Genomic DNA, 216,644 nt, shown 5'->3' with positions numbered 1-216,644 from the left:
GAGACGTGGAGGAGGCCGTAGGAGGGCAACAACCCAGCAACAGGACCGCTACCTCCGCCTTTGTGCAAGGAGGAGCAGGAGGAGCACTGCCAGAGCCCTGCAAAATGACCTCCAGCAGGCCACAAATGTGCATGTGTCTGCTCAAACGGTCAGAAACAGACTCCATGAGGGTGGTATGAGGGCCCGACGTCCACAGGTGGAGGTTGTGCTTACAGCCCAACACCGTGCAGGACGTTTGGCATTTGCCAGAGAACACCAAGATTGGCAAATTTGCCACTGGCGCCCTGTGCTCTTCACAGATGAAAGCAGGTTCACACTGAGCACGTGACAGACGTGACAGAGTCTGGAGACGCCGTGGAGAACGTTCTGCTGCCTGCAACATCCTCCAGCATGACCGGTTTGGCGGTGGGTCAGTCATGGTGTGGGGTGGCATTTCTTTGGGGGGCCGCACAGCCCTCCATGTGCTCGCCAGAGGTAGCCTGACTGCCATTAGGTACCGAGATGAGATCCTCAGACCCCTTGTGAGACCATATGCTGGTGCGGTTGGCCCTGGGTTCCTCCTAATGCAAGACAATGCTAGACCTCATGTGGCTGGAGTGTGTCAGCAGTTCCTGCAAGAGGAAGGCATTGATGCTATGGACTGGCCCGCCCGTTCCCCAGACCTGAATCCAATTGAGCACATCTGGGACATCATGTCTCGCTCCATCCACCAACGCCACGTTGCACCACAGACTGTCCAGGAGTTGGCGGATGCTTTAGTCCAGGTCTGGGAGGAGATCCCTCAGGAGACCATCCGCCACCTCATCAGGAGCATGCCCAGGCGTTGTAGGGAGGTCATACAGGCACGTGGAGGCCACAGACACTACTGAGCCTCATTTTGACTTGTTTTAAGGACATTACATCAAAGTTGGATCAGCCTGTAGTGTGGTTTTCCACTTTAATTTTGAGTGTGACTCCAAATCCAGACCTCCATGGGTTGATAAATTTGATTTCCATTGATAATTTTTGTGTGATTTTGTTGTCAGCACATTCAACTATGTAAAGAAAAAAGTATTTAATAAGAATATTTCATTCATTCAGATCTAGGATGTGTTATTTTAGTGTTCCCTTTATTTTTTTGAGCAGTGTATATGGATGAACAGTGACAGAGCGGCTAAAATGCAATAGATAGTATAGAATAGGATACAGTATATACATATGAGATAAGTAATGTGAGATATGAAAACATTCTTAAAGTGGCATTATTAAAGTGACTAGTGTTCCATTTATTAAAGTGGTCAATGATATCAAGGTAGGCAGCCGCCTCTCTGTGCTAGTGATGGCTGTTTAACAATCTGATGGCCTTGAGATAGCTGTTTTTCAATCTCGCTGTCCAAGCTTTGATGCACCTGTGCTGACCTTACCTTCTGGATGGAAGCGGGGTGAACAGGCAGTGGCTTGGGTGGTTATTGTCCTTGATCTTTTTTGCCTTCCTGTGACATCAGGTGTTTTAGGTGTCCTGGAGCGCAGGTAGTTTGCCCCCAGTGATGCGTTGTGCAGACCGCACCACCCTCTGGAGAGCCCTTGCGGTTGTGGGCGGTGCAGTTACCGTACCAGGCGGTGATACAGCTCGACAGGATGCTCTTGATTGTGTACCTGTAAAAGTTAATGAGTGTTTTCGGTGACAAGCCACATTTTTTCAGCCTCCTGAGGTTGAAGAGGCGCTGTTGTGCCTTCTTCACCACACTGTCTGTGTGCGTGGACCTTTTCAGTTTGTCTGTGATATGTACACCGAGGAACTTAAAACTTTCCACCTTCTCCGCTGCTGTCCCGTCGATGTGGATAGGGGGTGCTCCCTTTGCTGTTTCCTGTAGTCCACAATCATCTCTTTTGTTTTGCTGACATTGAGTGAGAGGTTATTTTCCTGACACCACACTCCAAGGGCTCTCACCACCTCCCTGTAGGCTGTCTCATCGTTGTTGGCAATCAAGCCTACCACTCTGGTGTCATCTGCAAACTTGATGATTGAGTTGGAGTTGTGCATGGCATCACAGTCGTGGGTGAACAGGGAGCACAGGAGGGGGCCCAGTGTTGAGGATCCGGGGAGTGGAGATGTTGTTTGCTACCTTCACCACCTGGGGGCGGCCCGTCAGGAAGTCCAGGACCCAGTTGCACAGGACGGGATCAAGACCCAGGGACTCAAGCTTAATGATGAGTTTGGATGGTACTATGGTGTTGAATGCTGAGCTGTAGTCAATGAACAGCATTCTTACATAGGTATTCCTCTTGTCCAGATGGGATAGGGCAGTGTGCAGTGTGATGGCGATTGCATCGTCTGTGGACCTATTGGGGCGGTATGCAAATTGAAGTAGGTGACAGGTAGGGTGGAGGTGGAGGTGATATGATCCTTGACTAGTCTCTCAAAGCACTTCATGATGACAGAAGTGAGTGCTATAGTCATTTAGTTCAGCTACCTTGGCATTCTTGGAAACGGGAACAATGGTGGCCATCTTGAAGCATTTGGGGACAGCAGACTGGGATAGGGAGAGTTTGAATATGTCTGTAAACACACCAGCCAGCTGGTCTGCACGTGCTCTGAGGACGTGGCTAGGGATGCCTTCTGGGCCGGCAGCCTTGCGAGAGGATTGTCGGGGTAGGTTCCGTGTTCCTTGTCAATCATTGGCTTATTGGTAAAATCAGCAGTCAGACAATATCTTCTTTAAGTAAATCAATCAAACCTTTATAAATGCAATTGCAAACAGAAGTTGACAATGGAAACACAGCACGTATGTTACAGAGTAAGTTCTGCAAAATTAAACAGGTCAAAGTTGCTTTAATATACTTGCAATCAACCCCTAGTGATGTAACTGCCTACGTCAACACCTTCTACTCATGAGACCAAGCCCACGCATATACAGTTATACAAACTTGCAGGAGAAAACAATAGTCCAGTGTTTTCTAAGGGCTCAGCAGTAATGTTCCATTCCCGTGTGGCTTACAGTGGTGTGTCTGACTTCTCTCTTATCTATTTGCTCCCCTGCAAGTGTCTGTGTCTATGTATATCTTTTAGCCTTGAGGCGCTTTCTCACAGACATCCTGTTTAGACAGCAATGGCTCACACATCTGCTCAGACCATTTCTATAAGAGGCAGAGACTAGAAAAGTACTGTGGAACAGTATTAAACCTTATAATGCATATATATATTGCTAATCTGTGGTCCAGGACCCTATAAATGTAGTGGGGGAGGGTCTTATAGCCCTTATCCTTCTATTAATACAACATAAGCATAATCAATTATTATAATACATCAATCATTTGGTGCCGCACCTATCATGACCCCAAGGTGACCCCCATCAGGGTTAACACGTTTAAATGTTTTACTCACTGATAAATTAATAGAAATGTTATAAATATTCTGGAATTCTAAATATAATACTAAATTATGAAATACAAATGTACTAGTAGTAGTATGTTAACTATTTATGAATTGATTCTTATCCATAAAAGTTTTTATAAAGTGTTTAAGATTAATTTCCATGAGCCTTCTGCAGCTTATCAATAAAATACACTTTGGTCAGCAATCAATTCTTGTGAGAATAATTTTTCCAACTCAACACTCATAAAGATGTAATAACACTGATGAAAACTAACCAAGTGCTCCAGGACAAGTTGTCTACAGAAATAAAGGAGCTTAAAATCAAGAAAATCAACCAAGACAAAAAAGACAAGGCGAGGACAAAGTCTACTTCTGGAGAAACCCTGACAAAAGAGGTCCTGATCCTCCTCTCCATGACAGATGCATGAGGGAAGCCGCTTCCTTCTATCCACTCCCGTCTGACCAACGCTCTACAACCAGCGCCTCATCCGCTTCCAGTGCCAGTTTTTTATCCAACGAGAGACTGGGCCGACGGAAGGGCGGAGGTGGTCGCGGGCACGCGCACCGACGAGATGCCGCACCCGACGGGGTAAGAAGAAACGACCACCAGAGGCAGAACCCACGGGACTGAGTGTCTTTAATTTATCAAGCAAGATATTGAGCCCTGCCCATGTCTCCTTGCAAAGGACACGCTCTATTATTGAATCTCTTGATCCTCTCCCTGATAATACTTTGTTAGATATTGAGCCCTGCCCATGTCTCCTTGCAAAGGACACGCTCTATTATTGAATCTCTTGATCCTCTCCCTGATAATACTTTGTTAGTTACTTTTGATGTTGAGTCGTAATACACAAATATTCCACATGAGGGCGGTATTGAAGCTATGGAACATTTTCTTCTGCAACGTGACCCTAATGAACTACCTTCCAGTGCATGCATTATAACATTGGCTGAAATAGTACTCAGACACAACTACTTCATGTTTCTAAGTGATTTCTTTATTCAGACGAAGGGTACTGCTATGGGATCCCCAATGGCTCCTAACTAAGCTAATTTGTATGTGGGTTACATGGAGAAACAGTCCATTTTCAATCCTCTCAAAAATATTTACTTGCCTAACATTATTATGTGGAAACGGTATATTGATGATATTCTTGTTCTATGGAGGGGTGATGCAAAACAGCTCCAGGCGTTCCATGCTTTTCTTAACTCCTGTTCTGAGCATCTGATATTTACTATGCAATCTGACACACGTCAAATCAGTTTCCTTGATCTTCTGATCTTGTGTGAGGATAATGTTGATCTTTACAGGAAACCTTCTGATTGTAACAGTTTGTTGAGGGCTGATAGTTGTCACCCACTTCCTTTGAAAAACAGTTTGCCCTACAGCCAATTCTGTCGAATCAAAATAATTCAGATTTCGACAGAAATATGGCTGAGACGCAAAGAAAATTCAAGGATAGGGGGTACAAAATTGGTCAGATTAATACTGCCATTGAGAAAATTAAAAACAAAACAAGACATGGCCTTTTCAAGGTCAGTCTCGCAAAAAGAAGCATTCTTGCGTTCTAACTACCCGCTATTCAAAGTGCTCTGAACAAATTAAGGGAATCGTTCACAAACATTGGCACATTCTAAAATCCGATGACAGTATCGGTCATGTGTTTTCGGACCCTCCCTTGGTCGTATTCTCGCGGAGCAGAAATCTCAGAGATCATTTGGTAAACTCTGGTTTACCACCCCAAGATATCCCTGCACAACGTCTATTTGCACCCTTACTGGATGGCAACTACAAGTGTAATGGCTGTGCTCAATGTAATGGCAGTTATAAATGTAGATCCTTCAAACACCCCCAAACAGGGAAACAGATCCCAATCAACGGTGTTATCACGTGCTCCACTAAGGCAGTTATTTGTCTTATAACGTGTCCCTGTGGTAAAAAATGATGTGGGTAAAACAAGGCGTCGTAGCATCATTAAGTGCAAAAAAATCGATTTACCCAGTTGCGGTCCACTTTTTGGAAGCAAACCTCTCCATTTCGTCCCTACGTTATATTGGTATCGAACATGTGACCCTCCCTAGGAGAGGGATTTATTTCTCAAACGAGAGGCTACCTGTATCTTTAATTGAAAGACCCTTGCTACCTTCGGTCTCAACGTAGCCTTTGATCTGAAGCCATTCTTGTGATTATTGGGATTTTGCTATTGTAAATGTTTGTAGGCTTACAATTGTATCTATGATCGTATGCTATCCATTTATGTTTTTTGTATGCTATTTTAATATATGATAATTAACCAATGATATCAGGCCACACCCGGGCATGATTACAGACACCTGTGTGTGTCCTTTGACACTATATAAACGAGTCACCCCGCAGTGTTTGTCATTATACCCTGATGAAGACAGCTTATCTGTCGAAACGTTGGATATTAGGTTATTAAATTATTGCATCTGAGCTCCTAGTGTGCGGCTCTCCTTTAATTTTTCAAGTGTTCTATTCTGCTAGTCAGCACCTCGCCTAAATGGGTGTGTTTCTTTCGCCTCTAGTAATAACACATGATAACACACAATAAATATTGACAAAAAATTATTTATTTTTCAAAAAATAATCTCAAGAATCCAGGCCATGAACAAAGCATAGTGTATAGTTTTCAAATTGCTGCAAACAACATTCATGCCCCGATTGTTATTTTAATTCTTAGGAAGTGTGTGTGAGTGTGTGTTTCCATGGAAGACGAGCTTTACTGTTAGTCCAGTATTGGGGATTCGCATTGCTCAGGAAAGGAACAGGGCTTCAGTGGATTGTGTCATTATAGACATTGTCGTTGTCATTAATATCTGTAAGGCGGTCAGGAAAGGGGTTAAAACGTCTTGCGCTTTTCCTACTAAGCATATACACTGAGTATACAAAACATGTCTAGGAATTCGGGCCGACCAGGACAATGACGTTGTAGTCTCTCCACTAGCTTGACTTACAGTAATACTTCCTGCGTAGCACCCTTTCAAGAAACCAGAGTAAAATGTTAAAACATAACATACCGTTGGATATGATCGACATCGTCATAAACATCATCCCCTTCTCTGAAAATGAATATTGAAAACCGTATTTACCAGAATATTATGACACAGTTGTCAACAGCAAAATATAATACCAGTGACTGAATACCAGGGATTCTGGATTCATAATCTACCGATAATTGTGTTGAATAAATATATAAGAAACCTACGCCTGAAGAAGAACCCTGGGCACATATCCATCTGTGAGAGAAAGAAAATGAGGCAACAATTAGAATAATGACACATGCTAGAAAAATGTATCAAAACAGATAATTTTCTAGAATCTCTTATTGATTATTAGACTATACTACAGACAAAAGGGGAAACCTTTTAGTTAGTTACCAGTATCTTTGGCTGTACTACGAACATACATAGCCCAATAGCCTAATCAGATATAAAACTGACTTTTACAGACTTGTCACTAGAAGGTGATGTATTCACATACATTTCCCCTGCTTGTTGCGACACAGGACTTTTTTGTCACTGGTGACTTGAATGACCTCCAGGATCTCTCCTTGAACCACAGCTAGATCCGTCCCTCCTGTCTTCTTGATGCTTGCGTTCGGGTCAACCATCATGCTGTGTAACACCAAAATCGGTCCCTCAAACTGACAGAACAAGATAAAAGTTCTGTTGACTTCTTTTTTTTTATATGACTTGGTAATGTCATATGACATGACATCGTTGAGTAGGCTAATAGTGAGTATTCAAGCTTTTCAGGGCGTGCACATGAATTGCGTCAAAAAGCAATTTTCAACAGTTTCTTGAAGAAGAGCAAGAAGAGCAAAATATGTACCTTAAACTTTTTTCTAAATTCCTTTTCGTCTTTCTCCAGCATCTTTCTCATTATTGGATCTAGACTGGAACATAAAGACACACATCCTTTTGTGTGATCACAAAAAGTTGTTTTTGTCCTATTTCAGTAGCCAACTTTATTTCTTATTTCTTATTTGTAGCCATTAGCAACTACTTTATTTATATTCAGTGCAATGCATGCTCTATGCAACAGACATGCAAGCTAAACTGTATACAAACTTTCATTTTCATGTTTTAAGTAAACATACAGGCCAAATGTGGCAAGCTATCAAAGCAACACCAGACTCAGAAAAACCACAGACTGAGAAAGTAGTCATCTCTGTGTGTGTGTGTGTGTGTGTGTGTGTGTGTGTGTGTGTGTGTGTGTGTGTGTGTGTGTGTGTGTGTGAGTGTGAGTGTGAGTGTGAGTGTGAGTGTGAGTGTGAGAGAGAGAGAGAGAGAGAGAGAGAGAGAGAGAGAGTTTGCATATTTGTGTGTGGGAGAGCTACCTGTTCATGTTTTCTGAGGAGTCAACATCATAATAGATGTCATTGTCTTCAAAAGGGACGGGAGGTAGTGGTGGTGGCAGTGAGGGGTCAGGCGCTTTGGACAGTTTGAGTTTACATTTCACTTCCTCATTATCCACATCCACACATGTGCTAATGATGTAACCATCTGCAAAGCAACACTTCATTAATGTCTTTTGGTAGCTTTAGGTACACAAAATGGGTGGTTTTCAGAATTGTCACAGCACATATCGAACTAGTATAAAATATGGAACAAATATGGGCTGTTTAGTTCTATGGAATTAAATAGTGTTTTACTCACAGGTGCCAGTCAGTGTGCGGGCCAGCCACCTGCCCTCGGGGTTGTTCTTAACCCGTATGATCTCCACTCTGTTTCCCTGCCGAACACTTAGATCGTGCTTTCCCCCCTGCCAGTCGTGTCGAACCCTGCCCATGTGAAGGACCTCTATGTCCCCAGTCCCCAGCTGTGGAAGGGTAAAAGTAAATACATACAGAGGGTTGTAAAGTGCTGTTTCTAGCCTACAGTGATGAATGAGATCTCTGTTCTGCATGTGTGATTACACTACTGTATTTCCATATTAAGCAAAAATACTCATAATAACAGGTGTTTTCCTTAAGAGATTATCCAAAACTCTGAAACATGTTTCGATATTCATATGTAGCAAGTGAGTTATGACAGAGAGGTTACTGTTTTGGGGGATTTCCCAAAGTGGGTGGTTAGCGCATGGAAATGTAGTGTATCACCTTAAATTTCTTTCTGTATTTGTTGTCCCTTTCCAGTGTTTTCTTTTGATTTCTCTTCTCCTGCTCTTGCTGCCACCTCAACTCTTTCTGTTTCTTCTTATCAGAACTTGTGTTTTTCACCTCCTGTTCATTGCCTCTGAGATTTCAAAAGACAAGAGACATGAGTGGTCAGTAATACTATTTGCAGTGGACAGCTCTTTCGCCCATATAAACATATTATAACAGATATGGGACTATTCAAATGTTTTCCATTAGCCTTGTGATATGGGTTGTTACAAGTGTGCTATGACAGGCATTGCAATGTCTACTTGTAAGACAAGCATAAACCCAATATATTTTAACTCAACATACAATATGTAGTTGTATTGCTAAACTATACTTACTTAGAAACGTCACTTCCATCGCTCCTCTGCAGCCAGGAATAAAAAGATAGATTCGAGGTAAATGTCATGAAAAGCATGTTTTTCAAGAACAGTATTTCAGAAGTAATTCAGAAGCAGTGTTCTGCATTAATGCTCACTGATGGTAAACATAGAAGGTTCCCACAGAATGTTCTTACCTCATCTACTTGTGAAGAACTATTGTCATTCCAGGAGTCTGTGGGTGAAATAGCAGAAAAGACCATTGATGACATGCATGAACAAGTGATAAACATGTCAAATACATGCATTATGGAATGATGGATTGAGATACAGTATGTGTATATAACACAAGCGTTGACGTAAATCATACATTCATGTCAACTCAAGTCATCATGATTCAGCACTAAATTCACAATAGCTAGTGAATCTCTTGCATGTGTTCATGGTTAAATAGCAGGTATTTTCAGTCATACCACTCATGTCCCAGCTCCCTGGGTGATTTAGGGGTGGGGGAGGCGGTTTCACATCAAGGCCTACATCATCATATTCCCTCTGGTCGTCCTCGAAATTTCTAACGAGAACAGAGGGAATAATACATCAAGTGGAAAATGTACCCTTTTCAGTGTTCCTGTACAGTAACCATTTGCCTACATAGTAATGAAAAAAAAACGCCAAAATATAAGAACGACTTCCCAATCTTGGTTCATACTATCACTTTAACACTCGACACTTGACATTTCAAGTGAGCACACTCACACCGGGGTACACTGCCGTGGAAGGCTGCTGGGCTTGGTTGGAAGTCTTGGGGCGCCAGAGGGACTGGCTAGCCCTGGGAGAGACTGACTACTGCCACCTGAGGAGAACAGAAACAACCTGCACTGTAGGTTTACAGTAGGTCTGAAATTAATTCAATATTAACCGATTTATTACAGGGCAGTGTTCTGCAGCGGCAGTCTGAGCACTTCTTTTCATCATTCATTTCTTACAGAATATAAGACAATAAAAACTTTTTAGAGCGAGACATGTAGAGGCTTTAACTGGTAACCAGATAAGGCACACAGCATACTTGACCTTGATAGGTTGTAAATGAACAGATGACTTGCCTGTGCTACTATGCTGCTTACAGTAAGTGCATACATGTGTTCAGTCAGTTTTCCCCTTTTACACTTGTAATGGAGGGGGTGCTTTTTCATTGGAAATCAAGCTGCTTACCGTCAGTCTTCCTTAACCCTGGTCGCCCTGCGAGGTGTGGTGCCCTGGTGTCTCTCTGATGGGCCTGCAGGTTGATGTGAGGGGGCCGTCTGGGTTTTATGGGGCTGGGAGCCTCAGGGGGCAGGGCCCTTCTCAAGGGGGTCACCCCTGTCAGATTTCTCTGGCTGGGCAGGGAGGGGGTCGTCGGCTTGGTAGGGCCGGGGTGTACTCCCTTATGCTTCAGCATCATGTTCTGCAGGAGCTCCCCAGTGACTCTCACCCTGCCTTGTTGGTCTATGTTTGTCGGTGAGGGTGCTGGTCGGGGCAGCTCCTTGGCGGCTCTGTGGGGGCGGTGTGATGGTGGAAGGTGGGGGGCGGACATGCCCTCCAGTTCAGCCCTTACATGTCGTGGTGGTAGCCTCTGAAGGTCCGGGGAGTAGCTTGATCCAGGAAGTGGTGGTGTGGGAACCATAAGCATGAGTTTATTTCGGACCCCTCCGTTTGCTGTAACACTGACGTCTGCCAACCACGGGCCTCCTCTCCCAAATCCTCGCAGTGGAGGTTTTGGAGAAGTGCTGTCTCGACTACCTGCCATGTCAGCCTTGGCATGGAACCTGGCCCTCAATGCACGAACATCCACACTCTCCCCCTGACAGAGATGTAGCAAAGTGAGAATGGAGCTGCTTAGTTTGTAAGCAGGAAGTTTGCATAATAACAATACCAGAGCAACAACCCCCACACACCTCTCTTTCTTCACACACCCATTCCATAGAATCATTCAAATCATCTAAACACTACAGGTCTACTGACATTTAACATGTTATGTTTTAAGTTCCTCGACGTACACATCACGGACAAACTGAATTGGTCCACCCACACAGACAGCGTTGTGAAGAAGGCGCAGCAGCCTCAGGAGGCTGAAGAAATTCGGCTTGTCACCAAAAGCACTCACAAACTTCTACAGATGCACAATTGAGAGCATCCTGTCGGGCTGTATCACCGCCTGGTACGGCAACTGCTCCGCCCACAACCGTAAGGCTCTCCAGAGGGTAGTGAGGTCTGCACAACGCATCACCGGGGGCAAACTACCTGCCCTCCAGGACACCTACACCACCCGATGTCACAGGAAGGCCATAAAGATCATCAAGGACAACAACCACCCGAGCCACTGCCTGTTCACCCCGCTATCATCCAGAAGGCGAGGTCAGTACAGGTGCATCAAAGCAGGGACCGAGAGACTGAAAAACAGCTTCTATCTCAAGGCCATCAGACTGTTAAACAGCCACCACTAACATTTAGTGGCTGCTGCCAACATACTGACTCAACTCCAGCCACTTTAATAATGGGAATTGATGGAAATTTATGTAAAAATATATCACTAGCCACTTTAAACAATGCCACTTAATATAATGTTTACATACCCTACATTAGTCATCTCATATGTATATACTGTACTCTATATCATCTACTGCATCTTGCCATCTTTATGTAATACATGCATCACTAGCCACTTTAAACTATGCCACTTTATGTTTATATACCCTACATTACTCATTTCATATGTATATACTGTACTCTATACCATCTACTGCATCTTGCCTATGCCGTTCTGTACCATCACTCATTCATATATCTTTATGTACATATTCTTTATCCCTTTACACTTGTGTGTATAAGGTAGTAGTTGTGGAATTGTTAGGTTAGATTACTCGTTGGTTATTACTGCATTGTCGGAACTAGAAGCACAAGCATTTCGCTACGCTCACATTAACATCTGCTAACCATGTGTATGTGACAAATAACATTTGATTTGATTTGATTATGTGCACCCAAACCACATGTCACATGCAAGCCAGACTACCATATAACCAGTAAGGGCAGATGTTCTGAGATGGAGGTCATGGCACAGCTATCAAGTGTAGGTCAGATTGTCACGGACAATGCACTTGTATGATCAATGTTACCTCTGAAAAAATTGGGAGGTCTTTGCTGATATAAGGGTTAAAAGAATGAAACAATGAAGAGATGCAGGAAGTAACTACAACCACACACCTATGAACCTCATGTATCCCTCTGCAGTGGTTGCCATAGAAATGGCAGTCGCAGTCATAAGTGGGCCAATGAGGTGCATGTGCATTTGCTATTGATATTTTTATTGGGACACGCAGAGGAAATAAGAAAGACCTGTCTCTGTACCACAACAGACGGAGCCTATCTGGCATTGTTCTCGAGCTCTTGCTTACTCAAAACAGAACCGCATGCCCTTTGACATTTGCATTGCCTCTAGATAGAACATTCCAAAATTGTCTGAAAGAGTTCACGAGTTATATTATTAACATATAGGCGTAGTTTGTGTATGGCATAGGTGTATAAAGGCTAAAGCAAAATTGGTTACCAAATAATAAAAACCTGATTAAACAAATATCTAATTAAATAGGAGATCTAATTAAATTGTGCACACCTGGCAAACATCTGGCAACCACCTAGACTTCATCACTGCTCTGATTACTCTCCCTTCAAATAGCCCTCAGTAGCCTCTGTCGTCAGGCAGTATTGGTCTTGGTTACGTTCAGTACGCTGCTCCTGTTTTATATGATCTTCATGTTTATTATTATTAAACTCACCTTCTGCACCTGCTTCCTGACTCCCTGTGTATACATTACAGAATACTGCCTCACGAAAATATGGAAGCAGCAGAAGTTAAGGATATCTCTCAGATGGTCGACGTATAGGAACACCTACTCCGGCAACACCATGACCAGCTAGCTCAACTGGGTACGGTAATAGATGAGGTCCTCCATGTTCTCCACCACCTTTGACAACACCCGAGAGGATTCAGCTCCAACTAGCAGAGGACCCTCTACACCGATTCGTCCCAGCAAGCCAGTCCCCCAGCTCATCCAGCAGTCCGCCCAGGTCAGCGATGCCCTATTGTTTCTCCAGGACAAATATGACGGGACTTCCTACTCCAGTGTTATCTTTATTTCGCCCATCAGACAGGAGCCCCCACCACCGAGAGGTCCAAGGTTGCCACAGTATGCCCTCACCTTCCGCACCTGCATCCTGACTCCCTGCGTATACGTTACAAGAACACTGAGTGTAAATAATTAACTGGTGATATCAATGATTCCTCTCATCACTGACTGAACCACTATTTTTTACACAGATAAATAACAACCAATCAAATGGCTTGAGTACAAATTGAAATGTTCCACTTAATTGAGTCATTTACAAACTGTAAAGCAGATTATTTCCACACTACATCCTGATGATCAATTTATAGTGGACATTATTTTGTTCTTTAGCTACCTAAATCTAGATTAATTATATTCTAACCTGCCACATTGTTTGTAAGTTGGATTTGTTAACTGAATCAGAGAACAGTGAAATGAATCATGGCCCATCTAAACAAGTGATGATTGTATCGCAGAGTAGGCAGCATGTGAAAGTCACTCTTTGTCTTTACCGTACAGCAGTGGTCACCAACCTTTTCTGAGTCAAGATCCTAAGTCAAAATGCAAGCAGAGATCTACCACTCAGATTTCTTTCAAACATGAAACTAAGCCTATGCAACATTAACCAATTAAAAACAATTCTGTAGCAATGAGGTTTATGCCCAATACACAGTGGCGACCCATCATTCAGGGCAATGCCCCACCTGTTTTGAGCCCCACCTGTTTAGCTCCAAAAATAAAACAATAACAGTGAAAAAACATTTTCTTTTGCAGTTTTAGCATGTTATTTTTGGCATTAATACGTGCCACATATCAGTTTGCAAACAATGTAAAAAATAATAATTGAGTTAATAAAGCTGCATTGCTTTCTTGAGTAAGTCAGCTCCAAAATGCAGGTGTTTCAGCCTAGCTCAGTGCTTTCTGTGGTGGTGGGGCAGCCAGCGGAAAATACAGCGCGTAGGGGTTGGTAATGTTCTCTAGTTGCGCCGTGATTGGCTCAGTGTTCTGTCACTCATTGGGACTCTACGTCACCGCAGAATCTACGGGGAGAGCTCGAAAATTCAAGCACCTTGGGTCCTACCATAGAGTTACATTAGAAATGCCCATCCAAGAAGGCTCAAAGTCATTGGCCACAGATAAAATGACGTCAAATCACGTTATAGCTACCATAGCTTTGATTGGCCCGATCATGTCAACATCATACTTTCAAAATCTTAGCTAACAAGTTAGACAAGCAGTCATCAGGTGGACCCTCTACACCGAATCACGTCGACAAATCCTTTTCAATCCTTGTCATATGAAGAGAAATTATAGAGAAAACGTAGTGGTGCTCATCGGCCATTGGACATAAAATCACACAACAAGTTGGAAATCGCAAATTTAACAATGAGTGCTTTGGAAGGATTCAGTGGCTAACTCCAAGCGTTACAAAGCAATCACTAGACTGCTATTCAGTGGAGTGGGTGTGTGGTCCATTCTCACCTGTCTTGAAAGCACCATAAATCTCGAGAATGTCAGACTTTGATGAGAAAGTTTGATGACAAAATTTGCCCACAAGGACCGCCGCGCCACCTTCCTGTTCAAGTGGGCACAAGGTGAGTCCAAAATTTTCTTCTATGCTGCTGCATAAATTATGTAATATGCCAGGGAGATACAGTTGAAGTCGGAAGTTTACATACACGTTAGCCAAATACATTTAAACTCAGTTTTTCACACTTCCTGACATTTAATCCTAGAAAAAATTCCCTGTTTTAGGTCAGTTAGGATCACCACTTTATTTTAAGAATGTGAAAGGTCAGAATTATAGAAGAGAGAATGATTTATTTCAGCTTTTATTTCTTTCATTACATTCCCAGGAGGTCAGAAGTTTACATACACTCAATTAGTATTTGGTAGCATTGCCTTTAAATTGTTTAACTTGGGTCAAACGTTTTGGTTAGTCTTCCACAACTGTCCCACAATAAGTTCGATGAATTTTGGCCCATTCCTCCTAACAGAGCTGGTGTAACTGAGTCAGGTTTGTAGGCCTCCTTGCTCGCACACACTTTTTCAGTTCTGCCCACAAATTGTCTATAGGATTGAGGTCAGGTCTTTGTGATGGCCACTCCAATACTTTGACTTTGTTGTCCTTAACCCATTTTGCCACAACTTTGGAAGTATGCATGGAGTCATTGTTCATTTGGAAGACCCATTTGCGACCAAGCTTTATCTTCCTGACTGATGTCATGAGATGTTGCGTCAATATATCCACATAATTTCTCTTCCTCATGATGCCATTTATTTTGTGAAGTGCACCAGTCCCTCCTGCAGCAAAGCACCCCCACAACATGATGCTGCCACCCCCATGCTTCACGGTTGGGATGGTGTTCTTCGGCTTGCAAGCCTCCCCTTTTATCCTCCAAACATAACGATGGTCATTATGTCCAAACAGTTCTATTTTTCTTTCATCAGACCAGAGGACATTTCCCTAAAAAGTACGATCTTTGTCCCCATGTGCAGTTGCAAACCGTAGTCTGACTTTTTATGGCAGTTTTGGAGCAGTGGCTTCTTCCTTGCTGAGCGGCCGTTCAGGTTATGTCGATATAGGACTCGTTTTACTGTGGATATAGATACTTTTGTACCTGTTTCCTCCAGCATCTTCACAAGGTCCTTTGCTGTTGTTCTGGGATTGATTTGCACTTTTCGCACCAAAGTACGTTCATCTCTCTGAGACAGAACACGTCTCCTTCCTGAGCGGTATGACGGCTGCATGGTCCCATGGTGTTTATACTTGCGTACTATTGTTTGTACAGATGAGTTTGAAGGTAGGCCTTGAAATACATCCACAGGTACACCTCCAATTGACTCAAATTATGTGTTAGCCTATCAGAAGCCTCTAAAGCCATGACATAATTTTCTGGAATTTTCCAAGCTGTTTAAAGGCACAGTCAACTTAGTGTATGTAAACTTCTGACCAATTGGAATTGTGATACAGTGAGTTATAAGTGAAATAATCTGTCTGTAAACAATTGTTGGAAAAATGACTTGTCATGCACAAAGTAGATGTCCTAACCGACTTGCCAAAACTATAGTTTGTTAACAAGAAATTTGTGGAGTGGTTGAAAAACGAGTATTAATGACTCCAACCTAAGTGTATGTAAACTTCCGACTTCAACTGTATGTATACTGTAGCTAAGAAATTCATACTAAGTGTATGTTGTGTAGTAAACTGTTAGTAGCCCATGTGCCTCACCCTAATAATTTAGTCACTTTCCCCCTACTGTTCTGACTTGGTGGTGCACATGTAGCCTATAGCCTCTTTTAGAGAAATGTCATCATCGAATATTGTAAGATCTTTCATTGTCTGCTTATATGCCCACATTATTTATCCTACGGTTCTGACTTGGTGTACAGGGAGAATATGTAAGAACGGCCCAAGTTCTGAATTCAAATTTCAAAAGTGCTGAATAAATAGTTAATATTGACTACGTCCGTCTTAGCTCGCTCATTAATGTCTTAATCGAAATTACGGATTGCCTCTTATCCTCTCGTAGTCCCCTTATACCATAGTTTGTACATCTCAATTGTCAGTATTTTTTTATTGTTGTGTTGTGGCTTTGCTGGCATGCAGCCCCCCCCCCCCCCTTTAAAGAATTGATTTTGCCCCACCAAGACATACAAGTTAAAATTGCCAATGCCAATACATTATCACTTGAATGTCCTGCCAATGTTGTTCTTCTCAGACCATTTTGAATTATATTTAATAATTTGTAGGTCTATGATCACATCGGTAAAATATATTTTGTTGTATTACTTGTGAGGCACATCCAAGTGAGCATAATAATAGTTTTTTTATGGACTGATGGCCTGCATCTGATGGTCATTCTGAAGGGAGGGCGCAGCGGTGAGGCTCACTCACTTTGCTATAGTCATTCATTGTAGCTGCAGTACATTTTATGACTTATACAAGTGTTGAACAAAGTTGACAGTGCTGAATAACAACTTAAACATGAACTTACTCATAAAAACAGCAGCTCCTTGTTGTATTCGTTGAGTCTCTCTCTTGTCATGGTTTTACACGTTTTGAAATCTCACAGTATCAGCTTTGCTGTGCGTTCGAGGCTTATATTTACAGTCTATGACTCGAGGAAATTGTGCAGACGGTGATCTGAGCTATCTGATTTGCCAGCGGTAGGTCTATAGTTGCACTTGATTTGCTCTCTGGGCTCTGCCGGGTAGGCGGAATTCTATCTTCAGACACATGAAATGGATCAAAATGGGAACACCTTGTCTTCCCGGAGCTAGGGCCGATGCTGAACCAAGTACACGTAACTCTAACAGCGCGAAACCAATAAAAAAAGTCTTTATCGTTGTTTTTTACAGAAATGTTCGGTGATTTACTAAGAATGCTTTGGAGATCAACCAGTCGATCGTGACCTAACAGTTGGCGACCCCTGGCATACAGAGATATATGTTATGTAAATATTTAAAGTTTAACGTGGTTTATGGATGCCATGACATCGAAAACCCATCTCAAGAAGGTATTATTAGAAGCGCGATAATAGGAATAAACATGAAACCGTAACGGGTTACAGAGAAAGTGCGAATATGCGCTACAAAGGCTGCTTTTAAACAGGCAGCCAAATTGTTATATTTTTCTACTAATTGGTATTTTGACCAATGGCCTATAATTGGGCTAAGATCAGAATTGGGTCTGCCTGTGTAAACGTAGCTTTAATGCGCTACAGCAAATGTATATCCCCATTTTATTATAGCCTATGCATAGGCTGTCCAATAGTATTAATCTAGTATTGTTCAATAGTATTCATATTTTGCATGTTTTTCTATATATTTTCATCAATGTTTAAGTGATATCTTACCGTCTTTGTCCGTGTGAAGTTTAACTCCAATTTAGATTAAAATTAGGTGGTCCATGTTGAACTCGTATTTTGGGTGCCATTCAAACATGCTGCGCTATATTGTTCCATTGGTTACTCAATGGATATCCCCAATGCTAAATCAGGAAATAGATGGGGTTGACAAAAAGGCTACTGGAAGAGTTCATTTAGATCATAAAATGATGAATCTGTAGGCTAAATTACCGTAAGATATTCATTTTTATTATGAAATCCATGACACAATTTATTTCCATGACCGTCTTTTGATATGATTACCATTACAAAGTGTATGTTCCTCTTGAAAAACGAGTACTTTTTTCAACATTATCAGTAGGCCTAATACCATTTAATGCAAAATGGAGCTGAGAAAATCATAAATCTATTCGACCCTCATTACTTGATTTAAATATCTACGAAACATGATTTATGAACACTCATCCCATCATGAGATCCACAGCATGCATGGAATTCACTTTCCAGAACATAAACATAACCACGTTATCTTGTTTACCTAGACGGAGAAAATACATTTAAAAAGAATGTCAAATTTGTCTTTCATGTGAATTCTCAGAATTGTAAACAAGTTCAGCTCTGTGAGATCCCTCCAAAACTACAGCATTTGAATGTCATTTGTCTTACTTCTTCATCTAAATGATTCTGTCAAAAAAAGTAAAGTCTACTGAACAATCTACAGATATAATTGCTGTTGAGCTCAAATTCACAAATGTACATTATCAAAAGCAATGTAGAACTGCACCCTAGTAAACAGATTCATACATACGGAATGGAATACGGAATACATACATATGGAAAAGGCACTACTAAGTACTAGAAAGACAATGCACAGGGCCGGACTACTGCATTTGGGGCATCCAGATTTTTTTTCATAGGAAAACTGCTAACTTCCTTAAAAAATGTGTAGTTTTATAATGCTATTTTATACCTTGTGTTATGAGGCTATGAGAAAATCTTGCAGTTGTAAAGTTAATTTCCTGCAATTCTACACTTTTTGCCATAGGTCAGAGAGAAGAATGTTCTGTTTTATAGCTCATCTCATGCTATTATTCACATTTTGCCATGAGGCTGAGAGAAAAGATTGCAGTTTTGAAGCACATTTTCTGTAATTCTACACATTTTGCTATAATATGCTATCTGGGGAACCCCGAACTTCAGGGGGCATAGAAGGTCGTGCCCTGCGTGCCCGTTCTGTAATCCGACCCTGACAATGCCAATGAAGACAACAGGGACATTTCATTGGCTCTCTAAGCCAGTTCATCCTTGGGCTGGTTTGTTGTTGGTGGTAGGAGAGCCGGGCTGCTGCTGGAGTCCCTCTGCCCTGTAGGGCGTGTAGTTTGGGGCAGAGGTGGGAAAGCTCATTGTGTTCTGACCCCACATAACCCCTGGCTGTGGGTTCACTCCGTACCCCTGCAGCTGGGGGCCTCCATAGGGCATCATGCCACCCGGCCCTGGGATCCATCCAGTCATGTTGGGCTGGGAAGGCCAGGGGGCCGGAGCCCCCCAGGATCCATTTAAACTGGGTGAGAGAGTTGGGAGGGGCCCTTGCTGACACCAAGGTATTGAAACAGGAGGTGAGATGAATGATGCAACAGCGATCGGCTGACCAGGGAAGGTGGGAAATATCTGAGGAACTGACAGAGACTGTGGAGATCCTTGAAGAAATCAGAAGGTATATTAAAAGTGGCAAAGCCTCCTTGTGATGCTAGCTATGTCCACGCTACACTTTCCGGTTCAAAAAATAGGATTGGAGTCTATTATTGCGCTGGGCATATGAACTAGAATGTAATTATTGCCCGCTTACAATGTGGACATAGCTTAAAACATGTACAGTGGGGCAAAAAAGTATTTAGTCAGCCACCAATTGTGCAAGTTCTCCCACTTAAAAAGATGAGAGAGGCCTGTCATTTTCATCATAGGTACACTTCAACTATGACAGACAAAATGAGAAAAAGAAATCCAGAAAATCACATTGTAGGATTTTTTATGAATTTATTTGCAAATTATGGTGGAAAATAAGTATTTGGTCACCTACAAACAAGCAAGATTTCTGGCTCTCACAGACCTGTAACTTCTTCTTTAAGAGGCTCCTCTGTCCTCCACTCGTTACCTGTATTAATGGCACCTGTTTGAACTTGTTATCAGTATAAAAGACACCTGTCCACAACCTCAAACAGTCACACTCCAAACTCCACTATGGCCAAGACCAAAGAGCTGTCAAAGGACACCAGAAACAAAATTGTAGACCTGCACCAGGCTGGGAAGACTGAATCTGCAATAGGTAAGCAGCTTGGTTTGAAGAAATCAACTGTGGGAGCAATTATTAGGAAATGGAAGACATACAAGACCACTGATAATCTCTCTCGATCTGGGGCTCCACGCAAGATCTCACCCCGTGGGGTCAAAATGATCACAAGAACGGTGAGCAAAAATCCCAGAACCACACGGGGGGACCTAGTGAATGACCTGCAGAGAGCTGGGACCAAAGTAACAAAGCCTACCATCAGTAACACACTACGCCGCCAGGGACTCAAATCCTGCAGTGCCAGACGTGTCCCCCTGCTTAAGCCAGTACATGTCCAGGCCCGTCTGAAGTTTGCTAGAGAGCATTTGGATGATCCAGAAGAAGATTGGGAGAATGTCATATGGTCAGATGAAACCAAAATAGAACTTTTGGTAAGAACTCAACTCGTCGTGTTTGGAGGACAAAGAATGCAGAGTTGCATCCAAAGAACACCATACCTACTGTGAAGCATGGGGGTGGAAACATCATGCTTTTGGGCTGTTTTTCTGCAAAGGGACCAGGACGACTGATCCGTGTAAAGGACAGAATGAATGGGGCCATGTATCGTGAGATTTTGAGTGAAAACCTCCTTCCATCAGCAAGGGCATTGAAGATGAAACGTGGCTGGGTCTTTCAGCATGACAATGATCCCAAACACACCGCCCGGGCAACGAAGGAGTGACTTCGTCAGAAGCATTTCAAGGTCCTGGAGTGGCCTAGCCAGTCTCCAGATCTCAACCCCATAGAAAATCTTTGGAGGGAGTTGAAAGTCCGTGTTGCCCAGCAACAGCCCCAAAACATCACTGCTCTAGAGGAGATCTGCATGGAGGAATGGGCCAAAATACCAGCAACAGTGTGTGAAAACCTTGTGAAGACTTATAGAAAACGTTTGACCTCTGTCATTGCCAACAAAGGGTATATAACAAAGTATTGAGATAAACTTTTGTTATTGACCAAATACTTATTTTCCACCATAATTTGCAAATAAATTCATAAAAAATCCTACAATGTGATTTTCTGGAATTTTTTTTCTCATTTTGTCTGTCATAGTTGAAGTGTACCTATGATGGAAATTACAGGCCTCTCTCATCTTTTTAAGTGGGAGAACTTGCACAATTGGTGGCTGACTAAATACTTTTTTGCCCCACTGTATGTCAGAGAAGCAGGTTGTTTAGTGGCGGTGGTCTGTATGGATATTTACATCTCAAATTCTGCCTAAATTCTTAATGAGTCAAGGGTTGAAATGAAGCCATGTTACAATGCCAATGATGTGACTTTTATTATTCCAATGTTACTACCCAGCAAACAGTCAACATTCCTTGAATTTAGGTAATGTTGCAGTGTAGTCCCACAGCCTGGTCTCATAGACAAGACATAACATAGTAGATGTAAATCCGGGATAATAAAGTTTGTATGATATGTTACGTTTGGTATAGTTACATAAGACAGATGGTTACTTAAGACAAAAGCGAAAGTAGGGTATTTGGCTGGGGTGGATGGGTGGGCGAACATCTAGTAACTCAAAGGTTGGGAGTTCGAATCTCATCACAGACAATGTTTGATAATTAGAAACTTTTCAAACACTTACTACTTTTTAGCTACTTTGCAATTGCTTAGCATCAGTGGTGTAAAGTACTTCAGTAAAAATACTTTAAAGTACTACTTAAGTAGTTTTTTTTGGTATCTGTACTTTACTTTACTATTTATATTTTTGACAACTTTTACTTTACTACATTCCTAAAGAAAATAATGTATTTTTTACTCCATATATTTTCCCTGACACCCAAAAGTATTCGTTACATTTTGAATGCTTAGCAGGACAGGAAAATGGTCAAATTCACCCGCTTATCAAGAGAACATCCCTGGTCATCCATACAGCCTCTGATCTGGTGGACTCACTAAACACACATGCTTAATTTGTAAATTATGTCTGAGTGTTGGAGTGTGCCACTGGCTTTCTGTTAATTTAAAAAACAAGAAAATAGTGCTGTCTGGTTTTCTTAATATAAGGAATTTGAAATATTTATACTTTTACTTTTGATACTTAACTATATGTAGAACCAAAATAGTACTCAAGTACTATTTTACTGGGTGACTTTCACTTTTACTTGAGTCATTTTCTATTAAGGTGTCTTTACTTTTACTCAAGTATGACAATTGGGTACTTTTTCCACCACTGCTTAGCATGTTAGCTAATCCTAATCCTTTTAGCTAACCCTTCCCCTAACCTTAACCCTTTAACTAAACTCCTAAACTTAACCTTAACCCTAACCCCCAGCCTAGCTAACGTTAGCCAGCTAGCTAACGTTGGCCACCTAGCACCTAGCTAGAATTCGTAACATATCATACGTTTTGCAAATGAGTAACATATAGTATGCTTTGCTAATTTGTAACATATTGTACATTTTTCTAAATATTAACATATAATGCGAATTGTAATTCCTAACATATCATATGAAATGGTTGATGGACATAAACAAATGAATACATACCATACGAAACATAACATATCATATTAAATGTATATCTCGGATTTATGTACAGAATAATATGAAATGTTCTGAGACCAGTTTGAGTCCCAACATGGCCCTCAGGCAGCAAATGTTATCATTAGAATATCCCATGAAAGTTCTTTGAAAACTAGAATACTTGTCAGATTTGCCCCTTCATTGCATTTTCTGTATATCAAAGGTGACATATTAGTGATGTAATGGAAACATATTTGGAAACCTCTATCATCTGGGAAGTTTTTTTTAGCTTACCACTTGTATCATTTTGAAGCGTTAACATTCTGAGAAAGTATAGGGAACCATGATATGTTTGCTGGGTAATAACTCACCTGGTTGATTCATGTCAGAGTTTTGACTGGGGAAAGAGAAGATGTCCATCAGCTCGTCCCTGGATGAGATCTGTGGGAACAAACCACAACAAGTAGACAGGATTCTCAGTCATCGCTGCTCAATGTAACATTCACAAAGAACAAGTCTGCAACCTGCTGAAAGTTAATGACGGCTGGGTTTGCCTAGGCCTACCATATAAAACCATATCAATTGTTAAAGTTGATAAAAGACCATCAAATGTGTCCATTACCTGCTTTGGTTGCCCTGACGGAGAGTTAGGCATGGAATTGAACATTTCCAAGTCATCCAGGCCCTTCAAATGAGAAGTTAACATTATGTCCAAAGATGATCTCATTTTATATCTCATGTTGGCAATTGAGATGATGTACAGTAGCTAGAATATTTGAGTATGCAATAATATTATTTCTCAATCTATCTAACTTGGTTTTACCATACAAAAACTACAACATTGGTTTGATCCATATTAGGAAGAGGCCTTCTGCAGTTACTCGCTCTCCTTACCTTTGGAGAAGCTATATTCTCATCAAGAAGCAGCAAGGCGACAGCATTCTAGAGACACATAATAATTGAGAAGCAAGGGATTGTTATCAAAAGGCACCCTGGTCATTATAGAGACTACATATGTATATATACCAGGACATCCCTAAAATGGTTAGCAGAAAAATTGCCGATACAAACCTTTGGACAACAGTAAGTGTAGTTTATCCTCACCTCTACTGGTTTATTGACCTTTATGACTTGGTCCTCTTGTGTTACTGGGCTTTGGCAGACTTCTTTGATATCATCAAGGACAGGGTCAGCCTGTTCCACAAGAAACCAAAAGTCAATTACACTTCTGATTTGATATAGGATTTTAGCCAAGAATTCAGTCATTGCACTGCTGTACAAATTAAACACATCTGAAAGTGCAGAGTTGAAATCTTCTATAAATCCTGCAAATGATTGAATTCCAGACAGAATTATGGTGCATGTCCAAAAGACATACTCATAATTAATATACTGTACTAACAAGATATGTATTTACTGCGGTTATGGATCATCTCTGGATCTTTGGATCAGATCAAAACCCCTTACCAAATTGGCCATCTTGATGTAGAACAGAGTGTAGGTGCCTTCATGATCGTAGATGTAGGAGAGGGCTCTAGGGTCTGACTCATCCTTTGTCAGGGAGTTTATTTTCCCCCTCTCGTGGTCATACTCCACAACCTATATTGTGAACACAATGGGATGACAGTGGAATGGATATAACAGCCAGACAGTCAGCGATGTAAACATCATGTCTTCTGCAACTAGAGAGCACCTCTTGGTGAAAGTGGTTATATCTGTGTAAAGAAGGCGAAGGTTAGTGTTCGAATATGGCCCTCTGTCATCCTAAGAATGTACTAGTTCATTCAAGAGAAAAGGACAAGGTAGCCATTTGAAGGTCAGGATTTTGGGATATCTGTCATTTTCAAACATTATTATTGATATGCTGTACCTCAAAATTGAAGAAGACTGGTTTCTCTCATGGTCATTTTTCATGATATATAATAAATAATACAATTGAAAAATAAGCAATTTCTCTGAAATGGTTCTTAATATTATCTATAATATCAATGTGCCCACAGCATTACCTACAGCATTACATACCCCAACAAATCTGGATTAGGTCCATAATTTTACATAAAAAAAATATATATATCTTCCCAGAACTCAATCCCATTCCTCATAATTAAATCTGATAGGATATGATTATGTCCTGCTTCATGTTATTGTGCCTAAGAGAGACATTAAAGTCCTTAGTTTAGTGCCCCTACTCTCAGTTTACCTGGATAGTGTTCCCATCCTATCTTCTGTGGGCCTCCCACTTATTTTTCATAAATATACATTTGCGTGCTGGAAAAAAGGGCAGTTATTTCTAAATATATATCCATTATAATTTCGACATACATCAGGATTTAGACGTTCGAGCGAGGTCTTGGGTCATTTTATTATTATTTATTTTTTTAATCATAATGTTTTACTAAATCCAACACAGACCACATTTAAATCAGAAAGCAGGCTGCAATCAATGCCTCGTTTGGTCCAACCTAAATCTCAGGTGCTGATGCCAGATTTACAAATATATGCATTATAGACACGTCTGGCTGCAAGATTAGGTCTGATCTGATGAAGACCTAAGGGTTGAACCATTGAAGCATTAAACTACACATGGGAGCCGAGATCACAGTTTCTGGAGTCTTGCAGTATCAGCACTGACTTACCCCAGTCCTCTCATCTAAGATTTTCACACCAGTAATGGACACCTTCAGCCACACCCTCTGCTTGTGTCGTCCCTGGTTCCTGCCTGCCACCTCCTGGCCCTGTGTTCACACCCACATGCAAACACAAACACGCACGCACACACAATTGAGAAAAATGTGACTGTAAATTGGTATGCCTTTAGTTGTGTATATACAGTTGAAGTCGGAAGTTTACATACACTTAGGTTGGAGTCATTAAAACTCGTTTTTCAACCACTCCACAAATGTCTTGTTAACAAACTATAGTTTTGGCAAGTCAGTTAGGACATCTACTTTGTGCATGACACAAGTAATTTTTAAGTACATTTAGAAAATGTGTGGGCAGAACTGAAAAAGCGTGTGCGAGCAAGGAGGCCTACAAATCTGACTTAGGTACTAGCTCTATATACACTGCTCAAAAAAATAAAGGGAACACTTAAACAACACAATGTAACTCCAAGTCAATCACACTTCTGTGAAATCAAACTGTCCACTTAGGAAGCAACACTGATTGACAATAAATTTCACATGCTGTTGTGCAAATGGAATAGACAAAAGGTGGAAATTATAGGCAATTAGCAAGACACCCCCAAAAAAGGAGTGGCCTGCTGGAGGTCATTTTGCAGGGCGCTGGCAGTGCACCTCCTTGCACAAAGACGGAGGTAGCGGTCCTGCTGCTGGGTTGTTGCCCTCCTACGGCCTCCTCCACGTCTCCTGATGTACTGGCCTGTCTCCTGGTAGCGCCTCCATGCTCTGGACACTACGCTGACAGACACAGCAAACCTTTTTGCCACAGCTCGCATTGATGTGCCATCCTGGATGAACTGCACTACCTGAGCCACTTGTGTGGGTTGTAGACTCCGTCTCATGCTACCACTAGAGTGAGAGCACCGCCAGCATTCAAAAGTGACCAAAACATCAGCCAGGAAGCATAGGAACTGAGAAGTGGTCTGTGGTCACCACCTGCAGAATCACTCCTTTTTGGGGGTGTCTTGCTAATTGCCTATAATTTCCACCTTTTGTCTATTCCATTTGCACAACAGCATGTGAAATTTATTGTCAATCAGTGTTGCTTCCTAAGTGGACAGTTTGATTTCACAGAAGTGTGATTGACTTGGAGTTACATTGTGTTGTTTAAGTGTTCCCTTTATTTTTTTGAGCAGTGTATATACAGTTTAAGTCAGAAGTTTACATACACCTTAGCCAAATACATTTAAACTCAGTTTTTCACAATTCCTGACATTTAATCCTTGTAAAAAATGCTTTGTCTTAGGTCTGTTAGGATCACCACTTTATTTTAAGAATGTGAAAAGAGAATGAGAGAATGATTTATTTCAGCTTTTATTTCTTTCATCACATTCCCAGTGAGTCAGAAGTTTACATACACTCAATTAGTATTTGGTAGCATTGCCTTTAAATTGTTTAACTTGGGTCAAACGTTTTGGGTATTCTTCCACAACCTTCCCAAAATAAGTTGGAGGAATTTTGGCCCATTCCTCCTGACAGAGCTGGTGTAACTGAGTCAGGTTTGTAGGCCTCCTTGCTCGCACACACTTTTTCAGTTCTGCCCACACATTTTCTATAGGATGAGGTCACTCCAATACCTTGACTTTTTTGTTCTTAACCCATTTTGACACAACTTTGGAAGTGTGCTTGGGGTCATTGTCCATTTGGAAGACCCATTTGCGACCAAGCTTTAACTTCCTGACTGATGTCTTGAGATGTTGCTTCAATATATCCACATAATTGTCCTTCCTCATGAAGCCATCTATTTTGTGAAGTGCGCTAGTCCCTCTTGCAGCAAAGCACCCCCACACCATGATGCTGCCATCCCTGTGCTTCTCGGTTGCGATGGTGTTCTTCGGCTTGCAATCCTCCCCCTTTATCCTCCAAACATAACGATCGTCATTATGGCCAAACAGTTCCATTTTTCTTTCATCAGACCAGAGGACATTTCTCCAAGAAGTACGATCTTTGTCCCCATGTGCAGTTGCAAACCGTAGGCTGGCTTTTTTATGGCAGTTTTTGAGCAGTGGCTTCAGACAGTACCGTGCAGTATCAAAGAGCCCTCACTGCTGCTCGATCATCCTATTTTTCCAACTTAATCGAGGAAAATAAGAACAATTAAACATTTGTTTTTGATACTGTCGCAAGGCTAACTAAAAAGCAGCATTCCCCAAGTGAGGATGGCTTTCACTTCAGCAGTAATAAATTCATGAACTTCTTTGAGGAAAAGATCATGATCATTAGAAAGCAAATTACAGACTCCTCTTTAAATCTGCGTATTCCTCCAGGGCTTAGCTGTCCTGGATCTGCACAGCTCTGCCAGGGCCTGGGATCGGGAGAGACACTTAAGTGTTTTAGTACTATATCTCTTGACACAATGATGAAAATAATCATGGCCTCTAAACCTTCAAGCTGCATACTGGATCCTATTCCAACTAAACTACTGAAAGAGCTGCTTCATGTGCTTAGCCCTCCTATGTTGAACATAATAAACGGCTCTCTATCCACCGTATGTGTACCAAACTCACTAAAAGTGGCAGTAATAAAGCCTCTCTTGAAAAAGCCAAACCTTGACCCGGAAAATATAAAAAACTATCGGCCTATATCGAATCTTCCATTCCTTTCAAAAATTTTAGAAAAAGCTGTTGCGCAGCAACTCACTGCCTTCCTGAAGACAAACAATGTATACGAAATGCTTCAGTCTGGTTTAGAGACCCCAATCGTAGCACTGAAACTGCACTTGTGAAGGTGGTAAATGACCTTTTAATGGCGTCAGACTGAGGCTCTGCATCTGTCCTCGTGCTACTAGACCTTAGTGCTGCCTTTGACACCATCGATCACCACATTCTTTTGGAGAGACTGGAAACCCAAATTGGTCTACACGGACAAGTTCTGGCCTGGTTTAGATCTTATCTGTCGGAAAGATATCAGTTTGTCTCTGTGAATGGTTTGTCCTCTGACAAATCACCTGTACATTTCGGTGTTCCTCAAGGTTCCGTTTTAGGACCACTATTGTTTTCACTATATATTTTACCTCTTGGGGATGTTATTCAAAAACATAATGTTAACTTTCACTGCTATGCGGATGACACACAGCTGTACATTTCAATGAAACATGGTGAAGCCCCAAAATTGCCCTCGCTAGAAGCCTGTGTTTCAGACATAAGGAAGTGGATGGCTGAAAACTTTCTACATTTAAACTCGGTCCGAAGAAACAAAGAGATCTTCTGTTGAATCTGACAATTAATCTTGATGGTTGTAAAGTCGTCTCAAATAAAACTGTGAAGGACCTCGGCGTTACTCTGGACCCTGATCTCTCTTTTGACGAACATATCAAGACTGTTTCAAGGACAGCTTTTTTCCATCTACGTAACATTGCAAAAGTCAGAAACTTTCTGTCCAAAAATGATGCAGAAAAATTAATCCATGCTTTTGTTACTTCTAGGTTAGACTACTGCAATGCTCTACTTTTCGGCTACACGGATAAAGCACTAAATAAACTTCAGTTAGTGCTAAATACGGCTTCTAGAATCCTGACTAGAACCAACATTTTGTATCATATTACTCCAGTGCTAGCCTCCCTACATTGGCTTCCTGTTAAGGCAAGGGCTGATTTCAAGGTTTTACTGCTAACCTACAAAGCATTACATGGACTTGCTCCTACCTATCTTTACGATTTGGTCCTGCCGTACATACCTACACGTACGCTACGGTCACAAGACGCAAGCCTCCTAATTGTCCCTAGAATTTCTAAGCAAACAGCTGGAGGCAGGGCTTTCTCCTATAGATCTCAATTTTTATGGAATGGTCTGCCTACCCATGTGAGAGACGCAGACTCGGTCTCAACTTTTAATTCTTTACTGAAGACTCATCTCTTTAGTGGGTCATATGATTGAGTGTAGTCTGGCCCAGGAGTGTGAAGGTGAACGGAAAGGCTCTGGAGCAAGAACCGCCCTTGCTGTCTCTGCCTGGCCGGGTCCCCTCTCTCCACTGGGATTCTCTGCCTCTAACCCTATTACAGGGGCTGAGTCACTGGCTTACTGGTGCTCTTTCATGCCGTCCCTAGGAGGGGTGCGTCACTTGAGTGGGTTGAGTCACTGACGTGATCTTCCTGTCTGGGTTGGCGCCCCCCCTTGGGTTGTGCCGTGGCGGAGATCTTTGTGGGCTATACTCGGCCTTGTCTCAGGATGGTAAGTTGGTGGTTGAAGATATCCCTCTAGTGGTGTGGGGGCTGTGCTTTGGCAAAGTGGGTGCGGTTATATCCTTCCTGTTTGGCCCTGTCCGGGGGTATCATCGGATGGGGCCACAGTGTCTCCTGACCCCTCCTGTCTCAGCCTCCAGTATTTATGCTGCATTAGTTTATGTGTCGGGGGGCTAGGGTCAGTTTGTTATATCTGGAGTATTTCTCCTGTCTTATCCGGTGTCCTGTGTGAATTTAAGTATGCCCTCTCTAATTCTCTCTCTCTTTCTTTCTTTCTTTCTTTCTTTCTCTCTCTCGGAGGACCTAAGCCCTAGGATCATGCCTCAGGACTACCTGGCATGATGACTCCTTGCTGTCCCCAGTCCACCTGGCCGTGCTGCTGCTCCAGTTTCAACTGTTCTGCCTGCGGCTATGGAACCCTGACCTGTTCACCGGACGTGCTACCTGTCCCAGACCTGCTGTTTTCAACTCTCTAGAGACCGCAGGAGCGGTAGAGATACTCTTAATGATCGGCTATGAAAAGCCAACTGACATTTACTCCTGAGGTGCTGACTTGCTGCACCCTCGACAACTACTGTGATTATTATTATTTGACCATGCTGGTCATTTATGAACATTTGAACATCTTGGCCATGTTCTGTTATAATCTCCACCCGGCACAGCCAGAAGAGGACTGGCCACCCCTCATAGCCTGGTTCCTCTCTAGGTTTCTTCCTAGGTTTTGGCCTTTCTAGGGAGTTTTTCCTAGCCACCGTGCTTCTACACCTGCATTGCTTGCTGTTTGGGGTTTTAGGCTGGGTTTCTGTACAGCACTTTGAGATATCAGCTGATGTAAGAAGGGCTATATAAATAAATTTGATTTTGATTTGATTCCTTGCTGAGCAGCCTTTCAGGTTATGTCGATATAGGACTCGTTTTACTGTGGATAGAGATAGTTTTGTACCTGTTTCCTCCAGTATCTTCACAAGGTCCTTTGCTTTTTTTCTGGGACTGATGTGCACTTTTCCCACCAAAGTACGTTCATCTCTAGGAGACAGAATGCGTCTCCTTCCTGAGCGGTAAGAGGGCTGCGTGGTCCCATGGTGTTTATACTTGCATACTATTGTTTGTACAGACGAACGGGGTACCTTCAGGTGTTTGGAAATTGCTCCCAAGGATGAACCAGACTTGTGGAGGTCTACATTGTCTTTTCTGAGGTCTTGGCTGATTTATTTTGATTTTCCCATGATGTCAAGCAAAGAGGCACTGAGTTTGAAGGTAGGCCTTGAAATATATCCACAGGTACACCTACAATTGACTCAAATTATGTCAATTAGCCTATCAGAAGCTTCTAAAGCCATGACATAATTTTCTGGAATTTTCCAAGCTGTTTAAAGGCACAGTCAACTTAGTTTATGTAAACTTCTGACGCGCTAGAATTGTGATACAGTGAATTATCAGTGAAATAATCTGTCTGTAAACAATTGTTGGAAGAATTACTTGTGTCATGCACAAAGTAGATGTCGTAACCGACTTTCCAAAACTATAGTTTGTTAACAAGAAATTTGTGGAGTGGTTGAAAAACAAGTTTTAATGACTCCAACATAAGTGCATGTAAACTTCCGACAACACAATGTAACTCCAAGTCAATCACACTTCTGTGAAATCAAACTGTCCACTTAGGAAGCAACACTGATTGACAATAGATTTCACATGCTGTTGTGCAAATGGAATAGACAAAAGGTGGAAATTATAGGCAATTAGCAAGACACCCCCAATAAAGGAGTGGTTCTGCAGGTGGTGACCACAGACAACTTCTCAGTTCCTATGCTTCCTGGCTGATGTTTTGGTCACTTTTGAATGCTGGCGGTGCTTTCACTCTAGTGGTAGCATGAGATGGAGTCTACAATCCACACAAGTGGCTCAGGTAGTGCAGCTCATCCAGGATGGCACATCAATGCGAGCTGTGGCAAGAAGGTTTGCTGTGTCTGTCAGCGTAGTGTCCAGAGCATGGAAGCGCTACCAGGAGACAGGCCAGTACATCAGGAGACGTGGAGGAGGCCGTAGGAGGGCAACAACCCAGCAGCAGGACCACTACCTCCGCCTTTGTGCAAGGAGGAGCAGGAGGAGCACTGCCAGAGCCCTGCAAAATGACCTCCAGCAGGCCACAAATGTGCATGTGTCTGCTCAAACGGTCAGAAACAGACTCCATGAGGGTGGTATGAGGGCCCGACGTCCACAGGTGGGGGTTGTGCTTACAGCCCAACACCGTGCAGGACGTTTGGCATTTGCCAGAGAACACCAAGATTGGCAAATTCGCCACTGGTGCCCTGTGCTCTTCACAGATGAAAGCAGGTTCACACTGAGCACATGTGACAGACGTGACAGTCTGGAGACGCCGTGGAGAACGTTCTGCTGCCTGCAACATCCTCCAGCATGACCGGTTTGGCAGTGGGTCAGTCATTGTGTGGGGTGGCATTTCTTTGGGGGGCCGCACAGCCCTCCATGTGCTCGCCAGAGGTAACCTGACTGCCATTAGGTACCGGGATGAGATCCTCAGACCCCTTGTGAGACCATATGCTGGTGCGGTTGGCCCTGGGTTCCTCCTAATGCAAGACAATGCTAGACCTCATGTGGCTGGAGTGTGTCAGCAGTTCCTGCAAGAGGAAGGCATTGATGCTATGGACTGGCCCGCCCGTTCCCCAGACCTGATTCCAATTGAGCACATCTGGGACATCATGTCTCGCTCCATCCACCAACGCCACGTTGCACCACAGACTGTCCAGGAGTTGGCGGATGCTTTAGTCCAGGTCTGGGAGGAGATCCCTCAGGAGACCATCCGCCACCTCATCAGGAGCATGCCCAGGCGTTGTAGGGAGGTCATACAGGCACGTGGAGGCCACACACACTACTGAGCCTCATTTTGACTTGTTTTAAGGACATTACATCAAAGTTGGATCAGCCTGTAGTGTGGTTTTCCACTTTAATTTTGAGTGTGACTCCAAATACAGACCTCCATGGGTTGATAAATTTGATTTCCATTGATAATTTTTGTGTGATTTTGTTCTCAGCACATTCAACTATGTAAAGAAAAAAGTATTTAATAAGAATAGTTCATTCATTCAGATCTAGGATGTGTTATTTTAGTGTTCCCTTTATTTTTTTGAGCAGTGTATATATATATATATATATATATATATATATATATATGTGTGTGTGTGTGTGTGTGTGTGTGTATTTCATGTCTATGTGAATGTTTTAAAATGTATGTAAATTGTAAAATGTTTTTGTCTGTGATGTCTTTTTCATTATGTGTCGGACCCCAGGAAGACTAGCTGTCGAGAAGATATTTTTGGAAACGAACAGGACATAATTTCCTCATATGATACCTGCCGCTAACTGACCACACAACTTCCTCATTCTAGTGATTGATGATATATCTAACATCGCTACTTTCAAGAAATGGCTATGTACAGCAAGAAATAGAGTGCACTCTTTCCCACAGTCTGCTCTACCTTGAGTTTCATCATGGAGTCCAAACACATCTTATCTCCCTGGGCCGCTGGGACGTAGTCCACGCCAATCAGCTTGGCCTTATAGCGAACCCCGTCTCCTTGGAAACGAGAGGTCCCATCAGATGGTGGCTTGGTTACTGGGGGGCCTGAGAACATGAGGGAGTAAATGAGGCATAACGGGGAAGACAGTGGAACTAACCACAGGGCCATTGGACTTAACCCACCACAACATGAGTCAGTCAGGGAGTTAGAGGTTGCTCCCACAGACAGTGAGTACTATAGTGGTCTATGCTGATGCAGCATTTGGCTCATCCAAGAGAGAGCTCCTGACTATCCTTGTAGCCTAGTAGTCAATGTTTTATTTTCATGCTTCCTGGAATAGCAATTACCTGTTTATGGGTGTGAGAGAGAGTGTATTTGTGACAAAGGTTGGATTTTTAACCAGCCTGGTCTCATAGACTATATGTAACATAGTAAACGACAATCCGGGACAATCAAATTAGTTTGATAAGTTACGTTTGGTATGGTTGCATAAGACAGAAGGATACTTAAGGCAAAAATGAAATTAGGGTGGTTAGTCAGGGTGGACAGGTAGACAAATAACGCGAAAGTCTGGCAACTGGGTTGCTGCAACCCAAAGGTTGCGTGTTCAAATCTCATTAACTCCCGGGTGGCGCAGTGGTCTAGAGCACTGCATCGCAGTGCTAGCTGCGCCACCAGAGTCTCTGGGTTCGCGCCCAGGCTCTGTCGCAGCCGGCCGCAACCGGGAGGTTCGTGGGGCGACGCACAATTGGCATAGCGTCGTCCGGGTTAGGGAGGGTTTGGCCGGTAGGGATATCCTTGTCTCAGTATGTAAAATGTATGTAATAAAATGTATGCACTCTACTGTAAGTCGCTCTGGATAAGAGCGTCTGCTAAATGACTAAAATGTAAAAAATGTAAAAAAAAAATGTAAATTACAGACAACTTTAGCAATATAGCCAATTAGCAACGTTGTACCATATTCTACTAAGACTTGAGGATTCTATAAAACATTGGTTGCATAGAACTGGCAAGTACACATTTTTTGAGCATTTATTTGTGAGAATGATAAAATTGGCATTTTATGGCAGCACAAAATTCTAACTCATCAAAAGTTATACAATTCCATAAAAATTAACTTTGCTCGTATTGGTTAATTTTTAACATATTTTTGAGGTTTATGAATAACAAACAATGTAGTAAATACAACATTTATGTTTACATTTTGGCTAAGATTCTCCTAGTCATGTGTGTTTGCCTAAACAAATATTTTTGTATTCAGAAACACCCAATGAGATCAGCTACAGCACTCGATGTCACAGGAAATCCAAAAAGATCATCAAGGACATCAACCACCCAAGCCACTGACTGTTCACCCCGCTACCATTCAGAAAGCAAGGTTAGTACAGGTGCATCAAAGCTGGGACCGAGAGACTGAAAAACAGCTTCTATCTCAAGGCCATCAGACTGTTAAACAGCCATCACTAGCACATTAGAGGCTGCTGCCTATAGGCATAGACTAGAAATCACTGGCCACTTTAAGGAATGGAACACTAGTCACTTTAATTATGTTTACATATCTGGCATTACTCATCTCATATGTATATACTGTATTCTATCTATACTATTCTACGGTATCTTAGTCACTTAATAATGTTTACATATCTTGCATTACTCATCTCAAATGTATATACTGTATTCTATACTATTCTACGGTATCTTAGTTACTTAATGTTACATATCTGGCATTACTCATCTCATGTGTATATACTGTATTCTATACTATTTTACTGTATCTTAGTCCGTTCCGCTCTGACATCGCTCGTCCATATGTATATAGTCTTAATTCATTGCTACTTAGATTTGTGGGTATTGGGTATATGTTGTGTAATTTGTTAGATATTACTTGTTAGATATTACTGCACTGTCGGAGCTAGAAGCACAAGCATTTCGCTACACCCGCAATAACATCTGCTAATCACGTGTATGTGACCAATAAAATTTGATTTGATGTTGATTTTAAGACATTCAGGGACAGTTTGTGGGACACAGGTTAGAATCTCCACGGATAGTTTTTTAGTTCAGGACTAATTTTAACTCTGTGTCCCGGAAAGGAAAGGAACCCTCAAAGACCAGTAATTTATCAGTTTGTTAATCTAAAGAGCCATCTATCAGCCTCTTATAAATACCCTACTAGTTTGTAAAGCATTCAAGTAGTATTACGTAATATTCAGTAATAATATGCATGCTAACTGCCAAAAGTAATGGAAAAATACATTTCAGGAAAAAAACGTAACATCTATTTACTCTGGTAAATTACTTTCCAGAAGAAACTAGATTAATTTCAGCAGTGGTAGATGGGACCCATGATACTTAGAATGGACACAGTCTCTTACCCCTCTTGTTGGAGGACAGCCAGCCAGTCTTGACGGGTCCTTGGCTTGGAGCTGGACAGCTTGCAGCTGCCTTGCAAGCCTCTTGGTCTGTCTCCATAATGATGTGCTGCTTGCAACTGTTTAGAAATGTAATGGGGGATAGAGATATTACGAGAAAAGCTCAATCTGCTTCAAAAACACATCATATGTAATTCAGTGGAAGGCTACACGTTATGCTAGGTGTACTGGGGTATTCACATTTTTAGAACAAAACCTGGACATTGCCAAAAAAGTAGAGATTGGGCAAATTAATTCAGTCTAGGTAAATGCTGAAAGTAGATAGCTGTACTTATAAGTAATTAGAACATTATAAATATAAGCAATATAAACATACATGAAGGATCGTTTCAACAAACCTCATTAAAGGAAAAACCTTTCATTAGTCATTTAACAATGTAAATCTCTTTCTCCCTGTCCAAGCCTTGAGAAAGACATACATCTCACCTGCTAAGGATGTTGTTCCTTTCTCGACTCGAGCCTCAAAGCCGTGTGAAATGTCTTGGAGCCAAAGGTCAGAAAGATGCCTCGCTGGTGATGTATTAACATCCGCTGGCGTTGCAATAAAATACTTTGGAACGCTTCAACTGAGTTGCTGTAATTCCCACCAACAGCATAATCTCTCAGGTGATATTGACATCAGTAATGAAAGAAGTAACAATCGAAAAGTCATAAGGGCTAAATTGGTGTAGCAATGCTATGCCAGTCTTACCACATATTAAATAGAATGAAAATGTCAGGTGGTCAGCTCAGAAACACACTGGAATATTGAAGCCCATCTCCCATACTACTCATACACAGAGTATACAGCATTTACAGTGCCTTCAGAAAGTATTCAGACCCCTTGACTTTTTCCACATTTTGTTACATAACAGCCTCATTCTTAAATTTCTTCCTCAGCGATCTACAAAAAATATCCCATAATGACAAGGTTTTTAGAAATGTATAATATATTAATATATATATCTTGTGGCGTACAGCAGGTCAGCCACCAGGGGGAGACTCATCGAGGCCTGGTGAAGATGGAGTATACATCACGAGGCGATGGCTCCCTCTGCTGGACGTGCCAGGTCTCGACGGGCTCTCCGGCCAGGACTAATTGGGGCTGATTGTGGTTTGTGAGTAATCAAGGGTTGTTTGCTCACCAGCTGGACAGGTCCCATAAAGCTGCCAGAAGGACAGCACACGGGAGAAGGACTGGGGGAAGAAAGGTTACTCCCGTATAGTTGGGGACAGTTCCAGAGGTAAAAGAAGGGAGTTCAGTTTTTGTTCCCCACAGGATACAGCAAGACCTGGAGCCCAGAAGACGGCATCCCGGAGAGGGTCTCATGGGGGAGACCTATTCTTTTATTTTGGTTTGTTATTCAAATAAACACCCTTGAAACCGAGCTAATCCTACTCTGTCCGTGTCTGATCTGTGTAAACGGTTTGACCAAACCCCCTGGTCTGCCACAAGTGGTGGAGAATGCGGGCAATCTGATAACATGGTCAGATCAGGGTTGACGTTTACGCAGCATCAGCATGGACGAGTTGATAGCTCAGTTTGTCCGGGCCCAACAAGCCCAACAGGCCGTTCAGGAACGAACCCTGGGGGAACAGCGGCTACAAAACGTCCGCCTCGTTGAGGAAATCAGGAAGCTACAAGGAGGAGCATCTACTGAATCACATCCAAACCAGTTGTTAATCAAGCTAACGGAAGACGACGACATCGAAACATACCTCTGTACGTTTGAACGGACAGCACTACGGGGGGGATGGCCAAGGCTGAGGTGGGCAAGTCTGCTGGCCCCGTTCCTCTCTGGGAATGCCCAAAAGGCGTATTGGGACCTGAACAACAAACAGGCGGCTAACTACGATGGACTCAAACGGGAGATACTCAGCCGCTATGGGTACAGCCTGGCCCATCGGGCTCAACTGTTCCACAACTGGAGGCGACGCATCCCCCCGAGCCCAGATGAGCGACCTACTGCGCGTCACCAGGGCATGGCTCCTAACCGACGTATCCACCCTCTCCATCGTAGACAAAGTGGTCCTGGATCGCTTCTTCGGGGCACTACCCCAGGACATGAAGAGGGCAGCGAGTCTATTCGCACCCCAGACCTTGGAGGGCCTCCTGGAAGCAGTGGAGACGCATCAGAACACTCAGGCCCTGCTGAGTGGGAGCCGGGCCGAGTCGGCGACCCGTTTGAGGGGATGGAAGGACAGCCCCACTGCTGTGTACCCCGAACCGACAGTCGGCAGGGCCAAAGGACCGCAAACCCGTGGAGAGATGTCTGGGGTAGGGCCGACCCGCCACCGATGACCCCAGGTAGATGGAGACCAAAGGAGGTGTTTTGAGTATGGCGCCCGGGGGCACATTGTCTGGAATTGCCCGGCTCGAGAGGAGTCGATGCCATCAGCAAGCCCCAGAGGCTAGGTGGGTCACGCAGTGAACTACGTCACCTCCTGTTGGGCGCACCACAAATCAACTGCACCCATGGTCCCGGTGAAGGTTGACGGACACGACACGGAAGCTCTAATAGACTCCGGAAGTATTGTTACGCTTGTAACCACGAGCCTGCTGAACCAGGGGACCGAACGTGGTAGGGAGATGTCCATTTCCTGTGTTTACGGTGACACAAAGCGGTATCCAACCATATGGGCCAACATCGTGACGCCACAAGGGAGCTGCCAGATGATGGTGGGTGCCGTACCAGAGTTGCTGGTACCTCTCCTAGTGGGACGAGATTGTCCGCTGTTCGTGGCCCTGTGGGGGCACGAGCTGAGGAAAAAGGTATGAGCTGGCTGAAAACGAGAGCGAGGACGACCCATCACCTGTGCGGCCCGGAAGCAAACGGTTGACCAACCTGTATCTATGGGTTCGGAGTCGGAGGGGTGCCGGAACCCGACTCCCCTGGGCAAACACTGGAGGAGGAGCCCCCCTCCTCAATTTCGAAGGGCCAGTCGAGACACATGCTGGGGGCCAACTGAGGGGACAATTCGGGACTGCCCAGTGGGAGGATCCAATCTTTTTTTTTTTTTTTTTTTTTTTTAGGGGTGGGAGGGTGGGAGGATCCGATCTTGAAAGCGGCCGCAGCCCAAGTGATAGCGGTGGATGGACAGCTACTTCCGGGGGTGAGTGACTGGCGATACCCCCATTTCCAAATCAAGAATAACCTTTTGTATCAGGTGTCGCGCCAACAGGGGGAGCTTCGAGAGGTATTGTTGCTGCCCCAACGGTACGTGGGAACCGTTCTTCAGCTGGCCCACACCCACCTGTTGGGGGCGCACCTGGGAATGGAGAAGACCCGGGAACGGATCGCCGCCCGGTTCCACTGGCCCGGGATGAGGAGAGCCGTGGAAGACTATTGTCGCAGCTGCCCGGAGTGTCAAATCACTGCCCCAAAAGCACACTTCCAAAACCCACTGCTCCCCCTACCGATCATCGGGGTGCTCTTTGAACACGTCGCCATGGACATAGTGGAACCCCTGGTAAAAACAGCACGGGGATACCGGTACATCTTGGTAAAGGTAGATTATGCCACCCGGTATCCCGAGGCCATTCCCCTACGGGCGGCGGTATCCAAGGGAATCGCCTGAGAGCTGTTCCACCTCTTTAGCCGGGTGGGCATCCCAAACGAGTTCCTGACAGACCAAGGTACTGAGTTTATGTCCCGCCTAATGAAAGATTTGTGTGCTGTCCTGCAGATCAAGCAGATCCGGACCTCTGTCTTTCACCCGCAGACGGATGGGCTCGTCGAGTGGTTCAATAAAACGCTCAAACAAATGTTGCGGAAGGTCATCGAGCAGGACGGGAAGAACTGGGACCAGCTACTACCCCACCTAATGTTCTCAATTCGAGAAGTACCCTAGTCCTCCACTGGTTTTTCCCCTTTCGAACTCCTCTACGGGAGGAGGCCACGCAGCCTACTGGACCTCGCCAAGGAGGTCTGGGAAGCCCAACCGAACCCCTTTACGCAGCGTGGTAGAGCACATGGAGACAATGAGGGAGCGGATGACAGCCATATGGCCAGTGGTAAGGGAACATATGGAGAAGGCCCAACGCGCCCAAGCCCAGGTCTACAATCGGGGAACCCAGCCCCGAGAATTCCAGGTGGGAGACAGGTGTTGGTCTTAATCCCCACAGCCAAAAGTAAGTTCCTGGCAACGTGGCACAGGCAATACGAGGTGATAGAGAAGCTGGGACCTGTCAATTACCACGTACGGCAGCCGAGGAGATGGAAACCCCAACAGATTTACCACGTGAACCTGTTGAAGAAGTGGCACGAGAGGACAGCCTTGGCCGTGTTATGGTCGGGACCCAGGACGCCAACGGTACCAGTGGTGGTCCTGAGCAATGAGGACCTCGACCCGGCCCAGAAGCAAGAGGAAGGAAGCTCGTCGATCGGAACACGGCGGTGTTCTCCGAGAAGCCGGGCCGCACGACCCTCATTGAACACCACATCCGTACCCGGCCTGGGAAAACGGTACGAAAGAATCCATATCGGATTCCTGAGGCCCGAAGTAAGGGGGTCGTTGAAGAGTTCCACAGTGTATGGTGCAGCCCCAACGTGTTGGTTCCCAAACCGGACGGTAGCCTGCGCTTCTGTAATGATTTCCAGGGTGTGAACGACATCAGCTTGTTCGACGCTTACCCCATGCCGAGGGTGGACGAGCTCATTGACCGATTGGGAAAGGCCTGGTACATCAGCACCCTTGACCTGATTAAAGGATATTGGCAGGTACCGTTGGCAGCCTCCTCCAGGGGGAAGAATTAATTTTCGACACCAGACGGACTATATCAGTACCAGGTGCTCCCGTTCAGTCTCCACAGAGCCCCGCCCACATTCCAGCGCCTGATGGACAAAGTACTTCGACCCCACCAACAGTACGCAGCGGCTTATTTGGATGATATCATCATCCACAGCCAATGTTGAGAAGAGCACCTGACGCGCCTCCAGGCAGTGCTGGACGCGCTCAGACAAGCCGGGTTGACAGCGAACCCCAAGAAATGCAAACTAGAGTTCGAGGAGGTGGAGTACCTGGGGTATTTGATCGGACAGGGGAACGTCAAGCCCCAGGAGAGGAAGGTTCACGCGGTACGTGACTGGCCCGTTGCACGTACCAAGACACAGGTCAAGTCCTTCCTGGGACTGGCAGCATACTATAGCCGGTTTATCCACTACTTTGCAGCTATAGCTTCCCCCCTCACTGATCTAACCAGGGCCCGCCTCCCGAAAACAGTGAAATGGACAGACGAGACAGAAGCGGCGTTCAGGCACCTGAAGGAAACGCTGTGCTCCCATCCGATTCTCGTAACGCCCGATTTCCAGCTGCCGATGTTGGTCCAGACGGATGCATGTGACACGGGACTAGGGGACGTTCTGTCCCAGATACACGATGGGGAGGAGCACCCAATCATGTACATAAGCTGAAAGCTGATACCCAGAGAGAAAAAGTACTCTATTGTTGAGAAAGAGTGTCTAGCGGTGAAGTGGGCGCTAGACACTCAAGTATTACCTGTTAGGTACCAAGTTCACCCTGGTCACTGACCATGCTCCCCTGGTCTGGATGGCCAGGGGAAGGGACACAAACAATCGGGGCACCAGGTGGTTCTTGTCCCTTCAACGCTTCTCTTTTTCTGTTGTGCACAGGTCAGAGGCGAAGCATGGAAACGCGGATGCCCTATCGAGAAGGGAGACATACGTCGGACTGATGACAATCCCCTCCCCTCCCCGACAGAGCTAGGGGGGGGGGGGGGGGGTGGCATACAGCAGGTCAGCCGCCAGGGGGAGACTCGTCGAGGCCTCATCATGAGGCGATGGCTCCCTCTGCTGGACGTGCCAGGTCTCGACGGGCTCTCCGGCCAGGACTAATTAGAGCTGATTGTGGTTGGTGAGTAATCAAGGGCTGATTGCTCACCAGCTGGACGGGTCCCATAAAGCTGCCAGAAGGGCAGCACACAGGAGAAGGGACTGGAGGTAAAAAGGTTACTCCCTTATAGTTGGGGACGGTACCAGAGGTAAAAGGAGAGAGTTACATTTTTGTTCACCACAGGATACAGCAGGACACAGAGCCCAGAAGACGACATCCCGGAGAGGGTCTCATGGGGGAGACCTATTCTTTTCTTTTGGTTTGTTATTCAAATAAACACCCTTGAAACCGAGCTAATCCTACTCTGTCCGTGTCTCATCTGTGTAAACGTTTTGACCAAACCCCCTGGTCTGCCACAAGATATATACAGTATATATATATACCTTATTTACATCAGTATTCAGACCCTTTGCTATGAGACTCGAAATTGAGCTCTGATGGATCCTGTTTCCATTAAACATCCTTGAGATGTTCCTACAATTTGATTGGAGTCCACCTGTGGTAAATGCAATTGATTGGACATGATTTGGAAAGGCACACACCTGTCTATATAAGGTCCCACAGTTGACAATGCATGTCAGAGCAAAAACCAAGCCATGAGGTCGAAGGAATTGTCCGTAGAGATCAGAGACAGGATTGTGTCAAGGCACAGATCTGGGGAAGGGTACCAAAAAATGTCTGCAGCATTAAAAGTCCCCAAGAACACAGTGGCCTCCATCATTCTTAAATGGGAGAAGTTTCGAACCACCAAGACTTTTCATAGAGCTGGTCACCCGGGCCAACCTGAGCAATCGGGTGAGAAGGGCCTTGGTCAGGGAGGTGACCAAGAACCAGATGGTCACTCTGACAGAGCTCTAGAGTTATTCTGTGGAGATGGGAGAACCTTCCAGACAGACAACCATCTCTGCGGCACTCCACCAATCAGGCCTTTATGGTAGAGTGGCCAGACGGAAGCCACTCCTCAGTAAAAGGCACATGACAGCCTGCTTGGAGTTTGCCAAAAGGCACCTGAAGGACTCTCAGACTATGAGAAACAAGATTCTCTGGTCTGATGAAACCAAGATTGAACTCTTTGGCCTGAATGGGGTATTGTGTGTAGATTGATGAGGGGAAAAAACAATTGAATACATTTTTGAATAAGGCTGTAACGTAACAAAATGTGAAAAAAGTCAAGGGGTCTGAACACTTTCTGAATGCACTGTATCTGTAAGGACCGACACCAGGGATGAGAAGCAGGTACGGGGAGTCAAACATTTAATAGGAACAGACAGGTAACAGGACAGAAACAGTCAGCACACGGGTATACAAGGACATATGAACATTAATGCAGAAGCAGGGAACAGAGCGGGGAACCAGACAGATATAGGGAAGGTAACGACAGAGGTGATTGAGTCCAGGTGAGTCCAATAATCACTGATGCGCGTGACAGGGGGAAGACAGGTGTGCGTAATGATGATGGCAGGAGTGCGTAATGCTGGGGAGCCTGGCGCCCTCGAGCGCCTGGAAGGAAGAGCGGGAGCAGCCGTGACGGTATCAATTTCAAGTGGTGGTGACATCTTAAAAATGGCTTTATCATGCAAATGTATGAACATGAAAATCTACTGTCCAGTCTTAACTCATGTTTAGGTTCGACATCAGGTTAGGGGTGTGGTTACAGTTAGGAAGGTTATGAGCCCACACAGCACAATGGTCAGTATCAGCGCATGCAAATTCTTCTAGGGAGATCTATAAGGCAGGTAGGCTGTAGGCAGGTAGCCTAGTGGTTAGAGCGTTGGGCCAGTAACTGAAAGGTTGCTGGATCAAATCCCCGAGCTGACAAGGTAAAAATCTTTCATTCTGCCCCTGAGCAAGGGAGTGGACATGAATGTCGATTATGGCAACCCCTCGCACCTCTCTGATTCAGAGGGGTTGGGTTAAATGCAGAAGTCACATTTCAGTTGAATGCATTCAGGTGTACAACTGACTAGGTATCCCCCTTTCCCTATACAGAATACAATATTATCCATCTGACTGTACATGAAATGGCATGCAAATGGTTAATTTTGAATACTAAACTGAACACCATACCTTACTGGTATACATACAGTAAATACCACTCAGATGAAACAATCTGATCTGTAGAGCAACCGTAAAGAAAAGACACGTAGGCCTACATGTAGTATGACTATACAATGGGTGTACAAAACATTAATAACAGCATCCCTGAACATTAAGAACAGCCCCCCCTTTTTGCCCTCAAAATAGCCTCAGTTCAGTGGGGCATGGACTCTACAAGGTGTTGAAAGTGTTCCACAGGGATGCTGGCCCTTGTTTACTCCAATGCTTCCCACAGTTGTGTCAAGTTGACTGGATGACCTTTGGGTGGTGGACCATTCTTGATACACACGGAAAACTGTTGAGCGTGGAAAACCCAGCAGCATTGCAGTTCTTGACACAAACCTGTGTGCCTGGCTCCTACTACCATACCACTTTCAAAGGCACTTAAATCTTCTGTCTTGCCCATTCACGCTCTGAATGGCACACACACACAATCCATGTCTCAATTGTCTCAAGGCTTAAAAATCCTTCTTTAACCTGCCTCCTCCCCTTCATCTACACTGATTGAAGTAGATTTAACAAGTGACATCAATAAGCGACCATAGCTTTCACTTGGATTCACCTGGTCAGTCAATATGATGAAAATGTAACAAGTCTTCAAAAAACCTTCAAACACATGGCCCATAATATGTCATTATAAGTTATAACAAACCCAAGAGTTTACAGCGCTCCTAGGAAATTTACATGACACATTACAGTATATAAAAAAAGACTAGCAAGTTATCAGTAGCCCAGCTTATGTCTATATAATACAAACTTTGAAAATATATTTACATTTACGATAATCTTTTTAAAATAACAGTAGAGGCTTGCTTTACAACAATAACGTCAATGAATGACATTAGGATACTTATTTTAACCATTTGAACACGCATAACCTCCTTCATAGCGTTATACCAAGTAGGAGATGGAGAGCATGTCTGAGGCGAGCGCTTTGCAGGAAGTATTACTGTAAATCAAGCTAGTGGAGAGACTACAATGTCATTTTCCTGGCTGGCCGACTTCCTAGAAATCCTTCTGGAAGTCTTCTTTTCTCATTATTTCATACATAATTATAATGTATAGCAGTTGAGTAAACATAATATGGGTTAAGTAAACAGAGCAAAGTGGATTGAGCTCTTGAACTACATGCTTGTGATGTGGGAAATGTCAAAAACCAATGACAAGACATGCTGTGGGTTGCACATTTGGTTCCTTGCAAGTTGTGGGAATGAAGCCATACGTTTCCTGACCAGTAAAACTGAAAGTATTTTTTTTTGCCTGTTCGGGAACGTTTATTTTTAGGTTGCAGGGAGGTTCTGAGAACATTTTACTCTGGTTCTTTGAAAGTTTTCCTGGGAGGTTTTATTTATCCTCTCAGAACAGAAATGAAAGGTTATTGGTTTTTTAATAACTTCCTTTAAAACTTCACTGAATTTTTCAATAAGACTTTTAATTAAACTGCTATCTTATTTTGGGTTAACTTTTTTGAACTCCAAGCATATACATTTTTTGTGTGTGACACAGCGTCAATGAGAATCGAACCAATAATGTTCTGTTCTCTCGGCATGGAATTAGTCCACGGCACCACCAGCATGGAGCTAGCTAGCTAGTTCTTTTACAAAAACAAAACTGTTCATTTTAGTCTATTCAAACAAACCCCATTTCAAAGGAAACAAGCACTCATTAAGATCGGGTGTGGCCAATTAGTCGGTGCAGCCAACACCTGTACACACTTAACATGATACAGGATAAAGAGAGTTTTGTTGATGATGAGAACAGAATGTACAATGTCTTCAGAAAGTATTCATACCCCTTGACTTATTTCACATTTTTTTGTGTTACAGCCTGAATTCAAAATTGATTAAATTGATTTTTTCTCACCCATCTACGCACACTACCCCATAAACACAAAGTGAAAACATGTTTTTAGAAAATGTTGCATATTTATTGAAATGAAATACAGAAATATTTTGTACAATTTTTGCATATTATTCTTTAAACAATTCTTCAAGCTCTGTCAAGTTGGTTGTTGATCATTGCGAGACAGCCATTTTCAAGTCTTGCCATAGATTTTTAAGCCGATTTAAGGGCGTGTTCGTAAATTCAATCTGGAGTGCTAGAGAGTGCTCAGAGTGCGTTCTGGTCGTTCGTAAATTCAGAGTGTTGTCAGATTGTACATTAGTATATTCAGAGCGTTTCGCTCTTGGAGCGTTCAGAGCATACCCTGGACGCTCTGGCCGAGGACTAGGGTTGATCTGAGCGTTCTGACCTCACAACGTCAGTCAAGCACCCAAGCTAATTGGCTAATGTTGGCTAGCTACTTCCAGTAACAAATGAGAGAACACCTCACTCTGACCATTTTACTCACCATAGCGGAGCTGGCTAGGCTGTTTTCATGTTATCCAGAGTGTTGGTGACTGTAACTGTGCTGCTGGCAACAATTTAATTACGCTTATTTTGCAGACGTTTACTGACACCGGCCATATTCAACGGGTGTTGAGCATTTGTAAATTCAGCAGTTATTCTGCGCTCTGGCACACTCAGACAAGGGTACTCTGAAATCGGAGTAGATAGCCAGTGATTTTTCCGAAGCACCCTAAGTCAAAAATGTAACTAGGCCACTCAAGAAGATTCAATGTTGTCTTCGTAAGCTACTCCAGTGTATATTTGGCCTTGTGTTTTAGGTTATTGAATTTGTCTCCTATTGTTTGTTGGGAAGCAGACTGAACCAGATTTTTCTCTTGGATTCTGCCTGTGCTTAGCTCTATTCCATTTCTTTTTATAAAACAAACTTGCAAGTCTTGCATTTGATAAGCATACAGTATACATAACATGATGCAGCCACCACTATTCTCAAAAATATGAAGAGTGGTACTCAGTGATGTGTTGGATTTGTCCCAAACATAACGCTTTGAAAACTGTCTTCTGCCCCTCCCAAAAGACAGAATTTGTAGATAATTGGCCCTCTTTCTGGGACTCACCCACAAACAGGACCAAGCCTGGCCTGCTGAGGAGTGATGGACTCCATCCTCGCTGCAGGTGGGGTCTCATCTTATCTATGAACATAGACAGAGCTCTAACTCCTCTAGCTCCACAACGAGACAGAGTGCAGGCCAGGCAGCAGGCTGTTAGCCAGCCTCCCAGCTTAGTGGAGTCTGCCACTAGCACAGTCAGCTCAGGTATCCCCATTGAGACCTTGTCTGTGCCTCAATCTAGGTTGAGCAAAACAAAACATGGAGGTGTTCGCCTTAGCAATCTCACTGGAATAAAGACCTCCTCCATTCCTGTCATTATTGAAAGAGATTGTGATGTCTCACATCTCAAAATAGGGTTACTTAATGTTAGATCTCTCACTTCTAAGGCAGTCATAGTCAATTAACTAATCACTGATCATAATCTTGATGTGATTGGCCTGACTGAAAAATGGCTCATGCCTGATATATTTAGTGTGTTAAATGAGTCCTCTCCTCCTGGATAAACTAGTGACCATATCCCCCGCGCATCCTGCAAAGGCAGAGGTGTTGCGAACATTTATGATAGCAAATTTCAATTTACCAACAACAAAAAAAGACAGCGTTTTCGTCTTTTGAGCTTCTAGTCATGAAATCTATGCAGCCTACTCAATCACTTTTTTTTGTTCCTCACAGAGTTCCCTGAATTCCTATCGGACCTTGTAGTCATGGCAGATAATATACACATTTTTGGTGACTCACATGGAAAAGTCTACAAACCCACTCCAAAAGGCTTTCGGAGCCATCATCGACTCAGTGGGTTTAGTCCAACATGTCTCCGGACCTACTCATTGCCACACTCATACCTTGGATCTAGTTTTGTCCCGTGGAATAAATATTGTGGATCTAAATGTTTTTCCTCATAATCCTGGACTATCGGACCACCATGTTATTACATTTGCAATCACAACAAATAATCTGCTCAGACCCCAACCCAGGATCATCAAAAGCCATGCTATAAATTCTCGGACAACCCAAAGATTCCTAGATGCCCTTCCAGACTTCCTCCATCTACTCAAGGATGTTGGAGTACAAAAATCTGTTAATCACCTAACTGAGGATCTTAATTTAACCTTGTGTAATACCCTAGATGCAGTCACACCCCTAAAAACCAAAAACATTTGTCACAAGAAATTTGCTCCCTGGTATACAGAAAATACCCGAGCCCTGAAGCAAGCTTCCAGAAAATTGGACCAGAAATGGTGCTCCACCAAACTGGAAGTCTTCCGACTAGCTTGGAAAGACAGCAACGTGCAATATCGAAGAGCCCTCACTGCTGCTCAATCATCTTATTTTTCCAACCTAATTGAGGTGAATAAGAACACTTCAGCAGTGGTAAATTCATTAACTTCTTTAATGAAAAGATCATGAACATTAGAATGCAAATTACACACTCCACTTTGAATCTGCGTATTTCTCCAAAGCTCAGTTATCCTGAGTCTGCACAGAACTGCCTGGACCTAGGATCAATGGAGACGCTCAAGTTTTTTAAATCCTGTATCTCTTGACACATTCATGAAAATAGTCATGGCCTCTAAACCGTCAAGCTGCATACTGGACCATATTCCAACTATATTACTGAAAGAGCTACTTCCTGTGGTTGGTCCTCCTATGTTGAACATAATAAATGGCTCCCTATCCACCGGATGTGTACCAAATAAAGCCTCTCTTGAAAAAGCCAAATATCGACCGGGATTCTTTTTTAAACTATCGGCCTATATCGAATCTCCCATTCCTCTCTCTGCCTTCCTGAAGACAAATAATGTATATGAAATGCTTCAGTCTGGTTTTAGACCCCATCATAGCGCTGAGATTGCATTTGTGAAGGTGGTAAATTACCTTTTAATGGCGTCAGACCAAGGTTCTGCATGTGTCATTGTGCTCCTAGACCTTTGTGCTGATTTGACACCATTGATCACCACATTCTTTTGGAGAGATTAGAAACCCTAATTGGTCTACACGGACAAGTTCTTGCCTGGTTTCGAACTTATCTGTCGGAAAGATATCAGTTTGTTTCTGTGGATGGTTTGTCCTCTGACAAATCAATTGTACATTTCAGCGTTCCTCAAGGTTCCATTTTAGGACCACTATTGTTTTCACTATATATTCTACCTCTTGGTGATGTCATTCGGAAATACAATGTACACTTTCACTGCTATCCGGACGACACACAGCTGTACATTTCGATGAAACATGGTGAAGCCCCAAAATTGCCTACCCTGGAAGCCTGTGTTTCAGACATAAGGAAGTGGATGGCAGCAAATGTTTCACTTTTAAACTCGGACAAAACAGAGATGCTTGTTCTAGGTCCCAAGAAACAAAGAGATCTTCTGTTGAATCTGACAATTAATCTTGATGGTTGTACAGTCGTCTCAAATAAAACTGTGAAGGACCTCAGCGTTATTCTGGACCCTGATCTCTCTTTTGACGAACATATCAAGAATATTTAAAGGACAGCTTTATTCCATCTTCGTAACATTGCAAAAATCTAAAACTTTTTGTCCAAAAATTATGCAGAAAGGCTAATCCATGCTTTTATCACTTCTAGATTAAACTACTGCAATGCTCTACTTTCCGGCTACCCAGATAAAGCACTAAATAAACTTCAGTTAGTGCTAAATACGGCTGCTAGAATCCTGACTAGAACCAAAAAATTTTATCATATTACTCCAGTGCTAGCCTCCCTACATTGGCTTCCTGTTAAGGTTAGGGCTGATTTCAAAGTTTTACTGCTAACCTACAAAGCATTGCATGGGCTTGCTCCTACCTGTCTCTCCGATTTGGTCTTGCCGTACATACCTACACGTACGCTATGGTCACAAGACGCAGGCCTCCTTACTATTCTTTAGAATTTCTATAGCAAACAGCTGGAGGCAGGGCTTTCTCCTATAGAGCTCCATTTTTATGGAATGGTCTGCCTATCCATGTGAGAAATGCAGACTCGGTCTCAACCTTTAAGTCTTTACTGAAGACTCATCTCTTCAGTAGGTCCTATGATCGAGTGTAGTCCTGCCCAGGGGTGCAAAGGTGAACGGCAAGGCACTGGAACAACAAACTGCCGTTGCTGTCTGCCTGGCCGGCTCCCCTCTCTCCACTGGGATTCTCTGCCTCTGACCCTATTATGCGGGCTGAGTCACTGGCTTACTAGTCCTCTTCCATGCCGTCCCTAGGAGGGGTGCATCACTTGAGTGGGCTGAGTCACAGATTTTCCTGTCCAGTTTTGTGCCCCCTCGGGCTTGTGCGGTGGAGGAGATCTATATTCAGCCTTGTCTCAGGGTAGTAAGTTGGTGGTCTGTTGATATCCCTCTAGTGGTGTGGGGGCTGTGCTTTGGTAAAATGGGTGGGGTTATATCCTGCCTGGTTGGCCCTGTCCGGGGGTATCGTTGGATGGGGTCACAGTGTCCCGCGACCCACCCCTGCCTCAGTCTCCAATATCTATGCTGCAACAGTCTATCTGCCAGGGGGCTAGGGTCAGTCTGTTATATCTGGTGTAATTCTCCTGTCTTATCTGGTGTCCTGTGTGAATTTAAGTTTGGCCCCTCTAATTCTGTCTTTCTCCCTCGCTCCCTCACCTCCCTGAAGATCTAAGGACCTGGCCTGATGACTCCTGGCTGTCCCTAGACCACACGGTCATGCTGCTGCTCCAGTTTCAACTGTTCTGCCTGCGGCTAGAGAACACTGACCTGTTTACCAGACGTGCTACCTTGTCCCGGACCTGCTGTTTTCGACTCTCTCTTTCTACCGCACCTGCTGTCTCAACCTCTGAGTGTTCGGCTATGAAAAGCCAACTGACATTTACTCCTGAGGTACTGACCTGTTGCACCCTCTACAACCACTGTGATTATTATTTGACCCTGCTGGTTATCTCTGAACATTTGAACATCTTGATGAACAATCTGGCCTTAAATGGCCATGTACTCTTATAATCTCCACCTGGCACAGCCAGAAGAGGACTGGCCACCCCTCAGAGCCTGGTTCCTCTCTAGGTTTTAGACTGGGTTTCTGTATAGCACTTTGTGACATCTGCTGATGTAAAAAGGGCTTTATAAATACATTTGATTGATTGATTGTATTCAGGACGTAAAGTTAATTTCTTTGCCACATTTTAGCAGTTTTACTTTAGTGCCTTATTGCAAACAGGATGCATGTTATGGAATATTGTCATTCTGTACAGGCTTTCTTCATTTCACTCTGTCATTTAGGTTAGTATTGCAGAGTAACTGCAATGTTGTTGGTCACAGCCATTAAACTGTGCAACTGTTTAAAGCCACCATTGGCCTCAGTGAAATACCTGAGTGGTTTTCTTCCTCTCCAGCAACTGAGTTAGGAATGACGCCTGTATCTTTGTAGTGACTGGGTGTATTTTTACACCATCCAAAGTGTAATTAATAACTTCACCATGCTCTAAGGGATACTCAGTGTCTGCTTTTTATATTTTTACCCATCTACCAATAGGTGCCCTTCTTTGCGAAGCATTGGAAAATCTCCCTGGTCTTTGTGGTTGAATCTGTGTTTGAAATTCACTGCTCGACTGAGGGATCTTACAGATACAGTCATTGTATGTGTGGCGTACAGAGATGAGGTAGTCATTCAAAAATCATGTTAAACACTATTATTGCACACAGAGTGAGTCCATGCAACTTATTATGTGACTTTTTAAGCACATTTTTACTGCTGATGTCACGCCCTGATCTTAGTTATCTTTGTTTTCTTTATTTTTTGGTTAGGTCAGGGTGTGACAAGGGTGGTTTGTTTAGTTTTTATATTGTCTAGGGGGTTTTGTATGTCTAGGGGTTTATCTAGTCTAGGTGTTTATATGTCTATGGTTGCCTAGATTGGTTCTCAATCAGAGGCAGCTGTTTATCGTTGTCTCTGATTGGGGACCATATTTAGGTAGCCATATTCCTTGGGTATTTTGTGGGTTGTTATTCTATGTTTAGTTGCCTGTTTTTCACTAGCCATATTGCTTCACGGTTCGTTTTGTTGTTTTGTTTAGTTCTGTTCAGTGTTCTCTCTTTTATTAAAGAGTTATGTTCGCTTACCACGCTGCGCCTTGGTCTCCTCATTATGACGACCGTGATAGCTGAACTTATTTAGGCTTGCCATAACAAAGGGGTTGAATACTTATTGAGTCTGGACATGACACACAATCTCAATTTTATCTATTTTAAATATAGGCTGTAACACAACATTAAATCGAAAAAGTCAAGGGGTGTGAATACTTTCTGAAGGCACTGTATATGTTTTAAATAACTTTCTTAAAATGGTCTCTGAACGTTACTAAAGTTTTGTGTTTTTTTATGTACACTTTTCTTAAAGGTTCAATGCAGCCTTTTCTGGGAAACAATTAAGGATCTTACTGTAATTGCTTTCAATTAAAATGTTCAAAAATAGCTTCTTGGCAGAGAGCAATTTCTCAAGCAATAATTTAGCTAAGACTGTTGTTTGAGTGGGGACGGAAAACTGAAAATTAGCTGTTATTGGCAGAGAGGTTAGGAACTCTTTCTTATTGGTCTATTAACTCATTTACTACATTGAGATGTCACCATGGAAGGCCAAACTCCATCCCATCAAAACAGGCTGAAATTTCAGGCGGTCTTTTCAAACAGCTCTCACACTAAAAGGGCATTATCATAATTTTCACAATGTCACAGTATTATTCCAACATCATAGTGTGGCAATATATATAAAATACAGGGAAATCATGTTTTTGACTGCACTGGGATTTTAACGTCCTGAGGACAGAATGTATGTTTTTTAATAACATTCTTAGAAAGTTCTCTGAACGTTACTAAAGTTTTCTTGTGGTTTTCCCAAAGAAGAACATTGTTTGTTAACTCTACCACTTCTCTCTCCCGGATCCGGGATCCTCCTCATCAAAAAAGCTGACTAGCATAGCCTAGCCTAACGGGACAGGGATATCATATAATATAATTTTCATGAAATCACAAGTCCAATACAGCAAATGAAAGATAAACATCTTGTGAATCCAGCCATCATTTCCGATTTTTAAAATGTTTTACAGCGAAAACACAATATGTATTTCTATTAGCTAACCACTCAGCCAAAGACTCACCGCATATTTTCACCATGTTTCTACCGCATAGGTAGCTATCACAAAACCGACCAAATAGAGATATAATTAGTCACTAACCAAGAAACAACTTCATCAGATGACAGTCTTATAACATGTTATACAATAAATTTATGTTTTGTTCGAAAATGTGCATATTTGAGGTATAAATCATAGTTTTACATTGCAGCTACCATCAAAAATATCACCAAAGCAGCCAGAATAATTACAGAGAGCAACGTGAAATACCTAAATACTCATCATAAAACATTTATGAAAAATACATGGTGTACAGCAAATGAAAGATAAACATCTTGTGAATCCAGCCAATATTTCCGATTTTTTAAGTGTTTTACAGCGAAAACACAATATAGCATTATATTAGCTTACCACAATAGCCAAACACACAAACGCATTTATTCACCGCAAAGATAGCATTCGCAAAAACCAGCAAAAGATATAAAATGAATCACTAACCTTGACCAACTTCATCAGATGACAGTCTTATAACATCAGGTTATACAATACACTTATGTTTTGTTCGAAAATGTGCATATTTAGAGCTGCAAACCGTGGTTATACATTGTGAATATGTAGCATCGATTCACCAGAATGTCCGGAGCTATTTTGGACACTCACCTAATCTGACCAAAGAACTCATCATAAACTTTACATAAAAATACTTGTTGTATGGCAAATGAAAGATACACTGGTTCTTAATGCAACCGCCGTGTTAGATTTTTAAAAATAACTTTACCATAACAAACAGCTTGCGTTATTGCGAGACAGCGCTCGCCAAAACGGCAGAGAATAGGAATCAACATTTTCCACAGAAATACGAAATAATATCATAAATTGTTCTCACTTTTGCTGAGCTTCCATCAGAATCTTGTACAAGGAGTCCTTCGTCCAGAATAAATCGTTGTTTGGTTTTAGAATGTCTTTTTCTCCTGTCGAATTCGCGCCACAATGCTAGCCAATGTTGATGACGTTCCCATTTTCTCTCGACGCAAAGAACGGAAAACTCCAAAAGTCCCAATAAACGTTGAATAATCTGATAAAACTCGGTTGAAAAAACATACTTTACGATGTTATTATCACATGTATCAAATAAAATCAGAGCCGGAGATATACGCCATGTAAACCGAACGCTTATCAGAAGACAATATCGAGGTGCTTCGCGCGCCTTGGTAGAGAAAGGAAATTCCTGACCTGCCACTCCAAAAGCTCTTGTTCGACCTCAGATCAAGCTAGACACCCCATTCCACCTTCCACCAACTGCCTGTTGACATCTAGTGGAAGGCGTATGAAGTGTATGTATATCGATAAATATAAGCCAGTTGAATAGGCAGGCCCTGAAACAGAGCCCCATTTTCAGAATGTTCACTTCCTGTCTGGAAGTTTGCTGCCAAATGAGTTCTGTTTTACTCACAGATATAATTCAAACAGTTTTAGAAACTTGAGAGTATTTTCTATCCAATAGTAATAATAATATGCATATTGTATGATCTAGAATAGAGTACGAGGCCGTTTAAATTGGGCACGATTTTTTCCAAAGTGAAAATAGCGCCCCCCTATTGACAAGAAGTTTTAACTAACGTTCTCTGAACTATTTGAGAACATTCCCAATGTCAAACCAGTTGGAGAATGTTCATAGAACATTACCAAAATGTAAATTAATTGTTTGAACCTTTAGGAAACACTCTGTTAAAGTAATGAAATACCAAGTCTAGGTACAAAAGGCACAGAAGAAAATTCTCAGAATTTTCAGAAGAAAATTATTTGTTTCTGGCCATTTTGAGCCTGTAATCGATCCCACAAATACTGATGCTCCAGATACTCAATTAGTCTAAAGAAGGCCAGTTTTATTGCTTCTTTAATTAGCACAACAGTTTTCAGCTGTGCTAACATAATTTCAAAAGGGTTTTCTAATGATTGATTAGCCTTTTAAAATGATAAACTTGGATTAGCTAATACAACGTGCCATTGGAACACAGGAGTGATGGTTGCTGATAATGGGCCTCTGTACACCTATGTAGATATTCCATAAAAAATCTGTCGTTTCCAGCTACAATAGTAATTTACAACATTAACAATGTCTACACTGTATTTCTGATCGATTTGATGTTATTTTAATGGATAAAAAATGTGCTTTTCTTTCAAAAACAAGTAAATTTCTAAGTGACACCAAACTTTTGAACGGAAGTGTACATATTACCTCAATTACCGGTATAGCCTCGATATTGTTATTTTATTGTGTTACTTTAAAAAAATATATAATTTTGTATTTTTGTGCAAATATTTTCTTACTTAAAAAAACAACTCTGCATTGTTGCTTATAGGCTAGTAAGTAAGCATTTCACGGTAGGTCTACCTACACCTGTTGTATCCGGCACATGTGACAAATAAAATTGGATTTGATGCCAAGAAAATAAGAATGTTTGTTCTAAAGCCAAGAAACTAACCTGCACAATTCCTAGAAAGTTGTGAGAAGGTTGTATGCAAAATAACTATAGAACAACCACACTTTCACCAAGCTCTAAGAAACTGATGGTTCTCAGAACGTTATGTGTTAGCTGGGTATTTTAGGAGAAAATCATATTTTAATGAGAGTCACAGCTTAAGCATTCATCACATTATGTTTCTGTCATACAAGTCTTTTTTTCCAGTTAAAGGAGAAAGTGTTCTGAGGTGAATTTGAAAATGTTTGGGCTGTTTATGAATTCCACTGGGTGCATAGATCAGGTGTGTAGGAGCAACACGATTTGACCCACAGTGTGGTACCCAGCTTTTTAATACTTGAGTGAGCAGTATACAAAAGGCCAACTTGAGTGCTATGGCTAGGCCTGCCACTTTCGTGTATTGCTGATATAAACTGTATATAAGAGGAGGCCAGTTATGTGCCAGTGAAGTCATCCCTCTCAGAGGTGTTGTATTCTGTCTTTTAACAAGTGTTTAAGACATTCACCCTTGGTCATGGGGTCCCATCTAAACACATAATTAGTCATCCAATAATGGAGAAGTGGCATGGGAGAGAGACAGCACTAAGTGCACTGGCATCGTTCACGTTGTCTCCTTCCATCATAGATGTCACTTCACTACCATTTACAGTCATCTTTGGTTGAGGTGCACAGCTGAGACTCAGGCTTTGTATAAACTGTGTTCATGTTACTGGGTAGCTACCATGACAAAGCTAAGTGACGAGTCTTACCACGGACTTTGTGAGTTTTTAGTTTTTTGGGATAGTTAGTTATTCATTTAACTTCAAGGTATTTACACAATTTGGAAGTTGCGACATTTGAATGGATAAAACCAAGAGAACAACTCCTTTCAATAAATTATTTATGAGATAAATTAAATCACGAATAAATCAGATAATTTGTGAGAAAAAAAATCAACAAGCTCATGATGGCTGGTTGAGGGGAAGCCTAAATGTTTTTCTCGAGAACTTAGTTAATACTGACCCAGAGTGGCACCGGAGATTACGCAGGGTTTTTGGCGAGTCAAGTGACAACTGTTAGTTATGATGGGACATTAAAAGGATACAGTGTTCTTTCTTACCATCCATCTACAGTCTGGGTTTTGCTGATGAGACGTTGACATCAACACAGACGCCCCGCTGGGTATATGAGTCAAGAGAGCATTTTCATGTTTTTCCATCCACTGGACATTTGGCGAGGTTGAGGACAATTTAGGCTATTGAACAACAGCAAACATGAAACGTGGAATTTACAAGACAAACATCTGTCGCAGTATCTGCTTGGATTTGAATGGACTTATGAAGTAGCCTAAAGAACGGCTATCTAAAAAAGAACAAATAGCGTGCATTTGATAGCCTACTTCTGGATTGGAAACATGAACGATACACGTAATTCCTCTACACATACGTTGCCTGACAAGACAGCAGAAGCGATGGCTGTACCCGTATTAATGTTTGCAGTTGGTGTCATTGGAAATATAATAGCAATAGCCGCTCTTTCTGGATCTAAGCAGGAGCGCAAATCCTCCGCGTTCTTCGCCCTAGTTTGTGGTTTGGCTGTTACGGATCTGCTTGGGACTTGTTTGGCCAGCCCAATCACTATAGCAACTTACCTCAATGAAAATGTGTTATATGATAATACTGACCTTTGTGAATTCCATTCCTTTTTGTTGCTGTTCTTCGGAGTGGCTGGGCTAAGTATTATATGCGCAATGTCTGCTGAGCGCTACCTCGCGATATGCTGCCCTTACACTTACCAAAGATGGGGAATTGACCAACATTTTGCACGCAAGTGCTTGTTTTGCATTTATCTCAGCAACATTGCATTTTGTTGTCTCCCAGTGATGGGCATGGCTGGAAGCATTTGTCAGCCCTCCAAAACGTGGTGCTTCATCAACTGGAGGGCTGATAAGACACTGCCTGCAACATATTCGTTTTTATATGCCAGTGTGAGTTTTTTACTGATATTGATGACGATAGTACTCAACTTTGCCGTTTGTGGCACTCTGTTGATAATGCGTCGCAGGAAAATCCAAAGTCCAGTTACAAGAGGGAGCACACGCGCGCGCTGGAAAGCGCTTTCCTCCGGTGTGGAAGCGCAAATGATGACGGTGTTCATGGTGACCTCCGTGGTTGTTTTAGGTTGCTCAGCGCCGCTGGTGGTAAGAAACGTTTTGTCTTAATATTATGCTTTCATGTAGGTTACCTAAGAGGGAAGCAGTACACCTAACATCTCGTTTTATTCTGCTGTAGGTACGCGTATTTTCTAACCAGATAACATGGGCAGAGAATTCACATGCAGATTTGATGGCTATTCGGATCGCCTCGGTCAACGCCATCCTTGACCCTTGGATCTACATCCTCCTGAGAAGGACTTTGTTCCGTAAGATTCAGAGATTCTCTAAAGTGTTTTACAGTAGTCGCAAAGGCAAAGCACCCATGTTGCCAGTAAAATCATCACAAAGGACATTCCACTACCAAGGAGACATTACAAACACCCATGTATTCACACCTCTGTGAAGCGCCTTGCATAAAAAACATAATTCACCTGCCCGCCACAGTCGCCCAGTGCGCCCACGTCACCCAGGGGGGACAAAGCTTGCCAATACTCCCCACAAGTTGTCCGATATCCAGTTTCACAATGTGTTCTGTCGATATAATTGATGATGGGTGGCAATTCGTCTGTTTTAAATATATAACTTTAAAAAACAGTAGATTAATTAAACAAATGAACCATGTAACAGTTCAATTATAGATAGTACTATGGGCTCAAGCATTTGGCTCAATCACAGCAATGTATAAGTATTACACAAACAATAAATATGACATTGTGAAGTTAAAGAGATCAGTTGTATAAACACCAGGTGTGTTTAGTGCTGCTAACCAATTCAGACTTTTTAAGTTCATTGGTAATATCAATGAGCAAAGAGTGGGTCTACAGAATGATCAGGTTTTGAGCCTGTTTAGTGTTGGCCTGAGATGACCCCTTGTTTTTCTCCATTGTGGCCACAGAGAGGTTGTTCATTACTTGGTTAAAGGTCCAATGCAGCCGTTTTTATCACAATATCAAATAATTTCCGGATAACAATTAAGTACCTTACTGTGATTGTTTTTAATTAAAATGGTCAAAAATTAACAAAAATAACTTCTTAGCAAAGAGCAGTTCTTCAAGCAAGAATTTTGCTAGGACTCTCTGGGATTGGTCTGAGCGGGGAGGCTCAAACGGAAAACTAGCTATTGGCAGAAAGGTTTCCAACTCTCTTTCTTATTGGTCTATTTGGTGATGTCACCAGGCAGACCAAAATTGCATCCCACCCAAACAGGCAGAAATTTCAGGCAGCCTTTTCAAACAGCTCTTACACTAAAAGGACATTAACATAATTTTCACAATTTTACAGTATTATTCCAACCTTATAGTGTGGAAATATGTATAAAACACAAAAAAACAAGTTTTTGTTTGCACTGAGCCTCTAACCAAGACCCTTGTTGATAGAGTCACTGTGTCATCACCCTTAGCGGTGTTGGCAGAAAGCGGATGTTGCCAGTTCAGGGATACTTCTGTTTCCACTGAAAAACGGAAGTGGGGACTTCACTTAAATAGGGTTTTGACCAGAGGTGGCGCCTCCCCTTCACAACGAATCACACCAATACTTTTATTTTCTTGAAACTTGCATAAAGTAGAGCAGAGCTCAACCTTTTCTACCGCTCTGCTAGCAGGGTTCTCGCCACTCACCTTCCCACAATCTCCCACACATTTCTCTGTGTTCCCTCATTGAAAATGAAAAGGGGGAAGAACTTCTCCTGCCGAATTCGTTGTTGGTGAAAACCCACTGTCAGGCGTCATTCTGTCCCTGTTACGTTAGGTTACTGTGCCATAGACACTTGAGGGGCTAATGGATCAAGCTCAAAGGCAGTTAATGCACAAGATGTAGTTTAATCTCCCGGATCTACTCTATACCCTGAAGGGGCAACAAACGCAAAGTAACAGACATTTCACATCAGACACTTTGATGTCTCTTCTGCAGAGTTGTAAACAACCTCAGAGGAGCAGGATGTGTCCAAGTGTTTCTCTCAAAACTTTGGACTGAATTCTAAACACTGTCCAGCAACTATACTTGCGACTGCAGTTACTCTCAAAAACAGGCGTTGAACTTTGTCATGGAGGTCATGGGAGAGAGAGGGACTCATCCCCAGGGAGATGATTAGTTCCCCTAGGTTGTGTTTCTATTTTCTACCCTTCACCCAGAAGTGTGCACTTGTTCACTTCCACTCATGCATTTAAAAGTATTGGATTGGTGAAAGCGGCTGGAGGGACTTTCCACCCGTTCCTTTTAAAGGAATGTACCGGTACAAATCAAATCAAAGTTTATTGGTCACGTACATACACAGTTTAGCAGATGTTATAGCAGTTGCAGCGAAATGCTTGTGTTACTAGCTCCTAACAATGCAGTAAAATGTCAAACAAGTATCAAATAATTAAAATATTCGTAAAAAAGTACAGCAAAAAAAAAAAACGTAGGTAAGAATCAAATTAATAACCCAAACAGCACTGTAACAGTAATCAAAATGCAATCTATACATATGTACCATAGACATTAAAATCAGATTTGTACACCAGAAGAATTTACACAATATATACTAAGAATGATATGTACAGCAGTATATATATATATTAGAGTGAGCTATGTCAAGAATCCAGTATATAAATAAATATGCAGTATGTATAAACAGTGTAACCAAATACAAAGTACAGTAGTAGAAGTATTAGAATGAGCTATGCCGGGGATATACATGATGATAGCGGTTCAACAATCCGATGGCCTGGTAATAGAAGCAGTTTTTTTTGTCTCTGGGTCTTGGCACTGATGCACCTGTACTGATTCCGTCTGCTAGACGGTTGCCGAGTAAACAGTCCATGGCTCAGGTGACTAAGGTCCTTAATGATCTTCTTGGCCTTCCTTTGACTCCGAGCGCTGTAAATGTCCTGGAGTGCAGGCCACCGGTGATGCGTTGGGCTGACTGCAACACCCTCTGAAGAGCTATGTGGTTGAGGGCGGTGCAGTTGCCAGACCAGGAAGTGATGTGGCCCAACAGAATGTTCTCAGTGGTGCATCTGTAGAAGTTCCTTCCATAATCTCATCAGCCGCCTGAGGTTGTAGAGGCACTGTTGCGCCTTCTTCACCCCGGTGTTGATGTGGTGAGACCATTTCAGGTCGGCTACCCTCACCACCAGTGGTCGGCCAGTCAGTCACACAGGGAGGAGATTAGACCTAAGGCCCTGAGCTTAGTGACGAGCTTGGTGTTAAAAGCTGAGTTATAGTTGATGAACAGCATTCTCACATAGGTATTCCTCTTGTCCAGGCGGGACAGCGGGATGTGCAGTGCAACAGCGACTGCGTCGTTTGTGGATCTATTGGGGCGGTATGCATATTGTAATGGGTCAAGGGTGTCGGGTATGGTGAAGGGGATATGGTCCTTGACTAGCCTCTCAAAGCACTTCATGATGACAGATAGTAATTTAGTTCAGTTTGCTTGGGTACAGGAACAATGGTGGGCATCTAGAAGCAAGTTGGATGACAGATTGGGATATTGAGAGGTTGAAAATGTTCGTAAACACTCCAGCCAGCTGGTCTGCGCATGCTCAGAGAACGCGGCTTGGGATGACATCTGGGCTGGTAGCCTTGCGAGGGTTAACATGTTTGAAGGTCCTACTCACGTTGACTACAGAGATCGGGAGCCCAGTCTTCGTGAGCAGCGGGGGCCCATGTCATTGACTCTGTGTTGTTTTCCTCAAAGCAGCCGAAAAATGTGTATACTTTGTGAGAAGGTTAAAGAGTGGAACAGCCCATACGAAAAAGTAATATATGGCAATACTTATCTAATTAAGATATTTGTTTATTTTTCACGTTTTTTTTACAAATGTTGTAGATCGTTGACAAAAAAATGACAATTAAATCCATTTTAATCCCACTTTGTAACACAATAAAATGTGGAAAAAGTCAAGGGGTATGAATACTTTCTGAAGACACTGTATATGTCCCTTATGTCACAATACCTGCAATATTTCAGTGATACTTGTAGTCATGGTACTTGTAGCCATGGTAATAAAACATTCGAACAAACAAGACAAAACAATAAAAACTTAATTTCATCCTATTCATTAAATGTTTTTCTCTCATTACCTCTTAAATCAGCCATTTTACTGTTGTAAGCCGTTCCCACACCCGGGAAGCACTCTTGCCAGCATCTGTGGGTGGAAGCAACAAATAGAAGATAAAGAGCACATAGAACAGTTAGGGGTTGGGTTTGGGCTCATAAATTAAGAGATACTGTACATATATTTTTTTAAATTGAAAAACCATTATGTGAAAAGCTTATCAGATTCAGTTTAATAAGAAATCCTTGACCATTAATGCCCTATTTGCAATGACCGATTTATACATTCAATTAAGGGATTAACTTTTTTACACCTTAGTCAGTCATATGGTTCCTTACCCTGAAAGTAGAAACTGTAATCCATGGTTAGAGTTGTTAACTTGAGAGGATTTGGCCACAAACATTGAATTTTGTCTAATTGCCCCCATAACCCATATGATTTTTTTGTTAGCCATCTGACTATAAGGGGTTAAAAAGTTAAATTGACCCCAACCCTGTTATGGGGTATACATTTTTAGAGGGATACTGTGAGATTTCAATGAACTCATCAATACCATTTTTATGTCTCTGCGTGCAGTTTGGAGATTATTGAAGTTAGCATATCATTAGCTTAGCACAATTGCTGGAAGTCTGCCGGTACAGTAACCAGCAGATTGCAACGTTGCATCTGTCTCAATGGCGCTGTCCCTGTGCTTACAGACGCCATAATGAGACAGATACAATGTTGCGATCTCTGTACATCTCTATGTGCCAACGGGACAGAGAATGAGGAAGTTGATAGAATGTTTCAAATGATTATTAGTAAAATTAATGAATGTATAAAATATTTATTACTATGTATAGCTTTGTAAGACTATAAATGACCAACCACACAGCTTTGGAGAAGTTAGGTCTATTTCCCTGTTTGAGAGGAGCTGGCTACTGTGGGAGACTTCCAGTAATTGCGCTAAGCTAACAGAATGCTAACTTCAATAATCTAGCAAATAAAACCCTGGAATGGTAGATTTGCAGTGGAAGAATGTGCAAAGTAGAAATAGAAACAATGGGGTGCAAAGGAGCAAAATAATTAAACATTAAACAAGTACAGTACAATGAAATGCAGTTAGTTAACCAGAAGTGCAAAAAAAATGTACAAGTGAAACAATTAAATAGATTGTATATTATAAAGTGGGATGTATAAATGTGCAATGAAGGCAAATGGCAAGTACAAATGGCAAGTCTAAATGTGCAATGAAGGCAAATTGAAAGTGCAAGGAGGCATGCAACTGAAATACAGGGATAGCAGCAATGAGGTTATCAAGGTAGACATGTACATGTACAACTGAAAAATGTCCTTAATCAGACTTTGCAAAGCAATATCAGAGTCCAGTAGTACAGTGAAGAGTGCAAAGAGAGTAATGCAACAAGGTCCCTGAGAGGCAGTACTAAGCGATGGGTGGGTGGATATGGCTAGTGCTGTGTCACAGAGTTCAGCAGGGTTACAGTGGCTGGAAAGAAACTGTTCTTGAGCCTGCTAGTGCGGGAACGTAGAGACCTGTACCGTCTGCCTGATGGTAGGAGGGCGAACAGTTTGTAGCATGGATGTGAAGGGTCCCTGATGATGCCTCGCGCCCTACGCAGACACCGCTTGCGCTGGAGGTTTACGATGGCAGGGAGCTGGGCACCAGTGATGTGCTGGGCGGTTTTCACCACCCATTGCAGGGCCTTCCGGTCGGCCACGGAGCATCCGCGTAACCACACTGTGGCGCAGTTAGTCAGAATGCTCTCGACCGTGCAGCGGTAAAAGTTCACCAGGATCTTGAGAGACCGGCAGGCCTTCTTCAGCCTCCTCAAAAAGTACAGGTGCTGCTGTGGCTTTTTGACCAGGGTTGAGGTGTTGAGGGTCCAGGAGAGGTCCCCGGAGATGTAGACACCCAGGAATTTGAAGCTGGGCACACGCTCCACCTCAATGCCATCAATGAGAACTGGGGCGTGGTTGCAGCTTTGACAACTTTTATTTTACTACATTCCTAAAGAAAATAATGTATTTTTTACTCCATACATTTTCCCTGACTCCCAAAAGTACTCGTTACATTTTGAATGCTTAGCAGAACTGGAAAATGGTCCATTCACACACTTATCAAGAGAATATCCCTGGTCATCCCTACTGCCTCTGATCTGGTGGACTCACTAAACACACATGCTTCACTTGTAAATTATGTTTGAGTGTTGGAGTGTGCCCCTGGCTATCCGTCAATAAAAATAAAAAAAGGAAATTGTGCTGTCTGGTTTGCTTATATAAGGAATTTGAAATTATTTATACTTTTACTTTTGATACTTAAGTATATTTTAGCAGTTACATTTACTTTTGATACTTAAGTATATTTAAAAACAAAAACTTTTAGACTTTTACTCAAGTAGTATTTTGCCAGGTGACTTTCACTTAAGTCATTTTCTATTAAGGTATCTTTACTTTTACTAAAGTATGACAATTAGGTACTTTTTTCACCACAGAATTTTGTAAGGGGGGTGCGAAATGTACGTTATTTAAATACATATTTTCAAATATGTCACGTTCTTTGATATATAAGGCCATATATTACTTTTCCAAATGGGAGCAGCCCAAGTCTTTGTGTAATAGTTTGTTAGAGAAATGTGACGGAAAGTCCATAGCTCTAGCCAAGGAGTGTCAAACTCCTTCCTTTGAGGGCCTAGTGTCTGCAGGTTTTTGTTTTTTCCTTTAAATTAAAACCTAGACAACCAGATGAGGGGAGTTCTTTACTAATTAGTGACCTTATATCATCAATCAAGTACAAAGGAGGAGCAAAAACCTGCAGACACTTGGCCCTCTGTGGAATGAGTTTGACTTGTGCCCTAGCCCCTATGGCACAGTTAACATTGGACATCAGAAGGCAAGGTGGAGCTATTTCTACCAATACAAAGCCCTATAGAGCCCCACAGGGGAGGTGTCATAATACCCACAAAACCTAGCAGTCAAACAGGGAAATGGTTCCAATTGTTTTTTCAACAGGTAATTTTAGAAACACTTAAAAAAATAAAGGGCTGTTTCATGTAGACTTACCCTAGCGTGATAACCATGTAAATCTCTCTCGGACCAGATTACTTTTATCAATAGATCTTGGCTTTATTTACTCTCAAATTCGACAAATGCTAATTAGCATCAAAGTGGACATCATGCGAGAGACTACAAATCTCTGCAATCTCTTGCACGTCATCTCTAGCTGACACCTTTGCTAACAAGCAATATGTCAATTTAAAACTTGCACAAGACAGAATGGTCAATTTAAAGACATTTAGACAATTTATTCATTACCAAATTTAGCTAACAGATAGTTAATCCAGAGATTCTTACCTTTGCCTTGATTCGGCAATCTTGTCCAGATCAACATGGCATTTGTAATTCTTTATGATAACCACATTAGCATTTGGGGGGGGGGGGGGGGGGGGGTAAATACAGGTGAATATGTTGATAAAAATCACGTTGTCCTAGAGAGATTTACACGGTTATCAAAACGTCACACCAGGGTAAGCCTATAAGAAACACAGCTTCTAAAATCCCCTATGGGAAAATAAATGGTGGAAAAACAACTGGAACCATTTCCTTATTTGACTGCTATGATTTATGGGTAGTATGACTCATATGGTGATACTCCATTGTCCTCATCCAAGCAATATTCAAATACCCATGACGTGCCTGAAAGTAAGAAATGGAGGGGGAATATTGAGATCTCGTAAAAAGAAGTCTGTTCTTGATCCGAGGTAGCACTAGCTTTACATTGGATAGGCTGTAGAGTTGAGTTAAAGTTCATACTAGTCCTGATTATTATAAACAATTGAAAACAATTTATTGAACATAAAATATATCATTAGAATTAATGTCAACTATAACAATAGTACTTAAGTTATAGTAATATATTTGGGATTTTGGACTTGCCAATGTAAGCACCCACCTGTCCAAAGTCAGTGAAAGTCATATTCATTTCACAATGCATTTATTTCTTTTTACATTTACATCTAAAAACATAAGCAGACAAGACTGTGCATGGTTGCACTTATGTACACTTTTCTGTACCTAGACACCATAAATAAAAATCTATAAACATTGTTTCAGTAAAAAAAAATCTGTTTTTCAAGATCCTTTAAAAACAGGAAAAATGTAATTTATACAACTTTTACAAAGCAAACCCCCACACAGCTAAATGTACATTCCAGTAAATAACGTCATAACCTCAAATGCCATCCCAGATTTAACGAAAATAGTTTCTCTAAATCACATGTTCAAAATGTTATTTAGCTTACTGTACAGTCAAATATTAGGCTTTACATTAAACATATACATCAGATTCCATCATTCCGTGCTACTGCGTCACACAAGCCTTTTAAGATGAGTCAAAATCCTTCGGGGGGGGGGGGATGTGTGTATTGTTATTGTATTGCTAGATATTGCTGCATTGTTGGAGCCAGAAACATAAGCATTTCACTGCACCTGCGATAAGTGTGTAAGCGACCAATAAATATTGACTTGAGCCACGTAGCTTCTTTCATTTGGCATCTCGCATCAGGACGTGACAAACTCAACCATAGATTTAAGAGGAAAGCTTGAGACAGTTTAACAGAATGTCAGCACAGTAATAAAAAAAAATAGGTCGCAAAATAATACAATGGGCTCAAATTTTACTACATGTTAAAGGTGACAAATGGGATTTAGAAGTATCCAATCATGGCTCCAACATTTGATCTTCCATACTTTATAAGCCAAGGTGAAATCAAACCCTAATATTGAAGTTATCCACTGTCATTGGATTTCTACAAATTATTGTTTACTTTAACACTATCCAATAGATGACAGGTAAATTCAAAACTCTAAATTCATGAGGACATGCAGATAACAGGCATAAGTTAGTCACATGTACTAAAATCTCTATAGCCTAATCACCACGCCAGTATGAATTTCATTACGTAACCAGACCAAACCTACTGAACCAAATGATACGGGAGCTTCATTAAATGGAATATGAAATACGCTTGGAACTACCTGAGAATTCCACACAAGCTCATACATACACAGTTCTACAAATGTGTAAATACACCTGGATCATCTCTGTGCAGCCAACCAGAACTATGTGCTATTCAGTACATACCGTAGAAGACATCCAAATAAATGCTATTATTTGTATTGATGGTAAACAGCAAACATTTGTTGCTGCCCAAAATAGTAGTTTGTTGCTGCCCAATATACATTAGTCGCTAGACATGCAATAAATACAGTCAGAGCGAACATCCCTGCAGTTAGGAAACAGCAAAGAAATTGTCCACTTACAATGCTGGAATGTTCTGCAACAAATTGAAACAAGCAAACTCAAATGAAAAATGTAGACTAGAAGAATATGAATTTTATATTCAACAAGTATAACGTTTAAGTTAATGGGGTTAATAACATTATTACCATCCGTTCTCCAGCTGTACACTATAATAGAGCTTCCACACAAGAGTTAGTCACAGTCTCTCTGTCACATCTTTCATTTATTTACCATGTGCAAACCTTAACCAGTTAACTAGTTCAGGTGCTCCACATTAGCTTTGAAAAACAGCTCTTCCCTGTAGGCTAAATTACTATTCCTCAATCTGACGATTTTAAGTGTGAATATTGGGAAGAAAAATGACAAACCGGCAAAAGCATGTGGAGTCTACTGACTTTTATACCTGATCCAAGTTGGTCTGCCACAAAACTAGGTGCATCTCAGTTACTTGACCCATGTAACCCCATATTACAAAGCTTTTACCAGATCAGATATGAATTGATTAAATAACTAAAATGTAAATATGGAATCACAGAATGAAAGATTCTCAATTTATCTGTAACTACGATCGTTTACATACATTTTCATGCCATGCCTCCATCACTAGTTAAAGACCAACAAGAAAATGTTTTCTGGGCAAACGTTTTTACATGTATAGGACGAAAATGTTGCCAATCTCTGCAAAAACACAAAAGTGTAAAATGATCAGGTCTTCTCTGATAAAATTGGGGTCAATATAACTGAGTGCAAGCCTGATTCAAAGCATTACAGTCATGGTAATTAATTCAAAACATTTCATGGTCTTTGATATACAGTAAAAGTTCTGTTCAATTTATTTGGACCTATGCCATTGTGGCTACAGTAACAATTATTACCACATTAGCAAGCTTCCACAGTAAAAAGAATACAGCAACATCCCTTCCCTCAGCAAGCAAATTTCAGCCAGTAGTTTTGAAAGTAGTGATCACGAGCCAAAATGCGTCCTCGTAAATTGTGGACTACGTCAACTATTTCGTATGATATGTTACGTCCTGCAAAAAAACGTTTTCAATTCGTATAATATGTGCTTCAGATCCTGTACTGCATCTTTAACTTCACTCCAAAATCAACATGTCAGATGAGTCCATGTTCCAAGTAGATCCAATGGTATCCCTCAATCCCAAATTAACTGGAAATATTGACACCATAAAAAAATGATGAAATTAGATGGTGCCAATCTTTCTCATTCATTTATGATTGAGACATACAGCTTGATCTACAAGAGTTGACGTGGGCTTATCTCAATGTCAGATTACTTTTAAAGGTTTGAAAACATCTGACAAACTTTGATTTGGACTGAACTATCTTTAAGTGTTCATATCAAAATAAATAAAACACGCAGAGGTGAAGAAAATATGTTAGGAGAACATTTTTGGGACAAAACGCTGGCCAACTCGCGATTGATACTTTCCTCTCCCGCCAATACGACAGTACTTGCCTTCCTTTCTTTTTACAATATGTCCATGTAGGCATCCACCAGCCTAAACCACATACTGGTGGTTGGAGGCGCCGTAGTTCATTGTGTAGGCCTGCCGGCTGTACTGGAAGTGGTCGGTCAGCACGTTGCTTCGACCATACTGAATGTCTGAGCCTTGGGAGAAAGGCACTGAACCATTGGGCTGCGTCTTGTCCAGTCCCAAATTGTCGAAGGACATTGTGTCCTGCTTGGAGGAGGGCAGCAGCTTCTTCTTAGCTTCCTTATTGGCGTCATATTTCGCCTGTTGGCAGTGAAGAAGTGAATAGCTTAGCATAGCATATAACAAAGAATCACAAAAATACACATTGATGTAAATTACTATTGTGTGATTTAACAAAGTTCTATGTAGTTATAAAGTTGCATGTAAACTTTCCTCAGCGGGGGAGGAATTCAGAGGATCTTACAGATCCACTGAAACTCCCCTCCCCGCATGCAGCGCAGAGCAAGCACCATGGCGGCAACAAGCACAATTGGTTGTCTTTTAATACAATGTAAGACTGTCGTGTGAGTTTAAATATCAAAATTGCAAGGTGTGAGGAGTATATGCATAGGATGTTGGGTATTTATAGAATTTGCATCTGAGATGACAAAAAACATTTTGCTCTACAGACTTCGCGCCGCATAGTACAATAGTGTCTGAACATTTCCAACATGTTGGTCACCAACAACTAATTAAACTTAGTTCATGAAATAGATGAACAATTAAATCAAACTCAGCATTAAGCATGCAGATGCACAAATGCGCTTCTTTCTTAGTAGCACTGATTGTGCAGATAGCGACTATATTCAAGGTTTACATTGCAATAATTGTGATATGCGAGTGGTTTACCCACCGTAGGTGAAAGAAGCGATTGTATTGACTGGATAAATGTCAAAAAAAGTATATGTAAGCGTGTCAGAGGGAGTCACCTTGTTGTACAGGAAGACGCCCACAATGGCCGTCATCATGCCCATGATGTTGGTGGAGCTGACTGGGTTACGCAGCATCAGGAGCGATATGCTGATGACCATGATCCTCTTGGTGGCGTTTGCCACAGCGTAGCTCAGCGGGCTGACCAGGTTGAGGACGCTGAAGGCGATGACGTTCTGAGCAAAGTTACAAAAGCCGCTGACGAGGAGTAAAAGGAAGGTGCCGGTCCATTCAGACATGCCTGTCTGGAGGGGTTATGCAGAGGGAGGAAATTATTACTTGGATATTTGGAGAGAACAATGGATTTAGTCATGACTTTCTAGGAAAATAGAATATATCCAGGTTGTGGTCTCAATGTGACAATTGAACAAAAGGCAACCGGATACTAGAGATTTTGTTGTGTGTGAAGGTATATTGAGGATTAGGCAAAGGAAATGGATAACAAATTTATGGTACATACTGTGTGACATCCTGTAGACTTGTGAATATATATAATGTGGATATAAGACGGACATACACTATAAGCAGTAGATGAAACACTATCTTATAAGCTGGACAACAATTAGACCATATTAGTTGATGCGTAATGTATGAACCTGCGCATACACTTTACGAAACTGAAAAATGTATCCTATCCTTTTTTAACTCACAAAATCCCCCTCAACCAAGAATGAGGAGAGGTCCACCAGAACCCAAGTAGGCACCATGAAGAAAACAGCATTGAAGCCCAGTATGTTGAGAAGTCTCAGGTGGTGCATCCTCGTGTCCCGCAGCACCTAAAAAGAAATGGTTATTCATTCATGGCCCTTGTTATTTCTTAGGCAGAAAACAACTGTTGTGTTGCCCTTACGCCTCGATCAGACCGACAGTGTCATTGCATCAATTCTGCGTAATACATTATGCAGTCAAACCTTTTCCATTATGTAATCCAAAATTGTTAATGTGTGTGCAACAAAAGTTTAACATTCACCTTCTGCTCCTATTTCTGTCAAGTCTACGCATACAATTTGATGCATACGCTGGATAAATCCAAAGTATGCACCGCACAGAACGCACCGCGACTGCCTCTGCAGTGCTGCAAGGTAAACGCAGCGTTCCAATGGAAATGAATGTGCTTCTAGTGTACCGAAACGTAATCTGACTGATCGATGCGTTAGAAATCAAGTGAGCAGAAAAATACACCTCAAAGCAAGACAAAACGCACATCGTTAGAAATTCAGAGGTCACAAACTCCTTGTCGGTTGGATGCTTTTCTTCATCAACAAGTATGAGAGACAGGTAACTAAGCAGTTGGTAATTAACAAGACATCCCTGTATATAAGTCTAACACTACAAATTATTACAGTAATTTGACTGCAGGGTTAGTAATATCAAGTCATTCATAACACGTCACAGAGTAATGTGCTATGGGGTAAATACACTCACCGACTAGTTTTAGGTACACCCATCTAGTTTATGCTGTGAACAGCCCGTTCCATCTCATCCCAAAGATGCTCTATTGGGTTGAGGTCTGGGGAATGCGCAGGTCAATCAAGTAAACTGAACTCGCTGTCATGTTCCAGGCAATGTTTTTCCACTCCTCAATTGTCCAGTGTTGGTGATCGCGTGCTCACTTGTTTTTAGCTGATAGGAGTGGAAACCAGTGTGGTCGTCTGCTGTAATGGCCCACCCGTGACAAGGACAGACGAGTTGTGTGTTCCGAGATGCGTTCTGCACACCTCTGTTGTACTGCCCCATTATTCGTCTGTTTGTGGCTCATCTGTTAACTTGCACGATTCTCCTTCAACCTCTCATCAACGAGCTGTTTTCACCCACAGGACTGCCGCTGACTGGATGTTTGTTTGTTTGTCGCACCATTCTCTGTAAATCTTTGATGACACTGTTGTGCGTGAAAAGCTCAGGAGGGCGGCTGTTTCTGAGATACTGGATCCAGCGCGTCTGGCACTGACGATCATGCAATGCTCAAAGTCCCTTAGGTCACTCATTTTGATGTTCAATCGAACAGTAACTGAATGCCTCGATGCCTGCTTTATATAGCAAGCCACGGCCACCTGACTCCTGTCTGTAGGAGAAATCAATTTTCATAAATGGGGTGATGTACCTAATAAACTGGCCGGTGAGTGTATGTCCTTCTCAAATATTGGTTTAAGGGAGAACACTTAAAAACAGCAGGAACATGTAGGACAGATGACACAGCACATCTACAGTATGTAATATGCAAATGCATTGCAAGGATTAACAAGGCTTCATACGAATAGGCCTTGCCCTTGAGTTTTCCTTTTGTGTGTTTTCATGTTTAGTATGAGTGATGTCTATTATGTCTTCACTTGAATATTGCAAGGAGTGCTTTTACTTCAAATAATACAGTATTCTATTAAAAGGAAAACGTCTTGAACTTATTCTACAACCTCTGCTCAAACACATACTTCATTCAAAGGTCCTCCTAAGTTCAAAATGTGCTATACTTGTATCCATCATCTAACAACACAAACAATAGTCCTTTTCAAAGGGTGCCAACTGGTAAGACATACCTTTTTGGAAAATATGTTTTGCAGTGAGAAGCAGAGTGTGGCGGCCAGAGCACTGACTAACCCAGATACATCAAAGGACATCTCTGTCATTGTGGCCAGAAGCACTCCGCCGATGATGGGGATGAGAGATACGTACACCTGAGACAGGCACAGGACAAGAGTGCAAAAGAGAAAGTAGGCCAAAGTCAAAAAGTATGGTTGAAACAATTACCATCCATACGCATGCAGTTGTTTTGCTAATTTGTTTGTGGGACATGTCATCACATTGAACCCACCCTCTAAATGGCTGTGGCACATACAGTGCATTCGGAAAGTATTCAGACCCCTTGACATTTTCCACAGTCTTATTCTAAAATTGATGAAATTGTTTTTCCCCCCTCATCACAATACCCTATAAGGACAAAGCAAAAACAGGTTTAGAAATTTTAGAAAATGTATTAAAAAAAATATCACATTTACATAAGTATTCAGACCCTTTACTCAGTACTTTGTTGAAGCACCTTTGGCAGCGATTACAGCCTTGAGCCTTCTTGGGTATGACTCTACAAACTTGGCACACCTGTATTTAGGGAGTGTCTCCCATTCTTCTCTGCAGATCCTCTCAAGCTCTGTTAGGTTGGATGGGGAGCGTTGCTGCACAGCTATTTTTAGGTCTCTCCAGAGATCTTCGATAGGGTTCAAGTCAAACAAAATAGTATTTGTCACATGCGCCGAATACAACAGGTGTAGACCTTACAGTGAAATGCTTACTTACAAGCCCTTAACCAACAACGCAGTTAAGAAAAATACGTGTTAAGTAAAAAAAAAAAATAGATCAGTAAAAAAAAACAAATAAGTAGTAAAATAACAATAGTGAGGCTATATACAGGGGGTACTGGTATAGAGTCAATGTACCCCGGTTAGTCGAGGTAATATGTACACGTAGGTAGAGTTCACATGACTATGCATAGAAAATAAACAGAGAATAGCAGCAGCGTAAAAGGGGGTGGCAATGCAAATAGTCTGGGTAGTCATTTGATTAGCTGTTCAGGAGTCTTATGGTTGGGGTTTGAAGCTGTTGAAAAGCCTTTTGGACCTAGACTTGGCGCTCCGGTACCGCTTGCCGTGCGGTAGCAGAGAGAACAGTCTATGACTGGGGTGGCTGAAGTCTTTGACAATGTGTAGGGCCTTCTTCTGACACCGCCTGGTATAGAGGTCCTGGATGGCAGGAAGCTTGGCCCCAGTGATGTACTGGGCTGTAAGCACTACCCTCTGTAGTGTCTTGCTGGCGGAGGCCGAGCAGTTGCCATACCAGGCAGTGATGCCCCCAGTCAGGATGCTCTCGATGGTGCAGCTGTAGAACTTTTTGAGGATCTGAGGACCCATGCCAAATCTTTTCAGTTTCCTGAGGGGGAATAGGTTTTGTTGTGCCCTCTTCACGAGCTCTGGCTGGGCCACTAAAGGATATTCAGAGACTTTTCGCCAAAGCCACTCCTGCATTGTCTTGGCTGTGTGCTGAGGGTCATTGTCCTGTTGGAAGGTGAACCTTCGCCCCAGTCTGAAGTCCTGTGCGCTCTGGAGCAGGTTTTCATCAAGGATCTCTCTGTACTTTGCTCCGTTCATCTTTCCCTCGATCCTGACTAGTCCCAGTCCCTGCCGCTGAAAAACATCCCCACAGCATGATACCGCCACCACCATGCTTCAACGTAGGGATGGTGCCAGGTTTCCTCCAGACGTGACTCTTGGCATTCAGGCTAAAGAGTTCAATCATGGTTTCATCAGAGCAGATTATCTAGTTTCTCATGGTCTGAGAGTCATTTAGGTGCCTTTTGGCAAACTCCAAGTGGGCTCTCATGTGCCTTTTACTGAGGACTGGCTTCTGCCTGGCCACTCTGCTATTTTATTTAACCTTAATTTATTACCATAAAAGGTCTGATTGGTGGAGTGCTGCCGAGATGGTTGTCCTCCCATCTCCACAGAGGAACTCCGTAGCTTTGTCAGAGTGACCATCGGGTTCTTGGTCACCTCCCTGAGCAAGGCCCTTCTCCCCTGATTGCTCAGTTTGGCCGGGCGGCTAGCTCTAGGAAGAGTCTTTGTGGTTACAAACTTCCTCCATTTAAGAATGATGGAGTCCACCGTGTTCTTGGGGACTTTCAATGCTGAAGAACATTTTTGGTACCCTTCCTCAGATCTGTGCCTAGACACAATTCCGTGTGGGAGCTCTACGGACAATTCCTTCGACCTCATGGCTTGGTTTTTGCTCTGACATGCATTGTCAACTGTGGAACCTATATAGGCAGGTGTGTGCCTTTCCAATTCATGTCCATTCAATTGAATTTACCACAGGTGGACTCCCAATGAAGTTGTAGAAACATCTCAAGAATGACCAATGGAAACAGGATGGACCAGAGCTCAATTTCAAGTCTCATTGCAAAGGTTGTGAATACTTATGTAAATAAGGTATGTTTTTTATTTTCAATACATTCTCAATAATATCTAAAAACCTGTTTCGCTTTGTCATTATGGGGTATTGATGAGGGGGGGAAATTATTTATTCCATTTTAGAATAAAAAGGTCAAGGGGTCTGCATACTTTCTGAATGCACTGTAAATAGCTTTTTTATTGTGCACTATTTGCAGTGTTAACAGGATGCGTTTTTTTCTTGCCTCAACGCTGCAACCTGCAAATACACCTGCAAGGCTGGCAGTAATATGAGCCAACAGACAGGCTCACATTGTGCCACATCACCATTGCTTGGACAAAATATATTTAAAAGCAGCTTGTACACTATCAATTCTCTGAGTTACTCACTTTTGTGGTTTGCTTCTCCTTCATGATAATCCTTGATAACAACACAACCCATATAGGCATTGTGGCTTTGACTGTGGAGTGAAAAGAAACAAAGAAAATAGATAAAAGGATCCTGTTCAGTGCTTGACATTGAGGTCAAGGGCTTGAGTTGGACAAGCATAGGTTACAAAAGGTAAGGAGCATGACTTTTGAGATACAATGGTTTAAAGACTTAAGAGCCCATGCGATTGTGCTACACACCAAGAGTTTAAGTCTCATTGTGTCTCATGCTTCACATATACACCCCTGGTCAACACAAAACGTGGAACTTATTGCAGCATAAACTTATGACCCTGCGTCAACCATAGCTATACGTGTCAGTTACTGAGGTAAGAAAGCAATGAGTTACTGTTAAACTTTATAAAGGCTTACATCATACATTAGGTACCTAGCTAATTAGGAAGTGAATGGTATAATACAAAGGGATTGTCATGAAGTGTTGCCGAGGGCACGTTTCTGAGCTGTCAGGTTCCCACTAGTGACCATGGCCAGAAAGTCAAAATTGGCTAGAAATTCATAAACACAAACATTTGCTTTTTGTTCTTAATTTAAGGTTAGATTTAGGCATAAAGTTAACAGTGGTTAAAATTCGGGTTCGGTTTAAAATCCGATTTTAAAGAAGATAAATTGTTTAAAAAATTGCCAGGATTTATGACTTTGTGGCTGTGGTAACTAGTGACGACCCAGTCTGGAAAGGTGAAGCACCGACCGTTTCCTTGTTGAGATTCAATTGGCACATGCGCATTCGCGCCAAGTTGCCATCTTAAAGTAACAGCAAGAGGAAACAGTCGGTGGTTGTATTTGATTAACGTTTTATAAAAAAATATCAATTTAAGCGAACAAAGAAAGGCATGCAAAAGAGGACAAACATAAGTACAATGTAAGGGTTTCAGAATGTACATTTCCTATCGACGTATAGCGACTCGAAGGAGTAGGAGTCCGAGGTTCCTTTCAAAAGTGAAGGAGTTGAGGTAGGCCCCTCCCCCAAACAAAAAGGTATTCAAACAAACCCAGTATGTTGGTAAGTAAGGGAGGACGCAAGCTCCTTGGCTAATCGTCAAGTGACTTAAACAAAGCTTGCCTAAATTGACCAGGACAAGACAGCAATCGATGTCGTTGCTAGCAAGCTAAAGCATTATACAAATATTTGCTAATGTTGCGAGCTAACATTCCGTTAGTTAAAACGTCAACCAATGATTCAGAGCTCGTACAAGTCTTACCAGTGTGTGCGTAGGAAACAGGTACCTTCCATATACTGAAGTGGGCAGACACAGAAGCGAAGTATTTCCCAAAAGCTAAAGGGAGAATATACCATTTGTAGTATATAGTTGGTACTTCTGTTTTCGGGACTCCCCATGCCTTCAACAACGTAGGAAGGAAGACGACGATTGAGAGTATATGAAAGAGCGAAACGGTGACAGGATAAGGGAATCCATTTAGAATAATTTTGTTAACGACGTTACCTCCCGAACTAACAGTGTACCAACAGAAACAGAGTAAAGCTATCCGGACCCCTTCCTTGACTGGGGGACGTTCCACCGCAGCCATCTTCCAGTTCGGATTCACCGGCGGCAATGCAAGGCCAGCAGTGAGACGTGGAGCAGCTACCAAAGATGGTGGATAAATGAAGACAGTTCACGCAGGCAGTTTACCATTGGAAAAAAATGTCAGTTCCGGTCTACTTAACTGGGTGTGTCTCCCATAGACACGGATGTAATAGCAACTTGGTCTGGTCTAGTTGACTTTCATTGAAACAGGGAGTGGGGTGTCTCGTTTCCTCTTCCGTCTTTGCAGCTACTACGTACCAGAGTCATATGGCTCTGCTACGTACAACGCTGAGAATAAATGCCGCGTTCACGTGCTAGTCGGAACACTGAAATGTCCGACTTAAGTTTTTGAACGCAGCACGTGTATAACTACAACCAGATAGCAAATCGGAGTTCCATAATTCCAACTAGCACATGGACGCGGCAATTTACTTCTTGCTGATTGCGTCACCCCCCCTTAGAGGTCCCAAATAATTTCACAATTTAAATATTTAAACTACTGCTCATATAGACATATTTACCATGCACCATTAAATACTCTTTCACGTTATATTTTGTAGCTCAATGGCTGTGTAGCTGGCAACTGAAAGGATTATGAACTTGTTTAACTAGGCAAGTCAGTTAACACATTTTTATTTACAATAACAGCCTTTTAATTCCTTAGATTGTGCAAAACAAACATGCCTGACAGTCCAGACCGATATTTACGACAAAATAAATCTCCAAAGTGTTGTCGTAGATAGTTGAAAGAACACTGGAATCTAATCACATTGACTGTTAAAGTATTCTCTTTGATTATATTGGGAAATCCATTTGTCTATTTAACATATTTCTGAATAATTATTTTGCACACGAAAGAGTTTATGGGCCCCCAACATAAAACATTTCCACTTGCCAAGTACTGAGCGATAGTGGCTCCTAATTAATCCTAGGAGGCTCAGAGAGATACTTGGGAAATTATCAAAATGTATAATCTGGATAGCGCAATAAATATTATATTTAGTCACAGATATGTTGTAAACTACTTTTAGAAAGACTGGCTGAAAAGAGTACTCCTTTAACTACTTAAAATATGGATGTTGAGGTTAAAAGTCAAGCTACTGCTGAGGCTCTCATCTTGTTGCAAACATCTCAGGACAGATAAGTCTCCTGTGGTACACTGTTCCAGTGAAAGGGAGAAAGACATTCACAATTTATGCATTGTATTTATTTATTAACACATACTGTATCAATGTGTTCATTTAAAAAGGACTAAGTATCAAATATGTTCTCTTCTGCATTCAACTGAACACAAAAGGCACATTTCTATACATTCACTAAGGCTCCATTTTAGGAAGCACATTGGTTTCCATAAGGCAAACAATATCTAAAGGAATGGTAACAAGTATATTTCCAGCATATAAACAATTTATTTTTCTGTTTTTCCTCACAGTACAAAGTTGCATCTGGTTTGCAATTAGAATTCATATTTTACAACCTAGAAAAAAGAGGGGGTGAAAAAAGGCAAAAGAAAATGCTATTAACTCATTTTTATAATGTGTAATTTAGCAAATTGTTTCCCGGGATATTAAGATAAATTGAGGTTCGGGCAAGAACCGTTCTAGTTGTATTATGGTATGGAATGTTGCTATCGCGTTAACCATACATTTTTTGTGAGAAAATGTGCAAAGCACAGGTTTACCATATCTGACAAGCAGAACTGATTGAATAAGTGACTTTGATGAAAGTTGTTTTGCACATTTATGTAACAAAAAAATAGAATACGTCCAGATAAATAAATGCATACATGATAACCACACATTTCATTCTCTTTGCCAGCTTGTACCTGCCAAACAGGTTCCTTAATAAAGTTACCGGGCACCTTAAACTCTTTGCATTTTGCAGACAATGCATGGAACCCTTCCACTCAAAGAACTTCAGTGATGCTACAGCTGAGCTGTCTCCCATCGAACACTGATCAGCTATTGCTTTTTATAGACAGCACAATTAGCAAGGCCTCTCTTACGCCAACTCTGCAAAGGAGTGAGCAGGTTCTACCACCGACAAGTGCCTTTTTGCACTCCAAACTTACACAACCCTCAAGAAGGGAGCAAAGGAAGGCGCCATTTATCCCTCTTAATTCAGAAACCACAGCTCATTAAACTCTCAGTCTAGGCAAACATATGGCAGAATGTTCAGTTTGCTCTCATCCCCATGTGGTTCTAAGGATATGCACTCTGTCCAATCATACCAGTTGTCTTTGGTGTCATGGCACCCGTTCACCCCAGGCCAGTGCTCTTTGTGTATTCTGTCGAGGTCCTCGTTTATGACCTCTCGGCTCACCCCTGGTAAGTCCATGTCAGGGATATTTGGTACCAGCACGTGTGTTTTTCTGGCCTCTTTGATATGATGTTCCATGTACTCATTCATAAAAAAGTGTGCCCTCGAGGTTTGAGCCCCAGACGATGTGAGCACATTGCTTTGACGGTTAAGGTAGGACTGGATGATTTCGCTCCTTGACAGCTCTTTCCAGTTGGTCTGTTGGAATGGACTGGGAGTAACAGGGGTATTCTGTGCATATTGATTCTGCTTGAGCAGTTCTGTCCGAGGTTCTGGTGTGACCGGCACCACTGTAGCCTCCCATTCTGGGTAAGACTCTTTGTGGGTCCAGGATTTGATCTGCCCTGTTACAGGGTCAAACGTAAGTCTACGGTCTTTTAATCTACATGGTTTTGTGCTCTCTTCCGTGGGCTGCCCACCCAAGTTCACTGTGTAGTCTCTGGACCTGTATTTGTTCCTCCTCTTTCTCGCTGTGCTAGTGGCAGCACCATTGCCCTCCACCTTCACCTTGCTGCGTGACGTGGCTTTTGAGTTGTGCAGAGAGTCAGGTCTCATGGTACTGTGCTGAAGGCGTTGGTCCACGTCTGCCGGTCCGTCCTGATGAAGGGCGGACTCTGCAGACGGAGGCCCAACAGTGAGGGAACCCTGGATACATGAAGTTAAAGGCTGTAGAGAAGGCAAAGGAGAGGGCCCCAGTCCAGCGCGGTCCATAACCCTGGGGCCCTGGGCAGGGCTCAGTAGAGTTGTTGCTTTTGGCACAGACAGTTTAACAACCACATCCTGTTTCGTACTTCTGGGACTATACGAGTTGCTGTGGGGGCTTTTGGGCTGATGCGGCCCCCTTCCTGAGGCAACCAGGTCCATTTTGGCTTGCTGTTGCAACACGGCCGTTTTGAGCAATGTGGAAGTGCTAGGAGGTTTGGCAAGTCCCGGTGAGCTAGGGTGAGGTTTGACAGCGTTGATGGGAATTTTGTTGAGTCTGTCGTTGTCAAGATGATCAGCGTCATCCTTGTCTGATTTTGGATGAGAATGAGCATCAAGTGTGTCCATAAAAGCCTTGGGACTGGCCCCAATTCCATTTATTGGCAGCCGTGAGTTTCGTGTTCTTTCATAGGCTGTTTTTTTAGAACTTTTCACTGGTAGGTGCTGTCCATCCCTCTGCTCCCCTTTGCGTTTTCGGTTGCCCAACTTTTCCGCTTTGGGGGAATAACAGTTGTTGAAGTCATTTCTACTCTTGAGCTCCGAAACCATTTTATCCGAAGGCGGGATGGCAGCTGGAGGGGAGACATCCATCCGGCAGGGGTTGTTACCACCATTGGCAGCGCCTGGCGGCTCTCTATGCCCCTTGGACTGTGCCTCACAATGCCCAGGCTCAATCAGCTTCTGCCAGGTGCGCAGGAGCTTCTTTGCACGCTTGACAAGATCCTCATCCTTTGTCTTTTTCCTTACGTCGTTGATCAGCTTGCCAAGGCGGGTTTCCTTGAAGAAGAACAGGAAGTTTTTTTTTTAGTACAACACCCTCTTGGCAACATATTTCCAAGAGCTGACATATGCACATTTGTCCCCAGCATGACCTACCTCAAGTGCTTCTTTGGTGATGGGATATTTCTCCAAATAGGAAATTACATCCATTACAGCTACCATGTTGCAGATCTGCTGGAAAGTAAACGACAAATCATGTTAAAACTATGAAAGTAAGAGACAGGAAATGGTAAGAGAAACTCAATGTATAATGACATGAGTGTATACAACAATTCAATCAAATCATGTAGGGTTCAAGTTGTAGAATATGAACTTCAATTATGCCACTTCTGTGTTGCGGAGAAAATAAAGGCTCTATGAGCATGAATTCTTTTTACTCCGAACAAGAAATTCAAATTGATTTTTTTTTAAACCACACTGACAGCCATAGTCAGTGGCTTAAATTAATAGGCCTAACGATTCAATGGATGTATAGTGGTTCATACCACTTACTGACCAATGGGTACCACCGGTATGAAAATAAATAAGGTGTTCGCCAACAAGTCATGTCTACAGGCAGCGGGACGCACACCTTTAGCCAATTTATTTATATAATGAGCCTCTTTGGATAGCTTCGTGGTTTGTCCCCTTTCCTTGACAATTTGTTTAGCTTTAATGACATACCCTGGGCCAGACGGATTACCAGGACGTGTACTCCGAGCAATGCGCTGATCAACTGGCAAGTGTCTTCACTGACATTTTCAACCTCTCCCTGTCTGAGTCTGTAATACAAACATGTTTCAAGCAGACCACCATAGTGTTCTTGGGCACAGGGACTAAGGTAACCTGCCTAAATGACTACCGATCCGTAGCACTCACGTCTGTAGCGATGAAATGCTTTGAAAGGCTGGTCATGGCTCACATCACCATTATCCCATAAACCCTAGACCCACTCTAATTTGCATACCACACCAACAGATCCACAGACGATGCAATCTCTATTGCACTCCACACTGCCCTTTCCCACCTGGACAAAAGGAATACTTATGTGACAATGCTATTCGTTGACTACAGCTCAGCGTTCAACACCATAGTTAGCTCAAAACGCATCACTAGGGTTAAAAAGGGTCGTTAACTTTCCGGGAAATTTCCATGGGGAGTTAAGGCTGGGAATTTTGCTTAAATTCATCAGAAAAGGTTAGCTTATAACAGTGAACCTTTTTTATGGGATACACAAGTCAATTCTAGGTCTTGTGGCATATTTTGGTTAACCTGTTGAGGACAGAGGGCGCGGTTTTCATTTGGGGGAAATCGTGCCCAATTTAAACGGCCTCGTACTCAATTCTTGCTCGTACAATATGCATATTATTATTACTATTGGATAGAAAACTCTCTCTAGTTTCTAAAACCGTTTGAATTATATCTGTGAGTAAAACAGAACTCCTTTTGCAGCAAACTTCCTGATAGGAAGTGGAAAATCTGAAATTGATGCACTCTTCTAGGGGCTGCCTATTAAAGTCCTTGTTATTTATTAGTTTAGATGCACTTCATACGTCTTCCACTAGATGTCGACAAGCAGTGAGAGAAGAAATTGAGTGTGTAACTTGATCTGGACTCGAATCATAGCTCTTGGCATGACGTGTCACCAGTTTCCTGTTTTCTGGAGAGCGCGAGGAGGGACCTGGATTTGCCTTCTGATAAGCTGCCGTTATGGACGACTAATATCTCCGACTTTGATTTTATTTGATACATGTGACAATATCATCGTAAAGTATGTTTTTTCAATATAGTTTAATCAGATTATTGAAATTTTTTCGGGAGTTTTGCCGTGTTCCGTTCTCTTCCGTTTGTTGACATGGAGAGATTTGCGCCACTTGGCAAGTGTGCTTGCTAAATCGAGAGGGAAAAAGGCCGTTCTAAATCCAAACAACGATTGTTCCCGACAAAGGACCCCTTGTACAACATTCTGATGAAAGATCAGCAAAAGTAGGACCCATTTTATGATGCTATTTCATATATCTGTCGAACATGTTGTGCTAGTCGTTTGCGCCCAGCTTTTGGGTACTCTCTCGCTATACCTAAGCTGGATGTCGTAATGAAGTTATTTTTAGAATTCTAACACGGCGATTGCATTAAGAACTAGTGTATCTATCATTTCCTATACAACATGTATTTTTTAGTTATGTTTATGAATAGTCATTTGGTCAGAATATGTGTGTCAGAAAAATATCCGGACGTTGTGGGAAAAATATGCTACGTTAGCACAATGTATAACCACTGATTTCAGCTCTAAATATGCACATTTTCGAACAAAACATAAGTGTATGTATAACCTGATGTTATAGGACTGTCATCTGATGAAGCTTATCAAGGTTAGTCAAAAATTATATATCTTTTGCTGGTTTGTCACGATCGCTAACTTTTACTACTGGGGAATGGCTTGTGTTTCTGGCTATTGTGGTAAGCTAATATAACGCTATATTGTGTTTTCGCTGTAAAACACTTAAGAAATCGGAAATATTGGCTGGAATCACAAGATGCCCGTCTTTCATTTCAGAAATGTTTTATGATGAGTATTTGATGAGTATTTAGGTATTTGACGTTGGTGTCTGTAATTATTCTGGCTGCTTTCGGTGCAATTTCTGATTGTAGCTGCAATGTAAACTATGATTTATACCTGAAATATGCACATTTTTCGAACAAAACATAGATTTATTGAATAACATGTTATAAGACTGTCATCTGATGAAGTTGTTTGTTGGTTAATTTGGTTGGTTCTTGGTTAGTTAGGTTGGCTTTGTGCATGCTACCTGTGCTGTGAAAAATGTCTGTCCTTTTTTATATTTGGTGGTGAGCTAACATAAATATACGTGCTGTTTTCGCTGTATAACATTTTAAAAATCGGACATGTTGGCTGGATTCACAAGATGTGTACCTTTCATTTGCTGTATTGGACTTGTTAATGTGTGAAAGTTAAATATTTCTAAAAAATATATTTTGAATTTCGCGCTCTGCCTTTTCAGTGGAATGTGGGAGGAGTTCCGCTAGCAGAACGCCAGAGTCAGACAGGTTAACCTTAATTTGCTGTACGCTGTGTATTTTTCATAAATGTTTTATGATGAGTATTTAGGTCATTCACGTTGGTCTCTGTAGTTATTCTAGTTGCTTTGGTGAGAGTTGTGATGGTGGCTGCAATGGCAAACTATGATTTATACCTGAAATATGCACATTTTTCTAACAAAACATATGCTATACAATAAATATGTTATCAGACTGGCAGTTTAAAACCTTTTCTCAATAGGGGGTGCTGTTTGCACTTTGTAAAAATTTCATTCCCAAATTAAACTGCCTCGTACTCAATTCTTGCTCGTACAATATGCATATTATTATTACTATTGGATAGAAAACACTCTAGTTTCTAAAACCGTTTGAATTATATCTGTGAGTAAAACAGAACTCGAGTTGGAGCAATTTTCCTATGAGGAAGTGAGAAATCTGAAATCTGCAGGCTGTTCTGAGGTCAGTTTATTAATTTGCATGTCTTCTATTGGTTGAGATGCACTGCATACGCCTTCCCCTGGATGTCAGCAAATAGTGAGAATTGGAATGGAGTTGCTAGGCAGATCTGAGGCCTTATAAATGGGCTGGCAACGTGGGGTCCTCTCTTTCCTTCGTTCGCCATGACGCAAGACAGACCTCAGGATGGCGTTCTAGAAAGCTCCCGTTATAGCCCTTAGATATATCCGGCTCTGATTTTATTCGATATAGGTGTTAAAGACATCATAATGTTGTTATTTTAAACCGAGTTATATCAGTTTATATCAGTATATTGCGATTTTCGGGTATTTATTTGTGCTGCGTTCTAGTGAGTTGGGCACGTCTGGGCCACATGGCTAATGTTTACTGCTAATTCCAAAGTTGAAGGCGACAATCTACAACCGAGCAACGATTCTTTTGGACAAAGGACAACTTGCCCAAGATTCTGATGGGAGCTCATCAAAAAGTAAACTATTTATGATGTTAATTCGTTGTTCTGTTGAAAAATGTAAAACTCATATTCCGCCATTAATTTCGGTGCGGTCTCGCTTTAACGCACGCTGTATGTCGTACTAACGTTAATTTTAAAAATCTAACACAGCGATTGCATTAAGAACTAATGTATCTTTCATTTGCTGTCCAACCTGTATTTTTTAGTCAAGTTTATGATTAGTTAGTGATTAGATTAGGTGCCTCTCCCAAGATTTCTCCCGACATATTGTTGGCAGCTTGGCTACTATTCTCATTGTATAACCACGATTTGTGCCGCTAAATATGCACATTTTCGAACAAACTCTATATGTATTGTGTAATATGATGTTATAGGACTGTCATCTGAAGAAGTTTGAGAAGGTTAATGAAAAAATTAATATATTTTGCTGGTTTATTCGTTATCGCTATTGTTGGCTTGAATCAATGCTGTTGTGTGGTTGGCTATTGTAGTAAGCTAATATAATGCTATATTGTGTTTTCGCTGTAAAACACTTAAAAAATCTGAAATATTGGCTGGATTCACAAGATATTTGTCTTTCATTTGCTGTACGCTGTGTATTTTTCATAAATGTTTTATGAGTATTTAGGTAATTCACGTTGGTCTCTGTAGTTATTCTAGTTGCTTTGGTGAGAGTTGTGATGGTGGCTGCAATGGTAAACTATGATTTATACCTGCAATATGCACATTTTTCTAACAAAACATATGCTATACAATAAATATGTTATCAGACTGTCATCTGATGAAGTTGTTTCTTGGTTAGTGGCTATTTATATCTTTATTTGGTCGAAATTGTGATAGCTACCTATGCAGGAAAAAAATGGTGGAGAAAAAAAAGTTGTCTTTTGCTATCGTGGTTAGCTAATAGATTTACATAGTGTCTTCCCTGTAAAACATTTTAAAAATCAGAAATGATGGCTGGATTCACAAGATGTGTATCTTTCATCTGGTGTCTTGGACTTGTGATTTAATGATATTTAGATGCTAGTATTTACTTGTGACGCTATGCTAGGCTATGCTAGTCAGCTTTTTTACTGATGGGGGTGCTCCCGGATCCGGGATTGTGACCAAGTAGAAGTTAATTTGGGAACGAAATTTTTACAAAGTGCAAACAGCACCCCCTATTGAGAAAAGGTTAACTTCTTATGGCTGCAGGGGCAGTATTGAGTAGCTTGGATGAAAGGTGCACAGAGGTGCCCAGAGTAAACGGCCTGCTGGTCAAAGAATGGTCAGGTCATGGCAGACCTGACTAATTCCCCTCTCATTCGGCCCCCCTTCACAGTAGAGGCATCAGACAAGGTTCTACAGACGGTTGACATGTAGTGGAAGCCGTAGGAAGTGCAAACTCATCCATATCTCGCTGTGATTTCAATAGGATCTTGGTTGAAAATCGACCAGCCTCAGAATTTCCACTTCCTGTTCGGATTTCTTCTCAGGTTTTTGCCTGCCATATGAGTTATGTTATACTCACATACATAATTCAAACAGTTTTAGAAACTTCAGAGTGTTTTCTATCCAATACTAATAGGGGTTGGGTTGGCGCCCCCCCTTGGTTTGTGCTGTGGTGGAGATCTTTGTGGGCTATACTCGGCCTTGTCTCAGGATGGTAAGTTGGTGGTTGAAGATATCCCTCTAGTGGTGTGGGGGCTGTGCTTTGGCAAAGTGGGTGGGGTTATATCCTTCCTGTTTGGCCCTGTCCGGGGGTATCATCGGATGGGGCCACAGTGTCTCCTGACCCCTCCTGTCTCAGCCTCCAGTATTTATGCTGCAGTAGTTTATGTGTCGGGGGGCTAGGGTCAGTTGGTTATATCTGGAGTACTTCTCCTGTCTTATCCGGTGTCCTGTGTGAATTTAAGTATGCTCTCTCTAATTCTCTCCTTCTCTCTTTCTTTCTCTCTCTCGGAGGACCTGAGCCCTAGGACCATGCGTCAGGACTACCGGGCATGATGACTCCTTGCTGTCCCCAGTCCACCTGGCCTTGCTGCTGCTCCAGTTTCAACTGTTCTGCCTGCGGCTATGGAACCCTGACCTGTCCACCGGACGTGCTACCTGTCCCAGACCTGCTGTTTTCAACTCTCTAGAGACCGCAGGAGCGGTAGAGATACTCTTAATGATCGGCTATGAAAAGCCAACTGACATTTACTCCTGATTATTATTTGACCATGCTGGTCATTTATGAACATTTGAACATCTTGGCCATGTTCTGTTATAATCTCCACCCGGCACAGCCAGAAGAGGACTGGCCACCCCTCATAGCCTGGTTCCTCTCTAGGTTCCTCTCTAGGTTTTGGCCTTTCTAGGGAGTTTTTCCTAGCCGCCGTGCTTCTACATCTGCACATCTTACACCACATGTACAGCTGATTCAAGATCATGCACACTAATAAGATGCTATTGAGACCACAATACTACACTGTCTGAGCCAAGGACTACATGTTTTCTGGTAAGTTTAGATTACAATAATAGGTGGAGTGAACATATTATATGACATACATGATTGTTTGTTAACTAGTAAATAGTAGCCTACAGCAAAGTGTGTTTAAATCATTTCTAACTTGTTAACAATTTCTGCTAGTTAGTTTTTGCTACCTTGTGGGTTTTAGCTTGCTTGAGCCTGCTAACTGAGGAGTGTTAATTCACCTGTTTCCATGCACGTTTCATTTGAAAACATTTCTTACAAAGTAGATGTTTAATCTAACTGCTTAACTTTATCTGTACATGGAATTGTATTTGTTTTGTTTTTTAACTATTTTTTCTAATCACAGGAAAATGCTACGGGCACTATCTGATGTGTGGAGACATTTCACTGCAGCTAATGTAGAAGGAAAAGCTGTGTACATTTGCAAATACTGTGCCAAATCATGTGGGAAGAATGCAACAAAGATGCAGAATCATCTGGCCAAGTGCATATAGTTCCCTCAGCGCTCACAACAAGCAACCTCTGACAAAAGTTCCTCTACTTCTATTCGAGGTGAAAATGACAAATCAGACACCTTATCGATAGCAACAGCTCATGGTCCTCCTGGAATCAGAAGTTTTTTTTGATTCAATGGAAGAACATAGAGAAATGCTGATGAATGTCCTGCTTTAGCGGTGTATGCAACTGGTTTCACCTCTGACTCTCAAAGGCAATGTGTATTGGAAGTAGAGGTCGACCGATTAATCGGAATGGCCGATTAATTAGGGCCGATTTCAAGTTTTCATAACAATCGTAAATTGGTAATTTTGTACACCTTTACCTAACTAGGCAAGTCAGTTAAGAACACATTCTTATTTTCAATGACGGCCTAGGAACGGTGGATTAACTGCCTTGTTCAGGGGCAGAACGACAGACTTTTACCTTGTCAGCTCAGGGATTCAATCTTGCAACCTTACGGTTAACTAGTCCAACGATCTAACCACCTGCCTCACGAGGAGCCCGCCTGTTACGCGAATGCAGTAAGAAGCCAAGGTAAGTTGCTAGCTAGCATTAAACTTATCTTATAAAAAACAATCAATCATAATCACTAGTTATAACTACACATGGTTGATGATATTACTAGTTTATCTAGCGTGTCCTGCGTTGCATATAATCGATGCAGTGCGCATTCGCGAAAAAGGACTGTCGTTGCTCCAACGTGTACCTAACCATAAACATCAATGCCTTTCTTAAAATCAATACAGAGAAGTATATATTTTTAAACCTGCATATTTAGCGAAAAGAAATCCAGGTTAGCAGGCAATATTAACCAGGTGAAATTTTGTCACTTCTCTTGCGTTCATTGCACGCAGAGTCAGGGTATATGCAACAGTTTGGGCCGCCTGGCTCGTTGCGAACTAATTTGCCAGAATTTTACGTAATTATGACATTGAAGGTTGTGCAATGTAACAGGAATATTTAGACTTATGGATGCCACCCGTTAGATAAAATACGGAACGGTTCCGTATTTCACTGAAAGAATAAACGTTTTGTTTTCGAGATGATAGTTTCCGGATTCGACCATATTAATGACCTAAGGCTCGTATTTCTGTGTGTTATTATGTCATAGTTAAGTCTATGATTTGATAGAGCAGTCTGACTGAGCGATGGTAGGCACCAGCAGGCTCGTAAGCATTCATTCAAACAGCACTTTCATGCGTTTTGCCAGCAGCTCTTCATTGCGCTGTTTATGACATCAAGCCTATCAACTCCCGAGATTAGGCTGGTGTAACCGATGTGAAATGGCTAGCTAGTTAGCGGGGTGCGCGCTAATTGCGTTTCAAACGTCACTCGCTCTGAGACTTGGAGTAGTTGTTCCCCTTGCTCTGCATGGGTAACGCTGCTTCGAGGGTGGCTGTTGTCGATGTGTTCCTGGTTCGAGCCCAGGTAGCGGCGAGGAGAGGGATGGAAGCTATACTGTTACACTGGCAATACTAAAGTGCCTATAAGAACATCCAATAGTCAAAGGTATATGAAATACAAATCGTATAGAGAAATGGTCCTATAATAACTACAACCTAAAACTTCTTACCTGGGAATATTGAAGACTCATCTTAAAAGGAACCACCAGCTTTCATATGTTCTCATGTTCTGAGCAAGGAACTTAAACGTTAGCTTTCTTACATGGCACATATTGCACTTTTACTTTCTTCTCTAACACTTTGTTTTTGCATTATTTAAACCAAATTGAACATGTTTCATTATTTATTTGAGGCTAAATTGATTTTATTGATGTATTATATTAAGTTAAAATAAGGGTTCATTCAGTATTGTTGTAATTGTAATTATTACAAATAAAATAAAAAACGGCCGATTATTCGGTATCAGCTTTTTTGGTCCTCCAATAATCGGTATCGGCGTTGAAAAATCATAATCGGTCAACCTCTAATTGGAAGAGATTTCTGAATGTTCTTCACCCAGCATACACCCCTCCAACCAGACATGCTTTATCTACTAATTTGCTGGATGCAGAGTTCAACAGAGTTCAAGTGAAGGTCAAGCAAATCATAGAGAAAGCAGACTATTGCAATCATCTCTGATGGGTGGTCGAATGTTCGTGGGCAAGGAATAATTAACTACATCATCTCCACCCCTCAATCAGTATTCTACAAGAGCACAGACAAGGGACAGACACACCGGTCTCTTCATTGCAGATGAGCTGAAGGCAGTCATCAATGACCACAGAAGGTATTTGCACTGGTGACAGACAATGCAGCGAACATGAAGGCTGCTTGGTCTAAAGGGGAGGAATCCTAACCTCGCATCACACCCATTGGCTGTGCTGCTCATGCATTGAATCTGCTCCTCAAGGACATCATGGCACTGAAAACAATGGATACACTCTACAAGAGAGCCAAGGAAATGGTTAGGTATGTGAAGGGTCATCAAGTTAAAGCAGCAATCTACCTCACCAAGCAAAGTGAGCAGAATAAGAGCACCACATTGAAGCTGCCCAGCAACACCCGTTGGGGTGGTGTCGTCAACATGTTTGATAATCTCCTGGAGGGGAAGGAGTCTCTCCAAAAAATGGCCATATCACAGTCTGCCGATATGGACATTTCCATCAAGAGGATCCTCCTGGATTATGTATTTTGGGAGAGAGTGGTAATCAGCCTGAAACCTATATCAGTAGCCATTGCACGGATTGAGGGAGACAATGCCAACCTGTCTGATGTTCAGACTCTGCTTGCAGATGTAAGAGAAGAAATCCGTACTGCCCTGCCCACGTCACTGTTGCTCCAAGCAGAGGAAACTGCAGTTCTGAAATACATCAAAAAGCGTGAAGACTTCTGCCTGAAGCCATACACGCCGCAGCATACATGTTGGACCCCAAGTATGCTGGCAAAAAACATCCTGTCTGGTGCAGAGATCAACATCCTGTCTGGTGCAGAGGTCATCACTACTGTGTCTCGCCACCTTGGCCTGGTAGAGGTCAAGGTTCTTGGCAGTCTGGCGAAGTACACTTTCAAGCAAGGGCTTTGGGACGGAGATGCAATATGGCAGTCGTGCCAACATATCTCATCAGCTACCTGGTGGAAGGGACTTTGTGGATCTGAGGCTCTTTCCCCTGTTGCCTCCATCCTCCAAATCCCAACAACAACAGCCGCCTCAGAGCGCAACTGGTCCTTGTTTGGGAACACACACACCAAAGCATGCAACAGGCTGACCAATACAAGGGTTGAAAAATTGGTGGCCATCCATGCAAATTTGGGCCTTTTTGAGCCTGAGAACGAGCCATCCGCAACAAGGTTGGAAAGTGACAGTGAAGATGAGCCCTCAGTCTGATGAGGTGGACATTGAGGAGGTCCAGGGAGAAGACATGGAAGCCTGAGAGGAAGACAACCAAAGCTTTAGTTTCTAGACTATAATTTTACAGATGCATGTTGAAAACGTTTTTGGGAGATGTGATGGATCATTGGGGATCATTCAAGAGTCCCTTTTGTTGTTCAGTGAAATCATCCCATGTGAAGAGTCAACTCAATTAAAGTTCAATTCGTAACTAAATTGTTTTTTTTTGTTGGAAGGGTTTAATCATTTCCAATTAAGTCTACTTATAAAGGTAAAAGGTTTACGTTTGTCTCCATATGATATGGTAAATATATCCAAGGCAAAAAACATCTACATTTAAATGGTATTAATTTTAATTTGCATATATTTCCGTTAATTCCCATATATTCCCACGGAAAGTTTCCACCTCTGAATATTCCCCAAAATGTGCAACCCTGCTCATCACTAAGCTAAGGACCCTGGAACTAAACACCTCCCTCTGCTACTGGATCCTGGACTTCCTGACGGGCCACCCCAGGTGGTAAGGGTAGGTAACAACACATTCGCCACGCTGATCCTCAACACGGGGGCCTCTCAGGGGTGCGTGCTCAGTTCCCTCCTGTACTCCCTGTTCACTCATGACTGGACGGCCAGGTATGACTCCAACACCATCATTAAGTTTGTTGATGACAACAGTGGTAGACCTGATCACCGACAACGATGAGACAGCCTATATGGAGGAGGTCAGAGACCTGACCGTGTGGTGCAAGGACAACAACCTCTCCCTCAACATGATCAAGACAAAGGAGATTGTGGACTACAGGAAAAGGAAGACCGAGCACGACCCCATTCTCATCGACGGGGCTGTAGTGGAGCAGGTTGAGAGCTTCAAATTCCTTGGCGTCCACATCACCAACAAACTAACATGGTCCAAGCACACCAAGACAGTCGTGAAGAGGGCACGACAAAACCTATTCCCCCTCAGGAGACTGAAAAGATTTGGCAAGGGCCCTCAGATCCTCAAAAAGGTTTTACAGCTGCACCATCAAGAGCATCCTGATGGGTTGCATCACTGCCTGGTATGGCAACTGCTCAGCCTCCGCCAGCAAGACACTACAGAGTGTAGTGCTTACAGCCCAGTACATCACCCAGGCCAAGCTTCCTGCCACCCAGGACCTCTATACCAGGCGGTGTCAGAGAAAGGCCCTAAAAATTGTCAAAGACTTCAGCCACCCTAGTCATAGACTGTTCTCTCTGCTACCACATGGCAAGCGGTACCGGAGCGCCAAGTCTAGGTCCAAGAGGCTTCTAAACAGCTTCTACCCCCAACCCATAAGACTCCTGAACAGCTAATCAAATGGCTACCCAGACTATTTGCATGCGAGTGTTGGGGCTCTTGACAAAACTCCCCTGTACAGAAGACACATTCGTCCAATGATGTGTATTGTAATGGAACAGAGTCGTGATCAAGGGCTAAGTATGCCTATGATGACAGGTACAGACTGTAGGCTACAAAGAGTACACCTTGACCAACAGACTTGGAGGAAAGCAAATTTCCTTGTACTGTGTTGTCACTTCAAGAGTTTAACAACACTTTTGGTTGCCTCAGCCATTTAATTCAAGAGAACTTTGTTAATCACATATCATGATAGTCGGTGAGCCTTTGTGACAGATGGCCTCATGTTAGCACAGCAGCCATTATGGAATGGCACGTCACATTGAATAACAAAAGAGCTGATTGGCTAACACTGCCAATCCAAAATGGCTGTGTGGCTTCTGCTACCTAACACAGTGGACGAAAAGGACAGTTTTCTGATAACTTCAAAACTATCAGGCGTTCAATATTCTCAGTGGTACAATTGGGATAATGGCACAATTCAGAGTCCAACGCATTTCTCATCCCTGGATTGAGGTATGTCTTCTTAGCCATATCTCGCGGCAGCGTTAATCTACACAGGAAGCCTGTCCGACTCTAGTAGTGCAGATACAGGCAAGCGGCTCGGATCTGCTGGCTACTAATTTCCAAAACACTGCTGACCTTGGTGGTGGGTTTAGAGTAGTAAGATCATCCTTTCAGTTAACCTGCTAGCTAGCTACAATGCTTGGGCCTAGCTAAAGTAACGGCAAAGTTTAACTCTGGTTTAGTTAGCTACAACAGTCGCTACGCAATAGTATAACGTTAACTAGCTAATAAAAAATAAATTTGTTAAGTTTAAGTTTAAAATGTCAACTTTAGCTAGCTAAATTAGGTACAGTAGTTAGCTAAATGACAGGCAGGTAGCTAGCCAACTAACGTTAATTTATGATCACTAGAACTAAGATAGGTTGATAACCAAATATAACATGCTTGGGCTCAATCCAGACTCGTGTGTGTACGTTAGCTAGCTAACTACTACAGGGTTAATTAACTACTGTTAACTAGCTAAGTTCCTAGTATTGACTTTATCTAACAAGCTCTTAGATTTAGTTAGTTTACTAGCAGGCTTCCAACTAGATAACATTAGATAGCTACCTGCCGCGTCGTTAGTTACCACTGCACTGGTTTAGATAACGACGTTAGCTAAGACAAGTTAGTTAGCTAGCTAATGTTCGCTGTCGATGTTTGTCATAAGATTTCACAGTAGGGGATCATTGCAATAGTGTGGACAGAGAGAGACACTTCAAATACGTGGAAACATTACTAACTCACATTGTTTTGGCCATCGATGGCCTGCATCAGCCGGTCTCTCATCTGCTGCGGAGTTGCCGTGGCCGCTGTCATTGCATGGCAGTCGTGCGGATCAGTTGACGGGGGAGGAATCCTCCTTAGACACACGAGTGGGTGACTTGCAGACACTCACAGGCCTTTTCTGGTGATGTGCTAGTAAATAAAGACCCATATTTTTTGGAGCTTTATTTGTCATTGAAGGTGTATTCATGCATTTCGCAATGAATACGTATCTCCAGATAGAGGATCTTCCGAATACTCGTGCCCGACTGCCTCTTTGGCAGCAGCCAACGCTGTGGCCTTTCTCAACATCGGTTTCTCTGCTGCTCAAAACACTGAGCTATTGAAAAACGCTCTCCTGGTGCATCGTGGGAAATGTAACACAGAAACGTCGTACGTTGTCGACTGTGAATGTATCTGATATTCTTTGTGTGAACCTCCAGTTAAATTACTGGGTTATCTTATTACAATATGGATGTGTAACCAAACACTTTATCTGAAACGTTAGATTTGTCTTAATTCAATACATTTAGCACGAACAATGAAGCCCAACACGTACATTCTAATACATTTGAAAGCTGTACTGTGTAGCCTATATATGCTTATTTATTTAATTGATGAATCAAGACTTGATACACAACTGTTTTATGATTTTGTTTAACATGTTTATACAGATGAGTGAGTGTGTCAAACAATGCACAATGTGATTGAGTGCAGGAACCAAATAAGGTTGAGAACCACTAAATCAGATGACACACTACTCAAATCCTAAATTAGGAAAGGAAAATATGAAAAGGGTATGGATGAAAACACCAAGTGCATTTTAGAGTAAAGTTTTATTATACAAAACTAGATCATAGACAAAAGTATGCAACAAAGCAATGATAAAATTACGTCTGAATGCTCTTAACATCAGAAGGCCTATGTAAGTCAAGCATGTCAAATGGTTGTGGATTTAAATATTTTCTCATTCTATTCACAGGTTTTAGAAGAAAAGGAGGACTATAGATAACAGGTCAGCAATAGGGCTGGGAATTGCCAGGGACCTCATGATACGATACTATCACGATACTTAGATGCCTATACAATATGTATTGCGATTCGATACTGTGATTTTATTGCGATAGATGTTCCAAACATATTGCTAATCGCTGCAGTGGGATGAGAGAGCCATGAAAACCAGTTTAGGTCAGTCATGGAAATAAAAGGGCTGAAAAACCAATTGGCTCCCTATTTCTAAAAGCTAGGAAGATAAAATACTGTACTTTTGGTGCAGGTACAACTAACTAGCTCAAAAATATTGCGATATTGCACATAATGGTCACAGGTCACAGGATCCGACACGAATCTCAACTGAAAAAAGTTTTTTTTTTTTTCTGCAGGGGCCCCCAATCCAAAAACGAAGTTGATCACTATCCAAACAATCTGTAAATGTAATAGACATGGGCAATTAATACACAATACATTGTAGTCAATATGGTATACCTTGTGTGGCACAGAAGCATACCAGTATGACAATAGTAGTAGATTAGACTCTACAAAATGGCAGCTACTTACAGAATCATGCAAAACATCATGAATATGTTCCATGAGGCAATGAAAATCCGGAAGTAGCGTAGACTCAGGAGGAACTCTGATGTTGTCACCTAAAACCAATATGCCATGGTGTCATTTCAGATTTATAGAGACCTTCATTGTGTGTTCATGCACCACCATGCAATACAGCGTACCAATAAGTGCTTCAGCCTGACTCAAAGGCTCAGAGGACGGGGTAAAAACGATGCAGAAACATCAGCCATAGCCTGCAGCCTATGTTCTTTAAAAATAGATGATCTATCTCAATGCATACCTCTTGAGTGTCCTTACTTTCAGTTTCATGAATAGTCACTCTGTGAAGTTTTCTGAGGTGAGGTTTTTTAATGCACCACAATGCATCACACACCTGTAGTTGGTCCACGAGGTTCATCTCCAAATTGTCCTTGTGACTCCTTTCTCTTCCTGTAATAGAGAACAGTGTTGATTGTCTTGTGTTGATGAGCTAGTACAAATAATATGTAGTCCAACATTATTGTCTGTTTAGTGTTACCAGGCACAACTAGCACAATGTCTTCAGCGCAAGACAAAAATTGTATCATACTCACAGTTTGAAGTTTAACACAGCACCAGCGTTCATGAGTAAGGTCCTAAAAAGGATGACATAGAAATAGTTGGAAATTATCACTTTTAATACAGCACATGACAGCACAGAACTCCAACTTTGGCATTAAGCAAGTCAGGTACGTGTAAACAAGGATAGCTGGTAGTTATGTCTAAACTGGGCTACTGTAGTTTGCTAACGTTAGTGAGCTGGCAAAGAAGGTGCTAGCTAGGCTTGCTCAGCCACACATAGGCTTTGCTGGTAAGTTAGCAGTGTTGGGAAAGCTACTCTGAATATATAGCTTACGAAGCTACCAATTCCTTAACACTGAAAGAATTTAAGCTACACTAAAGCTACCCGTAAGAAAAGTATAGTTTACTTAAATAAAGTTACTTAGGAGAAAAATACTTTCACAAACTACTTGGTGAAAAAATATATCTAAATCTAAAATGTCAGACTGCAAATTGCAAAACAGATCACTCTGTAGTCAGATGTTAACAGGATGTGTGATTTTTGCCTATTAAACACAAATAGTGAGAATCAGACACAAAAAGTGTTTCAAGTGAGAATTAGGCAGGTCTGATGCCGAAAAATAAAGCAAATTCTCGCCTACTTCTCCCATATTTGATTTTTGCAAAAAAAAAGATAGTGTAAAGTTCCAGTAGTTACACCACTACATGGCAAAAAAAAGTAATTACTGAAAACAGTACAGACATTTGAATTTAGTTCAACTACCACCAAGCTACTGCAGAAATGTATTAGTCAGTTGTACAACTGAATGCATTCAACTGAAATGTGTCTTCCACATTTAACCCAACCCCTCTGAATCAGAGAGGTGCGGGGGGCTGCCTTAAATCGACATCCACGTCTTCGGCGCCCGGGGAACAGTGAGTTAACTGCCTTGCTCAGGGGCAGAACGACAGATTTTTACCATGTCTGTCACGGTCGTCTTGAGGTGAATGAATGGACCAAGGCGCAGCGTGATATGAATACATCTTCTTTTATTTTATGACGAAGATGAACACGAAACGAAACACTTATACAAACTATACAAAACAAACGTGAAGCTACAAACGAAAGTGCACACACAAGCTACTTACGTTCAACATAGACAATCTCCCACAATCACCTAAAGCCTATGGCTGCCTTAAATATGGCTCCCAATCAGAGACAATTAATGACATCTGTCTCTGATTGAGAACCAAACCAGGCAACCATAGACTTTCCTAGAACTCTCTCCTGAACACAACCCCATACACTATACAACACCCCCTAAACAATACACACACCCTAAACTAGACAAAACACACAAACTTCCCATGTCACACCCTGACCTAACTAAAATAATAAAGAAAACAAAGAATACTAAGGCCAGGGCGTGACATAACCCCCCCCTCAAGGTGCGAACTCCGGACGCACCAGCATAAAGTCTAGGGGAGGGTCTGGGTGGGCGTCTGTCCACGGTGGCGGCTCTGGCGCTGGTCGTGGTCCCCACCCCACCATAGTCACTACCCGCTTTCGTATCCTCCTCCAAATGGCCACCCTCCAAATTAACCCCACTGGATTAAGGGGCAGCACCGGACTAAGTGGCAGCACCGGACTAAGGGGCAGCACCGGACTAAGGGGCAGCACCAGACTAAGGGGCAGCACCAGGATAAGGGGCAGCTCCGGACTGAGGGACGGCAGCTCCGGACTGAGGGACGACAACACCGGACTGGCTGGCTGACCCTGGCTGGCTGGCGGATCCTGGCTGGCTGGCTCTGGCGGATCCTGGCTGGATGACGGCTCTGGCGGATCCTGGCTGGATGACGGCTCTGGCGGATCCTGGCTGGATGACGGCTCTGGCGGATCCTGGCTGGATGACGGCTCTGGCGGATCCTGGCTGGATGACGGCTCTGGCGGATCCTGGCTGGATGACGGCTCTGGCGGATCCTGGCTCGCTGACGGCTCTGGCTGGTCATGGCTCGCTGACGGCTCTGGCTGGTCATGGCTCGCTGACGGCTCTGGCTGGTCATGGCTCGCTGACGGCTCTGGCTGGTCATGGCTCGCTGACGGCTCTGGCTGGTCATGGCTCGCTGACGGCTCTGGCTGGTCATGGCTCGCTGACGGCTCTGGCTGGTCATGGCTCGCTGACGGCTCTGGCTGGTCATGGCTCGCTGACGGCTCTGGCTGATCCGGTCTGGCGGAAGGCTCTGGCTGATCCGGTCTGGCGGAAGGCTCTGGCTGATCCGGTCTGGCGGAAGGCTCTGGCTGATCCGGTCTGGCGGAAGGCTCTGGCTGATCCGGTCGGGCGGAAGGCTCTGGCTGATCCGGTCTGGCGGAAGGCTCTGGCTGATCCGGTCTGGCGGAAGGCTCTGGCGGCTCCTGTCTGGCGGAAGGCTCTAGCGGCTCCTGTCTGGCGGACGGCTCTAACGGCTCCTGTCTGGCGGACGGCTCTGTAGGCTCATGGCAGACGGGCGGCTTTGAAGGCTCAATACAGACGGGCAGCTCATGCGGCACTTGGCAGACGGACAGTTCAGACGGCGTAGGGCAGACGGGCAGTTCAGGCGCCGTTGGGCAGACGTGCAGTTCAGGCGCCGTTGGGCAGACGGGCAGTTCAGGCGCCGTTGGGCAGACGGGCAGTTCAGGCACCGTTGGGCAGACGGGCAGTTCAGCCTGGCTGAGACGCACTGTAGGCCTGGTGCGTGGTGCCGGAACTGGAGGTACCGGGCTAAGGACATGCACCTTCAGGCTAGTGCGGGGAACAACAACAGGGCACACTGGACTCTCAAGGCGTACTATAGGCCTGGTGCGTGGTACCGGCACTGGTGGTACCGGGCTGAGGGCACGCACATTAGGGCGAGTACGGGGAGAAGGAACAGTGCGTACAGGGCTCTGGAGACGCACAGGAGGCTTAGTGCGTGGTGCCGGAACTGGTGGTACTGGACTGGAGACACGCACCATAGGGAGAGTGCGTGGAGGAGGAACAGGGCTCTGGAGACGCACTGGAAGCCTGGTGCGTGGTGTAGGCACTGGTGGTACTGGCCTGGAGCGGGGAGGTGGCGCCGGAAATACCGGACCGTGCAGGCGTACTGGCTCCCTTGAGCATTGAGCCTGCCCAACCTTACCTGGTTGAATGCTCCCCGTCGCCCGACCAGTGCGGGGAGGTGGAATAACCCGCACCGGGCTATGTAGGCGAACCGGGGACACCATGCGTAAGGCTGGTGCCATGTAAACCGGCCCGAGGAGACGCACTGGTGGCCAGATATGTAGGGCCGGCTTCATGACATCCGGCTCAATACTCAATCTAGCCCTGCCAGTGCGGGGAGGTGGAATAACCCGCACCGGGCTATGCACACGTACAGGAGACACCGTGCGCTCTACTGCGTAACACGGTGTCTGCCCGTACTCCCGCTCTCCACGGTTAGCCTGGGAAGTGGGCGCAGGTCTCCTACCTGCCCTCGGCCCACTACCTCTTAGCCCCCCCCCAAGAAATTTTTGGGGTTTACTCACAGGCTTCCTTGCTAGTCGCGTACCCTCATAACTTCGGTTCCTCTCTCCGGTTGCCTCTGCTCTCCTAATCGCCTCCAGCTGTTCCCATGGAAGGCGATCTCTTCCAGCTCGGATCTCCTCCCATGTGTAGCAACCCTTGCCGTCCAATACATCCTCCCATGTCCACGAGTCCTGGTTACTTTGCCGCTGTTGTTGGTTCCGCTCACGCTGCTTGATCCATGTGTGGTGGGAGATTCTGTCACGGTCGTCTTGAGGTGAATGAATGGACCAAGGCGCAGCGTGATATGAATACATCTTCTTTTATTTTACGACGAAGATGAACACGAAACGAAACACTTATACAAACTATACAAAACAACAAACAACCGTGAAGCTACAAACGAAAGTGCACACACAAGCTACTTACGTTCAACATAGACAATCTCCCACAATCACCTAAAGCCTATGGCTGCCTTAAATATGGCTCCCAATCAGAGACAATTAATGACATCTGTCTCTGATTGAGAACCAAACCAGGCAACCATAGACTTTCCTAGAACTCTCTCCTGAACACAACCCCATACACTATACAACACCCCCTAAACAATACACACACCCTAAACTAGACAAAACACACAAACTTCCCATGTCACACCCTGACCTAACTAAAATAATAAAGAAAACAAAGAATACTAAGGCCAGGGCGTGACAATGTCAGCTCGGGGATTCGATTGGTTACTGACCCAACGCTCTAACCTCTAGGCTACCTGCCGCCCCTATTAATTACTATACTGAACAAAAATACAAATGTAACATGCAACAATTTCAAAGATTTTACTGAGTTACAGTTCATATCGGAAATCAGTCAATTGAAATAAATTCATTAGGCCCTAATCTATGGATTTTACATGACTGGGAATACAGTTATGCATCTGTTGGTCACCGATACCTTAAAAAAAAGTAGGGTCGTGGATCAGAAAACTAGTCAGTATCTGGTGTGACCACCATTTGCCTCATGCAGCGTGACACATCTCCTTCACATAGAGTTGATCAGGCTGTTGATTGTGGCCTGTGGAATGTTGTCCCACTCCTCTTCAATGGCTGTGGGAAGTTGCTGGATATTGGCAGGAACTGGAACACGCTGTCGTACACGTCGATCCAGAGCATCCCAAACATGATCAATGGGTGACATGTCTGGTGAGTATGCAGACCATGGAAGGACTGGGACATTTTCAGCTTCCAGGACTTGTGTACAGGTTCTTGTGACATGGGGCAGTGCATTATCATGCTGAAACATGAGGTGATGGCGGCAGATGAGTGGCACGACAATGGGCCTCAGGATCTCGTCACGGTATCTCTGTACATTCAAATTGCCATCGATAAAATGCTATTGTGTTCGTTGTCTGTCGCTTATGCCTGCCCATACCATAAACCCACCGCCACCATGGGGCACTCTGTTCACAACTTTGACATCAGGTAAACCGCTCGCCCACACGACGCCATACACGTGGTCTGCAGTTGTGAGGCCGGTTGGACGTACAGCCAAATACTCTAAAACAACGTTGGAGGTGGCTTATGGTAGAGAAATTAACATTAAATTCTCTGGCAACAGTTCTGGTGGACATTCCTGCAGTCAGCATGCCAATTGCACGCTCTCTCAAAATTTGAGACATCTGTGGCATTGTGTTGTGTAACAAAACTGCAAATTTTAGAGTGGCCTTTTATTGTCCCCAGCACAAAGTGCACCTGTGTAATGATCATGCAGTTTAATCAGATTCTTGATATGCCACACCTGTCAGGTTCATGGATTATTTTGGCAAAAGAGAAATGCTCACCAACAGATGTAAAAAATAATTGTGCACAACATTTGAGAGAAACAATCTTTTTGTGTTTATGGGCAGTTTCTGGGATTTTATTTCAGCTCATGAAACATGGGACCAACACTTTATAGATGTTGCGTTTTATACTTGTGTTCAGTATAGTTGAACTACATTAGTTCACTACTCCCCGACACTGTAATATAAATTAGCTAGCTTGCTAACAACAACAATCAAACTACACACTGGCTGGTTGAAACAAAAGGCCACTATTATCACATTCCTCGTTGTTAAAATAGAATTCATCTCTTTATTACGTAGTTGTTTTCTTTGGTTTCATAATAAAAAGTCCAGCATTACCCGAATATCAAGAAATCCCCGATCATTTTGTCCACATCACAGGCGCTATACTTCCGCGAAAATCGTAAAAAATTGTCGAATGGCTGAAGTGTAATCTTGGTGCGTATTCAATACGCCGATTCGGTTGCAAAACGTTTCTTAAACGGAAGAAAATGGGGAGGGACCCAGCTGAATTGGTCCAATAGAAACTCCAGTTTTAGTTGTAAGTTGTTCCGTTTTGCAACTGGTTGGACTAATGATTACACCCATGGAATATGTTCAGTAGAGAGAACGTTTTGAAAGGGGTAGGCAGCCACATGGAAATATAATCAACCCACGTAGGGGTTAATACATGGAAACAATCAGCTTTGGACATAGGCCCATAGACTCCTATTTTATATTCAGCACTATTTTGACAGGATTTTTACTCCTAGTTTAATAATCAATTATGAAATTCTGTTTTTCTAGCCACCAGGGAAGCCCGTGCGCCAATGTGTAGGTCTACACTAGCTATCGCACCGTTTCTCACAATAAACACATTCCGCAGCATATTCACGGAAAAGACATTGGGACCACATAATCTGCAGAGCTATATGTTCTTTCTACAACTACATCTCATAGGTTTGGCTTGGTCAAATGTACTACAACGTGAACACACGATTCCAGCCACCCTATAGGCTTATGGAGGCATATGATGAATAAAATTAGGCTTCAGACCCTTAATTTATCATCATTAGGCCAGTTTGTTAAACAAATACAATCCTAAATGAGCGAGGTTACATGAATAGAATACATAATAAACCTATTCTACCCGATTTACTGCAAATGTCTTTAATGTTGGCTACCAGAAGCAGGTGCCAGGTGGAATTGACTATCTCAATACAAATATTATTATTAATCTGTAATAGTTTTTATTAGCCTATCAATATACGATTCTGCACTGATTTTTCACATCAGGTTCCAATGCCAATACAATTAGGCTAGGTAACCCACGATTTAGGCCTATAGAAAAACGTATTATCGTAAAATAAACCGTAAACCTGTATAGTGACATGCGCATCGTGTCATCTCTTTCTTTCTTTCTCTCTTTCTTTCTCTCTCTCTGCCTCTGTGTTATTTGCAGAGCACTATGGCAAATCGTCAATATCTTTCTTAGGCCAGCTATCGTTCAAAGATTAGATTAAATAATGTATATAGCTGCATATCTGATCAAAATTGGCGACCCAAAAATAAAAGCCTATCTGTCATTTTTCAACAGTAGCGACGAATTACATGGGGAGCTGACAAATAAAACATTCTGGAATAGAAAAAACGCTCGGCCGAGAACAAATTATAAGGCTGTGCAGATGAGGTATATTAATAGGAAGGCTTGAGTGTCACAGTCTTTTTACTCGTGAAGACGTGGAGCTTCGTGGCGAGTCGCCGGACAACTGACATTCTAGTTACGCAGTGGTCATAAAATACATGCGGTAGTGTTATAAATCTTAAATCATGGACGTGTTGGAAGTCCTCAATTTGGGCGATATTGCCCAAACTTTCTCAAAAATGGGAATGTTTCCAGTTTTTGATCTTGCTTATTACATCGTGTCCATACTCTACCTCAAGTATGAACCAGGTTAGTGGTATTTTTATTCCTATACATTCATGTTCAAAAATGAAATCAATAGTTGTAATGGATTTATAACTGTGAGGTTGAGTAGCCTATAATTAGGTAGGCTATTGGAAATAATACAGGTCAACGTTGAATAGGGTATAACCTAGGCTATATGGGTTGTCAACCCCCCAAAATTATAACACTAATAGATACATGTACCAATACAAACATTAATTTGTTAATTTATACATAGGCCTACTATGGAAATCATAATAAACTTTTGATAACTTGAAAGGAATTTGAATTTGTCCTATGAATAACATTTGCAGCAGCAGCTTGGCCTACTTTGAGAGAAGAATTAAGAAACCCTTACAGGAGTTGGATTAATCCAGTTTTCTTTAATACCTCACATTTCCCAACATTTAACCCTTTAAACAGAAAGGGTCTCCTGTATGAAATCTGAAGAGACCCGTTGCATACCAAAGCTTTGGCCCCCATGCAATAAATAGAATGTCCTTAAATAGATGTCAGTGGGCTGGCTACACACTGCAGAAAGTCTCCTCTGCTTCGGAGTAGGATTGTTCACAGCCCATTTGTAATGGTGTTTGTAAGACCTCATTGACATTGTATTAATCAAAGGTGAAGTTTACAATACTCCAGAATATTTTCAGCCAAGCCTCTTAGAGACCAAAAATATGTCCAAAAGCACTTATGTTGGCCTAGAAATGAACATGTCTAATACAATCCCAGCACTGTTCTGCCCTTCTGGATATCATTTATTCACACAAATAAAGGTACACTGAATGAAGAAATTGCATTTGTTCATTGTGGAATAAGTTTTAAATTACTTCAATATTTTATTATTTACTCATTGACACATTTTCGAGTTACAAGTAAATGATAGTGGTCTATAAAACCTGGTATAAAAATACTCTCATTCCCTACCTTGCCTTTTTGGCCAAATGTTAGTAAAATCTTAGTAAAGACAGGTGGAAAGTTTTCTCTCTCTCCAGTAATGGTTCAATGAAGCCTCATGAGCTCCTAGACCTATGTAAACCAATCTCTGAGTCACATGTTATCAGTGGTTCCCTGGTTCCTCATGAATGAGTTTGGAGGCTGGGGTGTTAAGGGTCAAGGTGTATGTCAGGCCTGCCAGTTGCGTTGTGAGGCAGGAAAGCAATAGAGCAGCGTGTATTTTTAGGGTGCATTTCTTTGGATCAGTTTTCTGTCAAACAGCAGGCAAATCGCTCCTACACCCAGAATCACACCTGTTATTTTAGATCTTGACAGTTCTGGTGCCCAATAGGGGGACACACATTACTCCACAATGTTATAACGATCCATAGATGTTTAAAACACCTCATTATAGTAGATGTGGCTTTTTAAAATGACTTTGGTTGTAGTGAAAGACTTGATTTCTCTTTCCTCGTCCCAGTAACACAAATGAGTAGAGTTAATTAATAATTGAGTAATGGATGAGTAAAACGATTCAGATACTTTCTCGTGTGGTGTGTACTGTAACGTTGCCCTTGAGTAACTCACTCAATGGTGGGAGTGACATGAGTGGATCATTACTATAATAGTATACTGCTGGTATACATTTGATGTGGGGATGAGAGCTAAGGAAGAACCAACCAAAACATAATAGTACACACACACACACACACACACACACACATACACGGTAACACTTTATAATAACTTTAATGAATAAGCATTATTAAACAATTGATAAACTATTAATAAATGTGTAGTTCATGATTTACTAACCTCCAAGTTTGTGTGTGTCTGTAAGTTGTTGTTCGTATGTGTATGTTTGTATCTGGTGTGGGGATTTTATTTGTGGGAAAAAATGAACATTTTTATATTATTAAAATAAAAAAATAATTTACTGACGTCCAGAAACATTTATAAGCATTACAAATCATGAGAATTTATTAAATTTCAAATTATTTATGAAGCATTTTTAATGGGTTATTTATGAATGTTACTATAACGTGTAACCAATCTGACTTCATGTGGAGAATATATTTAAATCCTGATTCTTCTGCAGGGTCAGTAGAGGTGGCTCGCAAGAGCCCTGTGGCCTCTTGGCTCTGTGCTATGCTCTACTGCTTTGGGAGCTACATCTTAGCAGACGTTTTGCTCGGCGGTTGCCCCCTGGACTATTTTCAATACAACAGCCACATCCTCCTAGCCTCCGCTATTTGGTAAGATCCTTTAAATTGTTAATGTGCTTATCTACATACATTATTGGTTTATTTTTTTTTGAAAGTGCAAAACCTGTGTCTGTATATGCCTAGGATTGTTGAAATAGGCCAACTTGAATTTGGTGTAACATTGACAGTAATTATTTCAAAATTATTTAGAAATGTTGTTGTCAAGTAAAAAAAACTGCCACAACATTATTAAAATGTACTCTTTTGTTTCTCTCTCGTTCACTAAAATGTAACAACAGGTACCTCGTCTTTTTCTGCCCTCTTAACCTGTTCTACAAATGTGTGGCTTTCCTGCCTGTAAAGCTGGTGCTGGTAGCCTTAAAGGAGGTTGTCCGCACTCGTAAAATCGCCGCTGGCGTGCACCATGCCCATCATGCCTACCATAACGGCTTCCTCATCATGGTCATCATCGGCTACGTCAAAGGTTGGGGTCTCCCTGCACTTTCCCCCCATAGCTACTGTTGCAATCTGTAGGACTTTCCTTGTGTGTGTCCATTTTGTAAAGAAGCGAGATACAGACCGTTGTCCTAATTATTTCTACTTTCTATTTATATCCTCCCAGGGTCAGGAGTGGCTCTCATTTCCAATTTTGAGCAACTGCTGCGTGGTGTGTGGAGGCCCGAGACCAATGAAATCCTCAACATGTCATTGTGAGTTGATTTTCCTCACGACTCTGTGGTTGATGTCAGCCATCGACATTTGTTGCTGCCTCCCCAAGCAGGAGAAGATTTTCAAAAAATGTCTGGTAGTTAGAAACCTAAGCTGTTTCAGGACGACCTAGGGGGGGGGGGTTCCCAGCTCTAGTTTTTGACAGCAAGACAACGTTTTCCTATTACAGCAAATGATCTGATATTGATATTTACACCCACAACTTCTGAAGGTATCAGGTAGTTACACAACTGTATTTGAAGGCAATCAAATGCATTTACTGATTCTCTAGGTATCTATAAGCGATCATACATGTATAAATTGGGCTGAACTATGTTTTAAAGCTGACAAATGTATAACAATGGATATTTTCTGTTAAGAGAAATGTTGTGACTTTGTCTGATTTTCATAATATTTTCCCTCTCCAGCCCTACTAAAGCCAGTCTGTATGGAGCCATTCTGTTTACACTTCAGGAGGCACACTTGCTTCCCGTGTCCAAGAGCACCCTCATCTGTCTTTTCACTGTGTTCATGGCTACTACAAAGGTAGGTCCTGGAGTCCATACTAGAGAGTGTGCATCATACGTTTATGCAGGGTTTGGGGCAAATATGCTTTAACTCAAGAAATTGTGCAAATTAATTAACACAAATCCTTATGGAAAATAATTGTCAATATCCAGTTCATATTCTGAACAGATTTTTAAATGGAATTGATCTCGACCTTACTGCTGTCCTATTGTTTGCTATTAGTATCAGCAATTAAACAAACTTGATAGTGATCCTACTCTATAGCAATTTAGTTGTCTCAACTAGAAATGGCAAAACTAAGTAAATATTTTCTCACTTATGATTTCTATTTCACTCAGGTGATTTTGACCGCCCGCCACTCTCACGGGTCTCCCTTCGTCCTCATCGAGTCTTGGGTGTGCCACTTGCTCTTTGGCTCCCCTCTTGGAGGTGGTGAGGAGGAGCACCATGCTGCCCCTGTCGCCCCTGTCTCACCAGTCAAAACCAAGGAGGAGTTTGGCGAAGGCACCCGCAAGAGGAAGTCCAAGAAAGCAGAGTAGCACGCAAACTACTACACCAGTGAACGGGAAAAAGGTCCCCCCATCCACAAAACACATCTGATCTCCCCTCATGGTCCAGCCTTCTGTTTAGACATGATGGAGTCTCCCATTCCTTGCTGGGGAAAGGTGCAGTTTGATGTTTACCAAATTAGGTCCTTTCTATTGAAGGAAATGGTGCTTTCTATGTCATATCACACTGTATAGGGATTCTGTAAATAGCTCACCAAAGTCTCAGACTTAAATCATCGTCCCAGCCAGTACATATCTACTTATTTATTTATGTATTTATTTTTCTTCTGTGAACATCTCTGTTACTGTGTGCAACAGCATGTGGTGAACAGTGTACTGCAAGTTACTTGATTGTTTTAGGATGGCCTTTGTTTCAAGTGCTTCTGCTGTTAGCTATAAATGTTTTTGGTTTAAACCCAGTCAGACCTATTTCAGTAATGTAAAGAAATTGGATCAAAAGCACAATCTGACCCTAGATCAGACGATCAGACAACAGAATCAATCAGACAATAATATAATGTGAATAATCTATGGCTGCTTTTTACAAAGAAAACTAGTGAAAGTAATGTCCTTTATAAATAAAGGCAGGTCAAAATTCTTACGTGATGAGAGTTTTTGATTCAGTGGTTTACTATGATATTGGGATATGTTGTTAATGGTTACCATAAACAAAATAATGTATGAGGCTGCTGGGCATTCATACAGAAATGTGCAATATAAAATTACAATTCATTTTGTTTACAAAAGAGAGGGTCACAATACCAGACAGAGCTAAATAGTATGAGGGCAAACTGCCACTGTACCCATATACAACACATGAAATGACTCCCTGAGAAAATAAAGGGTAATAACAGAAATACATTTTTTAACAAGTAACCTTTTAAAAGACACAACAGATGCAGGTATTTAAGGAGAAAGTTAAATGTCTTGATATACTTTTCCCTAAAGAAGTTGAACTTACTCAAAAGTGCAGTGTCATTACAAAAGCATCTTCAGGGGTTGTCCTACTGAACTCAAAATGGTGTTGTAACCTGAAGCTACCTCTGTGTCTGTTTGCCCTAGTCCCACTTCCTGTCCTTTGTAGTACGGCTAATGAACCATCATTGATTAACTTTACAGAAGGTCACAACCCCTGACCTCTGACCTTACAGTCCTCTCAGACAGTGGAGGCTGCTGAGTGGAGGAAAGCTCATAATAATGGCTGGAATGGAGTCAATGGAATCGTATCAAACATGTGGTTTCCATTTGGTTTATACCGTTCAATTGACTCCATTCCAGCCATTACTATGAGCCATCCTCCTATCAGCAGCCTCCACTATCTCAGCAGTAGAAGAGATCACTGACCAAGCACAAGCGTTCCCTTTATTTTCCCTCCTCATAGAAATGTTAGCTTGTTTTGTATGTAGCTCAATCACATCTCAAATACAGAAAACAATGCTGTTTTTCAACTGAAACCAAAAGTCATTACTAAGAGAGCTATACTGAGTATACAAAACATTATGAACACCTGCTTTTTCCATGACATTGACTGACCAGGTGAATCCAAGTGAAATGATCACATATTGATGTTACTTGTTAAATCCACTTCAATCAGTGTAGATGAAGGGGGGGACACAGGTTAAAGAGAGATCTTTAAGCCATGAGACAATTGAGACATGGATTGTGTGCCATTCAGAGGGTGAATGGGCAAGACAAAAGATTAAAGTGCCTTTGAACAGGGTATGGTAGTAGGTAACTACTAGTAGTAGTTTCCCGTGTGTATCAAGAATGGTCCACCACCGCAGTGGTCTAGGGCACTGCATCGCAGTGCTAACTGCGCCACCAGAGTCTCTGGGTTCGCGCCCAGGCTCTGTCGCAGCCGGCCGCGACCGGGAGGTCCGTGGGGCGACGCACAATTGGCATAGCGTCGTCCGGGTTAGGGAGGGTTTGGCCGGTAGGGATATCCTTGTCTCATCGCGCTCCAGCGACTCCTGTGGCGGGCCGGGCGCAGTGCGCGCTAACCAAGGGGGCCAGGTACACGGTGTTTCCTCCTACACATTGGTGCGGCTGGCTTCCGGGTTGGAGGCGCGCTGTGTTAAGAAGCAGTGCGGCTTGGTTGGGTTGTGCTTCGGAGGACGCATGGCTTTCGACCTTCGTCTCTCCCGAGCCCGTACGGGAGTTGTAGCGATGAGACAAGATAGTAATTACTAGCGATTGGATACCACGAAAATTGGGGAGAAAATGGGATAAAATTTTAAAAAATAAAAAATAAAATAAAGAATGGTCCACCACCCGAAGGACATCCAGCCAACTTGACACAACTGTGGGAAGCATTGGAGTCAACATGGGCCAGCATCCCTGTGGAATGCTTTTGACACCTTGTAGAGTCCATGCCCTGATGAATTTAGGCTGTTCTGAGGGAAACTCAATATTAGGAAGGTGTTCCTGATGTTTGGTATAATCAGTGTATTGAGGACATCTTGAAATATTCAGTGTACTCTCAGTTTATTCAACCTAGCTAAGACTTTAAACACACAGCAATGTTTTTCCAGAGTTGGATTTCAACCATCAAAGGTGACTTGTGAGGGAATGAGTCATGCGTCACCTTGTTTCCTGCCAACCTTTGAGTCCATGTCCAAAAAAAACAAGGAAACGTCAACATCTTGGGAAAGAGATTCCTACAAGCCTCACCAACACCAAGCCTTCCCTTTTCATTTACCCTCTGACAGATAGCTGTTTGTAGAGAGAGTTGACAGTCAAATGTAGTGTCATTTTGTTTCCTTTCTGACATCACCATGAAGCGTTCAATCCAGTAGCGAAGACAGAATTCAGGGATTCTTGATTTACTTTTCCAGCGAGGGACCAGGAGGAGGCTTCTCTGATGCTGAGGGTTAGGGAGAGAGCTAGGATGAATGTACTGGAAGTCATGAAATCCAGTCAAGGTGCATGCACCACAAAACCTCAGGGGTGCCTGCACTGCAATGTAACCAACATCTGTTAGTTCCACTACTGGCAAACAAGACAACACACAATACAACACACAAATCCACCAACGCAAATGAGTTCAGCTTTCCATGCAGACACTGGTAAATTAGGGTTCAAGCAAAATATGGAATGGATATGAGTCCCTTTTTCCTTTTACAAAAGGTGTGATGTACACAGTTGTCATAACTCTCCTGTGAAGATCTGAAGGATTCCGGTTACAGTGGGTCCGCTCTTCAACGTGCTCTCTCTCGTAGAGGAGGAGAGCGGGAAGTCGGCTGTTTTATGGCGGTCATAAAATACTCTGCCCCTATGCTCTGTCGTGTTCGAGATTGGAATGTAAACTGTGGAACACAGAGAGACCCTTGGACATCAAAAGTTTGAATAATTAAACAATATTTATATTTTTGAGAATGTGGGAGTAGTCCGTGGACACTTAAGGAACAGTTATGATGAAGTTGTTTCATTTGGTGACCTCATGAAAGACATGAGACCCACATTACTGTATCTCTGTTTGTGTACACTTTACAATGATCAGATTTACATCTAGATGTTGGATAAAATGAATGAGTAAATATGAAACTATTTGTGAAAAGATGTAATGTGAAGTTCGCCTTCTAAATGAGAGTGTGGATTTTCATAAAAAGTTTAACTTGTCAGTGGCCACACCTCCATGAGCCAGACAGTACATCAGGCGTCATGGAACCACCCTTTTCTACTCCAGAGTATAAAACCACCCGTGCGGAAATGTACATTTCATGCCAAAGAGACCCACGGTAATCCAGATATCTCGAATGGTTAAGAAGTCTAGAAAACATGTAGCTGACGCTACATGTGAAATGGTTAAGAACTACAACTCTATAGGCCATCAGACTAGAAAACATGCAGCTGACGCTACATGTGAAATGGTTAAGAACTACAACTCTATAGGCCATCAGACTAGAAAACATGCAGCTGACTCTACATGTGAAATGGTTAAGAACTACAACTCTATAGGCCACGGAGACCATACAGCGTGTAGCGTTGGCTTCACGGCTGGAAATGGTTAAACTCTGAGACTATCGATTACTACAGAATGAGAGCAAATCCTAGACGTAGCATTACTAGTCTGCAGCTGGAAATTACGTAAGGCTAGTACGAGAATACTGACAACCGCGGAAGCATCTATTCTATGGAACGACCATCTGTACGCCTGATGTATCCATAACAACAGACACTATCCAGAGCCACTGAGAAAGTGACAACTACGAAAGACGTTGTGACTTCTCGGGAAGTTAACCAGAGACTCTCTGATGAACTGACCGCCAGCAGACGGACTGGCGATTCCAACAGAGAAGACAACAAAGACATACGGGCGCAAATATATACATGCTAATTCTTTTCGAGTGAGCGGCCGTTCATGTCCAAAGGATTAGCATTACACTGAATATAATTATCAACTGTGTGTAGTGAATCCATTTTGTCTTTCCCGCTTTTTATCTGGCCCCACCCCTTTCCATTGTCTACCAAGCCGTCATACCGATTTAGCCCACTAGGGACTTATCAATGCACTGTGTTAGTAACCAATAACTATATTGTTTGTTTATGTATTTCTGTGATTTGTTTAGTTAGTTAGTAAATAAATTATTCAGCCAATTTGTATATCGCTGATTCATTTTGGAGGCTAGGGTTCGTGCAGATATCCAAGGGTTTGTGACGTTCAGTAATGAGAACTGATAAGGTAATAATACATTAATACAAGACTGTGCTCAATAAGATATGAAAATATCTGAAGAGTCGATTCAGGAAATAGAGACTCTATAAACATTTTCCCGTGGTGCCCCGACTTCCTAGTTAATTCAACTTTACATGATTAGTTTAGTCACGTGATAATAATTACACATAGAGAATTGATTTGATAAAATAACATTTAATGATAGTCACAGACACGACACAGTACACGAGAGGTGTACCCAATTGACAACCTGATCAAGAACATACTCATGAATCAAATTAATTTTCTAACATTATAGATTATTGAAAACTTGAGGCATGGTTAGTTTCAGTTCGTGCTGCATATTGGTTCCCCTTATATCGTTTTCCTATTTATTTGCTAAACTGATTAGGCCTACCAGCAGGCAAAACGGGTTGTAATGACATCAATATGATGGTCAGGTTGTAGACTGACCATGTGAATCCAGGTGAAAGCTATGATCCCTTATTGATGTCACTTCAATCAGTGTGTCACGTTCTGACCTTAGTTCCTTTTTTATGTCTCTATTTTGGTTTGGTCAGGGCGTGAGTTGGGGTGGGCATTCTATGTTTTGTTCTATGTTTTGTATTTCTGTGTTTGGCCTGGAATGGTTCCCAATCAGAGGCAGCTGTCAATCGTTGTCTCTGATTGAGAACCATACTTAGGTAGCTTGTTCCCACCTGTGTTTGTGGGTAGTTGTTTCCTGTTTGTGTTTTGTCACCTGATAGGACTGTTTCGTTTTTTCGTTGTTTCTCCTTTGTTATTTTGTATTCAGTGTTCAGTTTAATAAATTTAACATGGACACGTACCACGCTGCATTTTGGTCCGATCCTTCATATTCCTCGTCAGAAGAAGATGAAAATCGTTACACAGTGTAGATGAAGGGGAGGAGACAGGATCTTTAAGCCTTGAGACAACTGAGTCATGGATTGTGTACATGTACTGTATGTGTACCATTCAGAGGGTTAATGGGCAAGACAAGTGCCTTTGAACGATGTATGGTAGTAAGTGCCAGATGCACCGGTTTGTGTCAAGAACTGCAATACTGCTGGGTTTTTAACACTAAAAAGTTTTCAGGGTGTATCAAGAATGGTCCACAACCCAAAGGACATCCAGCCAACTTGACAAAACTGTGGGAAGCATTGGAGTCAACATGGGCCAACATCCCTGTGGAACGCTTTCGACACCTTGTAGAGTCCATGCCCCGACGAATTGAGGTTATTCGGAGGGCAAAGGGGGAGGGGTGGGGGTGGATTACAACTCAATATTAGGAAGGTATTCTTAATGTTTGTACGCTCAGTATATACTGGTTGAGATATGGGTCACATTTTATTTCGATAGTCCAGATAGTCATATGATCAACAATCTATCTGTTGACAAACAACTGCTTGCTAAGGTTAAGGTTAGGTTTAGAATAAGGGTTAGGGTGGGTTAAAAATAGGGTTAGGGTAAGGGTTAAGATTAGGGTTAGGATAAGGTTGAAGGTTAGGTTTAGAGCAAGGGTTAGGGTTAGTAGATAGTTAGTTAGTTAGTTGAAATGTTACTGATAGTCTGTAGAGCATTTATAGATGGACTATCCAAATAAAGTGTTACAGAGATATCTTTACCTGGTTGTAATAGAGACCAGGTGGTTGTAATCTGGTTACAATCAGAAAATGACAACCCTTGTATGTGTATCATCATTATCAATAAACAAAGTTAAGAGGACCATGCTTTTGGGCCAGTGATGGGCTTCTGTGTTACGTGGACAATCCTAAATGAAGGCTTCCAGAGGACCTCATAGTTGGAGGTGATGTCACTCTAGGAGACATGTATAAAAAGGCAGGCAGCAGAGGAGCCAGATCCCACTCTCTCTCAGACTGTCTTAACCCTGCTACAGGAGCCATCCCTGATTCTTCTTGAAGACAAATCGAACCGCACCAGACTTTACACAGTGGCACCGGACTTCATATACACTTACCTGTCTTTCGCTGTAGAGACGTCGAAGGGCAAATGAGAACATGCTGCGGATTCTGGTGTTGGTGATTTCGCTGAGTGTGAGCAGTGACCTTGTAGCTGGTCAGAGAGGTATGTCTATCAATATTTTAGTACAAAAACTTCATAGCACAAAATGTATGTCAAAAATGTTTGGAGAGATTCAAAAGTTATTTGAAGTGGGTCTGGTAACACCATGATAACAGTGTCATGAATAAGTAATTTATGAATTCTAATAAATGCTTCATAAATGATTATAAATGTTATAAATGCATACGAATTGTAATGTTTTATAATGCTTATAAATGCATCTAAATGTTTACAATGAATGAAATACTAAATTCTTTATTAATGCTTATTAATTAATTTGTGTTACAAACTTCAGAGGCGTGAGAATACTTTTTTGGAAGTCTGCTATTTTATACCTGTGATAAATGTCAAATAAATGTCTTGTCAATGGCACGTCAGATCATATTAGTCTAAAATGGAAAGTTTATTTGCAATCATCCCAATTCAATGTAACTACTTTGATTTAGCATATTCCTGAAATAGAACACAATAAATGAATTCAGCATCATTTCGCAAAGCTGAATTCATAAGTCCTGTCATCTACATGGCCAACGGGTTGATTCACTTTCACACTTTGAAAAACAAATTGGCAGCTTATGCTGTTGAGCGACTTGTCGGTCAGGCAATGTAACTAAATCACCCTGATAGTGTCATTGGTTGTGTTTTCTTGCCAGTATCTTTGCCAGTATCACTGGAATTCATTCAGAAAACATTGCAGCTCCTAATGGGAAGACCACACTTCCTCTCCTCCATGCTCAGGAGACTTTGACACAATACAGATTCCTGGGCAGTTTAATACATCAGGTCAATTAATACATCTAGTAGGTTCCTGTTGGAGCACCACAACAGTCCCCACATGCCAGGCTATTCCAGCATCATATTCATCTGGGACACCTCTTCCTTGGAAAGGCCCAGACCCCAGGGCCTGTAAATCTAACTTCCACAGGAGTCCATAAATTAAGACTTAAATTGATTGACGTTGCCATGATTCTTGCCAACCACTGTTAAACCAAACCACAGGCTTTGGCTGCTCTGTTATTTCTAAGATTCTGTTCTATATCTTTCACGTTGCAATGAGTGTGACATTTTTTAAAATAAATGTCAATAAATTCTTTATCATCCCATATTGTAGAAAATTGGTATTGTAGCAGTATGAAAAAACGATTTGGCACAAAACCCACAAGATCTTAGTCTCTGTATTTCTGTAACCATGTGATTCAGGCCCACGGATAGTCTTGGAATGCCAGCTCTTGTGGCAAGGGGATAGTAGTGCGGGTAGTAAAGATGATGAATAGGCAGTGGATGATGTTGTTTTATAAAGGGACATCTGCATAGTGCATCCCCAACACATTGCATACTGATGACTTGCGTCAGCCACAGATGTGCATCCAAGACAATGTCACAGGAAGAGTAATGAGGTACGAGCAGGAGCTTTGTGACCCGCCTGACGTTCAGATTCAACACGAGAAGGTTGACATTAGTTTCAGTTTATCTTGGCAACCTATGATGATAACACCCCATTTACCTGAAATTACTATTCTGTCTACTGACTTGAGTTACTTTGACTTTGGTTGAAACAGAGTGTGCTGGAATAGGAATACATGTGGGAGTATGTTTTCAAAGATGATCTGTCCATTGCTAATGTATGAAACAAACATAGCTGTGCGTGCACATCCATCGCTAATAAAGCGTTGTGAAATGTTTTTCATTTTCAAACTCAGATGGGGAAATCATTAATCAGATCAAGGGAACGAATCAAGCCTTGGCTGAGATTAAAGAACTGCTGAAGCAACAGGTAAAGTCACTGTTTGGACATATAGGGCAACTTTCATTGAGGATGTAAATGGTCCCATACAGTATAATGTGAACTAATAGTGTATTTGTACCTCCATGCAGATCCAATATATTGTTTTCCTGAAGAACACAGTGATGAAGTGTAAAGCCTGTGGTGAGTAGCCTTGGCCTGCCTGCAGAAATAGATATTCCAATTGAATGTCAGTAAACATTGTGGTGTATCTCTTAATCAGGCTAGCGCTCTTTTAGGCACAAAATAAAGTTACTGTATTTTTAATACAGTACATACATGAATATGTACATATTTAATATATATAATTACAGTACCAGTCAAAAGTTTGGACACACCTATTCCTTCAAGGGTTTTTCTTTATTTTTACTTTTTTCTACATTGTAGAATAATAGTGAAGACATCAAAACTATGAAATAACACATATGGAATCATGTAGTAACCAAAACAGTGCTAAACAAATAAAAATATATTTTAGATTTTAGATTCTTCAAAGTAGCCACCCTTTGCTTTGATGCTTTTTTTCTCACCCATCATAAACATGTTTTTAGACATTTTTGCACATTTATAAAAAATTAAATACAGAAATGTCTAATTTACGTAACTATTCACACCCCTGAATCAATACTTTGTAGAAACACCTTTGGCAGCGATTACAGCTGTGAGTCTTTCTGGGTAAGTCTCTAAGAGCTCTCCATACCTGGACTGTGCAACATTAGCTCATTATTTTTTTCAAATTTCTTCAAGCTCTGTCAAATTGGTTGTTGATCATTGCTAGACAACCATTTTCAGATCTTGCCATAGATTTTCAAGTAGATTTAAGTCTAAACTGTAACTTGGAACACTCACTGTCTTCTTGGTAAGCAACTAGTGAAGATTTGGCCTTGTGTTTTAGATTATTGTCCTGTTGAAAGGTGTGTCTGGTCTCCCAGGGTCTGGTGGAAAGCAGACTGAACCAGGTTTTCCTCTAGGATTTTGCCTGTGCTTAGCTCCATTCCGTTTATTTTTTATCCTGCAAATTCCCCAGTCCTTAACCATTACAAGCATACCCATAACATGATGCAGCCACCACTATGCTTGAAAATAGGAAGAGTTGTACTCAGTAATGTGTTGTATTGGATTTGCCCCAAACATAACACTTGTATCCAGGACAGGATGCATGTTTTGGAATATTATTCTGTACAAGCTTTCTTCTTTTCACTATGTCAATTAGTTTAGTATTGTTGAGTAACTACAATGTTGTTGATCCCTCCTCAGTTTTCTCCTATCACAGCCATTTAACTCCTTAACTTTTTTAAAGTCACCATTGGCCTCATGGCGAAATCCCTGATTTGTTTCCTTTCTCTATGGCATGTGAGTTAGGAAGGACGCCTGTATCTTTGTAGTGACTCTGTGTATTGATACATCATCCAAAGTGTAATTAATAACTTCACCATGCTTAATGGGATATTCAATGTCTGCTTTTTTTTTTACCCATCCACCAATAGGTGCCCTTCTTTACGAAGCTTTGGAAAACGTCCCTGGTCTTTGTGGTTGAATCTTTGTTTGAAATTCACTGCTCGACTGAGGAACCTTACAGATAATTGTATGTGTGGGGTACAGAGATGAGGTAGTCATAAAAAATCATGTTAAGCAAACAGAGTGAGTCCATGCAACTAATTACGTGAAATGTTAGGCACATTTTTACTCCTCAGCTTATTTAGCCTTTCCATAGCAAAGGGGTTGAATACTTATTGACTCAAGACATTTGAGCTTTTCATTTTTAATTAATTTGTAAAACATTCAAAAAACATAATTCCACTTTGACATTATGGGGTATTGTGTGTAGGCCAGTGACAAAAAAAATCTAAATGTAATCCATTTTCAATTCAGGCAGTAACACAACAACATGTGGAAAAAGTCAAGGGGTGTGAATACTTTCTGAAGGCACTGGACATTACATATATATCAATATCAACAGCATGATTGCTATCTCAATTGTATGTAAGTATGGTACATTAATCATACCATTGTGCTCTCATGTACTTTTTTAAATACATACAGTACATACATAAACATATGAATATGTAATGGTAAATGGATCTGTAATGGAAATGTAAACAAATAGAAAATGACATGTTTCACAACCTGCAGTAGATGGAGACATTTTACAGGAGAGTGCTCCAGGTCTACTTGGTTGATGGTTGGTGTATCATCCTCTCCCACCTAGGCATGCAAGGTCCCCCTCGCACCTCCTGTGACCCTAACCCCTGCCACATGGGGGTAAAGTGCATTGAGACCGCCGGGGGCATCAAGTGTGGCCCCTGCCCTGAGGGCATGGAGGGCAATGGTACCCACTGCACACATGTGGATGAGGTAGGACAGGATCCAAAAAATGTCACATAGTATTCTGTAGTGCAGGGATCATCAACTATATCAGTGTTTCCCAAACTCGGTCCTCGGGATGCACGTTTTGGTTTTTGCCCTAACACTAAACAGCTGATTCAAATTCAAAGCTTGATGATTAGTTTATTATTTGAATCAGCTGTGTATTTTTTTTATTTTACTAGGCAAGTCAGTTAAGAACAAATTCTTACTTACAATGACAGCTGGATTCAAACCAGGTACTGCATTGATGCCTCTTGCACTGAGATGCAGTGTCCTAGACCACTGCACCACTCGGGAGACAAGTGCTAGTGTTTTGCTAGGGCAAAAACCAAAACGTGCACCCCTTCGGGTCCCATGGACTGACATTGGGAAACCCTGAACTAGAATCAGCCGCGAGCTGTTTTCTTTTTAAGTGGATGGATGGGGGGCAGGAACATAAGCCCAAACAGATATAATATTTGACTAAATCATAATAATTTCAAACCTTGCTTACATTTGTATACAATCACGTCTTTCTATTATGAGTGGGAATATTTCGGGAACAGATTTCCAAAATTAAAACAACTTTGAGTTGATTTTCTGATGTTTTTACAGTGTTTTATCTCCAACAATGAAAATTCCCCCCAAATAATACAACATAATTATTTGTTTTTGCTCAGGGGGGCCAAATAAAAACACCCGCGCCGCCACTGGGGAAACCCTGCTGTAGTGGGTCTAAACTGAAATACGATCATTTACACAGTACATGTTACTATTGTGTATATTGTTTGGTTTTTAAAGAGCCTCTGAACACCTGCATTGGCATGTGTGCTTTCCTGTTGCTCATTTGAAAAACTAGATTTCAGTCTTGCCGGTGTGTTTCCTGACGATTCCACGTTTGGTTAATGATGTTTGTCCCTCATGACACACTGTAAATGCGGAAGCCTATTTAACTTCCTCAAAATCCCCAGAATAATTCTAAGATAACTCAAGAAATCTGGAATTAATCTTGATGTTTTTGCAGAGGATGTTTCAGTTGTGCAATTTTACATCTAACTAAGGTGTTTGGTGCAGTATTTCTCAAGCAAAAAAACATGTTTTCTTATGTAAACAAAGTCGGAGCTGCTGGGTAGGTCTGTCTTACTGTCTATGCTATTGGATAAACAGCAATCACCGCAGCTGTTCACCCCATGTTAGCGGGCAAATGGACACTATCAAATCAAAACACAACCTTCATTTATCCGTTGTGATGCACGGATATTCCTAAAAATTATCCTATTTACACCATGTAGTCAATATTGACACTAGAATAACTGTTTCTGGCTCATATCGCTGCCACATAGGCCATTTTCAAATGGATTTGTAGCTTTTAAAAGGCAGCCACTCTTTAAATCAACTGTTAGATTATCTCAATGGCAAATCCCAATTCAAATATTGAACATGTATATTACTGCCCTCTCTCCGCTCTCCTCCTGTGTGTGTAGTGTGTCCTGAAGCCCTGCCACATGGGTGTGCGCTGCATCAACACCTCTCCAGGGTTCCGCTGTGGCCCCTGTCCCACTGGCTACACCAGCCCCCGGGTGCAGGGAATAGGCCTCTCCTACGCCACTAACAACAAACAGGTAGCAATTTTGAATCAAGCAAAGAAGCTTATGAGCTTGACATTGGGGCCTTTCCACTTCAAAGAGCACAACAAAGAGGATTTCGACACCCGCCATCTCAGATTGTTCGGAAATCGTTTCATTAATTAGTAACAGATACAATTAGCATTTCTGAAACACATTTTCTTGAAATATAATTTGATCTCTGCAAAATGAAGCTAATTGATTGAACCCAAATTGGCCATTTTAATTTATAGGATTCAGATATTTTATAAAAATAGTACTCAACATCCGATTTGGACTAAACTTCTTCCTACCAATGAGTAAGAGGAATCAATTTTTGGGGGGTCAAAAGCCACCCACGGTCCCCCCTCCCCACACACCAATCCCACCCCAACAACCAGTATACAGTATCAGTTCTCTATGTTTGACAAGTAGTATGAAGCTGTGGCTTGGAGTTTTGCTTCTCCATACTATGTAAATGTATTCGCTGTGAATCTGGCGATGGTTTTTTCCCCTGTTCAGAGAAATTAGTCAATGAAGTCACTTGCATTATTTACCATAAAGTAGTGTTAAAGTACCAGGTTTTGACCACTAGATACCTCTGTTCCTGCTATACCACCACATTATTTTATCAATTTTGCTGATCTCTTGTGTATATTAAATAGATCACAACATTTCCTTTGCAACTTTGGGTAGAAAACCAATAGATTTGACTCATTACGAAAAGTGTGTGGTCATCCTCACAATTCAAGCCAGTCCTCTATTAAAGCAATCCAGTTTGCACTAATAGCAACCTAATACTTCAACCCAACTCTCCTTGAATAGTCCAACAAGTGGCTGCTTTTTGAGAGGGATATAACTATGCAATTCTCATATGAAGACTTTTCCTACAAGCCCAAAACTATAATGGAGAAATTGGCTAGGGATTAAAATGTTGTGACAACCCTAATAAAATACTGAATTGCATGGCAGCCTGTTTTTCAAAATGATCAGGAAACATTTCTACATGTATTGTGATTAGTGACATTCAACATTGAACCCAACGCAATCCAATACCATTACAACTGCAAAATACTATAAAGTGTGTGTTTTGGACGTTTACTATTGAAGATCATTAGAGACCATAACATTGAACTGATGTAACCAATGGTCTGCTTGTTCACCAGGAATGGTTTAACAGTAACTAATCCAGCCCTTTTTTAAGGTAATAAATCACACACACAAATGGGATATTTCGTGGACAAATATTAAGTGTAAAAGAACAAAAAAATGATTTGCTTTCATGTAGGACTGGCTTGAATTGTGATCGTGACCACACAATATATTTTCATCATGAGCCAAATCTATTGGTTTTCTACCCAAGGTTGCATATTTTTGGGAGGGTGATCTATTTAATAAACACAAGAGACCTGTAAAATGGATTAAAAAAGTGTGGCGGTATAGCAGGAACAGTGGCATCTATACTGAAAAAATATATAAAACGCAACATACAACAATTTCAACACATCTCCTTCGCATAAAGTTGATCAGGCTGTTGATTGTGGCCTGTGGAATATTGTCCCACTCCTCTTCAATGGGTGTGTGAAGTTGCTGGATATTGGCAGGAACTGGAACACGCTGTCGTACACGTCGATCCTGAGAATCCCAAACATGCTCAATCGGTGACATGTCTGGTGAGTATGTAGACCATGGAAAAACTGGGACATTTTCAGCTTCCAGTAATTGTGTACAGATCCTTGCGACATGGAGCTGTGCATTATCATGCTGAAACATTAGGTGATGGCGGCGGATGAATGGCACGACAATGGGCCTCAGGATCTCGTCACAGTATCTCTGTGCATTCAAAAATTGCCATCGATAAAATGCTCTTGTGTTCGTTGTCCGTAGCTTATGCCTGCCCATACCATAACCCCACCTCCACCATGGGGCACTCTGTTCACAACGTTGACATTAGCAAACCTCCATACACGCTGTCCTGCCATCTGCCCAGTACAGTTGAAACCGGGATTAATCCATGAAGAGCACACTTCTCCAGCGTGCCAGGTGAGCATTTGCCCACTGAAGTTGGTTCTGAAGTCGAACTGCAGTCAAGTCAAGACCCTGGTAACTACGATGAGCACGCAGGTCAGATTCACTGAGGCGGTTTCAGACAGTTTGAGCAGAAATTCACAGTTTCATCAGCTGTCCGTGTGGCTGGTCTCAGACGATCCCGCAAGTGAAGAATCCAGATTTTGATTTCCTGGGCTGGCGTGGTTACATGGCCACTGCGGTTGTGAGGCCGGTTGGACATACAGCCAAATTCTCTAAAACGACATTGGAGGTGACTTATGGTAGAGAAATGAACATTCAATTCTCTGGCTACAGCTCTGGTGGACATTCCTGCAGTCAGCATGCAAATTGCACGCTCCCTCAAAACTTGAGACATCTGTGGCATTATGTTGTGTGACAAAACTGCACATTATAGAGTGGCCTTTTATTGTCCCCAGCACAAGGTGCACCTGTGTAATGATCATGCTGTTTAATCAGCTTCTTGATATGCAACACCTGTCAGGTGGATGGATTATCTTGGAAAAGGAGAAATGCTCACTAACAGGGATGTAAATACATTTGTGCACAACATTTGAGAGAAAGAACCTATTTGTGCGTATGGAACATTTCTGGGATCTTTTATTTCAGCTCATGAAACATGGGAAGCACACCTTACATGTCACGTTTATATTTTTGTTCAGTGCAGTAGTAAAACCTGATACTTTCCCATTACTCTATGATAAATAATGCAAGTGACTTCAATTACTAATTTCTCTGAACAGGGGGAAAAACATAACCAGATTCACAGGGAATACATTACATAGTATGGAGAAGCAATACGCAATTTAATACTACTTGTCAAACAGACAACTGATACTGTATACTGGTTGTTGGGGTGGGCTTGGTATGGAGTGTAAAGGGTCAGTGGGTGACTTTTGACCATTTTGGGGGATTCCTAATGTCTAACTTACTGTTAGGAAAAAGTTTGGTCCAAAGCGGATGTTGGGAACTATATTTATTGGACATTATTGGACACAGAATCTTATAAATTAAAATGGTCCATTTGGATGCACTCAATTAGCAACATTTCAGAGATAAAATTACAATTCAACAAAATAATGTTTCAGGAATGCCAATCTTATCTGTTTTTAACTACAGAAAGAATTTCAGAACAATCTGAGATAGTGTGTATCATGGCTTGCTGAAATTACATGGAACGACTCGCTGGCAACATGCAAGGTTTTGCTTGAAGATGGAAGATTTATGCATTAGGGCTTTCTTTTGTATTTGAATCCTACCCAGGTCTGTAAGGACATCAATGAGTGCGAAGGACCCAAGAATGGAGGTTGTATGGAAAATTCCAACTGTCTGAACACACCTGTAAGTATCATTAAAAGTCGATGCCACTCAAATATAGATCTCATTAGGAAATCCAGAGGTCTTTCCTCTCTGAGGTTTTGAGGGGAGGGAAAACTAAGTGTCTGCTGTGGTGGTTGTGCGTGTTGTTGTCAGGGCTCGTTTAAGTGTGGCCCCTGTAAGGCAGGCTATGTGGGGGATCAACGCAAGGGCTGTAAGCATGAGAGAGCGTGTGGTAATGGCCAGCCCAACCCCTGCCATGCCAGCGGAGAGTGCATTGTCCAACGAGATGGGAAAATAGAGTGTCAGGTAATGCGATACAATTCTGTTGCAATGGATCAATATGAATTTTAATACAGCCTAAATGTATACTGCTCCTTATATACATGTTGTCTAAATCATTCTTTTGGATACAGATGGCTCGTTATTGATTCAGCTGCTGGAGCTGAAATGGAATTGAATGCGAATTGACATTCCATATATAATACAGTACGGTCCATAACTTTGACTTTATCCTGATTCACAGTGTGGGGTGGGATGGGCTGGCAATGGTTACTTCTGCACCTCTGATATTGACATTGATGGCTTCCCTGATGAGAAACTGGAATGCACCGAGAGGAACTGTGCCAAGGTAATACACTTGAATGTCCTTGAAAAGGCTATGGAAGTCCACGACTATACTATTTTGAACGCAAATGGAAAATAAAGTGGAAAAACTAAGTCATTGTCATATGCTTTATATACATACTTTTAGGATAACTGTCTAACAGTACCCAACTCTGGCCAAGAGGATGCAGACAAGGATGGCAAAGGAGATGCCTGTGATGAGGATGCAGATGGCGATGGAATCCTAAATACACAGGTTACTGATCTCTTTCTCCAGCAACTGATGTTTTGCTGTGTCATGTTTACGACAGGTCTTTACACTGATTTGGTATCTTAGTGTAAAGACAGGCTCTAATGCCTCTTTGGTAGGACAACTGTGTGCTGGTGCCAAATGTCAACCAAAGAAATGTGGACGAAGATGACTTTGGAGACGCCTGTGACAACTGCCGTATGATCAAAAACAATGACCAGAAAGACACTGATGTTGATAGACTGGGTGATGAATGTGACGAAGACATTGATGGCGACAGTAAGTATGCATGTAGAGTTTTTGACCGTGACAAGCCTAATTCTGCCATTGCGGTCATTCATGTCAATTGACATGTCAACTACTGTTACCTACTTCTAGGAATCCCCAATAATCTGGACAACTGCAAAAGGGTTCCCAATGCTAACCAGAAGGATCGAGATGGGGACAAAGTCGGAGATGCTTGTGACAGTTGCCCCTATGTTCAAAACCCTGACCAGGTCTGGTTTCTGATTTCCATGTTTAGCTGTACTTGTATTAATCCTAGTCATTACTGCATGTTGTACCAGAATGATAACCTATCTCGATGTTCGAGTGATATTTTTTGTGTTTGATACAGTTGGATATGGACAACGATTTGATCGGAGACCCTTGTGACACCAATAAGGACAGGTATAGCAGTTTTACTAGCTTTCTTGTTACCTCCCTGCCTTAACCAGTGTAGGCCTGTGTGTGGCATTCCAATCTATTGGTACGCCATTACTTATTTTATATGTTATGTAATGACTTTGGTTTGACACATCAACTTTCAGAATCTCACAACAGTGGGGATAATTATAAAATAGTCTCCTTGTGTTTTTCTCTACTATTCTCAGTGATGGTGACGGTCATCAGGACTCTCAGGACAACTGCCCTGCGGTCATCAACAGCTCCCAGCTGGACACGGACAAGGACGGTCTGGGGGACGAGTGTGACGACGATGATGATGATGATGGTATTCCTGACCTTCTGCCCCCAGGACCGGACAACTGTCGCCTTATCCCCAACCCTCTGCAGGAGGACTCTGACGGTGAGTTCAGCCCTTTTTCAGTCTAGTTTCCAAAAAGTTCTCCAATATATCCGTGTAATGTTGACAATAATATTATCCAGTGACTTAAAAGTCACATGTTGAGTCAATCTCCTTGTTACAGGTGATGGTGTTGGGAATGTGTGTGAGAACGACTTTGACAACGACACCATCATTGACAGCATCGATGTGTGCCCGGAGAACGCCGAGGTCACTCTCACAGACTTCAGGGCCTACCAGACAGTGGTGCTGGACCCAGAGGGAGACGCACAGATAGACCCTAACTGGGTGGTGCTCAATCAGGTATGTGTATGCAGATGTTGGATCTTAATTTCAGCCAGTTTGCTATAACAGGAACACAATCCTGTAGCAATTTTTGTAGGGGTTGATACATTTTTGTTAGGTCAAATCAAGTCTAAAATTTCTAAGTGGTAATTCTAAACGTTACAAGCCTTTTTAAAACTCAAATACACTTCAAGTTTGCATTTCCTGCTATGCAGGAAAAATCTCAGCAATAAAAGGGTCATCAAATTAAGATCCTACATCTGTATTGATGCATGCATTAAATCTAATACAAGAAGTCCAAGGGTGTTACAGTAGATACAAATCAATGCCAACCTACTGGGCATAGACGTCAGTTCAACGTCTATTCCACGTTGGTTCAACGTAATTTCGTTGAAATGAGGTGGAAACAACGTTAATTCATCCAATGTGTCACCAGTGGGAAGAGACATGTTAACTGCTTAAGTTCTATAATCTTCTCTGTTTCTCTTTCCACAGGGAAGAGAGATCGTCCAAACTATGAACAGTGACCCTGGACTGGCTGTTGGTAAGAGCAACAATCACACTGTCTCAAGTCGGATTCATTCAATAAACCGAGTTGTACATGACGTTCTCAAACGCATCCTAACCCAAACTCACGCCATTCCTTCAAGGTTACACAGCGTTCAACGGTGTTGACTTCGAAGGGACGTTCCATGTGAATACCGTAACGGACGACGACTATGCAGGGTTCATCTTTGGCTACCAGGACTCTTCCTCCTTCTACGTGGTGATGTGGAAACAGGTTGAGCAAATCTATTGGCAGGCCAATCCATTCAGAGCTGTGGCAGAACCAGGGATCCAACTGAAGGTACAAAAAAATCCTAAATGCACATCTTAAATGACTATTATCTAGTCATGTAGTAAAAGTCACTTATGTTCTCACGGCAGGAAAATAATCCTGCAGCAACTGGAAATTTGAGTTATTGTGTGGATTATAATTAATGGAAGAAGAAAAAGCCACTGGGAACAGACGTCAATCAACGTCTATTCCACATTGGTTCAACATAATTGGGAAGGAACATCTGCAACTCTGATATGCTCCTATGGTGATTTAATCAGACGTACAATAAACACAACGTTTTAATATATAGTATTTTTCTGTTTTTTCTATTACAATTATAGCAAATTTTCAGTTTTCCCCTCCCCACTCAAATCACTCCCAGACAGTCCTAGCAAAATTCTTGCTTGAGAAATTGCTCTTTGTTGAGAAGCATTTTCTTTCCTTCTTTTTGACCGTTTTAATTTAAAACAACCACCGCAAGGTACTTAATTGTTACCCAGAAAATATTTATTCATTTTTTATTATAATTAATGGACATTTTTGTGACTTTACATTTTTTGTTAGGGCAAATCAAGTCTAAAATGTTAAATGGAAATTACAAACTCTAGAAGCCTTTTCAAACCTTGAATTCCTCCAACTACAGGGTGATCAAATTAAGATCCTATATACATCTGTACAAATTCATCAAACATACCACTACTCTATTAATAGACTGACCTACACACAACTAGCCCTTTCTAAGTAATACTCATAGGGCCAGTTACCTAATATTAAGTCTACCCCTGGACTAAAAACAGCTCAACGGAGAATAGATACATTTTGAGTTGAAATATAAATACACCTTCCCAGATTGATACATTGGAAGAGATCTGCAGTTCTGTAACAGTGCTGCCTGTGCAATTGTGTTGTCGACTAGGCTGTGAAGTCCAACACGGGACCAGGGGAGAATCTACGCAACTCCCTGTGGCACACTGGGGACACCAGTGACCAGGTGAAGCTGCTGTGGAAAGACGTCCGCAACGTGGGCTGGAAGGACAAGACTTCCTACCGCTGGTTCTTGCAACACAGGCCCCAAGATGGCTACATCAGGTAGTGCGCTGCTATCAGACACACCTCGTAGGCGTCTGATGGCTTTTGGTGCAGTTTGCCAACGAGGACGTGACCTTCTCCTTTCATAATACATTAAAGGCCCAGTGCAATCAAAAATGTGATTTCCTATATTTTATATATAGTTCCACACTATGAGGTTGGAATGATACTGTGAAAATGTAAATAATACCATTTTAGTGTCAAAGCTTTTTGAAAAGACAGCCTGAAATTTTAGCCTGTTTTAGTGGGAGGGAGTTTTGGCCTTCCATGGTGACATCACCATGCGGTCAATTAATTAATAGACCAATAAGAAAGAAAGTTCCAAACCTCTCTGCCAATAAGAGCAAATGTCCAGTTTTCCCCTCCCCACTCAAACCACTCCCAGACAGTCCTAGCTAAATTCTTGTTTGAGAAATTGCTCCTTGCTAAGAAGCTATTTTTGTTCATTTTTTAAACAATTTTAACAGAAAACAATCACAGTAAGGTATTTAATTGTTACCCAGAAATGATTTGATATTGAGGTAAAAACGGCTGCATTGGACCTTTAAATTACAATTTGTGGCATTATGTGTGGACTGACATATGTGACTGTTGAACTTAAACAACATGAAATTACTATAGTGCATGTTTTCTCTTATCATCATACTATCCATATTGTATTCTTTACCACAATAGGTTACATCGTCCAGTCGTGACACAACTATTCAGGTTGGAGATGGTCTTTGGCTGCATTAACACAGGCAGCCTAGTTCTGATCTTTGGCAAAATTATTGGCAAAAGATCTGATTTGATTGGTTAAAAGATCAGAATTGAACTGCCTGTGTAAACGCAACCTTTGTCATATTTTGGTGTTCCTAACTGGTCTCGCTCTATGCATGTGTGTGTCATGTTCAGAGTGCGTTTCTTTGAGGGTCCTCAGATAGTGGCAGACACAGGTATCATCATAGACACCACCATGAGAGGAGGCAGACTGGGTGTCTTCTGCTTCTCCCAGGAGAACATAATCTGGGCTAACCTACGCTATCGCTGCAATGGTGAGCAGCACACTACTGACAACCCCACCCCCCTTATTAGAATACCCTTTTCACAAGCAGGAAGTAGAGGAGGATGGGGACCTTAGGGAATCAATTAGAGAAGTATTGCATTGCAGCATCCTGATAATAGAATTCCTGTATTGAGAAATGGATGATACTGCTCTCTGGCAAAAGAGGATCTACATTTACTTGTGTTTCATGCCTGCTTCTATCCATTCTCATTGTCATTAAGTGATACTGTGGCTGCATTTACAGTGCCTTCGGAAAGTACTCATACCCCATTGACTTATTCCACATATTGTTGTGTTACAGCCTGAATTCATAATGTATTAAATATATTTTTTCCCCTCCCCTATCTACACACAATATCCCATAATGACGAAGTGAAATTATGTTTGTAGATGTATTTTACAGAAATATTTAATTTACATAAGTATTCACACCCCTGAGTCAGTACTTTGTAGAAAGAAGCACCTTTGGCGGCGATTACAGCTTTGAGTCGTCTTGGGTATGTCTGTATCAGCTCCCGTTCTTCCTTGCAGATTTTCTCAAGCTCCGTTAAGTCAGATGGGGAGTGGCGGTGAACAGCAACCTTCAATTCTTTCCACATATTTTCAATGGGATTCAAGTCTGGCCTTTGGCTGCGCCACTCAAGGACATTCACATTCTTGTTCTGAAGCCATTCCAGCGGTGCTTTGGCTGTATGCTTGAAAATCAGAGGTTGTTTGCGGTCAAAGGTTGTTTGCACTCTGTGACGGTCGGCGTCGTTTAAGATGAGGGAGGATGATTATTTTTCTTATGAGCATGGCCTTATTTCTATTACAGCATGTTGGATGACTGTCATTCATATTCCATTCCCCCAGCTCAATGTAACGTCGATAGGTTTAGGTTACTACATGATACTCAGATTTTCCCTATACCCATCATGAGGTTGCTACAACCTAGCCTATGAATGCAAGTTTACAACATAGGTGCACAGGTGGAGAGAAATTTGAGTAATCAAGGTGACAGACATTGACAACTTCAATACTGACTTGCACAATCTTGCCTGCATCTAGCTGATCTAGGGTGTAATCATTAGTCCAAAAGTTGCAAATGATAGTTTCTATTGGACAAATTCAGGTATGGTTATCAGTGGTGGAAAAAGTACTCAATTGTCATACTTGAGTAAAAGTAAAGATACCTTAATAGGAAATGACTCAAGTAAAAGTGAAAGTCACTCAGTAAATTACTACTTAGGTAAAAGTCTAAAAGTATTTGGTTTTAAATATACATAAGTATCTAAAGTAAATAGAATTGCTAAAATGTACTTAAGTTTCAACAGTAAAAGTATAAATAATAAAAGATTCCTTATATTAAGCAAACCAGACAGCACAATTTCCTTTTTTTATTGACGGATAGCCAGGGGCACACTCCAACACTCCAACATAATTTACAAACACAGCATTTGTGTTTAATGAGTCTGCCAGATCAGAAGCAGTAGGGATGACCATGAATGTTCTCTTGATAAGTGAATGAATTGGACAATTTTCCTGCCCTGTTAAGCATTCAAAAAGTAACAAGTACTTTTGGGTGTCAGGGAAAATGTATGGAGTAAAAAGTACATAATTTTCTTTAGGAATGTAGTGAAGTAAAAGTTGTCAAAAATATAAATAGTAAAGTGAAGTACAGATACCCCCAAAAACTACTTAAGTGGTACTTTACACCACTGATGTTTATCCCCGTTTCTTTCCATTTAAGAATCGGCAGAATGAATACACCCCTGACCACGCAAACACAGTTGACACAGTTGACCACTTTGATCGTTGAATAATTCCTTCTCACATCTACGCGCTCTCCACCTCTCACTTTTTGACTTCACAACACATCAGCTGTCTTCCACACCGATCTCGCCAAATCATTTCTGTATGGACGTCACTTTGCACAAGGGGGCATGCTGAAACAGGAAAGGACCTTCCCCAAACTGTCGCAACAAAGTTGGAAGCTCAGAATCGAATACAATGTATGTTGTAGCGTTAAGATTTCCCTTCACTGGAACTAAGGGGCTCAAACCATGAAAAACAGCCCCAGACCATTATTCCTCCATCAAACTTTACAGTTAGCGTTTTCCCAGATTCATCCGCCGGACTGCCAGATGGTGAAGCGTGATTCATCACTCCAGAGAACGCATTTCCCCTGCTCCAGAATCCAATGGCGACGAGCTTTACACTACTCCAGCCGACGCTTGTCATTGCTTATGGTGTTCTTAGGCTTGTGTGCGGCTGCTCGGCCATGGAAACCCATTTCATGAAGCTCCCGACGAACAGTTCTTAGACAGACGTTGCTTCCAGAGGCAGTTTTTAACTTGGTAGTGAGTGTTGCAACCAGAAAGATAGCTAGTTCTCGCTCTCGCTTCCCTTTAATTTTTGCTAGCTAGCTGTAGTTTAAGTTTTCAGTACTATACTGGACAAAAATATAAATGCAACATGTAGTGTTTGTCCCATGAACTGAAATAAAAGATCCTAGAAATGTTCCATATGAACCAAAAGTTTATTTCTCAACTTTTGTGCACAAATTTGTTTCCATCCGTTAGTAAGCATTTTTGCCAAGATAATCCATCCACCTGACAGGTGTGGCATATCAAGAAGCTGATGAAACAGCATGATCATTACACAGGTGCACTTGTGCTGGGGACAATAAAAGGCCACTCTATAATATGAAGTTCTGTCACACATGAATATATTTAGTATCTTTTTTTCTAAAAAGGATAACTTTGTTTCACTATTTTGATGAAATTCTGTGAGGAGGATGGTCCTCCTCTTCCTCCTATGAGGAGCCTCCACTGTCTGAAGTGGGTTCTCATTAAGGATTTGCCTGTATTTCGCTCCACTCACTGTTCCGTCAATCCTTACCAATCTCCCAGTCCCTGCCGTTGAAAGGCATCCCCATAGCATGATGCTGCCACCACCATGCTTCACGGTAGGGATGGTGTTAGATGGGTGATGAGCTGTGCCTGGTTCTCCAGACATGGCACTTTGCATTCAGGCCAAATAAATTTGTCTCATCAGACCACAGGATCTTTTGAATTATGATCGGTCTTTCATGTGCCTTTATGCAAGATCCAGGCATGCTGTCATGTGTGGCTTCCGTCTGGCCACTCTCCCATAAAGCCCAGATTGGCTCCCTTCTGGCAGGTTCTCCCATCTCAGCCAAGGAACTCTGTAGTTCTGTCAGAGTTGTCATTGGGTTCTTGGTCACCTACCTGACCAAGGTACTTCTTGCCCAGTTGCTGAGTTTGGTCAGATGGCCAGCTCTAGGCAGTCTGGGTAGTTCCATATGGAGACCACTGTGTTTTTGGAAACTTAACACTAGAAATTGTTTCACAATTCATGCCTCATCTCAGGGATCTACCGACAGTTCCTTGGACTTCATGGTATAGTTTCTGCTCTGACATGCATGGTCAACTGTGGGACCTTTTATAGATGTGTGGTTCTTTTGAAATCATGTCCAAAAACACTTGAATTGGCCATGGGTGGACTCCAATCAAGTTGTAGTGACATCAACGATGGTCAATGGAAATTAGATGCACCTGAGCTCAATTTGTAGTGTCATAGCAACAGGGTGTAAATACTTAAGTGAGATATTTCTGTATTTCATTTTCACTAAATTTGATGAGAAAAAAAATCTAATCCATTTTGAAAAACAAAATGTGGAATAAGTCAAGGGGTATGAATACTTTGAAGGCATACAGTATATACAGTAGACTGCATTTAAATGACCTCTCGGTACACATACGACTAGTTTGAGGCTTTAGAGAGAGAAGTTTGAGTCTTAATTAACTTACGACTCATGTAGGTAAGCCTATTGCCATGCAAGGATTCCATATCGACTTATCATCTCTCCCTCTCCCTTTAGATACAATCCTCGAGGACTTTGACTCATACCAAGTCCAACCCGTTCAGCTGCAGTTCTAATACAGCATGCACACACATCTGCCCAAAGACTGGGAGGACATTCCATCTACACCCCCACATTCTGGAACGCATGGCTCCCAGCTGAACAGTGCATGGTTGTGTCTGTAATGGCACCCTATCTCCTATATAGTGCACTACTTTTGATTAAAGGCTATATAGGGCCAATTTGGACTTAGGAAATTATGCCTTTTACACACTTCTCAGTAGTTAGTATTCAGACTTACCTTATGAAGGGACGTAAAGGGCTTTGCAGGCATGCTTCCCTTTTCATTCAATAGGGTTTTCAGTGCATTTATCTTAAGCCATCTCTTTAAATATGGTGTAACTTTTAGCTAGAATTTTGTTGACAGACTCAATAGAATATATTGAATATTAGGGATCAATGAAAGAAAGCCATCTAAATATATGCATATCATTCTCTGTTTCAGCACCATTTGGTAGATTCAACAAAAAACTCTGATCTTGTAGATTATTTAGGGTTAGGAAAGTATTTATGAATCATAAAAACAGGTTTGGAGAGCCTTTACGCGGAAAAGAAAACAGTGGTTTGATTCATTCAGAAAATTGCCACATTGTTATTTAACCCATGGTAATGTTGGAAGATTAGTGTACATAGAATTATAATAGGGAGAATAGTGTACAATAGTAGACTATACCCTCGTCTGTTGCCTGCACTAACCATGGTACTGTGTGATGACAGCCAAGTATTACGCCATGCGTAGGCTTCAAACGGTTAATGCCTGGTCTGCACTCCGCTCCATAATGATTTAATTAGCCTAACTGTTACTAATGATCCTCAGCAACAACCACATGGCCATGGCAGCGTTTAGAGAGGAAGCAAATACAGGTAAACAAAACGATGTAATTAAATGGAATGATAATGTATGCTATACCAACTGAAGGGAACTAACAGTAAACTGGTCGATACTGATAGTGGCTAATATTTAACATGATAGAAATAGGAAACAGAAAGTCATGGTAGCCTATAATTAAGACATCCGAGTGCCCATCTATGCAAGTTAAAAGGCTGTACAATTTAAATTCTGCATAATGGCACGGCCTTTCATAATCTTTACTTTGGGAAAGTTGATATGAAGCCATATGACTGGTTTCACATTTGTCTTCAGCAATTGGAAGGTAAAATATATCTAAAACAAGTGTAATTTATAGTTCCCTTATCCAAACAGATTACACATTTAACTAGCGCTTATCAAGTTGTAAATTACAGTGCATGGAGAATGGTGTTTTTTCTATCGGAAAAAATGAAGTAATGCTTTTTCCACTTGAAACCGGTAGGTTCGCTAGACCTTATTCATTATTTCCTCATATGTAAAGGTGGAAAAATGATTAGGGAATTAAGTCAAGGTCAGCATACAGCGTCTGTTGACACACCCATCATTTATTTGATCTCCACCCAAAACGAATAGCAGGTGAACAGCATGCTATTCTCATGCTTAAATTCGTCAGAATAAGCATAGAGAAAAGTGCATAAACATGGAATTACGTTCCATTTAAGCACGCTTAACTCGGGTCGGAATTGGGCCCATATTGAATAATTTTTAGAAGGACCCTGTGAGATGTGACTCAGCAAAAAAATGGAGGCTGCCATATTGGTCACCACCAGCAATGACAACATTTTCCTGTGACATTTGCTCCCCAATAATTCCAGTTCTCAGGGGACTTTTCTTTATGTCTACTACTACTACTACTCTGTCAACAATATAGAAATGTGAAGATAGTTGTGTGTGTTTTGAATAATCAGGGTGTGGCCAGAAAATGTGTATTACATTGTGAGCGGACAAACTTTTTTTTTTTGAGGGGGGGGGGGGGGCTATGCATTAGATTGCATGTGATCAATTAATAAAATGTTGAACCACACAACTGTTATTTTGCTTTAGCATATACTGAATATATAGGACTTACCTTTAGGTCAAAACTGGTTTACACTTTCTCCTCACTACTAACTAGACAGAAACTGAAGTCATGAGAAACGGCTTTGAGTACTGATCAAAAGTTTGGGACTGAAAATCACAAAACATGCACAGGTATTCAAAATGATCTTTTAAAAACACATACAGAAATACAGATTACAAAATATAAATAACATAACGAGGACAACAAAATATAGAATAGTTCAAACGTCATGCATGTCCACACTTAGTAAACCTTGGTGAAATTACATTTTTCATTTCTATATTCTGCAAAATCGAGACTATGTACAGAGAAAAAAATGCCTCCCACATTCAGTTTATCTTACAAAGGGATCACATAAAAAGGAGTTTAACATAGAAACAAAGAATTACTATACATCTCAGAATATGACTTACAGGACAATAGTTAAATATGTGATACCCACTTAAAGCTGACCAGGGAATTCCTATGAGAGATTTTCTTTACATTATGAATTGGAAATACTTGCCAAAAGTGGCATTTTAGGGTACCCAACGTCAACTGCACTGTTCTACAGGAGGAAATTATTTAGATTCATATTAATCCATTTCAAATTATGGGACAGAAAATATAATTATCCCTTTCATTCACCTTTAGTTGAGAGAATGTATGGGGACAGGTACTCTGGCAGTGACAGTAAGCTTAGTGAGAATCAAGATACTGCTCACCAATTCCCACAAGGCTGAATGCCTTTCATGCTCACTTCAGTTAGTGTATTGTAATAATTACTGTCAAAACAGGAGTCCACATCACCGTATTTGATTGCCATTTCCCATGCATATGCAGAGCAGTATGGTATATCTATTGACAAATAAATATACATTGAGTGCTATTCCTTTTTAACATGATTGGAAAACAAGCTGCGTTGGAATAAGCCCTTTCTGGTTTTGCATTACAAAATAAGGAATACGCTTCCACACTGTTACAGGCTTTAAAAAAAAGAAGATCATCTGCTTTCTAGGGTACAACAGTCAGCATTGACAGAACAGTCACTGTTCACATTCACAAGGCAGGTGGCCACAAATAAAGTGAAAAAGCAACCGAATAAGAACAACACATACAACATAAAAACTTGTCATAAACCTTACTTAAAATATGTCTTATGCAGTCACAGTAACTGATATGTTTAGACTTGATTCGGCAGTCATGATGGCACATGCCTCAATTTAGGTTAGCCAACTAGCCATAGTTCATATTGCTGAAGTCAACATGATAACGTTGAATCATTTGCAATAAACCAGCATCAACAATAGGGACCACTTATAACATCAGCCATGTCATGCAACTGACAGAAAGCTCTCGACCGTCAAGTCAAGTTTTACTGCCAATACGGAGTACAGTTGCAGTCGAATATATTGGCACCCTTGCACTTTACAATGGAGCAGAATGTTCTGTTCTCTTTTAAAAACTGGTTGAATGTTTAATATATATTTTTTTTTATTACCCTGAGTCACCTGGAACTTACCACAGGTGGAGATAAATTACAACCTTAACAAGAATCACTTGCCTCCAACCAAACTAATTTGAATTTTAAATAATTTAGTCCAGGCCATTTTTGACTTAAGTAATAAATCTTAATTTCAGTTTGGATGTTTATTTTCTTGATCCTGTGCAGTTATAAATCAAATACACTTGTTAACGCCAACAGTTTTCTTCAATTTCAGCTGATGAGAATAAATGGAATTGTTCAAGGGTGCCAATATATTTGATCGCAGCTGTATAAGTGCCATTTTTTAAGTAGCTCGTGAAACTGTTATTACTCTTGCCAGATCATTAAAGTGTCAGTTCACTCCAAAATCAACAGAAGTTTCTATATTTCAAAAGTGGTCTTACGTCAAAATGAGTCCATGCCCCTGGCCTTATGTTCTGTAGATCCAGATATTCAGGGTACGCTTCAGTCTTAAATGAATGGAAACAATGCGTACTCTCTTATTTCATCATGGTTGCAGTCTTTGGCTCTCAGTTTACACTTGAAGCCCAGTAATTGGGGCAGTCATTTGATGACAGGAAGTGTACCAGTGCATCAAACTAATTACAGCATACATGCTATAATCACATCAACTATTGGGCTTTTATCCACATATATCATGTTGATGTGATCCTTGTAGGAGAACGTGACAAGGATGTGAATTTACAAGTTCAGGATATGAGTTGAGTTACCTGCAAAGAAGCCGGTTAGAGTTGGAGGATTTGTTGCCATTGTTTTTGATTAGGCTATAACTCTTTCTGGATCAGGATATTCAAAGTCGATTCCGACTTTGACGGAAGTTCTCACAAACTCATGAGCCCGCTTTTCTATAAACAGATTAATCTCAACATTAGACAACTTTGAGGTCTGAAATCTTCAGACAGAGTCTACAGATCACTTGGCATCTGATGTGTTATGAAAACGGATTTTCAATAGGTTCGCATTATAGGAACAACTGCCAATTTGATTCACACACAGTGAGGTGCTACAGTGATGAATTAGATGCTAAAGCAAGTAACAGCCAATTCAACTGAATAAGAAGTAGATGGTGAGAAAAGGAACTCAATGAAAATGCTTTTGGTTCATGTCAATCAGTGAAACAGACACATTCCAAGACTATGTTACACAAATACATTCTTATTTCAGCAATGAGCTAGCATTATGCAGAAATGGAGGTAACACAGTCCTCTGAAAAGTAAACCGTTTAAGTGAATCATTAGGAACAATTGACATACATCCTTTTTGACTGGGCGTTTCACTGTTTAACATTGTAGAGCATGATTTAAATCATCCTGCTTAGCAAATTAAGGCCTTTTTCTGAGGTTCACTTTCATTTTTGTCATGCAGTCGATTTGTTTCAGCTATAGCCTATGTACAGTACAGGATGTACAAAATTGTCTTGACGAAGAAAAATGATCATTTGTTTGCAGATAATCTGAATGGCACTGTAAGTATCATACATGCGTATTGCAGTTTGGCTCAAAGTGAAGTTTTTTGTGTGATATATATATATATATATATATATATACACACACATATATTATACACACACACACACACACACACACACAGTATCATCTATATGTATTTCCTATTCTAATGCAATGGTCAGATGTTTTATTCTGATTTGCATAGGAATCACAAATCTTATTAAAGCCAAAGTCTGTGATAAATAAACAAGTCAACAGGCAATGAAGAATAAAATGAACGTGAACCCTTAAAATAGTGTCTGCAAGAACAATATTTCTTTGAGGTATGAAGTAAACCAACTGTTTCCTTTTTACTTAATTCCTTTTTTTGTTATATGTACATTATATTTGGGGCAATATGCCTATTCCCACATTGGTAAATTAAATTAACATATTTATATTTTCTGTATATACACACACACACACACACAAATACATTGTACATTAGAAACATAATCCCACACAGCGATCAACATTTCAAAGGTGAACTGAAAAATACATTTGATAGTGTTCTTCAAACAAATACAGTTGACACAACAACTTGAGTATGAAAACGATCTCAGCCCATAGAGCGTCCAATTTAACCAACTTCCAATCTAGTGACTTACTTCCAACCACTATATTAGTTTTCAAAAACAAAAATGTTTGAATATGAATTGTGGGGAAAGATAGAGTAAAATAAAAAAGCAAGAAGCATTTCAGCTCTACAAATTGGTGTATGGACAAAATCTCTTCGTCAATTTTACCCACTTTAGTTCTACATGTCTTTTGGGACTAATTTCACTGGGTGCATAAAACTGAATGTGAAGCTTGTTTTCTACCAGCCCTAATCTGGAGGGAATAACCAAATATAATATATAAGTAATATTGGAATTGTTTCATATAATTTTCTACCAAAATCTGGGTTAAGGAGCACAAAATGATTGTGCGTTTTTGTCAGTTTCCCTTTAAAGAAGCAGAAACCCTACCCATATTTGCACTCTCCATCACAAATTTGAATCCAGCGGTTGATTTTTTTTTACAAAATCATCAAGAATTTGGCTAGAAAGTGTACCAGTAAAAAATACAGTACAGTGATTTGTCGAACTTTACACTATATAACAAATATAGTCACTGACTAGGAGTTAAAAGTCCTCTCAAATACAAGAAAATCTTACGAGAAGTTAAGAAAATACATTGTCACATTAGTTAAGACTTAAACAGTATAACACTCAATATGTAAGGCAAAATCAGGTGATCTCACAGTGACAAGTTCAATAGGTTTCTGAGGAGTTTGTATCCTTCAGATTTTCAGGAGGCATTCAATCTGGATATCCATTTTCAACACGCAAAGGAAAAATATGGCCATCTTGTTTTGGGAATTTGCCTCTACAGTGTTTTCATTGTCACATTTGCTTAACCTTATCAGCTGCTAAATGCAAGGATCTGTTGTGCATGTTTCCCATTAATTATGACAAACTTAAAAACAACAGAGTTGGCACAAGACAAAACCCAACAATTTCTGGCCTATGTAAGTGATAAAAAGACCTGCAGACCCTATGCTATATTTTAAGAGGCCCCAGCTAATTCTATCTAGCAAGCTGTCTTAGCAACTGGCACTCATTAGAGCTTATGAGCAAATATGGGGAGGATTTGTACTCCTTAAGTTAACAGAGTAGCTTAATAAATACAGTTTGTAGGTTCAAAATGAATAACATCAGTGCAGTATGTACAACATGACCACAACAGAGCAATGTTGGTATCGAACTCAAAACACATTTTGAAATGCAACATAATAAAAAAAGACATTAAAACTAAATGAATAAATATTTCAATAAATACATATTTCAATATACAACAATCCAACATACATAAACGCAAATATTAACATTCGGTTGTCAATAAAAATAAAGCTTTGAGTGTGAAGTATAAAGCTGTTATGGTGGGTAGGGAAAGAATCCATTTCAATTATAGGGTAGAAATAACTTGGATGTTGTACATAATATTGTACACAGTATTCATGATAGGTACGGTGCAGCGCACCTTCCTAGTGGCTTTTTGCTTTTCAAAGTCACAAAATGTAGTTGTAAAAAACAAAAAAATGAAAATGTAATAAAAGCAAAAGGAGATCAAATCTGTTCAACTGTGACACGGTGGGATATAAGTAATAAGATACATACAGTTGAAGTCAGAAGTTTACATACACCTTAGCCAAATACATTTAAAATCAGTTTCACAATTCCTGACATTTAATCCTAGTAAAAATTCCCTGTTTTAGGTCAATTAGGATTACCACTTTATTTAAGAATGTGAAATGTCAGAATAATAGTAGAGAGAATGATTTATTTCAGCTTTTATTTCTTTCATCACATTCCCAGTGGGTCAGAAGTTAACATACACTCAATTAGTATTCGGTAGCATTGCCATTAAATTGTTTAACTTGGGTCAAACGGGTAGCCTTCCACAAGCTTGGGTAGCCTTCCACAAGCTTCCCACAATAAGTTGGGTGAATTATGACCAATTCCTCCTGACAGAGCTGGTGTAACCGAGTCAGGTTTGTTGGCTTCCTTGCTCGCACATGCTTTTTCAGTTCTGCCCACACATTTTCTATAGGATTGAGGTCAGGGCTTTGCGATGGCCACTCCAAAATCTTGACTTTGCTATCATAAGTGATTTTGCCACAACTTTGGAAGTATGCTTGGGGTCACTGTCCATTTGGAAGACCCATTTGCGACCAAGCTTTAACTTCCTGACTGATGTCTTGAGATGTTGATTCAATATATCCACATAATTGTCCTCCTCATGATGCCATCTATTTTGTGAAGTGCACCAGTCCCTCCTGCAGCAAAGGACCCCCACAACATGATGCTGCCACCCCCGTGCTTCACGGTTGGGATTGTGTTCTTCGGCTTGCAAGCCTCCCCCTTTTTCCTCCACACATAACGAGGGTCATTATGGCCAAACAGTTCTATTTTTCTCTCATCATACCAGAGGACATTTCTCCAAAAAGTACAATCTCTGTCCCCATGTGCAGTTGCAAACCATAATCTGGCTTTTTTTTATGGCGGTTTTGGAGCAGTGGCTTCTTCCTTGCTGAGCGGCCTTTCAGGTTATGTCGATATAGGACTCGTTTTACTGTGGATATAGATACTTTTGTACCCGTTTTCTCCAGCATCTTCACAAGGTCCTTTGCTGTTGTTCTGGGATTGATTTGCACTTTTCGAACCAAAGTACGTTCATCTCTAGGAGATAGAACGCGTCTCCTTCCTGAGTGGTGTGCCGGCTGTATTGTCCCATGGTGTTTATACTTGCATACTATTGTTTGTACAGATGAACGTGGTACCTTCAGGCATTTGGAAATCACTCCCAAGGATGAACCAGACTTGTGGATGTCTACAATTTTATTTCTGAGGTCTTGGCTGATTTTTTTAAAAATTTCCCATCATGTCAAGCAAGAGGCACTGAGTTTGAAGGTAGGCCTTGAAATACATCCACAGGTACACCTCCAATTGACTCAAATGATGTTGATTAGCCTATCAGAAGCTTTTAAAGCCATGACGTCTGTTTAAAGGCACAGTCAACTTAGTGTTGTAAACTTCTGACCCACTGGAATTGTGATACAGTGAATTATAAGTGAAATAATCTGTCTGTAAACAATTGTTGGAAAAATTACTTATGTCATGCACAAAGTAGATGTCCTAACCGACTTGCCAAAACTATAGTTTGTTAACAAGAAATTTGTGGAGTGGTTGAAAAACGAGTTTTAATGACTCCAACCCAAGTGTATGTAAACTTCCGACTTCAACTGTATATATATATATATATATATATAAATAAAAACGCAGAAGGCTAGCAACAATCTCATTGGAAATGACAGCAATGCACTTCCCAAACCCAACAAGTCATTGCATGTCCTTCTCTACAATGGTTTTTGATGGCATATTATTTGAAAGGACTTGAGGGTGAGATCAGATAGCTGAATGGCCATGAAACTGGGGAGATGATTCACCCCCACCATGCCTCGTTTCCCTTTCTTACCAGGGTTATTTTTTTGTTGGCCACAGCCAGTATTCTGCATTACAACCTGTCCATCCTGAACGTGTCCTCAGTGGCAGGGTCAGCCAGAACCATGTCGGGGTCATTGAGCATGTGCAGTCCATCCAGTGTGAGAGGGTCGATCTTCAGCTCGTCCAATGGGAAGGGAGAGTCCGCGTCGAAGCTGACATCTCCAACACCAGCCAGTGAGTTGGTTAACTCCTTAGAGAGGCTGGGTGGAGACTCACCTGTGACTAAAATGCAACATTTGGGAAAACATTTCACATTTGTAAATCAAAGCAGCTGCTAGATAACTACCAATATTATTTAAGTAACAGTCTTCACTCAAAGAATCTATAACAAGAGAAAAACTAAATACAATTCACTTAAACAAAATAGATGTTTTCCTCATACTGGCCAACCTTCATAAAACAATTGACTATAATCAAGCCAGGATGAATGAATCACTTTATTAGGTGTGTACAGAGCCTAGACTAAGTTAAATTACATGACAGGCTCGCTAATTGGCTCAGCTGCTGCTCAGTACCTGTGAGAATGATGTTAGGGATGTTGCCATGGTTACTGTAGCCCAACTGCTGGGAGTCATGCAGGCTGCTCCCTGTAAGGCCCATCATGGCTGCTTGTGTGTAGTTGAGGGTGGAGCACTGGCTGTATAGGCTATTGGAGCTGATGGGGTTTTCAATCATATTGAACTGCTCGAGCTAGGCAAGTGAAAAAGTACACATTTAATAAGTAAAGTTAGGTAATAGAATATAGAGATCAGGCACAATTTCTAATATGGATACATTTAGGGGGAAAGAGTTGCAGTGAAAATAGACAGTGAAATTCATGTCCTAGTTTGATGTGGGTTAAGTCACCTGGTGGGAGAGAGCATTGGTCTGCCGAGATGCTAGCTGCGGATCGTAGAACGAATCCCCAAATATACTGCCCACCACCGGAATGTGCTGAAAGAGACATTTGACCACTGATTAGAGTAAAAATAAATGGGTAATGTAAACTAATAGGCCTACAGCTAATCAGTACAGCCTTCTTGGGTATCTGAGGGATATAAGGGAACAGTAGTCATGAAACAACACAAAAAAAGCACAAGCATGAGGCAATCCACAAGCTAGTCAATTCAAGCACCGTTAGCAAATGGCTGTTCATGACTGCACAGACACTAGCATCTGATAACACTTTATTATGCCTATTCAGACCATGTTTTAAAAAATGAACCATAGAATGCATGATTCATAAGAGCCACATCCACATAAATGTTTCAGCAGTAAGATTTGATACAGCTGAACAATAACATTATAAAAATCAAGACCAATAGGCCTTGTTTAGAAAAGAGAAATGTCACAATATAACTGCAGAATGAGCCATCTTGTCATTTTTAGAGGGATGAGCTAGCAAAACAGTGCTGGAGCAAATAAATGCAAGTGACTTTTACTAGCTAGCTAGCTTGGCTAACTTCGGGGTGAAGTTAATTAGCTTCTGCAGCTTCTCTCTGCTAGCAACTGTAACACGGTTTCATGCCTTTAAAACTGACTTGTGCCAGTAATACTTACATTTGACAAATGTCGTGACGTATCCACTTTTTAAGTATAATTACTTGCCAAAGTTTGGCAATATAACAAAACAAATTTTGGAATTCAGAAATTTTAAAAACAACAATAAGTGGAACATACAGTATATACAGCTACTTTCCCAAGGAAGATCACATTACTGTAGCCAGCTGTAATATATGTAAAGGTAGGATCAGCAAACAGAACAAAAATATAAACGCAATATGCAACTATTAACTATTTTACTGAGTTACAGTTCATAAGGAAATCAGTCAATTGAAATAAATCAATCAAGCACTAATATAATAGATTTCACATGGCTGTGGGCCTGGGAGAGTATAGGCCCACCCACTGGGGAGCCAGGCCCAGACAATCAGAATGAGTTTCTCCCCACAAAGGGACTTCATTACAGACAGAAATACTCCTCTGTTTTATCAGCTATCTTGGTGTCTGGTCTCAGATAATCCCACAGGTGAAGAAGCCGGATGTGGCGGTCCTGGGCTAGCATGGTTACACGTGGTCTGTAGTTGTGAGGCCGGTTGAACGTACTGCCAAATTCTCTAAAATGACGTTGGAGGCGGCTTATGGTAGAGAAATGAACATTAAATGCTCTGGCAACAGCTCTGGTGGACATTCCTGCAGTCAGCATGCCAATTGCACGCTCCCTCAAAACTTGAGACATCTGTGGCATTGTGTTGTGTGACAAAACTGCACATTTTGGATTGGCCTTTTGTCCCCAGCACAAGGTGCACCTGTGAAATGATCATGCTGTTTAATCAGCTTCTTGATATGCCACACCTGTCAGGTAGATGGATCATCTTGGCAAAGGAGAATTGCACACTAACAGGGATATAAACAAATTTGTGCACAACATTTGAGAGAAAAGCTTTTTGTGCATATGGAACATATCTGGCATCTTATTTCAGCTCATGAAACATGGGACCAACACTTTACATGTTGCGTTTATATTTTTGTTCAGTATAGAAAGAGTTAAACCCATGTCTAACACCTGAAACAGCCTTGTTAACAGGATATTTCCCAAAAAATGAATAATGTCAACAGGAGACAACCAAAGCTGCTACAAACAGTTGTTGGACTATCCAAAACTAAAAAGAATCATAATTAAGGTTCCAGGTAGGTGCTACATATTCACCGGACATACACTACATGGCTAAAAGTATGTGCACAGCTGTTCGTCGAACATCTCCTTCCAAAATCATGGGTATTAATATGGTGTTGGTCCCCCCCTTTGCCGCTATAACAGCCTCCACTCTTCTGGGAAGGATTTCCACTAGATGTTGGAACATTGATGTGGGGACTTGCTTCCATTCAGCCACAAGATCAGTAGTGAGGTCGGGCACTGATGTTGGGCGATTAGGCCTGGCTCGCAGTCGGCGTTCCAATTCATCCCAAAGGTGTTCGATGGGGTTGAAGTCAGGGCTCTGTGCAAGCCAGTCAAGTTGTTCCACACCGATCTCAACAAACCATTTCTGTATGGACCTGGCTTTGTGCACGGGGGCATTGTCATGCTGAAACAGGAAAGGGCCTTCCCCAAACTGTTGCCACAAATTTTGAAGCACAGAATGTCACTGTTTGCTGTAGCGTTAAGATTTCCCTTCACTGGAACTAAGGGGCTTAGCCCGAACAATTAAAAACAGCCACAGACCATTATTCCTCCTCCGCCAAACTTTACAGTTGGCACTATGCATTCGGGGAGGTAGCGTTCTCATGGCATCTGCGAAACCCAGATTTGTCCGTCGGACTGGCAGATGGTAAAGCGTGACAGCTGAGCAGTTGTTGCTCCTAGACGTTTCCACTTCACAATAAAAGCACTTACAGTTGACCGGGGCAGCTCTAGCAGGGTAGAATTTTGATGAACTGACTTGTTGGAAAGGTGGGATCCTATGACGGTGCCACGTTGAATGTCACTGAGCTCTTCAGTAAGGCCATTCTATTTCCAATGTTTGTCTATGGAGATTGCATGGCGGTGTGCTCAATATTATACACTTGTCAGCAACGGATGTGGCTGAAATAGCCCGAATCCACTAATTTGAAGTGGTGTCCACATACTTTTCGCCATGTTGTGTACATTTGGTTCAAGCAAAAACACAAAAAGCTGCTATGCGACAACACTCAAAGACCTGAGCCAATATGATAAGCAGACATCGAGCAGTGGTCTGGAGGAGAGGAAATGGGGGTGGGATTGCTGACACCATGGATGGGAGCGAGAGGCTGGGATGAGTAGCAGCTGGACCATTTACAGCCAATTCCAGGCAAAAAACCCTCCCCCAACAAGGCAGCTTGGTGGTTTCGCCCTTACTTGAGGCGAGCCGCCAGGGGAGAAGCCCGGGGAGAAGCCTTGATTGGAGACTGGGGAGGTTGGAGACTGATTGGCCGGAGAGCCTGTCTGATTGCGGTACTGTTGGAGGGAAGAGTGTTAACCGGTGCAGAACTTCTAAACACTAGCAAGAGCACACAGAGAAGGTCCCAAGGACAGTCTGGGGTGGGCTCAGTCTTAAGCAACTACTACACCATCTATCCACAGACCAGTTCACTCCCAATGAAAAAACACAAAAACTAAAAGCAAATCAGCCATTGCTGAAGTGAACCAAACTTTGTAGAAGCTAGAATTTCACTGGGTATGAGTAAGGAAGTCAAGTTATCAACAGTCAAGGTACTGACAAGCAGGAAACTCAATTCAACAGAAGAAACTTGGGTAAAGAAATTTCACAGATCTTAAGTCATTCTTCTACCTGTTGTCCTCCAAAATAAAACTAATTTATGTTAAGCGGCTATAAGGGCTCCTGAGTGTCGCAGCGGTCTAAGGCACTGCATCTCAGTGCAAGAGGCGTCTGCACTGAGATGTTCATGAAGTCTTTAGAACATTTAATGAAACAAGGACTACAACACTATTTTTCTTGGAACTTGCCAGGTCACACTCCCCCCCTGTCAGGTGTCCTCTTTCTACAGAGTGTTTGACTCACCGAGTTGACGTTGATGCTTGCGGGCGTCTGGATCTGGCTGTCCGGGGAGGACTGGGTGGCTGTTGGGGCAGTGGTGGTGGCCAGGGTGATCAGCCTGATGCCCTGGGGCAGGGCCTGCTGCTGCAGGTCATTGAGCACTTGAGCCTGGGCCTGCACTGTCAGCTGGCTAAAGAAAGCATACTGGGATAGCTGCTGCTCCAGAGTCAAGGCCTCCATCGCCACTGCCTGATAAATGATACAGAAAAACAAAAACAACTTTACCAGGCTAAAGAGGCCAAGATTTTGGGTTGAAACAATGAAAACAAGGTATCTGAGTGTTAGGACAGGGTTACAGTATTTAGCAAAATAGTGTAGGAGCAGTTGATAAATTAAAATGCAATTCATTTTAGTAAGCTAGCTAACTAACAGGTGAAACAATTAACTTATTTACAGTTAGGTAACTAATGCACCGCTCTTTGTTAGCAGTGTTTTCCACTAACGCCGGCTATACACACACATTTTCAGCCGCGTACTTTTTCCACTTAAAAAAGGTGCACTAAGCAGAAATCACTCCCCCATTTCATGGTTGCAAAAATGCTAATAGTTCACCTTATGTGTGACAAAAAAAGCAAGTATAGCGCAGAGAATTATTGTACCATCTAAACCGTTGTGAAATATATTTTCCATAACCAAAAATATTATATTTTCAGCTGTTTTGACACTGGTGTAAAAAAACGAAAGACGCAAAAACGAAACTTAAAAACGGGATGCACAGAAATAGCGCACATAGAAAATATCTACCACTTCTTAGACTTGCTTTCAATGAGAATGACAGTTTTATAACTTACATTTCTATGTGAATTTGGTCAGGTCGCCCAAAAAGTTACATACTGCAGCTTTAAATTAAACAAGGCTACTTTCTATCATTCGCAATTGTGTCGCACTGACTGAATAAAGTCAATCTCATATCCTTGTCATGCATAAATCATACAATGTAGTTATACACGGAGTGTACAAAACATTAGGAACACCGTTCCTCAGAACAGCCTCAATTTGTCGGGGCATGGACTGACTACAAGGCGTCAAAAGCGTTCCACAGGGATGCTGGCCCATGTGTCAAGTTATCTGGATGCCCTTTGGGTGGTGGACCATTCTTGATACATGGGAAACTGTTTAACTCTTGCCCATTCACCTTCAATAGCACACAAACACAATCCATGTCTCAAGCCTTAAATCCTACTTTAACCTGTCTCCTCCCCTTCATCTACAATGATTGAAGTGGATTTAACAAATTACATCAATAAGGGATCATAGCTTTCACCTGGATTCACCTGGTCTGTGTCATGGAAAGAGCAGGTGTTCATAATAATTTGTACAATCGGCATAGGTCTACTGATTTAATCAGTGTTTACAATGGAGTAGTCTACTACTGTTTTCTGTGTAGCCAAGTCCATGATTAACACCTGCTTCATTCACTCCTACCTGTATTGCAGATAGCTGAGAAAATGGAAGCATGTGGAAGTCAGCAGACTCTTACAAGATTCTTTAAGAAGAATTCTATGGGTCAGTTGTTAAACAAGTCTTTTTTTTAGAATTAATGACATACTGTAATTCACAAAGAGAGTTGCAAACACTTGCAAAAATTATTTCACTGGATGTCGTTCTCTCTTCTCTTAGAGATACATTTTTTCAGGGGATCCTGGCTGGCTACTTTTTCTATAGGGGCTACTCCGTGTGCTTGTGGAAAACACTGCGCTAAAAAATTAGGCATTTTTGACAGTCTTCCAAAGTGTATTAGTAAAAACGAACTGGTTTAACATACAAGTAACTGCCAAAATAAAGGAAACACAAACATAAAGTGTCTTAGGGCATTGGCCCACCACGAGCCAGAACAGCTTCAATGCACAATGGCATAGATTCTACAAGTGTCTGGAACTCTATTGGAGAGATGCGACACCATTCTTCCACAAGAAATTCCATCACTTGGTGTTTTGTTGATGGTGGTGGAAAACGCTGTCTCAGGCGCCGCTCCGAATCTTCCATAAGTGTTCAATTGGGTTGAAATCTGGTGACAGACGGCCATGGCACATGGTTAACATAGTTTTAATGCTAATCAAACTATTCAGTGACCACTCGTGCCCTGTGAATGGAGGATTGATCATTCTACGGTGGCATAGCCATGGGAGCCAAATATAATAATCTTCCCAGCATTTTTACACATGACCCTAAGCATGATTGTATGTTAATTGCTTAAATAACTCAGGAACCGCACCTGTTTTCAATATACTTCCCTCATTTACTCATGTTTCCATTATTTTGGCAGTTACCTGTACATGACCTACTATATATCTTCATGCAGTATATAGCACCCAGACGAAGACTTAAAAATAAAGCAAATATGAATCACCTTTTGCTGAGCTTACATTTTCCTCCAATATACACTGAGTGTACAACACATTAAAGGAAACCGGCTCTTTCCATGATATACACTGACCAGGTGAACGCTATAATCCCTTATTGATGTCACTTGTCAAATCCAATAGAAATCTGTGTAGATGAAGGGAAGGAGACAGGTTAAAGAAGGGTTATTAAGTCTTGGGACAATTGAGACATGGATTGAGCATGTGTGCCATTCAGCGGGTGAATAGGCAAGAAAAATATTTGAAGTGCCTTTGAATGGGTTATGGTAGTAGTTTGTGTCAAGAACTGCAACACTGCTGGGTGTTTCCACACAACAGTTTCCCGAGTGTATCAAGAATGGTCCACCACCCAAAGGACATCCAGCCAACCCAAAGGACATCCAGCCAACAACTGTGGGAAGAATTGTAGTCAACACAGGCCAGCATCCTGTGGAACGCATTCAGCACCTTGTAGAGTCTATGCCCCGATGAATTGAGGCTGTTCTGAGGGCAGGGGGGGGGGGGGGGTGAAACTAGGGCTGTTACGGTGACCGTACTATCGCATCACTGGCGGTCACTAGTCATGATGGCAGTCAAATTCCACATTACCTTTTAGTCACGGTAATTAGGCTTGATTAGGCGACTACAGGGTTCTAGTTGCAATAACTGTTGCCACTGGGAGGGTTTAAATAGGAGTGAAGCTGGGATTCTGTACTGATGAATATCATTTGATTCCTCTGATGGTAATCACCACCAAGCTCTGATGCTGCTGATGGTCATTAGTAGCCTACCAAACGTGCTAACTGCCTGGTACTCAACACTATTGTCCCTCTAATCACTCTGACATCAATGCAAATGTAATTGAAAATCTAATCAAACACTTCATGAGAGGCCATGAGCTCATGTTGCGCAACATTTCTATAGGCTATGCAATTGCATGAGAAAACAGAGGGATGGCCTCTACTAAAAAGAGGATCCCATCAGCTTTCTATAGGCTAGGCCTACTATATTTATTTCTCAACTTCCCTAATATTAAGCACAATGCTTATCTTTACAACAGGAGTATAGCCTACCAGGCTGGCATGAAAATGGACCACGGGAAAAGCATCCTATATTTTTTCCCGCTACCCGTTTCAAGACGGTGCATGATAATGGTCCATTCTAAATCAAAACAAATGCTAAATAATATATGTAAAGACAAGATTAAATCAAGAATATTGTGATGGTGACAATATTAGCCCATCACTTGTGAATGATGCTCAGCTTAAGGTAAGAAACATGCATGTTTTTTTTTTTTCTGAACTTTTCCAAATCACACCTCTTGTACATAGGCCTATATGTTTTGATAAGGTTTGTATCACATTAAAGTGTCCAAATAACCTCTTAAAATGAATCACATTACTCCGCTTTAGAACGGGTGTAGAGCCTAACTGGCATACACACACATGGGGGAGATCATTTTCACCATAAAAATGCACCTTTATAATAAAAGCATTACATGCATAATGGCATTTATGGTCACTTTTGAGAATGGTGTTTTCCTGCTAATGGAACATTCGCGCTTATAGCCTACTGCCATGGGCTCGTTGATGTGCTTACAATGTGAAGAAATAGCCTAATAGTGTATCAACATTTTAAGCGAAACCTTCATCTGCTGCATCAGGATCATTGCTTAAAACAGGTTTTCGATGCTAGTTGTATTCATTTGGGATCTATTGCATCCCAGAACTGTCCCAGACTATATTTGTAATATTTATTTCTCGCACAGAATAGGTAAACTTTTGTACTATGGGGGATAGTAGATTTACATATGCTAGTGCTTTTGCCGTTCGTTGGGCCTACTCATCTTGATGCCTGACGAAAAGTAAATGTGGACAGTTCTTCCTATATCTTCAATATGCGCCTCGGAATTGGATAAGGACTCGTGCAGTTGCGTCCCTGATGTGTCTGTCTTCACTTGTAGCCTGTGAGATAGACCCGATCACGTGACGGAGAACCACGTAAGTGAGAGGTGCTTCGGCATGCAGCTGTGAGAAGATAATTATAATTATAATTATTATTATTATTATTTCAGCCCAAGGGTACAACGGCCATAAAAGGCATGTTTTTTTTAGGGGGCATTACAGCCACACAAAGGGGATGTAGTCGGGAAATTCGAGGCATTATCAAGTGCTTGTCAAATTGTGAATGAGAGACTGACGAAGTGGGTACAGCCTGGGCAAAAAAACAAAGCAGCGCTCATGCCTTTCACAAGACTTTTTAGAGTTGAATCATGCAGCCTTAGAATGTATTAAAAATCAAAACATATAGCCCAAAATTTGTATCACAACCAAAGTTACATAAATAACTAAATTAAGCATATACAGTTGAAGTCAGAAGTTTTCATACACCTTAGCCAAATACATTTTAACTTAGTTTTTCACAATTCCTGACATTTAATCCTCGTGAAATTTCCCTGTCTTAAGTCAGTTAGGATCACCACTCTGTTTTAAGAACGTGAAATGTCAGAATAATAGTAGAGAGAAGGATTTCTTTCTTTCATCACATTCCCAGTGGGTCAGAAGTTTACATACACTCAATTAGTATTTGGTAGCATTGCCATTAAATTGTTTAACTTGGGTCAAACGTTCACAGTAGCCTTCCACAAGCTTCCCACAATAAGTTGGGTGAATTTTGGCCCATTCCTCATGACAGAGCTGGTGTAACTGAGTCAGGTTTGTTGGCCTCCTTGCTCGCACACGCTTTTTCAGTTCTGCCCACACATTTTCTATAGGATTGAGGTCAGGGTTTGTGATGGCCACTCCAATACCTTGACTTTGTTGTCCTTAAGCCATTTTGCCACAACTTTGGAAGTATGCTTGGGGTCATTGTCCATTTGCGACCAAGCTCAAACTTCCTGACTGATGTCTTGAGATGTTGCATCAATATATCCACATAATTGTCCTTCCTCATGTCACCATCTATTTTGTCAAGTGCACCAGTCCCTCCTGCAGCAAAGCACCCCAACAACATGATGCTGCCACCCCCGTGCTTCACGGTTGGGATTGTGTTCTTCGGCTTGCAAGCCTCCCCCCTTTTCCTCCAAACACAACAATGGTTATTATGGCCAAACAGTTCTATTTTTCTTTCATCAGACCAGAGGACATTTCTCCAAAAAGTACGATCTCTGTCCCCATGTGCAGTTGCAAACCATAATCTGGCTTTTTAACGGTTTTGGACCAGTGGCTTCTTCCTTGCTGAGCGGCCTTTCAGGTTATGTCCATATAGGACTCGTTTTACTGTGGATATAGATACTTTTGTACCCGTTTCCTCCAACATCTTCACGAGGTCCTTTGCTGTTGTTCTGGGATTGATTTGCACTTTTCGCACAAAAGCACGTTCATCTCTAGGAGACAGAACGCATTTCCTTCCTGAGCGGTATGACGGCTGCGTGGTCCCATTGTGTTTATAATTGCGTACTATTGTTTGTACATATGAACGTGGTACCTTCAGGCGTTTGGAAATTGTTCCCAAGGATAAACCAGACTTGTGGAGGTCTACAATTCTTTTTCTGAGGTCTTGGCTGATTTCTTTTGATTTTCCCATGATGTCCAGCAAAGAGGCACTGAGTTTGAAGGTAGGCCTTGAAATACATCCACAGGTACACCTCCAATTGACTCAAATGATGTCAATTAGCCTATCAGAAGCTTCTAAAGCCATGACATTTTCTGGAATTTTCCAAGCGGTTTAAAGGCACAGTCAACTTAGTGTATGTAAACTTCAGACCCCCTGGATTTGTTATATAGTGAATTATAAGTGAAATAATCTGTCTGTAAACAATTGTTGGAAAAATTACTTGTGTCATGCACAAAGTAGATGTCCTAACCGACTTGCCAAATCTATAGTTTGTTTTAACAAGAAATTTGTGGAGTGGTTGAAAAACTAGTTTTAATGGCTCCAACCTAAGTGTATGTAAACTTCCGACTTCAAATGTAGGAATTTTTTTGTTAACCGCTCAACACAGAATAGCCTCATGTTCGCACTCCCTCAAATCGTTTAGAGATAATAATATTTTCTATTTAATTCAGCTATGTTCAATTGTATTCTTCATACTATAAAATAATGCCACGGAATTCTAAGCAAATCTTGTCTGCTAATTAAACTAGTGTAGCCCACAGCTATATGGCATAGCCAGATCAGGGCCTAACATAAGGACAACTCAGAGTATTCGATTATGTTCTTCTGAAATATACTATATTTTCTTCATATCGTGCTTCTTTAGACCTGTCTAAAAAAAATAAAACAATTATTGTGAAGTTGTAGGCTTATTACATGGATTTAATAGACTTTTAAAAATGTACATGTTCCAAGGTCTACACCAGTGGCTAGTAGGCTATGCGTAGAAGCCAGGAGATGCTAAATGTGTTTATGTTAATTAAGGGTCAATTACCATGAGACCGGCAGTTATTTGATTGACAATCACCGGTTGACAAAATTTCATGTCCGCCACAGCCCTAGGTTCCAAGCCTTATCCGGAAGGTGTCCTTAATGTTTTGTACACTCAGTATTACAAGAGTGGCTGAATATCTTGTGAGGATCTAGGTTTTGCCCAGTGGCACAAAGGCTTAGTATGTTGTATAAAGATTCTCTTAGGTCATGGTCAGAACAGGTAACAGTCGAGACTGGCGCAATGGGCGGAGGAGGATTATTGTTTTCTATTTGAAAGTAGCTCACACTCGGAGCATTATGATCGAATGCCTTCTTTGAGCAATTGCAAGCACTAAATTACTTGAGGGATATTTGCTAGCCGAGTCATTTCAGGAAACAAGGCCAAACTACATCTGCCAGGAAGTGCTTGCTCACCTCCAAATTGGGATTTAGCCATTAAGAGAAAAATACTTCCACCAGTTCTCCTTTTGAAGTTAAGGTTGAGTTATAATTTAATTTCTGTCTACATAGATGTTTAGCCAACTCCAGCACTATTATAAAATGTGCCCTATATAAAAGCCAACCCCACGGACAATCGGTAGAGCAAAGTTAAAATATAATTGTATTCAACAAGGAACGTTTAGATTTTTGTCTATGTAATAATGCTTAGCCCTGCTGTCCAGGGATTGGATAGCATGGTCACGTTGAGTCTACTCACCTGGATGTTGAGAGGAGGCGACAGCGTGGGGGAGAGCTGCTGCGGGGACTGCTGTGGCTGGGGGTCTGCGTTGAGGGTTAGGGGGATCAGGGTGGGCTGCCTACGCTGGGCCGCCACAGTCATGGTAGGCTGAGAGGTGGTAGTGATCCCTGCCAAGACACAACAGGACAGGCACAAGTGACTTCTCTGAAGTACAGCAAAATTCATTCTGGGCATTGCTGTGCAACGTAACATTTCTGCAATGCTACGTAACATTTTTCACAACTACATTGAACATATTTTCTAGTGAATTGTGCTGTATGTTTATCTGACTTTGGCAATCGTCTACATATGCCAATCACTATGTAATAAAGTACCCACCCATCTAGCTTTCCTAAGCTTGGAAAATGCCGTTTCTGTAACTTGATGCATAATCATTCTGTGAAATCTTTTCAGGATTGAATGAATGGTTCTTCCTCAAATACACTACATGCAATAATTTATAATATTTTACTGAGTTACACGTGGTCTGTGGTTATGAGGCCGGTTGGACATACAGCAATATTCTCTAAAACGATGTTGGAGGTGGCTTATCTGGAAACAGCTCTGGTGGACATTCCTGCAGTCAGCATGCCAATTGCACGCTCCCTCAAAACTTGAGACATCTGTGGCATTGTGTTGTGTGACAAAACTGCACATTTATTGTCTCCAGCACAAGGTGCACCTGTGTAATGATCATGCTGTTTAAGCAGCTTCTTGATATGCCAAACCTGTCACTTGGATGGATTAGCTTGGCAAAACAGAAATACTCCCTAACAAATCAAATTATATTTGTCACATACGCCATATACAACAGGTGTAAATCTTACCGTGAAATGCTTACTTACAAGCCCTTAACCAACAATGCAGAACGAGAAATAGAGCTAAGAAATGATCTACTAAATAAACTAAAGTGAAAAAAAAATAACGAGGCTATATACAGGGGGTACCGGTACATAGTCAATGTGCGGGTGTAGAGGATAGTCGAGGTAATTTGTAAAGTGACTATCCATAGATAATAAACAGCGAGTAGCAGCAGTGTAAAAACAAAGGGGGGAGGGGTGTCAATGCTAATAGTCCAGGTGTCCATTTGATTAATTGTTCAGCAATCTTATGGCTTGGGGGTAGAAGCTGTTAAGGAGCCGTTTGGTCCTAGACTTGGCACTCCGGTACCGCTTGCCGTGCAGTAGCAGAGAGAACAGTCTATGACTTGGGTGACTGGAGTCTTTGACAATTTTTAGGATCTTCCTCTGACACCGCCTGGTATAGAGGTCCTGGATGTCAGGAAGCTTGGCCCCAGTGATGTACTGGGCCATACGCACTACCCTCTGTAGTGCCTTACAGTCAGATGCCATACCAGGTGGTTACAGAACTTGCTTGGTGCTTTTATGAAAATCCGTAGAGTATCCTTGGTTACATTTTTATCTGAATATCATAAACCTTTCAAATTTGCCAGATTCATTTTGCCATCGATGACTTACCGTGGCTGGCAGCACTGATGCCGAGGTGGGTGAGGTTGGTGGTCAGGTTGCCTGTGCTGTTGGATGAGCTAAGGGAAGGAAACGCCACAGTGTCGTCTGGATCCAGCGGAGTGGGCAGCGGTGGGGGGAACTGGATGTTGGTCAGATCAGGCAGGGAGCCTCCCGTATTGAGCGTGGCCGGGATCAATGACGTGTTCACTTCCTGATCTGGTGATGGAAATATACTAGAGGGGAGAAAGAAAAGGTATACATATTTCCTAAAACAGCACTAGGCAAAAGAAAATCCATTATAAAATTACTTTTATTTGTTGGTTTTTATGAATGATGACATTTCTCGTTGTTGTTGTGTGTTGAAATAACAGTTGCTAGTCATATGGTGTCATAGGTCCTCTCACACACAGACATGTTCTCTTCACCGAGTCACATAATTCAAGCCCTGGGCAGCTCTTTCTCACAAAGCACCTTTCTACATGGTATGGTCCTGCCGGAGTACCATATTCAGATGAATGGTGCAACAATTACTCACTTGATCCCAGGGACTTCGCAGGACTTGGTTCTTGATGAGTCATTCTAGAGGGAAAGTACACTCAGTAAAAAAAACATTTGAAAAAAATGCCCTAAAATGGTGAGCAAGCACTGATACAAGAAGGCTACATGTTCGCTCCTTTACCTTTTTGTTATCCCATTGTGTATCCTTGTCTGCATCTGATTCAGACTCCTCAGTCCCAGGCACTGTAAGCAGCAGCACTAAATGGGGGCAGAGTCAAATAAATGACAATTGAAGGTACTAAGCTCAATTCAAATCAACCCACATTGCAGTATTTTCAGTGTAGCATTCTTCCTGTAGTGAAATGAAACTGCATAATGGTTTTGGGGACAGTAAAAACAACCGGTAGATGTCCATGACAGGTAGCTAGATACATCCAGTTTTCAGAAGACCATAGTATAGCTCTATTTTCACACGTCATCTTCAGGAATTTCAATTGAGACCATTCCCAGAGAAGATAAGTTCCATTCAAGAAAATGACTCTGTATAGCACAATATAATTCAAAATACTACAACAATCTTTCCCTCATCAGTAAGCAGTGGTTGGTTGAACACAAATCAAAATGTGATCGCTTCACCGAAAGAGAATAGCTGCTCCAACATGGACAAAAACTGTTAGTGGAACACAACACCTTCATGTCATAAATTATCCAGACGATTTTACAGTGGCTTATCCTTTCGTGGACATGTGGATTCATACAGGAATAAATTGAATCAGGCCTGAATTAATAGAAGCTGTTCCTTGTCCATGTAACTGGATCCTCCATTACCTCGTTTAGGCTGTAGCTCTTGTGATCCCCCTGCAAACACATCCTGGGGCACAGGGTTCATGGTGTTCTGGTGTAGTGCTGAGTCAGAGTTTGTCCTGTGGCATTAGAACGAAGGAAGGTCAACAAAATGTCTCTGTGGCCCCTATTCCCCAACCTCATATCTGGCATGCTATGTCAGACTCTGGGTAAAAAATATAATTCAGTTCAATTGAACATGCCATTTCTACTTGAAAAATTGCAATTTACAAAGACATTGCATGCACTGTGTTTTTCCTGAATGTAGATGAAATGACTAAAAACACGTTTAATTTTTATTTTTTTAAATAGGAGGACATTAATGGCCTACCTCCTCCAACTGGTATCCGGTGGGGGTGAGAGGTACACGGAGCTATAGGGGCAGCTGTCAATGTGGACCTCAGTTAAGGACGAAAATGGTGGTGAAATATAAAATCAAACCTAAACCTATATAATTGAATGGTCAAGTTAACTATCAGCATTAATTTACTGAACTGCAAAGTCTAACTGTAAGCATGATCTGACAATGACACACCGTTTTAAAACAAGTACTAATTAAGTCAAAGTTTTGTAAAGACCATTTTGTTCTAGTCCAAAATAAGCTGAGTGCAGACAAAAGATATCTGGCGGCCATGTTTGTCCACAGAGAGGGGCCGGCGATGGGGCGAGGTTATACGGTTCCGATCGCGGTAAACACGGTCCACCAGCCCGTGATGCCTGGTCGACCGACTGGTGTCCAAAGCGGAATTCTGGACAGAATTAGCAAAATCAACAATACAAGAAAAAAATTGGGCATTTGAAAACACACAAAAAATTAAATTAAAATGTCTTGATATAATATGGTGCAAATGTATTCATTTCAAATGGGTCAAGCTATGGGCCCTCATACTCAAGTTAGCAAAAATGTTTAAAATAAATGGAAAGCCATGATATAGAAAGCAATGACAAAGGCTCCTTGTATGTGTTTTTTGGGAATCTTTTTAAACATTTCAAGATGGGGTGAGAGTGTCTGATGCTCAAATTTAGCTTTCTTCTGAGACTTGGTTTTCCAGACAAATGCAGTGGATCAATACTGATAAGGCAGGACGAGTCTTCAAAATTGTAAAATACTAGAGAAGTCTCTTGAATTGGATTCTTGTTAACAATATAGGGTAACGCGAGGGTGATTCTTAGCCTATCATGAAAGCTCTGAAAGATAAAATTTCCCTCAGGTGAGATTTAATTGTTGTATCACGCAAATTAAAAACAACATTTTACCAACTAATAGAGAAGCTGTGAGCTCACCTGAAAAGGCAGGTCAATGTTGCTATTTCCAATCTGATTGACATTGGGCAGTGAGCCTCCATAGTACTGTCCACGATTCTGCCCTAGTTGCAAATACTGGGTCTTCTGTAACTGCAACTGTGCAAAGTGAAATCGTATGAAAGCATGAATGGATGTGTAAACTGATACATGAAAGATTACACACAAAATATTGATAGAAAACGTTCCACAGTGCTAAAGATAGACCACATCTAAAAGGCCAGATGAGATAAGACATAGGTTAATATGGGCCCGTAAACTGTTCATATCTTAATTGATTTGAGGCAGTATCAAGTTTGTGCAATGTGTGGACAAAGTCCGTAGGCCTAAACCTAATAGCTGGAGGGTGTCAATCTCATAAGGAAAGACATCGCTGTGTAATGATGGATACTTGGATTTGTCAAATGGTGTTTATTTTTTTCAATTAGATTTGTAATTTTTTTTTATATAATAATAATAATAATAATAATAATGTTGTAAAAGCACAACATAAATCCATTCTGTACTCCTAAACCATTCCTTTATGATATTCATAACGGGTAGGTTCACCACCATACACCTGGCAATAACTACTAAATGTTTAAGATCACCAATTGCTTTAATGAATTGCATGAATGATGGATTAAACAAAGGCCTGATTTTATGGGGATGAATAAACAGACTAACATGGACATAGTCTGATTTAAAAAAAAAAAAAAAAAAAAAAAACTGACAAGAATGATTGCCAGTAACCAACCAAAACGAGTCAATTATTTGCATTGCACGTATTACTAAAAGGTCTACAAGAGGATAGTTGATCCCATGTTATCAGTATCTGCCATCAAAGTTCAAACTTTGCAAATCTGTCAAACCTCAGCGTGCACACACACACACATTAGGTGCTGGGGAGGGGGGTTTCTTAGGTGCTGTCAAAGCAGCTATTAAAAATACAGCTTAGTCCTACTGCTATTACTGTTCCAGATGGCTGATAGGCGTTATAAGGTAGGTAAAGTTAAGCGTAGCACAGAGAATTTGACCAAATTCCCGACTTGGAAGACAAAGTGTCTTCTAAACTTCCACGTCTAGTTGCAGGGGATTCGTTTGAATTTAGAAAATGCTCAGTTAAAAATAAATAAATGTTTCACTACATGAAGTAATCCGAAAATGTGTATGCCGCCATCTTGTCTATTTCAAATCTTCTCTCATTGATCGAGACGAGTATCATCATGATATGAAGCACTATTTGACACCTTCTCATTCAAGGGTTTTTCTTTATTATTTTCTACATTGTTGAATAATAGGGAAGACATCAAAACTATGAAATAACACATGGAATCACGAGGTAACCAAAAAAGTATTAAATAAGTCAAAATATATCATATTTGAGATTCTTCAAAGAAGCCACCCTTTGCCTTGACTGCTTTGCACACCCTTTGCCTTGTTAAAAGTTAATTTGTGGAATTTCTGTCCTTCTTAATGCGTTTGAGCAAATCAGTTGTGTTGTGACAAGGGAGGGGTGGTATACAGAAGATAGCCCTATTTGGTAAAAGACCAAGTCCATATTATGGCAAGAACAGCTCAAATAAGCAGAGAAACGAGAGTCCGTCATTACTTAACATTTCAAGAACGTTGAAAGTTTCTTCAAGTGCAGTCGCAAAAACCATCAAGCGCTATGATGAAACTGGCTCTCATGAGGATCGCCACAGGAAAGGAAGACCCAAAGTTCCCTCTGCTGCAGAGGATACGTTCATTAGAGTTACCAACCTCAGATTACAGCCCCAAAAAATGTGTCACAGAGTTCAAGCAACAGACATCAACATCAACTGTTCAGAAGAGACTGCGTGAATCAGGCCTTCATGGTCGAACTAAAAAGGCCACCATAAGAAGAAAAGACTTGCTTGGGCCAAGAAACATGAGCAATGGACAATAGATCGGTGGAAATCTGTCCTTTGGTCTGATGAGTCCGAATTTTAGATTTTTGGTTCCAACCACCGTGTCTTTGTGAGATGCAGAGTAGGTGAACGGATGATCTCAGCATGTGTGGTTCCCACCGTGAAACATGGAGGAGGAGGTGTGATGGTGCTTTGCTGGTAACACTCAGTAATTAATTTACAATTCAAGGCATACTTAACCAGCATGGCTACCACAGCATTCTGCAACAATACGCCATCCCATCTGGTTTGGGCTTAGTGGGACAATCATTTTTCAACAGGACAATGACCAAACACATCTCCAGGCTGTGTAAGGGCTATTTGACCAAGAAGGAGTGTTGCATCAGATGAACTGGCCTCCACAATCACCCGACCACAACCCAATTGAGATGGTTTGGGATGAGTTGTGCCGCAGAGTGAAGGAAAAGCAGCCAAGAAGTGATCAGCATATGTGGGAACTCCTTCAAGACTGTTGGAAAAGCATTTCAGGTGAGGCTGGTGGAGAGAATGCCAAGAGTGTGCAAAGCTGTCATTAAGGCAAATATATTTAGATTTGTTGAACACTTTCTTGGTTCCGACATTTTTCCATATGTTTTATTTCATAGTTGATGTCTTCACTATTATTCTACAATGTAGAAGAAATGTAAAGAAAAACCCTTGAATGAGTAGGTGTGTCCAAACTTTTGACTGGTACTGTATATATTTATACATGAACTGTGTACAAAACATTATGAACACCTGCTTTTCATGACAGACTGACTAGGTAAAAGCTGTGATCCGTTATTTATGTCACTTTTTAAATCCACTTCAATCCGTATAGATTAAGGGGAGGAGACCAGTTAAAGAAAGATTTTTCAGATTTTTCAATTTCCACAAAGTTTGCGGCTTCAGTGTCTTTAGATATTTTTGTCAGATGTTACTATGGAATACTGAAGTATAATTACAAGCATTTCATAAGTGTCAAAGGCTTTTATTGACAATTACAAGAAGTTGAGTCAATATTTGCAGTGTTGACCCTTCTTTTTCCAAGACCTCTGCAATCCTCCCTGGCATGCTGTCAATTAACTTCTGGGCCACATCCTGACTGAGGGAAGCCCATTCTTGCATAATCAATGCTTGGAGTTTGTCCAAATTTATGGGTTTGTGTTTGTCCACCCGCCTCTTGAGGATTGACCACAAGTTCAATGGGATTAAGGCCTGGGGAGATTCCTGGCCATGGACCCAAAATATCGATGTTTTGTTCCCCGAGCCACTTAGTTATCACTTTTGCCTTATGGCAAGGTGCTCCATCATGCTGGAAAAGGCATTGTTCGTCACCAAACTGTTCCTGGATGGTTGGGAGAAGTTGCTCTCGGAGGATGTGTTGGTACCATTCTTTATTCATGGCTGTGTTCTTAGACAAAATTTTGAGTGAGCCCACTCCCTTGGCTGAGAAGCAACCCCACACATGAATGGTCTCAGGATGCTTTACTGTTGACATGACACAGGACTGATGGTAGGGCTCACCTTGTCTTCTCCGGACAAGCTTTTTTTCCGGATGCCCCAAACAATCAGAAAGGGGATTCATCAGAGAAAATGACTTTACCCCAGTCCTTAGCAGTCCATTCCCTGTACCTTTTGCAGAATATCAGCCTGTCCCTGATGTTTTTCCTGGAGAGAAGTGGCTTCTTTGCTGCCCTTCTTGACACCAGGCCATCCTCCAAAAGTCTTCGCCTCACTGTGCGTGCAGATGCACTCACACCTGCCTGCTGCCATTCCTGAGCAAGCTCTGTACTGGTGGTGCCCCGATCCCGCAGCTGAATCAACTTTAGGAGATGGTCCTGGCGCTTGCTGGACTTTCTTGGGCGCCCTGAAGCCTTCTTTACAACAATTGAACCGCTCTCCATGAAGTTCTTGATGATCCAATAAATGGTTGATTTAGGTGCAATCTTACTGGCAGCAATATCCTTGCCTGTGACGCCCTTTTTGTGCAAAGCAATGATGACAGCACGTGTTTCCTTGCAGGTAAACATGATTGACAGAGGAAGAACAATGATTCCAAGCACCACCCTCCTTTTGAAGCTTCCAGTCTGTTATTCAAACTCAATCAGCACGACAGAGTGATCTCCAGCCTTGTCCTCGTCAACACTCACACCTGTGTTAACGAGAGAATCACTGACATGATGTCAGCTGGTCCTTTTGTGGCAGGGCTGAAATGCAGTGGAAATGATTTTTGGCGATTCAGTTAATTTGCATGGCAAAGAGGGACTTTGCAATTAATTGCAATTAATCTGATCACTCTTCATAACATTCTGGAGTATATGCAAATTGCCATCATACAGCAGCAGACTTTGAAAATTAATATTTGTCATTCTCAAAACTTTTGGCCACGACTGTATGTGTAACTGATAAATGCACACATGCACATTACATGTTTTTAAATGTACTGTATGTAAATTGTAGAGTATTTTGTCAGTAATTACTTTTCGTTATGTGTCGGATCCCAGTAAGACTAGCTTTCACCATTGGCGTCGGCTAATGGGGATCCAAATAAAATCAAGAATGCTCCAGCTTTCGACATCTCAATATTAGGAAGGTGTTGTTAATTTTGTGTACACTCAGTCTCTGTGTGTGTATATATATATATATACACACACACTCACCAAAAAAAGAAACGTCCTCTCACTGTCAACTACGTTTATTTTCAGCAAACTTAACATGTGTAAATATTTGTATGTACATAACAAGTTTCAACAACTGAGACAAACTGAACAAGTTCCACAGACATGTGACTAACAGAAATGGTATAATGTGTCCCTGAACAAGGGGGGGGGGGGGGGGGGGTGTCAAAATCAAAAGTAACAGTCAGTATCTGGTGTGGCCATCAGCTGCATTAAGTACTGCAGTGCATCTCCTCCTCATGGACTGCACCAGATTTGCCAGTTCTTGCTGTGAGATGTTACCCCACTCTTCCACCAAGGCACCTGCAAGTTCCCGGACATTTCTGGGGGGGAATGGCCCCAGCCCTCACCCTCCAATCCAACAGGTCCCAGACGTGCTTATTGGGATTGAGATCCGGGCTCTTCGCTGACCATGGCAGAACACTGACATTCCTGTCTTGCAGAAAATCACACACAGAACGAGCAGTATGGCTGGTGGCATTGTAATGCTGGAGGGTCATGTCAGGATGAGCCTGCAGGAAGGGTACCACATGAGGGAGGAGGATGTCTTCCCTGTAATGCACAGCGTTGAGATTGCCTGCAATGACAACAAGCTCAGTCCGATGATGCTGTGGCACACCGCCCCAGACCATGACGGACCCTCCACCTCCAAATCCATCCCGCTTTGGGGTACAGGCCTCGGTGTAACGCTCATTCCTTTGACGATAAGCGTGAATCCGACCATCACCCCTGGTGAGACAAACCACGAAGAGCACTTTTTGCCAGTCCTGTCTAGTCCAGCGACGGTGGGTTTGTGCACATAGGTGACGTTGTTTCCAGTGATGACTGGTGAGGACCTGCATTACTCCAGGCCTACAAGCCCTCAGTCCAGCTTACTGCGGACAGTCTGAGCACTGATGGAGGGATTGTGCGTTCCTGGTGTAACTCGGGCAGTTGTTGTTGCCATCCTGTACCTGTCCCGCAGGTGTGATGTTCGGCTGTACCGATCCCGTGCAGGTGTTGTTACACGTGGTCTGCCACTGCGAGGACAATCAGCTGTCCGTCCTGTCTCCCTGTAGCGCTGTCTTAGGCGTCTCACACTACGGACATTGCAATTTATTGCCCTGGCCACATCTGCAGTCCTCCTGCCTCCTTGCAGCATGCCTAAGGCACGTTCACGCAGATGAGCAGGGACACTGGGCATCTTTCTTTTGGTGTTTTTCAGAGTCAGTAGAAAGGCCTCTAGTGTTCTAAGTTTTCATAACTGTGACGTTAATTGCCTACCATCTGTAAACTGTTAGTGTCGTAACGACTGTTCCAAAGGTGCATGTTCATTAATTGTTTATGGTTCATTGAACAAGCATGGGGAACAGTGTTTAAACCCTTTACAATGAAGATCTGTGAAGTTATTTGGATTGTTACGAATTATCTTTGAAAGACAGAGTCCTGAAAAAGGGAAGTTTCTTTTTTTGCTGAGTTTATATCTCACACATACTGAACAAAAATCTAAAACTTAGCATGCAACAATTTCAAAGATTTTACTGATTTTACAATCCATAAGGAAATCAGTCAATTGAAATTAATTAAGCCCTAATCTATGGATTTCACATGACTGGGAATACAGATATGCATCTGTTGGTCACATATCCCTTTATAAAAAGATATGGGTGTGTATCAGAAAACCAGTCAGTATCTGGTGTGACCACCATTTGCCTCATGCAGCGCGACACATCTCCTTCGCAGAGAGTTGATCAAGCTGTTGATTGTGGCCTGTGGAATGTTGTCCCACTCCTCTTCAATGGCTGTGCCAAATTGCTGGATATTTACGGGAACTGGAACACCCTGTCATACACGTCGATCCACAGCATCCCAAACATGCTCAATGTTTCAACCTTTATATAACTAGGCAATACAGTTAAGAACAAATTCGTATTCACAATGATGGTCTACTTGTAAAGCCCGCCTGGCCAAACCCTCCCCTAACCCGGACGACCCTGGGCCAATTGTGCGCCGCACTATGGGACTCCTGATCACAGTTGGTTGTGATACAGCCTGGGATTAAACCCAGGTCTGTAGTGACGCTGTAGACCTCTGCGCCACTCGGGAGGCCACATGTCTGGTGAGTATGCAGGCCATGGAAGGACTAGGACATTCTCAGCTTCCAGGAATTGTGTACAGATCCCTGCGACATGGGGCCGTGCCTTATCCTGCTGAAACAGGAGATGATGGCATGACAATGGGCCTCAGGGATCTCATCACGCTCTCTGTGCATTCAAATTGCCATCGTTAAAATGCACGTTTGTTCGTTGTCCGTAGCTTATGCCTTCCCAAACCATAACCCAACTGCCACCATGGGGACCTCTGTTCACAACATTGACGTTAGCAAACTGCTCGCCCACACACGCTGTCTGCCATCTACCCGGTATAGTTCAAACCAAGATTAATCCATGAAGAGCACACTTCTCCAGTGTGCCAGTGGCCATCGAATTAGAACATTTGCCCACTGAAGTCAGGTTCGACGCCAAACTGCAGTCAGGTCAAGACCCTGGTGAGGACGATGAGCACGCAGATAAGCTTCCCTGAGACTGTTTGACAGTTTGTCTAGAACTTCACAGGACCAACACTTTACATGTTGCATCCAACCGGCATCACAACCGCAGACCACGTGTTACCACACCAGCCAAGGACCTGCACATCTGGCTTATTCACAAGCGGGATCGTCAGACCAGCCACCCGGACAGCTGATGAAACTTTGGGTTTGCACAACCTGTCAAAAACCGTCTCAGGGAAGCTGAACATGTGCCCCATGGTATGGGCAGGCATAAGCTACGGACAATGAACGCAATTACATTTTATCGATGGCAATTTGAATGCACACAGAGACCGTGACGAAATCCTGAGGCACATTGTTGAGGCGATTGCGCGTTTCAGCATGATAATACATGGCCCCATGTCACAAGGATCTGTACACAATTCCTGGAAGCTGAAAAAGTCCCAGTTCTTCCATGGCCTGCATACTCACCAGACATGTCACCTATTGAGCATGTCTGGGATGGTCTGGATCAACGTGTACAACAGAGTGTTCCAGTTCCCGCCAATATCCAGCTACTTGAAGAGTGGGACAACATTCCACAGGCCACAATCAACAGCCTGATCAACTCTATGCAAAGGAGATGTGTCATGTTGCATGAGGCAAATGGTGGTCACACCAGATACTGACTGGTTTTCTGATCACACCCCTAACTTGTTTTTTAAGATATGCATCTGTAGGTCACAGACATCTGTATTCCCAGTCATGCGAAATCCATAGATTAGTGCCTAATGAATTTATTTCAACTGACCGATTTCCTTATATGAACTGTAACTCAGTAAAAACTTTTAAAATTGTTGTTTGTTGCGTTTATATTTTTTGTTTAGTGTATTATAAAGATCAGTCCTTTCAGCAGCCCAGATAATTTATTTATAAATACCATCATTGGATGGTTCGGCAGTAGGGTTTAGGCCATAGGCCAGCACATTGTAAATATAGAAAAAAAATATTTGCCTGGTAATGTGTATATGTCTTAGCATTTTCTAAATTCAAACGAACCCCCTGCAACTAGACATGGAAGTTTAGAAGACACGTCTTCCAAGTCGGGAATTGAGGTAGTATCCCAGTTAAAGGTTGGTAGAAAATTATCTGCGCTACACTTAACATTCCCTACCTACAATAACGCCTACCAGCCAGCTGGAACAGTAATAATCGTCCGACTAGGCGATATTTTTTTTTTTATAGCTACTGTCAAAGCAGGGTTGGTACTTTGCAAACATGCAAACCCATTGCCTGACATGCATGGGAAAACAATTGACTGGGGAATTCTGTCAAAATGGCTTGTGGTGATCTAGCTATGGTGGATGTAACTCCATTGCGTTGTCAACATTGGCGTTAGCTAGATGTATCCTCCTAGCTAGTGCGGTGTTTTGTCAGTGTCAAATACACACCAGTTTGACTGAGTGAGTCGAACTGTGCTAGCTAAGCATGCTCAGTTTATTGCAAATTGTAGATGGTAACGAGCTAGCTAGCTAGATAGTATCGATATCTAGCTTGATACTCTGAACCTTTTGATGTTTATGATGCATGGCAATTTGACTATGTATGAGCAGGTGCTTGCTAACTATAGAGCCTAGTTAGCTAGCCTACCTGGCTTCCCACCATACCTAGCAAACATCAACAAAGACAGTTCACTACACTAGCTGGCTAGCTAGGTTAAAACGTTTGCAAAATAACGCCCCAATCTATAATGGTTATCAGAATACAGATATTTAACTGCGAATGCAGTCAATCGGCTACTTTTGCTTGCCACTGCCAACTGGCTAAAAACAACTTGTCATAAAAACGTGCTAACGTTACTGGCTAACTAGCCAAGCTGCATACAGTAATTAATCAACAAAACAAGGCACTTACCCGTGCAGCTCTAGTGATGTTTAGGTCTTTCATCACTTCTTCGAAAGCCGCAGTCTCCTCCGCCTGTTTCTGATTATGTAAAGCGATTTTCTCGCTAAATTTACGTGGATTGTTTGAGCTCGCCATCTTTTGCTGTTCTTCTCAATGGGACATTACGCACAACGCTTGGATACGATGGTTTGTCGTCATTACGCGCGTACTGTAAATGATGCTATGAAATTAAAAATACAAATGTAAATGTCTAGCTAGCTACATAACATATCGCATACCATTTTATATTTCCTGGAAATCTAATGAGTATTATCACATCATTAAATCAGAACTTACCGTGTATATTTTATGTGTATGTTGGGCTCTGTGTGCTTTCACAGCAAATTGGTTTGGAGCGGTTCGGTTCGTTTGGACTGGTGTGAACACTATCCGCACTCGAGCGCACCGTGGTTCGCTCAAAAAGGTTGGTCTCAGTCAGATTCCGTTCGTACCTTGGTGCGGTTCACTGCAGATGAGAACGCAGTCCGGACCAAATACCAGAAAAGAACCAGAGGCGTGCAGTATTGATTGTTTGACTGCAAGCATTTGATGACATGCACACAGTACCATAACTTGATATCTGTTGAAAATTATGTGGGTAGCAGCGAATTTATGGGTGTAGATTGGGGGGGAGACAGGGCTATACCAGGATAGGCAATGTGAAACCACCTGGACCAAATTAAGAAAACACAATTTAACAAATAATCGAACTCTGATTCGATCTATAGCTCAGAACTACTTGTGGAAACGCCCTAAAATATGTCAAAGGACAATTATGTTTAAAGGGATAGTTCACTTAAAAACTATTTTAGTATATTGTTCATTAGTACAACCCCCCCCCCCCCCCCCAAAAAAAACAACATGTTATGGCAGCAGTCCAGTTTTTCAAGAAGATAGAGTACTTTCAGTAAGCAAAAACTGACGACGATGAAAAAAGACGACGATGATAATGAGGATGATGCTTTGCATCATATGACGATTTTTGAATGGTTAGGTTGACAAAATAAAAAAAACTGGAAAACAATCTATTTCTTGAAGTTTCAAGAAGTTTTATTAAAAGCCACTCAATATCTGAACTACACAATGAACTGAGTGAACAAGGTATCCCCAGGGGGGGACATCTACCTGGAGCAGCACATACACACACCTGTTCTGTCAAAACCATGGATGGCAAATTCACAGACCCACAACAAGATTACAAATTCTCCACAGTATCTTTTGAAGTAGATTACAGAAAGTATGAAGGACACATGGCAGATATGTACATGCTACTTTTTCGAATATTTACTAATCATAATTTTTTTTGGTACAAATAAAGATTTTGCTCTACCAAAGTTGAAATACCAGTAATGGATAAATCAAATCCTTGTAATTGTATCAGGGTCATGATGAACAGAGATAAACTGAAATGGCCTATACCAAATTGATCAGTTGTCCAGATACAGTAGGCCTATAATTGACTGACAGGAAATATTGGGATTCATGTCTTTGTGACATTTACAGTGATGCTGGAGTTTAAATGCACAGTATTTAGCTAAATACAGGGTATGGTCAAGTATAGAAAGGCAAAAATAGCACCTCATATAAACCATACATTAATTATGAATAATCTCATAAGCGCATGTTGTCCTCTGACACACTTTTAAAGCATGAAGCTCTGGAGCAAGGGCATTTCTCAACATCTTATTCAATAGAATTTTCTGTAAAAAACACTTACACAAATGACAAAAGGATTAGTATGCTGATCACAAAAAGAATGTGTACAATCTACATATCACATCTGTATTACAGTACTGTATAAGAAAGAGGAAGAGCTCATAAAATGAAACACATTCTGGTATGGTCTTGTATTTCACAGTTTCACTGACGGGTCAAGTAGAATTTTCTACGATTGGGAATAAGGTTTCACTTGTCTTCAATTTACATTAATCTGCCATCCCATGAAGATTCTGTTGTTCTTTGAAAAATGATACATTCATCTACAACACCTGAATGCTGTTTTCAGTTCATGTAACTGTAACGGATGTGAAATGGCTAGCTAGTTAGCGGTGGTGCGCGCTAATAGCGTTTCAATCGTTTACGTCACTCGCTTTGAGACCTTGAAGTAGTGGTCTGCAAGGGCCGCGTCTTTTGTGGAGCGATGGGTAACGATGCTTCGTGGGTGAATGTTGTTGATGTGTGCAGAGGGTCCCTGGTTCGCGCCCGGGTCGGGGCGAGGGGACGGACTAAAGTTATACTGTTACATAACACCTTTAATTAAAGCTGGAATCCATAGCGGTGAAATTGAACACATCCGGTTGCGATATTACAACAACAGACATTACTTCAAACAGACACTGATTTTTTCCCGTTGGACATCATAGATTTTTTTTGCTGGATGCTCATTTCCTCAAAACAATAACAAATGCATCTAGGGGCGGCTGCTTCGCCTATCGCGGATCTCAGCTTTAAGGTTATGCAGGGTTGTTTAAAAAAGGGGTTTAGGTGGTGTAGAGGCATTTTTAAACCAATTTCTCCACGGAGAAATGTATCTCCGCTGAGATACATTTTTGCATTTTAAAGCGAATTCCCTGCGATTCTACATATTCTGCCATGGAGGGAGTGACAATGTTGCTTGTTCTTTCCATCAGGAGGTCCCCCTTACATGAATTTCAGCTCCTTGCCTTTAGCTCTTTGGCCTTCAGAGTTCTGGCAGGACTGGATAGGTGAAAGCAGTAGGCCTATGTCTATTTGAAGATAGGTGATGGCATCATCCTATTTCTCACACCTATAGAGTCCTTTTGTGTAGGAGCTAGGAGAAGGGGGTGACACAAATGTAACTTGGCCTTCGAATCTGGCCACTTGACCAGTACCCTCCCACCCCCACTTGTTCATCACAACTAAACACTGCAAGAGTTGGACGAGACAAAATCACTTCATTCTGATCTACAGTATTGATTATACACAGTATAACATTTTAGAGAAAATGCAAGAAGCCTACAGAATTCCTACATAAGGAGCACTAACCACGGATGTTCTCATGCACTCACACAGATGACCTGGCCTTCACAAATCACCCGACGCCAACCCAATTGAGATGGTTTGGGATGAGTTGGACCGCAGAGTGAAGGAAAAGCAGCCAACAAGTGCTCAGCATATGTAGGAACTCCTTCAAGACAGTTGGAAAAGCATTCCAGGTAAAGCTGGTTGAGGGAATACCAAGAATGTGCAAAGCTGTCAAGGCAAAGGGTGGCTACTTTGAAGAATCTAAAATATATTTTGATTTGTTTAACACTTTTTTGGTTACTACATGTTTCCATGTGTGTTTTTTCATAGTTTTGACATCTTCACTATTATTCTACAATGTAGAAAATAGTAAAAAATAAAGAAAAACCCTTGAATGAGTAGCTGTGTCCAAACTTTTGACCAGTACTGTACATTAATTTTCAATGGAACGCTGCGTTTGCCTTGCAGCATTGCGTTGCAGAAGCAGTTGCAGTGCATTCTGTGTGGTGGACACTTTGGATTTATCAAAAGTATGCATCAAATTGTATGCGTAGACGGCTTGACAGAAATGGTATCAGATCGAAGCATCAGAAGTTATGTAGCAAGCTAAGGTGACAACAATGCCTCCCATGGACGTTTCCCAGTTGATTTGAATGTTCAACATCATAGTGTAAGAACACTTTTTAAGCCTCAAAGGTTAAAACAAGTATTTTCAAAACAAGTCCTTTTTGGCTAGCCACAGCAGTCAACTAGCTAGCTAGGTAGCTTTCTAGCACATTCACTAATTTGTTTGTAAACAATTAACAAGCTAGTTAGATACCACATGTTCTTGTCAAACTGTCAACAGAGTAGCTAGCAAGCAACAAGATATGCCAAATAGCAGTCTAAAAACCACACGAGGGCAAATCAGATTTGACGGTTCAGACACAAGTCGCATGGCCAGGAATAAGATTTGTATCGGACTTCAAACCGCCTACGAAGGTGGTTTGAAATGTGTCTTGAAATATCCGATTCCATGTGCTTTTTGGCTGTTCAGACTGCAGGAAAAAGAACAGATTCTAAATTGGCTATATGCAATAAAATTGAATTTGAGTAACTTCAATGTGAACAATGCTTACGGGTCCCATGCAATCTAATCTGTCATCAAATCTGTTGTCATTTTTGTTTTGTTTTAAGTTAAACCCCGCAAAGTGACTATTTCAATGTATTTACCCAGCCAATTAATAGAAACATGCTTCCTTGATGCATGGCACAAATGTAGAAATGTTATCCTGCAAATCTGTTAATAGGTTTTTGATTGTGGGTAGTGCTTTAAGTATTTTATTAAACACCCAAAACTACATTGAAATGTCAATAATTATCTATTTAAAAGTAAGTCTGTCCTTAGAGCTAACACTTATTTTCCATTAAAAGGCCACTAATACATTTACACTAGCTCTGGCCTTCACATCATTTCAAACACAGTTCGTTATAATGCAGCACATGGACCTCAACCATAGGATGGAAGATGAAGTAATACACTGTAGCCTATATTATATCAACATCTTAACAGATCTTAACAGATAAAACATTATGGAGTCTTAAAGGAAGTTAAGGCGAAAATGTCACAAATATTCCAACTTCAATTCATTATTTCTCAATTATGCGTTAAGATACAAACGTCAAATACAGTACCTTCAGAAACTATTCATACCCCTTGACTTATTCCACAACTTGTTATGTTACTGCCTGAATTTAAATAGGATTAAATACTTATTTTTTTTATCTCACCAATCTACACACAATAACCCATAATGACAAATTGAAAACATGTTTATTTAACATTTATTGAAAATGAAATATCAAATATACATAAGTATTCACACCCCTGAGTCAATACATGTTAGAATCACCTTTGGTAGTGATTACAGCTGTGAGTCTTGCTGGGTAAGTCTCTAAGAGCTTTCTTTGCACACCTGGATTGTAAAACATTTGAACATTATTATTTTTCTTCTTCTAGCTGTCAAGTTGGTTGGTGACCATTGTTAGACAGCCATTTTCAAGTCTTGCCATATATTTTCAAGTCGATTTAAGTCAAAACTGTAACTAGGCCACTCAGGAACATTCAATATTGTCTTGTATTCAGGACATAAAGTTAATTTATTTGCCATTTTTGGGAGACAGTTTTACTTTAGTGCCTTGTTGCAAACAGGATCTATGTTTTGGAATATTTTTAGTCTGTACAGGATTCCTTCTTTTCACTCTGTCATTTAGGTTAGTATTATGGAGTAACTAAAATGTTGTTGATCCATCCTCAGTTTTCTCCATTAAACTCTGTAACTGTTTTAAAGTCACCATTGGCCTCATGGTGAAACCCCATGGTGAAACCCCCCGAAGGACCCCTGTATCTTTGTAGCGACTGGGTGTATTAATACACCATCCAAAATGTAATTAATAACTTGACCATGCTCAAAGGGATATTCAATATCTGCTTTTTTTTTTATCCATCTACCAAATATCTTTGCGAGGCATTGGAAAACCTCCCTGGCATTTGTGGTTGAATCTGTGTTTGAAATTCACTGCTCGACTGAAGAACCTTATGGATAATTGTATGTGTGGGGTACAGAGATGAGGTAGTCATTCAAAAATCGTGATAAACACTATTATCGCACACAGAGTGAGAAACTTATTATGTGACTTGTTAAGCAAATTTACTACTGAAATTATAAAGGCTTGACATAACAAAAGGGTTGAATAGTTATTCACTCAAGACATTTCAGGTTTTGTTCATTTGTAAAAATGTCTAAAAACATAATTCCACTTTAACATGATGGGATATTGTGTGTAGGCCAGTGACACAAAATCCAAATTTAATCAATTTTAAATTCAGGCTGTAACACAACAAGTTGTGGAAAAAGTCAAGGGGTGTGAATACTTTCTGAAGGCACTATATGTGTCATCCATCCTTCTTCCAAAGGACCCTTCTGTGGATTAAATTGACTAAAAATCCCCCAAATCATGGTATCTTTTTTGTTTTCAGTTTTGTGAGGAATCACCCATGGAATCAAATTGTCACAGTCACTTTGGGCGGAGGGATTACCGTTGCGTGGTGGTTTGTGGAAGTATGATCGGCGTACACGCAATTCCTGCAAAAGACTCAGGGAAGTGCAAGTCCCTCTCCCACTCATCAGCCTCTGTGTTGTACACTTGCACGATGCTTGTGACATTGTTTAGATGCCAATTGTACCCTCCAACAATATAGATATTTTTGTCCAACAAGCAGCAGCCTGCCTCAGATTGCCCTGCTCGCATTGGGCTAACAGTGGTCCACTGGTCATTCTCTGGAATATAATACTCAACCACCAGGACGTCAAAGCAGCGGTCCACATGGTCCATGCGACCACCCAGGCAGTAAACACGGTCTTTGGCGGTGATCATAGCATGAAGCACTCTGGGCTCGTTCATGGGCGATTTGAAGTCCCATTGGTCAGATGTGGGATCATAACAGTGCAGGGCTTTCTTATCGTCCACCGAGACACCGTAACCCCCTGAGATGTAGAGCTTGTCACCACAGGGAGTTCCTGCATGGCCCCAGATTCTGCGTTTCAGTGGTTCCACGTAGGTCCACTCATTTTTCTTGGGACAGTAGCACTCTACGGACGACAGACTTCCAGATCGGTTGCGCCCCCCAGTGGCGTAGAGTTGTCCTTGAAGAACGTTGAGCTGGAACTGAATGCGCCCCTCCTGCATCGGCTGGATGCGCAGCCATTGGCTCAGGTGCGGGTCATAGCGGAAGCAGATGTTTACCGCCCCTTCGCCGCTGCGGTACTGCAGGTGCTGCCCGCCTACTACGTAAACAAAGTTGTCCAGCACCGATACACAGGCGTGGCTGGAACCTGTCTCCGCCTCCGTTAGTTCCTTGAACTGACGCGCTGCAATGTCTGGAAGATAGAACACCTTACTGCTCACAGTACGGTCATTGTCAGTGTAGGGTGTCCCACCAAAGGTAATGAGCGAAACTACTTCGGAGCGGATCATGGTCCGAGGGGACTGCATCTCGTGCTGACGAAAGGGGAGGATCTGGAAGTTGAAGGCCTCCAGGAGGTACTGCCTGCACAGCACGTCCTCTACCATGATGTCCACCGTCTGCACGCTGTCCACCAGCTCCGAGGAGCGCATGAGGGGGAATCGTACGTGGCAGAGCACTTTGTTGGCTCCGGCCCGGCGGGCCTCGTCGTGCTGCAGCCAGCGGATGGCAGCGTGGAACAGGTCGATCTCGCTGCAGTTCTTCAGCTTGTTGCTCTGCAGGAAGAAGACCAGGCGCTCCATGGGAATGTGCAGGAAGTCCTCCTCCTCAGCGATCTGCAGGAAGTGGCGGAAGGTAAAGGTGTCCACAGACTCCTTGAGGGAGGACAGGTTGAAGGTGGTGGCCATCTGGCCAATGTTCAGGCAGGTCTCTACGCTCATGGCTGACTTGAGGAACTCCTCACAGAGCTCCACGACTGGGACCATCTGGAGAAAGACAGCTGCTCCCAGTACATCCTGAATGCAGTCCAGGTCAAGTGTGACGTCTGCGCTGTAAGCAAAGTCAATTATGTGTTTCAGGCCGCGGGCAGACAAGCCTTTCAGCTCAATGGTGTCCTTGTTTGACTCCCTCATGCCTCCGGTGAACATGGCTCTGCAAGGTAAGTGAGAAAGCCATTTAAATAACTGTCTTTATGTTAAACTTGTTTTATTGATTTCCCCCCATTCTAAACAACATATTAATCTGAGGTAAATTAGACACAGAACCACTCCCCTACTTGCCATGCAACATCAGGACAAGAACATCAGATTATTCATTTAAACATATTCACATTGCACATTGTACACCTGTAATGTTATTATATCCCTCCCTATCAGTTCCACATATTGTACCAATTCCTCTTCCCTTCTCTCCACTATGCCTCTCATCTGACTCAGCTTTTGATGTATCATTATTTCACACCAAAGCCAAATTCACCAACACAATCACACTCTTCCCTTCACCTCTACATCTGTATAATGATTTGATTTGTACGTCTCTTTACCTGGGTCTCTTTTTACCGGTCAGTGTATCACTATAGTCAGAGAATACATCCAGTGTCTAGTTCTCTCAAATCAGTGCAGATGAAAGGAAAGGAGACGAGTAGCAGAAGCCATTTTGGAGACACAGCGTCAGTCTCACCTGAAGTAGTCACTGCAGGAGGCCAGCACTGCCTTGTGAACCTGGAAGCGCTCCTCATTGATGGCCAGCACCACATCCAGGAGCTGCCCCTGGACTCGCAGGACCGACAAGCCCTGCAGGAGAGTGGCGCTATGGCTTGGGGCTGAGAACGTGCAACGCAGGGTGCTATTCTGGTTAGCCATACTGGAAGAGAAAAGGCCTATCACTATCAGTTTATCAGAATAAGTTATTTTTTAAAGTATTTCCACGTATCTTCTGCCAATTAAGCTTCTAGGATGCTTGTCAGAGTTTACTGATCCTGTTGTAGCATCAGTGACAGTGCTGAGCTCTTGCTCTCCTGCACTTTGTCCATCCGTTTTCCCAGCAGCTGCATCATCACCCTCATCTCAACTCCCTTTTCTTTTGAATTATTCAGCTGCTTCATATGAAGAAATGCCTTCTTTTGTATTCAGAGAACAAAGCCTGTGTTAATGGTGATATATATCCCTTAAACACTAGAGAATATCTTGAATTGTTCACCACTTTCAGGACAATTTAATCTCACTAGATATTGAGTGAGGATATGACCTTCTTAATGGATAATAGTAGTATAGGCTGCCTATCTATGATACCTGGGGGGAAATTATAACTGTACCTCACAATTTATGTTGAAACATTATATTTTGTTAAATAGAATGAAGTTGCCTACATATTTATCCAATATATAGCTTACATGCGGGAAGTGGTGTGTCAATTATTGTGGTGACTTACAGTATGACTGACTGTGCCTCTGGTAACTGGCAGAAGGCTATCAATTAAACCTAATGAAATCAAATAATTATGACTGCTTGGCTGTTTTGAGACAAATTCTTGATTGGGTTTGGTTGACAAGACACAACTGAAAAGTTATATATTTTTACTTTTTTTTTAAAAAGAAAAGTAAAACTAAAAACTAGCTATAGGCTACATTATCATCAATAAGTGGCGGATTAATTTCAGCAGGCCATAACATTTTTCATTTGATGCTGAAGAAATAGGGACTTTGCAATGTGTTGCGGTGGTGCATCTGCTAGAGGAAATTTGCTTATCCAGATGCATGAGGGGGCTAAAGGGGGCTTAGCCCCCTCAGTTTAAACTTGTGCCCCTTCAGTTTTAGTTGTATGTGCCTATATAAAAATAGCTAAAAAGTTCAGATGATTGAGTGACAGGTTGGCACATAAAAAAATGGGTATCTCGCTGCGTCAGCACAATGGGCAGAGTGCACCGTGGAGTGTGTAGGGGGGCTATGGAAAGCCACGGGGGCAGTTAGGTGTGAATCCTTTGGGTTTCCATAGAAAGTGGGAAAAACACTTCTCATCTCTGTGATAGGCTAAGTGAATAACGTGATACGCCTCTGCCTGTAATATTTGATTTACAAGGGCGGGGTCAAGGTTACCAGTCAGGCCCTGTTGAGGATGCAGTGTTGGAGGCCTGTCTGTCTCCTTCCTGCTCCTCTGCTGTTCCTATGGGGGGCGCTCTGCAGGAGTGTCTGCCCTGTGATGGGGTGTATGAGGTTTTCATCCGGACATTGACTGACACCGATTATGACGAGCTCTCTCCGCAACCTGGAGAGGAAAGGGTGTGCTCTGACCCTTTCCCCGGGCTTGGAGAGAAAATGACCGCACCGCAAAATGTTCCTGGGTGTGACATGGAAGTCTGGAGACAACCCCAGTGTCCACTGTGCATCGTTCTGGAGAGAATTCTCCCTTACCTGCATCAAAAAAGGTCCATGCGCCAAAAGGTTAGTGGACAGCTGAACGTTCGATTTCATTGTTTGTCAATGTTTATCAATGCCCCATGAAATATACAGTATATTCATCAGTGAAGTTACTGTTAATCACAACATAGTCCCCCATTAATTTAGAATGTTTGGTTACAGAAATGTGTGTAATTAATTAAATGTAGCCTAATACCATTCTCATTCTCCAAGTGGAAAAGTTGTTTGGAGAGCTCACAAACTGCACAACGCTTGTGATTTATTTAATTGCGTGTACCAGATAACTGTCAATTTCTTAATTGTCTTTGTTTGGAGAACATGTTTCTCCGTCATGTTTAATGGTGTAAATGCGCGCACTTTAGTGTGCATAGATATACCTGGCCTGCGCGCCAAGAATAGTTCACTTTTGGGTAACTCAAGCGGAGAATGTATCCAAACCTGTGCTTTACTGGTTAAGACAGGTTTTGCCTGATAAGAGGCTTTTTATTTTGCATGCTGACATTTTTATATATTTGTAAATATCACCGTCACCTTTGAAACACCAGCGCTGTGTAAATAACCCCAACACTAATTTGCACCTCTACCTGCTGAATATTTGTCCTTACGACTGCTAAAAGGCCCATATTTTATGCTGATATGCGCAGCGGATATAGGTTACAGATTTTGCGCCAACCTGTCACTTTAAAAGCACTCAATGATCTCGGAGTCTCTGCATTTGAACTTTATGTTTATTGTGGTGTAACGTAATATAAGCAGAATTCGATATAATTCCAATACAAGAACCCCCCCAAAAATATAGCCCTTCGCCGAATTCAACTGCCCCCTTAAATCCCTTTATCCTGGAACGGGGTCTGTAACTATGAACGTAACAATGTTACGACAGAATTCCAAACAGGTAGCCTAACATTCTTTCTTACTCATACCTTATCATTGGCAATATTTAGCCTAGAATGTAGCCTACCATGGATACAATGTACAATAAATGAATCAATCTGCAAAGATATGACAATTCATGCAAAAACAAAAAAGGCCAGTATCCTCGGGAATTTCTTGAAAATCCACCCGAATGTCCTCTCGCCCAATGTTTCACATTTATAAATGTTTTAATTCCTTACCCGGTATGTTCTCCTGGATGCCATGTAGGCCTATCACATGCCCATTTACCTCTGTCTGCCTTTTGGTCTACATACAGTTTTCCCATATTGATTTCACCACGAGTGTCATCCTCACCTGTTCTGCGGACGATTCGAGGCGAAATCCCCACCATCCGACTCCGCCATTTTCTAATGTAGCAGTAGGTCAAAGGCATAACAAAATAAACACATCAAGCCTATCGACAAACCAATTATATTACTTTCCCCCGTGCTAAAATATGGTGATCTCTGCACCAGATGTAAATGTTCTGTTGTGCTGGGACTTTTTTCGGGTTTGCACTGAGCGTGCGCGCGCAACTGTACTTTTGTGAATGCCAGGTCTGGGAAAACCACTGCACAGATATAACAAGGAGCAGAAGTGTAATCAGCTAGCTAGACGGATTCCACAGTGATTTGCATTTGCCTGTGCATTTCATAATATATATATATATGTAGTTTTGGACTGCTGTTTAAGGCATTCGTTAAGATTACACTCGCCTGTTATTGCTGATGTAGCAGTCGGGCTAGCTAGTATGCTAGATAACCATCATAATGGTTTGGTTAGCTAGCCAATTTAGCTAGCTAGTGTCGTCAACCAGATTAGCATCTGAATTAGAATTATTTAGAGTGTAATGCAGTTGATTGATAACAATGGTATGAATGAACATATATTCACCATTATATGACCATTATAACCCAAAATAAATGTGGAATGGCATGTAGACTGAACACACAAAAATATAAACTCAACACCTAAAGTGTTGATCCATGTTTCGTGATCTGAAATAAAAGATCCCAGAATATGCACCAATAGCTTATTTCTCTCAAATGGTAGTGAGCATATCTGGTATGCCAAGATAATCCATCCACCTGACAGGTGTGGCATATCAAGAAGCTGATTAAACAGCATGAACATTACACAGGTGAACCTTGTGCTGGGGACAATAACAGGCCACTCTATAATGTGCAGTTTTGTCACACAACACATTACCACAGATGTTTTAACTTTTGAGGGAGTGTGCAATTGGCATGCTGACTGCAGGAATGTCCACTAGAGCTGTTGCCAGATAATTTCATGTTAATTTCTCTACCGTATGCCGCCTCCAACGTCGTTTAAGAGAATTTGGCTGTATGTTCAACCGGCCTCACAGTTTGCGGATGTCAACTTTGTGAACAGAGTGCCCCATGGTGGCGTTGGGGTTATGGTATGGGCAGGCATAAACTACGGACAATGAACACAATTACATTTTATCGATGGCAATTTGAATGCACAGAGATACCGTGACGAGATCCTGAGGCCCATTGTCATGCCATTCATACACCTCCATCACCTCATGTTTCAGCATGATAATACATGACCCCATGTTGCAAGGATCTATACACAATTCCTGGAAGCTGAAAATGTCCCAGTTCTTCCATGGCCTGTGTATTCACCAGACCAGAAATGTCACCCATTGAGCATTTTTGGGATGCTCTGGATCGACGTGTACGACAGCGTGCTCCAGTTCCCGCCAATATCCAGCAACTTCAGACAGCCATTGAAGTGGAATGAGACAACATTTCACAGGCCACAATCAACAGCCTGATCAACTCTAGGCGAAGGAGATGTGTCACGCTGCATTAGGCAAATGGTGGTCGCACCAGATACTGACTGGTTTTCTGATCCACTCCCCTACCCTTTTTAAGGTATCTGTGACCTACAGATGCATATCTGAATTCCCAGTCATGTAAAATCCATAGATTAGGGCCTAATTTATTTATTTCAATTGACTGATTTCCTTATATGAACCGTATTTTACATGACTGTATTTTTCTAAATTTATTTAACTAGGAAAGTCAGTTAAGAACAAATTATTATTTACAATGACGACCTACCAAAAGGCAAAAGGCTTCCTGCGGGGATGGGGGCTGGGATTAAAAAATATATACTGTACATATAGGACCAAACACACATCACGGCAAAAGAGACACCACACCATTACATAAAGAGAGACCTAAGACAACAACATAGCATGGCAGCAACACATGAAAACACAGCATGGTAGCAACACAACATGACAACAACATGGTAGCAACACAACATGGCAGCAGCACAAACCAGGGTGCAAACATTATTGGGCACAGACAACAGCGCAAAGGGCAAGAAGGTAGAGACAACAGCTCGTTCCATTCTCTAGCTGCAGCGAACTGAAAAGAGGAGGGACCCAGGGATGTGTGTGCTTTGGGGACCTTTAACAGAATGGGACTGGCAGAACAGGTGTTGTATATGGAGGATGAGGACTCCAGTAGGTATCTCAGATAGGGGGGAGTGATGCCTAAGAGGGTTTTATAAATAAGCATCAACAAGTGGGTCTTGCGACGGGTATGCAGAGATGACCAGTTTACAGAGGAGTACAGAGTCCAATGATGTGTCCTATAAGGAGCATTGGTAGCAAATCTGGTGGCCGAATGGTAAAGAACATCTAGCTGCTCGAGAGCACCCTACCTGCCGATCTATAAATTACGTCTCCGTAATCTAGCATGGGTGGGATGCCATTGTCGGTGATCAGGCCTACCACTGTTGTGTCATCTGCAAACTTAATGATGGAGTTGTGCCTGGCCATGCAGTCGTGGGTAAACAGGGAGTACAGGAGGGGACTGAGCACGCACCCCTGGGGGGCTCCAGTGTTGAGGATCAGCGTGGCAGATGTGTTGCTACTTACCCTCACCACCTGGGGGCGGCCTGTCAGGAAGTCCAGGATCCTGTTGCAGAGGGAGGTTTTTAGTCCCAGGATCCTTAGCTTAGTGATGAGCTTTGAGGGTACCATGGTGTTGGATGCTGAGCTGTAGTCAATGAATAGCATCCTCACATAGGTGTTCCTTTTGTCCAGGTGGGAAAGGGCAGTGTGGCGTTCAATAGAGATTGCATCATCTGTGGACCTGTTTTGGCGGTATGCAAATTGGAGTGGGTCTAGGGTTTCTGGGATAATGGTGTTGATGTGAGCCATGACCAGCCTTTCAAAGCACTTCATGGCTACGGACGTGAGTGCTGCGGGTCTGTAGTCATTTAGGCAGGTTGCCTTCGTGTTCTTGGGCACAGGGACTATGGTGGTCTGCTTGAAACATGTTGGTATTACAGACTCAATCAGGGACATGTTGAAAATGTCAGTGAAGACACCTGCCAGTTGGTCAGCACATGCCCGGAGCACATGTCCTGGTAATCCGTCTGGCCCTGCAGCCTTGTGAATGTTGACTTTAAAGGTCTTACTCACGTCAGCTACGGAGAACGTGATCACACAGTCGTCCGGAACAGCTGATGCTCTCATGCATGCCTCAGTGTTGCTTGCCTCGAAGCGAGCATAGAAGTGATTTAGCTCGTCTGGTAGGCTTGTGTCACTGGGCAGCTCGTGGCTGTGCTTCCCTTTGTAGTCTGTAATAGTTTGCATGCCCTGCCACATAAGACGAGCGTCGGAGCCGGTGCAGTACGATTCAATCTTAGCCCTGTATTGACGCTTTGCCTGTTTGATGGTTCGTCGGAGGGCATAGCAGGATTTCTTATAAGCTTCCGGGTTAGAGTCCCGCACCTTGAAAGCGGAAGCTCTACCCTTTAGCTTAGTGCGAATGTTGCCTGTAATCCATGGCTTCTGGTTGGAGTATGTACGTACACTGAACTGTGTTTGATGTGATCAGGGGTGTATTCATCGCCGATTCTGTGGAAAAACGTTTCTTAACGGAAGTAAACGGAACAAATGGGGATAAACATATTTGAATTTGTCCAATAGAAACTCAAATTTAAAATTTTTGGACTAATAATTACACCCTAGATAAGCTAGATGCAGACAAGATTGTGCAAGGCGGTATTGAAGGTGTCAATGTCTGTCACCTCTCGACTCTATGTTGTAAACTTTCATTCATAGGCTAGGTTGTAGCAAGTAGCAACCTTATGATAGGTATAGGGAAAATTAGAGTATCATGTAGTAGCCTAAACCTATCAATGTTCTCTCTCTCTCTCTGGCTCTCTCTCTGTTTCGCTCTCTGGCTGTCTGTCTCTATGGCTGTCTCTCTCTGTCTCTCTGTCTCTCTCTGTCTCTCTGGCTGTCTCTGGCTGTCTCTCCATCTCTCTTTGTGTCTGTTTCTCTTTGTCTGCCTTTCTCTCTCTCACGCTCTCGCTCTCACTCTCACTCTCACTCTCACTCTCCCTCTCACTGTCTCTCTCTCCGTGTCGGTCTCTTGCGAAACTGAAAGCAAATCAACAATGACCCTCCTTGGCCTTCGGTCCTATGTGATTCTTCTATGTAATTGCTCCTAACTTTTCATTTTCTTTATTCTTTCTATTTAGGTGATATTGCCAGCTGCAATGATGACCTGACAGTCAAGAAAGACCCATGTTTAGGGAGGTCATTTGCAGACTTTAAACCGTAAGCATTGTGCATCTTACTTTTGTGTTGTATAGTTAGAAGGAAATTCTGGTCAGTTTACAAATGTTATGTGTAATGGAAGGCTAAAGACTGTATTATTCGTAGGTTTCTGGTTTGGTTTGGGTGTGTTCACCTCTGGGCATCGGTCAGAACGCAATGATGGCAAGACTTGTAGGCTTGTAGTTTCCTGAAGGAACAGACAGTAAATAACAGGACAATATGTATAGGGCTATGGGTTGATCAGTAGAAAGGCTACTGTACCACTGATCCATAACTGTGGATGTGGAAAGGTGATAGTGCTTCTGTGTGGTTGACCTATATAGGAGGAAGCAGAATGCAGAGTGCCAGGAATAATATCAGGAATAATATACAGCAATTATACAATGACATTACTTGACACCATTTACAATATAAACTGTAAAGGCATCATTTACTACACAGTTTAATACACATAAAGGGACTAATCTAAAGCACCACTAGGTGGCAGTAGTAACACATGAACGACTAGGACATTGCTACATAACTGAATTGTGGAATCTCACTGAATCCCAGTCACACTTTGGCAAGAAAGGAGATCCATGAAGTGAACTGAATCTCTAAGCCTGAATTCTCGTCAAGTCAAGGTAAGGATGGCTCCCCTAGGGAGCTCTACACTCACAATTCCACTTAGTTCAGGAACTGAATGGGAATTCTTATGGACAAATCAAATATCTTAGTCAGCTGAATGTAAATCAACGGGGCATTGCATTTCCACAAAATCAAGGGTGTTCCTGACAGTTGGAGAGATCTGAGAATCGTCCTGCAGTGACGAGGAGGACACGGAAGGAAAGGCGAGTGAAGAGGAGAAGGAGGTGCTAAGTGTGGTCACACCATCGTGGTGTCGTATCTTCTCGACTACCCCAACAAGATCCTGTCGGTCCCCGCGCCAGACCTATCTCAGCTCACACCCCCTCCCATGATACCTCTCAGGTAGGGACCGCTGGTTTACTAACAGACAACTACTGTACTTCTACAAACTTGTATGTTTATTTGTCTGACACCAAGTTGATACCAAATATTGATACCAAATATAATTTTGTAATATTTCCTTACATCTTACCTAACAGGCTCCATGAGTTCCATGCCAAGCCCTGGCCATGGTGGTGTCTCACCAAGAGGCAGACAGAGTACCCTCCAATATCACAACAACTCCACCCATCATCACAAAAGGTCAGTCCAACAGCAAATATAGGTCTAACTTTGTTAATTCCCTTACCATGAAGAAAACTAGACACTAGTTGACTGCACAAGGCATCAAAGCGTTAAAAGTAATTATTAATGTAATAATGTATGGTACAACCTTGTAGCTAACTGGTTTTGTTGTCCTGTGTGGCTGTCTCAGGCGGCTCCAAGCTGAGGCTGAGCCCCATACAGGATAACCCCGTCGCTGCAGATGGTCCAGACAGACCTGCTGCCCCTCTTCCACCTGTACCAGCCCCTGGAGTCCATCGTGAAAGAGACGGGGCAGCCCCTGCAGACCAGCTTCGTACCTTGGCCACCCAGCAGTCCAGACTTTAGTACGGCAGACTACCCCGACAGCTCCTGCCCTGACCTGCTGAGGCTGATGGTGAGTCAGCTGTAGATGTTGGGGCAGCCGGACCGGGCATTCTCACTCAGGCCCCTGACGGACTCATAGTGGCCTCCCCTGCTCAGGACGACATCATAGAAGGTATGTGAGCAGTTACGGTAGAAGCTGGTTCTTTACTCTTCTCATAACTAAAAGTAGACACAGTATTCCGTCCCCCATCCTTTTCCTTAATGCTGAACATGGTTTTTAATTTAATCTTACATTCTAATGTAAGATGATGTAGTTATATACTGAACAGAAATATGAACTCAACATGCAACAATTTCAACGATTTTACTGAGTTCATATAAGGAAATTAGTCAATTGAAATAAAATTATTAGGCCCTAATCTATGGATTTCACATGACTAGGCAGGGGTGCAGCCATGGGTGGGCCTTGAAGGGCATAGGCCAACCCACTTGACAGTCAGGCCAACCCACTAGGCAGCTAGCTAATCAGAATGAGTTTTATAATTATTTATTACAGACAGAAATGCTCCTCAGCCTCCCTCCCCCCCACACACACACACACACACAACCCAGAGAGATAATCCCGCAGGTAAAGAAGCCGGATGTGGATGTCCTGGGCTGGTTACACGTGGTCTGCGGTTGTGAGGCCATTTGGACGTACTGCCAAATTCTCTAAAACGACATTGGAGGCAGCTTATGGTAGAGAAATTAACATTCAAATCTCTGGCAGCAGCTCTGGTGGACATTCTTGCAGTCAGCATGCCAATTGCACGCTCCCTCAAAACTTGAGACATCTGTGGCATTGTGTTTTTTAAAGTGTCCTTTTATTGTCCCCAGCACAAGGCGCAACTGTGTAATGATCATGCTGTTTAATCAGCTTCTTGATATGCCACACCTGTCAGGTGGATGGATTATCTTGGCAAAGGAGAAATGCTCACTAACAGGGATGTAAACAAATTTGTGCACAACATTTGAGAGAAATAAGCTTTTTGTGGGTATGGAAATGTTCTGGGATTTTTTTATTTCAGCTCATGAAACATGCAACCATCACTTTACATGTTGCATTTGTATTGTTGTTCAGTGTAATTTGAAGGTTGACTCTTAACAGCTCTTTCTCTCCCCCTGTGACCGTAGCAGTGAATAGCAGAGTGCCTATGTTGAACACTACAACCGCGCCCATACCCATAGCACAGACGCCAATCAACGCAGTGTCCCCACCCTCCATGCCCCCCCTCTAACCCATCGATGCACATATACGTCACACAACGTAGCAATATTTTTATATTTATATATTTCGGGGAACTTGATCATTTGTGTAGAAGTGGGAGTCTGTATCTGTGTATGATGGTGTTGGAGGGTAATCTAACTGTCCGTCTTCTAATCCTGGCTGCTACAGATCCTGCTGGATAAAGGAGAGGACATTGAAGCCCAGTCTGCGAAAACCCAGTCTGAGAGAACCAAAAACACAATGATGTTTATCTGGACAATATTGCAAAACATGTTGATGCTCTCAGTATCACTGAATGTCTTACATGTGTTGACTCACACTGCTTTTTTAAATACATTTCCATGGGTGAGCTGGTTGGATGCCACACACCACGAACTCAAGGTCAAATGGAAGCTATGGTCCATGTTGTGTCTATAACTGTTTCCACACTGACAGGAAAAGACACTGCTGTGAAGGGTCCTGCCTGACCCAAATGCTTCAAATGGCACAATTACATACGTAAGAGGCTGTCTCTTTGACAGGTGTTTATGAAACGGAAACCATCAGAACACTATCCCTCACAAGATATACTAGTGAAAGTGATTGTTTGATTTCAAATGTTTTATCATAAACTAATGATTAGTTACATGTTGAGTACATATTTTGCTACCCTTTCCTGATATGATTTTATAAATCCTGACTGGAGTCTCTAGGTTAGTCTTGTAGCTGAATGTATTGCTAATATCACCCCCAAAAACCATGCTGTTTCATTATGTGTATCTCATTAAACATTTACATAAACGTCTGTGTGCTACGTTGTGGTATTTGTTTCTGTGTTGACAGTTGCGATGGTCAAACTAAAAAGCATTACAAATCGAATTATTAATTTGTGGTCACTGACCTACCCATAATGTCAAAGTGGAATTATGCTTTTGGAAATGTATGATGGCAAATTCATTTAAAATGAAATACTTGAGTCAATAAGTATTCAACCCCTTTCTTATGGCAAAGCCTAAATAAATTCAGGAGTTAAAATGTGCTTAACCAGTCACATAAATTGCGTGAGCAATAATAGTGTTTAACATGATTTTTGAATGACTGCCTCGTCTCTGTACCCCACACTTATATGTTAAGGTCCCTCAGTCAAGCAGTGAATTTCAAATACAAATTCAACCACAAAGACCAGGGAGGTTTTTCAATGCTTCGCAAAGAAGTGCACCTATTGGTAGAATGGTAAAAAAATATATACATTGAATATCCCTTTGAGCATGGTGAAGTTATTCATTACACTTTGGATGTTGTATTAATACACCCAGTCACTACAAAGATACAGGCATCTGTCCTAACTCAGAGAGTAAGGAAACCACTCGGATTTCACCATGAGACCAATGTGACTTTTTAAACAGTCACAGAGTGTAATGGCTGTGATAGGAGAAAACTGAGGATGGATCAACAACATTGTAGTTATTCCACAATACTAATCTATTGTAGTTGACAGAGTGAAAAGAAGGAAGCCTGTACAGAATACAAACATTCCAAAACATGCATCCTGTTTGCAACAAGGCACTAAAGTAATACTGCAAAACATTTGGCAAAGCAATTAACTTTTTGTTCCCAAATTCAAAGTGTTATGTTTGGGGAAAATCCAATCCAACACATTACTGAGTACCACTCTCCATATTTTCAAGCATAGTTGTGGCTGCATCGTGCTATGTTTGTAATGCTTGTAATCATTAAGGACAGGAGTTTTTCAGGACAAAAAAGAAACGGAATGGAGCTAAGGACAGAGCTTGAAGAATTTTGAAAAGAATAATGGGAAAATGTTGCACAATCTAGGTGTGGAAAGCTCTTAGACTTACCCAGAAAGACTCACAGGGGTGTAAATACTTATGGAAATTAAATATTTGTGAATTTCATATTCAATACATATTCAAAAATTTCTTAAAACATGTTTTCACTTCGTCATTATGGGGTAATGTGTGTAGATGCATGAGGAAAAACATATTTAATACATTTTGAATTCAGACTGTAACACAATTTTTTTTTATTTGATAAGGGGTATGAATAACTTCTAAAGGTATTGTATATGTAGCTGTAGAGGGATAAGTGTGTTGACCAGGTTTAAACAGAGCATGGGGAGCTCTGCCTGTTAATACAGTACATATCTGGTGGGAGCTCACACTGTTTCACCCAGGGAAGAGGCTGAGACTGGAATAACTTTGTGGAATGTATTTCAGACAATGTCACATTTAAAGCAGGAGTCAACGATACTAGATGCAAACGTAGATGCGTCTGTTCTGTTCAGGATCAACCTAACATGAGTTGGGCTGACACAAACAAAGGGGTGGGTTAACAGCATGACATTGAGTTTAATTTATATCTGTGCCTTGGCAATAAACATTTTTGACATTCTCCACTGAGTTTTTATATTACTATTGAAATGAAATAAAACATACATAAAAAACATCCCTGACAAATTGAGGGACTCTTATTTTGAAATTGGAAATCACAGAATTTTAATTTTGGCATGATGTATAGGGTGACTCTTATTTTGAAGTCTGTTACATTGAGCTCATAGCTGGATGCTTGATGCAACTGTAAGCCGGATGCTGGATGCTGGATGTAACTCTGAGCCGGACGCTGGATGTAACTCTGAGCCGGATGCTGGATGTAAACTCTGAGCCGGACGCTGGATGTAACTCTGAGCCGGATGCTGGATGTAATTCTGAGCCAGATGCTGGATGTAATTCTGAGCCGGACGCTGAATGTAACTCTGTGCCGGATGCTGGATGTAACTCTGAGCCAGATGCCAGATGTAACTATGAGTCGGATGCTGGATGTAACTCTGAGCCGGATGCTGGAAGCTGCATGTAACTCTGAGGCAGATACTGGATGCTGGATGTAACTATGAGCCGGATGCTGGATGTAACTCTGTGCAGGATGCTGGATGTAACTCTGAGCCGGATGCTGGAAGCTGCATGTAACTCTGAGGCAGATACTGGATGCTGGATGTAACTCTGAGCCTGATGATGGATGTAACTCTGTGCAGGATGCTGGATGTAACTCTGAGCCAAATGCTGGATGTAACTATACTGGATGTCTATACTGGATGTCACATCCAGCATCCAGCATCTAGCTCAGAGTTACAGCCCCTACTGTTAATAGGCTCACCAGACATGTAGAAACTTACACAATATATACAAAAGTATGTTGACACACTGTTCCCCAAATTAGTGGATTCGGCTATTTCAGCCTCACCCTTTGCTGACGTGTATAAAATCGAGCACACAGCCATGCAATCTCCATAGACAAACAGTGGCATTAGAATGGCCTTACGGAAGAGTTCAGTGACTTTCAACGTGGCACCGTCATAGGATGCCACCTTTCCAATAAGTCAGTTAGTCAAATTTCTGCCTTGCTAGAGCTGCCCCGGACAACTGAAAGTGCTGTTACTGTGAAGTGGAAACGCCTAGGAGCAATCAGGGCTCAGCCGTGAAGTGGCAGGCCACACAAGCTCACAGAACAGGACCGGCGAGTGTTAAAGAATGTAGAGCATAAAATTAGTCTGTACGGCCTCCCGAGTGGCGCAGCTAGAGGCGTCAATACAGACCTGGGTTTGATCCCAGGCTGTATCACAACTGGAATCCCATAGCGTGGCACACGTGGGATTTTTTCATCAGGAGCTTAATGAATGTGTTTCCATGGCCAAGCAGCCACACACAAGTCTAAGATCACCAAGTGCAATGCCAAGCGTCGGCTAGAGTGGTGTAAAGCTCACCGGTATTGGACTCTGGAGCAGTGGAAACGTGTTCTCTGGCGTGATGAATCACGCTTTAGCAGCTGGGGTTTGGCTGATACCAGGAGAACGCTACCTCTCTGAATTCATAGTGCCAACTGTAAAGTTTGGTGGAGGAGGAATATTGGTCTGGGGCTGTTTTTTATGGTTTGGGCCAGGCCCCTTAGTTCCAGTGAGGGGAAATCTTAATGCTACAGCATACAATGACATTCTAGACGATTCTATGCTTCCAACTTTGGGGAAGGCCATTTCCTGTCATTGCACAAAGCGAGGTCCATACAGAAATGTTTTTTCATTGTAATATTTGTATTTAACCTTTATTTAACGAGGCAAGTCAGTTAAGAACAAATTCTTATTTACAATGACAGCCTACACCAGCCAAACCCGGACAACGCTGGGCCAATTGTGCGCCGCCGTATGGGACTCCCAATCACGGCCGGTTGTGATACAGCCTGGATTCGAAAAAGGGTATGTTTTCATGGAAGACAAGGACATTTGTAAGTGACACCAAACTTTTGAACGGTAGTGTATATCATTTATTATATAAGAGACAAGATTCACAAATTCTACAGCTGTCACGTTCTGACCTTAGTTCCTTTTTTATGTCTTTATTTTAGTTTGGTCAGAGCGTGAGTTGGGGTGGGCATTCTATGTTGTTTTTCTATGTTTTGTTCTATTAGGTATTTTCTATGTGTTTGGCCTAGTATGGTTCTCAATCAGAGGCAGGTGTCAGTCGTTGTCTCTGATTGGGAGCCATATTTAGGTAGCCTGTTTTTCATTGTGTTTTGTGGGTGGTTGTTTCCTGTGTCTGTGTTTTCACCATACGGGACTTTTTCGGTTTGTATCATTCACGTTGTTATTTTTGTATTCTTAGTGTTCAGTTATTAAATTGAATATGGACACTTACCACGCTGCGCTTTGGTCCTCACCTCATTCCAACGACAAGCGTTACAACAGCACAACGGCAGAGTCATGTCTTAAGTGTAAAACTAACAATGACTCAATAATTCATGCTTTCTGGGAGTGCTATAAAGTCCAGAAATTATGGGCAGAGTTAGAAAGCTGTCTGTCAGAAGTTTTACAATGTAAAGGTACTTTTAACCAGTCTATCTGCATATTTCAAGACATGGCATATGGGGATGCGGTGAGATACCCAATGGGCTGGACAATATTAATTTTGGCACTTATATTGAAGAAGCCAGGGGCGCAACTTTGGTTTTAGAAGTGGGGTGGGGGACTTAACCTGGCAGGGGGTCCTCCCTCATAATTATTTATGGCATCTAAAACTAATTTCCTGCCTTTCTACTTGGGCTGTCCCCGACCAAAAACATCTTGGTCCACCAAGAGTAGTCTTTTCTTTCGACCAATCGATTGGCTGTGTATAGACACACCCTATGTGTTTTAATAAAATCAACTAGGCTATATGTCCTGAACGTGTCTGATGCTTTAAGCACACTGTTTGATTAAATAATGAAAACACACAAATGATTCAAGAGGGAGCCAAAGATCAAGATATCCTAACCAGAAGGGGTAAAACATTTCTCGACCCTCCTTATGCTCCTGAAGTTGCCGGTAATAGGCTACACCAGTGGTCGGCAACCTTTTCCATTTGGAGTTCCAATTTATCTTACCATTTCTACCAATCTGTGTGCCAGCGGTAGGCTATTTGTGTAAGGGATAAGAAGTAATCAGGTATTTTATGACATTTCCACTGGATTAGAGCATTACATTTTTCCCTTTCATGCTGAGGGGTTATCGAAAGGGAGAGAACGGGAAATATTGTTCAAATACTTTGAGGAACTATTAGCATTCTCAAATTATTTTAAAAACAAAAGACAAGTGTAGCATAGGTTGAGTTCTGCAAAACACATGTCCATTCCAACAATGAGAACGGTAAATGACTGTAATAATAATATATTGAATCCATTAACAGAAATTACCATAACCAAGCAAACATTGCAGATGAGAAATTATGGGAATGAACGGTAAATGTAGGCTACTACTGGTGATGTATGTAATTGGGAATTGATAGACACAGCAAACAATGCACACAATTAAGTTATTATGAAACAATGAATAACCACAAAATGGCAGGAGTGAGACGTGCCTTGTGCATCAGCCAAACTCCCCATATTCTTGGACTGTGGCATCCTGCGGCCTCCTCAATGGACTAGTCCACTGAGACAGGGGCAAATCACACAGGTGTCTCGTGTGCCATGAAAAAAATGATATATTTGCGACTGCTCGACTAAAATAATTATAATATTTTCAATACAGACCCGTTTTGTCATACAGTAGGCTACTCTATATAACAGTGGCGGTTGTAGACCATTTCAACTGGGGGGGCCAAGCGGGGGCCAGTTGTACTGTTAGAGGGGCCAGTTACATTAGACGTTATTGTTGTCGTATCGTTTTCTTCACTGCATTGCAGGCATTAGCAGGCAAAAGACCATGTTCATAATCATTCAACAATTTATTTGCATTTCCATTATAATTTTAATTTGCATTACATATTCAGTATCAGGTCACATCAACTGTATTCTCCGGTTTTTGTGTTTTTTTGCAAAAAGATCAGCAAATTCATCTAGACTCAATACTTAATACACCTAAATTGCTTAATCTGTCATCTGACATTGTCGACCTGAGATACGTTATTTCATACTCCACATTTAGGGGGGCCACAAGGGGGTCCAAAATTGTTGTCACAGGGGCACTGCCCCCCCCTGCCCCCCCCAGAACCACTAGTGCTATATAAGCCACCCAGACCTTGCACAGTACAGCCTTAATCTTGTTGTGAATCAAATCTAGTGATGCATAACTTGACATTTCTGCCATCCATTGTGACATTGTGGGATCATAACCAACCTTCCAATTAATGGCAATGCGTTTCTTAGGTGCTATAAATGCTAGGTTACCCAGTTTCTTCTGATAACAGTCTCTGGTATCAACATTTCCAAGCAAACAAAAAGAGGGAGTATCTGTTAACATGCTGAAAAGAAAAAAAGAACATACGCTTTGCCAGAATTCAGCCAGCCTTCCCAAGACCATAACATATGGAAATATGTCCCCTTTTGTGTTTTACACTTCCAGCAGAGGAATTACATTTCTGAGTGCATGTTATTCAGTTTCACTGGCATATAGGATGTTCTATGGATGGTCTTATTTTGCAGTAATTTATGTCTGAGATGATATTAACATAATCAATAACGTTACATTGCTATACTGACTCTAATGAAAACTCACATTGCGCTGTCAAGAAACGTTTGGCCGCTGGTTTCATCATTTAATTCAGGTCTAGTGTGAGTGAGGCAAAAATAATACCTACAGTTAGTCAGCTAGCTAGCTAATGTTAGCCAAACAGCCTACCCGACCACTCTGAGGCGTCCGCATGGTCATAAAGAACACAGATGACACTTTTTTGTATCACAGTGCAATGATAAAACTGGGGGGGAAATGCAATTTTAGAATGTGGGGGGGTCATATCCCACCGCCCCCAGTGAAAGTTGCGCCTCTGGAAGAAGCTATTACTTAAATACTGGAAGTCAAATGATACTCCATCTTTCAGAGAATGGAAGAATCAAATGCTTTATTATTTAAATATTGAAAAAAATCCGGCTACAGACAGAAACAACATAACACAATTTGAAGTCACATGGGGCTTAGCGTTAGAAACAACATTAGGTGTGGACAAAATGAAGAAGGCTGTAAAGCCGAAACGTCTGATGCAATGAAAATAATTAAAAACATTGAATAATGGGGCGGCAGGGTAGCATAGTGGTTAAAGCATTGGGCTAGTAACCAAAAAGTTGCAAGTTCAAATCCCCGAGCAGACAAGGTACAAATCTGTCAAGGCAGTTAACCCACTGTTCCTAGGCCGGCATTGAAAATAAGAATTTGTTCTAAACTGACTTGCCTAGTTAAATAAAGGTAAAAACATTATTTTTTTTATGAAGTACTGTAAGCTTTATGCGATAACTTTTTTAGTGCCAACCCATTACACCTCTTTGTTTGTGTGGATACGGTGGGAACATGTGGGTCTGAGCAAGTGTGATGCCATTAATGTTTGTGGAAATGTATGTAAAATTAAGTTGTCTGTTGTTTTTGTCTATGTTGTTTTTGCTTATTGTCAAGAAAATAAGTTTAGGGGGCCACCTGGGTGGCGCAGTGGTCTAAGGCACTGCATTGCTGTGTCACCAGAGACTCTGGGTTCGAGCCCAGGCTCTGTCTGGCATCACACTTGCTCAGACCCACATGTTCCCACCGTATCCACACAAACAAAGAGGTGTAATGGGTTGGCACTGCGCCACCCAGGAGGCCCCCTAAACTTATTTTCTTGACAATAAGCAAAAACAACATAGACAAACAACATAGACAACAGACAAGCAATGCAGTGCCATGGGAATACATGACTGGGAGGCCCATGGGGCGGCGCACAATTGGCCTAGCGTCGGGAGAGTTTGGCCGGCAGGGATATCCTTGTCTCATCGCACACTAGCGACTCCTGTGGCGGGCCGGGTGCAGTGCACGCTGACCAGGTCGCTAGGTGTACGGTGTTTCCTCCGACACGTTGGATGCGCGCTGTGTTAAGAAGCAGTGCGGCTTGGCTTGGCTTGGCTTGGCTTGGCTTGGCTTGGCTTGGCTTGGCTTGGCTTGGCTTGGTTGGGTTGTGTTTCGGGGGACGCACGGACCTTGGCCTCTCCTGAGTCCGTGCGGGAGTTGTAGCGATGAGACAAGACAGTAACTACTAACAATTGGGGAGAAAAAGATGGTAAAATTTCAAAAAAAGTTTAATGTCCACAATAATATAATAATTATCTGTTAATGAACTAGCCTGAATATTTGAACAGACAAAGTGCTAAATGGCCCAGCCAGGCCACTGTCACCACACTCTGCCAGTGTTGCTAACGCTTTACTTAAAGGATGCACTTGTTAGAAACAAGAATAAACCTTTATAATGTATTATTCTAAGGATTATAATATGTCAATTCTCTCAACTGACTCAAAATGGCTGTTATTTAGTCAGGACCAATAGAAAGTGACCATAATAATACACCATAATAAGGGGGTCATACATTATAATTACAGGCTTCAAGCGAGTGCTACAGCAGTGATGTCTAAAGTGGGATCCCGACATCCTCGGTGGAGTATGCTTTCATATCAAAGACCAGACCGTTCCTGTACATCAACATGGTGACCATACAGTCAATCTCTCCTTGGCTTGAATCAGGGGTTTCTAGACGTAGCACCTGGCCCTTGTAATCAGGGCTCAGCAGGTCACTGACTGGGGTGCTGGAGTCTCCCAGGCACTTCTCGTCCGTGTCTTCACACTCGTATGTCTCAGACACCTCCAGGACAGTGGCTTCCTCAGGGTTGGGGTCTTGGCTGCAGTTGTCATGTAGCTGCAGCTCATGCACCTCCTCCTCCTCATACATGTTCTGTTGAGACAAAGGGATACCCATTCAGGATCAAATCATGCCAATGTCTCAATGATGTCAGCATCAATACATGACTTGGACAAATGTTCAAGTTAAGCACACACAAAGTCGTGCACCAGATATTTATGCTTTACACCTATAACGCATCAGTTTCACATGTTTTGTAAAAAGTTGAGTTGATAAACCAGCTATTTAATAAGTTTGGGGTGCATTATTGTTTGTGGAATGTATGGAAGGTTTGTGGCGACTGAGTGCCAACGGAAGATTCTTCTCACCATGTTTGTGCTTTCCTTGCTCAGCAGGTGCTTTCCTCCCACCAATGTATTCATATAGACCTGAGCACCTCTGTAGACACAATAACTAACCCTAGCTTTTATGATGGCTGCCTGACAGGGCTCAATCATGACTATGGTACTTTATAATTTGTGATTTAGTGTAAAAGATCAAAGCATGTCACATGATGTCTACTTTCAATTCTGTTTCAGTTCAATCATGTGCTGCGTGCATTCTGACTTGAAATACACGTCTAGCTTCTTACAAAGCAGGACATTTAGGGAAAATGCAGAGTTCTGCACAGTAAAGTCTGAACACAAGCCTAAATATGTCAATTGTTAAAAGGATCTTACCTGATTCCTCGCTCGATAATTCACCGACTCTACGACCACAGGACGTGGTATTGGTGGGAAGATCTTTTTTTTATGTCTTAGAATTAGAACAAAAGTTATAGACGCTGTTCAGAATGATGTGTGAAATGTTTTTGAAGTCATTGGAAAATGAACAATATTCATCCCTGAAAGACTAGGCTTTCTTGCTAATCCTGAAGATCGGATGTTGTTAAAAAGTATATATTTTCAGCTTACCTCTTGATGATGAACAAGCATACTGTTATTAATATTGCAATTAAAACAATTATGCCAGCTATGATCCAACCTTATTGGAAAAGATAAAGGAGATATTTATTTAATTTTATGTTGTTGAGTTCCGATAAGCATCTTGAGTCTGTAGGGGAAAACAATGCAGGCAGCATCCACATATCACTCATTTGAAAAGTGAAAATCACGAGTGATAAAGTCAATTATAACATGAATGTGGAATCTCATAATTTCAAAATAGTTAAAATTTTTTGCTGGTTCTCTGGTCTAGTCTGTGCCATAAAAATAATACATTCCTAATTCCTACCAATAATGGACTGGGGTAGAGGCTTTGTCACGATTTGGATAGTTGTCGTTGGTCCTGAACCTGCAGCTGTTGCTCCAGCGAGATGGATGTTGTAGATGGTCCCAGGTGTCAGGTTTTGAACAAGATACTCTGTTTTTGATGCAAAGCTATTGTGACACTCTGATAAGAGACAAAAATGTGATATTCATCTATATACATTAATTACACAATTACATAAATTACACGTTTATCACAGGGCATCGACTCATTAAGTTAGGAGGAGGACTTTACCAGATTCAATGTGTGACTCATTTTTTTGGCTTCTCCTTGTGTAGCAGACTTCATAGTGTGTAAGAAAACCTCGCTGGTCTGGCACAGGAATAGGTTTCCAATGCAGCATTGCAGAATTGGTTGTAACATAAAGAATAGGAGCAGTGAAATGATCAGGTGCCTTACTGGGTGCTGAAAACAAGACATCCGTGTTAGATAATGTATACATTATTATGTAGGAAAGAACTGCATACAAGCATTGCTGTGACAGTCAGATTTTTTTATATGAGCTTAGCTTACCACCCTCCTTTTTATACATGAGACACATCTCTGTTGATTGTGGCTTTCCATCAGTTTGTTTGTGAACGAGGTAATAGTAACGTACATAGTCGTCCATCTCTGAAACAAAACCAGACGTGTTTATTGTCTCAGTTTGCGAGACATACCGCCTGTATATCTTGATATATCACACTTGGTAAAGCACAGTAAAACAAACACAGACGTTTCCTCATCTTCCCCCCCAAAATTTTGGGCGTGAAGTTCCCCCTTACTTTTTCTGACATGTTTTAGTTTTTTCTTCACTGTTCCATTTAGTTTTGATCTATTCACTTTTTCTGGTTGCGTTTCTCCGTCTGTTGACTTGTACCACTCCAGGCAGGATTTCATAAAGCCATGCGCATAATTGAGTGGGATGAGTCTGTCATTAGGCCAAGCTAATTGGAAATTAATTTACAACATTTTGATTTAAGGAATTAACATCATTGTGTAGAGGTAAATGAAGCATAAGCGCAGACACACACACACATCTACTTACACTTGCTGGGAAATGTAAGATGTTTTGCTGGGACAAGGATATGTGTCGGGGATGACTTTCCCACTTTATTAAAGGCAATAATGTCACCACTGACAGCAGAGTAAGTCACATAAACACTGATCTCAGTGGTAGTGACATTGGTGAAGTTCTTTCGCTTTAGTAGACAAGGCCACATATGGAGAGAGAGGTTGTAATTCACCTGCATAGAGACTGGATAAGGTGGTGTCTGGAAGACACAAGGGTACACAAATAGATTTAAGTGATGCAACTCTTTGAAACACAATTTGAGCCTAATTGTAATCAGCAGAGTCTAGAATGTTACTTCATTTTCAATGTTTTGTAGCATTTTGTAACTTACACCCCAAGTCAGCTTGAGTAGTCGAGTACCATTGTTAAAATCCTCTACTGTCCAGTTAACTTCTGGGGGATTTGGGATTTCTGCAGCAAAATGACAGTTACAACCAGAAATGGTACATCCTCTGCAATTCTAGAAGGGCAAAGCCAGGAACATGTCTTCATCTCGGGACATAGAGTCAATAAGATTGAAATTCAATTCATGAATTTAAAAACTTGCCACTGTTTCCAATCATCATCTATATGTGAACAGAATTGACTGATTTTGAATAGAATTGCCATCAACCCTGGTGAGTTTCACTGTAGGCTGCTGCACAGACTATTTAAATGTCCATTGCTCACCAGTGGGAACGTCCAGGATTGGAGTCCAGTCGCTCCACAGGGGATGTTTGACATGCTTGGACATTTGTCTGACCTGTAGTTGGTACACAGATTCGTTCTGGAGATTCTCCAGAGTGACCATGGCTGTACAGACAAACACAGGTTAACTGCAAGTCTCACTCTAGTAGTGATAGCTTTGCACTTTTCAAATAGTCCATTTTATTGAGACCCACACTGCAGTAAAATAACTAAATAAACATTACAATAATGTGGCTGCTTATATTTCAAAAGATCTTAAAATGAAACGGAAAGGAGCTCACCTTGTTTGACTTCTTTCTTAAATGTCTTCTAGACCAACAGAGACAAGGTCAAATTAATTGAGGCAAAATACTAAACTAATCAGAAAATAATGAATGAGAGCATTGTTGCAAGGAAAAGAAGAGGTCTCACCCATGTCCCTGAGGTTTCCTCTAGTCTTCTGAACTTGACCTCTATGATAGCATCTTCAGGCACGTGCACATATGAGAAATTGCTTTTTCAGATTGGTTGTGTTTACAAACCAAAGAAATGTAAGTCTCGTTACTTGTAACACATAAAACGAGCTAATCTCTCATAAACTCTTGAATCTTGTAAGAAAATTGTTGAGCACCTGCCCTCCCAAAGGTCTGTGCAATGCCCTGAGCACCTTTATTACCTTTCTTGTTATCCCAGCTGAGGGTAAGATTGCTCGAGGATCTTGCCATAGACATACGTTGGGGAGCTTCATACTTAACTGCAGGGAGAAAGCAAATAATGTTACACAAAAAACAAAGATTACAATAGGAATCTTGGGATTCAAATCGTACCGTGGTCAGTTGTGTAAAGTACTTAGTGGATTCTTAGCCTGTATTTTACACAGAATAACAGTTTTTAAAAAATCATTTACCTCTTTCAGAAAGTGTAACAGCGGTATTGCGTGACTGGCAGCTCCAGTTGCCCATGTAAGCGACCACCCATATATCCACCAGCACTTTGTTGAGCACTGTATTGTCTTGCACACAGATACAGCTCTTCCTACTACTGCCCAATGATGTTCTACTTTCAGAGGAATTGGAGCGGCTGAAAACATTAAGGATGAGAGCAACATTTGGTTCACACACTGAACAGATATTTGTATGATCAATATGTTATTACCTGGGGATCTACTAAGGTTGATGATATTGCCTTGTGCTTGAGAATTAACTGTCCTCCTACTGTCAAACTCTCCGTCTTGCTTTATCTGCCAGTGAACGTAACGTGCACACGCTCACATATCACAACACTATTTTATTTTTATTTGCTATAATAAAATTGTTACAATGTATATACAGGTAGCTCTTTAATTAGGAGTTCGTCATTTGCTCATACATTGTTTAGCCACTACATACCCAGCACCTGTCGGGTTTCCGGTGTCATAATAAAACTTCTCTGTCTGTGTAACTTATGGAAAGTCCCCAAGCATGCATAGCTAGTTCACTTACCTATAAAAAAGCTCATAGGTTGCATTCTTCATAGACTCAGGTGTCTCCCATTCACATGTATAGATGGTAGCACTTTCAGTTTTCTTGTAGCACAGAGGACTAGAAGGACATTTAATAGTTGGCCCTTTATAAAGGAAATTTAAAAAGTGTTTAAATAAAAATTAAATACAATTTCAGTGAGTTGCTGTCCTGTTCAGTAGTATGTATACATGGGGTCTGAAATTATTGACACCCTTGTTAAAGATGAGCAATAATGACTGTATAAAATAAATAATTAAAATACTGAGGTATATTATTGTAGGCAAAACATTTGGGAAATTTTAGTATTTTATACTAATACAATTGTTCAGAGAAAGAGATTTTGTTTAACAAGTAATTCTTGTTAAAAAAAAAAAAACAATTGACACCCCTAATAGATTTTTATAATTAAAGTAGTCAAAAGTTTAGTATTTGGTCCCATAATCCTAGCACACAATGACTAAATCAAGCTCGTGACTCTACAAAATGGTTGGATGTGTAACGGCTCTCGTTTGTAGAATGAAGAGTGGACCAAGGATCAGCATGGAAAGTGTTCATGATTTTAATATTCAAAAAACACTCAAACAAAATAACAAAAGCGAAAACGAAAGCGCACAGTTCTGTCAGGCAAACACTAAACAGAAAACAAGATCACACAAAACCCAAAAGGAAAATTACAACTTATATATGATCCCCAATCAGAGACAACGATAGACAGCTGCCTCTGATTGGGAACCACACTCGCCCAAAAACAAAGAAATAGAAAACATAGACTTTCCCACCCGAGTCACACCCTGACCTAACCAAACATAGAGAATAATAAGGATCTCTAAGGTCAGGGCGTGACAGTACCCCCCCAAAGGTGCGGACTTCGGCCGCAAACCTGAACCTATAGGGGAGGGTCTGGGTGGGCATCTACTCTCGGTGGGGGCTCCGGTGCGGGACGCAGACCACGCTCCGCTTGAGGCTCCCCCCACTTCGGTGGCGCCTCTGGTGCAGGGATCGTCGCCGGGACCTCTGGACTGGGGGCCGTCGCTGGAGGCTCCGGACTGGGGACCGTCGCTGGAGGCTCCTTGCCATGGATCACCACTGCAGGCGTCGGGCCATGGATCATCACTGCAGGCTCTGGGCCATGGATCATCACTGCAGGCTCCGGGCCATGGATCACTGGAGGCTTCTGGCCATGGATCATCACTGGAGGCTTCGGGCCATGGATCATCACTGGAGGCTTCGTACGTGGAGCCGGAACAGGTCTCACCGGACTGAGGAGATGTACTAGAAGCCTGGTGCGGGGAGCTGCCACAACGCGTCCTGGCTGGATACCCACTTTAGCTCAGTGAGTGTGGAGAGCTGGCACAGGACGCACTGGGCTATGAAGGCGCACTGGATATACTGGGCCATGGAGGCGCACTGGAGGTCTGGAGCGTAGAGCTGGCACAACGCGTCCTGGCTGAATACCCCCTGTAGCACGGCAAGTGTGGGGAGCTGGCACAGGCCGCACTGGGTGGTGCTGGCGAACTGGGGATACCGTGCATAGAGTTGGCGCAGGATATCTTGGACCGAGGAGACGCAATGGAGACCAGGACTGCTGAGCTGGCACAATCCGTTCTGGCTGGATGCCCACTCTAGCACGGCAAATGCGAGGAGCTGGCACAGAGCGCACTGGGCTGTGAATGCGCACTGGAGACACAGTGCGCATCACCGCATCACCGGTAAGCACGAGGAGTTGGCTCAGGTCTAAACCCTGACCCTCTGATTGGGAACCACACTCGGCCCAAAAACAAAGAAATAGAAAACATACTTTCCCACCCGAGTCACACCCTGACCTAACCAAACATAGAGAATAATAAGGATCTCTAAGGTCAGGGCGTGACAGGATGCATGTACAGTTTGTTCCGGTTGTGTTTCAGATTATTTTGTGCCCAATAGAAATGAATGGTAAATAATGTATTGTGTCATTTTGGAGTATAATCATTTCAGACCCCACCGTACAACTTCTTTGCTTTCACCAGAGAGGGTCAAGTTAATTTAATAGATATTATGAATAGAATATATTCTATAAATTATTATATTAGATGTTACTTTGCAAAATCATCCCCAAATTACAAATGGGTATTACAAATGTTTGATTGAAATACTACTAATTGTAACTATCAGTGTGAAATAAATAATATTCATATCTTTCATCTGTATTTCTGCACAGTTCATTTACAGTAGCAGCCCTGTCACAAACTCTTGTTTATGAAAACCATGCTGCCCTGATAAGCTAACCATAATCTTCAGCCTCATGTCAAACTTCGATCACAGTAAATGCTTCTTATTTGTCTTTTATGGTTTTGGTAGTATGATAATTGTATCACTACGGAGATAAGCTGAACAGAATTGACGCTGGGCCAAGAGCTACTTGAAAGCCCCTGAGACTAACTGAGTAGAGAGAAAGATTCATACCTTGAGCTATTACCATAGCAATAACCAGAAATCCTTGCAAGAACCAGTGTTCCTTTGCCTCCATCACCTCAACAACCCCTTGACGGAGTTAGTGTGTAAAGTCTCCAAACAGGTGACAATCCAGGGTTGATCAGCCTGCGTTTGACCAAAGAGACTTGGGTTTGCTAGACTGTTAACACGGTTCCATGCAGCCGTCGACAGCTCCTCAAACCTGTTTCAGTTACTCTTCTTGTAAATGAAACTGTTGGGGCGAAAAATGTCTGCATGCTCTTGTTCTTTCTCAGATAAAAGGGCAGAACATGTTGTCTCTTAACCACAAACCACAATGTTGGGGAGGGAAGCGTGCTGACTGTTGGCAGGTTAAAAAAAAAGTATGTTTCAGAGAGGATGTTGGCCACTGCAATCTTCTGCAGTGACACAAAATGACCCACTTTACCTTTCCTACATTCAGAAGCATAATCTATTTTCACACCACTCCCAAGTTAACCCTACCATGCAGCTTAGGCTTTGATGGACTATTTCCTATTAAAAGCATCACTCATCACTGAGGTTTAGAAAAAATGGCTTTGTAACGGTTTGCTCAACCAATCTGAATGAAGAAACTTTGGTAGGACTTTTCAGGCAATCAGCTGAAGGCATGGGCTATTCTGAGCAATTTCTCATCTCTTACATCCTCAAATTGGATTTCCATTTTCTCTGAAATGACTACATTTCTTTTACATTGCTTAGTCACTTTATACCTCACTTTGTACCTATTCCACATTAAAGGTGCATTCCGTTAGATTTCTATGTGGAAATTCCACTGCGCACACCACGTCATTTCAACGTGGATAACTGGGTAATATTTGGTTGAGACGTTGATCAATGACATTACAACCTACAGTATATTCAACCACTCAGAGACAGTCAAAAGTTTGTTGAATTTCCAATGTGTTATCTCTGTACTTTCAACAATCTACACTGAACAGATATAAAAACGGAACATGTAAAGTGTTGGTCCCATGTTTCATGAGCTGAAATAAAAGATCCCAGAAATTCTTCATACGCACAAAAAGCTTCTTTCTCTCAAATTTTGGAAACACATTTGTTAACATTCCTGTTAATGAGCATTTCTCTTTGGCCAAGATAATCCATCCACCTGACAGGTGTGGCATATCAAGAAGCTGATTAAACAGCATGATCATTACACAGGTGCACCTTCTGCTGGGGACAATAAAAGGCCACTCTAAAATGTGCAGTTTTATCCCTCAAGTTTTGCGGGAGCATGCAATTGGCATGCTGACTGTAGGAATGTCCACCAGAGCTGTTGCCAGAGAATGTAATGTTAATTTCTCTACCAAAAGCCGCCTCCCTCGTTGTTTTAGAGAATTTGGCAGGGCCCATGGCGCAAGGATCTGTACACAATTTCTGGAAGCTGAAAATGTCCCAGTTCTTCCATGGCCTGCATACTCACCAGACATGTCACCCATTGAGCATGTTTGGAATACTCTGAATCAACGTGTACGACAGCATGTTAAATTTTCTGCCAATATCCAGCAACTTTGCACAGCCACAATCAGCAGCCTGATCAACTCTATGTGAAGGAGATGTGTCGCGCTGCATGAGGCAAGTGGTCACACCAGAAACGGACTGATTTTCGGATCCAGGCCTTTTTTTAAGGTATCTGTGACCAACAGATGCATATATCAGTTCCCAGTCATATGAAATCTATAGTTTTGGGCCTAATGAATTTATTTCAATTACTGATTTTTGGTTTAGATCTCACCCAAATGTCTATCACTGCGCTTTCAACCATTTAAAAGCACAGCAAAGTTCAAATTGGAATACAATGTTAGATATTGTATTTATTTATTCAAGAGATGAATGTGTTATCCCTCTGCTTCATCTAATAGCATCACCAAATGTCCTGGATTGCAATTGAGATTACATTGAAAGTACATGGTGCAAGAGATCAATGCCGTTCGAGATTCTGCTCAAGTTATTACAGCAATTGCAAAGATCTCCACAGACCTGCGACGACCTGTGCATGCTATCTTGAACAATAATAATCTTCAGAAATGACTTTGTCAAAGGAACAAAATAACTTTACAATGATGGTGAAAACTTGGAGAAATGTTGGGGTTAAGTGGATTAAAATCTTCCTGGAAGTCACAGAGGGATTTATTAAATTTCCCATGTGGTTTATATTAAAGGGCACTTCATTGAATATAAGTCTTTTAAAATTCAACATTGGTGCACAATTTCTACTTAAAATAAGGGACACAAAAGGCACTCATTTCGTGGAACGACACACATGTAACACTGCCTCAGATAACATGGTCCCACTCCACGCAGAGTGTAAAATTAACTCTTCACCAAGTGTTACATTTCCAGAGTTGATTCAACTTGAACTCTTAACTCTTGCTTGTTTTGATCCTGCTTAACTCTATGCTACTAAGGTTCACCCTGCCCAGGGTGACGCTCCTTAACTTGAATACCATATAAGCTCATAATTAATAGCTGCTAGCACAAAGATGTTTCTGCTAGGTGGAGTTCAGTTTGTTATTTGCAGTTAGTTTCCCAGTCCTTCGTCCTCCTATTGCTATCATGTGCTATCAGAAGTAAGACTGGAACATAGTATCAACAGAAACTGAAAGTATAGTTTCAAACAGGCATTTGTATGGCTTTTGTACAATTGAGCTCTTCATGCACTTACAAAGTGTCTACCACTGATTCTTATTCTCAAGCTAAAGCAAAACATGAATCATTGTACTTTTGTAATTACAGGTGTTCCAATAACGTACAGATATTTGTTAAGCGGAGCGACACAGGGGAACCCAAGAGCCTCAGATGAGGAAACAGGGATGAATGAACCAAAATATTTATTGTTACACAGGGAGATATACATAGTGCAGATCCGGGGAAGCTTGGATGAGTTGCAGAAAAACCAGATGTGGAGACTGAGGTTGGAGTTGGCTGAGTAGAACAGGGTAAACAGGTCCTGAGGGGAATCCAAGGTAGTGGTGGTGAGTAAAATCCAGAGCTAGGTAGTTGGGTGGTGAGATGTGGAACGGGAGACAGGAGCCAGAGACAGAGCGGTAACTGCAATGAGAGGATAAACTGTGTCAGGCAGGGAAACAGGCACAGCAGAGTAACAGGATCTTGAATAATCACAAATGGCTAGAATCATGAACTGACTGAGCAGATATTACAATCTGTCAGAGTGGAAGTGGCAGGACTGAGTATTTGTACAGGTCTTGATTGTGGAACGAGTTGCAGCTGGTAGGGATCTGCTCTGACTCCAGCACACCTGTCTCCAACCACACAATCACACAGAGAGGGAGAGGGAGAGAGAGAGAGAGTGTACAGGGGGAGTAACTGCAGGTCAAGAGGACACCGGATGAACACCAGAGGGCGTAGCAGGAGCAGATGTGACAGATATTATACAATTCCTTTCACTCCCATGAAGTCCATGGCCATCAAGTCTGCATGGTAGAACTTCTAAGTAGAAGCTAATAACATCTACAGTAGAGTTCACAACCCAGTTACTCTAAGTCAGGTTTAGGGTTAGGGTTAGGGGTTAGGGAAAAAAGGACTATAATTGGGAATCAATTATTGGTCCCCAAAAAGTCCTCACAAGTATAATAACAAATGCACTACATGCTTGTTGAACATCTCATTCCAACGTCATAGGCATTAATATGGAGTTGGTTCCCCCTGTGCTGCTATAACAGCCTCCACTCTTTCAGGAAGGCTTTCCACTAGATGTTGGAACATTGCTGTGGGGACTTGCTTCCATTCAGCCACAAGAGCATTAGTGAGGTCGGGCACTGATGTTGGGCGATTAGGCCCAGCTTTCCAATTCATCCAAAGGGTGTTCGATGGGGTTGAGGTCAGGGGTCTGTGCAGGCCAGTCATGTTCTTCCACACCGATCTTGTCAAACCATTTCTGTATGCACCTCGCTTTTCGCACGGGGGCATTATCATGCTGAAACGGGAAAGGGCCTTCCCCAAACTGTTGCCACAAAGTTGGAAGCAATTCTGTGGGAAGAGAGAGACTGGAGATTCTTTCAAACAACAATTTTACAAGATTTGCAAAAATGAAGCAAACAACTATCACCAAGAATGCTTAAGAGTTGAAAGCTTAACAAACATAGTTAGATCTCTACTTTTATAGAAAAATACATATTTTTTGTATGAGTGGCAGTCAGCAGATAGTGTGTAAAAGGCAGTTAGTTGTCTGTGCAGATTTAACATAGCACGAGGTTGCTAGCCCGAGGGCTCAACCATCTAACTGCATTCAGCAAACACTATAATGTGCTCCTTCCTGCAAGTTCCCATACATGTGTCTTTCTGTCCCACAAAGTCAAGTTCGTATCAGGTTAGAAAAAACACGAGCATATAACAAGAGACTATTCTTTAAGCAGTAAAACACGGGATAGCATGACTAATTATGTAATTTTCCACGACAAAGCACAGAATCTTCTAGAATGTAATTGTATGCTGTAGTGTTAATATTTCCCTTCACTAGAACTAAGGGGCCTGGCCTGGACCATGAAAAACAGCCCCAGACCATTATTCCTCCTCCACCAAACTTTACAGTTGGCACTATGCATTGAGGCAGGTAGAGTTCTCCTGGCATTCGCCAAACCCAGATTCGTCCGTCGGACTGCCAGTTGGTAAAGTGCGATTCATCACTCCAGAGAATGTGAACGTGTTTCTACTGCTCCAGAGTCCAATGACGGCGAGCTTTACACCACTCCATGTGACGCTTGGCATTGCGCATGGTGATCTTAGACTTGTGTGCGGCTCCTCTACCATGGAAACCCATTTTCTTGCATGTAATAGCCTTCATTTCTCAGAACAAGAATAGACTGACGAGTTTCAGAAGAAAGTTATTTATTTCTTGCCATTTTGAGCCTGTAATCGAACCCACAAATGCTGATGCTCCAGATACTCAACTAGTCTAAAGAAGGACAGTTTCTTTAATTAGCACAACAATTTTCAGCTGTGCTAACATAATTGTAAAAGGGTTTTCTAATGATCAATTAGCCTTTTAAAATGATAAACTTGGATTAGCTAACACAACGTGCCATTAGAACACAGGAGTGATGGTTGCTGATAATGGGCCTCTGTATGCCTATGTCGATATTGCTTTAAAAATCAGCTGTTTCCAGCTACAATAGTCATTTACAACATTAACAATGTCTACACTGTATTTCTGATCAATTTGATGTTATTTTAATGGACAAAAAATGTGCTTTTCTTTCAAAAACAAGGACATTTCTTTTGAATGGTAGTGTAAGTTAGAAGCTTATTATACATAAGCTATCATTAATTAGCTAAACATAAGGCTAATACTGCATTGATATTATTACATGAAAGAGGTAGGCTTGGACATATATACTGTATATCTTGAACAGGATTATGTATTTTGGATGCAATTTGAATGAAATTGATGGAAAGAGAGAGACTGCTCGCACGTGCTCTGATTTAAAACAATGATTTTCGAGTGATAGCCTGTTTCAAAACTCTGCAGCTGCAGTAAAATAAAATACATCATTACAATACAAAAATATGGTGACCTCCAAAAGCCAGATAAAGATGTGTAAATTAGACACACGGTCCTTATATTACTTTAGCATAGGCTGTGCTGCATCAAATGTAGGCCTACCTGTCACAAGAAAAAAGTTACCATGATGAGATGCATTGTGAACTGCACTCCATACTGAGATGGGCTGTCCGTTCCCACCATGAGCATTGATGATTGATAATGCAGAGAGCAGAGAGAAGGCCTCACGTCATGCTGTTTATATTAATAACTTATTATAATTTACCGGTTTCTCGCAGTTGTTTATCCCGGGAAAAGGGAGTGGTTTTAGGCAGTAAATTTCGGTAACCGGCTTCTCGCCATTGAACCCTAGTGTGTGTGTGTGTGTGTGTGTGTATGTGTGTGTGTGTGTGTCTTTGTGTGTCTTTGTGTTTGTGTGTATGTGTGTTTGTGTGTGTGTGTATTAGTTTAAGTCATCTTATTTTGGGAAATACTTCCTGTCGATAGAAACACTCCCTTTGAGCATAGAGACAGAGAGAGAAAATGATGTATTCGTTAATTTAGTCCTTCCTCTGCATCTACTGCTAAAGCCACTTTCTATCACTCTAAATGTCAAGCTTTTGCCTCTAACCCTAAGAAACTCTTTTCCACCTTTTCCTCCCTCCTTAATCCTCCACCTCCTCCCCCTCCCTCTGCAGACGACTTTGTCAACCATTTTGAAAAAAAGATCAGCTCCTTACTCAGTCAGCCTGTTGAGTCCACTGGTCCAACTCACACAGAACTACCCTACGCCTTGACCTCTGATAGAAGTTGCCTGCCAGTTAGGATGCAATCCAAGAGTGCGCAGAGCCTGAGACATCCAGCGCTGAGAGGGTGGAGAGGAGGATCTGATGGTTCACAGTGTCGAAGGCAGCGGATAGATCTAGGAGGATGAGAACACTGGAGAGCTTTGGCAGAGCGGAGAGCCCGCTGCCTTCGACACTGTGAACCATCAGATCCTCCTCTCCACCCTCTCAGCGCTGGATGTCTCAGGCTCTGCGCACTCTTGGATTGCATCCTAACTGGCAGGCAGCTTCTACCAGGTGACGTGGAGAGGATTTGTGTCTGCACCACGTGCGGCCAATATTGGTGTCCCCCAGGGCTCGGTTCTAGGCACTCTCCTCTTTTATGTATATACTGAGTCACTCGGCTCTGTCATATCCTCACATGGTCTCTCCTATCGTTGCTTTTTAAAAATTATTTAACCCCTTTTTGTCCCCAATTTTGTGGTATCCATCGCTGCAACTCCAGAATGACTAAGGAGAGGTGAAGTTCGAGAGCTGTGCGTCCTCCGAAACACAACCCAGCCAAGCCGCACTGCTTCTTGACACAATGTCCGCTTAACCCGGAAGCCAGCCACACCAATGTGTCGAAGGAAACACCGTACACCTGGCGACCGTGTCAGCGTGCACTGTGCCCCGCCCATCACAGGAGTTGCTAGTTCGCGATGGGACAGGAACATCCCTGCCGTCCAAACTCTCCCTTAACCCGGATGACTCTGGGCCAATTGTGTGCCGCCCCATTGGTCTCCCATCGCGGCCGGCTGCGACGGAGCCTGGATTTGGACCAGGATATCTAGTGGCACAGCTAGCACTGTAATGCATTGCCTTAGACCACGGCGCCATTCGGGAGGCCCCATCTCCTATAATTGCTATGCGGATGACACTCAACTACTTTTCTCCTTCCCTCTTCTGGCAACCAGGTGGCAGCACACATCTCTGCATGCCTGGCAGACATCTCAGATTTTGTGGTCAATTAAAACCTGGTTGCCTCTACCTGGAGGCTGAAACTTGGCCGTAAGTGGATATTCCAGCAAGACAATATCCCCAAGCACACATCGAAATCCACAAAGAAATTCTTAATTTACTACAAAATCATCTCATCTCAGTCTCCCATTGAAAACCTGTGGTTATAAATTGAAGGGCAGTTGAATGATATCAAGGATCTGAAAAGATTCCGTACACTCTTAGAAAAAGGGGTTCCAAAAGGGTTCTTCGGCTGTCCCCATAGGAGAACCATTTTTGGTTCCAGGTAGAACCCTTTAGGGTTCACTGGAGAACCCTCTGTGGAATCCAAAATAGTTCTACCTGGAACCAAAAGGGTTTTACCTGCAACCAAAAAGCGTTCTTCAAAAAGTTATTCTATGGAGACAGCCGAAGAACCCTTTCAGGTTCTAGATAGCATCTTTTTTTCCAAGACTGTATGGAGGAATGGTCTAAGATCCCTCCCAATGTGATCTCTAATCTCATAAAGAATTTTAGAAAAAAGTTCAGTGCCGTTATCCTCGCAATGTGAGATATTGAAAGGTATTGAAAACAGGGGCGCCAATAGTTTTGACCCCATTCTTTTTTAGATTTAAAAAAAAACTTGTTAATGAAACCAATATTTTTTTCAATTTTATGAGTAACATTTTATTTTTTTGCATACAATATAGCTGAGTATTTGTATTATTTATTTTATACAGTCTTTTTGGCTAAATTTCATCAGGGATGCCAATAATTTTGTACCCGACTGTATATCATTGCTGACTCATTTGATTATTTTCATTATAGAAAAACTGGTGCCTTTTCAGAATATATGACACAATCGTGAACAAGTTCTCAGTACTTCATTTTGTTGGAATCACTCTGATCAAAGACCGGATCACAAATCTGTTTTCTTTTTTGCTAATTGTGACATACAATATCAGGGCCTGAATTGAATTAATCCAAACATGAAGCAAACTCAAAATCCAGAGGAATCATGCTCCTGTGCCTTTTGAAATGCTGTTTTAATGGCTGTTTTTCAAATATGTTGACAATAAAGTTCAATTGAATTCATTACTGAATATGAAAGCAACGTTAGCTGTAGCTCACTTGTTGCACTCTGTTTTCTGTTCTGCCTAAATGTCCATCCGGATGGCGAAGAGATAGTTAGAAAAGAGTGAGGCGGAGGTATAGCCCTTGTCACCATGGTAACAGAGGAACCTGTTCTCTTTAGCTGTTCCAAGCAGCAAGCTTCTCAAAACAAGAGAAAAGCATTAACAGGAAACCTCCACTTATGTCCTCCATTTTCACTTATGTCCTCCATTTTCACTTATGTCCTCTGTGAACATAGGATCTCTTGTTCTTCCTTCTAATATCAATGTTTCACACTAAATATCCCATTAGTTAATGTGACAATGCTTTAATACATTGTGCTTTTGAGAGAGAGTTGTGGTTTAATTAATGGAATACAGGGGGGATGTTCAGGGGAGGGGGAGTTTAAGGGTGGAATTCCAAAATGTGTCTTTCCAAGCAACCTTTGAATATCACAGATGCATAGGGTCAAATCTGGAGTATGTGCAGGCTCCTAGCAACCACCAGTAACCATGTGCTGCCTTAGTAACCAATGTTGTCTACATTTTTGTAGAATAAGATATAAGCATTAAACCTAATTAGTACAGATACGCACATGCCCAGACACACACTTATGCAAACATGCACACACATGCATGCACACACACACACACGCACACACGCACACACGCGCACACGCGAACACACGCACACACGCACACACACACACACACAGATCTTATAGAGACTAATATACAGAGTAGATCTGGCTCTGGTGATAGCATAGTAGACTGAGAGGAATTCCTGGAGCAGCTTTGGGATAGGCTACCAACAGTCCTCATCTTGAGCAACAGCTTGTGATTATGTTGTCGGTGCGTCAGTAAATTGCCTACTGACGGCTATCCCGGGCTATAATTATGCACATCAATTTGCATGTTATTTCAGATTGCACACCGTCATTGATTTAGCCGGATTTTTATCAATTCAAATAGATTTAAAGGAATAGTTCACTCAAATTTCAAAATGTCATTGGTTTCCTTACCCTGTAAACAGTCTACACTCTTAGGTGCTATCTAAAACCTAAAACTGTTTTCCGACTGTCCCCATAGGAGAACCCTTTGAATAACCCTTTTTGGTTCCAGAGTGGGTTCTATATGGAACCCCAAAATGGTTCTACTTGGAACCAAAAAGGGTTATCCTATAGGGACAGCCTAAGAACCCTTTTGGAACCCTTTTTTCAAGATATGACAGAAATCCATGCTTTGGTTTTGTTTAGCTGACCACATTTTTTTTTTAATGGTAACCTTTTTAGCATTTGTGACACAAATCCAATGAATGTCAATGGTACCTACTGTATATTAGTGGTTCATGTCCAAATCACCCTAAAGCGTCTAAAAATGTATTGTGTAGGCTAACTCAATTAAGTTACTATAGATGATTTGGACATGAAGTGTAAATAATTCTAATATAGTTAACTTGCCATTGACTTGCATTGGTTCGTGCCACAAATGAAAAAAAGCTAGCATTTAAAACAGTGGCCACGTAAACAGACTGCTTACAGGGCAAGGAAAGCCAAATGTAATTTGGATGAACTATCCCTTTAACTTAGGAGGTAAATTAATCTTACACTCTCAACACAACTTTTCCCTTCCAACACCTTCTCCAGGGTCGATTTATTACCTTGATCAACACCGTCACCATTACCCTCGCACCGTTGTCTGGCAAATGCCAGATGGGCTGGTCCATTTTTAGCACCGTGGGCCTCTCTAAATTGTTGTTATTTTTTTGCGCAAAATTGTAATTATATGGCTAATATTGGTGGCCTTGATATAAAAAATCGACCGGTGTGGGGGCCTCGAAGGGAAAAATGCGCTGGTGTGATAGAAATGCCTGGGCCGATTTCTGGTCCAAGTCCGTCCCTGGTGGTGACCGCGGTTCCAACCGCGCTGTTGCTCCTCAGTTCTTCACTGGTGCGCTTTGGACTACACACTTGACGCGCGCCTTTTCAGAAACGGATTGCCTATGTTGAGTTTGCCTTCATTGACATGTTGTGTTTGTACCAGTTAGCGACGATGTGCTGAAGCCACTGATAAACGATAGCTACTTGACAGTTCATTTTAGGTCCTGCCGCACGATGATAGAGAAACTGTTCGCAAAATCACCAATGTCGCACCGTGACAAGTGAAGTGCAAGCAGCAGTCAACGGAGGTCCCTCTTGACAGGAGTCGTAGAAGGATGAAGTCGAGGAGAGACAAGCTGAAAATCCCCTCCCTTACTTTGGAGTAAGTTTGCATGCTTTTATATAGTGTATAACTTATGCACATTGATCTACATGATCATTCATTCATGTTGTTGGGGGAACCATGGGAATCACTTATATTTTATTAAGGTAAGTAAATGTAGCCTAAGTGCACCTTTGGGTATAATGTTCTATTATTCATGTATGTAGGGCCTACTGTAGCCTATGTTTGACTATATATAATCAATTAGTGTCTTAGATGTTATAATAGTCTACAATCCCTATAGACTACTGTACTCTGATGCACTCAAATCATGCTTATTTTTCTGTGAGTATTTGAAGTGATAGATATGGTACACTCTTGGAATAAAAGGTGCTATCTAGAACCTTTAAAGGGTCCTTCAGTTGTCACCATAGGAGAACCCCTTGAAGAACCCTTGTTGGTTCCAGGTGGAACCTTTTTGTTTCCAAGTATAACCGTTTTGGGTTCCAGGTAGAACCTTTCCACAGAGGGTTCTACGTGGAACCAAAAATGGTTCTCCTATGCGAACAGCCGAAGAATCCTTTTTTTCCTGAGAGTTTACAGCGATTGAAGCCCTAATAGTAGCTAGCCTACAGTATGTGCTTGATAAGAAAAGACAACAGGCTACAGTGGTGTGCCAATGTATTTCTCAACTCTACCAGTTGCAACCAGTTTCTGGCACGCAGTATGGAACACGCAGTATGGAACCTACAGACACCTAGTGTGTTTCCCAATGAGACCCACTCAGCTTGTAGGCTGCAGGAGTTTTGAACACGCATTGATTGAGTGAATATCGTGGTGTAGAACTCAGAACGTTAATTTATTTTTCTGTCTCTTTGTCTATTGAGATTTGACCAATGACTTAAGCTAGTTCTGCAAGATGAGCTACTATAGCCAGCCTACTTGGCATATTTATGTTGGTGAATTTATGGATGTTGGTATATACTGTACTTTGTTGAAATTGAACCAATTATCAGATCATAAACTGAATGTGAATTTGAGGGATGCGTCTCACTTTGTTGGTGGGTGGGGGGATAGGAATTTGTCTACATTCAATCCAGAAATACATTAGACTAGATGTTTTTCAAAGTTATCTCCGCACACAGATTATATGCCTTTTTCAGAATTATTGTCAAGATGTCACATAGCTTTGATTCAGGCCAGTGTCAAACACGTGTTTCACATATCACTCACTCCCTACACAAATGTCTGTCATTTTGGAAATATGCACCCATTTTCCAAACGCTTTACTGTGATTCTTGCCTCCTTCAAAGGATTAGCATTGCTGCAGTTCTCTTCTTTCCACCCACTCTCCATTCTGAGCCAATGTAGCCAGGGGCTGCCTGTTTGCCTGCCTGCTGCCCACTAGACGCTGATCCATAAAGCGTAGGAGCTTTTTCTCCAAAATCTGACTCTCCCATGGATCACAGGCTCAGCGTAGGGTATTGACCCCCCAGTTTTGTGGGTGCAGCACGACGAGCAACATGAGCGCACTGCAGAGACCCTTTTCTAAGCAACCACTGTGTTCACAGAACGCTTCACACAAAGTTTTTTTTATCACAAAATGAAAGCAAAACATGGGAGCTCTCAGGTTTGACCGTGTGTTGCAGCAAATGCAGCTCCCCCAAACATCTACCTCTACTGGATATAAACATAACACCTCACGCACTAATTAAGTAGGTGGAGAGCTGCAATCTAACGATTAACAATGAGGTGACGCACAATGTGGAACAATCTAATTCAGAGCGTTGTAGATGGGTTGGAGGGGTGAGAAAAAAATATTTTGAAATGATGAGGCATGACTGTGAGTGATAGGTAATTATGAGTTAGCACAGTGCAGTGTCTTTGTGCAGAGGCTTGTTTTCCAACCATCTCTTTATTACTATGACAACAGGCTCATCTCGCTGCTGCAGAAGCCAGTGCTATGTTCTGCACTGGATCTGAAGAGCCCTCTGCTGCAGCAGCACTAAAACCATATCAACATTGTGCATTTGTGATAGCAAAGCACAGATCTGTACATGAAAATCAATAAAGCCAGCCTTCCAGCAGGGTCAGCAACTTCGGACGGCCAGCCTGCTACGGTATTATAGCTGAACGGTCATATGTTGACATGTGAGCAAGATGGCAGATGTTTTGGGGTGTGTTTCTATAGTAAGTCTTCCTATAGAATATGGCTGTGACGGTCATGGAATTTCGAGGACGGTTATTGTTTATTTTGTAATATATATTTTTAAGTGTTCTCCTCCGCTCCTGACTGCATGTGCTTCCATATAAATAGATGATATGTATATGTGTGCTGCTGCTGCAGGGAGGGGGGTTCAGCCGAGGTAGCCAAAGACTTGTCTGCTAGAACACCTTGCTTGTTTCAGCAAGGAGCAAGAAAGTTTCACCACGTTGTTAAGAATCCATGTTATCGCAGAAACAGACTCAAACGCACGGATGCCCAGCCTTGCCGTCTTCAGTCAGCTGTTCGTTCCACAAAACAAACAAAAACAGTTATGACAGTTATTTTCTTTTTGTGACGGTTTTCACCCATAACTGTCGGTTACACGGTTATAAGGTAATTGTGACAGCCCTACTATAGAATACAGAGGACAGCATGAGCTTATTGTATGTCCAAAACACAAGAACAGAACTTTCAGGCTCCATCTCAGTGTGCTTCATTGTGCTTCATTGTTCAGTGTGCTCCTGATATCTCCAGGAGTGATAAGTATAATTTCTGTCTTCATCAGTTGTCTTTTTGCTAGCTAGGGTCATTTACTTTAAGTGCTGTCTGTGTTCCCTATGTGTGAACTGCTGACTGCTATTAACTTGCAGATGATTGTTGACATATCAACCAGGATTAAGGTTTATGGAAATGTGTGACTGTTGCTGTCTTCATAATCAGTGGCTCTATTGGAGGGGGAGTGGTTTCTCCTCTCCTAGACAATCACTACCGGGAGGTGAGGACAGGGCAAGGGGATACCTACCGTAGTCAGTTGCACAACTGAATGCATTCAACTGAAATGTGTCTTCCACAATTAACCCAACCCCTCTGAATCAGAGAAGTGCATGGGGGCTGCCTTAATCGCCGTCCACCTCATCTGCGTCCTGGGAGCAGTTGTTTTTGGGGGTTAACTGCCTCGCTTAAGGGTAGAACGGCACATTTTTTCACCTTGCCGGCTCAGGGATTTGAACCAGCAAACTTCCAATTACTGGCCCAAAGCTCTTAACCGCTAGACTATGTGCTCTTCACCTCTGCAAGGGAATTAGTGTTAGTAATTCAGTCTCCCCTGTTTTCTCAGTGGCAGCTGTCAGTGGCAAAACTAAGATCGTCGCCGAAACAAAGACAGTTCTGCTGAGTTATTTGAGGTAGGAAATAAAAGAAGGTTCCACACCACTCCCTCACTTGAGTATCTTACCTAGTTATTTTCAGATGATCTCATTTTGCTATTTTGTAGCTTTAGCAACTATGTGTGTGTTTTCTATACCTATTTGCTCCTTTCCCTGTAGGGTTTACAGACACTCCCCACCCTTGGTTGCAACCCTTCTAATTTAGTGTAACCTGCTCACACAACCCATGTGGAATTCCTGGTCTCTTGCAGCGTTTGAAACTGACAATCTGCGGTCAAGAACGCCGAGTTCGTCTCAGCCTATGCTTGAAAAAAAAAATAGGATACCCATTAGCCAACGCCAATGGCGACAGCTTGTCTTACTGGGGTCCGACACATGCTGCCCTTCAGTCCTTTGACTTTTTGGCCCTGATGTAGACATGGGTCACCCCAGAGAACACTGTTACTCCAGCTGCTCTCACTTCATCTGATTACGTTTTTCTGTCATAGGCCGAGAGCATGTGGTTGTCGTGGTGGTGACACAGGGCTACTCATTTCTCCAAAGTGGACATTTTCTCTTGTCTCCCTCTCTCACCTGTCCATCTCCTCATTTGAATTCCATGCCGTCACTGTCACTTATCCACTCAGGCTTAACATTGTTGCCATCTATTTCCCACTAGATGCCCTTAGAGAGTTCCTCAATGAGCTTGAAACCTTGATAAGCTCATTTCCTGATGATGGCTCACCCCTCTTTGTACTTGGCGACTTCAACTTCCTGATCAAATTCATTTTGATTAATTTCTTTCCAACTCTTTCTTTCCCCTCCTTGCCCCTTTTGACTTTCCCCAGTCCCCTCCCACTCACAAGGCAGGCAATATGCTTGACCTCATCTTGACCTCATCTGTTCGCCTATTAATCTCACTTCAACCGCCCTCCAGGTCTCTGATCACTACTTTGTTTCCTTTTCTGTCTCCCTCTCTTCCAACCCTAGCCACTCGGCTCATGACCATCTGGATAGAGGCTGTCGCAATCTTCGCTCTCTCTCTCCCACTACTCTCTCCTCTTCTATCCTATCATCTCTCCCTTCTGCTAAATCCTTCTCCCTCCTGTCTCCTGATTCTATCTCTTCGACTCTACTCTTCTCCCTTTCTGCATCCTATGATTTGCACTCTCTCCTTTCCTCCTGTCCGGCTCGGCCCTCCCCTCCTGCTCCATGGCTGAGTCACTCATTGCTAGCTTGCAGAACAGGGCTGCAGGCAGCTGAGCAAAGATTTTGAAAAATTAAACTTCCGGAGGACCTATCATCCTTTCATTCCCTCCTCTATTCTTTCTCTTCCTCTGTATCTGCTGCTAAAGTTACTTTATATCACTCTAAATTTCAAGCTTCTTCCTTTAACCCTAGGAAACTATTTTCCACCTACTCCTCCCTCCTCCTTGGAACTGCCAATCTGCGGTCAAGAACACAGAGTTCATCTCAGCCTATGCTTTTTTATTTATTAGGCTCCCCATTAGCTGACGCCGAAGGTGGCAGCTTGTCTCCTTAGTCCCCCACTCCCTTCCCCTCCCTCCTCCCTCTCTGCGGACAACTTTGACCTTCTCCCATTCCTCACTTCCTTCATCAACTCATCCCTGACCATTGGCTGTGTCCTCTCTGACATAGAAAACTACAGACTGGTATCCATTCTTGCTTTTATTTCCAAAACACTTCAGCCTGCTGTCTCTGACCAATTCTCTCACTATCTGTCTCAGAAAGATCTTCTTGACCCTAACCTGTCACGCTTCAAGACGGGTCACTCAACCGAGCCTGCTCTTCTCTGTGTCATGGAGGCTCTCTCTGCCAAAGCCTACTCTCTCCTCTGTTCTCATCCTCCTAGATCTATCCACTGCCTTCGACACAGTGAACCATCAGATCCTCCTCTCCACCCTCTCAGGGCTGGGGTCTCAGGCTTGGCATACTCTTGGATTGCATCCTACCTGGCAGGCCGCTCCTACCAGGTCACATGGAGAGGATCTGTGTCTGCACCATGTACTTTCACTACTGGTGTCCCCCAGGGCTCAGTTCTAGGCCCTCTCCTCTTCTCTCTATACACCAGTCACTTGGCTCTGTCATATCCTCACATGGTCTCTTTTTAATATATATATATATTTTACCTTCATTTAACTAGGCAAGTCAGTTAAGAACAAATTCTTTTTTTCAATGCCGGCCTAGGAACAGTGGGTTAATTGCCTTGTTCAGGGGCAGAACGGCAGATTTGTACCTTGTCAGCTCAGGAATTCGATCTTGCAATCTTTCGGTTACTAGTCCAACGTTCTAACCATTAGGCTACCTGCTGCCCTTCTATCATTGCTATGCAGATGACACTCAACTACTTTTCTCCTTCCCCCCTTCTGGCACCCAGGTGACGACACGCATCTCTGCGTGCCTGGCAGATATCTCAGCTTGGATGTCGGCCCACCACCTCAAGCTCAACCTCTACAAGACGGAGCTGCTCTTCCTCCCGGGAAAGGCCTACCTGCTCCAAGACCTCTCCATTATGGTTAACAACTCCACAGTGTCCCCCTCCCAGAGTGCAAAGAACCTGGTGTGACCCTGGACACCCTGTTGTTCTCTGCAAACATCAAAGCAATGACTCGCTCCTGCAGGTTCATGCTCTACAACATCCGTAGTGTACGACCCTATCTCACACAGGAAGCGCCGCAGGTCCTAATCCAGGCAGTTGTCATCTCCCGTCTGGATTTCTGCAACTTGCTGTTGGTTGAGATCCCCGCTTGTGCCATCAAACCCCTGAAACTTATTCAGAATGCTGCAGCCCGCCTGGTGTTCAACCGTCCCAAGTTTTCCCATGTTGCCCTGCTTCTCCACACACTCCACCGGCTTCCAGTCAAAGTTTTGATTTACTACAAAATGATACTTGCTTACGGAGCAGCAAGAGGAAGAACGGCCCCTTCTTACCTTTAAGCTATGCCCAAATCATACACCCCAACCCAAGCACTCCGTTCTGCCACATCTGGTCTTTTGTCCCACAGCACACCCCCCCCCCCCCCCCCCCCCCCTTACCCCCTCCTCATGCCCAAACCTGACACCCCCCACATAAAAAGGCTTTTGTGAACTAACACTCCCAATTTAGTCTTTTCCCCCTTACTAGCTCTGACTTTACTGATAGCTAATTTATTGAGGAAAAATTTATTTACTATGACTGTGATACGTGGTTGTCCCAACTAGCTATCTTAAGATGAAAGCACTAACTGTAAGTCGCTCTGGATAAGAACGTCTGCTATATGACTAAAATGTCAAATGTAAATATAAGGCTATGTACCGGTATGTATATATCTGACACGCTATATATTTAGATTCTCAGATGGTGTCTACATTGGGACATTAGGCTAGACCTATCAGACAACCAGTGTTATAGAGCTAGACTTGGATAATAACCTTTTAATGGGAAACCAGGCCAAAGTAATCAATGGTCTAAAAGATCTGTTCATTTAACTTCTGCTTTGACTGAAAACAG

The 216,644-nt window shown here is 42.0% G+C and overlaps 9 protein-coding genes and 2 long non-coding RNA genes across 15 annotated transcripts; 4 read left to right on the top strand and 7 right to left on the bottom strand.

Annotated features, from left to right (window-relative positions):
• Positions 1-8,484: 8,484 nt before the first annotated feature.
• On the bottom strand, positions 8,485-9,064 carry LOC120054585. The gene is made up of 3 exons (XR_005477621.1): positions 9,038-9,064; positions 8,862-8,887; positions 8,485-8,614 (listed from the first exon to the last, which is right to left on the bottom strand). It is a non-coding gene; the product is annotated as an uncharacterized LOC120054585 (long non-coding RNA).
• Positions 9,065-18,101: 9,037 nt separating this feature from the next.
• LOC120054430 (disabled homolog 2-like) lies at positions 18,102-36,234 on the bottom strand. The gene is made up of 9 exons (XM_039001846.1): positions 35,885-36,234; positions 35,402-35,517; positions 32,985-33,130; positions 25,266-25,364; positions 24,097-24,228; positions 23,734-23,823; positions 23,252-23,314; positions 23,001-23,070; positions 18,102-19,532 (listed from the first exon to the last, which is right to left on the bottom strand). Exons 2-9 carry the CDS (start codon positions 35,496-35,498, stop codon positions 19,135-19,137), a joined length of 1,095 nt encoding a protein of 364 aa, XP_038857774.1. The 5' UTR covers positions 35,499-35,517; positions 35,885-36,234; the 3' UTR covers positions 18,102-19,134.
• Positions 36,235-55,997: 19,763 nt separating this feature from the next.
• Positions 55,998-63,154, top strand: LOC120054690 (prostaglandin E2 receptor EP4 subtype-like). Its single transcript, XM_039002229.1, has 2 exons — positions 55,998-57,094; positions 57,186-63,154. The coding sequence occupies exons 1-2, from the start codon at positions 56,309-56,311 to the stop codon at positions 57,450-57,452; spliced, it is 1,053 nt and encodes a 350-aa protein (XP_038858157.1). The 5' UTR covers positions 55,998-56,308; the 3' UTR covers positions 57,453-63,154.
• Positions 63,155-65,058: 1,904 nt separating this feature from the next.
• Positions 65,059-75,794, bottom strand: LOC120054688 (solute carrier family 35 member E1-like). The gene is made up of 6 exons (XM_039002228.1): positions 75,395-75,794; positions 74,136-74,206; positions 71,346-71,483; positions 69,465-69,590; positions 68,814-69,059; positions 65,059-68,145 (listed from the first exon to the last, which is right to left on the bottom strand). The coding sequence occupies exons 1-6, from the start codon at positions 75,720-75,722 to the stop codon at positions 67,909-67,911; spliced, it is 1,146 nt and encodes a 381-aa protein (XP_038858156.1). The 5' UTR covers positions 75,723-75,794; the 3' UTR covers positions 65,059-67,908.
• A 2,072-nt stretch (positions 75,795-77,866) lies between these two features.
• On the bottom strand, positions 77,867-92,512 carry LOC120054429 (mediator of RNA polymerase II transcription subunit 26-like). The gene is made up of 3 exons (XM_039001845.1): positions 92,441-92,512; positions 79,619-79,693; positions 77,867-79,519 (listed from the first exon to the last, which is right to left on the bottom strand). The coding sequence occupies exons 1-3, from the start codon at positions 92,510-92,512 to the stop codon at positions 77,867-77,869; spliced, it is 1,800 nt and encodes a 599-aa protein (XP_038857773.1).
• Positions 92,513-101,426: 8,914 nt separating this feature from the next.
• LOC120054427 (trimeric intracellular cation channel type A) lies at positions 101,427-106,361 on the top strand. The gene is made up of 6 exons (XM_039001844.1): positions 101,427-101,837; positions 103,870-104,026; positions 104,275-104,459; positions 104,598-104,685; positions 105,112-105,229; positions 105,550-106,361. The coding sequence occupies exons 1-6, from the start codon at positions 101,714-101,716 to the stop codon at positions 105,748-105,750; spliced, it is 873 nt and encodes a 290-aa protein (XP_038857772.1). The 5' UTR covers positions 101,427-101,713; the 3' UTR covers positions 105,751-106,361.
• Positions 106,362-117,676: 11,315 nt separating this feature from the next.
• Positions 117,677-132,527, top strand: LOC120054687 (thrombospondin-4-like). Its single transcript, XM_039002227.1, has 16 exons — positions 117,677-117,774; positions 118,130-118,267; positions 121,580-121,657; positions 121,790-121,942; positions 122,160-122,264; positions 122,388-122,495; positions 122,609-122,768; positions 122,868-122,986; positions 123,106-123,158; positions 123,362-123,555; positions 123,677-123,855; positions 124,333-124,381; positions 124,488-124,684; positions 125,574-125,746; positions 126,641-126,780; positions 130,675-132,527. Exons 2-16 carry the CDS (start codon positions 118,151-118,153, stop codon positions 130,731-130,733), a joined length of 1,884 nt encoding a protein of 627 aa, XP_038858155.1. The 5' UTR covers positions 117,677-117,774; positions 118,130-118,150; the 3' UTR covers positions 130,734-132,527.
• Positions 132,528-139,492: 6,965 nt separating this feature from the next.
• On the bottom strand, positions 139,493-164,949 carry LOC120054426 (CREB-regulated transcription coactivator 1-like). The gene is made up of 13 exons (XM_039001843.1): positions 164,816-164,949; positions 155,805-155,921; positions 155,144-155,269; positions 154,852-154,913; positions 154,506-154,600; positions 153,859-153,935; positions 153,715-153,758; positions 153,189-153,412; positions 151,690-151,838; positions 144,187-144,411; positions 140,513-140,599; positions 140,182-140,356; positions 139,493-139,888 (listed from the first exon to the last, which is right to left on the bottom strand). Exons 1-13 carry the CDS (start codon positions 164,939-164,941, stop codon positions 139,677-139,679), a joined length of 1,719 nt encoding a protein of 572 aa, XP_038857771.1. The 5' UTR covers positions 164,942-164,949; the 3' UTR covers positions 139,493-139,676.
• A 5,721-nt stretch (positions 164,950-170,670) lies between these two features.
• Positions 170,671-176,169, bottom strand: LOC120054685 (kelch-like protein 26). The gene is made up of 3 exons (XM_039002226.1): positions 175,981-176,169; positions 173,016-173,198; positions 170,671-172,487 (listed from the first exon to the last, which is right to left on the bottom strand). The coding sequence occupies exons 1-3, from the start codon at positions 176,028-176,030 to the stop codon at positions 170,906-170,908; spliced, it is 1,815 nt and encodes a 604-aa protein (XP_038858154.1). The 5' UTR covers positions 176,031-176,169; the 3' UTR covers positions 170,671-170,905.
• Positions 174,450-183,852, top strand: LOC120054686. 5 transcript variants are annotated; one of them, XR_005477629.1, is made up of 7 exons: positions 174,450-174,774; positions 180,202-180,280; positions 180,833-180,903; positions 181,044-181,249; positions 181,387-181,489; positions 181,662-181,988; positions 183,252-183,852. It is a non-coding gene; the product is annotated as an uncharacterized LOC120054686 (long non-coding RNA). The 5 variants fall into 5 exon arrangements; XR_005477630.1 differs by lacking the exon at positions 180,833-180,903; XR_005477628.1 differs by having other exon boundaries at positions 180,833-181,249.
• Positions 183,853-191,755: 7,903 nt separating this feature from the next.
• LOC120054425 (interleukin-6 receptor subunit beta-like) lies at positions 191,756-199,397 on the bottom strand. Its single transcript, XM_039001842.1, has 16 exons — positions 199,176-199,397; positions 196,710-196,833; positions 196,136-196,308; positions 195,905-195,982; positions 195,661-195,713; positions 195,531-195,558; positions 195,232-195,354; positions 194,894-194,973; positions 194,536-194,761; positions 194,273-194,434; positions 194,022-194,120; positions 193,738-193,913; positions 193,473-193,629; positions 193,154-193,223; positions 192,920-192,995; positions 191,756-192,293 (listed from the first exon to the last, which is right to left on the bottom strand). The coding sequence occupies exons 1-16, from the start codon at positions 199,237-199,239 to the stop codon at positions 191,973-191,975; spliced, it is 2,010 nt and encodes a 669-aa protein (XP_038857770.1). The 5' UTR covers positions 199,240-199,397; the 3' UTR covers positions 191,756-191,972.
• Between the last annotated feature and the right edge of the window lie 17,247 nt (positions 199,398-216,644).

The sequence above is a fragment of the Salvelinus namaycush genome, chromosome 10, assembly GCF_016432855.1.
Source record: "Salvelinus namaycush isolate Seneca chromosome 10, SaNama_1.0, whole genome shotgun sequence".
NCBI classification, from domain to species: domain Eukaryota; kingdom Metazoa; phylum Chordata; class Actinopteri; order Salmoniformes; family Salmonidae; genus Salvelinus; species Salvelinus namaycush.
The sequence above is the reverse complement of the archived record's forward strand: the minus strand, read 5'-3'. Positions and strand labels throughout refer to the sequence as shown.

Coding starts and splice junctions, on each gene's coding strand:
- LOC120054430 (XM_039001846.1), bottom strand. CDS start 35,498: ATGGAGACAGACCAAGAGGCTTGCAAGGCAGCTGCAAGCTGTCCAGCT. Junction 33,131..35,401: donor GCTGTCCTCCAACAAGAGGG/GTAAGAGACTGT, acceptor TCATGTTCTCAG/GCCCCCCAGTAACCAAGCCA. Junction 23,824..24,096: donor ACATCAAGATGGCCAATTTG/GTAAGGGGTTTT, acceptor CTTGTGGAACAG/GCTGACCCTGTCCTTGATGA.
- LOC120054685 (XM_039002226.1), bottom strand. CDS start 176,030: ATGGCGGAGTCGGATGGTGGGGATTTCGCCTCGAATCGTCCGCAGAAC. Junction 173,199..175,980: donor TCGAATCGTCCGCAGAACAG/GTGAGGATGACA, acceptor TTTCTCTTCCAG/TATGGCTAACCAGAATAGCA. Junction 172,488..173,015: donor TCCTGCAGTGACTACTTCAG/GTGAGACTGACG, acceptor CTTACCTTGCAG/AGCCATGTTCACCGGAGGCA.
- LOC120054426 (XM_039001843.1), bottom strand. CDS start 164,941: ATGGCGAGCTCAAACAATCCACGTAAATTTAGCGAGAAAATCGCTTTA. Junction 154,601..154,851: donor CCGGATACCAGTTGGAGGAG/GTAGGCCATTAA, acceptor CTAATGCCACAG/GACAAACTCTGACTCAGCAC. Junction 153,759..153,858: donor CACAATGGGATAACAAAAAG/GTAAAGGAGCGA, acceptor CTTTCCCTCTAG/AATGACTCATCAAGAACCAA.
- LOC120054688 (XM_039002228.1), bottom strand. CDS start 75,722: ATGGCTGCGGTGGAACGTCCCCCAGTCAAGGAAGGGGTCCGGATAGCT. Junction 69,060..69,464: donor TCTTGGTTGAGGGGGATTTT/GTGAGTTAAAAA, acceptor TAACCCCTCCAG/ACAGGCATGTCTGAATGGAC. Junction 68,146..68,813: donor GCGTCTTCCTGTACAACAAG/GTGACTCCCTCT, acceptor CACTGCCAACAG/GCGAAATATGACGCCAATAA.
- LOC120054425 (XM_039001842.1), bottom strand. CDS start 199,239: ATGGAGGCAAAGGAACACTGGTTCTTGCAAGGATTTCTGGTTATTGCT. Junction 194,121..194,272: donor ACTAAAACATGTCAGAAAAA/GTAAGGGGGAAC, acceptor GTTTTGTTTCAG/AGATGGACGACTATGTACGT. Junction 193,914..194,021: donor CATGTATAAAAAGGAGGGTG/GTAAGCTAAGCT, acceptor TCTTGTTTTCAG/CACCCAGTAAGGCACCTGAT.
- LOC120054429 (XM_039001845.1), bottom strand. CDS start 92,512: ATGACAGCGGCCACGGCAACTCCGCAGCAGATGAGAGACCGGCTGATG. Junction 79,694..92,440: donor CCATCGATGGCCAAAACAAT/GTGAGTTAGTAA, acceptor ACTTTCCAGCAG/ATCTGCAACATGGTAGCTGT. Junction 79,520..79,618: donor TCACCAAAGAAGCACTTGAG/GTAGGTCATGCT, acceptor TTCTTCTTCAAG/GAAACCCGCCTTGGCAAGCT.
- LOC120054690 (XM_039002229.1), top strand. CDS start 56,309: ATGAACGATACACGTAATTCCTCTACACATACGTTGCCTGACAAGACA. Junction 57,095..57,185: donor GTTGCTCAGCGCCGCTGGTG/GTAAGAAACGTT, acceptor ATTCTGCTGTAG/GTACGCGTATTTTCTAACCA.
- LOC120054687 (XM_039002227.1), top strand. CDS start 118,151: ATGGGTGTGCGCTGCATCAACACCTCTCCAGGGTTCCGCTGTGGCCCC. Junction 122,769..122,867: donor CGAAGACATTGATGGCGACA/GTAAGTATGCAT, acceptor ACCTACTTCTAG/GAATCCCCAATAATCTGGAC. Junction 124,685..125,573: donor AACCAGGGATCCAACTGAAG/GTACAAAAAAAT, acceptor GTTGTCGACTAG/GCTGTGAAGTCCAACACGGG.
- LOC120054427 (XM_039001844.1), top strand. CDS start 101,714: ATGGACGTGTTGGAAGTCCTCAATTTGGGCGATATTGCCCAAACTTTC. Junction 101,838..103,869: donor CTACCTCAAGTATGAACCAG/GTTAGTGGTATT, acceptor ATTCTTCTGCAG/GGTCAGTAGAGGTGGCTCGC. Junction 104,460..104,597: donor CATCATCGGCTACGTCAAAG/GTTGGGGTCTCC, acceptor ATATCCTCCCAG/GGTCAGGAGTGGCTCTCATT.